This window comes from Homalodisca vitripennis, chromosome 5, assembly GCF_021130785.1.
Source record: "Homalodisca vitripennis isolate AUS2020 chromosome 5, UT_GWSS_2.1, whole genome shotgun sequence".
NCBI classification, from domain to species: Eukaryota; Metazoa; Arthropoda; class Insecta; order Hemiptera; family Cicadellidae; genus Homalodisca; species Homalodisca vitripennis.
The window spans coordinates 126,961,330-127,249,687 of record NC_060211.1 but is presented as its reverse complement, the minus strand read 5'-3'; the positions used below and the strand labels follow the sequence as shown (position 1 = coordinate 127,249,687).

The 288,358-nt window shown below is 33.4% G+C and overlaps 9 protein-coding genes across 17 annotated transcripts; 5 read left to right on the top strand and 4 right to left on the bottom strand.

The window, feature by feature from the left end:
• The first annotated feature begins 16,174 nt into the window (after positions 1-16,174).
• Positions 16,175-16,558, top strand: LOC124363609 (RNA-binding protein 25-like). Its single transcript, XM_046818864.1, has one exon. The coding sequence runs from the start codon at positions 16,175-16,177 to the stop codon at positions 16,556-16,558; it is 384 nt and encodes a 127-aa protein (XP_046674820.1).
• A 191-nt stretch (positions 16,559-16,749) lies between these two features.
• LOC124363607 (serine/threonine-protein kinase Doa) lies at positions 16,750-50,207 on the top strand. The gene is made up of 11 exons (XM_046818863.1): positions 16,750-17,091; positions 19,511-20,569; positions 35,055-35,133; positions 35,749-35,815; positions 39,075-39,188; positions 41,668-41,758; positions 42,570-42,740; positions 45,185-45,314; positions 47,507-47,651; positions 49,323-49,428; positions 49,637-50,207. Exons 1-11 carry the CDS (start codon positions 16,750-16,752, stop codon positions 49,823-49,825), a joined length of 2,493 nt encoding a protein of 830 aa, XP_046674819.1. The 3' UTR covers positions 49,826-50,207.
• Positions 50,208-56,172: 5,965 nt separating this feature from the next.
• On the bottom strand, positions 56,173-96,660 carry LOC124362850 (acyl-coenzyme A thioesterase 9, mitochondrial-like). 2 transcript variants are annotated; one of them, XM_046817708.1, is made up of 11 exons: positions 96,508-96,660; positions 83,402-83,469; positions 78,614-78,738; positions 76,122-76,242; positions 72,214-72,329; positions 70,535-70,757; positions 65,456-65,658; positions 63,984-64,069; positions 62,580-62,667; positions 60,723-60,873; positions 56,173-59,648 (listed from the first exon to the last, which is right to left on the bottom strand). In XM_046817708.1, exons 1-11 carry the CDS (start codon positions 96,597-96,599, stop codon positions 59,581-59,583), a joined length of 1,341 nt encoding a protein of 446 aa, XP_046673664.1. In that variant the 5' UTR covers positions 96,600-96,660; the 3' UTR covers positions 56,173-59,580. The 2 variants fall into 2 exon arrangements, with proteins under 2 accessions (XP_046673664.1, XP_046673663.1); XM_046817707.1 differs by lacking the exon at positions 96,508-96,660 and adding an exon at positions 88,213-88,553.
• On the top strand, positions 88,670-109,414 carry LOC124362851 (galactose-1-phosphate uridylyltransferase). 2 transcript variants are annotated; one of them, XM_046817710.1, is made up of 8 exons: positions 88,670-88,891; positions 94,837-94,872; positions 97,906-98,075; positions 100,001-100,206; positions 104,183-104,411; positions 105,089-105,305; positions 106,753-106,861; positions 109,223-109,414. In XM_046817710.1, the coding sequence occupies exons 2-8, from the start codon at positions 94,854-94,856 to the stop codon at positions 109,320-109,322; spliced, it is 1,050 nt and encodes a 349-aa protein (XP_046673666.1). In that variant the 5' UTR covers positions 88,670-88,891; positions 94,837-94,853; the 3' UTR covers positions 109,323-109,414. The 2 variants fall into 2 exon arrangements, with proteins under 2 accessions (XP_046673666.1, XP_046673667.1); XM_046817711.1 differs by lacking the exon at positions 88,670-88,891 and having other exon boundaries at positions 97,906-98,070.
• Positions 109,415-114,453: 5,039 nt separating this feature from the next.
• On the bottom strand, positions 114,454-135,653 carry LOC124362849 (adenylyltransferase and sulfurtransferase MOCS3). The gene is made up of 8 exons (XM_046817706.1): positions 135,372-135,653; positions 132,289-132,385; positions 132,067-132,159; positions 128,134-128,254; positions 125,727-126,028; positions 124,249-124,475; positions 120,291-120,525; positions 114,454-115,189 (listed from the first exon to the last, which is right to left on the bottom strand). The coding sequence occupies exons 1-8, from the start codon at positions 135,474-135,476 to the stop codon at positions 115,038-115,040; spliced, it is 1,332 nt and encodes a 443-aa protein (XP_046673662.1). The 5' UTR covers positions 135,477-135,653; the 3' UTR covers positions 114,454-115,037.
• Positions 135,654-139,442: 3,789 nt separating this feature from the next.
• LOC124362847 (cilia- and flagella-associated protein 20) lies at positions 139,443-152,552 on the top strand. Its single transcript, XM_046817705.1, has 2 exons — positions 139,443-139,875; positions 152,234-152,552. The coding sequence occupies exons 1-2, from the start codon at positions 139,600-139,602 to the stop codon at positions 152,537-152,539; spliced, it is 582 nt and encodes a 193-aa protein (XP_046673661.1). The 5' UTR covers positions 139,443-139,599; the 3' UTR covers positions 152,540-152,552.
• A 4,963-nt stretch (positions 152,553-157,515) lies between these two features.
• LOC124362846 (ketohexokinase-like) lies at positions 157,516-171,455 on the bottom strand. Its single transcript, XM_046817704.1, has 4 exons — positions 171,331-171,455; positions 164,411-164,527; positions 161,059-161,266; positions 157,516-158,196 (listed from the first exon to the last, which is right to left on the bottom strand). The coding sequence occupies exons 2-4, from the start codon at positions 164,431-164,433 to the stop codon at positions 157,966-157,968; spliced, it is 462 nt and encodes a 153-aa protein (XP_046673660.1). The 5' UTR covers positions 164,434-164,527; positions 171,331-171,455; the 3' UTR covers positions 157,516-157,965.
• A 36,695-nt stretch (positions 171,456-208,150) lies between these two features.
• LOC124362845 (double-stranded RNA-binding protein Staufen homolog 2-like) lies at positions 208,151-264,782 on the bottom strand. 5 transcript variants are annotated; one of them, XM_046817699.1, is made up of 18 exons: positions 264,651-264,781; positions 264,265-264,343; positions 254,536-254,617; positions 249,104-249,231; positions 248,700-248,907; positions 244,951-245,090; positions 244,764-244,859; positions 242,254-242,431; positions 239,093-239,311; positions 233,356-233,567; positions 223,116-223,289; positions 221,264-221,413; positions 219,177-219,326; positions 217,059-217,215; positions 215,066-215,247; positions 212,944-213,042; positions 211,163-211,260; positions 208,151-209,169 (listed from the first exon to the last, which is right to left on the bottom strand). In XM_046817699.1, exons 3-18 carry the CDS (start codon positions 254,582-254,584, stop codon positions 209,100-209,102), a joined length of 2,310 nt encoding a protein of 769 aa, XP_046673655.1. In that variant the 5' UTR covers positions 254,585-254,617; positions 264,265-264,343; positions 264,651-264,781; the 3' UTR covers positions 208,151-209,099. The 5 variants fall into 5 exon arrangements, with proteins under 5 accessions (XP_046673655.1, XP_046673656.1, XP_046673657.1 ...); XM_046817700.1 differs by lacking the exon at positions 264,651-264,781 and adding an exon at positions 264,498-264,644; XM_046817701.1 differs by lacking the exon at positions 264,651-264,781 and adding an exon at positions 264,430-264,447.
• Positions 264,783-268,557: 3,775 nt separating this feature from the next.
• Positions 268,558-287,905, top strand: LOC124362844 (titin-like). 3 transcript variants are annotated; one of them, XM_046817697.1, is made up of 2 exons: positions 268,558-268,766; positions 284,069-287,905. In XM_046817697.1, exon 2 carries the CDS (start codon positions 284,122-284,124, stop codon positions 285,454-285,456), a length of 1,335 nt encoding a protein of 444 aa, XP_046673653.1. In that variant the 5' UTR covers positions 268,558-268,766; positions 284,069-284,121; the 3' UTR covers positions 285,457-287,905. The 3 variants fall into 3 exon arrangements, with proteins under 3 accessions (XP_046673653.1, XP_046673651.1, XP_046673654.1); XM_046817695.1 differs by having other exon boundaries at positions 268,558-268,793; XM_046817698.1 differs by having other exon boundaries at positions 268,564-268,673.
• The last annotated feature ends 453 nt before the right edge of the window (positions 287,906-288,358 follow it).

Below are 288,358 nucleotides of genomic sequence, written 5' to 3'. Positions count from 1 at the left end.
AAATTTAAGATAAAACTCTAGATAGAAGTCATGCTCAGTTAACGACTTGAGTGCACTCTTTCTTGTAACTGACCTCTCGACTTTCCAAGTGAACAAAAAAATCAATATTGCTCTATGAGTGCACTCCACTGAAGGTTTGGATCAGTGTAAATGTTGAGTGTGCTTCCAATTCACTTTTCTCTTAGTGTTGTGTCTGAAATCTCTGTCACAAACTTGTCTCCTGGAATCAGGAGTCATGGTCGTCTGAAGAGGTACAAAAAAGTTAGTGACAAAGAAACTTCAAAGTAACTCTACATCGTTTCGACATCAGAGACACTCAGACTGCAAAATATAGAGTAATCTATGTGAAGATGTATTCTCATTGTCTCATCAGGTACAATATTGGATGCACTATGATAATTACAAACAGATTCAATATGAATAGAATTTTAATGTTATATTTTAATTAAAACACATGTTAATAATGTTAAAATAATTTAAAAAAACAGCACTTTAGTACATTTTTGACCTCTAAGAAAGGATGATAGGATTTTGGAAATTTGCCATTGTTATAAGTTCAAAATATATAACACTACATTTTGAGGATTGAAATCCACCCTCTTTGTCAAGTGTAAGAAATTTAATGCATAAAAAAGTACTTAAAACCTACAACGTTTAGCAATGGACTGCTACTGAACGAATTAAAAGATTATCATTTTGGACAACAGTTTGAAATCCAGACATTCCAGAGAGAACCGGGGCATTGTATCCAGACATTGCAGAGAGAACCCTGGCATTGTCACTGTACATAAATCACAAGCACAAATACACTTCACAACTGCACAAGCAACAGTGGATCACTAACACAAAAATTATTGTTAGCACTTGGCCTGTGGTATCATAGTGAATCTTCTTAAACAATAGGGCAGGAGAAGGATGGTCAAAAAGGAGAAGGGTCAAGTCAGCCGCCTCCGGCCCTTTGTTTTGGTCTAGACCTTAGTATGCATAGTGTGTGCATAAATTTTGTTGGTGTAGGTTTGTTTGATTGTTAAAATCTTTTTAGATTTCATAGTTAATTCTTTTTTTATATTGGTACCCAAATTGGCCTAACAGAAGGTTGACTAGGCCAATTAGTCTGCTAATTTAATGTTTGAAACCTTTATACGTTTGCGCTGGAGGAAATTCTCCTTTTGCTGTAGGACATAAATTTTAAATTTGTTGTATATCACTACATCAGACCACACCACCCAGGAATTTGCTTTCTCAGTAGATGTAAACCTAAGAATGTCAACAGTAAGATTCTGGGTTTATAATAATAAAAATGTCACTCAGCCTAACGATTATTTGAGTTAAACAGTATGGACTTCAGTGTATGAAATCAAGGAGGCGGACCTAGAAACCACTTAGTTTGTTAATATACTGATCATGGCCTTAAGTGCATACTGCTCTTGGAAAATAAGCAAACAAAGAGATACAAAGAAAAGCAAATGGTTTTTATCAGCTTCGAGACCATTACTATTTTTTGAGAGACTGGACCAGCAACACAGGAATTCCTGTAGTCAAAGCACACAGTATCGAAGCAAGAACAATATACAGAAGAGCAGCGGACAAAGCAAAAAAGGCATTCAACAACAGAATATCTGCCTCTAACAACATAGCCAAAACTTCATGGGACGTGGTAAAAGAGGAGCTTGGTTTGCGTTCGGTCTCTAAGTCTATCCCAAATGGTGACTTTAGGCCCAGTCCAGATGGCTTCAATATTGCATTTACCTCCATTTTTACATTACAAAATGTTGTGATAACAAACCATGGTTGTAATTATTATCTGAACTACTTGCAGCATTCACCAAGACCATCAACAAGTTTTAATGTTAAAGAAACAACAGTAGGAGAGATATTTGCGACTCTGACAGGTTTGAATAACTCAAAGGCCAATGATCATTTGGGATTTACAACACTAGTGGTGAAAGACATAGCAAATCTCATTGACGAACCTTTGATGTATATAATAAACCTTTGCTTTAATGAAGGAATGTTTCCCTCCATATTAAAAATGGGGGGGAAATCACATCTATCCCTAAAAAAGGTAAAATGGTCTCATATGAAGACTATCATCCTGTCCGTATCATACCAATATTGGCTAAGTCATGGAATCAATCTTACTACGCCAAATACTGTCATTTCTTGAAATACATAATCTACTAAATGACCACCAGTCAGTACATATTTAGAAAAGGTACATGCTCAACCACAGGGGACTTAATAAGAGATGTGCTCCAGGGACTGGAAAATCGGTATAAGGTATCATTGAGCCTCTTCGACCTGTCAAAAGCCTTTGATTTAGTCCTCCACAATATTACTTGCAAAGTTGATATACTATGGTTTCAGTATAAAGGCTATCACTTTCATTAAAGACTATCTCCAAGGGTGGTAACAGGTGGTGGAGTATGAAGGTAAACTGTCAAATCCACAATAAACACGAGGTGTGAAACAAGAATCGATCTTTTAATTGTTTCTAAACTACCTACCATACCATCTTAGCTTCTTATCAATGTCTGCATACCTCTTTGCTGATGACATAACTGTCTGATCTGATGCAAGACAGGTCTAAAATCTCCAAAATCACATTAAGTGAGTCAAAAAAAAATAACAAACTGGTGCTCTGTAAACAGCCTCAAGCTAAATTCTGATAAAATCCAAAATCTTCATATTAATTTATCTGAGACACAATAGCGATAGCAGCATCAAATTCTTGGGAGTGATTCTTGATAATCGTCTTTCCTGGTGCGGAGTTCAACTGTTCAACCTTCTACCAGAAAGGATAAACTGTCAACCACATAAGGACTTTAAAAACAAGATAAAAATATTCTGTTGGAAGAGGAACTTTATTATGTGTCAGACTTTCAAAACACACTTTGATGAATATTGACAACTCAAAACCAATTTTCAATGACTTTAATATCAACATAATATTTCTAAGTGTATTGACAATTGTACTGCCTTTGGCTTATTCAATAAAAAAACTATTCTATTCCTTTTAGGGGTAAACATTTTGTAAAATATAGCAATGGCAAATGTTCGATACTATTATTCTTTCAATTCTTCCATACCCTCTATCATTAATAATAAACTTTAAAACAAGGAATTAATTCTTGGTAGGGATCCAGAACTAGTAAACAAATCAGTGATCTTGAAAACTTGCATATCAAGACAACTAAGCATTCCAACCATCTGACCTTTTTACATAAATGTGATGAAAATTTAATGCCTAAAGCATTTTCTCCAAAAAAGCCTTTTTACAACAAGAAACCTAATAAAATAATGTTTTCTCCTTCTAAATCTTTACTTTAAAAAAGAATTACTAATTACTTCCAGAAAATAAAAACATCCTCCAAACTAGTATTGAAGTTAAAACAAACCACCTCACAAGTTTAAATGGCAACAAACTTAACAATAAATATCCTTCAGAAAATCCAAAATAGATATAAAAAAATTTAGAATCAGATAAAAAAAATTAACCTTAAAAAAATACAAGAAGACTAAAAATCTGTCAGCTAGTACTACGTGAAACAGAAACTGCTGATTTTCCAATGAAATAAACTTTTCCATAGCCCATAAATCATTAAATACTTTGGAGTTTGTGACATGAATTGCGTCCGCTGTTTTGCAGATATCGGATAAATAGAGTAACAGATTTTGGTGTGAAGCCAGCCTTTTACTAAACAAAATTTCTCCCTCAAAACCCAATCTTAATAAGGAAAATCTCAGGGCTGGATCGATCCTTGGGAAATATGATAGAGTCAAAATATTACCATCTGTCAAAGGACACACTACTGTTGTACTCACACAATAAAGTATATGTGGAAAATTATGGAAACTGAATGCTGGCAAATATACTATATTAAAGAAAGATTCAACCGATGCCCAATAATTAGTTCCCGGAATTCTCCATATAGGGAAATATTTAAAGTGCTCTTGGGCATCCTGGACCACTTGTTGAAAAAACTTACTCTTTAATTAAAAACTCCAAAAACATTGTAGAAGTAAAAAACTTAGAAACTGGCTGAAACCAATAGGCTCATTAGCTTTGACATTTAAAGTCTTTAATGCACCAGTTCCAGAAACATTGAAAATTATTGAATTTCTGTTAAAAGAAAAGATCAAATACTAAACGAGAGAACCAAACTTTCCTATCCACGTAATTATGGAACTATTAGGACTTTGCACTCAATGTAGCTAATTCAAATTAGAGGGTGAAATAATACCCCCTATAGCGATGGATGGGATCTCGTCTATTGCTCTTGTTTGCCAATGTCTTTATGGAAGAATTTGAGAGAAAACGCCTTGACTTCAACTCTGTTCAAACTGAGGATCTGGTGGAGATGCGTGGATGATACTTTGGTCGTCTTCCCTCAAGGCAACACTGAACTTAGATTTTTCATCCCACATAAACAGCATTTCTCCTTACATTTGCCTAACAATGGAGGTTGAAGACCAAAACAAACTCCTCTATCTGGATATGTGTAGTAAGAGATAGACTTTCTGAAGACAATAGTTTGTCTTAAGAAAACACACATGGGCTGAATATCTAAATTTTCAATCGAACCATCAAAAATCTGTCAAAGAAGAAATTGCATACGCTTTGTTTGACATAGCAAAGAGCTTGTGCTCAGACAAAGATCACATACTCTTTGTTGGACTGAGCAATGAGCTTGTGTTCCAAGATAGGTTACAAGAAGAAATATAAAAAGTTGAATTGGAACTCATTAAAAATAGATATCCTCAGTCTGTTATAAACAAGTGCAAAAGAAGGAATTTAAAATCCCAGAATTATAAAACTAAAACTGTACATATATGTCAATCCCTTATGTGCCAGGATCGTATGAGAAAATTAGAAGAGTAGGCAGAAAATATAATATTTAGCACCGCTTTTAGAAAACAAAACATTCTCTTAGACAAAATCTCGTAAAAGCCAAAACAAAAAATGGCACACAGGACTCAAAAATATAACATGTTCTTGTAATAGGGCATACATTGGCGACCACTAAATGTAAGAATAAAGAAGGCATAAAGAAAACACAAAATTGCTAGTGGAAAAGTCTAAAATTGCGCAACATTATTGGTCTTTAGATCGCCACATGAAATGGGATGAAGCCAATGTAATACATCTCAAGGAGAGTTTCTTCAAATGCAAACTTATTGAAGCTTGTTTCTCACTACAGATTATTTGTATTAACTGTTCTAGATATGAAATTTTTTTAATAAAAGAAAGAACATAATGGACAGGCATACACTAAATGAAGCGTGGTAGAAAACATGTTCATATGTTTTTTTGTTTTTAATGTGTCAACCTCTCATGAAGTGTGTCTGCATGTATACAGTATTGAAAATATTGAAAGAATATGCCATCTAAATAAAAGTAACATTCAATAAACTAGTAAAAGTTCATTAGAGATTCAGTCTAAAACAAAAAACAAAAGAATATGAGCTATATAGGAGAGTTTTGTAAAAAATACGTGGGATGGGAGGACTTCTTCGCCATGCAAAAGTTAAGAATCAAAGAGGTCAGAGTCTAATAATATCCTATTAAATATTTTGGTCCACACCACCTTTAACACCATAAGGACTGTGTTAGTATTTCAGACAAATGTCTCCTATCTCCATAACACAATGTACAAGTAAAAGTGCTAAGCACTCACTTGAGACAATTCACTGGCTACAGAGTCTGGAAATGCATTGTCATTTCAAAAGAATAAACTCAAACAAGACCTACATAGTTTAACTATTAAAAAAAAGCAATTAAACATTCTAATCTAGCACAGAGGATCACTGAACAAAATATTGAAGAGGCTACTACGAAACAATAATTCGAATATTTGGAAAAAAAAGAATTTAGCCTTGAGAACTAGGGTTGAAAGTTTGACTGAAACTTTTGAGCATACAGGAAAGCAATTAATAAAAGAAAACGTGCTAAGAGAACTTGATTTTTGAACCCAACTAAATTTAAAATGTTAAAAAAGATGAAAGAAAAAATAATCAAACAAGCTAATATCATAGCCTCTACAGAACAAAAACAGAAGCAACATACACATTTCAGCTTTAGAGAACAGTCAGACCACAAACTAACTTCTGTGCCAAATATCACATAAGTTATCCTAAAGACATGACAATTCTAAAATAAACCCTGAAGAACAATCTTTAAAATAGTTTTAAACAATGTAAAGTCTACTCATATACCAAATAATATTAACAAAGTAAGAAGTTCTTATCAAAATCAACCAGAAAAACCCCCTTATATATAATAAACCAAACAATATTTTATTTTATTTGACTCACAAAAATTAGAGACTAAATACTTAAATCTCAATAGGTATTTTTATTCCAAAACATAAAGAAAGTTTCAAATAAAATAACAAGACTGCAATATCTGGTTAAGGAACTAAAATAGATGTAAGAAACATGATCTACAATTCAGTGAAATAATAAAACATGGCCATGATTCCAGACTTTCCTTATAAGTCCATTATTGCTGAATAAAATGGTAGTACTGTATATCTATCTACATAAAAGAGTCTTGAAAACTTAAATGCATTAAAATAGGTACATACAGATAACCTAATGGCAAGATAGAAGAAGCATTTCAGGCTTTCACAGAATCCATCAAGATTACTAAGATTACAAATTCTTCCTTTTTAATGGGAGTTATCAATGTGAATTTATTGATAGAAGACAGAAAAATGTCTACTGAATGAGTCTCTCTTCACTCACAATGAGACTTCCTTCAAAAACAATCACTCAACTCTGAAAAACTTGGATATGCTCCAATACAGACACATGCCACCTTATTTCAAAATTAATCAGTGCTGGGTGATCACTCTGCCCAAAGCTGTGTTGTAAATTCTATCCAAATTGAAGCAATCTGACCCAAATGGGTTGCTACTTATAATTGGCAAAGTCTTCTTTTAAGCAATGATATAGAAGAAAAATGGATCTTTTAAAATCTTTGGTACTTCAATGAACATAAAACATACTCAGCTTACTCTCAGAAGAAAATAATTGTCCAAAGGCAAAAGCTGAAGTTTTACACTGAACATTCCCTGTATCTACCCCCCTTGAACCCTTACATCACTTGTAGAAAGTCACAAATTTTCTTTAGGACCTCTATTATCAATACTTTTTATCACGCAAGGACGAACTGCCCTTTGACATTTTTTACCCAAAAATCAATTCAGTTCTTTCTTGGTCCATGTGCCAAGCCAAATTTCAAGTCTCTAGGAGCTGTATGTCAAGAGTTATAGCACAGAAAGACGGACTGTTCTTTGACGTTTAAACCCCAAAATCAGTATAGTTCTTCCTTGGGCCAAGATAAATACACCAAGTTTTAGGTTTCTAGGACCTTTTTGTCAAGAGTTATCATGCATGCGGACAGACGGACGGACTGCTCTTTGATCTTTTGACCCCAAAATCAGTACAGTTCTTACTCTGAACAAAGTACCCTATACACCCAAGTTTCAAACATGTAGGACCGTTCTATCACGTGTTATAAGACTGACAAACAGATGGATTGTCATTTGACCTCTTGACTTTAAAATCCGTGGGATTCTTCCTTAGACAAAGAGATACCTATGCTTAAGTGTAAAGTCTCTAGTACCTTTCTATCAAGAGTTATATCGCACAAGCGGACGGACATGACAATTTTAAGAAGGCCCAGTCAGTTTCTTAATTATTTTAATAGAAATTATAAGCAACCATTTTTGAGTAAAATATACTGCAAATTGTACGAACTTAATCACAACGAGGCACGCAATCTTGTGCTTATCTATTTTGATATAGTTATCAAATCGAACTCTTGTATCTCTAATGAATCTCGAAAGGAGAATGAAGAGAGAGTAAGATAAACATCAGGGTAGCCGCATAAGTTACCTGATACTGCAGCTAAACAAACAAGACTACAGTAATTATGTGTCTCCCTGTACAGTCATATATATAGACTGTACTGGTGTCATCTCTCTTGCCGTCTACCCAGAACAGATGTACAGTATTGAGTGAGTTATCTATCAGTGCTAAGACCGAGTGCTTGATGTAGTTTGCTTTGTTGAATTTTTCATTAGACATCACTTTAGTGCCTAAATATATTTCGGTTCGACTGTAAAACCTCTAAAACGCTATTCATTCATAATTATATTCACAGTTTAAAATATCCCGACTTCCATCATTATTGTGAAACATGTTTATCAATTACATATCGTCAAATCTTAATACCTAATAAAACGAAAAAGAACATAATTTATTATAACTTCATGCAGAATTATTTAAAATTACTATATTCTATAAACCGATAGCACAATCGTCTTTGTTTAATCAGATACATTAATAATACCACAGAAGTGTCCAGTACGATCAGAACAAACATCACAAACTCTCGGTACTCTCGTCGTGGAACTGTTCCATAATACGGTGCAAATGGATTAAATGATCAAATTGTTCCAAATATTACTTGGTTAAATTTGTGTTTGAGACAGTAAAAGTTTTAAACGCGTTATAAATCAAGCTAATCGTAATAAAAATTGTACTGTTCTGCGCATTAATTGTTCCAGATTGTTTCCTTCTGGTAATGATAAATCTGTGTTGTTAATTGTTTAATTGAATTGATATTTTTATTATAGTTTAATGCTTCTATATAATTTTTTCAACTCATTCCCAAGACTTAATAGCCTGTCTCTCCGAAGCGCAAAAGGAAAATAAAGTTGGTGAATATTATTTTGAAGTACCGGTACGCTGCCATTTGGTTTCACAATGTTTGTTGTAGGGGCATGGGAGATGTATCATTTTAAAGATACGTTAATTACTGCATTCAAACGCGTGTTTAGGCTGTTTGATACTTTTATTAATTTATTTTTTGCGAAAAATCTAAAAACAGTTTATTATGATTTAAATACTCGAGAAAACCAAACAAGTTATTGCTTGCGTATGAGTGATATCTTTAAATTGAGACATCGCCATAATTCTACTGCCAGAAATAAGGACGCAAACGTGTTTGAGGTTTAACACTGTTGTCATGAGGTACAATGCAAGGTCGTTTTACTACAGCCAGCTCTTAATATTATTACCTGTTATATTTATTTAGAAATTCTCTATTTAGTACCCTTGTTTCATATAATGTGTTTTTCATATATGTGTTAGGGAATTGGTGAAATTCAAGTGTCAACTTTAATTTGCTCACTTCGTTAAATTAAAGATTTCCATTTTAGTAATTTGACTTAGAGACTAAACGTCAGTTAATTCAATTATTAAACTCGGTAAATTCGAGGTGGATTGTAAGATGTGTACGATGGAGGTAAATCTCATACAACTTAATTGTTGTAATGGAACGGACAGTTTTAATTTGTCGTTTTATAAAAGTTTTAAGGAGTAACTTCTCGATGATTCCCAACAATGAATCGATCATCGCATATTAACAACTAGAATAGCAACCACGCAAATGTTTTTTGGCAAACCTCTATTCATTAAAAACTCAAAGTCCATCTGCAAATGTTGTAATAGTTCATACCAAACCGAGATACGCATATGTGCATTTCATTTCGGTATAGAATTATTAATCGTGCGCTCATCAAACCACCCGTCACTGGTCTCAGAGGTTTTACACCGACCGGTTACAATCACAGAACACGTCCGGTTTATCTCTCCTCTCTCGTGTTTCTAAGTCCGAAATCTAAATATACTAGTCGGATATCGTCTTGACCTTCACGCGATACTAATTTTAGTCCTAAAGTTTGGCTTAAGGTGCGTAATGAATCATAACGGGGACCAGTAGACGATCTTGTAGTATCTGTTTTAATGTTCTGCAAGTTTTACTTAATTAAGATAGGTGTACATAACCAGTTTTAAATAATATAATTTTTTGTCCATTACGCCTCAAGAAACTCAACTTTAATTTCTCCTTTTTAGTTGCACTGACAGCAGTAATCTGAATGGACTAGATTAGAACTGCGTGGTATTTGGGGCGTTAGTGATACGCGCCCTGTGCCTCCTCACGTTACCGCCACAACAATACAATAGAGTACTGTTAGTGACTATAGTTACACTTGTAACTAATATATTTGTGAATAAAAGTTTGTGCTCGTGATGGGGGAAAAAGGGAAATTTGATTCTTTACTTGGGTTAAACATTTCTTTTACGATATACTATAATATTTTAATATGGCTTAATGAATCCTTAAGGTAGTGCTGAGTACAGAGAATGTGAAGGAACCCCAAGTGAAGGCCGAGATGTGAACAGGTGGTGGGCGACCTTAACACGGGTCCTTACCGCGCAGTATTGAGGACTGAGGTAGTGCGCTCGCGCTCCTCGCCTCGACATGCCTTCTGCGTCGTAAGTCACTCTCACCTTCGTATCTCTTATGCGATATTAGTAGTGTTTAAAATAAAACCATATGGGACTTCAAGATACATTCAAGTTAACTCATACAGTTTATTAATAAAAACCGAAATCTATCGATTGTTTTTTTTTTTTTTTTTTTTTTAAAAAAAAACGCGGTTTTTTTTTAATAATTTGGGGCTTCATATACGTAGTATATTTCACAGATAGCATTGGATGTGATTCATAGAAACTGAACTTGTAGCAGAAAATTGCCCCACACGTTTTTATATCTGTGTATGATACGGAACTTTGGTTATGACCAAATAATAATGTTCGTGGATATATACATTCTCACTGTTCAAGTTTATAACTTATCTTCAACATCCAGACAGTAATGGTGCAGTTATTGTATCTTGTACTGTACAGAATGAACTGTAAACATCTGGCTCGCAGCAGGTAGTTAACTACGGGGTTTTCACTGGTTAGCGTCCTTCAGTTAACGTAGTGAGAGTTGTATCTTCCAACATTTGTTAGCAGTCGCGCAGTCAACTGTATTATTGTAATGATTTATTAGTTAGCAGTCTTTGTTACAGAGGACGTTCTTTTAGTAAAGACTTACTTAGTCACTAATGTGTTCTGTTTAAATGTTTACTCAACTTCCTTCAAAGATTCAAAGATTGTTTGACGGAGGTATTTGTTAATTTTGTCATATTTTGAAACAAATAATCGTGAATCCCATTTGTCAAGCAACCATTGATGGACCGAGAGGACAAGGGAATACGCTAAGCAACATTGGCCGATCGAGAGGCCAAGGGAATCTGTCAAGCAACAACCATTGGTCAATCCAGAGGCCACAGGGGATCTCTAACAAGCGACCACTTATTGGTTGCGGCCGAAAATAGTTTTTATTTTTATGCTAAAACTGTTTTGATTCGAAGAATCACGTATACTACTATAAAGCTAAAATTGGCGTTCAATTTTCGTACTTCGTGCAGTTGTGTTTTTGTGACATAAACTTGCAGTAATAGCAATGGCTAGATTGAATTCTGTTCTCTCATTTACTGAGTTGTTTTTATTAAGATAAAAACATTCTGGTGCAAATGCTGAGCGTTGTTATATGTAAAGAACTAATAATCGGATGACATCTAGTGTGGTACCCACATTGTGCCGTGTTTTATCGACTTGAATGGTTTTAACACCAATTTAAAATATATTCACTGTGTTTAGCAGTACTGAAAATTGTAAAATTTCTTCGTCTATGCCAATGAAACTTGAATTGGAATTGATGCGAAATTGCAGATAATGTACCGGTCATACGGTTTGTTTGTTTACGTTTCAGTATCGATTTGGTTGTCGGTGATCTCACTTTGTATTATTAAATTACAATACTGTTTCACGTTGTGTTAGTAATGATTACAAAATGCTACAACGGAAAATCTGTAGACAGTTTTGGAGACCTACAGTAAAGACTCAGGAACATACGATGCAGGTTATCTAGGAATGTGTGGTACAATAGAGACGCATGGTAGTGAGTATACCTCCACCCCAAATCGTTCTGAAAACTCCGAAACCGTCATAACTCTAAATATAACGCTTTGAGTGTACAGTTACAGTAGTGGAGATGTGTCTGAACTGTTTATATCGGGTTTGTTCTGTACATTTTACCTGTTCGGTTGGATACATCGCCAGTAACCTAGGGAGTATTCAACGGTTTGAGTGTACAGTTACAGTTACAGTAGCGGAGATGTGTCTGAACTGTTTATATCGGGTTTGTTCTGTACATTTTACCTGTTCGGTTGGATACATCGCCAGTAACCTAGGGAGTATTCAACGGTTTGAGTGTACAGTTACAGTAGCGGAGATGTGTCTGAACTGTTTATATCGGGTTTGTTCTGTACATTTTACCTGTTCGGTTGGATACATCGCCAGTAACCTAGGGAGTATTCAACGGTTTGAGTGTACAGTTACAGTAGCGGAGATGTGTCTGAACTGTTTATATCGGGTTTGTTCTGTACATTTTACCTGTTCGGTTGGATACATCGCCAGTAACCTAGGGAGTATTCAACGGTTTGAGTGTACAGTTACAGTAGCGGAGATGTGTCTGAACTGTTTATATCGGGTTTGTTCTGTACATTTTACCTGTTCGGTTGGATACATCGCCAGTAACCTAGGGAGTATTCAACGGTTTGAGTGTACAGTTACAGTAGCGGAGATGTGTCTGAAAACTGTTTATATCGGGTTTGTTCTGTACATTTTACCTGTTCGGTTGGATACATCGCCAGTAACCTAGGGAGTATTCAACGGTTTGTCTATAAATAATGAAAATATGTAACATTCACCGTGATTAGTAAAGAAATTTACGATTCGACGGGCAGTTTTATCTCTGCGGTGTTGGTTCAAGGAAGTAATTTAGTAGCATTGCGATTTGTATTCTTGGAATATTACTCACCTCCCCGCTGGCGATCCGTAGTTTCAGTTACAAACTATATTACCTTGTATACCTTTAGGATTAAAAGCACTCCTACCAAGTATAGCGTATTATCACCAGAAGATAGTCCTATAATTGGGCTAATTCCACTTGAAGGGATGGGATGAGTTTCAGATTATCATCATTGTAACAGCGTTTGTTCTGTTATTATACCCTGATATATTCTGTTTGCTTTCGTTAATGTAGCTAAGAATGTTGAACAATTATACTAAATAAAAAAGCCAAATGGAAAACATTGACTTATCATCTGTCTGGCATTTTCTCATGTACATATTCAGCACACTCTACGTGGGTATCACGTACGCAAATAGTACGTATTTGTCATATCCAGAGTTGTATAAAGTTGAAGAAAATGTATGTACTACAAAGAACTTACAAGATCGGACTAAACAACTATCAGTACAAGAATTTCTTTGTACTTTTTTAATCCATATGAAAAAAAATAATGTATGCAGGCATAGGCGTATCCAGAGGGGTTTAGGGTTGTAACCCCCCCCCCCCTATTGATACAAATATTCAAAGTATGTTTTAACTTGCTTTGAACTGAAAGTATCCTCGTAGTCGAACAATGTGTAATAGTTCAGTTTTGTTTTAATTTGTTTTGTAATTTCTAATTACTCGTGTGACAATAATACAGACCTCACTTCCCGCGCTTCGGGCGAGGGAGACAGCGAGCAGTGGCCATGAACGCTTAACGGTCATCTCTTTGAACGACCAATTAGTGACAGTCTTTACGTAGTTCCCATAGCTTTTATGTTGGCACTAGTCATGTATTAGTGACTTGTGTTATTAATGAATACCGATAGTGGTAGTATTGTGTGCATGCGTGTGTGTGTGTGTGTGTGTGTGTGTGTGTGTGTACGTAAGTTATATATGTATGTGTGCGCGCGCGCGCGCACACACACACACACACACACACACACACACACACACACACACACACGCACGCACACACACACACACACTGCAAATATATAATTTTATGTCAATAAATATTTATATTCCACTATTTTTTTAGAGATGATGTAGTTTGAAGTTAAAACACATTTAAATGTACAATACATATTATTTAAGTAATACAAATACTCGGCCATATTTTCAAGTAATATATATGTAAAATATATGTATCCTGAACGCCCATATTAGAATGTATAAATTATAGGTAAAAGGTGGATGATATGTCTTTTAATTCTTAAGATATATAGCCATTTTCCCGAGTCTCTGTTATTCTCATTAATACAGCGTAATTTTCTTAAAATTATTTTGTGTTATCGGCCGGTCTCCAAAAGGGTAAATTTTCGCTTATGCTATAGCCGTTGTTGTAAAGCATTAAATCAGAATAATAATAATATTAATGCTCTCAGATGTCCGTCAAACTTACGAATTTTGAATATTATTAGCATTTAACATTTTCCGAGTGGGGTTTGGGAGTGCTCTCGTATTTTGTAATGATACGCCCCCTCTATTAGGTCATCCTAGATACGTCTATGTATGCAGGGGACTGTAAAACATCTTACCATGTAAAATAAAGCGGCAGGAGATTGTCAGATGTCAAGGTTAACGGAATAGATCAGGGGCGATTCCAATCTGCTAATATCGTTACCCCACAGTACATACGTACCACCCACCTTCACATGACTATTGAACATCCACAGGGCGGGCGTAGCATACTAGATACTCATATGTCGTTGGCAATAAAAAGTTTGAGCCTGGTTATTGAAAAATTGTTTTCTGTCGGATATTTTGTATGAGAAAATGCGACTAGGTATTTCCTTGTGGTATTCTTGTGAAATAGAATGTAGAACATATCCAGCGTTATCTGGACCTTTTCCGTCGACCACCACTTCCTGTTGTTGTGCGGCGTGTCTGTCGTTGATGGGCTGTGTCAGTGGTCGCGCTCTCCTCGTCTCCCCTGCCTTCTCCTGGTCAGCCATGAGATCCTACGGTTTATTATTATTCTAGTTCTCTTCAGCAGGCTGCATGTTTCACACACTAATTATCCACTTTTCTTTGTTTGGTAACGACATCGACGTTGCACTTGCAAATGTGTTAAAATTAAAACTGTGGCTTGTCGTAATTTTTAATTTGATTTATCCGTTATTCAGTACAGTATGTATTTCAGAGATATTTCTCGTTTTGCGCTGAATGGTATTTTGCATCCTCCCTGTATTGCATAATATCATAGAGTAAGAACGGCATTTCATGGAATCATGCTTATTTAATTAAATTAGGTAGAAGAGTCTTAAAATAGTTACTATAAAACAGATTGTAAATGTAATGCGGTTTATGAGCATAGGGCATTTTTAAGTATTTTCAAACGTGCATTCAGATATCTTGTAAAAATGTTAAAACTATAACGTTGCAAACATAATAGAAGGGTTTATTATTTTGAAGTTGCGTTCATTTTTTATTTGATAAGATATGGGTGAGTATATTCGTTTAATAATCTGCTTCACACAAGTGATTTTAGGTGTCAAACCGAGCGTTTTAGGAAGTATACTCATTAGTATGTTTTTTGACTTATAGAAAGTAATGTACTGTAGTGAACTTGTGATGTAAATTTATTTACATTTTTTTTTTAATTTTAACAACAGATTTTGCATTAGTAAACTCTTAAACATAATTTGAAATATAAATTATTCATATATTAATAGCATACCTAATATTATACAACGGTTTTATTTCTTGTGATCCTAAAACAAATAATCAAGACAAATCATAGAGGGTACGTAGGTGTCAAAAAATTCGGTTTACCACGTTTTTAGTGCCTTGTGAAGTTTATTAAAACTTGTCCAAGACATCTTACTGACTAGTTATCGTGCATTAAGAACTTGTAATATAACCCCGGAAGCAGTAACTCGGCCAGTCGGCCACTATTGTTGTAGAATGCCGTAAAACATCCGCGTGAACATCAACGTGTACGTTGCAATGCCCTTGTCTTTTTGCCAAAGTTTCCATTACTCGGAGTTTGGCACAGGCTCAGCGAAATTGTATAAATAAGTCAATCGACCAAGGTTCGTCCGACAGGTGTTATAAAAAAATTGGTCGTTTATAAATTTAGCAACACGTACTTCATGAGTAGCTGTTATTAATTACACATTAAAAATGCCACATATTTACATTAACGTACTAGTAAACCAGTAAGGTAACATGAAGAATTAAGCTTAATTTATATACCATCAGTAAAGAACTGGAGTTATGACTAGTCATTTCCTAACTGTTACTCTTCACCAATCTTAAATCTATTCTAATGATCTACGCGATCTATTCTGTCCGTCAAGAGAAGTGGACGCTGTATTTGACAGCATTAGAATGAGTTTTGTTTGTTGCAGTAATTCGTTGACTCAGATGTTAGAGGTGCACGAGTACGGGATCAACTCTGTTTCCCTCCCAACTTGTAGCAGTATTCTGACGCCCAGCGGACGCTGTGTTTGTTGCAGCAATGAGAGGGCTCAGAGGTCACGGATGCACGAGCGCGGGACCAGCGCCGAGAGACGTTACAAGCGCAGCCACCGTCGCTCTCCCACGTCCAGTAATCACAGACGCCACCACACCAGCGCCGCCAAATACCGGGAGCGTGAAAGGGAGCGCGACAGGGAGCGTGAGCAGGAGCAGCGAGATCGAGATAGGGAGCGAGAGCGGGAGCGTCACCACCACAAGCGACGGGAGGCGGAGGCCGCCAGACGGCGCAGTTACTCGTCCAGTCAGGTGAGTACTCCCCTTGTCCACTAGCCCTATAATGTACCACACTAGTCGGGGTGTTCTCAGCTGTTCGACCGGACACGGTGCGCGAGTCGCGGCGCGCTGCTGGAGAGTTATTTCGGTAGGCGCACGTCTATTTCCGTTCGCATCGTCATAGCGCGCACCAGCACTACTGTAACAGTTATCGATGCCCCTGGCCCGTGCTATGGTGGGCAGCGTCGATGGAGGAGGAGATGTTCCTCGGGCAGCGAGGACCCGACGAGGAATGCCTGATCCTGTACGAGCCGGTGCCGGTGTTCACGCAGCCACGGAGACGGCCGCGGCCTCCCCCTGACGCTCAGGAGCAGCCGGCGGCGGTGTACAGGAGGCGACACTCGGCCGCTGCCGCCCCTCAGCACACCCCCAGAGTCCGCCGCCGATATCCCCAGCCTCCGGCCACGGCCCCCGCCCCCGACTGTTGGGATCTGGGGCAACTGAGTCTCGACCCACACCGGCAGCAGGTGGCCCTGGTGGAGTCGTGCTGGTGGCCTGTTCCTTCCCCTTCTGTGACACCCGCACAACTCGTACGTATCAACACAGTCAGAACCATCTGGCGATAACAGTACAATGTTTGTAAACATTTGAAAACTGCTGATCACGAAGTAACAAGTTATTCACACATTGTCTAAACAATTATGAGTTGGTAACTGAAAAGTAACTTATTGGCTGCAAAGTTTTTTTTATTGAAAGGCACCATTCTTATCGGCTGCCACAGTTTGTCTCGCCTTGTAAAACAGCTCCGCTTCATTCAGTAATTGATAAGAGTGTCTATCTGTTGTTGTTGAGGCATACTTATTAGATGTCAGGCGGTGACTCACAGGAGGAGGTCTGTGTTTTAAACTCAATAGATCAAGCTATGTTTTTTGTACAACTTTTGTTTAACAAAACGTAATAAATTTATCATTTGACAAAGTTTTCTGTTCAATGGTATTCTGTAATATTGTGCTTCCAATTGTTATAAAAGTTTATCATTACTAATTTATTAAATGAATAATATTTGGTGGATGGCACATGTATATTATAATTAGCCAGTGCATGCATTAGATAGTAAAATTAGCCTTTTGTAAATAACCGCAGCAGAGGTGTTTCGATAGTTCCTCAGTAGAGAGAGAAGGAACGTGACCAAGACGATGGTAGTGTTTACCGCACGTGGCCGTTGCCCTACGCTACCCTCCACGGCGGGCCAAAAATAGACTGGCTTTCATTATTTCCAAGCTTTTCCATCACTCCGTGTTGTTTTCGGTGTGATGGAGTCTATATTAGGTCACATTCAGTTCTAATTATCGAGACGCCTTTGCTGAGTCTGCCTGCGATGATGATGACTTGCGTATCTGTGCTTTAACTATCTACTGGGTACTGTGGCACTGTGCACCAAAGTTATCATTACAGTGGGGTTATCGGTTTACTTGTAACAACATTAATACAATAATATAAGTGAGCATGTAGTACAATATATCAGCCCTAGAAAAACCTGTGATGTAGTTGGTAATGGTCGATGTCGAACAATATGCATGATTAACAAGTTTGACGAGAGAAGCCTCATATTTGTTTTGCAAATAAAAGAAGAGTGTATTTTTTTAATATCTTTATTAAAGTTTATGTTGAAAATTAACATGTATACGACTGAGATTAAAGTAGTAAATGTAGTATTAATAGATGTATATATCTCCAATATATGTTTAAATTAAAAAGATGAATGTCTGACTTCATAATAAACGCAATGAATGAAAGTGTATGTTTGGAATATCAATTTGATTAGAGTGGTTTTCAGTAGGGTGAATGGCAATTGCGGCTTGAGGTCCGTATAAAAATAAACAATAAACATTAATACAGTTATGCTTACATATTGCATTGAACTCCTCTTTTGGTACCATGTCTTTAGAATCAGGAAAATACATAATGTTATACATCATGTAATTTGATTGCCTGTTTGATTAACTGCAACAGTAAAACAAAATTGTTAGTCAGAAGCATATACAAGTAAAATAAGTTAACAAAAAGAATGTTGAAGTGTGAAGAGTTAAGGTCGTATAAATCGGGTCATGTCAGCCTGCAAGTTTATCATAGAGATTACACAGCCTGATGTTAAACTTATAATAGTAGTGTAACATGCCAGTTCTGTGGTCGGTGAATATCTACATTAAACGAGGTGTTCTTTCTACTAACTATATTATTATCAATTTGTGAATGCACTATTTACAGTTTTTATAATAAATATAAATACTGTACAAATTAAATTTGGAAGATGTTGTAACTTGATTCTCTATAAACATTGTGCTATTGGCTAAAGTAATGTTTTAACACAAATAATGTATACTAGATTAACTGTTTCCAGAGGTATTTATCTGTAAGATGGCGTTATATTGCAATCAACATTCCTACAGAAAACACGTTTATTCAATCAAGGTCCAAAGGAGAAAATAGGAACTCAAAAGAAGGAAGGACTAAACGAAAGACGAAAGAAAGTAATAGGCAGAATAAGAGGAACGTTATTTCGTGGGAAGCTAATGTAGAGCGATGTGGTGACGAGGATTGGCGAAATTGCGTTACTGAACAACTCAACTCAATGTCGTTAGCTTGTGACCTGCTGCCAAAAATAACTATCAAAGTGTACATTCACGCTTTTACTTAAATGTAGCTGAAAGTTTTCAACATTAGAGTATAATTTATACATATTAGTCTTCGGTTGGTTCAACTAAATTATCTACATTAGTACAGTATTCTTCTATTATTACTACAACTTTCGTGCCGCTTCTACATGGGTATTCTTAATAATTGGACATTAAAACTACATAACACCTTACATGCTTTACAAAGGAAATGAGAATGTGGGGGCAATCTTAAAGTCAAGGGTTTTAGGTAAAAGGAAAGGTCGGAAACAAATACGTGACGACACGACAAGTCCAACTATTGGATGTCTTTGCGTAACTGGTTTGTTGTTAGAGCTCGGCACTGGCAGCTGAGAGTATTAATAGCACAGTATTTGGCAGCGGAGGGCTCGGTATCTTTAGTAGCGGTCTCGACGGCGTAGTTGTCACACGTAGTGACTGTGGTAGTGACTGTGATGGGGAGCCGCAACAACAACTCGCTGACGAGCCGAAGGGCCCGATACGCCCGTTCTTCGACCGTCAGTGTGACTCAGCTGCTACAGGACTCGTGCTCCAGTCTGCTGAACCGCATCACCAGTCGCGTCCGCGGGCCGTCGGCGGCCACCGACGCCGCCAAACCGACACAGGGCACTCGCGTCCGCGACCGCGAGAACATAGAGCCGCCCCCACGCAGGCTGCACCGCAACGCAACGCCGATAAGGCTGCAGAAACCTACAACAATGGCGAGACCAACGCACCGGTCGCCCGTCCGAGGTTCGAGGACACCACGAGATCTCGCCTGGAGGAGAAGTACGCCGACTCCACCAGATCACGGTTAGAAGACAAGTACTCGGCAGCGCTAGAGAGGTACTCGCGGAGAAACAGACGCGAGGAGAAGGAGCAGTCGGGAGGGCATTCGTTGACGAAAAGTGCGACCACACACTCGATCTTGTTGTCGGAAAAGGCTTACCCGTACGTGTCGGCCACGTCAACTTCCGTGGTCCGCGAGAAGACACCGTATCGTGCCGATCGACATCGCCGCCACACGGAGACTCGACAACACAAGATACGGCCGCTGCGGGCGGGCGGACTCACGGGAGAGCTGAACGACTCGCGGCTGACACTGGTACCCGTGGACCAGAACACGGAAGCCGGCGGCAGGGGCGGTGGGGGCGGTGGTGAGGAGGGCTCGCCTGAGAACGATCGGCAGGCACGCCGCAAGGAGATACAGAGCTTGATACTCAAATACACGGGGCTAGAGGATAGTGCTGAGGAGCAGACCAGCGCCCTCGCCAGATGTCAGCAGAAGTACTCTAACTACCTGACCCATTCAGCCACCAAACACCATGTACCTACCACCACTGTACCAGCACCGGCCCCCGCCACCATCGCCCCCCTCCCAGCCCTTTCACTTGTAAGTCATATATACTCGTACATATCCAAATTGAATAATCAAGTATCTTGTCCAAATCATATCTTCATTTAGTTTACAGATCCCCTCCTGTGCACTCCAAATTGTTACCTATTTCTTGTTCAATCAAATAAAAAGATTTACAATTATATATATATATATATATATATATATATATATATATATATATATATATATATATATATATATAAAAGTGGATAATATAAGTGACAGCTAAGTTTTATTCTGAGCTCTCTCTCTCTCTCTCTCTGCAGTATACAAGGATGCTGAAAAGTGTCAGAACAATTACTATTTTTAAAACTCCAACAAGTACACTATTTTACTGCTGATATCTACTTTTTGAAGGTTCCTTATTGGCAAATGAGTCAGTTAGTCATCATTTCAATTAAACTGACAATGTACTAGCATGCTTAACATATTTCTAAACAAGGAGACCTGATGTTTTTTTCCTTAATTCGCTGAACTTTAGAGTGAGAAGTAATGTATATGATATTAAGTCCTTTTTCAGAATGAAACCGTAAATAATACATTTTTTTATCTATGCAGTAGGTAATAAACAAATTTGAGAAATTTTTAATTATACGTAAATAATGTTTGAAAGAGTTTTTAACATTTGAGGGGGGGACCATGCTTACGAAAAGTTTTACAGTAAGGAAAAATATAAATCTGTGTTAGCCATTTTGTGTCAAATCTCTTCTGGTTTTAGAAAACCTAAAACATTTACACCTACATGAAAACGTATTAAAGCTTATTAACAAAGAGCTGGTATGTGTTTAGTGATAATAGATTTAGTAGTATAATTGTATATATATATATTATATATATATATATATATATATATATATATATAAAGATAAAGTATATTGCTTATTTTCTTTGTCAGATTGAAATGCACTACATAGTAGAGACATAAATGTTATAATTCGATTCTGAAAAATGATTTATAATTTTTTTTTTTTTTTTTTTTCGAATCGATATATTTTATACCAAAATTTCGTGCAACTGGAGTATAAGATGATTTGAAAACTTTTTACTACAGAAAATTATTTACCACATGCTATGATTGCTTGAAAATGAGCCTTTTGTAAGGATTTCATAAACATTTCATGTAAATAAACAATTACACTGATGATTAACTCTTATTGGAGCAAACTGTGTTTCTTTCTGATACCAAACACAGTTTTTCCATTCAGTAGGGGTTATGTTAGTTGACAAAAAATTATGTATTTAGGAATCATTGGGTTGATTGGCACTAGTTGTGAAGTTAACTGATGTAGCATGTTGTTATTTTGTTTCTTGTGCTCATTATATTGGATCTAAAGATAAAAATATTTAGTTTAGAACCTACTAAGTCCATTATTACCAAAATCATCTGAAATATATATGTGTATATACAAAATATGCACACAATATGCACCTGAGGCATGCTAGTTTGCGTGTTGAAGTGCATATTATTAAGAACCTGACAGTTCCTTCTTAAAATCTAGTTGTCTGTCTGTTTAAGTGATAAATCTTGATAGCAAGTTTCTAGAGACTTGAAAACTTGCTCGTATATAGATTCCTTTTCATTTGTGGTCCGAAGGTTTGTTTACCGTTTGTTAGTTAGGCTCTTTTTTGTAGTTTATTAGCTCCTACGCATGTTTTAGCCACCAGTTTTTAAATGGAAAAGCAAATTTTATGTTTTACTTATCCATTGTTCTTATTGTATCGAGGCATTAAAATAACAATGCAATTTGAACTGTGGTCATATGTAAGATTTTTAATTGCTCCACATGAATTGTCTCCCAGAGGAGGTGAGGAATTGCCGATGTTGTTAATGAGTTGTGTTCTAGTACTTAGGCTGATGTCCAGAGCTTTATTTTATGGAGTATACAATTACAAAGTTTTTACACTGTTCTCATACTTTTCAGCATCTCTGTGTATAGACATCCTTAATAAGTTGTACAAAGGATAATAAATGGAACAAATGAATAGTAAATATTGTCAACAGAAGGGGAGCTGTATACATTACTTCATTTTGTCACTTTCTTTGGATTATTGACTTATACATTAATATTTTTCAATTGAACCTGTCTTAAAAAAGGTGTTTTACTTCTTATAACATATTTTTACATACATGTAAACTGCAAACATATTACATTCAGCAAATAATAGTTAATTCCTGAGCGTTGGATAGGACAATATTTCTTGGAATCTAAATTAGTAAGGCATCAGAGTGATTGCATGGCTTTGCTTTTTGGGAATTTGTGGTATTCAAACTTTAATTTAATTATTATTTTAATAATGTTATCAGTTAAAGAACATTTGACATATCAAATAATTGATAATATACATTATAATAAAAATTAGAAACAATACTACTTTTCCTAAATTAAAGAGTAATGTGCATATCAATTATTACGATTCTTTTGGTGTTCACAACAAAGAAGAGAATATTATATAAGATTAAAATTCATGCAATGGTATTCTTATATCCTGTCTGGATTATTGAGGTTAGCACTTGATTAGTTATACAATTTTCTTTTCTATTGCTTCCTTATTCCTCAAATAACTGTTCCCAAACCTCATACAGACCTTACTAAAGGTACCAGAATACAATTTTCTGGTGCCTACAGAAACAAAATGGTGCATGAAAGAAATGTAGTTAATTTAAAGTATTGCAGTTTTAGGGCGTTAAAATAAACTTGGATTTTATTAATTAATGACTGTAACAAATTTAAATTGTTAACAACTAATTGAAATAGAACAATGAATTAAACTTTGTTAATAAAACCAATTTATCTAACTGAAATCTCCCCCGAGCGACACACTTAAAATATTGCCGAACAAAAAAAACTCAAAAATCATTCAAAATCTGTTAAGGTACCCAAATAAATTCCTCTAGGATTTTGTGTTTTAAATCTTCATCATTATTGAAAATGTGGATTGAAACTTTCTTTTAAGTATACCCATGAGATAATGTTGGAGTTAAAATCAAGAAATCCCAACAGCCAGGTCATAAAATTGCTTCTTCTCTCAATCCAACACCTATAAGATTACTATCTAGTAGCAATAATGATGATACAACTTTATTGTTGTGAATTTAAATTTACATTACGTTTCAAAAGTACTTCAAAACTGACTGTTTAGATAATATCGTATGGTGCTGTGTTGCACCAAAGAAAATAACAAAAATCAATTTCTGGACTAAAAAAGAATAATATTGTGCCTCTTTATTTCAAACTGGTTCACACCGGTTTGTAGTTATTATACCGTTTTAAATGTCTGTCGTACTATAGTATGGACAACTGCTCATTCAGTTACTTCTTTTGATATAAGAAGCTTTGCTCAAGAATGAGTGGGTTCCAGATATAATAAACACAATCATGCTCATTACTAATAACACCATTACATAAAATTGTGCTTAAAATGTGAAAGTCATTGATGTGGAAAAAGAATTTCACACTTCCGCCCGGATCATCTTCAAATAAACTATGAACTAAGATGTCTTTTAAAAATTTAAGTTTGTTTCTCTTAACAATTCTCTGTACTGATGATTTTGGAATTACTGTTAAGTAATATTCAGTCCTTTGTATACAACAGTTTTCTCTTTCCTCGTCTGAAGTTTCAGATTATTTTTTTTTTCATTACATTTTCCTTTTCAAAAAACAATTTATTACATTTGTTGATTTGGTTGGAGGTTAACTAACTGGGAAGACAGCTGAAATTGTCCAATTAATTCCGCAATGCTATCTAAAGAAATAGTTAAAAACCATGTTGTAATTAATAGTACTGTAGAAGTGTACTCAAAAGAATTATTGTAAGATTGTCCATTTCGGTGTAATCATTTATCTTTTAAATCAGGCATATGTTAGATTTATCCAGCATTCAAAAATGATAAGTATTGTGTAGGAACTTCCATTTTGCTACAAAAATATAAGCAGTGAAAACTTTCACAGAGAATATATAGCAATTAATGGTATGCAGTTAAAAAACGTTCAATGTCTCAAAATAATATTAATAATCAGTGGTGGAATGATCAAGCAATAGAAAATTGAAAGCAAATACCCTTTCATGCGACATTGTTCAAAACAGTAAATGAAGATATCACATGTGCCGCATCAATTTTTCAGAACTTATTGCTGCACAGACTATTTCTGTTCTAAAAACTATCTATTCAGAAAAATTGAACAAAAAATCGATACTTGAAAACAACTCTTTGTCAAATTAGGTTTTAGTCTACATATAAGTTAATATAGATGTTAAAATGTTGTATATAAATACATTCATTGAATATTCAATAAATGCTATACTTTATTGCTCTATAGCTGTTTAATTTTTACCCTATGAACATAAAACATTTTTACAACAAACTTCACGCCAACAGAATCTTGTTCTCTAGGTTTGATTTTCAACTGTAGTATTTTCCTGTCTGATATCGCAGAGTAAACAGCTTAATCAAGAAAATCTTTTAAATTTTAATATTGTTTCTATGTATTATGTGAATCAATAAATAAATAAATGTATGTTTACATGACAAATTGCCAAATAATTAAAGCAAGCTACCTTCGTATACAATACAATTAATTATACATAAGTTTGATTTAAAGATACTATATTCTACTATAGAAATCTAAAATATTATAGAATCTGTGCATGAGTTTGAGTGTGTGTGTGTGTGTTTAACTTCACATGCAATCCACTTTAATTCCTCCAATAAAATCATTTTTATCATTACATAAGTTTTCAAGAAGTGTGAGTTTCATTTTGTTATAATTTATTTTCAAAATGGACCAGTTGGCTTTTGCTTTAAACCAAACCATTTATTTTAGCATAACTTAGTGGAAGCAGTTTGAAATGTTTTTTTTTTTTCAACAAAATTAATAAATTTGTTTCTTTTTGGTCTGTACTGTTTTGTCTGTCTTGTCTTAAAAGAAATACAGTATTAATTTAAACCAATTATTTTGAACAGCCTACTTGATATAAATTAAAATTGGGTGGGGGTAAGAGTAAAATTCTTAAAAATGATAGCAGTGGAAGTTAACTTTTGTTATCATCTTTTTTGTGCTAAATAATTTTTTAAGGGCTGGACTATAAATAAAGCAAACAATTTTTTGTGGATGAAATTTTATTCATTTTAGGCTTACACTAGGCTCAAAGAACATAATAGAGTAAATTATGCTTTCTAAATTCCTACATGTCATTTTTATAATTTGCATGCAGGTGTGTGATTTCTCTTTATCTGGATTTATTTATATTGAATCGTTAAAAGATACTAGTTTTTTTTTTTTTACCAAAAGACTTCAAGATGGTTGTTTTTGTATAATTCTTATTTTTTTCAACCAAATTGTATGTAATACTGGAATCATGTTATTTTATAAATATTAAATTAGGTATGTTTGATTCTAATACTCGGTACCACAATTCTCGATACCACGGCACTTTTCACTCGATTCCCGGTACTGATATTTTCAGTAAATGAATAAAATCAATAGCAGTGCTTCAATACATTTGGAAAGCTACGATTACACAATACCATCGCTAGTGATGTGTCAAATGATTTGGATATATGGAATTCACTGAATCTCTAAATAAGTAAACGAAAACTTATCAGCAGTGAGTAAATTACTGAATGTTAGTTTCGTAATCTCTGTCTGCAAAAACATGCATAGATAAAGTTATCACTGTATTTTTTTATATGATCCCTGTTAATATTTTATATGCTAGAAATCTTGCATGGTCACAAGTCTGCTGTGTCTAGTCGCAAGCAACAGCTGATTGACAGTATGCACATTACTGGTTGTTAAAACATGTACTTTCTGTAAGAAAAATTGTACGTTTATAATCAATTACCCTATGTTTTGTCTCATGGGTTCAAATTTTTGCCTGGCCACACGTTCTGGTCAGATATGCTTAAATGGTACCTAACAAAACAAAACTATGTAGTACATTACATTGTTAGTTACTATGATTAAAGAGAGCAGAAAGCCAGATTTTAATATAAGAGTTAAGATAGGATAGGAAGAGCAAGTAACCACTCTTCCTCTTCTATTTCATAGAACGTGTTTTTTTAATATCACTATGATTGAGAAGAGAAATATCCTTCTAGTCTGGTAAAGTTAAACCTGCTTATCTAGTCCTTTTTGAATTATTTAGTTTTTATACAGGAATTTGTAACGAATTCAAAACCGAGAATCAAGACGATAATTTTAGTGTTAGAATTGAATCTGATTTTTAATTGTGCCATCCTTTAAATATAATACAAAAACCAGTTTATGTTAATGCATTTAAACTTGCTATTACCACAGCAAGTATAGGCTAGACCAACACAAAGTTTTGAAGTATTTATAACAATTCTTTAAAAAAGTACCAAACTAACATATCAATAAAAATTATTAAATATAAAAAATGCATAGCTGGAGACATTATTGCTAAGTTCTAGTATTTTCTTATAAAATAACAAAAATTCTATTAAATTTCTGCATGTGACCGAAATAAATTGATGACTAAAGTGAGTTGTATGTGACAGAAGTAAACTGTTTGTTACCAAGTGATGGTTTCCCCAATTCTTTATTAGTTATAAAACAATGTAACTGGTTAATTAATTTTGCGATATATATATATATATATATATATATATATATATATATATATAAAACACTTATTACCACTCTACTGAAAATAAATATTTTAGATAACAGTTGTATATATGTAAATTAGTTTATAAAAGCCGAATCTTTTCCCAGTACTGACCAATGTGATGAAAGTCTATTGCATTATTAGTTTTGCATTTACAATCAGCTGGTGTTATCAGTGTAAATTATGTTGTAACTTGTTACTGAAATAATAGTTTAAAATTCACAGTAAGAAGATGACTGTGGAAAGATTTGCTTATAGAGGTCAATCATTGTGTTCCATTTGGGACTAAAATAAATTCAAATATTCTGAAACATTCATATCAGTCACTCTGGTTCGTGGTTGGTTATATGTGAGAAGTAAATGTAATAGAAGTGAAGTTGAGCAGAGTAAATAATAATAAAATATACTGCAATGTTTTTTTTTTTACCTGCATAAATTTTCCAGGAATAAGTATTTAATCGAATATAAAATACCATTCCTAAGTACAATATAATTCTTAATGAAATGCCAGGAAGTGTTGAAAGATGCTCCCTCATCTACAATAACGTGATTTTCAAATACGATTTCAAGTGTCAATGACAAACCTAAATTAACTATTAAAAGATCATCTTATACCACGTTAATATAGTAATTAAATCACTGTATTTTAAAATACTTTGTATATATGTTGTGTAGCCTTTACATATTGATTAGATTTATATATCTTCATAGATCATTAACGAGTGATTGGGGGAGAAAATAGTACCTTTGATTTTTTATTATGCTTTAATAAGCAGATATGTGCACTATAATGCTTCTAGCATGAACATATATACTTAGGGGCTGTCCCTAAATTACGTAACATACAAGGTTTGGGGGAGGGGATTTTTGGCAGCGTATGTCACCAGTACAGGGGTGGATGGAGAGTGGATTCGACGCAGCATTGCAAAACTATTAATTGCTTGAATTCGTTCATAAAATTTGCCAGGTTGTTTACAAAGATTTTAAAATCAGTATTATAGTTTTCTCCCATGAAAGCAAACTGAAAGATGTCCAAATGCCTCCTTAAATAGTAAAGCGTTTTTTTTTTTTTTTTTTTATCTCATTGTGTTTACCGTTTTACAACAAATATGAGATTTTAATGTTTGGGCTAAACGTTGACAGTGTTTTATAAAACTGTAGAGAAACTGCTTCCCTCACTCACGCGCTCGGTTCTAAGACCAATACTGCACAGACCAAAAAACTGTGAACAAAAGTCAACAGCAGAACAGCATGGCTATCAGGACCTATGTTATGTTATGTTGTTGTTTTTTAATTGTAATTATTGTATTATATTGAAAATAAAGAGTACCTAATTGGATTTGATTTGTTGCATGCAAAACTAAGAGAAATTTTCATGCTGAGAGACATGGTATCAAGGGGAGAGGTGGAATTTCACCAAGCAACGCGTAATTTGGAAGCTAAAATTCCATGTATCGTTTGAGTTGTATTGTAGCAAAACGTTGGTGCCCCATGTGTTTATTGATCGAATATGAACCAGAACTTGAGAAGATTAAAATTTGGTTTTTCTAGTTAATTCCTAACACATTATGTTCGACACAGATAAATTTATTGTGGAAGTGAAACAAATTCAGCTCTGTTAAAATGTCAGCTGTAAGAAATATAGTAATAAAAATAAAAAGACAGATGTTAGGATGGAGTTATGAAGATAAAAACTTCAACACGTTGTGCAGACAACTCGCCAAATGCAATATACCAACTCAAAACGATTTCTTCCTCATCCATTTTGAAACTGACTTGAAGTAAAATGGATGAGTGTTCCTTCTGGTAGAGGCAGAATCACGAGTTTTCAGTCCGTATAGTATTGCCTTAAAAAAGTAAAAAGTAGACAGGGAAAAGCTACTTTAATTGTTGATTTTAGATTACGAAAATGCATATTACGAGGAGAAACAGAAAACAGTTCAAAACTATGCCAGTTTTATATTAATAAATTACTTTTTGATCTGGAATTTAAAAATGTCATTATTACATCACAATCGTTTTGTATACATTGGGGGAGGGGGTGTTGGTGGCAACATTAAGTATTTATTGAGGGGGTGTATGTGTTATCGTTACAAGTCCATTAGAATGGGTGGAGGAGGAATTACGCGTTACGTAATTAAGGGACTGCACCCTTAGCTTATAGTAAAATAACAGACTATAATAGTTATGAGCTTATATTGTAATTTTAAAGTAACTTTAGTTGTCCCATTTCGTGATAGATGTACTTATTCAATTAGTTTATAAAAATAAAAGTTAGTTTTAAATTTATTTCTAAATGCTGTTTAAAAATGGCTATAATAAGAAAGCATATTTAACACACTTAAAAACAAACTAACTATACAAGTCAGTACACCCCAACATTTAAAAATGGCTATAATAAGAAAGCATAGTTAACACACTTTAAAACAAACTAACTATACAAGTCAGTACACCCCAACATTTAAAAATGGCTATAATAAGAAAACATAGTTAACACACTTAAAAACAAACTAACTATACAAGTCAGTACACCCCAACATTTAAAAATGGCTATAATAAGAAAACATATTTAACACACTTAAAAACAAACTAACTATACAAGTCAGTACACCCCAACATTTAAAAATGGCTATAATAAGAAAACATAGTTAACACACTTAAAAACAAACTAACTATACAAGTCAGTACACCCCAACATTTAAAAATGGCTATAATAAGAAAACATAGTTAACACACTTAAAAACAAACTAACTATACAAGTCAGTACACCCCAACATTTAAAAATGGCTATAATAAGAAAACATAGTTAACACACTTAAAAACAAACTAACTATACAAGTCAGTACACCCCAACATTTAAAAATGGCTATAATAAGAAAGCATAGTTAACACACTTTAAAACAAACTAACTATACAAGTCAGTACACCCCAACAGGAACTATCATGTATGGAATTAGTATTTCTCAACCAAAAAAGGTTTTCAGATACAATTTTTATGACTCTCAATATTCTTTTGAGCCATTGTATTAGATGGTCATACAAGTTAATAATGAACAACTTTCTCACAAAAAGTTAGTCTGAAAATATGGAGCACGATATCAAGCACTCTGATGACGGGACTTGAGATTACCAAGCAATGCAATCTGTAATGCAAACAACTGAGGGTTAACACATTGGCTGCTACAGAATTTGTATAAAACTTTTTAAGGAGCTGAAAATGTATTATTTAAAAATCTTAGTGTGTTGACCTTTGAAATGAAAAATACAATGATAAAACAAATTCAACAGTTAATCATTGTTTATGACGTCATAATTTTTAGGAGGAATTCTTGCACTCAGCACTAGTAAAAGGAATTCATAAACTAGTGAACTTTTTATGACTAAAATGTACCTTTAGTTGTTGTTGGTTGAAACATGATGTTGGAGTACTGTTGTAAAGGTTCTAGGTCGTAACCATTGACGTCATAATGCTGTGCCGAAATTCCAGCACCTGAGCGAGCCCAAAATGCTGTTCCGTCTCTCATAGTAGTGATATTTTTAAGAATAAGTCATATTTAGATTATGTACTCTTTAAACCAGTGGTATGAAGAAATTGTCAAATATTTATATTTACAAACCGTAAAGACCTCCCTTTTTATGGCCTTTATTCTTGAAGTTCTGCGTGGTGCTTGTCGAAGCAACTCAAAGCACACAATGGCGATTCCCTGTCACATTGTGCGCATGCATATACAATCATTTTCCTCTTTCCTTCTTTCAGGCATTGACAACATCTTTTACCCAGAAGTCGGCCTTGTTAGTCAAGTGCAAGTGTCTTTGAAAGCATATGCAGAAGGTTGTGTAAAGGCCGCAATGGAGGAATTCCCTGTTGGGTGGCAACAATGCTTCGATGAGCGGAAGTCTTACAGTTGCATTGTGTTGTCATTATTTGCAACATTATAGAGCTTTAGAGAATTTACCATTAACATCTGAAGTAGGTGAATAAAAATCATACCAACATATTAATATGTGATCACTGGGGTAGTAGAAAAGCAACTGATCACTCCTATCTACCCCTTTCGTGTTGGCATTGCATTGTACAATAACCAAGCGCTTCTCTCTCTGCACATTACGATGATTGGTCAGTTGGACCATGTTGTGTCATGTTCTGTTGAGATATATGACACGTCTCTCTTGTAAGGTCAACATCATCGTCCAAATTAAAACTTTCTTCCCCACTCAGTTCATAATCACTGTTATCACTTGATTCAGAATTACTGTCACTATGGTTTGGAACGACATTGTCTGTAGATGTTGTAGCAGCCATACTTGTATGTCTTTCAACTAAATATAATTCACTTTATACACTACAAGCGCGCACGTACACACACACACACACACACACAAGTAGTCAACACAACACACGAACATGGCAGGACACCGAAAGGTGCCAACCAGGAACTGACGGCACATAAGAGTGAGGTAATGGTTAGTACACAATGCTACAGACCGCTAAACGTTTCACAAGCAATGGTAGCTGGTGGCTGATGCAATAGTTGTATGCGGGCATAAGCGCAGTAAGTCTTACTCGCAGCACCTACGTTACAGTTTGGACGGTAGGATTTCCTGCTCACCGCAATCATTGTGATAAACAATGAGGCTGTCTGAAGAGAGGTACATAACGATCACAATATCTGACCCCGACATTACGACACATACATTCCGCTTTTACACTTGAAAAATTCTTTGGAAATGAGAGGAAGATTCAGAAACTTGTCATCATATTTTATTCTACTTGTAACATTCTGAATGATTTCTTTGCTGATGATGTGAACCAAGGTTCCAAAAGTAGGCGATGTCTGCTTAGCCAGTCAACTTCATCATTTACCTTCAGGTGAAAAAAGAGGTTAAATTTCAAACCTTAAAACGTAGTGTTATACCTTTTTGTTACGAATAACAATAGCAAATGTCAAAAATTCTATTACCTTGTTGCGTTAAAAATACCGTTATGTTTGCTTTTTTGTAATTCAAGTGGAGGCCATTTGAGAAAACCCCTTTGTATAACATTAGTGTCACTCATAGCATTCAGTAGCTCTTTAACTCTTCAACAAGAGACCGATCTTCTACTAACCACGGGAGTTATTCAGCATACAGTCATTGGCATGAGTCATCCATCCATCATTGTTATTTATCTCATATTTTTTTTAAATACATTAAAAATAACTTTTCACTCATTAAAAATTTTAAATAACTAATAATATTAGGTTAGACTTGAAAAGTCCATTCAACTAGGACACTGCTATTTTGCAGTTTTACATTAAACATTATTTAGATGCATAGTACAGTTTTTATTGACAAAACTGTGATATTTTAACTTTGCAATGAACAGTAAACCTAATCCATTCCAAATGGTAGTGAACGTTGTGTTTGGTAATTTTTCTATAACAACCAAATGGTATCTAGATAAATCATCAATTTATCAAAAAACCAACAGAATAAAACAACAAAACAATGTAATAACGATAAAATAATATGTCATCAATCCTAGTTAAACATGTAACTGCTTGAATGCCATCAGTAGATTGCAGAGAAATAATTAGCAAAAATGTAGTGTTTTATGGAAGGGTTAATGTCTGAAACAAGGGTTATAGGTGTCATCGGTATGGCTAATACAATTATATTGTAGTTGATGTTGGTTGGAAGAATAGTTGTATCGATGAATAACGAATAATCCCACCATTTGATACAGATACTACTAGGTGCTTACCACCCAAATAAGATTTATTTGGGGGGGGGGGGGGGGAGAGAAATGCTCGACCGTTCATTTCAAACATCTGGAGTTTTCAAACACCTTGGACAGGAGGTTATAGACTGTATATCGCACCAACCATCACTCTCAATTAACTGGAACTGTATTGTTTGCTTATTGATGAATAGTCTCGGGACAAATTTTGCTCTTCTTCGTATCTGCAGTTTTTAAATTAAAATTTCTTGAATTGAGCCAAATGAGTTATGGTTCTGCTTAGCCATTCATCACAAGGAGCGTTAACTCTGATAAGTATGTCTGATAAGTATGTCATTGGTTATGTTAATGAGCAGTCTAAACCATAGTGACTTATAATAATAATAATGTAATCTGTTCTTTGAACCTCTTATTCCATTTATGACGGTGCATTTGACTCAGAAATGAATCTCCAAAAGCTTTACTTGATTTCACAAAAACTACACACTTTCCACGTCAGGAATACTCTTGATAATTAGTAGTGATGCTAATCGATCCTCTGCTCACTATTCCATTGGTATGAATAAAAATAGCCCTGAAACTATAACCTTTGCTTGCTTAAGAACTTGATCACTTTGGAAGTGTGTTTCCTCATAAAACTACTTCAGTTAGGAACGGGTATAAGTAACTTGAGCCAAATCAGGACTTTAGTTACTTTATAAGAGGGATGATCACAGATGTCCTTGTTTAATCGTCTTAAACCGGCATTTTAGTTCTTCCATAGTCGAACAAAGGAAGAAATAAACAGAATTTTCTCATGGGTGATTTTCATTTTTAGATTTAAAATTTTTTTCAAGTTTGTCTTTGTATGCTCATACCCAAAAATTTACATTTTATGCATTAAAACGAATTACTAAAGATGTAACACATAAAGGAAACTATATTTTAATTGCAGTGGTATTTTCTAACTGTAGCTTCTATACTGAAATTGGTTGGTGATAAAATCTATTCCACAAGAATCTCATTCATGCACTCTTCTTGGAGAGTTGTAAGAGGTCTAACCAAAAAGTAGAAATTCACCATAATATTGTCCGTGCACGGTGCATTCCTTGCTATTTGAAGATCAACGTATAATATCATTTCACTTAGATCCAAATTTCATTCTAGTTGCCGAAACTCTGTTTAACGGTTTTATTTTTCTTACAAGTGACAGTAAATTGCAGATTATTCAATAACTTAAAATTCACAGAAAAAACATCTTTTTTCACATGTTATTAAACATAAAATACATTTCAGATTTTGTTTATAATTCAGGAATTTGCTTTTGGAAAGAATAGTTTTGAAGCTTAAATTTAGTTTGTATTTGCTGTATTTGTTGAGTAACTTCACTGAATATAATATTAAAACTTATTTATTGAAAAAGTGCATTTCAAGAACAAATTCCTAATTATTTTTTTTCATTTAGTGAACATTTTGATTTTTTACATTGAATTTTTATTTGTAAATTTTTTTATTGGAACGAAATGTATTCCGTATATTGGTATGTGTATTTCTTAATGTACATTAGTACATTTTTGGATGTTATGCCCGGGCTTTAATACTCATGAAGGACGTCGAAAGGCAACTTAAGTTTGTCAATGGAAACTGGAAACGGTCATATTGTAAATACGTATGTTTGCTGTGAAGAGTAGTTAACAAGTACTCATGTGTGTGCTTTAATGAACGGCTGAGAACGCTTCTAGTTGTGGTACATGTTTTCACTGACTCATTACTTATTGTGACTTATTGTATTGTTCTTTATTTGCCTGCAAAGTTGCCCTAAAGTTTGTACTTTTAATGTTGGTGATATGTTTTATGACCCATAGAACGAAAATTTTTCGTGTTATACATTTTGTTAACACGGCAATCCATTTTGCCCTCTCCTCTGTCTATGATTATGGGACGCCCACATCTGGGTCGGTTGTATTGGCTGCTGTAAACCCGCCATGGTGATTCTACTCATGCTACTCCCGCTGGTGCTACTCGTGGTGGTATGGTGGTGAATTGGTGGGTGACCCGACTGATGTGTGGTGTGGCGTGTCCGCTCGGCTCGGCTCGGCTTGGCTGCGCTCGGCCCGGCTCGTTGGTCTCATCTTCCATTCACCCAAGCAGAGCTCTCGAGCACCTTCCATTGAGGACGACGAAGATGGCCATCTGATATACCACCATGGCGACATTCTTCAAGACAGATGTTCGTGAATAACCTTGTAGTAAAGTACTATAATCTGTCCCATGCTTCGTTCTATTGCAGCTCTTATACAGGTTAGGCCATGGGGGGAAGTTTCAAAAATGGAATATTTTCATAACATTCGGTCTTGAACCGAGTAGAGAATCTACAGGTCGTTTGAAGACTGTAGGTGTATTAATATTCCAGTTCTGAGAAAGATGTAAATTGTATTCTTTTATACAAAGCAGAACTGAGGCCACATGGCAATATTGTTGGAGATACCTTCTTAAGGATGGGTTTTGTTTGAAATCAGATAACAAAAGGGTACATTTTATCAACTGTTTTAATTTGTACTTTTTCCATTATAATCAATAAAATAATCAAGTGAAAAGTAAGAAATTTATTATTAAGCACTGTATACACTGTACATATCATCGTAAAGTAATTATTTACACTTTTCTCTTTTTTTCAATATAATCTCATATTTTAAGAAATATATTTATCTGATTCTCATAAGATATTTCTTAAGACTTATTCGTTATAACAGTTAGAGCTGTTGAGTGGATTGTAATCCTAAACTGGTTTTCAGGTTTCAAATTTTAATGTATTTTGTGTAATATTCTTCTCTGTCTTTTTCAGATAAAATTATGGCCACCTTAGGTGAAGGCACATTTGGAAAAGTAGTAAAAGTAAAAGATTTACAAACGTAAGTAAAATATACTACTATATATTATATAATTACAAATCCATACACAGCCAAGTTTTACACATGTAAATCATTACTATTGAACCCCAAAGCTCAGTACTTTCTCGAGATATTCTGCTGACAGACAAAAGAGAAATTTTACCAGTCCTCTTTGTGATGGGCTCCTCTAATTGAACTACTGCATTGTGTTGTCATATGGCATCCAATAAACAGTAAACAGTCCTAGTTATTTCATTTCAGTATACATTTCAGTTGTTAATAATAAGATCTTTAATCCAACTAAAGTGGAAAGGTGAATGAACACTTCCAGGGGATGCTGTATTGACTGTTCAGCCCCTTTCATACCCATTCACGCAATGGTGGGTGTCACCATGAACTTAATACACCATGTTATCATGTACATGGTTTTTTCATACAGTAAAAGTTTTTCCATTATTATCTTATCGCTTAGAACATGTTTCTTTAGACTTGTTACCGTTTGTAAAAGGCATCTGTCATGTGGTTCTATCTTATAGCCAATTCTTGAACTAATCCAACTAAAGATCTATAAGAGAACATTGTAGACAAAACGAGAAACTTATGTATGTATTGTTTTTAATTTTAGTTATTTTATTATGCTGGATATCGTCAATATTCAGTAGTCTTTTATCAGCGGATTGCAGTAATATCACTGTCAATAAACAAAACCTGTGATATTTTTCTACAGGGTTGTATCTATGAATTATTTATGTTAGTAAAATTGATTTTCTTTGTGTTTGATATTGTGATATGTTATCCAAACCTATGATAAGTTGTCAAAATGATAAATGAGGATAGCAAAATAAACTCTGCCGGATATACAATGTTTCTTTGTTGTGTAACACTAATAAATTCAATTTAAACATAAAAAAATAATTCAATAAAATATTGTAGTATTTCATTTATTGTGAATGTTATTACGAGTATATGAGTGAAAAATTATGAAGATCTGACTAAAATTAGCTAAGAGATCGAAGCTTTACTAAACCTTTCTGTATTTATATTAGCTTTGTTCATGAAAGTTCTATTTTAGTGGTAATCGTGCATGCTAAAACAAACATACTAAAGGGTTAATTATTTCAGACTCGAAGTTCAGCTGTTATAAATCAGTTCTGATCAGCTGACTTAGATTTATACCAGTTTCACTATAGGTGTTTCATTCTAAATTGAACAATTACATAATGAATAAATATTAGCTGTGTGCATTTTATTGGTCTTAATAAGACAGTATCTTAAATTTAATGTTTATTTAAATTTTGTTATTGGCAATGATGAATGATTTTAAAAGAATAATAGGAATGGACTTTGACATTGTAATGTGATTTTAGAACTGGAATCTGTTTCCTTTTTCAGTTGCCAAGAACCTAAAACATGAGATAAAACATGTTTAAGTATGATATTAACATTCCAATTCTTAAAAGATCTTTAACTCTTTGGACACATTTTAAAAATCCCTCCATTGCTACAAAAAATATCCATATGTGTGCTTTGAAATGCACTTAACTCTACTAGCTCAACATTATGCGGAGAAACCGGTTAGATAATTTTGCCATTACCTGTTAACTTTCTGTTAACATTCTTGAAAGTTGCTACTATTTTTATGCAAATTGTTAAATGATTAGGTATTTTAGTACAATATTTTATTAACAAATAAATACATGTACTCGTGAAAGTGTTAAATTATATCTCTTCTCTCTTAGTATCGATGACGTCGTCATATTACTTTTTATAGAAATAAAAATTTTAATTTTAACCTTGATTATATAAAAAAATAACATGGCTAAATAGATACAATTGACAGAAAATAATTGGATCTAGGAGTGACACCTCTATTTTAGACCAGCTGTATTACTACCCTGTATTCTCCAGTCGGATACAGAAATGAGATAGGCAGAAATGAACCGTTTGTTGTATCAAGTTAGCTACCAAGCATTGCTGGTACGGTATATGTAGTAAAGTTCATACAACTGCTTTGGAGATCTCTAATCCTGATATCCATAACAGCTGCGATGTAAGGCCTAAACTAAGGAAAGCAATGCACACTTTGAAACTTGCAAATCTTGATAAGTCACTTAACATTGTACAAACACAATTCACACATTAACGTTACACTAGCTTAACACGACCTTCACACCTTGGATTCAGTTTCATTAAACATTTCTTTATATTCAATTGTCATTTTTTGTGAACTGAATGGTGTCACAATGCTTGCCTTTGTCTCAGTCAATATTATATAATTTAATTTATTCAGGATGTTAATAATGCTTTTTAATAACTTTAATTACAGTTATTAAGTATACTTAAAAATTTTCTCTAGTACTTTCTACAAGAATGTAATATTTAGACTATTCCATGGCATTTTTGTGTTCTTGTCATGTAACGAATATTATTATGTCTATATCATTGTGTGAACAAATCTTAGTTTTGTGAATGATACACAGGGAATAAGTTGGCAAGAATTTGTATATAATGAAACCAGTTTTATTTTATAGTAGTCATAAATGAAAACAAGAATATAGTAGTCCTATATTGGCTTTGTATGGTTTGGGCATTACATTTTATAGTATTAGACTAAGCTTGAAGATGGAGCTAAGATTGGTTACTTAATTTGGTTATTTGTAATTATCACCTAGTTTAGAATAACAGACTACTTTGTGAAGTGTTTAATGGCAGCTTTGCGGTTGAAAGGGTCTCACAAAATGAAAAGTTTAATTATTGGTTTGTTTTATTCTAAATTTAGTGGTATTTACAAATATTAGACTAATGTTTATACCTCCAGAGGAGGGTGTCTAGAGCTATCCTTATCTATTAGTCTAACCCAACCAACAATGTCCATGTTTTGAATTAATTCTTACTTCTGCAATTGCTTCATTTTACGGAAGTTACAATATCATATTTAGTTCAAACTAATTTAGCTTTGTTTAATTTTCTGTAGGAAATAATGTTTTTTAAGGTTATATTTGAAACATTGTGTGATAAATTTAAATTCAAGTTTCATATATTGCTTATATAAAAGCTTTAATTGGTTGTTATATTTGGTTTATTTATAATTTTCTATTCCTTTCATCAACAACAAAATCCACATAAAATTCTTCATCTTGTGGACTGTATAATTAAAAATAACTATCATATTAAGGTTTTTTACAAAATGTTCTGTATTGCATTTAATGTTTTATAAAATGTTAGCATGCACTAAAAAATCTGTTTTGTTATTACTTTAAAGACTTGATTTTTGTTTTAGGGAGCACTTGATTGCTCTAAAAATTATAAAGAATGTGGAGAAGTATCGTGAAGCAGCTAAATTGGAAATCAATGCCTTGGATAAGATAGCCGAGAAGGACCCTGAGGGAAAGCAGTGAGTTGGCAGCATATTGTTGAGTTATTTTTGTCTTTGATCTTGTCCTACATTACAGTTTCTCTACTTTGTACTCTTTAGCTATACAGACTATTTAACTTTGTTCTTTTTTTATTAGTTAACTCCTTAATTATTTGTCATATTATTAATTCACACATACCAATTTGGACTGATTATTAGTTAATTCATAGTATGATCCCAACTTCTAAATATCAATGTAATACATTTGTTTAAACTATATTGTAATATAAGTTGGTTTGTATGCTAAAAAAAAAAATTAAAGTACATTATTTATGAATAATTAACTAAAATTCAATTTTAAAAGTAGGGAATATATTTATTTAATTTCTGTAAAAAATTAATTGAATCATATTCCACAAAACACTATTCATGTTAAAAAATAAATATAATCTTAAAATTTATGTAATTTGTTTAAAACCATATTTGTATAATTGTTTTATTTTGTGTAAAATATGATTAATGAATTTTCCTTCAAATGTCTTGTATTTATTGAATAGGTTGTTAAATCAAAACAAATTCATACAATATTACAGCGAAACAAAAACTGTAATACATATTGTATTAACATGAAGTACAAGAATTTTACAAATATGTAGATTAAATATCTATCTGTCACCTATATTATCAAAAGAATTTCATGACTTTTGTGTGGCAATTTCAGGTGTTTAAAGCTATTATTTTATTTACATATTTGGTATCAACTGAAAGCTTTTACTCTCTAGATATTTTTATATGGTTTGAAATATATCTGACTATATTTGGCTGTCTCACAGACTTCCAAAGTTACAACATTAATGTTATGAAAGAATGTTTTTTTTTTTAGTTTAAAACAGCTGATTACTAAAAACACGTGTTTATTGTTTGGGCAGTTATTATTTACTAACCAATTTAAAATCGCATATCTTAATGATGGTTTACACCTGTTTATTTAATTAAAATTTGGATTCATATACTTAAAATTTAATGTTTTTAACCCTGGAACTGGCGGTCATATTTCTCTCAGTGGCAGAGTGTTTTTAGTACTTCATACATTGCCTCATATTTATTTTATTATTACATGTTTACTATAAAGTACCTATGTCATATTATATATTTATTTATTCAGCATTGTTCAGGAACATTTTTCACATAATATAATTAAAACAAAAAAATAACCTTACTCTAACTCTTCATGAAAAAAAATTTTTTGAAAAAAGAAAAGTTAGTTCAAAGTTTTTGATTTGTAAAATTGTTGTTAGTGATATGCAAAATCCAAAATATAGAAAAGGAAGAGCATTTAATTCTGAGTAAAAATAAAACAACACATAGTTTATAAGGTACTTATTTTTACATGTGGTAAACAATAAAAAAATCATACACTGACATTCGAAAGTGCTACTTACCAACAAAAGTAAGAACTTCAAAGCCCACTTGGATTTGTACAATCTTGTAACTATTAGTTTATATTAATTTTCTATTTTTTTATTTTTTATTATATATTTTTTAATTATGTTCTGATTGAATGTCTAAATCGGAATCCTCATTGTTGCTTATTTTATGTTCAACTAGTTCTCAAATGTCACTTGAACGATCGCGGAAATTACGATCCATTACGTAAACACGGACAAAAAATTTACTATTATTGTGTTATATACACAACAAACTCAAACAAACAATAAACCAGACAGAACACCATGCAGCTGACGAAATAACAATATCCGAATGAACCAGTTGTCTCATCGCTGCGCGCGCGCAACTAGCGCGGTACGCGGGAGAATGTAAACAAACAGTTCAGAGATTATAAAACGTATGGACGTGTAACGAAACGATAAAATTATTTATTAGTGTATTATTTACATAAATTGAACCTTCCTCTTTCGATTGGTATCAATGTACAACTAGTTCTCGAATGTCACTTGAACGATCGCGGAAATTACGATCCATTATGTAAACACGCACAAAAAACTTACTATTATTGTGTCATATACACAACCATCATTACAACAAACTCAAACAAACAATAAACCAGACAGAACACCATGCAGCTTGCGAAATAACAATAGCCGAATAAACCAGTTGACTCATCGTTGCGCGCGCAACTAGCGCGGTACGCGGGAGAATGTAAACAAACAGTTCAGAGATTATAAAACGTATGGACGTATAACGAAACGATAAAATTATTTATTAGTGTATTATTTACATAAACTGAACCTTCCTGTTTCGATTGGTATCAATACCGATATTCTTTGATCATGTTTTAAGTACGTAACATTGAGAAATAAAAGACGTATTAAAACGCCCGATATCGGGTGTTGCCATCTAGGATGCGACTAAAACGCCCGATATCGGGCGTTTGCCAGTTCCAGGGTTAATGCAACTTTCAACCTTTATCGAAATACTGCAGATCGATTGTACTTGTAACTAGTTATTCTGTTTAAAGCTTGTCATACTAATGTTTTGGTCTGACTTGACTTTTCAGCCTCTGTGTGAAAATGCTAGACTGGTTTGACTACCATGGCCATATGTGCATTGCTTTTGAAATGCTGGGACTGAGTGTGTTTGACTTTTTGGTAAGTATTTTCTGTACAATGACCACATTTATCAACTGTAAATAGCTTTTATTTTGTGTTTTGATCTTAAAAAGAATAAGTTGGAGGAAAAATAAATCTGAATCTCATGCATCAGCATATACCTTATCTATAGCAGACAAGCTTTTATATGTAAAAACACTGATCACTGAAATACAACTTTTTTTTAAGTAAGTGCTGTTTTGGTAGAAAGTCAACATTTGTTGTAACAATTTTATTAATATATGAAAGTTTATACATTTATCTACTTTTCTAAATACCATGAATATTAAAAAAAAATCCAAAAATGATCATATCTATAAAAAAACCTTTTGTATACTGTCGTCATAGATTATATTTAACAGTGACTGGAACAGGATCATTTAACTCTTCGACTGAAGACTGATGGCACAGATGTTCATTAATACTGCTTGTGAACTTTCCACCAAATTTTTTCTTAGCAAAATGCTGTGATGAGCTCTTCAGTTTGTTTGATTGATTGATAATAATATTTTAAATATCTTTTCTTTATCTACTGAGATAAAAATCCGAGAATGATGTAATAGGTTAGGGTTTCGTGTAATATTAAACCTTTAAAACTTTGCTTTTTGTAAGGAAGAAAAATGTGAACTCTGATGAGCTCTGCATTTTGAAATAAAAACATTTTGTCTGTTGGTTAATAAAATACAATATAACAAATAATCTTAACATTACTTCAGTTGAATCCCATGGATCATTAAGTAGATTTATCAAATTATCGTATTTGTTATCACAGAATGGATTGAGTGTCATTATTTGTTCTGTTGTGCTGTAGAAAGACAACAACTACCAGCCATACACGTTGGAGCAAGTGAGACACATATCCTACCAGTTGTGTTACGCTGTCAAGTTTCTTCATGACAACAAACTCACTCACACTGATCTCAAACCAGAAAATATACTCTTTGTGGATTCCGATTATGAAATGACCTACAATAGCAAAAAGGTATGACAAAGAATCTTTACTAGCCATTGATGATTTGAAATGAAATTGGTTTCATCCATAAATTGTATTATACAAACGTATGAAACGATGTTAGCGTAATTTGAAATCAATATTAATATTGCTATGGCCTGGATTCATCAATAGAGTATAAATGTATATATCAGCTGTACATTCGTTTTGAACCTACTTGTAGGCTGTTATAGCTGACAGCAGTAATTTATTTAAAACATTTTTACCATACAGTTTGTGCAAGTAGACAGTCTTATGTTTATCATTGAAGTACGACCAATATAGATTTATCACAGTTAAATCTTTTAAGTGGTGACTATAACTTGCAAGGGCATGAATTTATTTTTACCAATAAATTGTCACTGACTAAAGACGATTGTCTCCACAAAAGCAAGCCACAGTTCAAATGTGACTAAAAGTCCAAAATAAGCAAATATAAAATATATACTTCAAATAACATACATCTTAGTTCAGGATATTATAGCTCATCCTAGTTTATTTATTATTAACTAAATGTATATGGAAATCCCAGTTAAATTTTGAATTAGTGTTAATTCCTATTAGTTTTAACATTTAATGAAAGTAATGCCAAATGTTAGCTTCCTTAAAATTATTTTTACATACATCATCCATGTAACATTTACATTAATTCTCTTGAGTTCAGGCAATGATTTTACACTACCTTTAAGTTTGTAAAGTTAACTGTAACTAATAAATGTTGATTGTTCAAAGAGGTAAAAAATGTGATATCGTACAAGTTGTGTTACACTTTTTAGATCCTCTATTGTAATTTTAATTGTTTTATCAATTTATTATGAATTACTAGTATAGGGTTTGACAAAACCAATTAAGCACTTTCAAAGAGTGATTAAAAAAGTAATCTTTTATACAATAGTGAATATTATTTTACATTTACTAAATAATGTCCTCGAGATGGCAGACATTAGCAGCAAAGAAATCACAAATGCTCAAGACTGGAGACCATGCAGCCCACTCTACTCTGGGTCGTGATCACCAATTTATTGTTTTAAAAATATTACAACACTACAAAGCCTAGATTTTCTCCAGTTCAAAACATTTTGAATATTGTCAGTGATAACATGAGGAGTTCACATTCCTCCCTACCCCTTCCTTCACAGTCAAAGCATGGGCTCAACCTAATCACTTAACCAGTTCTGCCACAGCCAACACAATAAACTGGAATTTTCAACAAAAATTATTTAAAACAGCCTACAACCCAGTAGCAGTTGTCTAATTTTCATATATTTAGTATTGTTGTTCCCATATTGACAACAACTATCAAAACTCGAATCAACAACCTTAACCCTTTCCACTCGTATGTCGGACATTGTCCGACATTGCTATTTTGCCGTTCCGCTCGTATGTCGGACGCCATCCGACATTGCAGTGACGTCAGCTTTACTTTATTTTTAGCCGGCCTACGATGTTTCCGATTGGTGCTGCGATCGCACGGCATTCTCAGGAACTAATAAATTACAGCTGAACTACGATTGGTCAGCTGCTGATTTATTTTGCTTTGTCATTGTAGTCACGTTTCCTAACCAATTTTCAGACGCGTTCGCATTAGTGACTCGATATGTCGTTACCAAGTACCTCTTTTCTTTCTGATTCAGAAGTTATTGCTGAATTACTTAATTAAGGTAAGGATAATCAAATAAACATACAAAAGCCAACAGTTATCTGTCAGTATAACAAATATATGGGTGGCTTGGATCAAGCAGACCACTATATTGCTTCCTACAAATTTCCGCGTAAATCTCTGAAGTAGTGGAGAAAGCTATTTTTCTGGATGTTGGAAGTGGGAATAGTAAATAGCTTTCTCTTGTTCAACACGAATAAACAAAACCATGGAGAAAAAACAATTCAACACAGGAATTTCAGAGAAATCCTTATCACTGAACTTGTAGGCCATGTCCGTAACCCTATGAGTTTGAAGCGGGGTCGTCCTTCATCAGTAGAAAAAGAAGAAAGGCTAAACAAACAACCTCACTTTCTTGCAGCTCATCCAACAAAAAAAAACTAAAGACTGTGCTGTTTGTAGCAATAGAAAGGTGCCAGGAGGAAGAAAGGAAACACTTTACTATTGTAAAACCTGTTCAAAAAAATCCTGGTCTTCATCCTGCAGAGTGTTTTGAACGATACCATACCATGCTAAAATATAAAACTTATTAGTGTAATTATCAAATTTTATATCTCTAAAATATAAATTAGAAATAAAATAAAATTATTATACAATATAATAATGTATATAATTTATTGACTTCCAGTTTGCTAAAAATGGGTTTTTACTGAAAATATGCTAAAATAAATACGAGCTGAGGGGGGCAGACTAGTGAAAAAAATCCAAGTGGAAAGGGTTATTATTATATTATTGTATGCAGTAAATTAAAATTGTATTTTTATGTTATGTCTAGAAGAGAGATGTAAGGAGAGTTAAGTCATCAGATGTCCGTCTCATAGATTTTGGAAGTGCAACTTTTGACCATGAGCACCACAGCACGATTGTGTCAACAAGGCATTACAGGGCACCAGAAGTTATTTTAGGTAAGCTCATTGTACTTTTACTGCACACAATGGGTTTCTCCTCCCAACATGTGACACTTTGTCATAAATATTACAAATACTTTAATCTGTTAGGTCATGTTACCTAAGATAAAATTGGTTTAACCCTTTGTGTCTGGTGGTCAAATTGTGATATTTTACAACAATTCTCATATGTTGACCATAGGTTGGCAAGATGTTCTTGCTTTTTGATAAGATAAACATTAAATTATTATTGAGTAATATAGTATCAACGTAACAAAGTAAATACTACCTGACAATAATGGACATGTTTTAAAATATGATTTCAAAGGACCAATAACTAATTAATCAGTTGTTAAATTTTGGTATTAATCCAAACCTACACTGTATTAATGAAACAACAGATGTTTAAAGTCTGCATCATGTAAATAATTAATAGACAAGTACTTCAGCATATCTTAAAAAATGACTTAACTTTTAAAATATAAATGTGGTTAAACAATTCATTAACAACCACAATAAATGTCAGCTTAATCTGCTTGATTCACAAATCAAGAACTGTAATTTTTCATTACAAAAATACTCATTTTTTCATCTTCTAAAAAATTTTATTCTAAATTTTCAATTTTGTATTATAAAAAGATGAGACTTTTATGATATTGTGCTTTTTAAAAACTTATGTTTTTGAATGAATTTATATAGATTTGTATTAAAATTATCCTATTGCTAATTATGGTTTTATATATATATATATATATATATATATATATATATATATATAATTACTTTTAAGTTTGAAAAATAGCAATTAGTCATGGTAAACCATTAAGGCTGTGACGTTAGTCATAAATCTTAATTGTAAACAATGGACTTAATTATCCTCACAGTCTTGTCTTGATTCTCAAGTAATGGATAACAAATTAAACCACTGGGAAGCTCTAATCACATAGTAAATCTAGACCATTTTTATTTTACTGTGCAATTTGTATGGCACTGTTCCTATATGGCGAGGTTGTCAGATTATTTATTCTTTGCTTAATTAGTTATGATTTATCACGGTGGCCACCCGACCGGGAAAACCGTGTAACAGAGAATGTAACACTGGGTAAAAACTGGGAATCTGGTAAAACCGGAAATATCTCAAAAACCAATCAAGAAATCAAAATCTTTTTACTGCTATAAAAATCATAAAGGTTATTTAAAGTCACATTTGCAGCCAAAGCCAAGTCTGTCTACTTAAAAGACTAGCTAAAAACTTTATTAAAATTAAATCTGGAATTTGTACATGCATCTTCAAATTATTCCAATCAAACTGACTCATTGGATAAAATTTTTCGATCTCTTAGAATTTTAGTCAATAACATTTTGAGTGTTATAGATTTTGTGCAAAAGAATTATTTCAGTGAATTAAAAGGCTTGTGTAAAAGCTTTTTATATGATTAAAAAAAACCCCTTTTGGTTATATTTTTATACTGATAAAAAACGATTATATACTTTTAAAAAAAATTGTGGAGTGACTATTTTGTAATTTGTTTAGTCTGTTAAAATTCATTAATACCAAATTCTTATGTTTTTTGTTGTATGAGTGATTATCACTTGATGTTTAAATAGTTCCAGTTTTTAAAAATTATATTTCGTTAAATCAAAAAGATACTGATTTATGAGGATTTGAACTTTTAAAGTTTAAAAAAGAGGTTTACAGTGTTTACAACTGTATAAAATTGCATTTTTCGCACACAATCAGCCCATAACTAGAATGGGCTGAAAGAAGGCAAAGTAAGCAGTTATGACATATTTGTTATGGACACATAGAGTAAGTCGTCTAATGAGAAATACTACTCATATTAATTTAGCGGATATATAATTAATGTGCGTGTCCCAATGTAGATTTTTATCAAAAATATTCCTAGAGTGTTCAATAAATCATTTGAGTAGCTTTTGAAACCGAGAGTTTTTTAAATCACATGAATCATATTTCACACAATTAGTGACTTTTATTTTGTACCAAGAGAAAGTTTACAATTGTTCAATTTATTAACGAGTAGACAAGCTCTTTCCAACCTATATTAATGGAATGAATTTACAAGGTTTTTATATAGTGGAAAGGTGGCTAAGCAGCGTGAGCCTTATATAGAGATTAAGAGGTCTTAATAGCCACAGATAAATTTGGATTATGTTGGGGAAAAAACTCATAAAGCTGTTTTGTATTACAGAATTAGGTTGGTCTCATCCATGTGATGTGTGGTCCATTGGCTGTATAATTTTTGAGCTTTACCTGGGCATCACACTATTTCAGACTCATGACAACAGAGAACATCTAGCTATGATGGAACGTATACTGGGGACGATACCATACAGGTATAAAACAAATGTATATTTATTATAAGTATGAGCAAAATTCATTTGTGGGTATTTTACACCTGACTTGCAGGGTAGGCTTTAACCCTCCATCGGGCGCTAAACGGAGTTTTCCTCCGTGTATGTTTTATTATTAAAAATAGTACTACTTTTCTGATGTCGGCAGTCGTTTCCCGCAGTGTACTTCACGAGCATCTTTCGGGGAAACGAAACAATAGCCTCCCGCTTTTATTTATCAAAATGTGTCAGTATGAGGTCTACTTCCGTGCGTGACTGGACGATTCCTCCGTGAGCGCCCGATGGTGTGTTTGTAGTGCTTGGACGAAATCACTGTGAGCGCCTTATTGTGTTTAGTTTTTATGTTGTAATAATCCGTGTGCGCCTAAATGTGTGACCTGTGATGGTTTCTTTTTAAATTTTACTATATATTTTATTTGAATTTTGTGAAATGGAGAATGAAGACGAGAGACTTGTTAGTACAGTACCAGTGTGCTAGGGAACATTTCAGTAATGATTATGGAGTGAACATTGTCGCTATAACAACCAGAAGGAAAATGTTTTGAAATTTTGTGCAGTGTGTAAAAAAATTTTTAGTAAAGAATAAATTTTTATTTCAGAGCAATAATTGACATTACAATTGTATAATATCTCAAGAATTGAAGTAAGTTGTTTTTGTAAGAAGTTAAAAACTAAGTTAATTTCCATACATATTTACAGAAGGTTAAACATTTTTACAATTAATTGCATTATTCCTTAAAATTAATCATGTTGTTATTATACAATAACATTTTTTAAGATTTTGAATTTCTTATTTGGAAAATTCATTACATAAGAGTGTAATTTTTATTAAATTTCTAAAAATGAATATATTACATTGTAATTAAATCAGTATGAATATTTAAACAAATAAAAACAGTTTAAACGATTATGATATCCATTATTCGCCAACCTGGAGGAAACCTCCGTGAGCGCCTGATGGTGTTTCTAATTTTAACCGCCCCGATGGAGGGTTAAACGTTCTATCCCCTACTTTTTTACCACATTTCATCAGGTATGATACCAAATCACTGTCAATCATTGTTGGTTTAAAATAATTTATTTTGACTACCTGTTTAGTTTTTCTGATCACACTCTATTGAAAATCACTAACATAATAAAATTTACACAATCTTGAGTTATTTTTCCTTGTTGTGAAGAATATCTTCAGTCAAGGGATTTAAATTAAAAATCCTTCAAGTTAATTATGTTTAAAATTAAATTCCATAATGGGAGTATGCTAACAAGTTAAAGCAACAGACATGAAATAACGATTATTACAACTAAATACTTAACATACAGAATTCATTGATGTACCTGCACTTTCAAACCATTAATACTCTCAGTGTCTTTAGTAGTAGTAGATTCATGGATTACTACTTAGTTATACAAGGCTTATTATGCATATTTTTTCATAGTGACCTATACATATTGTTTCATTTTCTACTGTTTTGTTATGCTATATATCTTTTATTCTTCTTATAATAGTAGTATTTGAGAAATAAATACGTATACCCTGATAAGGGTAATACAGGTTACAAATAAAGGGAATGAGTTATAAGAGACTTGAAGATAAGTTTTCAGAAGATCAGTTTTCAAAATATAGTATTAAGCTTGAGTTTTCATTTGTTTTAGAATGGCTCGTAAAAGTAAAACAAAATACTTTTATCACGGAAAACTGGACTGGGACGAGAAGAGTTCAGCTGGGCGCTATGTGCGTGAAAACTGCAAACCTCTTCACGTGAGTCATGCATAGTTAGTGTTTACTGAAGTGTGCACTACATACATTGTCAACTACAACAAAAAGTGAAGAAAATTGTCTTAATATTATATAATTTAATTAAGATTATAGAGTTTTATTTTCTTCTTGGATGTAGTCTTAAGAGACCATTTGAATTAAAATGTCAAACAGTCTTATAAATAATTAATTTTTTTGTTTGGCCTTTCAGAGGTATCAAACTGTAGATGATGAAGACCATCGTCAACTGTTTGATCTGATATCACGGATGCTAGAGTATGATCCAACAGAGAGAATTACTCTGGCAGAGGCTCTGAGACACCCGTTCTTCGAGAAGATTCAGCCCGTGCAGAGGCTGGGCAGCAGCAGCACTGAGCGCAGCCACTCACTATCGAGATGAAGGCGGCAGTCGCCAGTTTGATATTTTCATGCTGGCACTTCGGATTGGCTTATTTAACTGGGACAGTGTCCACAAGTGAAGGATGGAGGCAGTGCATGCAGTGTTTCAATAAGTTAAATTTTCATTTTGCGAACATTTGTTTCTTTTGAGAAACTGTAAACATAATTCTTGTACATAAATTGTTCTCCTTTCACAATGGACTATGATATGGCAATTCCAAACAAATAGCAAAAAGCACATTCAATTTGTTGAGACTTTGTACTCTCACCTTAATCTATGTATATTTTATATTGCAGTGTAAACAAATGTTCATACTTTGATATTAACATTATCTCGTATGTTAAGTATGATATTTTTCTTATAAATAAATTAAGAAAAATTATTAGTTGCCATTCTCCTACCTATTTTCCTTTACGTCTTTGGATTACACAAGTATAGTAGTTAAGTATTTCATGATTACATTTATTGCTAAATAGAGAACAGCTAAAAATGCTTTCTTGTAGGATTTAATTTTCTAAAATGACGGGGTTGGAATAGGTATTGGCAAATCTCACATCATGAAATCTTCATGACAAAACACCTCTTATACCTGCCACCCCCAACAGCCCATGCCATTGAGATGATTACAATATTCCTCCAGGCAGTGACATAGGCTCTAGATAGATTGAATAAAGCTGCAGCCAAATGTTTCTTTTTAATAAAAGTATAGTATATCACATTTACCATTTCATTTTAATAGCAGACTCTTTAGTAACTAGTCGAAATGCCTTGACAAAAGACACACTGAGCAGATGATAACAGGTTGTTAAAATCCATCACAGTTTAGGCGATCAAAGAGTAATGCAAAACTGATCAGGGTGGCCACCCGACAGGGAATAAGCCGGGAATTTAACTGACCGGGAAAATATCAAAAACATTTTTTTTTTTTTTCTACAAGAACTGACGTAATCTGACAGCTTCTGAAATCAAGAACTGATTAATCTTGAAACATCGCATTTTACGTGACGCGGTTCGTGAAGATGGGCAGTTCCATTATGATGTCCGTTGATCTAAGGTTACCTCCACTAGTGTAGTTGAGTTTATCTTAGTTAGTTCTACTCCTGTGCTGTGGCAAGCCTCTCCCCTCCCCCCACCACAAAATAAAAACGTGTGTAACAATGCATTGGACAATTAAAATTGGCCAACCGATCGGACTTTGGCACTTAAACGAGCGGTACACCAGCAGAGCAGTAGTGACTGCGATGCAAAAAGGGGTTTTTGTAGTATTATTCAGTCATCGAAGTGGGGTCTCGGGATGAAGTTGTCCAATTCTTATTCTTGAGTGAAAATAGTATTTTGAAAAGACGTGTGTTAGATAGACAGCACAGGCAAATAATGTATAGTGTTATAAACTGGCTTAAGAGTTCATTTCATTGAATAATATTAAGAGGTGCAGCTGGTTTTTTTAGTATACCAGAATGGTCAGTTGAATTTTTACCAAGCCTGATAAGATAACTTTAGGAGAAGAAAGTAGTGGGTTAGCTACAACAGGTAACATCGAGAAGGGGGTGTTTGTGACCTGTTGCACAGCAATGACAGAGTGAGCTGAGTTTGCGGCGGATAAGCGCCATCGTGTGGTACTGCGCTGCTGCCACCCCACTCACGTCTGCTATGGGTAGTGTCAAGTGTTCCCTATATGTACCACACAAACATTAAACTTGAAGTCACATCTCGATTCAGCGCTCACAGTTTACCGCTCGTATCGCGACCGAAGCATCGGATGGTCTATGAACGATTGACCCTCACACACGTTCCAATTGTCATTAAATTACATAAGTTCAAACATAGAAAGTGATGTTATGTTTCGATATTTCGGTTACATGCAAATCTCGACTGAACTGCGTTTAAACTGGCAAAAAATTGTGCAAATTTGGGTCAGACTGTAAAAATTGCTTGTCTAAACGGGCGCAACGGTTCTCGCGAGCACTGCCGCAACCAGTGTTGGACAGTTGTTTGCAAGAACAGTGTCAGGTATTCAATTTTTTATTATAAACATTGCCGAGACATCATTGCCTTGCATGAACAGACTTCGTCTTGACCTCCTGAACAAACAGCGATACAACTGTAGCAAGTACTTGTTGCAACAATTCTCGTGAGTAAAATTGCTTATCTTGTTCACATTATGCTACAGTAGTTGTGCAAATTCTCTCACAACTTTGCCAGTGTAAACGCAACTTAATGTTGGTGCTAATCTACAATTTTTACGTAAATATAGTATATTCTGGAAGCTCATTTTATAACCTAATATTTCTATAACTTAAAAGAAGAAATTACTTGTAATTTTAAATATATTAATTTCCTGAATCTCTGCAAATTCCTTTGAAGTAATGTGGTATTCTTAGCCTTCCCTCTCTTTCAAAAAAGGTAAATTAATAAAAGTAGAGTTCAGTGTTAGTATTTATTTGTTATCTTTCTATTTCCGAATTGGATATATGTATTTTATAAATATCACAGAAAGGAAAGTTGTTAGGTATACACATTGAAAGACACAAAGATAAAAACTAAAAGCTTAAAATGGGTGATAGCGATAAATAATCACAGAATTTCGCTAGAGCATCACAGCTTTATGGCATTTCTTCCAAATACTGCTAGTGACGATAAACCGTCATCGTTGCACTTGGTGTAAGGGTTAAATACAGTATTATAGTTGTCTATTTGGTTTGAAAGTAGACTAGAGGATCGGAAAAAAACCGGGAGTTTGAAAAGAGGTTTTGAGAAGCCACCCTGACTGATGTATATAAGATACTTGGAACCTGTTAAATATAATGAAATTATAATGCAATGATGGCAATTTATGCACGTTTTATATAGTTAACATACTTGTGATCCCCTTCCTCATCTTATTTGTTTTTTATATTATAGAAAAGGCTAAATTAACAAAAAGGAAGGAATAATAAGGGTTAAATTACATTTTAAATGCTTGAAAAACATATTTTAACCCTCATTTTCCCACCCCATATAACCACTCCTCATCACACCTGCCAGTATTCTTGCTTCTTTTCAATAGACTGCATAATATGCCTTTTGTATTTCTGTAAGGGTGAGAGTTGGTGTCAAAATTGTGACAATCTAGTATAATTGGCTATCAGATTGTAGGTAACTAGCATTATAAAGTAATACTTTACATAACAGGTTTTAAGGTGGGTCAATTAATATCTAAATTTTAACATTTCTTAACATCACAGCCAAACTCTGCTTACCAAAATAAATCAATCAAAGCTGATAAAATTCCATATTATTAGTCTATAACATTCAAACTAACTATTGTAGTTAAAATTAATCACAACTGCTTTAATACAGCACATCAAATAAACAGAAATGGGATACATATAAACAATGTTATTTATCAATGACCTTTCATCTTAGAAACAGGTGGTGTAGGGCTGTTCACTTTTATTGGCTGTTAGATTTTTTTTCATAATGCTCATTATCATCGTATATTGTATTAGTTAACACCATTTTGGGCCTTAACCTCATCAGACTCTATCTCTTCTTTTGAGGATTGAGTATTTATCAGTTAAAAGATAAGCAAGTTATGCTTGCTCAGATGATGGGAAGTGTTAACACATTTCACACAGCTTACATCTTCACGGCTACTAATAAGTTTAAGCATTTTTACCTTAATTTGTTCTTTGTTGTTTATTTTATCGCTTGTTTAGTACTGTTAAAATAAGAAACCTTCTCATAAGAATAGAATCTCTCAGAATGGCATTAAACCTTGTATTTGGTTGGTACACAGGGACTTGAAAATCCCACCGTTAAGGGGTTAAAGTAAGCAAAAATATACTAAATGCATGTTCCATGTTAGGTGACATGAGCTCCTAAGATTAAGGTTTGCCACATTGCAAATTCATGTTTCTTTTTTATTCCGTACAGTAAGCATATATGTAAATATAATAAACATAATATTTAAGTTTATATTATATAATAATATGGGGACAAGTATAAATATATGTCTTATAACAATTTTAAAGAGCTGTTTGTATCATCAGTGAAGCAGCCTTTTCAATAATTTTTTAAAAATGATAAAAAGGTTAACTTACCTAACAATTCAACGAAAACCGTCACTATTTGTACATTAAGTGAGTGCAGTTGAAACATCATTTTCAAATAATGAAATACATAAAAAGAAATCATACATAAATAAATGTCCATTGTACAAAAATTGTGACTGCTATACAGCCACAACTATACTGAATCTTTACAAGTGAAGATTCAGAAATGAGATTTGACTGACAAGATTCTATAGTCAAATATCCTGAGATTCATCCTGTCACTAATGGAAGTTATGTCTCCAAGGCAAGTACATTGTAGTCTGCCTGCACAAATAGCATCGTAAACAAAATCAAACAGATGGTAGGCAGTTCATTTTAAAAGTATATCCATGAAAATTTGGAAATTGTGCAATCTGTAGTAGTATAAGTGACTGGAACTCTTAAGATTTTGATGGCCACATCTGTCGCAATTAATTCTAAAACCCTTCCACAAAAAAGGGGCCTTATTTTTCCCTAAAGAAACTTAAGATGAGCATTTCTTTATCCCTGCAGTCCCCAATACTTTGCTCTTCACATCAATCCGTATGCTGTGCACTCATGAATAAAAATGAATGGCATCCAACAGCAAAGGATCAAGTAGAAAAGCATCCAAGTGAATGGTCTCCAGTGGTAAAATCTTTCCTTTAATCTTTTTTCTATATTATTTTTTAGCTTCACAGAATGGTGAGTTGTAACATTTTGCACCAATTGTCTCTCAAATCATGCTTACAACTCTGAGAATTTGTGATCAAAACACCATGTTATGAAAAGGTTGAAGTGCCTGCACTAATAAACATTAAAAGTATTTTTGAAATGTTAATTTTCTTTTATATTCTGCAACAGGTAAAGGAATGACAGAAATTGGTCTGGTAATGATCTTATTCAAATAAAACCTAGGCTAAAACAGCTATCAGGAATAATTTTGTTTTATTCGGAATTGGATCTGAGAATTAAGGATTTGACAATTACTTGTGCTGATGGATTAATAGTAACTATAGTTTTTTGGCTAAAAAGAAACCGGATTAATAGCCACAGAACAAATGCAATCAGATTGAATATCGTACTGCTGGTCACGTGACTCTCCTTCCGCCCACTGCTTGGATTTTGTCTAGCTCTCACTCTTTATTACACCCATAGTGCCATAGTTTATACTTATATCTTTAAGTAGTTGTCTTGTTCTACGCATCGGAAAAAACGTATCTAGACAAAACAGCGTGTAAACATCAAATTTCTTTTCAAACTTGGAAAATGTACAAGTGAAGCATTTGTAATGTTATAAATACAATGACGATTGTTAGTCACGAACAGAAATGTATTGTAGTATAAAGAATTTTAAAATGGCCACAAAGACATGAGTGATGACACACACTGGCAGACTATCATCACTGAAAAAATGTGTAACCTTGTTTAGCAAGATCGCTGTTTAACTATCACAGCAATGTCTTGAGTTTACAGCAGGAATCGACAAGGAATGTGTTAGGCAGACTCTTCATAAAAATTTAAACATGAAAAAAGTGTGTACAAAAGTAGTTCCAAGAGTTTCACACTTTGAACGGAAGGAATGTTAACATCCTAGTAGCTTCTTAGAAAATGTTATTACTTGTGATCCTGAAACGAAATGTTAATTAATGCGTCGGGAATCTCCTGATTCTCCACTGCAATAAAACACGAATAACACAATCAAAATTCAAGCCAATTATAATTTTTTCCAAAACAAATCATAGGTCCTCCACCAGGACATTGCCCTAGCTCACAATGCTTTGTCAGTGAAGATGTTTATAGTTCAAGTCAACAACCTCATCTTAGACCATTGATCACACTCTACTTACCTGACGTGGACCTGTGATCTTTCTTTTACTTCCTGAAGGCAATGAGAATTTGAATGGAACAAGTTTTCAGACTATTGAAGTAGTAAAATAAAAAGCAGTGGAAGTCATGAACAGACTTGTGGAAAAGTTGCATGGAGCAGTGTAGACAGAAATTGAAGGGGATGACTCAAATTATAAGTAAAATTTTGTTCAGCCTCAGTCCGGATTTTTCTGGCATTTTGAGTACTGGTCTGATATAGATTAGCTCTTAGGAGCAGTTTACATCGACAACTGGCACTCAAGCCAACATTAAAGTAAGTATCTGTGGTTTATTTCACTAACTACTTCTTTAGAATTACCCAAAATATGTATTTATGCCAGTGATACTGCATATTTTAAATGTAGTGATTCTTAAAAGTTGGGAACTACAATATTACAAAAGAAGAGGTATAATTCCAACAATAAATTATTTCAAGAAAACACTTTATTATGAAAAATAATCACAAAACTTAAAATAATGAACAAAAAATTAACATAAACTCACAATAGTATCACGTTTTACAGCACCACAGAAACTCAAAAGCTATATTTTATCACTAATACATTTTGATTATCACATTATCTGATTTTATTTTTTTAATTACTATTTATAATATTTTTTTGAAAGTTATCCATTTTATGACAGGACTAATTAATACAGTTCCTTTCATTACTACCCACAATAATCACTATTAAAATAATCCGAGAGAATCCTAATGAATAGTAATATTATGAAACCTCCAAAACTTTTTACTCAAATATAAACTTATTTTAATGTTTAATTCTAATTACCAGATCTGGTGTTTATAATTGTCCTGAGTGTTCAGATAATGAACTTTGATGGGGTGTTCAGGATTATGTTTGGGTTCTGTAGCAAGTGAAGGGAGATCTGTTAGCAATGCCTCAATTCCTTAACTGGTTTGGCAAAAAGGTTGGTTGTTTAATCCAGGTCACTTAAATTTTTATTTTTTTTGTCGTATGTCAAACTATTAATTAACATACACATCTTTCCTTAAAATGCCATTTTTTATTTACAGAACTAAGTTGCACGTTTTGTGCCACTATCAAATGTTCTGAACCAAGTCTCATCTTTATTTTTTGTGGTGTCTGATCTACATGTTTATTGCAGAAAACACTATATTAGTTAAAACGTTTATTGGTTAGTCTGCATGTTTGTCAGAATGCAATACTTGCTGTAATTAGTCACAATTAAATTCGAATCATTTTTATGATTGATTTGTGTATGTTTGTTTTGTATTTCCATACAAAACTTCTACCTTAGCAACAAACTGTCATTTACTTAGTGTCATAATATTACTATTTAACTAAATGCTATTGAAATTTTTTTTTTCAAAATATCTGACAAAATATAAAACTATGTCATTAATAAAAATTTTAAACCATTGGTGCCTTGACTTCTCAGGATAAATGCAACCAAAATTCAAATTATAAGGGATTTATTAATTTTTAATTTCTGGTACGTTTTAGCCAATTTAACAGACTACATGCGCTACATTTGTCAAGGAACTGAATTATTATGTAAATAAACATTTTAGTAAACAAAGTATTTTTTTGTATTTTTGAAGCACATTATTAGTATAGTAATTAATTTACTTATACCCCTATTTTAAAATTATAGATGATTTTCTATGTGGGACATAGATTTCACTTAACATTATTTTTAGACAAATAACATTGTGTTATTGTAGAAAGTTTCTAGATTAACTTAATATATGTTAACTTATACTTAACTGAATTAGTTTTCACTTATCACAAAACTCAGAGAATACTTGTAACTTAATAATCCTGCTACAGATTAGTAAGAGAAAATGATCATTATATTTTGTTTAAAAAATTGTTACTGATGATGGATGATAAGAAAAAAAAAACAGAATTGCAGACATTTGTCATTGTTACAAAAATATATCACACTACCTTTCAGGGATTGAAATCTATTCTCTTACTTGGGCATAAGAAAAACTACCACAACCAAATTAACTACAAATCTTACACAATACATGTACTGTCTGCATAATAATAAAAATTGTGACCACAGTAACACCTTGAGCATCATAATTTGCCATGACTCAACATGCCATGACTAACACTGTTTGATTTATAGCCATTTTGGAATGCTTTTAGTGTATTTCTTGTGGCATTTTGGAGAATTTTAACTTTTAAAAATGTCCTCAGTATTTATATTACACATATCAACAATTAAATTAGGTTTATTGTGAAATTTCTTTTGAGTTATTGTGTTTAATGGTATGAAGTTAATTTTTCTGAACATCCTTTTCAAGAATTGGCTATTCTCATTTTGCTATAAGGGGGTTTAATTACTGTAGTTACTTTTTTATGCTTTTGAGCTTAATATGTGTAAATAGGCATAAAACAACATAACTGTTGACATTCCTCTCAACAAAACATATCCAGTCCAAGAAAACATTTACTGTACAATTTACAAACATTCATCCATAGGCTTAGTCTAATAAAAAGCACAGATTTCTTTTGTATGAGAGTAGTTTTTTTTTCAACCTCTGATCTCACGCCATAGTGGCTAGACAACAAGTGGCAGGTCAGCGGTGTATGCAGTCGTTACCACGCATCTTACTCACTATGACATTAGTCACTGCCAAGTTCAATTAGCCAGTTGTGCCAAGCTACAGTGGCATAAACATGGTCGCCTCTATTGATTCACCCACCAAATTTTAACTGAGGAGTGTTATTCGTTTCCTGGAAGCAGAAGCGTACAGCCAGAAATCCATTGGAGAATGTGCCGTGTTTATAGAGAAAACATTATGAGTGATGGTGTAGTTCGTGAATGGTGTAATTCGTGAATGGTGTCTAAAAGTTTAAATATGTGCAAACTGACATGCACAGTGAAGGAGGTCAAGGAAAAGTCAGTTGCTACAGGCCTTGTTGAACGATGACAAAGTGCTCAGAGAAAACGGCTTTCAGAATAAGTGCTTTATCTCTAGAATTTTTGAAGTATCAAGATCTTCTCTTCAATGTAATTTTACAGAATTTAGACTAAAATAATATTTGTGTTCGCTAGGTGTCCAAGATGTCAAAACTTTCAACTACTGAGGAACATCAAGACAAGGTCATGACTCATTTAAATTTACTGGCGGCAGGATAAAATTTTATGAACAGGATATTGGAAGACTTATCCACAGGTATGACAAATGCCTCAATCTTCAAGATGATTATGTTGAGAAGTACATACATAAGTGTACATACAGTGTGATAAAAGAAATAATATTGTTTTTTAATCACTTGACTTTTTTATGGCTCATCAAAGGTTGAAAAAAAACTGCCCTTGTATTTCTTATGAATTGATGCTCTCAGAACACAAAAAGTTAAACATTATTTATACATGCCACCTAACTCAGCTAAACAAACTTTTAAGCTCTCCGATTCGGTTTTGACTAAACAACAGAGCAATATACAAATTAGGTGTAGCTGAAATATTATTTATTACTAAATGATTTCAAGATAAATAGTCTTAAAATAAGATACACCTGTTTGTCATGAGTTTTCAAGGACCAAGTATTAAATAAGCAATTACAGTGTGTTCTATAGAACACCTAACCTGCTTCTCCTTATAAAATAAATACAAGCATTTTTTTTTTTTTAATTCAAGTAGAAGCATTAACAATCAATGACCTGATCTTTCTCAAATATTCCCTGGACTGGCAAGAGTGGGTTCAGTAAGTTTGAATGTTAAAATATTAGTTATGTTCTCTCAGAACAGGAAAGGAAACTTTAGTTAGTAAAGCTCTTGACTCGCGTGTAGATAATACTGAAATTCCAAATTAAAGCAGCCAGTAGCACATTAACTTGAAGATTTAAGTCCCATAACTTCCTGGAAATGGCGGCGTCCATCAATGTACATCATTGCCTCTGCAAAAATAATTAACAATATATTAGTCAACATTTATTTTTACTCGCTATAATTTTCACTTTCTAATAGATTAACATTTCTTAATAATTTTTTGTTAGTTATAACTAATTCACATGATAATTCAGCTTGTTATGATTATTCGCAACCTAGACAGGAACGCATGGTAGTTTTGTAGAACCTGAACATACACATCCTGTCTGCACCCACTCCCCACCATTTCGTTCCACTCAGCTCCAAGAATGTTGAGCCACTTCAAACATTTTGCCTTTGTTTCTGAGGTGTAACACCAAAGTTAAACGGGTATCAAAAGTAAGACCCAGAACTTGAATATTCTCACAAGTAGTAATGTTCTGTCCCATAAGGATCAGGGTGAGTGTTGGTCTCTATTATGAAGTCAAGAGAAAACTAAGCACTTTGTCTTTGACGAAGAATAAAAAAAATGACTGCGCTCTACTGCTGAAGTATATTTGTAATCAGCTGGAGAGCCTGTTCTGACATAGCAAACTTTTCTTTGCCAAGAAGAAAATGGCAGTCATCTAAAATGACCAGAATAACATAGTTGTTTTGTTAAATAATGTTGAATTGCAACTTTATTATTCAGTTATGTTGAATCAAGGTTCTAATCCGGTGTATGAATTATGGTCCAGTGCAGATCCAATTTATCTCGAAATTCAAGGATCTCATCTCACCATCCCTACTTAACATAGAAATAATCTTGTCAACTACAAGTTGTACAGTTCCTTTAAAATATCTTTTTAGAAAAACATTCTTTCTATATTTGGTTTTTCCACATGATTATTCCATCAATGCACTAAAACATAAGTTGTTAAAGTCTGAACTTCACATTCAGATCAGAATAAATGCATGTAAACAATACTCACCATTGTAGTATCACTAGATAAAGGAATACAACATTTTCCAATATATAATTTTTTATTTTGTGCAAGACCTTTCTGAATCAAAGATTCCATCATCAGGCACTTCACTTCCATCATCATGAATTCCTTTATCTAGTGATACTACAATAAACCGTTTTTCCAATGCTCCAAGATTCTACATTCTACAATACTCACCATGATAAGTGTTAGGCATAACTTTAGTAGCATAATCTGGAGCCTCATAAGTGTAATGGAACACATTGGTTGTTACTTGCTGTCCTGAGAATGGGCTAGTTACTTCAGCATGCACTATGATCTGCATATAGTTTTCTTCAGTGTATATCACCTAGAACACAAAATGAACAAAGCGTAATAAATTATCAAACTATTTCCATTTTATATGGTAAAACTAGGACCATTAATTAGTTCATATAACGTGAGCAACTAACAAGAACACACAAAAACCATTGTTCCATACTTAATGACATAATTTTACAAATGAGGTATGTTCAAAAGTAACGGGAATTTTATTATTTGTTATATTTATTTATTTGTATATGTTAATGTTGTCACCTTCAATAGTAAACATTAGATATTATGCACTTTTTCCAGGGCTTCTTCAAACACTTCTCAAACTCGATCTCTGGGATAGCCTTTAGCTCTTTCAGCGATGTACTTTTAATGTCATCTATGCTTCAATGACCCTTTAAGGTTCTTTTTATTTTTTTAAGTAAAAAAGTTATACAGAGCCATATATCTGGAGAATATGGAGGCTTGATTATTGTTACAGTATTATTTTTAGCCAAAAACTCATGCATAAGCAATGAAGTTAGCAGGTGCATTGTCTTTGTGCAAAAAATCCGTTAATTGTTTTGCGACAAATCCAGGTGATTTTACGGATTGCCTCACACAAATGGTGTTGGGCTTGCATTTAGTACTCCTTATTATCCGTTTGATCTAGTGGAAAGAATTCATAATGCAGTATGCCATTAAAATCGAATAACAGTGAGCTGTTCACTGTGTTCTTCTGTCACTTTTCAAATGTCATTTTTTTTGGTGTTTGCAATCCAGAATGCCTCCACTGGGATGAACCATAGTTCCAACGTCATATTCGTAAACCCCTGTTTGTCCCTTATTATAATGCTTCAGTAATTCTGCATCGTCATTGACTTAATTTAGTGACTCATGAGCAACTTATAGCAATTTCAGTCTTTGTCACATTAGAAAACTTCAAATATGGAGTATTTGTTGAAAGCGATTAGATTTTGCTTTCACTTTGTTAAAAGTGTTTCTGAGATACTTGTCATGTTTAAGAAAGCTTAAAAGACTATGCCCTGTTGAAGGCTCAGATTTTCATATGATTCAGTGAGTTCAAGAAAGGACAGGAGATAGTTTAAGACGTGAAGTGATCTGAACACCTCTCAACATCTACTTTGGACAAAAATGCAGCTAGTGTAAAAAATCCGCTAGACTATGATTGTTTTTTAAGTTTACGATTATTTGCTAATACCTGAACATGTGCAAGGCGCTGGTATACAAAATTGTTTCTGAAAATGTCTGATGAGTGATAAACGACACTAATGAGTTGCCTCAAGTTACCTGTGAGATGTTGGAGCAGTTAGAAAGTGAACTGGACTTTTTAGATAATATAATAGCAAGCAACGAATCGTAGGTGATCCAGTTTACCCAAAAACTGTCAAAGTTTGTAGTAACATAACTTGAAATATCCTACACCCCAAGAAGCAAAAATGTTCATGTCCAAAATAAATGATTTTGTCCTGTCCTGGGTGTTATCTCCAAAAAATACAGATTACCGTACTTTCTACTAAATCTTTAATAAGCATTTGTGTGCCGTCAGATGCTAACTGCTGGAGATTGCTGTTCACTGGCGGCTCTATCATACTGAGCCTCAGCCCACACCACCTTGGTTGTGACAATCTATCCCTCATGAGGGTTACATCCCTTTTGCAGTCATCATTTGTATCCTATACTCCTAAAAATCATATATTGAAATAAAACTACAAAGGCATTAGGCAAAATTGGTTACATTACCTGTCCAGTCATTCCCAACAAAGAGCCCACATCTACTGGCTTCTTAAAACTAATGTCACTGATGTGCAGCAGCTTGGGTCTGTGTTTGCTGCGAACAGAAACCAATCCACATAACATTACTAAATTCTATCATATTCTATTGTTTGTTTTATTATACGTTTCAAAGAAAGAGTTTCATTAAATTGGTTAGATTACAAAATCATGTAATTTTATCAGTGAGGCGCAATTAATGATTAATTGATGTAATAAAAGTACAAGATACATAATTGCAAGCCTGGTTGTTTGGAATCTATACTGATGTGAAGTTTAAAAAATATAATTCAGGCCTAAGTGCATCAAACAGTTTATTTATGAATTTTAAGTAAACATGTAAAAACAATGTATTAAAATATACTTGAATGGATAAACATATAATATTTATATAAAGTACCTGTAAGACAACTATAAAACCATTTGGAGTATTTTGCCTGATATACAAAGAGGATTTATATACAATTTATTTGTAGCAAAAAAGGAACATGTAGTAATATATGTAAACATTTTATGATATGTATTTAGCTCATACTGTAACATATTATTTATATAATAAACATGAAAACAATAATAATTGTATTAACAGCAAAATATGGGTTTATCTTAAAACTAACATCTATGTTGATGTAAAATATTTATTTATTGATTAACAGTTCTATTCTTAAGTAGCTGATATTCATGAAATCCTGCATGTGTGCATGTCAGCTGTTTTGTATAATTCTATTCTATGAACACAGGATCATGCATGACGTTTGATATGAAATGTTTTGTTGTATTTCTGTTTTGATTGTATGATTGAAATAAGATAATTTCTTGTACCACAATTAATTATAGATGTTACAAAATATTAGTAGGATTATTCATATATAACTTGCAATCATAATAGTGTAAAACATACAAAGTGCGTCTGGAAGGTAAGTACCGTTTCAGTTGATTACTCTTGAGTTTTCTGTTTATAATTGTCATTTAAAACAATTAGTGATCTAGACAACTCTGTGAGAATTAGGTCTCTTATATATGTAAGGACTGCCAAGAAAGTTGAAACCATCACTAGATTACTGAGATTTATTGTAATGCAATGAGTAATTTAAATGGTGCAAAATTCTGTTAGGTGGTTCAGGGAGACAAAATACAAAGTGGGATGTCTTCTGTTGTAAATCACGACTTGGTAAGGAGAGTGGATGAGAAGCTTAAAGAAAACAGACAATTCACAACAAAAATGCTTTCAGATGAAATTCCTGTTTTTCAAAACAGGAATTGCTTTCCAGACTCACCTTGAATATATAGTATTACAGCTAATATTTGTCATTTTGAAATTAATTTTTACATCTAATATACACATAATGAACAAAACATAATATTCAATGTTACCTGTGGAAGTACCCAACAATCCAAGCCAACTCCAAAGCCTGGCGCATCAAAAATCCTCCAAATACTTTATTGTGCAGATTTCGATCCTAGAGACACATAAATTTTATTAGACAACAAAATTCGGTTTATTGTGTCTACGTTAGATAAATATAAGAATGGAGTTTTCCAAATGTTGTAACTATTCTTGTTTTTGCTTAAAAAAAGATTACTATCAAAGAGTGGAGCAAGCAATACTAACTTATCGTCTGAGTTCTTTAATACATATTTATTCTACATTTTAACTAAAAACTGAGTGACATTTGAGCTGAAGACTGCTGATAAATAAATCAATGTTTAGTTTGTCTGTTTATATACCTTCTTGATTCCCAGTATTGAGTTAATGATGTAATGTGCATAAACTAGTTACTATTAGTGTGTTTTCTGGGTTTGTTAACGGGGGTCTTAGAGAAAAATCAGTAATAAAAATTTAAAGTCTGATGGTGAATAATAACATTTATAGTTAGAGTTAGATTTAGAAAACAGAAATTGCACTGGACAAGTTTAGTGATTTTTCAATCTGTAAAATGGCAGGCACATTAAAATTATAAAACATTAATCTGGATAAAAACAATAGTTTTTTCAACATTTTCAATAAATTTTAGGGCAATAGTTATAAAATAAAAAGATTAAGAGTCACTCCTTATTTTTTTGACAGATTATTGAAACGTTTAATTTAGTTTTGTAATCTTGAAATGCAACTGTGTATAGCTTATTTATATGAAAGAAATAATCTCCTCAGGGGGGTTTTTAGTATCAGCATATAATTGTTTTGTATGTCCTCATCTTAGGCACCTACACTGTTGGAGGCTAGAAGAAACTTTAATTGAAAATCTTGTTTACAATAGAAAAGAGAGCATTTCTCATAATGTACAATATTTTATAAACATATTTTATATTTATATTTCATTATTTTGTATTTATTTATTTTTTTATATTTTATTTCACAATATTTAGTTAATACCACAAGTAATAACACAACATGCACACATACAAGTGATAACACAATCTTTCACGAATTAAGTTATTCTATGAAAAGCTATGTCTCTAAATTATTATCTAAATCTCTGGAAAACATGTCACATACCACTTTCTCCATCTTATTCCCAGGCTCATTCACGGGGCAAAAATTATGTATCTTAACCTAAAGTGAAAAAATTCAAATGGATCAAACTGTTAATCAATTTTAGAGCAATTCACTTTTCTTACAACTTCCGAGTAAATCAATATAGTCTATCTTAATTCTTTGACTCACATGGCTGACGTCATGACTATCATTAAATTGTCCAGCTCACACTGCAATGAGGTCTAGCGCTAGCTGAGTACTGTAGTACCAAATATATTTTACTATCAAATAGAGTTTATGTCACTCCTTCTAACATATTTCTTAAAGAAGATTAGTAGTAGTAAAGGAAGAAGATGATTACGAGTTATACCTCGGGATGAGAGAATATGATGTTGGAGCGCTTAGTGTCAGCCATCCATACAGTGCCTGGGGGCAGCACTCGACGGTTGATGGTGGGGTTGTGCATGTCTACAGAGTTCACAAACAGATTGTGGATAACATGCTGCTCATCTGGCGCAGGAACTTTGTTCAACACAGAACCCGAATCTTCAAAATGACGTCGCTTCTTTCGCACTGAAATACCATTCTCACATTACATGGGTTTGTACTGTCAACTTTATTTTATGAGCTTTAAAAATTAATCCTTTTATCCTTTTGACTCCAACATATTAATTTTTGAGAATTTTTATTATTTGGATAAAAATTCAGTATATAACATTTTCAACGAATATGCCATTTCTAATATTTAATATTTAATGGCATGTATGTTTAAATTATATATTGCTAAATAAGTGACATAATGTGCACAAGCAACCAGTTTTCGTCCTGTGTATGAACACACTTGTTTCCTTACACCATGAGAGTATCTAGTCACAGTGTAGTGTCCAGTCACCATTAGCTTTAATAGTTCTAAATAAAACTGAAATTTCATTTTAATAGAAAAAACAAAAAAAAACCTGTGTGTAACACTGGTGTTTGTGAGCATTAATTCTACATAAAAATAGCTTTATATGAGGTAAAGTAATACATTAATTACTTCATTAAAATTGAAACAACTGATCATATCTCACAGTCCATGTAAAATTCTAAACAGCAAGTATGAGTTAACAGTCCTTACTATTGGAAATTCACTTTAATCAAGGCAGTATGCTTCGGGATTAATTATTTTCTCTTAATGACTAAGCATTAGTGAAGACTGTCACTGAATTTCTATCTGCTTACACAATATCTCAAAAACTACTTAAGACCGACATGAATCTTGTATGAAGCTTCATTTCTATTATATAGACAATATTGAGTTTGATGATTGAGTATATTCCTCTAGGAATTTGCTGAGCATCAATAAAGCCTAACACTCAAGGATAAAATTCTCTTCTATCTGCCTGTCTGTGTAACTGCAGAACATCTCGAGAACAAAATAGGCTTAAGATTTGAAATTTTGCATGAAACTATCAAAACCTGTTACACAGCACATGGTATGGCATACTCGTACCTTGTTTGTAAGGCTTTATATACAAAGAAATAAAGAATATCTCGAAAATTTACAAAAATTAAATATAATGTAACTAATTTAATAAATAAAAAAGTACAATCAGATCAAGTCCCTCTAAGTCCAACCCCTCGTCCTCGTCGTGAGGGACGGGCAACGGCCTCAAAGAGACGGCTAACGGGCTCTGGTGAAGCTATGTCAGGTCTAGCAAGCCGGTAGTGGATAAAACTTGCTTTCAAAAATAAGAACAGCCTCGGAAAAGGATGGAAATTTACGGCAATGACCGGCAATTGTTTAAGGTTAAGATTTGGTACAATAAATGTTGTGACGCTTAGGAACAAGTTAGAAGAGGTAGTAGAGTAGAGATGATGAAGAGAAGAAGAATAAAACATAATGGGAATCAGTGTGAAAACAAAGTGGAAAGGTAGTGGAAGTAGAGAAAGTGGGACAGGGATACAGGATTGGTGGTCTGGAGGAGAAATTGGAAGAAGAAATGGAGTAGCTATAGTCATGGACAAAAAGATGACAAGCAGAGTGATGAAAGTGGATGTGGTAAGTGAAAGAATTATTAAGGTTACGGTCAGAATGGAGGGGAGATAATGGACATAATACAGGTATACGCACCACAAACAGGATGCACGGACGATGAGAAGAGAGAGTTTGAAGAGGATCTGGAAAGACAAGTAAAAGAAGAGAGAACAATAATAATTGGGGATTTTAACGCACAAGTGGGTAAGTTTAGACAAGGATACGAAGAGGTAATGGGATGTTATGGAGTAGGAACAAGGAATTTAGAAGGAGAAAATTTACTGGATTTTTGTTTAAGGAATGATATAGTGATAGGGAACACCTGGAACAAGAAAAGGGATAGCCACAAAATACACAAGATACAATTGGAATGGTGAACAGCCAAGTTTAATAGATTATATATTAGTGAGGAAATGCCTGCAGCCATACATGGCAGATGTAAAAAGTTATACCCAGTGAAAGTATGGGAGGAGATCACAGGCTGGTGGTAGCTGATTTTCAAAGAATGAGGTTTGGAAAGGATACATGCAAAAGACTAACAAGAATTCAAGACATGGAAGTTAAAAGATACGAAAGTTAGAGAGGAGTTTTGTAAAATAACATTAGAGGAACGATACCCAACGGGGAGGTCAAAACAGGAGAGGAGGAATGGACAAATTTCAAGAATGCTATAGTCAAAGCTGCAGAAGAAACATGTGGACGAACTTCAGGTAAAAAGAAGGGATAAAGAGACCCCCTTGGTGGAATGAAAGAATTGCTGAAGCAGTTAAAAACAAAAATAGAGCTTGGCGAGAATGGTTTAAGGATAGGTCAAACGAAAAGAGGGATAAATGGAAGAGACTTGCAAGGGCATCAGCAAAGATGATGAAGGAGGCAAAGGAGAGGACATGAAGGATTTTGAAGAAAAACTGAAATCAAACTTCAAAGGAAATAAGAAGATCTTTTATGGGGTGATAAGGAACAAGACGAAACCTAAAGAAATGTTGACTAAGGTGGTGATGTTTCAGGGGAAATCAAATGGGAGGAGAAAGAGGTTTTGAAGACGTGGAAAGAGTATTTTAAGGAACTACTGGAAGGAACAGAAAATGAAGAGGAAAGAAGAGATATGACAGAGGAGACAGAAGATGAAGAGGATTTTTAGTATGTGCGAATTGGAAAAAAGCGGTTTAAAAGAGATGAAAGAGGGGAAATCTGCGGAATAGACGAGCTGACGGCTGAGATGATAAAGGCGGCGGGCCCATTGGGGAATTCAATGGTTGTACAGAGTGATGAGAGTGAATTTGGAAGGAAAAGAAGATACCAGAAGACTGGAAAATGGGAATAATAGTGCCGATTTTTAAGAAAGGCAATAAGCAAAAATGCGAGAATTACAGGGGCATAACTTTGTTGTGCCATACACAAAAAATTTATGAAAAAATACTGTTGCAGAAAATTAGACCAGTACTGGAAGAAACAGGAAGAGAGGATCAATGTGGTTTTAGGAAAGGTAGGTCAACGGTGGATGCTATTTTTGTGATGAAACAAGTGTTAGAAAAGAGGTGGGAATACGGAAAGATACAATGGTAGCGTTTATAGACCTACAGAAGGCATATGATAAGGTACTGAGAGAAAGGATATGGGAGAGTATGAGAAAGAGAGGATTGCGTGAGGGGAATAGTAGAAAGAATAAAGAACCTGTACGGCATATGTAAAAAAACAGGGTAAGAATTGAAGAAAATATATACAGATACTTTTAAAACAGAGAGAGGAGTAAAGGCAGGGAAGCATATTGTCACCTTTCCTTTTCAAATATTTATAATGGATGAAATTATTCTAGAAGTACAAGGAAACAGAGGAGCAGAAGAACTTAAGACAATAGCATATGCGGATGACATAATGATATGGGAAAATAGGGAAGAAGAGTTAGAACGAGAGTTAAACAAATGGGCAAAAGTGGCGAAGAAATATGGTTTAGAGATGAACATACAAAAATGTAAAGTAATGAAAGTAGAGAGAAGGGATGGAAATAACAAAAGACGTGTTAGTTGAAGGAAAAAAGACTTGAAAAGGTGAAGGAATTCTGTTTATTTAGGAAGTATCATAACAGATAGGGGCACAATAAGAGAAGAGATAGGAAACAGAATATGGAAGAGTGGAAAGTTTTTCAATATGGTGAAGAAGATTGTGTGGAGTTGGAACATTGGGAAAGAATCAAAAGTATTGATGTATAAATCTTATTTCCAACCAATTTTATTATATGGAGCAGAGACGTGGACGTGGACTAAAATGATTTAAGCAGATTGCAAGCTGCAGAAATGAGATTTTTAAGAGGGATAGAGAAGACTACAAGAAGAGATAGAATAAGGAACGAAAATAACCAGAGAAAGATTGAAGGTAGTTTCACTGCAAGAGACAATGGAAGGAAGAAGAATACAGTGGATGGGGCATGTGAAGAGGATGGGAGATAATAGAATGCCTAGAATAGCACTGGAGAAGGAGGAAGGAGGAAGAAGACCGAGAGGAAGACCGAGAGGAAGATGGGAGGACCAAGTGTGGAAAGACATAGAGAGAAGGGGACTACAGAAAATACAGGTGGATGAAGAGGAGACCTGGAAGGATAGACTAAAGTGGAGGAGGCTGTGTATCGACGAACCCGTGAGAACGGAAAACGTTCTGACGATGATGATGATGATGATGAATCAGATCATACGGAATGTTTATTGTGTCATATCAACAATTTATGATATTTGGTCAAAAATAAAACAAATTGAGAGAAAGATCCCTAAACAGGAATAAACTTATCTCGCTCATTTTTATAAATTAAAATCTGGCAAAGAATAATAAGAATCAAGAATCAAGAAATCTTTATTGTCTTTAAGCACTTGACAATGCAATGGACAACGTCACTTTTTATTATATCTAAAAGGCTACCTACTCCTATCACACCTTTAAAACCCCATAATACGTGTAATGATTAGACTGTAAGTCAAAGTAAATTTTATATGAACATGTGAATAACGCCACAATTTTAGTCATTAAAAAGAAAATAAAAGTAAAAAATGGTATTAGCAGCATCTCGTTAAATATATATATAACATATCTAAAACATTATATACACAATAAATTAAATAGTAAATAAAACAATAAATATATAACAATAAAACAATAAAAAGTAACAATAAATAGATAAAAATGCAACAAATTAAAAATTAACAATGAAATAGATTTAACAACAATAAATAAATAACAAGAGATAACTATCAACAAAATCATAACTATTAAAAAATTAACGTACTAATATCACAGGTTAAGTAGTCATTTAAAGAATAAAATGTGTTATCAACAAGCCAATTACTCACAACATTTTTAAATCTATTAATAGACACATGCCATGCTTTTTCAGGAAGTTTATTAAAAAGTTTAATCTTCATATAAATAAAATATCTAACGTACCTTCAGCTTCTGCTAAGATAAGCTTCTCCTCATCATCAGCAGCGACCAGTTTGTTGACTGGTGCACTTCCTGAAATGTTGGCATTTCGGGCAGCCATCAAGAAGATGGCAGATGTGATCTTCTGCCACTGACCATGCTGCTGCTGCTCCAACCACACTGTGGTCTCGATGCTGGAGCGCCCCACACTTGACACTATCCCTGACAACCGGATATCAGCTTGTGCCTGCAACCCATCAATGTTTTATGTATAGTATAGTAGAATCCTGTTTCCTTATCTAGTTCTTCAGACATTTGGATCAAGTTAACTCAGAGTTCTTTTTCCTTTGGTAGTTGGTTCTCCACTCCTAGTAGCATTTCAGCCAGAGTAATGTTAGTTTCGCAGGACTTCATTTTCACTTCCAGTTTTCAATTTTTTCTTTAGCAACTTCTAGTTCTGAACAGTGTTACCATTGCTAATATTTTGCTTTAGTAAAGAGTTTTGTAGAGTCAAATCATATACTTCTTGCTTCAGTTTACTATTTTCTGCAAAAAGTGAATTCCCCACTTCGGCAGCCAGTGTGAGTGACTTTTCCATGTCTTCAACCTCCTGAATATTTTGTATTTTATTTTGAATGTCTTGAATTGTGCTTTAAGACTGATGAGTTGTAGCATTTTCCTTGGTTTCCATCCATTTTGCTTACTTAATTGTAGGCTAATCCATTTTGTAAAGTATTGTAGGCTAAATTAGTCACCTTCAGAGCCAGATTAAATTTCCTATTTCTGTAGTTGTCTACTGGTGGATTTCTATAGATGTGTATATTTTCTAAGTAAAGAGCCTGATTAGATTCTTTAATGTCAGTAGTGGTGTAGTCTCCAAAGAATGTAACCTTGTACTTGAAAGGTTTGTTTTCACTTCCAGCTACGCCCGTTATTCTGGCAGGCTAGTGGTGTGTGCCCTTCAATTTAGTAAATATAAAGTCGTCAGGGTGAAAACTAACTGTTTTGTTGTCTTTGGTTGAAAAAAGCAGTTTTTTATGCATTGTTTCGCTGATTCACTATGTTTCCAACTTTCGACAGTGTAACATTTTTCCAATCCTGTGCTCTAGAGCCTGGTGATAAAGCTGAGCAACGGAATGCAATGTATTCTTCTGCATACTGGTTTGTTCTCAGAAAAAAGTATTTAGTAGGCCTCCTGTGAAAAACAAAGTTTAAAATATGAAACGGGTGGGGTATATATACCAAAGACATTGAGTAAAGACAATGGCTTCCTCAGAATATAAAAATCTTTTTTCTATGTGTTGTCCATATGGTAATGAATAACATAGCTGAGTTTCAAAGCATTTGGACAACATTGACTAGCACAAAAAAAAAAAAATAAGAGACAGCTTTTATAGCGCACAATAGGAAGTGTGCTCAAATATGCATATCTGCAGATTTCAAACAAATCATAATGTGCGCAACTGTGTATGTCAGCAGTAAAAGGGTTAATTGGCCATAGAGAACTTATTTCTTTCTGTACTATATATGATAATATTTCATTTCAAACATATGTTTTAACAAACTATCATTATGAGAATATTTACCTTATAAAATACAATCATTTAATACAATTTTGTACTGTTATAAAGTATACCTTTTAACCGTTGAAGACTAAAAATACAACAATGTAAAAATATAAAAGAATCACATGTCAAACTTACCTTTGGAACAAAATCAGTGAATGATATTTGGTCCACAAGAACTGTGACGATGACGTAAGGAGTTGGAACATCTGGAGGTTGTTTTGGATTCTTGATGTAGTTCATCGCGACCCATGCTACAACATAACATTTTTACACAGTAATATTATTAATAATATATTAGAAACAAAAAATATATTGGAAATCGCTCTAACTCAAGTGCAGATATTTCCCATGTGACGTTCTCAGGTTACCTAAGAAAATGTTCAAATCATAATAGTTACCTAGATTTGATTTTGTTTTTTATAAGTAATTATGATTATCCAAGACCCAACATAAGTGTACAAGGATGAATAATGTTAGTGAGTCAGTCACCATTCCAGTTGTTGAGCCGAGCCACTCCAGTGCTGTGTTGTGTCATGATCTGCTGTTCTCAGATATTTAGCACTTTCACTGGCTTGCTTGAGTGGTATATTTATAATTACATCATGAGTTCTAAACGAAAAAGAAATGTGCCACTAGAGACTAAGTTACATGCAATTAGATTTTCTGATAAAGGAGAAATGGTTAAATAATGGCGGCAGATGTGGGTGTGAAAAAAACAGAAAAAATCTGTTGTATTTGTGGCTTATAGAGCTACAAAGCAAAGGAAGTCTAACTTGTGGACCTATGTTACAAGAAAAAGCCATAGAATTATACGAAAAATTAAAAAATGGAAGTGAAGACTACAGAAGGCAGAGGTGGTGACTTCATTGTTGGAAAACAAGGTACGGTATAGAGAACTGAATATTTCAGGTAAAAAGTTGTAATTGAATCATGGCACTGTTACAATCTTTAAACAAAATTTTAAAGCTCTTATTGAGAAATAAAATTTTCCATTGCAACAGAGATCTAACTGTGACAAAACAGAATTGAAATTACAAATTTTTCCTACAAAAACACTTACTTCTAAACAAGACACCTCATTTCCATGTTTTATAGACAGTCACATAAATGGCTCGTTCAAATGAATATTATATTAAAGTTAAAGTTATTGCTGATGAAAAGGTTTTTTTTTTTTTTTTTTACTTTAATCCAAACATAGAAAACTTACTAAAAGAAAACAACCGGCCTCGAAAAGCGCTTCTAGTTAAGAAAAACTTCCTGCTCATCCCAATATTGAAGTTATGGTTTCTATGAGATAAAAACAATATTTTTACCCCAAACATAACTCCCCTCTCCAAACAATGGACCAAGGTGTATTGAAAACCTGAAGAGGAATTACAAACGCAAACTGTTGTTAACCCTCATCAGTGACATCAATGAAGAAAAAGATATTTTCTTAGCATTGGCAACACTGCAGTTGGGTGAATCAGAATGCCTTTTTTGCCACAAAACTGTCAAAAAACTATATGGTGCAAATTTGCTATCAAACAATACATTTTACATCAAACTGTCAGATTTTTCTCAAGCCAAAAAACTTTTTACAAATTTTTGGCCATCTGCTAAGCCTTAAATATTGGAAGCACAGTTTGACAATTCTGCTGTTGTACAAAAACAGTAATGGTGTGTGTAACTTACAGGCGTAGATTCACACCACATATGCACTAAATGCCGACCAAAAGCGCTGTAGCGGCGAAATTCCAAAGCAGTGCTTCTTCGAAAACCCACCTCTTACTTTTATTAGCAACCAAAACCCATATTATGCGAGGTGTTCATTGTCTGTGATCACTTGTATAATTTTAGCTTAGGTAATAGCGCTTATACTGTGGTTGAAAAAGCAGGATCTATTTTTATTGAGCAAGAAATATAAATAGGAATTTAGAAGTTATAGAAATATAAAAAATGTTAAAAACATACAGCTTATGTATTCTCTGTGAATACCACCATATTTTAAACTTTAAAAATGAAACGACCAATAATTAAATAAAATGTATGTTAAAACTAAAACAAAGTAGGAGTACAGTTATGAATATTCCGTGTAATTATATACTAAAAACACAATCAGATTTTTCAAAATGAATTTGAAATTCATTGGGAGGATTAAATTACGTAACTTTTAGAATACCTAAAATAGATCCAGACAGATTCGAAACAAATCCATTGTAAAAGCGTTTGATAAATATTGCATAAAATATTTTGATGATATTCTTTAGGTGTGGTTCCTTTGAAAGCCCTGTTTGCAAGAACATGGTATCAGTGTACTATCATGGCCAGTATCAACGAATTATAATAATGGAACGCGCTCTGGGCCGGAGAAACCGAGCCGAAATCCTGGGCTGCGTTCCGAGTCTGCAGGCGCTGGAAATGGGCAAGAACTAACTCCGCCCATATGGCAGGCATTATAGTAATGATCTAATATCACTTTAAAACGCCTTGTAGACTTAATACAATTGTTAGATTACTACAATTTATTTATTATTTACAAATGTTAGTAGCTGCTTTTTTACCGTGGATTTTTATTTTCTGTTAAAAAAACTGATTTTTGTGCAATATCAAAATAACTGAGATTTTGACTTTTATTTTTTCTTACAAAGTCGGAAACAAATATTACAGGCATTAAAATATTACCCAGATGAAAAAAAAAAACAACTTTTTATTGACAGTATTTTATTTCAAAATAAACTACAAAAAATTTACAAACATGACACACTTAATCTACGTGTTAGAAAATAAAATTATTTTGACCAATATTTTTGCCTTATTTCTAAGTTGGTTTCTTTTTTAATGTCAAAAGTTTTTGTTTTTTCGATGTGATGAGATATTATTTAAAAAAAAATAGTTTAGTCCACAGTTTTAATTCAAAGTAACTCGTGGCTTCCTGTCAATTTAGAAGTGGTCGCATTTGTTTGAGATAACTAGAGTAAATAATAATATTTTACAATTTTCAATACCGTACATCATCACTTGATCTACTTAATTTACCCTTAGATTTAAAATCAATAAAAAGTTAATGTGTTCTAAGATCAGCATCATTGGCATGGAGTACAGAACTTGGTGAGTTCTTGCCCACTTTAAGCGCCTGCAAATCCATGGATACACCAGTAACGCACAGCTGTGTGCGACCGGAAAACACAACATGCTGCTTATGGGCAGTGCGCGTTCCAGTAGTATAGTTCGTTGGCCAGTATTTACCATCAACAATAGAGGTCACTTGACAAACTAAGACATGTGTTGTGTCAGCTGAAGACATTTACTCCTATAAGCTGGTTTCATAAGATTGGTTCCATGATTGTTTTGAGCAAAAATTATATGGAAGCACTGAGTTCACCAAGTAATTGAAATCCTGACATGGCTACTATCCCCAGATATTTATGTAATCTACCACAGTAATCTCTGCAAAAATATGTTTAATTTAAGAAGCTTTTCATATTTCATTTTCTAATACATCATAGCTTTTATATCTCATATTCATTAATCGTTTGGTAAATTTGTTATATGTTTGGTTACTCTTTATTTATTTTAAATAACCTCAAGCTGTTATTCAGAATTGTTATATTTTCAAACAATTCTATGACAACATCTATGAGATTTAGCTTTATTCTACATAAATTTCATTTTATTAATTTTTCTGTTAGTGTAAATCATTGCATGAAAATGTGGTAAGATAAAACCTTTTAAGTGTAGTCTTGACATCATAGCCCAATAATGTTGTTCATCTTGAGGCATTGTTTATCTTCATTATAAGACAAAAACAGTACTTTAAATGTTATAATACACATAATTTGATATTTAAAAAGTTACTTGGCATTAAAATTATTTCAGAAATTTAACATTTCTCTCCAACAAAGAATTTCTCATTCAAAAAATCTGTGTTACTTTCAATTTTGTGAGTGGATAATTTGAAACCAAAAGCACCATGTCTAGAACTACTGAAAGCATTATTGGAATTAGCAGAATGTAAGAAACAACCACAAGGAGGGGAGGAAGGCCAAGCTCATGCATTGTACCTGCAAATATATCCATATCCTCCATGAGCCGGCCAGCCCTCACGTGGCCTAACACACTCACATACTTCTCTTGTAGTCTCACATTAGTGCTCAGAGGTATTATTGCACTTTGAAACGTCTCCTACACACACAGGTTCCATTACCCACACTGCACATTCACTTATCAATACATAGCCTACTTAAATTGAACTTGATAACCCAGCTGTTCTGATCTTTTATTTATAAAGCCAAGATTAGGGACAGTTGAAAAACTTCCTATCCCTATCCCATACCATTGAGCAGAAGCATAAAATGTTTTGGGGTCACACAGCAATTACAACAAAAGCTTTTTACTTAATAAAAAAAAATAATAATTCCAATATGACAAAACTGTAATGTACCAAAACATGTTCAGAATTACAAGAAATTTTTACTTGCCATAGAAGTCTTCATACCTAAACAGTGGTAAAAAAGGTTGTTGAATGGTTCTTTGAAAACACGAACTGTATATTTTATAATTTTATAAGATTCCCTATTAAAAAACTTTTTTTTTGTACTGCGTAATTGGATTTACAGTATAAAACAAATCAAATATAACAGTAAAATATCTTGTAAAAATTAATAACCATTGAAAAAATTAATGTTAAATATGTAGGACAGATTGTTTTGTATTGTAACAATAGATAGATGTTTAAAGTTTGTTATATGGGGTTACTACAAGTTTATTAAAAGCATTACTACCTATATATATATATATATATATATATATATATATATATATATATATATATATATATAGGTAGTATATAAATATATATATATATAGGTAGTATATATATATATATATATATATATATATATATATATATATATATACATTGAATCGCAAAAAGTACTTGCTCCGCCGGGACAAGTATCAAGTATATATATATATGATATGTTTTCCATACATTTTCAGGGAGTTCTCTGGAAGTATTTGTATTTTTTAACCTGTTCCTTGTCACACTATGATTATATCATTTATGATCCAAATACTATCATTGTATTATGAAACATAAATACTGTAAATCGATAATCAAAAATATTTCATTAATAACTCAACATATAAAACATGGAAAATATTTCTCCAAATAATTAGACTAAATGGAAAATGTTTCACCAAATACTTAAGATCTATCATTAATAAAATAATATTATTAATGACCATAGTCCATTTAAACATAAAACAGATATAAATTATATTTATCAAGAAACTCAGGTGTTTCATAAAACAGACTGTTAACCAAGCAAGTATAAAATTTACCCTTGAATTTGATGTAAATTAAAAGGCCAGCAGTTACTAAAACCTTATTGGAATTGTTACATAATTCATCTGGTATGAGTTTCCTATTTCTATGTGCAGCTAAATCTATAACAATAAAGTAGACAAACTGTGGTAGAAATAGTAAAAGATTTAAAGAACACTTATAGAAAACAAATATAATGTATCTACAATAAAATCATATTTTGTAGAACATTTATTAGAAACTAACCAAGACTACACAATATTGATGAGAACATGTAAACTCGATAAATTAAGAGAAAAGGAGAAAAGCTGAATACAAGTTTATTTTAACTATAACACGATCCAAAAAACATTTTTCATGTAAATTTAAAAAACAATTTAGTTGAAAAATTGACTAAAATATTAAATAGAAAACACTTTGTAAAATTATAAAGGAGGAACTAAAATATAAATTAACTAATATTATTGAAATTTTTCTTATTTATTTATTTAATTTGTTAGAGATTATTAATTTGTACACTATTATCATAATGGCATGTTGCCGAAACAGAATTTCTGTACATTATATTTAAATAAATGTTTAAATCAAGAGGTTGGGATAGTTTACCTTTATATACTATATCTATTGTAACTATTTATATACATTGAAATGATATATGCATTCCTAATGAATTTATGCAAGTTAAATTTAAAACAAACAAGGTAAGTGTAAGTTTAAAAATTTATGGTTGTTAATAAATTTTCAATTTTTAAATAAAGGATAATATAATTCCTAAGTCCACTCCAACAACATGTCATACATTTTACGAACAACTTCCTTTAGAATTATTCAAATTTCATTTACAAATGACGAGAGATCCTTTGGGAAGTAATCCATAAAAAGTGTGTGACTGGAAAATGTTAAAAAATGTTACACTAAGTTACCTTCATTCAATTACATTCAATTGTAAATGATATAATTCCTCTCAACTTCATGATGTAGAAAACTCTGGATATTGTACATTTTTATAAACATCAATGAGATGTATAGACCAATTTAATTTAGACTTAATGTGATTTGAAGAGTTCCTGTCCTCTTGTGCATAGTTAATTTATGTTCATGAGTAGGGAAATATATTTTTATTACCTTTATAGAGTATAATACAATAAATTAACATTTGTGAAAAATAATTAATAATAAAAATGATAAAAAATGTTCTTAAAATTGAGATGTGATAAGATGGTATACCTTAATAGTTCTTGTAGGCAACTCATCTTGAGAAGCTGGCAAGTATTGAAGTAGATGAGCACGGCTTTGTTTCAATGTACGGAAACCAGCTTGTAACCCCATTAAATCCATGAACTTCTTTCTTACTGAAACAAAAACCACTCACATGACACAAGTTAATCTAATTTATATTTTTACCTCGCATATCATTTTGAAAATATTTTTTCATTCACAAAATAAGAACTTGATGAAATATAAATAAACATATTGGTGACAATAGGGAAATAGCCTATATCATTCAATGAAAGGACGCAACATTGGGTAAAGAACCTGAGATTGAATATCCTAGGCCGAACTTTGTATTTTGTTTTCTGTCCTATACTGGAAAAATGATTTTAGGATACCAATATGTATAGGTTTTTTTAATATAATCATATCACAGAAAATTATCTCATCTCAAATTGACCACTTGATGATGACTTGGCTTCCTTTTTGTCTCTCTCACAACTGAGCACAAACAATCAATACTACACTAGTGGAGGAAAGAGCACAGGCAAAATTCGATTTATCTTAAGTTTTGTCTTTTAAAAACCAGAGGAATAACTACATGGTACAATGTGACAATTGAGTGAAGCTCCATTTCACCTTCCGGTTAGTGCAGTATTTGAAATCCGACACTGGTGTAGATTGATTCCTGGAATCTGGAGTCAACGTCATTCTGAAGAGATCCATAAAAAGCCGGCTACAAAGTAGTGAAAAACCAACTTTTTGAATTGTTTCAACATCAGAGGCACCTAGGCTACAAAAGATAGTCTGGTTATCCAGCAGCTAACCAGTGCAGTCTATATGAAGAGGTATATCATTGTCTCATCTGTGCACCTGATATATGGGAAATATAAGGTTTTTCCTAAGCCACCAAACTTTAGTTTTCGCAATTTGGGATTTTACAAAACATCAAACTTCATTTATTCTATAAATATTGATTTGCTTACTGGCTTTTAATACAATAATTCTGAAAGCCAAGAATACTTTCTTCCCAATAACAACACTCACAATCGTGCAAAATGTAAACTCTAAATAGAGAATTCTGACAAACATAGTAACTTTTACATTTTTGGAAATTATGTGAAAATGTTAAAATCGGAAATGTAAATGTCTAAGTTTATAATGTAACTATAGAATATTTTATGTTATAATATGAAACTTTAGATATGTATTTTTTAATTAACATAAGTTTCAACCCAAACAAAACAAAAATAGAGTTATTATGAGAGTTATTATTACATCAAAGTTAATGCATTGAAAATAGTTTAGTCCTTATGAAATTTAGTTAATGAGTCAAAAATCCTGTTGCAGGGTTAATGAAAATGCTACAAAATACGCATTTTAGGCCTGGACTTTCTCACAATACTATTTTGCTTACCACTAATAACAAAAGTCATATCAGACAATTTGTGAAAACTTTGTTAGAGACTACAGAAATAAATTACTTCAATCAAACATTATTAGGATACCTATAGATTTTCAACAAAATTAACACTTTGGATGCCAAACACTTAGGTTACTGCCCAAACCGTCTTCGCCAGTGCCTGAGAGGCCAGTACTACCCAAAATCGCCTATGCCTATTTGTATGCTTTTACAATGCTTTATATCTTGCTCTGTAATGCCCTTATTTTTATGTAAATTGATGATTTCTTTTTTGTAGCTTTTTAGATTGGCTGTCGATTAGCGTAATTAAAAGTGCAACACATATATAACTGACTTTGTAATTATGTGGTAATTTACAACGAATAAATTTGCATAAAATTTTATTTTTTATTAAAAAATCTGTCCAAACAAATGTTCATTCACCACAAATATTTTCAATTGATAAAGTGGTTACATCTTATATTTATTACAAAATTAAAGAACATTTTATTGAACGAAAAGATTGACAGGAAATTCTTATATGCATTAAAAATTATACAAAATGCATTATTTTCAATATCAGATAACTTTAAGAATACTTAAATAGTTTGCTAATAATTGTAATTTTCCACTACCATACTTACTTCCAAACAAAACCTAATCAGTCAAACATATATTAAAAGCTTGTATATAAATTTTGTGTCAAGTCATTGCATACTGAGCCACGTCTCCATCGCTGGGAACAGGTGGTAGTCACTCGGGCCAAATCCAGGATGTAAGGTGGATGGATTAGTATCGTACATTACAAGTTTTTGAGTGTTTGGCAATACCTCTCTGAGTTGACAGTTTGGCTACATTCAAGAAAATCAATGAGAATCACTCCCTGAGTGTTCCAAAACGCAGTTGCCATGTTTTTTTGCTGACAGTGTTTGCAGACACTTCCTGGGTTTCTTGGGTGAATGTGTTTGTCCCCATTCCATTGATTGCTGTTTTGTTCTACAGTTGACTTGATTTACCCAAGTCTCATCGCCAGTTACGATACGATCAATGATTTGGTTTCCACATTGTCATAGTCTTCTAAAAATATTTTGCTGCAGCAAGTCTCTGTCTTTTTGTGGTGTTCAGCTGGGTTTCTTGGAGCACACATTACACAAAATTTGTGGTATCAAAGTTTACCAATCACAATAAAGAATTAAACTCCATGAAATTTGGGGGAAATGTTCTAAGAATTCTGTAATCGTGAAATGACGATGTTCACAGATTGTTTCGTTAATTTTCACCACCAATTCATCACTTACAAGACTAGGCCTACCACTGCAATGCTAATAGTGAACACAGGTTCATCCATTTTTAAAATCAATGCACCACTGCGTCACTCCATCCACTCGGCTTTCACTCATTATTCTTTGACCATACACATTACAAATCTGATGATAAATTTCAATTGGTTTGTAATTTTTCACACAAAAAATCTTATCACTGATCGCACACACTTCATAACGGAATTGTAATTGCAGCGCTTATTTCAACACTCCACTGTATACAAACTATGATAGGTATGATGCATCTACCATGGCTGGTTGCCTATAGTATAGGAACAGTCTGACGCTAAGATGGAAGAGTTAGTCCTGCCCATTGTTGCATCAAATCAAAACGTTGTGTTACTTTATGGACAGCACCCGAATTTATTTTAAAAGTACTTTATGTTATATATAAAGCTACTTAATATAAAAAAGAATGCATTTAAATAAAAATCTCAAAATGATTTATAATGAGTAACACACTTGCAGAATAAATAATCCTTACTAATATAACAACAGGTCCATGTCTGTAACATAGTATATCAGTCTTGAATAATAACAGCAATTTGTTTTTCCCGTAGGTAACGACCATTGTTGAGGTCTTGAGTCTAGTTTAAGTTACAACACATGAGCAAAGTAGCGCAAGCACGGCAGTTGTACACATCGATAGTACAATCGAGCTTGCAACTGCAACTAACAATACTAGACAACGGTTTGAGACCCAATACTGTCGTCTAAGCACAACTGTTCTGCAGTACTTTACCCATCCCTAACAACAACAACAAGATTTGCAACATGAAGAACATGAAGATTTGCACCGCTGAAGATGCTGTACTCCTTCAGAACGATCTCACACAAGTAGATGTATGGTCTCAAGCTAACTCAATGACTCTTAACCTTGACAAGTCCAGCTGCATCACTTTCAACCGCAATAAGTCTCCAATCTTCCACACCTACTCAATCAGAGGTCATGCACTTCATAGAAGCTTATCTGTCAAGGATCTTGGTATGACTTTATCATCTAATCTATCTTGGGAACTTCACATCAGGAATATATGCAATAAGGCTACTCGCAACTTGGGCTTGATACTGAGACTCACCAAGCCCTTTAACGACATTCACTCATTGAAGATTTTGTACTATGCCCATGTCAGACCCCATCTTGAGTACTGCAGCGTCGTTTGGTCACCGCATCAGCACTACCTTGTGGATGATATTGAGAAGATACAGAGACGTTTCTTGCGACTTGTTGGGGTTCGTCTTGGTTATAGATACACAGAGCCATACAAGATATTGCTACTTTCCTGAACATACCATCACTCAGTTCTAGACGCTGTATTCAGGATGTGATGTTTCTCTACCGTTTGATCAACGCTGAGTTGGACTGCCCTGACCTTTTAGAAAAAATCAACTTCAAGGCATCATTTGGAACCAGAGCCATGAATTCTTTCACCAAGGCCGCAGCTTCCTCCTCTTATACAGCAAATGGCCCAATGCTGAGGATTCAGCGGCTAGGGAACAACATTCCATCCACCCTCGACATCTTTATCGCATCCAAATCTGCAATCAAAAGCCGGCTTTCATCACTGTAGCTGTTATTATTATTGGCTCATCTCTACACCTACCCTGCCTGTGTTGTGTCTCAGTCTTTTATTTTATTATCACAGTTAACTTGTTTGTCAAAACTGTTACCTACGTCATAGTTCATTTCTTGTTTTGCATCGTTCTTGTTAAGCATCTTTCTTTGTTATTGTTATATATTTATTTATTTATTGTTATACATTACTTGTTATCTATTTATACTTTCTTGTTATGCATCTTACAATTCATATCTATTTGTTTCATTATGTATCTATTGTTTTGTTTACTGGTTGCATATTCTATTGTTTTTGTTTTTGTCTACTAATTAGTTTCTTTGGTCAATTGTTATGCATGTAGATAAAATTAAAACTTACTTGTTGAAATGGTTATGCCATTAAAATAATAAAAATAAAAAAAATAAAATAAAATAAAAAAAACATTACTTGAAACACAGAAGACTCATGTGTCAGATAAATGCTCTTGGATGATATAAAGAATAGGTTACTAATAGATATTTACCTTCTGCAATTGTTAACAACTCTCCATTCTGGATCAGCTCAAGTCCCTGCAGAGTCTGATTGCATCTTCTGAAACAAAACATAAATATTAAACAAGTTAATCCCGTCTTTGTCATTTTACATAACTGTAAGGCTGAGACCTACTAAGCTGTACAGCATTTTGTCACTTATAACACTGTCACTACTTGTGACTTCACAGTTCAGCAAACCAAAAAGACTAGTTCACATCTCTGGTAATTAGCTATTGCAATGTAAACGCACTGTACAAAATATTTGCTACTACCAATATATTATTCTCGTAAATACTATACAGATGTCTTACGAAATAAGTTTTTACATTAAAATTGCATACTAGAGCAGATTTTTTATTCATTTATGTAAAATGTTTTCTTCCCTCCAGTCACATAAATATATTATTATTTAAATTACTTAGAATACTGTGCTAAGAATATATATTTGGTGTTTTAACTCCGTTCTTTAATCATATAAAAATTACTAATGTACAGCCTGCAAGTTACACTCATATAATCCTAATAATAAATAGCGTTTCAATGTATAAATAAGAACATTTGGATGGATGGATTTTTTTTTTAACATAATGTACCATTTATTCTCTTGTAGACTATTGCATTTCAGATCCTTACAAAGTAAACTTCTTGTAAACCACTTTTCCCTTAGCTACTCCATGTTTTGTAAGTTGAAACCTTAAAATTATAAATTCTAATGTTAATTTTAAATAAATGAAAGCTTCACACTGCACAATGAGAAACTATAGGATTTAAAGAGTATTGAACAAAAGACCACATGATGAGAAGTGAAAGCTCTAACATGCGATCAAATAAAAAAAAAGTTTATGAGAATGTTGAGTTTAGCTCCAATTCAACTTCCTCTGCATCTTCAATCTGACACTGTCATATACTTGACTGGAATCTGGATTCATGTTCGTCTGAAGAGATCTAAAAAAAAAAAACTGGTGACAAAGAAACTAAAAATGAACTCTTTACATTTTTTCGACATCAGACACAACTAGACTACAAAATATAGTGTAATCTGGTGAAGAGGTATTCTAATCATATCATCAGGTGCACAACTGAGTACATTATGATGTTTTAGACATGCCTGTAAGCACGGTGGAACAATTGAGTTTTCTACACATAAGACAAACATGACTCCAGATTCCAGGAGTCAAATCTGTGACAGCGCCCTTAATACGCTGTACTAAGACGAAGGTGAACTAGAGTTAAACTCAACATTCGCATTAAATCAATCCTTCCCACCATATTTGTGTAGTCAGCGTAACTACCAGACATACTTTCACCTTAGTTATTAGGATCAATCCCCCTCATATTGCTCTCACAATGTCACAATGTAAACTACTTTGTAATGTATACTGTTTGTGTAGTCAGTGTAACTACCAGACATACTTCCACTTTAGTTATTAGGATCAATCCCCCTCATATTGCTCTCACAATGTAAGCTACTTTGTAATGTACTGTTTGTGTAGACCAGTGTTCTAGTAGCCACTATAAGCACTGATCGTACAACCATACTGAAAAAACACATGTATGATAAGGCTGTTACGCTTCCTGACAAATATATACACCAATTAGTTTGTCATATTGGCACTGACATGTCAGATGCCTGCTGCCATTGAGGGAGTGGTCAACCAAACACATGCAATGTGAGTGCTATTTGTGCACACATGCAGCAGAGAGATAGAGCTATCTAACAGACGGTCACTGCATTAGAATATTAAGTGTGAAATATCCCTATGCATTTTTCCTTGTTTTAACCAATTTCAAACTAGTTGTAGAGAAGTTTTAAAGCAAAACTATCCATAAAACAAAGTTTTTATGTTTATTTTGTAATTTCGGATTTAAAGGGGCCACCCATTTACACCACCCAGTGGGTGTTTTGGCTAAATTTATTTACTGTGGCTGGTGGAATACACTGACTCAAGATCAAGGTCATTGGCCTGTACTGAGGCAGAGCACTTATACACAACCTGTCTATGTGGCTCTTTATTAGGCTACTCGCTTTTACCATATGTTCTATCTTGTGATATTTGTAGCTCTTGCAAACATGTGGGATCAGACCCTCTACAATTTTTATATTTTACTATCAGCAGAGTCGCATGCTCATGCCCAAAGACATTTCTTATAGCCTCTTCAACTACTAGTTCATTTAACTAGATTTTACTTTTGGGATTTCCAAAACTTATTACAGCTACAGCGTTCCCAGAATGGGGGGCCTTTATTTAATCACAAAGTACTTACCAATTTCCAGTTTTTTCATGTTAATTCAATATTTGCTATCTAATAAAATAATTTAAAATCAATATTACAAATTTATTCCTTTCTCCGATGCCAGTTAGTGTGGTATGGTGTCAATCATGAAATATTGGTGAAACAATTTTCATATTGAAAAACCTGTTTAGCAGTGTGGATGTCTTAAGTGATCTACTTTTTATCAGGACCTTTCAAATCTTTATATTTAAAAATTTTGAGAGGCTCTTTCAAAATCCAATTTTGGGGAAATTTGAGGTAAAGTTGGAACAGTGTCTAAAAAGTTCACGGATATAGTACGATAAGTGGACCCGGTTTTCTACATCAAAATTGGCAAACAATATTACTTAATCATAATCATCGATACAATCAATCGAAACTGATTAATTATTTTGAACAATTAACTTAAATAATCTATATCAGCAGCTGTAAATACTATAAAATAATACAAGTTTAAAAGGTAATATTTAAATTTTATATAAGTAACATTTGATTATTAAAATGGCAGTCAATTTTAGAAAACTACACGACATTGCTTTGAAAGATGATAAGACATGATATACGTGGCTTCAACATGTTGGACTCGTAACGAAAAATCCATTATGTGAAATTTGTGGGAAAGAAGAACTGTAACTGTGAGAGGAGCAAATATGGTCATCTTCAGTTTTCCTAATTTTGCTTATAATAATTTTTTTCATCACTGTAAATATTAAATTCATATTTTAATTTAAAACATATGATTGTTATTGAGGACTTTAGATACTTTTATATCGATTGATAGTCTAGGATTTGAGATGCGAATATTAGGTATTGATGATTACATTCTTCGATATAAAAAACTGGGTCCGCTTTTCGTACCCTACCCAATTAAGGGTAGGATCCAATAAGCGGACCCGGTTTTTTATATCGAAGAATATAATCATCGATACCTAATGTTCGCATATCGAATCATAGACTATCAATCGATATAAAAGTAATAACAATCATATGTTTTAAATTAAAATGTGAATTTAATGATGTAACAAATAATAAATGAACATAACCAAAATCAGGGAAACTCATAACGGTACTTTGGGATTATACCGACCACACCCAGACATGAATCGTTATTTCACATTTCGTTTCTACTGATTACTAGATTAGCGTAGAACAATATTTCGTCAATATAAAACAGGAATTGTCTTATCGCAAACACCTCCCCATCCTCAGACAGAGGTCAAAGTCGAGCGTCTAGTAGATAACGTGATTGCAGAGTCTCGCCGCCCGTTCAGCTGGTGCATCGCTTTGTTGTACTTCCGTGTTTTACCTCTACATTTCTCCAAACACAAAAATTCAACAAAAACAAACATTTACCAAACTAAACTTTTTATTAAAAAAACACTCAAAACTTGTTTTTATTCTTGATCACATTCCGCCACCCAAAATGCGAGTGCCTCCGGCCATCAGCGCGGGCTTCGGCAGCACCTTCGGTGCTGCCCCGCGCTGATGTCGACGAAAGAAAAACATCCCTCGAGATAGTACCTATCAGTAAAATATCAAATTCTAGAGGGGCTAATCAGAAATATAAATTGAATTGTAATGGAAAGGCAATGATGTACCGTGCAAATCACGTGATGCCGCGCGGCCTGCCGTAATCAGGATTCTCGAGAAAGATAAGATAACAGCGACAACAATACCGATCACAATACCTGGAAATGCTTGTAAGTTTGTAATTTTGTAATTGAAGAGTTGTTTTTTTTTTTCGTTCTATCATGTTTGTTTCTATAAATTTCTATTTTTGTGTTCTTCATACTGGTGTGGTCGGTATAATCCCAAAGTACCCTCATAACTTTAACTAAATGAAACAGAACGAAAACGTTTTTACTACAGTTGTGTCCACCATTACCTTCTATTTTGCATCTGAAGACGACCATGTTAGCTCCTCTGACAGTTACATTTGTTACCTTTCCACAAATATCACATAAAGGATTCTTAGGTCCTAACCCAACATTTTGAAGCCATAAAAACATGTTTTATCGTCTTTTAAAGCAATTTCGTGAAGCTTGCTAAGATTGACAGCCATTTTTAATACACAATGTTACTTATGTGAAATTTAAAATATTACCTTAATTGTATTATTTGAAAGTGTTTACTGCTGTTCATATAGATTATTTGAGTTAATTGTTAAAAATAATTAATCAGTATCGATTGATTATATCAATGGTTATGATTAAGTAATATCGTTTGCCAATTTCGATATAAAAAACCGGGTCCGCTTATTGGACCCTACCCCCAATTAATTTTATATAACTATAATTAGAATGTTTTTGTATTCAATACTTAAGTATTTCTAACCAATAATGTGGTATTTTCATCACTGTAAAGAAATTAAAAAAATATATTTCTCTTAAGATAGGCTAACACTTGTAAAAATACCCTGACACTTTTTGTTAAAATTCCAAAAAAAAGTCTTCCATTGTACTTGCTTTTATGGGATGATAAAGGAATTCTATGTGAGTATTATAAGTGATTAAATCTTAAAACTTACATGCTGCTAACATTGAATACTGCTGGTTTTGGGAAACAGATTTTCAAATGTGCAGAGAGACACTGAGCTCTCATAACCTTATAAATAATCATTACTTCTTTTGGTTGAAAATGACTATCAAATAGCTAATGTTCGTCGTAGGCTACGAATAATAACAACTCAGAAATAACTATCTAACACTTAAATTGTTTCTTTCACAAGGCTACAAACATTGACTATATACTACAAACAAAATGACATTCAGACGATTCAGGCAGATGCCTTCATTCCATTTTTTATATTGGTTTACTTTTGATTATGAATCGCAACCCGACCTAGCTCAGCTGGTATATATATTACATTAGTTAGTATAGGGCAGTAGTCAAGCATCAGCTGGCTAAAAAAGACGTAACGTTCTGCATTTCTAGATTAACCGACAGCGAAGTACAATGCTTTTGAAAGGTCTGTGTTTATGTGTTTACTTTTTGACGTCCAATTCAAATCAATCAGGTGACAAAATCTTGTTATCTTATCACTTGGACTCACGTTTCTAAAAATTTACAGGTCAGGCATTGGTGTGTGTACATCATTTTAATTCTGTATTAATATTCATTGTTCTGATGGTGTTTACTGTAGTTTTAAACCGTTAACATTCAAGAAGCACGATAATTACTTTGATGGAGTAATAATACCCAATTAGGTGAGTGATGCATATGTTAATTTTCGGTTACACTGTTTACATTATTAGTTATGTAAACTAAATATTTATTTATTTTATTTCCAATTTAATGTAGCCTATTAAGTTAAGTTTTTACTTTTTGTGTGGACATGTCTTGTATAATATGTGGGTAGAGGACGATTAGCAACCTTTGTTATATTTAAATTATAAAACGTATTTAATTATTATACCCATCTATATACCAATAATAGTTAATTTGAACAATAATTAAATCATCAGCACCAATTGTACACACATTTTCATATTCCAAACCCAATTTGGGGTAGGGTACTATAAGCGGACCCAGTTTTTTATATAAAAATTGACAAACGATATTACTTAATCATAACCATCAATATAATAAATCGATACTGATTAATTATTTTGAACTATTAACTTAAATAATCTATATCAAAAGCTGTAAACACTCTAAAATAATACATGTAGGATAATATTTCAATTTTACATAAGTAATTCTGATTATTAAAAATGGACGTCAATTTTAGAAAACTACACGATATTGCTTTTTTGTGGCTTTAACATGTTCGACTCCTACCGAAAAACACATTATGTGAAATTTGTGGGAAAGAAACAACTGTAACTGTGAGAGGAGTAAATTCAGTTTTCCTAATTTTGGTTATAATAATATTTGTTTGATCACTGTAAATATTAAATTCATATTTTAATTTAAAACATAATGATTGTTATTGAGGACTATAGGTACTTTTAAATCGATTGATAGTCTAGGATTTGAAATGCGAATATTAGGTATCAATGACTATATTCTTCGATATAAAAAACCCGGTCCGCTTATCGTACCCTACCCCCAATTTGTTCTACAAGTAACTTCTTTTAAATAAAGTAAGATGGTTAAATTTAGAAAACTATACAAAATAACACCAAAAGGTGATTTACTGTGTCTTCCTCAAGTTCAAGTTGTTACATTTTCTTTATTATTTAAATTACATTTCCCCAATCACCAATCTTAATTTTTCATTTGATTAGTGTTTATGGTTTTTTTTTATTGTTTATGACTACGTACATAAACTATTTCTGTTAATTTGAAACATGTGATTTTAATTTAATATTATATATATATATATATATATATATATATATTGATATTGATTGATAGTTCTGTTACTCTATATATAAAGTATCAATGATTGTAATAAGCGATATAAAAACCGGGTCTGCTTATCTACTCTGCCCTAATATGTGTTTAATTTGAGGAAGAGAAGGTAGTACTATCCATAAAGCATGGTTTACATTATTTAGTCGAGTAGGAGATTGAGTGGAAAGGCGAGAAGTTAGTACATGACAATGAACTTAAATATTGTGGACAACAGGTAAGTCGAGTTGCAGAGGGTTTGACAGTATTACGTAACTATTAAACCTCAACAATTAATTGCTTGAATACTTCACAAAATTTGTCTGATTCCCCACAAAGATTTTAGTTAGTATTATATTCTTACCACCACCACTATAGATACAAACTAAAGTATGAATCCCTTAAAGAAGATGAAACTTTGCTAAACATTGTGGTTAAAATTTGTTTGATACTGTAGTATCATCTGGAGGCAACTATTTTTAGAAGAATTTTTGGTACTTTGGGATTATACCGACCACACCCAGACATGAATCGTTATTTAACATTTTGCTTCTACTGATTACTAGATTAGCGTAGAAGACTATTTCGTCAGTATAAAACAGGAATTGTCTTATCGCAAACCCCTCCCCATCCTCAGACAGAGGTCAAAGTCGAGCGTCTAGTAGATAACGTGATTGCAGAGCCTCGCCGCCCGTTCAGCTGGTGCATCGCTTTGTTGTACTTTCGTGTTTTACCTCTACATTTCTCCAAACACAAAAATTTAACAAAAACAAACATTTACCAAACTAAACTCTTTATTAAAAAAACACTCAAAACTTGTTTTTATTCTTGATCACATTCCGCCACCCAAAATGCGAGTGCCTCCGGCCATCAGCGCGGGCTTCGACAGCACCTTCGGTGCTGCCCCGCGCTGATGTCGACGAAAGAAAAACATCCCTCGAGATAGTACCTATCAGTAAAATATCAAATTCTAGAGGGGCTAATCAGAAATATAAATTGAATTGAAATGGAAAGGCAATTATGTACCGTGCAAATCACGTGATGCCGCGCGGCCTGCCGTAATCAGGATTCTCGAGAAAGATAAGATAACAGCGACAACAATACCGATCACAATACCTGGAAATGCTTGTAAGTTTGTAATTTTGTAATTGAAGAGTTGTTTTTTCGTTCTATCATGTTTGTTTCTATAAATTTCTATTTTTGTGTTCTTCATACTGGTGTGGTCGGTATAATCCCAAAGTACCGAATTTTTCTTACCAGGGACTTCAAAAACAACAGTATTCAGAGAATGGACTTTATTTGACTTACTGTGAAAGTTACATGTCATTATGACAATCGGTTCTTGTTTTCTGCCTCCCAAAAGGAAGTGATGTTGGCGAGAAGGAGGCCATTCTGTTACATCTCTTATTTGTTATTAGGCTATATAAGTAGGTAAATACATACTTACATATTATAAATATAAAAAGTAGATAGGGCAGAGTGGCCTACTTTTTGTCGACATTGCATCCTTTTGGGAGACAGAAAACAAGATCCAATCGTAATAATGACATTTAATTTTCACAGTAAATCAAATAAAGTTAATCTTTCTGATAATGTAGTATTTTTAGGTTCCTGGTAAGAAAAGCTAAGCTCTTTCAAAAATAATAGCCCCCAGATAATACCAAAGTACCTATCATAAATTCAAGTACGTAAATTGGTACAAAAGAATGACCCAGTGGTCCATCATGTAGGGACAATTGGCATGACAAGCAAGTAGAAGCCTAATCATCTGTCAGTGCATTTACATTACAGTCAAAGTAACAGTAGGCTACAGTGAGTGCCAAGCAGAGAGATGGTGTAATGATTGTCTTGTTACATTATGGTTGAATTGAATTTAGATTTTAAATTTTATTAATTAAGAGTTTAGTCTAAAAAAGTAGGTAGGGAAAAACTGTTCATCATTAATTTTAAATGACCAAAATGTACATACCAAAAAAAAACAGCAAACAGTTCTAAATGATGTTCTACAGTTTCTAAAAACAAATGTTATAACGTAACTACAGTGGGAGAAGTTGATTCAATATGAATTGAAGTTGAGTTTAGTTCCAGTTCGCCTTCCTCTTAGTGCAGCGATTCCTTAGTTCAACATTCCTCTGGAATCATTTTTACCTGAAAAGATCCAAAATAAATGACAAAGAATCTAAAATTAAGCTCAGATTGCATCTGATGAGACAATGAGAATAATTCTTTACCTAGATTACACTATATTTTGTAGTCTAGTTGTCTCTGATATCAAAACGATGTAAAGAGTTCATTGGAGCTTCTTCGTCACCAACTTTTTGGATCTCTTCAAACGAACATTACTCTAGACTCTAGGAGTCAAGTCTGTGTGTATTGTAATATAGTATAAGTAGAATTTGTAAAATATTTCAAATTTGGTTAATAATATATTTATTAACTGCAACTTTGATTACAAAAATTATAATTTTAATGAATTCTATAAAAATGTTAAGAAACACTTGCTTTATATTCTCAGCAAATATGTATTTTTCACTGATTTTTCTTCGTCCAAATGTGAAAAAATTACCCTCAAAATACGGAAAGGACGCTTTAAACATTACCCTTTGTCATTACAAATTTTAATACCATAATCATTCTTGATGAAACCTCTAGAATTTGTATATATTACCTGATACCTATCTTGGGGAATTTGTGCCTATCATTGTCAAAAATTTAAAAACTTGAGTTTGTTATTTAAATTGGAGTCATTCAATGTAACTGTATTTCAACGGCCGTTTGTCCCGTAGTTGGACAATCATTTTTTTCAAATTTAATTTAAATAACAGTAAAAGATCATGAATTTTTTTGGCAATTTCAAGTTGATTTCAAAAATAACTTATACTGTAACACAACAAACTATTGTACATTTTCTAAACTAAGTATAAACAATTTTTTTAAACATGGTGAGTAAACTGGACAGAGTTAACTTGCCTGATCTTACTCTACTAATGTAAACCAAGCTTAAAGATGAGAAGTCCTAAAATAATAATATTTAGAGGTATTTATTGCGTCTAGTGATTTCACCGATAACGTCTAAAGCCACTTTTACAATATTCCAAACCATGTAAACTTTATTTACACTAGCGCAGCAAAATTTAAAATGAATTCAATATTATCGTTTAAAATTACAATTCTCAATCATTTGTGATAAAATCCTATGGTATTTTATGTTTATATGGGTAATTTTCTACTATTTACTGTATCAACTTAAATTTGTGTACTGTCAAAATATAATATACTAGCGGGCCCGGCGCGCTTTGCTGCGCATTTCAATAATTTTTTGCAAAAGTTGCCCGCGGCTTAGCACGCAATTTCCCGTTGAAAACAGTACACTATATTCACTTATTCTTTTTCTATCACATTCTAAACATTGCTGAGATAATTGATAGTCGTTCCATCGTGAGCCTCTTGGGCGTATTATGAAGGTATGTACCATATTCCTGCCTCTATCTAGCTGTTACCCACGGCTTCGCACGCAAATCTTAAGAACCGAAGTCCTTATATTACTTAGTAAATTTTTTTTTTACTATAATAAATTTTAGATTAAATTAGTTATATCTCCGATGCCACGATTGAGCTTGCTTTGTTGTCTCGATCGAGAGAATATGTACACACGGAGTTTTGAGAACCATACTTCTGTCAAAAAAAACAACTAAGGTTGATTTTATAACATTCTTTATATTTGTAGCCAACGTAAGATAGTAATTATGATATCTGCATTACTCTTCTGATCAAGCATGAGCATGGTTTATATTAAATAAATATTGCAGTTAAAGGTGAATTTTTACGTCAAATTTGAATTGTATTATCTGGATAGTAAAGTCTATGTTTAACAGTGATTGCAAAAACAGTTTAAACAAAATTTGTCGTTTCTCTTAAGCTTACTCTATGCTTTAAAACTATAAGTGTAATATATGTTTACAAAGAACAGCTGATTAAAAATTTGAAAAGACGTTAACATATGTTTGCTGCAATGCATTTCTTATGGGTATTTCTGTAACCAGTGGGGCGGAATCCTGAATCGGGAAAGGGATGGGCATAGCTTATAAACCTTCTCCGTGGAAAAATACATATACGTACAAATTTTCATCATGATCGGTCCAATAGTTCACGATTCCATAAAGGACAAACATACAAACATTCATTTTTATATATATAGATAATGAACGTTAATAATGTTAAGTTACATTTCATGTATCGTTTTAAAAGTGATAAAGAATTGAACAAAAGAATAAAAAGTAATATATAAAAACTCTTTTTTATGTACAATTTGAAATGCGTCTTTTTAAACTACTTTATGTTTTTTTTAATACAGTACCTCAAACATATTGTTTCAGATATTTAAAATTAGGCTAATTGAATTGAATTGAAACAAAGCCGATTGCAGCAGTAAAATGTTCATAGTTTATGTGCCGTGCTACCTATCTTGTCCAAGCTGAAGATGATCATAAGATCGAGGTGCTTCATTTTCAGTTACAATCTCAAAGAATTTTTTTCGTTATTTGTGAGAAGTGGAGAGTGCACCACTGAAAGCCACACTGATAGCCAGGGGCATTTTTAATCTATATTGCTCATTCTTAGATCATGTTCTGGATGATCTGATGACATATTGAAATATTTTTTCGTGTATTCTTGTTATTTTAAGTGGTTTTTGGTTTTACATTGTAAGGCATCACTTATATGATTAAAATCTTAAAAAACTACTATAAATTATACGTAAGTAGTTTTCTAATTTGTAAACAACAAACATTTTACTATACATATAACTATTTTTCAGATTTCTTCTGTGATATCATGTCTTTTTCTGCTACTGGTAAGTAATTGCATCTTTTTGAAGTAAAGTTAGACTGTGAGTTAAACAATGGTGTACAGTTTGTGTGACATCTTTATCTACTACACCTAATCTTGTAACATTTATCTGTTTGATTCATTTAATTCATTGAACAAAATTTGACAAGAAAATTATTAAATAGAGAAATTAGATCAAGTCATAATTTACCATGATTTAGGAATAAACCATAATCAGCATTTAAGTATAATCAATCAATTACCTTGTCATATCAATAATAATTTTATTTTATATTTTGCTTTTAGTTGATCTATGTTTAATTCAACAACTTTCTTTTTGTATTAATTTAATACAATGTGTCCATCTGTGGTCACTGCTCGAGAAAATAAAATTTGACATGTAGGTGTAATTTTTAAATATTCTCAATCATTATAAGAAAACACTTTTTTATTAGTGTTTTCCCATAAATATGATTCTAACAATTTTATTACATCTTTATTATTTTAAGCTGTCGCAATAGAGTTTTTGGCAAAACTGATTCCATGAAGCTGATTTTATAAGATTACTGGAGAAACCAGTGTATTCCTAAGTTCCTCCTGGCAATTCAAACATGCCTTCTACACAGTTAATAGAATCTTACATTCACATATTTCAAATGTCCAAATTTTTTTACACAACTAATACAGCATATGATATAATGTTATGTGTATTGTGCATGTATTGTGTTTGATTCCTCACACAGCTATGAATCTCAGGTACACTTTGGAATTTTGTTCTAAGTACAACTAATTCAGTTGTTACTTTCTTTTGCTATGGCCAGTTTATCGTGCTCATCATATCCTTGCAGCCATAACAATGACAAATGTCTGAAATCATGTTTTCCTTCCAAATTTACCATCGTTATTCATAGATTTCAACAAAGAACCTGTGGGTATAGAATTTCCATTGAATGATATACAAGGATGATTTGTTCATGATGATCATAGTTGTCACATGATTTAGAAGAAACCGTTCAGAGTTGAGAGCATTGCCCAGACTACAGATTTTGGTCCAATGATTATTACCACCCTGGGATAATTCTCGTGACTTATTGGTTTTGTGCAAATAATATACAATACTCCATGGAAGAAATGAGATGAACAATCAATGCTTGCCCTGTGTGCCTGGAATTGAAACCAAGATTTTTCAAGCATCAAAAAAAGACAGCTCGTCATGAGAGAATAAACTTAGAATTCAAGGGAGTTGTCCCTATAAACTCTAGAAACAAATAAACCCTTACTATGATATATGAGTATTTATATTTGCCTTCCTCTGTATAGACACTTCAATACAAACTTTGAAGATGAAGTTACAATGACAGAGTCAGTACTGGACTGTGTTAAAGCAACTTAGCAGCATGCAATAGGAATTAGTTAAATTTAAATATGAAACAAATTGCTTGTAGGTAACCCAAGGGATATTGCCTGATAAATGTTTCACTAAGTGTAATATTTGTGTTCTCTAATATTCTCTGCCTTATCTGATTTTTAGCCAAACTACTAAAAAATAAATATGTTTTCTTACAAAATGGTCTTATGTGTATTTTAAGAAGATTGGTTAGTAAAACTAATGTTAAATCAATTAAAGAAAATTCCAATAAAGTGATTAAACTACACTTACAGAGCAGCCACAACCCCCCAACTGCCACATTTCTTAGTGCATATTGCTATTTCAGTTGTCAGTAAAACTAATAAACTATAAAAGAAAATCATTTAGAACAATTAATCATTTTAATAACATTTGCTTTTAACAAAGTGGTGTGTTGTGAATTACTAAGAAGTGATTTGACGAGATCTTTATTGTGATAATAGATTAGCAATCTGGTCTTATCTTTCCATTTGATATAGATTGGCATAGAAAGTTGATGTTTTTCAAAAGAAACTGTAATTGGTTTTTGTGTAATGTCAAGTTGTGCTTCTCTAAAGCTGTAAAGAATGTTTTTTAGATTCTTGGTATACAGCATATAGAGAATAGTTGTACCATAAACGAAGAATCTTTATTGTATAGGACAAATTCCATTACAACATCAACAATCAGTAATAATAGCTAATCATCTAAGTTATAATCAACAAGACAGCAAATAAGATTAAAATTAATTAACTAAAATCAACACTATAAAAATTGGACATGCGGGTATTAAAACACTCTTCAGTATTGATTTTAACTTTTTTAGTGGCAAAGAACTAATATTCCTTGGTAATCCATTAAATAACTATATGCCTTGATAACTAAAACTATTCTGGGTGCTACTGTACATGCACCTGACTGTACTAATGTTGTGCATCTGTCTGGTCTCATAAGATGAACAACGACTGACTTGGAATACCGAGATAGGTTACATTTGATGTACAGAACAATATACAGTACGTTGAGAGATGGCAGGATAAGAATTCAAAGGCTAATAAAGATTGGCTACAATGTGCATCCACTGATTCTGTTTGTCAGCTAGAGAAATGTAGTTAAATCAATCAATATTCTTTGTTTAAGGTTTGTTACTGAGGATAGGAAAGGTTGGAAGAATAATAGAATTTTAGACTTTTGCCATTGTTATATGTTAAAAAACTTATCAGCAACGTTTTGAGGATTGAAATTTAACCTTTTTGACAGGTGAGGAGACAATTGCTTCATATATTTAATGACTTGTGGAGCAATGGACTGCCACTAAACAAAGAAAGAAAGGAAGAAAAAAATAGAAAGGACATATTAAACATACCTGAAAACTGCTTTTACTCCAGACAGGAGAAAATAAACCCATGCGTTGTCACTGTATAGGATACAAGTCATGATCATGAGAAGTCAAGAGCACAAACACATGTTACACCATGATCTTACACTCCAGAAAAAAAACAACGTACTATTACAAAACTCTTGGGAGGAACATGAAGCTACAAGTAGTCATGGTTCACAATCTCAAGGGCTTTATAATAGGATTCTTTTTCACCTTTGACCAAGTTGTTAGCCACATAATACTTTATACCTAATTTAAACACATTCATATATTTTCCTGGGGTGTTGCAGATCACCAACACAATCGCTATAACCCTCTGAGAGGAGAATGGGTGCTAGTGTCCCCTCATCGCATGAAACGGCCTTGGAGTGGGCAGGTGGAGGCTGTAGCTGATTCTGATGTTCCAGAATTCGACCCCAAAAATCCTCTTTGTCCTGGAGTTACACGACCTAATGGTCAGGTAAAAATAGTCTAATATACATGGCGTTTTAAAACTCAACAGAGCAATGAATTCCTCATAGAGAAAAAGGTTATATTATGGGTCCGGAAATGCATATTTACGAAATTATTGAACTTTTTAAGTATTATATAGTGAACTATACATGTGTTATAGAACCTCATGTATCAGAGGAAATGATCAAAGTGTTCTCCTTCTGCTTAATAAACGTCATCGCTCATTGTTTTATTAAGTGTCATACACAATAAAAAATGTTTAGTGTTGTGTGTACTGTCTGATAGTATACCACAATCAGGCTGTATGAAACAGTTACCGCTAGACATGATCGGATAATACATTCAATAGTACCAGTTTAGCATTTTATTGTAGCTAACATGTTATGTCACCATATGCTAAATAAAATACATACTCGGATACTTCTGTGAATATACACATTCAGACACATGCTAACCCGGTACTTTGGGATTATACCGACCACACCCAGACATGAATCGTTATTTCACATTTCGTTTCTACTGATTACTAGATTAGCGTAGAACAATATTTCGTCAATATAAAACAGGAATTGTCTTATCGCAAACACCTCCCCATCCTCAGACAGAGGTCAAAGTCGAGCGTCTAGTAGATAACGTGATTGCAGAGTCTCGCCGCCCGTTCAGCTGGTGCATCGCTTTGTTGTACTTCCGTGTTTTACCTCTACATTTCTCCAAACACAAAAATTCAACAAAAACAAACATTTACCAAACTAAACTTTTTATTAAAAAAACACTCAAAACTTGTTTTTATTCTTGACCACATTCCGCCACCCAAAATGCGAGTGCCTCCGGCCATCAGCGCGGGCTTCGGCAGCACCTTCGGTGCTGCCCCGCGCTGATGTCGACGAAAGAAAAACATCCCTCGAGATAGTACCTATCAGTAAAATATCAAATTCTAGAGGGGCTAATCAGAAATATAAATTGAATTGTAATGGAAAGGCAATGATGTACCGTGCAAATCACGTGATGCCGCGCGGCCTGCCGTAATCAGGATTCTCGAGAAAGATAAGATAACAGCGACAACAATACCGATCACAATACCTGGAAATGCTTGTAAGTTTGTAATTTTGTAATTGAAGAGTTGTTTTTTCGTTCTATCATGTTTGTTTCTATAAATTTCTATTTTTGTGTTCTTCATACTGGTGTGGTCGGTATAATCCCAAAGTACCGCTAACCCTTCTTTTTTTTTCTTCTATCTGTATGAGGAATCTTATCTTTGCAATTGAGGTTTGAAACACCCCTTATATTGTAGTCCCAATTAAGGGTTGTAGAAACTGATATTTTTTCATTTAGTTGAAATTTGTTCTATGTTGTGTGGGTTACAGAATTTTCTAAATGTAATGTAAACGTTTTTGAACTACTTGAATACTATTACTTAAAAACAATTAATGTTATAAACAATCAGCTGATATTATTTTGTTTTGTGGATTGAAAATAACTGCATGACAAACATGTGTGGTTTAGTAATTAGCTGTTTCAAACTACAAAATACTATCATAAGATTAACACTAGAACTTTGGGAGACCTTAGAAAAGAACCCTGTCATGTGGGATGTATTTCATATCCACAAAAAGGCATATCTAGAGTGTAAAACCTATTGATCAATACTAAATATCTGTATAAAGTAATAGTTTTAGATGTTTAAAATTGCTGTATAAAAATAAAGAAATTCTTTTAAGTAATATAGATTATTCGCTAAATGTTAGTGATAAATTGAATTTCCTTCTTATGAGTACTGTATTATTAGATTGCTTTTTGAGCAGTTTTACTATTATCTGTTAGTATATATGTATATGCTACTTTTACTTCATTAATCAGTAGCAAAAAATATAAAATAGAAATATTTAATTTGTAATCATATTTACATTGTAAATGTTGACTGTTTACATACAGGTAAATCCAAATTACGAGTCAACCTTCGTATTCAACAATGATTTTCCAGCATTACTGGAGGATGTTCCTAGCCCTCCAGAAAGTGAAAATGATTTGTTCCAAATGGCCGCTGCCCGTGGAGTTTGCCGAGTTATGTGTTTTCATCCAAAATCTAATATAACACTTCCTTTGATGAGCCAAATGGAAATACGAGCAGTCATTGATAAGTATGTTTCAGTTAAGACTATTGTTGCTGTGATAAAGCTTCCTTCTTCCTGGGTCTTCATGATGAAATGAAACTAAAATGAGTCCCTGTATTTTGTGACAAAAACTTTGTTAATTTATACGCATAACTTTTAAAAATGTTAAAACCAACCTTAAAAATCTTTGACCCTTTGGGATTGGCCTCTCATATCACTTGGCCACAACAGTGGCTGTTCTCTACCTCATGTTGTTGATTTATGACACCTAGTGGCACTCGTTTTGCCGTTCAGCTCATCAGGACTTAATGTGATGATAATTAATTGTGGTTGTTATCATTTTATTTATAACACATAATTCACTGAAGTTTCTTATGCCCTCTTATGAAGGGCTCACTTTTCTATGGATACAAATTTTTTAATGTTTTCCATGCTAGTAAGTTTTGTTTAAAATTTGCAAAAATCCTAGAATAAAAATCAAGACAGGAATGATCCTGTGACCATAGATTTTACTATGGATTTCCTGGAGTGTCACTCAGATCCATCTGTTACATAGGTTTAAATTTACATGATTGTCCTCTCATATCACCTGACCACAACAGTGGCCATGGCTATTCTCTGCTTCAGGTCATTGATTTATGACAACGTCCTGTCCCTCAGCTCATTGGGCTACTAAGTGTGGTCTGTTGTATTGTGTAGTTATTAAATTGAATCCTTATCCAGTTGTGACTGGGAAGTGCTGCGGTCTCTTGGTTAAATAAGTAACTAAATTATTATTTCTCTATTTGCAGCACATACCACACATCGTTCAAAGATATTTTTTATCCGACTGTTACTGTCACTGTAGCTGCTATAGTGTATCCTATCTACTTATTAAAATACTAGTGCATTTGGTGGAGACGAAGTTAAAAATATGGAAATGAGTTCATATTCTGTTGATACTAGAGATTTAATTGAGACTTTTAAAAGAGATCAACCTATAACTTAAATTACATATTACTTGGTTAATTTAAAAGCAAATAATAAATAACCAATCGATCAAGTTTCAACCATGAAGCTAATTTTTGTAAATTATTTAAGAATTTCATTTAAGTCTCAGTCATTCAAAGAGCCGAAGGTCAAATACTGCCATTTAAATCTATGTAAAAGTAATATACATGGTTATGTAAGTGTCAAGTGGTGACACAGAACACAGCCGGTCACTATGCGTAGCCCGGCAAGTTGAGGACAACCATCTGAAACTAAATCTGAACTGAACGAAAGATGAGGTTTGGCCACATTAGTGGCCACCTAATCACAAAGTGTTAAAATATCAGATTTGAAATTACTCTGTGTAACAAAAGCTATGTTAATAATGAACTGAGAGGTTAATTACATACCTACTTAAAATAAAAGTAATGTTGATTTTAAATCTACAGGGAAAGCCAGTTAGCAAAATTGTAATAATAATATGTAACCTCTGTTTGTATGGGCAAACATATGTAAACCTCCTTAGTATAAAAATGAAACTAAAACCCTTGGCAAACATTTTTAACTTTAATTTTTATTTGTTATTAGAGGTTATTAATAGAGAATGAAGATAGCTCAATGCAGAAACATTTGTTTTTACAATACAATAAATGTTTATCAACGGTTTTAGTTTTCTTTTTATACTAATTTTATTTATAATTTTACATTTTGGGATTAATAATATACGAGGGTCATCCACAAAGTAACCTCCGTTTTGAAATAAAAAATAAACCAGTTGAGGTACAAAAAGTTTATTATATAAATGTTAAAACTACAGCTTTTCTCTACTTTTCTACATATTCACCATACAAATTCAAGCACTTATCATATATTTTAACAGTTTTTTAAATTCCGTCTTTAAAAAAATCTGCCGCCTGAGAACGTAGCCAACCTGTCACAGCGTTTTGAAGCTCTTCATCACTCGCATACCTCTGAGATGCAAACCACCGCTTCATGTACGGGAAAAGATGGAAATCACTGAGAGCCAAGTCCGGGCTGTAGGGGGGGGTGGTCAAAAACGTCCCATTTGAACTTTTTAAAAAGTTCTGTTCTTTGAGCTGTATGAGGGCGGGCGTTGTCATGGACAAACACAACACCAGATGTCAGAAGACCACGACACTTGTTTTGAATCGCTCGTCGTAGCCATTTTAAGGTTTCACAGTAAGCTGCAGCTGTAATGGTCGTACCACGCTCCATAAATTCAACGAGCAAGATGCCCTTAGCATCCCAAAAAACTGTAGCCAAAAAAGATTGGCGAGCTTTCTTTGACTTGCTTGGCGAAGCGGTATGACCCCATTGCATTGACTGTTGTTTTGTTTCGGCATTCACATAGGCTACCCAAGTCTCATCTCCTGTAACGATCCTGCTCAAAAATGTTTCTCCTTCAACGTCATACCGAGTAAGAAAGTCTATGGCAGAACTCATTCTTTTATTTTGTGATCATCGGTGAGCACTTTTGGAATCCAACGAGCACAAAACTTGTGATAGCCTAGTTTTTCTGTCACTATCTCATGCACAAGACTTCGAGAAATTTCAGGAAAATTATCTGAAAGTTCCGAGATTGTGAAGCGACGGTTCTCGCGAATTTTCTCATCCACTTTGTTCACCAAGTCATCACTGACGAGAGATGGCCTACCACTCCCGTCTTCATCGTGAACGTTCGTTCTTCCATTTTTAAAAAAACAAACTCATTGACAGACTACACCTTCGCTCATAATGTTTGGGCCATACACCGCACTCAATTCACGATGAATCTCAGCTGCTGTGTAACTTTTCGACCACAGAAATCTTATTACACCACGCACTTCACACTTTTCTCCACGCACTTCACCACGCGGGAATTTCTATCACAACGCTCATGTTTTTACGTTGTAACAAAAGAACGCGTGATCGCACGATGCTCTCCCTTGCACAGCTAGAAGTGTACTGAATGGCTGCGCACACCGATGTGAGAATGGCAGCGCTACCCCCACTAGTTATCGCACCACGCCTAAACAGCGGTTACTTTATGGATGACCCTCGTAATAGGTTAGTAAACCTGTTTAATTCTGTTGGAAAGAAATGGCTAACCTGTAATGGAAGCCATTCTTTTGCTATGCATGAACATAATCATTTAAACGCTAGACTTTATAGTTGAATAAGTGATTTGTTTTCAAATCAACATTGTTTTCATAGCACACTAAAAAATAAATGGTCTAAATGGTGAATTGAAAATTGTAGCCTTATACTCCCTGTACTCCCCCAAAAATACCATTTTGGGGTATTTTTGAGTGTTCAAAATTATTTTCCCGAATTCTTTGTGGTTGAAATACGGAAGTCTTTGCTAAAACAAAGAAGGTTGGTTTCAAGGTTCAGCCGTTATACATTACAGACAGGTGATGTGCCTAAACCTGTATTGTAACTTTAGTGAAGATAGGACTCATGCTCCATAGTAACTCGAGCTAGTGCTCACAGCAACAATTAAAATTCTTTAGTTCACAAAACATTTTTTAACTATGAAATGTAAGCTAGTGGCAGTATTCATTTGTAAAAGGAATAAATGCTTATTTAAAACCCACTGAGCGTATTTATTGTCATGGAGAACACTTTGAATTCGTCATCCATTATTCTTAAATATCATGCATACAAAATTTGTACCAACTTTATTAGTGTTCAAATATACTTTTTGTTATACTATTGCTTCACTTTCTGATTATGAACATAACAGAATAGTAGTTAAGACTTATTGTGAACAAAATATAAATATTTTTAATTACGACCAAAGAGTAGTCTTTATTTGTTACAATAGTGGTTGTTTTTAAAATTGTAAGTTGTCGTCTACCCCTGCCATTTTAGGAAAAGAGCAGTTTCAAAATAAAACTAAGGTATGTTATTGAACATCTGAAGCTTTGAATTTAATTTTAATTATTAAAAACTTAAAAGGGAGGAGATTATCAAGGAATAGATTTTAACAAAATTTAATTGTTTGCATATATTAGTAATTTTGACTGTGCAGATGGGTAGATGAGACAGCAGAGTTGGGAAAGAACCATGATTGGGTACAAATATTTGAGAACAAAGGAGCAATCATGGGTTGTTCGAATCCCCACCCACATTGCCAGATATGGGCGTCTTCATTCATCCCAAATGAACCAAGAATAAAAGACGGCAATCTCTTGAATTATTATAAAAAACATGGACGTCCTTTACTGATAGATTACATGGAACAAGAAATTGAAAAGGAAGTAAGAATACATATTAATTATTTGATAGCTTCAAACATTAAATATAAATTTCTTGTATCTACTTTTAAGATACGTTGATTTCTTTGCATCAAGTTACATTTAATAGAATAAATTGCCATAATAGTCATTTCAAATTCATTTACTAATTATTATTGTATGTTATTAAAACGTTTCAGAATGCTAAAACTTTTTTACTTTGTTTTATTTCATTAAAGAAAAATTTAATTTTTTGCATGAACATATAAACTGCCTAGTAGTGACCACGAAAGAGTGCAGTTGGCGGAAGGATAAATAAATGTCTTTATTGTCTTTTTATTGAACCAATAAAATGGACAGGACCGCGTGACATTGCCACGCAACTCATTAACTGCCACTCAATGGCATGGCATGCTACGGTGCAGCGAGGAACAAGTTTGGCAACATCGTTCAGTCCTTGTTGGCTGCCCCAAGGCCACGCACCAAATAGGCTCCTCCCTCAACTGCACTTTTTGGTGGTTCTTACTGTATAGTGACAATAAATGATAAATTTTGCATAGATTTAATTATAATAATAATAGCAATAGTTTTAATCAATTTATTTAATTGTGTAAATGTAGTTCACCTTTGGTGTTTCCCTGTCTATCAGTTTTGTATTACTGATTGTAATAATTACAGTTTATTGTTATTGTTTATTTCAGGAACGTGTGGTAGTCTCAAACCATGATTGGGTAGTTGTAGTACCATTTTGGGCAGTGTGGCCATACGAAACTATGGTTCTTCCCAAAAGTTATGTTCAACGATTTACTGATTTAAATGATAACCAAAAACAATCTTTGGCTGATATCATAAAACAAATTACCACAAAATATGACAATCTGTTCAAGTCTTCTTTTCCTTATTCCATGGGTTGGCATGGTAAGTAATAAAATCTTGTATTAATGAATCTGAATATGTAGGAAATAATTTGTTACTATATATATCCACACACACACACACACACATGTGTGTAGCTTTTTAATTTTTTAAATTCTTTTTGTGTTTGTTTTTATTTTTAAAATATTACTAAAGAACTACTAAAAAAAGTACTACAGAAAAAATGACGTTATGGCTAAATCACATGTTTTCTTATATCTTTATACAATTCTGTACACAAAAATATTTAGACTCGTACCATTTTGAAAAGTGGTTACCTAAGAATTTTTGTAATCATGATTTGTAGTTTTAAAAGTAAAGTTTATACTTTGCAGATTATTTCTAATAAGATGTGAGTAATAGGTATCTTTACAAATCTCATTTTTTATGAACCAAAACATACATTTCATAAAAACATATATGTATATAGAATTTTTTTACTCACACATAATTAGAATTGTATGGTTCTTATGGAAACAATTACTAGCAACTTTTATGACACTCATCTTACATCGAACAGTAATGAGTCTATTCCTTTCTCATTGCAACCTCATGAAAACGAAACATTTCAATACAATAACACAAACACAGATTACACATACAATAGCCTGGCTCACGTGTAAACTACATAATCTTGATCATGAAGTGCAGACAACCGGTGCCACAGCCATCAAGATGTCAGCTGAGAGAACTGCTGATAAAAACAATACGTCACTTACTAATTAAATTTTTTATGCATTAATATACAAATAAACATATTGCATTATTTAATTTTAATACTTTTGATTTGTTTTTTTTTTAACTTATTGAAATAAAGTTTTTTTTATCTTAGTGAATAAGTTAACTCGTATTTCAGATTTCTAGCCCCACGAATACGGACTACTAGTATACTCATATATCAGCACGATTTGGTTAAGAAAAATGTCAAAATATCTAAAAGTTTAGTAAATTAGCAAAATTTGAGTCTAACACTGATAATGTCCAACTGTGGCCACTAGATATTTTCTGTATATATTGCCAGAAATGAAAGTAAAGATATACGTATTCATAAAAATCCTGAGAACTGTTGATTGTCATGTAAAAATAAAGAAAGAATTTTGATGTAATGTTGTTTTAAAACACTTACTATTACATTTGGTGGCCTGTACGTTTTTTATATATAAAATCATTGTTACTTTAGTATTATGCAACAACTTTACAAAAATAATGTTCCATTTCTACAATATGCAAAAAAAATCAATACTAAAAATTAGTACTGCAATTTTTATTATAAACCTAACAATATCTGGTTGAAAATAGTTGAATGACAGAGATATACTGTCAGTCAGCTATATGATACCAGCTACCAACCACTACAGATTAAAACATTGAGCATCATCACTCCATAAGTCTAGCTTTTAGGTTTTTTTAGTTCTGTATTAGCTATTTCAATCTAGGTATCTGTTACAAGGTGCACCAACAGGATCCAAGCTCAACGAAGACAACAGCCATTGGGTGTTCCATGGACTCTTTTACCCTCCTTTGTTACGGTCTGCCACAGTTAAGAAGTTCATGGTTGGGTGGGTCTCCAAAATTTGACTTTGATTTAATCATGATTACTTTAACAACTAAATATATGAATATTAAGGAAAGTAAGATATTTTTCTTACTTGTTGGAAGTGACAAACATGGCTAATTTCACATTAAATGCAGAAGAATTAAAGGTTTTAATTTGTTAATCTCATAATGTAAGTAATTTTATATTGAGTTTAAACTGAACACATTACTTGTTTATATTTAGTTTTATCTTTTAAATTAAGTTTATTGGAAACAGGTCACACATATTAGAATATTTTAAGTTAAAAAAATGTTTTAGAACTAAATTTATTTTTTAAACAACTTTGTGTTTATTGTTTCGCAATGTGAGAGATAATTCACATAATCTCTTTATATAAAAGACAAAGCCTTCACTCTCTCATCATTAATTTTCCAACTTCCCAATATCTCATAAAGTTGAAATTTAGCACATGTATGCCGCATTACTTAAATAAAATAAGTAAAGAATTATGAAAATAATAGGGAGTTGAAATAGTGTTGCAACCTCTACAAGAACTATATTTTGTTTTTTAACTTCTGAAAATCCTATAAAGATGAAATTTAATACACAAGTATCTTATCCTCTCAACAAACAAATTAAAGATTGTTCATGAAAAACCCTTAGAGGTTGCAATAACTAGACAAACTATATTTTTGTCTTTCCAACTTCCCGCTGTCCTTGGTGACAATGGCACACTTGTCTTATACTCTCAACAAACTGCAAGCACCATTAATGCCTTAGACCAGAAATAGATTACAATGGTTGGAAGTAGTTACTTTTTGACTGAAATTAGGCTTCTCAGACTGAGCATGTATATATTTTTTAAATTGTGGTAACAAGGAAAATCTTATGCTGTGTAAAATATAATTGATTTTAACTAGAAATGCTTCCTCACACGCTAAACCCAGTGGCAATTTTTTTTAACTTTTGTACCTCTAAATCATGGGCATGAACACTAAGGTATATAAAGTACTAATATATACCTTAAACATGTCTATTTACGATTCAAAATTGTGATGACTCCATCAATTACATCATAAGTGCTTTTATTAAGACAAGGTAAGAGTTCACCATACCACATATTGCTTAACAGGCTTCACTAAGGTTGCATGCAAAATTTCCAATCTATAAAGATCATTTTATTCTCTAGATGTCTTGCAGACAGAGAGACAATCATACAGAATACAACCCAAAGGACAAAAGAGAAATTGTGTCAGCCTAGTGAGTGATATAGGCTTTAAGACTTCAATTACGTATTGCCAAATTCCATTGTTGGGCATGCACCATCATAGAACTCTTTATTGTCTATGTAGAAATGAAGTTTCATGCCAAATTCAATGTGTACAGATGAAATCTTTCTTGAGATATCTTGTCTAACTATACAATCACATTTTTGTTTAATAAGTTATATAGCAGTGTTCAAATAACAATTCTGGTACTGCAACGCAAGAGTGCGCTAAAGTCAATTATTGTCACCGACTTTTAACATTGACTCTTTCATATCTTTTTCATCGAGATGAATAAAAGTTACGTGTTGAAATCTTGAATGATTTGATTCGGTTTGTTTACAAATTTATTTATACTGCTATCTTTACGTTACCATTATGTTACCAATAACACCAATGTAAAAATATTCATGCTAACGCTCAATCAAATTCCATGGAGTGACATGCAACATCGTTGAACTCAGTGTTGCTAATAAATAAATGAAGTTCCATACAACATTTTAAGTCTGTAGGTCAGTTCATTTTCTAGATATTGTGGGGACAGACAAAGAAATTAAATTTTTCCAGCCCCACGAGTGATAAGCTTCACTAAAGCTCAGCCAATTATGGAATTTTCAGAGAAATTTGTGTATTCCACTGGTACTCATGAAAACCATTTTACTCTCCGACTTCAGGATCCCAAAACACTGCTTTTTAAATTTAAAAGTTCAATTATTCTGAAATTCATCAGGAGATGAATATATTTCAGTGATCATCACTTATGTTAGGTATGCCATTTAAAAAGGACATGTCGTTCCTGTTATTCAATTGGAAATTGTGAACAAACCCATAGGTAACTGCTAGTTTATGCATAAAAGCACAACATATATCATTATATTTTCAGCCAGTTGTTTCACAATATTAAATTATGGTACAGAGCATAGTTTATAAACTAAGTTTTTATATGTTATGAACTCTTTTTGTCAAGTTATAAGAAGGTTCAGTCAAATTAACCATACTTGTGGGTTAAGTTGTTAAAACTGTCATATTTATGATTATTAATATTTTTTGTATTTCACATGTCCTTTTTTTGTGTTATTGGCTCATAATAAGTAAATAAAAATGGTGTATATTTCTAGGTATGAGATGTTGGCTCAAAGCCAAAGGGATCTCACAGCAGAGCAGGCTGCAAAGATACTACGACAGCTTCCAATTATCCACTACTCTATCACAGATTAACCATTATTTAATAATCAATATTGTTGATTTGTTTGAATACATTAATTTAAAACATAATATTTGCTCAAAAATACATGACACATTTGAACAAATCTGCAAAAGTTTTTATTTCTACCAGTGTACTATTAGTATCCATTGCCAAACAGTCATGTATGTCAATTAATAAGTAATGGAACAGTTTTTGGACTTTATATATATGAAACCATCCTATATTTTAAATTAAATCATGGCCAACAAATTAACTTAGAAAATAATGTGCACAAATATAACACACGCCATAAGAATGAAATCATCAGTGATCATCATAGACTTGAAATGTACACGAAAAAAACTATGAATATCGGGAAAAGATTTCTGAAAAATATTCCTCAAAGCATAAAGATGGAAAATAATATTAACAAATTTAAAAGGAAACTAAAAAACTATTTGATTGATTTAGTTTTGTATTCAATAGAGGAGCTTTAGTATGTTTAGTACTTTTATATATATAAGTAATGTATGACACTATTCGATGTACCGTATTGTACAACTAATGAATAAAGAATTATTGATTGATTGATTGATTGATTGAAGATTGTACCTACATTTTAGTAACCACTTAATGATAAAAACTTAAAAATTAACTTTTCATCCATTAGCCAATTTCAAAGCACTGAACCTGTGCACAAGAATATTACATGTTTTTAATAATATACAAGGTGTGTTTTTTTAAGTTAGTACCATTTTGTTATATAAAAAAAATAAGAAAACTTTATTTTTATATGAAGGCCCAGGATTTTATCTACTTCTCCACATAATTGCCCTTAATATTTTGGCACCTATCATATCTCAACACAAACCAATAAGGTTTACTTCTGGCTGTGAAGGCTGAGGACACAGTGGAAACCGATGTGTCACTTAAATCTGGGCAACCTTATGGATGTCCAGGAGCAGCACATCACTAACTGTAAATGTCAAGATTCTGGGGTTTAAGGGTAGTTTGATAGATCTAGTCTAATGCAGGAGATTGACTGTTGGAGTTGGTGGGGTTCCTAAAGAGTCAAACCTTATTGCTAGCTTAGACATAAGGGCGTGCCACCCCTGCCTGCTTTGACTGGAGAGGCTGGTTCAGAGCTGGCTGGCTTCCCCTTCTTCCAAAGGGACATGACCGAGATTAATGCCCTAAATTCTTCCTCATAGGTCTCAACAGGAGGCAGCCCCTACTCCCAACTTTACCCATCCAGAATATCCTATCACTCTGGAAGCAGCGCATAGTTGCAATTTCTAAGTATTTTGTCCGAATAGAGCAAAGAAAAGGCAACACAAACTTAAGTACTCTTTTGTTATAGATTTTTATATTCTTTTTCAATAGGTTTAATATTTAATAAAATTGTCATAGAGACAATTTAGACAAGTCAGTAGGCTATATGAAACTTGAGGAAACTCGTCTGATGACAAAATTTTGAAATATCTCCTCATTTTCACTTTGTTAGTTACCATTGAGGGTAGTCCACTCAGTCTATCATCCCTAACATTCTTTTGGCCATCAACCACCCATGTGAATGTTATTTCATCACTTATAATGTTTAATTCATACTTAACCCTTTGCACGCCAAGTAATTACGTATATGTTTTGCCCCTAGCGCCAAATTACTGAATATTTAAATTTTTTGAAAACTGTAAAGCCATTTTTTTATTTGTTTAAGTAATTGATTTAAAGAATTAAAAACCTTGAAATGCTTTTATGGGCATTTTTTTAAAACGAAATATAGATATTTTTCTATTTTTAGGACAGGACCAGTAGGTATGAAATGAATGAAAACGTTATTTTGATAAAACTGTATAATTTTTACAAACGTATACCGGTACATGAAGTAGATATGATGTGTGATAAGTAAATAAATACATATTTTGGAAAACAGTAAAAAAATCTTACGAACTGTTTTCTGTTTTTTTCTTTACGAATAATCATCCAAAGTATGTAACCCCAAGAACGAAATCGTCAAAGTCCGGATCGTCTGCATTAGCCATAATTATGGCAATATATTCACAAGTTATGTCAAAATAATAAATAATAGTTATTACTATAGTAATAATTTTAATAGTTCACAAGCACTAAACGTAATATAAACTAATAAAACTGTAAAAAACATAAACTGTCAGTGAGCAGGAACACTAGAGATAGAACTTCACGAAATGGCGGCGAGTATAATCGCTTTGGGCGTTTCGATAAGTACGGAAAACAAACATGAATAGAAAGAAACAGCTGTTACCGATCGATACTCCTCAAACGTTCAGTTGGCACATTAGCTAATGCACTAGGCAGCAAAAGTGACTTTCTCTGCCATCTAGCGACAAATCCTACAACTATTAAACTATCTAATGTTGTAAAATGTAGTTCGCGATATAACTCGCTATGGGCGCTGTACGGACTTTTATGCATGCGAAATAACTCGCTTATGGCGTGCAAAGGGTTAAAGGGGACTGCAATGCTATCATTTTAACGCTATTATCGTCTTTGTGGTGATATTTAAGACGTTTCTTCTATTAAAAGAATGGTTGTCACTGGACGCTAAATTGAGGATTATCAAATTGTTCATAGCACAATGATGTGATGAGATCTTGAGTTTGTTTTGCCACATGTGGACAAACATTGTCATACAGCAAATCATGTTTTTTCAATAGTTTTAATATTCAATAAAATTGTCATTGCGCTTCATAAAACTCGAGGAAAACCGTCTGATGAAAAAATTGTGAAATACCTGCCCATTTTCATTTTATAATTCACTTTGTTAGTTACCATTGAAGGTCATCCTCTCAGTCTTAACATTCTTTTGGTCATCTCTGAAAGCACCCATGTGATGGCCATTTCATCACTAATTCTAATTGTGATACTAAAATGTCTTAAATACCTACACTGTAAAAATTTGATGGTAATTTCAACATGTTTTCATGCTTTTAGGTAGCCAAAAAAAAGGATAGTGCTGTAACTTCACAGCCAACATTTTTTCCTTTTTTCTCCATTGATGTGGGCATTTAAAATATGCAATTCAACAGAAGTGTTAATAACTATTGATTTTGTGCTGTGACTGGTTTGTAGCATTTGTATTAGGAAAAGAGTTCTGATGTCTGCACATGGTCCTTATAAGGACCTTTACAGCCTCCCTTACTTAAGTTTTTAGGGATCTGAGCCTTATACATAAAAATTTGAGATTTTAGAGCTTCTATATTCCTCTGATGTCCGTTTCGGGCTGGGAGATAAGCTCTTAGCTTATTTGTTTTCTGGTTTTGCAATCTATTTGCAAGAACAGTATATAGCCATATGCATATATGGCTTACTAACGGTTTTAAGGTGCAGTTACGCAAGCACGGGAACATCCACCCACAGGCAACTGCAGGCGGCACGAATATGCCTGGTACAGTAAACATTGCATTTCCACAAGCAATGATAATGACATTAACGGAATACTGATTTGGCATGCCTGTCACCGGTAAACATTGTATCCATGGATTCTAGAAGGTAGTTTCTAAAAATGCAGGGTAATGAAATGAACATACTGAATACTGATTAGCAGTGTCACCGTCGTATCCATGGATTCTAGAAGGTAGGTTCTAAGAAATGCAGTGGTGATCCTGCTGCTTGGATCATCCTTTAGTTATATAAAATCAAAATAGAAGCAAACAGGTAACAAGGTTCATTTGTCCACTGGATTTTTGAGAGGTCAGTTGGTGCATTACATTCAATGTAGAATTCCAGTTGTTGATCATGATAAAGAGATCATCTTTATTTCATACATGATTTAAAACTTTGTAGATAACCACTTATTATTTCATAAAATGTTTAATATTTATACAATAGTTAAAAGTGCTTAATTTAGCCTGAAATTAAAAACCTGATTCAAGCGGCTTTGGGCTTACACCGTCAATTCAATCTCAATATTCAGAGTACATGGCTTTATTTTTAGTTTAAAATTAATGATAAGAGATGATAATCTATTAAAGGAATACTGTTTCCCCATCTTAGCTAAAACTTTTAATCTTTGTTAATATTTTGAGTATATCAATTATAATGCATCAAGCTGGAAGGCAGAATGAATATTACATGAAAATAGTCATGCATATGAATGCAAGACTGCTTCAAAACAACATGACAATAATCATTACACAAATGTATTTATGAATGCAAAACATCTTCAAAACAGGGTAAAACAAACAACTTCATGGTAACAAATATTATGTTGTATTTGGAGCAGTTTATAATCCTTAAGTATATATAATATTTACATTAAAATTGGGTCTTAACAATAAAAATAAAAATGAATAAATGGACCAGTACCAATAACTCTCCCTCTAATCACCCCATAAGTGGCCCAGTCAGATAGTAGGTTTTAGTTTACCACTGCCCATTGTATTTCATTGAATTTCTTGGCAGCACAGAAACAGTTAGATAATATTCACATCCCTCAAATTCAAATTAATGCTGCACAAAAATCTTAATTTGTGTTTATTCATAATAGACTTTTACCGAATTTATCTTACTATTTTGAAATCATTAGTTAAGATAACTAACATGTAATTAGTTATCTTAACTCTAATGACACTACACTTTTGCCTATCCTGTTTGTTCTAATAATCTAGAGAAGGGTTGTTACTTCATATATGGTTATGTTAAGTCAAATCAAATTTTGACGAAGTAAAGCTCATTGTCCGTAAAGTTTCACAACATTGCCTTGTATATGTTGTCCTAAATGGCTCTGTAGACATCATATTACATTTCTAGAAGTTACGTTTGGGTTATTTATTACACACTTATCTGAAATAAATTGTTCAGTTGATCTGCCAGCTCTCTGATATTCAGACACCTTGTTTCCCATAATTTAAAGAATTTTTATTCCTTTGTGTGGCTCATTTAAATGAAGGTTCCTAGATTACTAAAATATGTATGGTTAATATTTGTGGAAATTGTTTTCTCCAATGAATACTCAGACTCTAAAATCTTTAATTTATAAATTTTTTATTGTTTATTTACTAGCTTATCAAAATAAAATTCTAGCTATTGGCTGTACTCTCATTTCATAGTAGAGCACCACTTATCCTCCAATTTCAAAATTTTGTCCAACATGATAGTTTATTGTTTTGTATTTTTTCTATTTATTAGATAGTCATACTTAGCTGATTAAAAATGTGAGATAGTAAGGTGTGCTACTCTCATACTTTCAAACGCCTTGTGTCCTAAATTTCCATTCTCTATGAGTTTTTAGACCTTTTTTGAATTATTTAAACTCCATGTTTATCACAGTTTTCTATTTTACGATGCAGATAAAATTATGGTTATGCTGTTTAGCCCATTAACCATATAATTTGTGATTTGTTATTTCACTTCACATCACATACTTACTCTGCGTTGTACATTTTCTACATCCTAGATGGATTGTAGGAGTTTTGGGATATTAAATAGTGTTTATTTAGCTATTGTATGGTTTATACTTGTATAAACTCTGGTATATTACATTTGGTTTGCACTGGTACAATATCTGTGACATGTTTAATGGCAGATGATCAACATCATACAGCACAGTCTGATATACATTTTTTGTATAGTGGATTGTCTAAGACATATTTAATGTGCCAACATTACCACATGACAGCCTTGAAGTAGATATAAATATCTGTGGAATGTTGAATATGCAGACAATTAACATGTCTGATGGAGAGAGTGGATGATCTGGAACACCTTCAATAGGCAGGGAACTGAGGGTCAACTTTGGATGCCCAACTGTGCAAACCTCCTTTCAGGTCCCTCAGTTCGATAGCAGAGTTGAAGAGCAGAGGTTGCAGTCTCTTAACAGCCAGCTGAGAGTCGTTCCCTCGCCGGCACACCATACACACTGCAAAAATTTATTGGTACTTATTAATTATTATTATCTTTATAAGTACCTCTTTAAACAACAGTTTATACAGTAGGATCCAACCATTTCATACCAGAACAAATGCAGTTGCACAAGACTTGGTCAGGGTCAATAAAACATGTAAAAAGTTATCCTACATTATTAAAAAAAAAAAAAACAACATTCAATTCTGTTCATGCAATACCAGCTGTGAGCAATTCCCTGATTTAGCCCAAAAGCGTAGATATCATTGTTTATGGAAAGCCCCATTTTTCAGACGGTTTTGGGTGTTACATACAATTTTTAGACTTTTTATTCTTGGTTCTATTTTTATATTCTTCACAGGTAAGCTGTTAGTTACAAAGAATGTTTCAGAAACTCTTTATTGAACAATTAATTACTAAAGAAACGTGTTTTAACATAGTGTATGCAAACATTAAAATTTGAGTTAGAATGCAATATTTAAAAAATAAAATTTAAAAAAATTGTTACAGTGTCACAAATACTTTAATACAGAAAACCTACTTAAATGATTTAACCCTGACAGTGTGTGAAGCGCATTGAGATGCACTTAAAAAAGCTGTGTGTCTCAGATGTGCTTCAAAGATTATGGATAAAAGTACTATTTACTGGCTAGATATATGAATACTAATATACAGTAGAGTCCCAGTAATCCGAGGTGAATGGGACCGAATGTACCTCGAATTGTGAAGAACTCGAATTATACGGAACACTTTGAGAAAAATTGGGTTATAATTAGAACTGAAGGCAAACAAAAGAAATATGCTTTTATTACAAATACCAGCATTAAGAAATTACTTACAGAGGTCCAAAGATGCAATGTTTACTTAAAAAAACTGTCTAGAGTTTTTTGTTTCACCACACTGCAGCGTTTGCGGGCAGCCATGTCTCTCCACCGCCGAAGCAATAACGTGTCTGCCGCTGTCGCCTCTGCTTGCTGCTCTACGTAGCGCAGGGCCGCATCCAGTGCTGCGTAGCCGTCGCTGTGAGTCATTGCCGGGGTCTGTCTCCTGCACACTTTCTTCTTCCTCACTCCTGTCAGCTGTCATGTCTGTGACCATCTCAACTATGGTGTCGTCTGTTGTCTCTAACTGTTCGTCCCTACTCATCCACTCTCCAATATCAGTTTGATTTGTCCCATTGCAACCAGGAAGTCTGTTTATTAAATTTATTAACGGTAGATCGTCATCTTCATCATCATTTTCAATTTTACACACTCCGATTTTCTTCCATGATTTCTGGATTGTTTCTGGTTTAATTTCGCTCCAAGCTTCAGCGATCCAATAAATTACATCTTGATTGTGACTTTTTTCAGGAAATCTTTTATGGTTGCACCTCCTTCAATTGTTTGAAACATTGATTGCAACAAACAGCGTCTGTACTTTTTTTTCAAAGTTTCAAGTACGCCTTGGTCCATAGGCTGAATGAGGCTGGTCACGTTCGGTGGCAAAAACATCGTGCGTTTGCCATCGCATTGCAGTTCCCCTTCATCTGGGTGTGATCCTGTGTTATCAAGTGTTAAGATGGCTTTAGAGGGTAGGTTGCTTTTCTTCAAAAACTTTTTGGTTTCAGGAACAAATTCACTAAAAAAACCAGTTTTTAAAAATTTGTTTGTTCATCCATGCGTTTTTTTTGGTTTGTATAAGTTGCTGGAAGCGTTGAAATAGACATGTTTTTAAACGCACGAGGCTTAGCAGACTTGCCAATGACAGTTAGTTTTAATTTATGGCTTCCTGATGCATTTGAAGCGGCTAGCACAGTCAGTCTCTCTTTTGCTTTTTTTGTGACCCAGAGCAGCTTTTTCCTCCCGTGAAGCTAGAGTTTTTGATGGCAAAGTTTTAAAATTCAAACCAGTTTCATCACAGTTGTAAATCTGATCAGGTGTTAAATTTTCACTTTTAATAAGATTTTTTAACTTTTCACAGAACTGAACAACTGCCTCGGAATCCGCCGAAAGTTTCTCCCCACAAATTTCTAACTACCTCACGCCATAACATTTTATCCAACGGTCAAGCCATCCTACACTTGCCATAAAATCTTCCTCACCTTCATTGATTTCATTGCTAAAGTACAATGCCTTTTCCTGTAAAATAGGTCCGGAAATAGGACAACCTTTGTTTCTTTGTTGACAAAACCATAAAAATAGGGCCTCGCTAGTTTTTTCATACTCTGCTTTCTTCATAGACTTCCACTCATTAGTACACTTTTCCAAGCACTTTTCTGATGCAAACTTTTCAATTTTATCGCGATTCCTTCGCCAGTCACCAACTGTCACTTCACCTACTCCGTACTCGGCAGCTAATTTTTTTAACGTTTCACCTTTATCAAGTCTTTTAAGAGCTTCTAGTTTTGTTTTTATCAGTACAAACTTTCTTTTACTTTTTGAACTCATAGTTCACTGTACAATGAACACATAAACACTTCAGAAAATACTTTTTTACTAAACCTTAATATTTAGACAACAAGTACTGTACGTTGTAAATAACAGAAGGGTAAGCGCACTGCGATCGTAATCTAGAACAACCGTACCGCAGTCGAACGTGATGATGAGCAACGGACTGATTTATTTTTAGACAATACGGGGCACGATGTTCCGTGGCCTTGACAATAGGGTGGGGGTGGGGCGGTGCAAATGAAGTGGCACTGATGAGTCAGGCTGCCGGCTTCTCCAAGTAGCCTAGCACTCAGTTGACAGACATGCGCTCGAGTGTGTTGTACAAATATGTCAATATCACATTTTACTTTTTTACATGTGTTGGCTCGGATTTAACGGAACCTCGGACTATCGAGACTCGAACTATCGGGACTCTACTGTATTCAAGAAGTTCTAAACTACAGATTATAATAATATTTTTATAAGTATATATATATATATATAAACTGAAAAGTTTAATTACATTCCACTATAAGACAAGATAAATATTTCAGACTAATCATAACACTACCACACACAATGAAGAATAATAACGAGATGCGTAGTAGACGCGTACACTCGTGACAAACCGAGAAAGCAGCAATACACGCCACGGATATTTTTGGTTATGGCTTTTGTAGGAGTGGCAGAACTGACGAGCAGGTGGTAGGAGTTAGACAAAGGGCGCTCCCCTCCCCCTGGCGCAGAGTGAAGGTTGTTTATAAATACTTCCTTGGCAACTGCGATAAGCACGGAGAATGCACCGGGCATTTCGAAGGCCTTTTGTAAACTAAAAAAAAAACTCTCTAAGAGACAATAATCTATAATATTGGATATAACTGTATTTGGCATTTTAGTCAAAGTATATCATTCTAATATATCCGTCTACGGCGTCGGAAGGGTTAAAGAACTATAATTCAAAACCATAAACGTTGAATTGGGATTAAAAGCTCCACAGCACTACAAGAATTTATGTTACACCTGAGCCCTTTTTTATTCAAGCCAATAATGCAAAATATAGCATATTTTCACATTTTATATTTATTCATGAATATATATTTTATTACTTATATCTATAATGGATGGATAAAATAAAACTTTTAGTTAGTGGTGTTGAATTCTGTTTTTAATGGCCACAGAGTAGAGGTTACTATTTAAATATTATGAGTTACCCCCTTTACCATCTTCTCTTGACTCTTGTTTCTTTGAACAGACATCATGCTTTTAACTAATCACACATTATTCCTCATCACAAAATAGAATTTATAAAATAACTTTCTTTCATTTTGTTAGTGAAAGATTGCAAAATGGCATTTAAAAGATTTTATAGATGTGGTTTTTATTTATTAAGTCTTTGAGTGCCATATCATATTTCATAGTCATATACATAAATTGCCAAAGCACTTTCTGCTGTTTTGCAAGTGTGTGAGGAAAACTATTCAACCGATTTGAATAATTTCTTTTTAATTTGTGTGTTATTAAACAAGGTATTATTTGACATAAAATATTATAATTTTATTTTTATTCATATAAAAAGAATATATTTAAACTTTGAAATAAAACTTTATATATACAATATTTCTCTTAGTTACACCATAAGAAAGTGCATAAAAAACTAAACAAAACCCATACACAATATGGTTTGTTACAGTAATATTTGACCAGATACTGCAATATATACAAAATACAACAAAAAGCAATTTTTGTTAAAGTTTGTCAAAAGTTTTGAAACAATATTATAAATAAACTATTTCACTCAATGAAGTGAAGTAATCAAGTACAGGCCCACGTATAACCTTAGATCACTAAATCAATAGTCTGGTTGGGACTTACTCAACACCAATTCAACACTAAAATACACATCACTAAACAAATAAACAACAAAAAAGAAGTTCATATATACATTGTAAGCTTTACTTAACTCAATTAGAACAGTAATAACAATAGTTTTCAGCATAAACACTCTAATTTAGCACAACATAAACAACTAACTAACCAAACTGTGTAATTAATGGTAACAAGTAATAGCTGATAAACTATCAAGCCATATGTTTGTCTGTGATGACAAATAACTACAAGGAGGTAGTGAACGTTAAAAATTGGTCAAAATCGATTGTTCGAAACTCGTAGATTGCAGTGAAATACATTTTGTCAAAACAAAAATGAACTATATGTAATATTAATTAAATACAAACTGTCTACAGGGTAGACCCTGGCAATTTATGCACATTACACATTGTCTACTATTTAGAGACTGTGGCACTCAAAGGGTTAAGTTATCTCTATATTCCCATTGTATACAATTTTGAGTGAGTTTGTAGTACAACCTTTATTTCTATACAAACATTCAGCAGTTTATAAGTGATGTGGAGATTACCCAATATTTTGCTTCAATTTGTACATGAAACATCACAACAGAAAGTTCTATAAAAAATCCACTTAATAGGCTGTAACTCTCAATAATTGTGATAAGATACATTTTATACGCAGTATCGGGCTTAGATTTTGGTAAAAGGGACAACAATACTTAAAACAAACTTCTAGCTATCTAATGAACATTTCTCAAAGCTATTGGCTGATTCCATTACTCTCCACTTCACATTTATTTACATGTATGTATGTGTGTGTAAAATGCCACTAGTAGTATCAAAAAGGATGGTTTGTTACCTAATGTAGCTGATTCATTTGAATGCCTCCTCTCTGCACAAATCCTCTGAAGATAATCAATATTCTTGACCAAAGACTGGAGAGGAATATTTATTGAGCCAGGAATCGAGCACATCTGGAACTCTGTTTCTTGTCGGACATCAATGATCGTATATGGTTCTTTCCCTTCCATGAGAGTATGTAACTGTTCTGGAGACATTCTTTCATCGTCTTTCAGCAAAGATAAGTGTGAGTCCTAGAAAATAGAACATTTTACAATTAGAGAGAACATAGCATATTTATATTAGTACAAACAAAGGTTTAAATTCCTAATAACTTGAAAGGATGCAAAGAAAAAGTCTCCCAATTTTTAACCAAGTATCCAACATGTTCCTTGAAAAAGGCTTAAGGTAAACTTGTGTTGCTATTTTACAAATCATTTTCAAATCAACAAACAACAGAATCACATTTATACTAATAATGACAAATGTTGTGACATATCTGCAAACACTTTACAACCTAAACGATTAGATTGAAGGTGTAGCTTGAAACTAACCACTTTGTTACTACTACAGTGGACTAATGAATGAGCTTTATAATGTTGCAGCTGTATGAGGGTGGTCTGAAAGTTTCCGACCTAACAAACATACAAGACATTTTTTTCTGAATTTAAAAAAAATGTTTCAACATAGTCTCCTTGTAACTCTACACACTTTTCCCAGTGATGCTCCAAATAGTACTCCTTATTTTTCTCTGCAAAATAATTGCGAGTGTGATTGCCTTTTCATTTGACGAAAATCTTTGCCCTCCGAGCGCAATTTTTAGATGAGGTAACAAAAAGAAGTCGCTTAGGGCTAGATCTGGTGAGTAAAGAGGATGGTTAAACAGTTCAAACAGTAATCTGTAGATTTTCGCCATGTCAATCGCTGCAGTGTGAGACAGTACCGTTGTCTTGGTGAAACAGGATTTTTTTCTCCAAATGTGGCCATTTTTCCAAAAGTTCTGCCTTCAGCTTGTCAATTAATGATGCATAGTATGCTCCTTTTTTGGGAAAAGAGGACAAGACACAAGAATTGGAGTAGAGCCTCAGGTTTAAGACTATCCAAATTGTTTATCTCTCCTTACGCAAAAGGGTGGACAGCTCTCCTAGACGATAATAAGGAGGATATAAGACTGATATTAGGAATGTTGACAGGACATGGCCTCTCTGAGGAAGCACCTTATGAACGTAGGCCTCAGTCAGAGCAGCGAATGTAGACTCTGTGGAGAAGAGAAGGAGTCAGTGGAGCACATTTGGTTGGATTGTCCTGCCATCGTAGAGACTCGGAAAAGATACTTGGGAGCATATCTCCTCAGCCCCAAGGACATTAGAGAACAGGAGCCCTTAAATCTGATTGGTTTTGCAAAAGCCTCGGTCTTTGAGGGCACAAATTAAAGTAAGGGAAGCGCAAAGGTCCTTTTTAGGACTAAGTGCAGGGACAAACTGTCATCTTCCCTCAGGAAGGAAAAAAAATGGTCCTTTTTTCCTTTCTGAAGATAATTGATTAAAATAACTCCTTGACTATCTCAAAAAAACAATAGCATCACTTTCGCAGCCGAAAAAAAGGTTTTTGCTTTTTTGCAGCCGCACCCCCCTTTGCAGTTCACTGTTTGAACTGTGTTTTTGTTTCGGGCGTATAATGGTGTATCCAGGTTTTATCTACAGTAATTAATCAGCGCCAAAAGAGCTTTTGAAATGTTCATTCGAACATGTTTTCGTCTAACATGAGCAAATGCGGCACCCAACGCGCGGATAGCTTTCTCATACATAAACGTTGATTTTAAATGTGACAAACACGTTCTTTTGACATGTTCATAACCTCTGCTATGTCTCTCACTTAAAAAAAAAAAAAAAAAAAGAAAAAAAAAATTGGCGTTCGTGTACCACCATTTGGCGAACCTTGGTGATGTTTTCGTCGGTAAATGCAGTTTTTGGACATCCTGGACTGTCATAGTCTCTCAAGCTCTTAAGGCCACATTTAGATTCAGCAGCCCAACATTTCACTGTGGTATATGATGATGCAGAGTCCTCATACACAAAATTCAACTCATATTTGATTTGCAAAGGTGTATTGGACAAAGATGAAGTACAAATATTTAATAATAGCTCTTGATACTCGATTTTGTCCAATTTCACAAAAGAACTCACTCAAACAACTGTTACATAAAAACTGCATGTCCAAAATGGCTGAACTTTGCAGAGTAACTGTCAACAGATGAACAATAAAATTCAGTACCTTATGTTTACAAGTGCTGTCATCATTTTGAGGTTGGAAACTTTTCAGACCACCCTCGTATGATGATAATTGTTTATCCAATTCACAGGTTCATTTTCTTTATTCCAAGAAAATTGATAAGAAAAATGTTGCAATTATTCATGAGTTTAAACATAGTTCTGGGTTTAATTTTGAATCCCTGTATTTGGGATATCCTTTACCTAGTAGTATCTGCTCCATTCCAGCCTTTCTGGTCAAAAAACCACTTCTCTTTTACCAGTAGATCAACAGGAGTGTAATTGATATTATTCCAAGTCTCAGAATTGAGATGAGACTTCTTCCTTATTCAAAGCAAATTTCTATGTAGGTGGAACACAAATCATCTTGGAATCTTGCTAAGGATGCTAAGAATCTTCATGTCTTTTCTCTTGGTTCATCCACTTTGGAATTAAACCTCTGCATGCATAGTGTTCAAAAATTATTTCATAACATCTCACTGCTGAACACATTTATTCTAGACAAAACATTTATTTCAACATCCTGGAATACACTACAGCTAACCCTACTTAACAAGAAAAAATGATAAAGTGTGATAAATCATGGTTTTTAGTTACACTACAGAAACAATAAATGCCAATAGATCCATTGGAATAGTTTCAGTCTACCACAGCAAAAGCAAGTACATATGTACATACAAATCAAAGATCAAGGTCATAATGATCTTTTTTTGGAGGCATATGGATTGTGCACACATTGACTTTAAGGCAAACATTCAAACAAAATACTTACTATAACTACATAGCATTTTTACAGATCTACATAAGTAGGGAACAATCATTCAAAAACTCATCATGCAGACAGGTGGATTATAATACTCCTTTAATATTATGGGTCGTTTTCAATTTTATACAGAAACTGACAGAATTGATGGAACTGAATGAAATGTAATACAAGTGTAGATGAAAAATAGTACTTTATCAGGAACTTATTAAAACTCCTGAAATATGTATTATGAGAGGAAGGAGTTTCTTAACTTGAGGGACATTCTTTCCAATCTTAATACAAAATGGAATTTTCCCCCTCAGTATGTCTGAAGTTAAGGCCTATCATCCAATGCATACTACTTAATATGTATTGATATTAACAGCACCTAGGTATTATGCCTTACATGTTACATACCTCTTAGCCAGGCATAAATATTTTAATAGAAATTATAGTTGAGTACTTCTAAAAATACAAGAGGTTGATATTTGTAATGTAGTCTTATTGTTTTTATCTATTATTATTATAGATAAACTATACACAGATAGTTTGACAACAATTATTTTAGTTCATGCTACATACTGTCAAGCACAACTATTCCCACCCTTAATATCTGACTTAGTTCATGACAAATTACATTACCCTTACATGAATTAATTAATTGTATTTTATACATAATTGTGAAAATTAGCAATCCATTTGGAACATTCTTATTTATGTTTAAGGTTTGTTCTCTTATTCATGTTCTCTAATTGTAGGTTTGTTACATTGTATTAATAACCTCCCCCACCTGATGAAGAAGATAGAGTCCAATCCTTGAAATGCTGTGTTAAACCTTTTGTACCACTTAACGATGACAAATCTCCGAAATCCTGTTATCCATTGTTATTCAATTTCAGTTAAATATATGTATAATAAAATATTGTAACAATATAATTTTATAATCTACAAATTTTAATTACTTTATCATTGGCAGCTGCTCCACAAAATTCTTCATAGTCAACTAGTTCAGTTATGCTTGGGTTAGTTCCACATATGAGGCAGTTTTCACTTTTCTTTCTTAGCTTGATGGTCCGAAATGAGGTGTTTTCTCCATCAAACAAAAGCAGTTTTGAACTGAGTACGTCACTCATCCCTAGTGTTATTTTCACAACCTCCAAGGCTTGCAATGTTCCAATAACACCTGTCACTAAGAACAATAAATTGTAGACATTAATACTGTTGCGTTAACAAATGTCCTTAAAAATTTAAATCGTTAGAACTAAAATCGTTAAAATTAAATAACTTTGAAATTGCTTGTGAAACAAGTTTTTCAATGAATGAGTTTTATGTTCACAGGAAGATATAGTTATCACAGTTTTAGCTTAGGTGATTAACATTTCTGTGATTATTTTATATAGGCTTCTGTAATTAATACTGGAACTACGTAGCAAACGTTGGATAATGAACTTACAAGTGGCTGAGCAATTGTAACTGCTTGAGAGATCATTTTATATATTTTCATTTTGTATCATGTTACCTTGCAATAATTAAGTCTTTGATGCGTTTCTTCTTGAGTGGTTATTTTTTTCTGTCCTGCATCCACTACAGAAATATACCTACGTGTAAAATTCAATACCTAAGGAGATACATTTATATAAAAATTTTAAGTTCAAGTTTGCATGGTATTCTTTTTAGTGTAAAAATATTTGTATTTTCTAACAAAAAACTTTTTTATTTTAATCTCTAAATGTTTGACTGCAGTAATAAGCTGCACTTCTAATTTATTGTACAGTTTACAATGAACTGAACAGTATTTTAATATTTACTTTTTTTATAAAGCTTTGGTTACTAATATATATATTTCATGTGACATTCTTATGTGTTTCTTATGATCATGAATTAGTGGAACACCTTCCAAGTGCAAGAAATGTAGTTGTGTATTATGACGTGCAATACAATTATGTAATAATTATGTAATTGTGGATTGTGTGGCTAACTGACCTGACAGTCAGTCAGAAAATGGATATAGAGTGCACAGTTTTCTTCTTGAAGCTCTTTTTGAAGCTAGACTGATAAATTAAGTGTAGGAATGAAACTTGGCTTTATTAAAGGTGAAGTAAGGACTATGAAGTCTTTTCTTCCACTTAAAATCAGTACAATTAAAGAAATATAGATGGTGAAAGTGTCATACTAATACATACCTGTACTCAAGACTCCAGCGTCACTGCAGTTAGTGACGATTTGAGATGCAGGAGGCTGGGGTAGATTTACCAGTGACATGGACTGTTTGCATGGTTGTAGACAGTGAGTATGTCAGACTACTACATACTTGTACCCAAGACTATAGCATCACTGCTGTTGTTAACGGTCTGAGGGGCGGGAGGCTGGGGGTAGAGGCAGTGGTAATATGGACCATCTGCATGGTTGTAGACAGTGATTGTGTCAGACTACTACATACCTGCACCCAAGACTCCAGCGTCACTGCAGTTGGTGACGGTCTGAGGGGCAGGAGGCTGGGGGTAGAGGCAGCGGTAACATGGACCGTCTGCATGGTTGTAGACAGTGAGTTGACCCTCCAGCTGTAAAGCACTACCAGACACCAGAGGGCGGCCTGTCAGCACGCAGGCATCATTCACCAGATAGCGAGTGGCGACATTGTCAGATGCATCCACCACCACATCGTACTGCTTCACCAGTTCCAGCGCGTTACTACTGCTCAGCTGTATTTGGTAATGCTGCACCTCTAGATTTGCGTTCAATCTGACAACAGAATTCTAGTTCACTTTATAATAGCAATAAATATAGAATATATATATATATATATATTAGAATATATTTTTACAGCTCTGGCATTGTAAGGAATTGCTTAATACATCTTACTCTACGATACACTTTTATTATTTAAGAAGTTAAAGTCCTTGAGTAAGTACAAAGTTTACTAATCTCTCCTGAAAATGTCTTTTCAGTTCAAAAATATCACATCAGCACATTCTTTATTTAATGTTTATTGTTGATTATGAACAAATTAGGCTACAAACTTAAAATTACCAAGTGTTATAAAATTAAACAGTTTAACATTTTTTTAATTTGATTTTCAGACAAATAGATGCAGATCCAACCTTGAGAGCATAATGGAATAAATTTTGCCATTACACATAGAAAATTACATTATGTTCTACACATGCTAGAATTAAACCTTTTATCTAGGATCACCATACATTCTTCAATCCTAGACAAATACTTTTTGAATTAAACTATGACATTTTATAAATAATTTATTCTTTACTTCATTATAAATCATTACATATGCTACTTAACATAAATTACTAATTACTACTTAGTTTTGCGTTAATATAAATAAGTTATTATTCCACAATCCTTTTTATAATTATTTGCTCTATGTAAATCTGTATAAATATAAAAAAGCCATTTAATTTCCCCCTAAAATGATAGAAGTAGTTATATCCACCACTAAATTACATGTTTTATTTTAATCTTCTCCCTGGCATTAGTCTCCAATTGCCTCAATGAGGAGCCTGGCGCTTAAGTCCAGTTGCTTTTTTTTTGTTGCCACCATAAGGTTACTTTTGGAACTGCTAATGGAAATATCTATTAACAGTACTGATGTCCTCATTCATTGAATGTTTTTATGCTTAGTGGTGCTGTCTTGGAGTAATATATGAAATGTTTTATCAACTACTCCATTAACAGTGACTTGTTTGTTTTTCATGACAATTCCTTCTTACTTCTTTCGCTGTCTTGTAGAATTATTAGACCTATTTTTAACTTCCTGCAACTACTGTTTTACTGATATATTGTTGTGTTGTTTTTACAATTCTTTGTACAGGACATGAACTGTCATTTTAATATAACTATACAAACAAATATTTCTTGCACAAATGAGTTTTTGTTTAGTATATTTTACCTTATTGGCTTAACTTTTAAATAACACCATATTATAAAGAATTTTATAATATTTACAATGATATATAATATACAACAGTTTTGTTCTATTACAGTTGTTAGAATAATAAACACATGAGAATGTCCTCCTGTGTTGAAGCGGGTTGATCAATTCAGCCCGGTAGGATCAGATGCATGTCGCAATAATTCGACCAGGAGAGGGTTAAGTAAATCTTGAAGACAAAAAGCTAGGTACTGAATGTTGCTGTGTGTGTCAATTCCTCTTCCATACTCTCCTATATTCTTCTTAATCTACCAGGACTAGTGTAAATTACACAGGTGTTTAAAACACCTATCTTTTGGATATTGTCCCCAATTTCTTTTGACTCCTCTTAAATAATTGTCTGAGAACTAATAGCTAAATTTATTATAGACTGCAAATGCCATAGATCTTTTTACACCTTTTAAAAGTCCATAGTAAATAATATATGTGTAGAAAGTACCATTTAATTCTGTAAAACATGGGCTAAACTCTAAATCTAAAAATTAAAGTAAACTTCAAAAAAAGTTTTATATTTAATATTAAAACAAACCATAATCAGTGGAAACTACTGTAAATGTTATACAGAAGAGATTAATATACTTAATAACTTTATTATTAATATATTTATTTCACATTAGCTATTTGGTTATGAAGCTTACAGAACCTCCTAATCTAACATTTCCATCTAAATCTATTTTCTGCACCATCATCACTTTCTCCAATACCATATGTTGCATTGACAAAATACACTTAAGTGATTGAGAGTTTACATGTTATTTTCTGTGTTATGTAACTGATTTACTTAAAATATCTTTAACCCATAAATTCTTAAATAAACTGCTTACATAATATAAATTTTTATTTTGACAATATATTGCACAAAATAAAACAATAAAATAATTGCAAGTAAGAATCAGACCGTTTTAAGGCAATTGCAGCAGAAGTAACTTTAGGTTTCCCCAATTGGTCTTCATTGTGAAGTAGTTGACGATGCAAGTTATTTTCCTCAACAACGTCATAATCAACAAGACCAAAGCGCCCTGAAAAATATGAATAAAGAAACCAAATTAGTTGCAATAGTGGATTACACTGCATATTAAATTAAATATCAACAAGTAATTTATTTGTAGAAATAATTATGCTTACTGCACATAAAAAGCTATAAGGATCATAAACACATCAGATTTATGATGTTCACTTTTCAGCACATAGAGCAGTCCACAATACCAGCAATTTATCCACTAGAATCGGCAACCCAGAAAAATAAGGAATGGTACACGTCACTGAACTGGAACCACAGGTACCTGACTCGACAGAGGTATGATTTTCAGTATCCATCACATCGCCTGACTTTGTATGAATAAAAGTATGTTACATAAGTCTACATATTTTTAACTTTTTACCAAAAAATATTAAAACAGAAAAAATCATAATGTTTTAAAAGCAAAATTCAAAACTATATTTATTAAATATTCATCATATTTTAATCCAACAAATATTTTGTAACACAAGACTAAGTTAGTAAAATATTAGTATAATACTGATTGACATGTCATAAATTTACTGGTTGATAAATGATACTATTATTTTGTAAAATTAAAACACAAAATAAATTTAGTAAATGTAGTGTAAAATTGAGAGCCATTATTTCTGTGCCACATATGTGTGAGCTAAATAGCTCACATATATTTGTTCTCTGGACACCCACAACTTTGTCTGCTGTGCATTATTACTGTAGTTGACAGGCCACTGAAATTATTACACTTAGTGTAATACATGTTACCTTTTATTGTTTTATGTACATATAGAACTCCTGATTCTGATTTTTATAATTTTATAGATTGCCTTGAAAAATATTTTATTTTATTTAATGGCCAAGTCCCACAGATACTTTAGCCTAGTAGGAGACCTCAATGTAAATATTTTGGAGTTACATAAGACCAATGTAAACCACTTTTTAAATGTACTTAGATCTGTAAACTTGTATTGCACAAATGAAAAACCAACTAGGGGTATGGCTTGCCTGGACAACATTTATTGTAATCTTGATAAAACGTCTTTTTAGCAGTAGCTTACATTGTTAGAACAAAAATATAATTTCTGATCATGCTGGTATGTGGGTTAGTTTTTTAGTCTTAAAAAAGGATACCAGTAAGTTTAATGTTGTAGGCCTACATGAAGTACGTCAGAAGCGGGAATCTTAATCAAAGTAACCTTAGGGAACTAAAAACTTGCCTTAGTAATGTTGACTGGTTTAATTTAGGTCTATGTAATAATATAGGTATTGATGTTATGTTTTCATTGTTTTTGTTGATGTATTAAGTTATTATTTTAACATTTGTTGTCCTTTTATCACTGTACCTGCAAAAAACCTAAATGTAAACTTAAAACCTGGTATACTCCTCAACTTAAGGATATGAGAGCTTATCTTTTAGTATTATATATCAGATGGAAACTAAGCTTAGATACTAGAGACAAGATTATTTTTAATAACTTCAAAAAAACATTACAATCTAGAAATTAATAAGGTGAAAAAGATTGCTAATGACAATATGATTACAAATGCAAAGAATAAATGTAAAACAGCATGGAGAGTTGTAAAAAAATGAATCTGGTAATCTGAATGGGCCTAGTAATAATATTGTACACTTTAACACCTGATGTTTTCAATAAGTTTTTTGTCAACCCTAGTTGTAATAGTGTAAATACAATTTTTAATGACGATGCCAGCAACATATCATATTTTGATCTCTTAGAGAACTATCCTCGCCCTGTTAATGTTATTGAACATGATTTCAAATGGAATTATAATTGACTGTGATACTGTAATTTCTGTTGTTTCCAAAATGAGCTGTTCACGTAGTGAAGACTTATATGGAATGTCCAACTTTGTTTAAAAAAATATTATAGATGTAATAATAATTGTACCTCTTACTTATATAATTAATTATATGTTAGTTGAGGGTCAGTTTCCTAGCTGTTTAAAATTTTCTATGGTTACCCCTATATTTAAGAAAGGAGACAAAGAATTTACCAGAGAACTACCGTCCTATTAAAATAGTCCCGATAATTAGTAAAATAATAGAATCCTGTTTAATTAAGGCAACTTTTTCAGTATTTTACATCAAACAATTTGATCTATCCTTATCAATTTGGCTTTAGACCAAATCACTCCACTGTAATGGGTGTTGAAGCAATTATTGAGGTTGTATTGAATTGTTTTGAGAATAAGCTGGTGGCTGGAACTACACTGATCGATTTGAGCAAAGGCTTTTGACACTGTTAATCACTCTATTTTATGTAAAAAACTTGAATTTTATGGAATAAGGAATTTGGAATTACAAATTAACTGAAAGTTATCTAAAAGACAGAGAACAAAAGGTTTATGTTAATAACCGTTCCTCAGAATTCTTAAGTGTAGTTTTCAGGGGTACCGCAAGGCTCTGTTTTGGGACCCTTTTTATTTTTTAGTATTTATTAATGATTTTAATATAAATGTACCATGTTTTTCAATGTTATATGCAGATGATACAACCTTGTTATGTTATAATACCGATCCTATTAATGTTAAAACCCAGCTTACAGATTCTCTAGAACAAGCCAAAATCTGGTTCTCTGTAAATAACCTAATGATTAATGAAACTAAGACTGAACATATACTATTCTCACTAAAAACATAATATAGACATTTTGTATGATCCTTATTTTTATCCTGTCAAGCTGTTGGGTATTTATCTTGACACTAAACTGAGCTGGGATGCACATATTAACTATCTTTGCAAAAAACTATCTAGAGTAAACTTGTCTCTTAAGAAAGTTAAGATCATGTGTCAGCTTGGAAACTTTGTTAATGGTCTGCTTTGGTCTGTTTCATTCGCAACTCAACTTATGGTGTAAGACTCTGGGGGTAACTCAAGAGCAGCCAAAAAAGCTTTTGTTTGGCAAAAAAAAGGCAATAAGAGCTATCACTGGTTTATCAGCTTCTGACTCTTGTAGAGAAAACTTTTCCTGATCTCAACATCATGACATTGAGTTGCATGTATATATACAGTAATCTGCTACATGTTAAAGAACATTTTGGTATGTTTTCATAACCACAGTTTTTATCATAATTATGAGACCAGACAATGCCTTAATTTAGTGACACCAAATGTTAGGTTGGCCAAGACTCAGAAAAGTTTTAAATTTCAACAGTACATATTGTTTAACAAGTTACCATTAGCAGTAAGGCAATTACCTTGTAATAAATACAAAAGTGTGATATATAGTTGGTTAAGAAGAAAATGCTTTTATACCACTGAAGAATATTTTAAACTGTGATTTTAATGATCTAAGAATTTGAATGTTGTAATTTTTAATATACAATTTATGGTTGTAAACATTATGACTTAGCTGTATTAACTTGACGAAGCTTTATTGTAATTTGTGTTACTTAATAGCCAATAAATAATCTGAATCTTTCAATATTTCAAAGAAAGAGATTCTTTGTACAAATTAATAAAACTTTTCATGGGAAACCAGAACAAATCTAGTTTACTAAATTTAGTTGACAATGTTTTTAACCTGCTCCAGAATCTAATCCATATTTTGTACATGATCCATCAGTCCAGTTAGTAGAGTCATGCCTTACCACTTGACTATAAGGTGAGACCAGTGTATATACAATCTACTATTTGTACATAAATCTCTGGCAGCTGATTGATAGCAAGGCCTTCTCAGCTTATATCATAGACCCGAGGTAAAATTTAACCTGCATTTCCACATACTGACATGTCTAAATTTAAGTGCAGTAATGTGGATAATGCTTTCAGACTTGTATCTTAGGTTATCCCCATTAAAAGAAGAGACATACCAATACCAGCCCCTGCCAAGTAGAGGGCTGCAGGACATCCCAGACCTCCCATGCCAATGATTAGAACTGAAGTTTGCTGCAGCTTCTTTTGACCTGACAAACAATTTTACAAATTGATGAATATTGTAACATATCCCATGCTGTAAAACTTTCAAAGTGATATTTCTTCCCTCATGCTAAAATAACCAAGTAAACTGTAGGTATATATTTATTCCCACATACCCGCTACTCCAATCTGAGGAATTATCATTTGTCGAGAATATCGTATTATATCACTTTTTGAAAGATTAGAGCCATGCTGACCATCTTGTTTTGAATCCTGAAAAAACAAACATATATTTTATGGAAATTCTTCAAAATCTCCAAAAATTAGGTACTTTATGTTAACATTAACATTATTACAAATAATAAAATTATTGAAATCATATGCCAAGTTTAATAAATTGTAGTATTGAATTGTTTATTTCATTAAAATAAATCGAATTGTTCAATAAAAACAATCGAAAAAAGAGTATAGGCCGCTTATTCATGTCTTCACATGGCTGCAGTACTATATAATAAGCCGCCACCACCACAATCATTTCATCAACATTTATGATTGATTATCTAAACTACAGAAACCAAAATGTAGAAACAAATCACGTTATAATAGGTATTTAAAATTACAGTGTACAATTCAGTTGTTTTTACATCTAAAAGAGTAAATAATTAAATGATAAATAAAAAACTATTTATGCTGTGTGTACTTAATAAATAATGTAAAACATAAAGCAGTGTAACATTTAGGTATAGTTGCTTCTAACTCTTATATAGTATAAACGTGTCTGACCGCTTACGACATAAATCACGCATGTGCATTGCCATTTGAATTGCGGCCATTACTCAAATATTATACAAATGACTTTACCTTGTTTGAATTATTTTGGACCGATGCAGGAACAGAACAAAATCAACCTAAAATTAGATATCTATGATAAAACAGTACAAAATTAACCTCAAAGAAAAAGTTAAACATGTTTGTTTTCTTAAGCTTTGACACCCGTTTTTTTTGCAGCTAAGTCTCTTAGGCGTTTTACAGACAACTGCACAGCATCACATTCGTTTTGCTGTTCCAACCATTTCATACCAGTCTCAAAGCACTGGAAGGCTCTTCAATTTTTCATCCGAGACGTCATCATCTTGATCATCGTCTTCATCAATGTCATCTTTAGCGATCTTGTACCTGCGCTAATATGTTGTTATCTGTCAACAGTTCAGAGCCAGGATTATCCGCATCACACTGTAGCCACTCATTAATGTTTTCGGTACTTTGGGATTATACCGACCACACCAGTATGAAGAACACAAAAATATAAATTTATAAAAAACAAACATGATAGAACGAAAAAACAACTCTTTCATTACAAAATATTACAAACTTACAACGATTATCAGTTGTTAATAGGGTCAGATTCCGTTATATGCCCCCAACGCTTCAACTTTTTCTATTAACTTAGAACGTTATAAAACGATGTAGTTGATTAACAGAACTAACATTCCATTAATCAACAAGCATTTCCAGGTATTGTGATCGGTATTGTTGTCGCTGTTATCTTATCTTTCTCGAGAATCCCGATTACGTCAGGCCGCGCGGCATCATATGATTATTTAAGTTTTTTGCACGGTACATAATTGCCTTTCCATTACAATTCAATTTATATTTCTGATCAGCCACTCTAAAATTTGATATTTAACTGATAGGTACTATCTCGAGGGATGTTTTTCTTTCGTTGACATCAGCGCGGGCTTCGGCAGCACCTTTGGAGGCACTCGCATTTTGGGTGGCGGAGTGTGATCACGAATAAAAACAAGTTTTGTGTGTTTTTTTCAATAAAGAGTTTAGTTTTTGTTTGGTAAATGTTTGTTTTTGTTGAATTTTTGTGTTTGGAGAAATGTAGGGGTAAAACACGGAAGTACAACAAAGCAACGCACCAGCTGAACGGGCGGCGAGACTGCAATCACGTTATCAACTAGACCGCTCGACTTTGACCTCTGTCTGAGGATGGGGAGGGGTTTGCGATAAGACATTTCCTGTTTTATAGTGACGAAATATTGTTCTATGCTAATCTAGTAATCAGTAAAAGCAAAATGTCAAATAACGATTCATGTTTGGGTGTGGTCAGTATAATCCCAAAGTACCATGTTTTCTTGGTCACATTCTTCAAATCGGTTTTCGGTTAACCAACATTTCGGATGACCGACTTTCAGATAATCAACGCTCTACTGTAGTAAAAAGTAAGTAAATGTTATACTGTTTTGTTTGTTATATTTTAAAAATACATATCCTAGATTTTTTTGTATTCATAACATTATTACTTTTTATGGTGTTATTTGAAATGCAACGCAGTTTAGTATAAGTAGTTATAGCAAGGACACTTTAAAACTCATGAATATTGATGATTCGATATTATCGATCACTCGAGTGTTGGGACACATTATATTGCAGCCTTTTGGACAATATTGTTATTCAATGCATTACAAGTAAATGGCGATAATTGTACATACCTATAATGATAAAATGTTTTTATATTTGATAGATTGTTAGATGTTTTTAAATCAATAATTTGGTTTCCTGATTCCCGATAGTAGCGATGGCTGCTTACTATACGGCAGCCAAAGGCACTTATAAAAAATTATGTTCAGCGGCCTTGAATTACATAAATACAGCTGAGAAAAAAATACTTTTGTCTTACCCTAGAATACATCTTTTTACCGCTTTTTCTCCGCTAGTCTGGAGAAAACATCCCTTTTGTGATTTACATAGCTGGCCAAGGGGTGTTTTAACCAAGATACATAAAAGATTATAGCCTAGATCTATAATTAGTAATTTGACAAGTAATTAACACAGTACTCTTAATTAATTTTGATATTGGGTACAGTACGATAAGAGGGCTCAGTTTTTTATATCAAAATTATCAAACGATATTTAATTAATATCTCCATTGATACGTTCAACCAATAGTAATTAATTTGAATGGGGACTAAAATCATCTGCACCAACTGTAAACACATTTTCATGTTCTAAACACAATGTGTTCTATAAGTAACTTCTTTTAAATAAAAAAAAGATAGTTATATTTAGAAAACTAGGCAAAATAACACTAAATAAACTTTCTTGGTTTCTAGATGTTTGTTAGCCTACGTTTTCTTAATTATTTAAATATATATTGATAGTTCCATTATTCCATATGTAAAGTATCGATTATTGAAAAAAGCAATATAAAAACCGGGTCCTCTTCGTACCCTGTCCCTAATATTTTTATAACCTTTTTATCTTGCAAAAATTTCAGCTCTCTTTCTTTTCTTGCAAGAGCTAGCTTTAAAGCTGCTATTTCAATTTTTAAATCTTCAATTTTTTCTCTTTCTGACATTGTGCTATTTTCCTTCCTTGATATTGGATATTGGTTATTCAACTATATATCTAACTAAACGAACGTCTTTATAAAACCAACGACAAAATAAAAACAAAAATTAACCAATACATGTCATGCCTAACAACATAACCTACACAAACACAAACCAAAAGTCAAACCAATTACCAAACTAGGCTTCACTACACGACAACATAGAAAATAAAAATGACAAACATTTTTGTTATCTTTCATGTGTGCGCCGTAGTGTGGCAAGTTTATAAGCCATTCAACCCTTCTATTTTCTGTTACAATCATCATGTGCTTATAAAAAACATGAAAATCGTAGGTTCATAATTTATTGATACAGACGAGAAAGAGATGCTAACTTCACGATGTTATTTAAAAATATGATAGAAACTACTGACTAATATTTAATTGCAAAAAGGTGAACGTTTTTTGTATTACTTGAAATGTTGACTTAATTTTTTGACAATGAAAGGAACCAATTTAACATTCTTATGCTCTCTGTAGTTCCACGATTATTCATAATTCTACAATCCTCTTAACTAATCTTTGCTCTGACGACGCCAATATCAGCAAGACAACTAAGGTTCTGGGATTCTTGATCAAAACGGGCAGACGTGGTATGAGTGAGGATGTCTACACGCAGTACTCTTATCAATTCTGTACAAGAGTTTGGAATTTGCTTGGTAGGTTTACCAGCTTGAATATATCCCACGTATTAGGTGGCTACAGGACAGAGTTTTGCGAATGAAATAAATTTGTATACAAGCTAGCAGTATAAAAACAATAAAATCCCCAAAATAGCATTAGTTTTAAAAACTTGTTTCTATGTTTGTTATCTAGCTGTAAGAAAGGTTTGTCAGTGACATGTTTCCACTTTATTGTAGTAAATTTACATTGTTAGCTATTAAGAATGTGTCAATTAATAATCATTTATGGTGTATGTATGTTATCTATAAACTAGATACAATACAAATACAAAGTATGGAACAAAAACAGGAACCTCATTTAAAGTGAACTGTATTACATTTTTCAATAAACTTCAAATTGGAACTTGACTCATCCTAATAATTGGTTTAAAATGATAGTTTATAGCTGGATAATAACTTTAGTAGGCATCCTTTTTATATCACAAATTAATGTTTTTATAAAAAGTACTATGAACCTACATAGCATATTATTTTTGTATTATATATGAATTGCCCATTCAAACCATTTAGATGCATCATATTATTATTATATGCTATTATTATAGATATTATTATTTATATATAATATTGTCGACAATGCTCTGTTAAACATGAGCAAACACCAACGCTGAACCAAGTGCGACTGGTATATCATTCGATATTCCAAAAAACTTCAATCAACCTCGCCTTCATTCCAGTACTGAGATCTTACGCTCAAGCGGCAACACAAAACTGATCTCCGTTCAGAACTGCCGACGAACCTGTAACACTCTAAAATGGTAAACATGCTGATTTACTCTTTTCGAACCTTTAAGAATTCGTCCCTAATCTAGTCAAAATACTCATGCCAGTAATAAAAAAGTATTGAATTGCGTTATGAAGTAATTGCTCAAACATGGCTCATTCTAATCTCTTAATCATTAAAAAATTAACCACCCTTAATTGGAATTTGAACGTTTTGAAATGAAAGAAAATATAGATATTGACTGTATCTCTGAGACTCATTTTAAACAAAACGAACGTTTTAATGTCCGCGGCTATAATGTACACAAGGATGACAGATATGTGCCTAATGCATCTGGATGTGTTGCGATTTTTGTTAAAACAAAATGAATCATCATAATATATTTATTTGTAACAAGGCTTTTTTCAATCAAATTAGTTGGAATAAAGCTTACCTTAGAAACTGCTCATAAGATCAACTTTATTTCTGCCTACGAGTCACCAAATCCACGATTTAACGCAAAATCTTTTGAACTCTTTCATGGATAAACCTCTTATTCTATGTGACCCTAACTTTTAAACATCGTATTTTGGGCTGTAGAATCAACAACCCAAGCGTAGTTCGTCTCTGTGTCATTAATGACAATAATGTAATTATTTCTGCACACTCTAAGCTTACACATTACCCTTGGCTAAACAATTTTCATCCAGACATACTACACATTACACTACACCAATATTTCACAGCCCTGATATTGCAACGTTTTAAGTAAAATTAATTCTGATCGCTTTCCTATTATTTTAAACTTTTTCTTACGACCTTGTTACGAAATTGTTTTTTACTGATCTAGATAATCACTTTACTAATCCAGAACAGTCGATGGTATTGACAATGCTGTTAATATCTTTACGGAATGTTTAATGAGGTGAACTATAGGTACAATTGCTAGACTGTCAACTACAGACTAGTATTCCAAAGTCACACAGTTTCCTACATCCTCCAACGAGAATATTGTGATTGATTAAAGAGAAGAATAAATTGAAGTGTCCATGGTAGAGATATAGTCGTCCCTGTGGTTATCAACGATGGAACGAATTTAGTCGTATGGTGAAACCTAAGCTTATTTGTTTCCTTAGGACAAGAAGCTTATAAATTGCACCTAGTCCTATAAGGATCTGTGCGCTGCTTCCGGACTGACAGGATGGGTAAGGTTGCGGGCAGGGGTTGCCTCCTATCGAGGTTCATCAGGAAGAATTTAGGGCATCCCAAAGTCGTATCCCCTCTAAAGAAGAGGGCCAGCTCTGAACCAGCTTTTCCAGCCAAAGCAGGCAGGGGGTGGTACAACCTTGTTGAGGCTAGCAAGAATCTCTGATACATAGAGAACAGACCCCATGAACTCCAACAGTCATTTCCCGCAGTAGACTAGACCTATTGAATTACCCTTGCACCCCAGAATCTCGACATTTGTGATGAATGATTTACCGCTCCTGGACATCAATAAGGTTGCCCAGATCGGTAAGTGACACATCGGTTTTTACTGTGCCCAGTGGCAGGTTAAACTGGAAAGTATAAATCAGCGAGAAGTGATCCCTGATGGGTGAAACCTAAACTCGGTGAGTATCGAATTAATTCATATGATCCGTGTATCCGATATAGATCCTAGTGATTCGAATATGTGGCGTTCAACGAAATGACTTTTGTGAACTCGTACAATCATACCACCACCCAAACAACACAGTTTGATACTTGAGAGTGATGTGTAGAAGTGCAATGTATTTGCTGATCATTTTGAACAAGCATTCAGTCCTAATGCGATAGCTGACCCAAGAACTAACGAAACGTTGTAAAATTTCTGAATGGAACTCAGAGTGGTGTTGAGCAGCCTATAAAATGTGCATCACTATCTCAAAGAAGAAGTTTTATCAAAACACTCCCAAAACATCTCTGGGTATGATTTAATTACGAATCTAGTTTTAAAGAATTAAACACACAATTAATTTCAAATGTGTTTATTTCACCGGGGTATTTTTCGATGGCTTGGAAGCATGCTAAAATTACAGTCATCATCAAGCCCACAAAACCTATAGACTCCCGAATAACTACAGTCTGATCTGATCAGCCTTCTTTAATCAATTTCAACATTTCTTCATCATTCAGAATCGTCCTAAGCTGGCCTAATTTATTTTCTGACGACCTAAGTTATATAAGCTTATTATCTGTAGATTGTTTCTCAATACTTAAGCTTCACTTATCTCTTGATAGCTTGAAACTGAAATATTTCTTTGCCCTCGTCTGTCATCGCTATTTGGAACCTTTAGCTCTTTATAACACTACGTTCAGGCCAGAGATTTGGGTTCATAAGAGTATGTATTTGAACATTGGGTTAAGGTGTGTGTGGCTTACATCTACAAAACTTAATAAAGTCATGATTGGTTTGAGATTAGTTAAGCTCTAAGGACAGTATTTGAAACCTGTATTTTGTGCACAAAAAATCAGGTAACCACTAGCAACCCACCACACAACACAACACAACCCACCAGCCACCATAAGTTTTTTTTTAATTGTTTGGTCTGCCCTAATGGCGACGTTTGTGTTTTGTTTGGTTAAATTCGGCTTCGATTCAAGACGAATTGGAAGAAAGTAATAGTGGTGTTTCTGAAGTGGTATTTGTAAAGTGTACTCAAGTATTATATACTTCTAAATAATGTTTAAAAACACATTTCAGAGTGGGTTTTTGTCAATTCTGTACAGTATTGGAAGTAAACCATTACAGATTTGGGATAAAAAAGTGCGGAATGGACATATAAAAAGAATAACAGATAACGATATTCAGTCTCTTGTTTTGGAAATAGTAGGAACTAATGTCAGTACAACATTTATTACATGCCCAGCCGATCCTAAAAAAACTTTGGGTATCAAACTACCATTTTTGGTTATGATAATTAAAAACCTCAAGAAATACTTCACATTTGAAGTTCAGGTAATTTGAATAATAGAATAAATATTGTATATTTCAGATGTTAGGGGTGGACTTTAAAAAGAAACCTACACTCTTGTTTTTTTTTTTTTTTTAGAATAGGCTAGTTACAATAATTCGATATTACAATTTATTTACCTAATTATTTACTTTAGCTACTTCAGAATATTTGTCAAAATTTCAACTTAAAATAAGAAAATAAATGTGTAGTATAGCCTATTAGTGTAATAGATATAAAAGTTAGGAACGCCTATACAACAACAGAATTTACACCGACGTGAAACTGGCCATAGATTCCATCCATAAAAAGAACGAGTACCGGGAACTAGTTCCTAAATGAATCCTAACCTAGTTCATCAACTCAAACCATACAAAATATATATTTAATTAATAACGTGATGATAAGTACTACAAATAAAGATTTTAAATGAACAAACAGTACTTTTATGATAATAATCCCCTTTTATAGCCGCAATTTTCAAGACTATACTCAATTAAAAGGCAAGTTTTGAGAAACCCTATAAAAGGGCCCATACCTTAAAAACGTACAAACCAATTTTGATAAAACTTTCTACACACACTCACTACATGGTCTACTATACTAAAAAACAAGCCTCATTCTTAGGCCACGCCTATTTCCGGAGCCACAATAACTTTATAGGCCAAATGCTGACAAAAACCAATATATCTAGGTTATGTGCTAAAAAAATGTAATCTATTAAATCAACTCACCTGGAAAATCGTAGAGCATATTTAGGTTAATCCTCGCATACATATTGTAGCCACTTTATACATTCTTACATTCATACTTTACATTCATTTGAAGTAACTGTAAGATAAACTTACTTTTAGGTAAACACTTTTTAACACTACTTTAACACACTAACTTTTACTTTTACTTTAACACACTACTTTTACACTTTTTAAACACTACACTAAACAACTAATAACAACTATTCCATACGGTTTCTTCTGCCAGTTTTCATTATAATATATTGAATGTGCAGAATAAATTGCATTTAACCTACGCCAGGGACGGTTCACTGCTAAATGCCGGAGCTACCGAACCACTGTCCACTAACGGTGAGACGGTATTTCAGTAATCAGTACTTTGTAACGGTTACTTTTCTACAGTATCTGGAACGTTTACTGAGAACTAAAAATACAGACAACAGGTACTTTGTATCTAGTACTCTGTTACAAGGTACAAATATTTTCTCGTTCGGTTTACTTTACTAGTCCTGAAGTATAAAATAGAATTTATTTTTGAAAATATTACAATAACACATTATATGCATTGGTATACACAATGTACAAACCTAATGAGCAAACTTAAATAAAATGTAACATTCTTGTAAAATAAAATTAAAACAAAAACACTCGTAAATTAAAAGAAAATATTTTTCAAAAATAACTAAGGCCTCTAGAGGCAAGTGCCTGTGGAGAGGTTCCTTTTATTACAAAAATATTTTTTAGCTCAAAGAAAATTTCAATAAAACTTTAATTTTTTATAAGCTTCTAAAAAAAAATTGGATTAAAAGTGTGCTGCTGCAGTTACAAAGCAAATGAAAATCCACTTAAATAAATTCCAAACTAAAATTTACTGTTACTTTCTTTAATTAACTAGGAATCTATGCAGAGAAGAAAATCTAATTTATCAAAACCCAATAACCACTTCTTTAATGTTTTTGAAAATAACTTTATATCTCACAAACTAATAATTGAAGAAATTATACTAAACATTTTAGGTCCCAAAAAACAATACAATAACTATTTGAAAAAAATGCTAAGTTAGGCTTTGGAACTGGTATTGGTTCTTGCTTTCTTAATTTGTTTTTGTAATTATTTTTTAATTCTGGTAAATTGCCACTTATGACATAAAATATTTTAAAACTTTATAAACAAACATATATTTAAGGGAAAAATATTTTAAATCAACAAAAAGAGGAAAAGATTTCTCCATTCTTCGTTTTCGTTTAATCAAACCTTATGAATTTCTTTTTGTTGAGTTAGAAGTGGCTTTTAGATTTGTTTCATAGGCTCCACCCCAACAAAATATTCCCATTTATTCCCATATCATCCCAATTATTTTTCACATACGATAAAGCTGTATCGTCTGCAAAAGATGTAATATTTCCATTTAAATTTGAATCACAAAGATCATTTATGTAGATTATAAAAAGTACTGGGCCTAAAACTGACCCTTGAGGTACGCCACATTGTATAAACCCGAAGTCACTAAAAGAATTAATTAATTTTGACACATTGTTTTCTCTTTGTTAAATAGCTAACAAACCAATAATAAAATATTCCCCCGAATACCACATCCGTATAACTTTTGTAAAAGAATTGTGTGATCTACAGTATCAAACGCTTTTTTTAATATCTAAAAATAAACCACTAACTTTCTGCCCTGAATTTATTCCTGTATACACATTTATCTATGAAGCTTTTTAATGCTGCTTCAGTATTTAAACCTTTCCTAAAACCAAATTGATTGTTGCTGAAAAAATTAGTTTTTTCTAGAAATTTAATTAGCTTTTTTCTTCATTAACTTTTCAAACACTTTAGCAAAGGTAGAAAGTAAAGAGATTGGTCTGTAGTTATTACAGTCGGTAATTAGGCCACTCTTATGTAAAGGAGATATCACTACAGCTGTTTACAGAAGTACTCATAAAACTGTGTTTAATTAAATAAACAGTGTTTATTAGGGAATATACTACTCAGTATTTTTCAGCGTTAAAAATTACTGATTTAAAGTTCTTCTAGTATTTAAAACGTTACAAATATGAAATACTGATTTAGAGTTCTAGTATTTAAAACGTGAACAGTAAGGAAATAATGCTGGTTTCAAGTATCCAGTGTTTGTACTCAGTATCGCCGAGTAACTTGATTTGTTATGTAATACATCAAATGATAAATTCAAGAATATTGTCATAGCCGGAGATGTTAACATCAATGTTTTGAACAAAGACAGTACATATAGGAATTGTTTTAGTATTTTAAATTCTTATAACTTAGTTTATAAAGTAAATTTTCCTACTAGAGTTACCTCCGAGTCAGAAACCAGCATAGATAACTTCCTTACTAATATTACAACTGAGAAATTAAAAAACATCTGGCCTTATAAACATGTATATCATTATGGCATTTGGCCTATAAAGTTATTGTGGCTCCGGAAATAGGCGTGGCCTAAGAATGAGGCTTGTATTTTAGTATAGTAGACCATGTAGTGAATGTGTACAGAAAGTTTTATCAAAATTGGCTCGTACGTTTTTGAGATATGGCTGTCCATAGATTGGTTTTTGTCAGCACTTGGCCTGTAAAATCGACGTGCTCCGGAAATAGGCGTGGCCTAAGAATGAGGCTTATATTTTAGTATACTAGACCATGTAGTGAATGTGTACAGAAAGTTTTATCAAAATTGGCTCGTACATTTTTGAGATATGGCCGTCCATAGATTGGTTTTTGTCAGCACTTAGCCTGGTAAAATCGATGTGGCTCCGGAAATAGGCGTGGCCTAAGAATGAGGCTTATATTTTAGTATACTAGACCATGTAGTGAATGTGTACAGAAAGTTTTATCAAAATTGGCTCGTACATTTTTGAGATATGGCCGTCCATAGATTGGTTTTTGTCAGCACTTGGCCTGTAAAATCGACGTGGCTCCGGAAATAGGCGTGGCCTAAGAATGAGGCTTTTATTTTAGTATACTAGACCATGTAGTGAATGTGTACAGAAAGTTTTATCAAAATTGGCTCGTACATTTTTTGAGATATGGCCGTCCATAGATTGGTTTTTGTCAGCACTTAGCCTGTAAAATCGATGTGGCTCCGGAAATAGGCGTGGCCTAAGAATGAGGCTTATATTTTAGTATAGTAGACCATGTAGTGAATGTGTACAGAAAGTTTTATCAAAATTGGGCTCGTACGTTTTTGAGATATGGCTGTCCATAGATTGGTTTTTGTCAGCACTTGGCCTGTAAAATCGATGTGGCTCCGGAAATAGGCGTGGCCTAAGAATGAGGCTTATATTTTAGTATACTAGACCATGTAGTGAATGTGTACAGAAAGTTTTATCAAAATTGGCTCGTACATTTTTGAGATATGGCCGTCCATAGATTGGTTTTTGTCTGCACTTGGCCTGTAAAATCGATGTGGCTCCGGAAATAGGCGTGGCCTAAGAATGAGGCTTGTATTTTAGTATACTAGACCATGTAGTGAATGTGTACAGAAAGTTTTATCAAAATTGGCTCGTACGTTTTTGAGATATGGCCGTCCATAGATTGGTTTTTGTCAGCACTTGGCCTGTAAAATCGATGTAGCTCCGGAAATAGGCGTGGCCTAAGAATGAGGCTTATATTTTAGTATACTAGACCATGTAGTGAATGTATACTGATAGTTTTTATCAAAATTGGCTCGTACATTTTGAGATATGGCCGTCCATAGATTGGTTTTTGTCAGCACTTGGCCTGTAAAATCGATGTGGCTCCGGAAATAGGCGTGTGGCCTAAGAATGAGGCTTATATTTTAGTATACTAGACCATGTAGTGAATGTGTACAGAAAGTTTTATCAAAATTGGCTCGTACATTTATGAGATATGGCCTTCCATAGATTGGTTTTTGTCAGCACTTGGCCTGTAAAATCGATGTAGCTCCGGAAATAGGCGTGGCCTAAGAATGAGGCTTATATTTTAGTATACTAGACCATGTAGTGAATGTGTACAGAAAGTTTTATCAAAATTGGCTCGTACATTTTTGAGATATGGCCGTCCATAGATTGGTTTTTTGTCAGCACTTGGCCTGTAAAATCGATGTGGCTCCGGAAATAGGCGTGGCCTAAGATATGAGGCTTATATTTTAGTATACTAGACCATGTAGTGAATGTGTACAGAAAGTTTTATCAAAATTGGCTCGTACATTTTTGAGATATGGCCGTCCATAGATTGGTTTTTGTCAGCACTTGGCCTGTAAAAATCGATTGTAGCTCCGGAAATAGGGCGTGGCCTAAGAATGAGGCTTATATTTTTAGTATACTAGACCATGTAGTGAATGTGTACAGAAAGTTTTATCAAAATTGGCTCGTACATTTTTGAGATATGGCCGTCCATAGATTGGTTTTTGTCAGCACTTGGCCTGTAAAATCGATGTAGCTCCGGAAATAGGCGTGGCCTAAGAATGAGGCTTATATTTTAGTATACTAGACCATGTAGTGAATGTGTACAGAAAGTTTTATCAAAATTGGCTCGTACATTTTTGAGATATGGCCGTCCATAGATTGGTTTTTGTCAGCACTTGGCCTGTAAAATCGATGTGGCTCCGGAAATAGGCGTGGCCTAAGAATGAGGCTTATATTTTTAGTATACTAGACCATGTAGTGAATGTGTACAGAAAGTTTTATCAAAATTGGCTCGTACATTTTTGAGATATGGCCGTCCATAGATTGGTTTTTGTCAGCACTTGGCCTGTAAAATCGATGTAGCTCCGGAAATAGGCGTGGCCTAAGAATGAGGCTTATATTTTAGTATACTAGACCATGTAGTGAATGTGTACAGAAAGTTTTATCAAATTTGGCTCGTACATTTTTGAGATATGGCCGTCCATAGATTGGTTTTTGTCAGCACTTGGCCTGTAAAATCGATGTGGCTCCGGAAATAGGCGTGCCTAAGAATGAGGCTTGTATTTTTAGTATACTAGGACCATGTATTGAATGTGTACAGAAAGTTTTATCAAAATTGGCTCGTACATTTTTGAGATATGGCCGTCCATAGATTGGTTTTTGTCAGCCACTTGGCCTGTAAAATCGATGTAGCTCCCGGAAATAGGCGTGGCCTAAGAATGAGGCTTGTATTTCAGTATACTAGACCATGTAGTGAATGTGTACAGAAAGTTTTATATCAAAATTGGCTCGTAAGTTTTTGAGATATGGCCGTCCATAGATTGGTATTTGTCCAAAAATAGAAGAGGTCTAAAATGAGGGTAGTAATATAATAACAGTAGACCATGTATTCAAAAGTAATGTATTAAGTTATAATCTATAGATATTTTTGTATTTGTTCTTTTTTTAAATTATAAAAATTTAATTTTAATATATAATTTAATCCTGAAGTGATTGAACTGGTTTCAGGAACTAGGTTAGTTGTAGTTCAGGAACTAGGTCAGGAGTAGTTCATGAACCCAGGTTAGGATTCAAGTCAGCGGATTAGTTCTTTTTTATGGATCGAATCTATGGCCAGTTTCACACTGCTGAATTTACAACAGAAACACTGCAAGTAGATGAGTATGAAGTTTGGATTTGGCTGGGAAATAGTGTAAAGCGCAACCATTTTTACTTTTTTATTCTTTTTATTTATATAGTTTTTACATTATTTTCTTTGGTTGTATTTGTTATTTTTAGTTTTATTTTATTTTAATAATATTGTAAACATATAGACTACTGATGGTCAGGGGCATTTCGGTTTAGCCTTGTATCGGAAAGGGGTACTCACATGATCGGAGCTCAAATTTAGGTTCTACTCGAGGGTGTTTTTCTTTATTTTCCAGCAATGCGAGATGGTGCCAATTCTTTCCTCTATTTCATGAAAGCAGGTACTCATTTATATAAAGCTGTACAAGTTATAAATTTTGTAAGGTTTCTTTGATATCTAAGTCTAGGCAATAGTTGGTTTTGTTGTTTTGTAATGTTGGTGTTAAATTTATGTTTTTAAATTGTGATGTAAGAGATTCTTCTTGTTACAGTAATTTATTATAGCCTAACTCTCATTATGAACGATTTTTACATATAGAAGTTGTATAATAGGCTATATTGAATTGTTTGATAAAAAAAACCGAATAACGAGTGTAGGCCGCTTATTAAAGTCTCCCTGATGTTATCATTAGGCCAAATGCTTAGTAGGCTACCCTTAATTTTATTTTTTGGTTTGCTCAGAGTTTTTAATTAATTTACATTGGGTAATCTTATTAGGCTATTTAACTCTTTCATGTTAACCATTTTTCCCGATTTTTCATGTTGTAGGAATAAACTATTATATATGTAAGAGTAAAGAAACTAAAGTCTATGTTATATTACAAGAGGAAGTATTTATATGAGTGTTGATTAGGTTAATTTGGTTGCAGTATAGTAAATGGCCACCATCACAATTGTATCACGGTAGTTTACCAAATTATGGATTAATTATTGCTAGCTCTCTTTAATACATTGAATAACAATGTTGTTCCAAATTAATTCAAACAAAGTGAATTTGTATGGTATTTGAGTAGGCTAATGGTTAAAGTAAAATGACGATGTATATGTGTTATAGTTAGTGCCGCCATTAGTCAATAACGAAACACATGATTTTAATTCTAAATATATTTCCAAACACGATTTTACTTTCAATTAATTTTGAGCAAACCAAATTAAGTTTTATGCTTTTGAATCGTATTATGGTGAAGCTATACTTTGATACGTAAAATAAATGTATCTGTTTCAGATTTTATAAAATAACTAAACTATATTTAAACGACATTTAATCAGCGTAGTACTTACGATTACTTCAATCTGAAATGGCATTTCTCCAGTTACTGATGCCAGCAAAAGTACATTTATCAATAATTAAAAAGTCATAGTTTGTTTGATTTTAATTAAAATAGTACATGATTTTTTATTACATTGAATTGTCACTAGCAACAGCTGGCAATGATAACTAGTCTGTATAAAGAAAGCTGGGGATGTCATATTCGATAGTATCAATATTTAAAATTAATAATCATAATCTGATTGTGTTGGTGGCCGCTTATTATACTGTAGCCATATCGATGATTCGATTGTGGTGATGGCCACTTATTATGTTGCAGCTGTTAATGAACTGACTTACCTGAGAGCCAACCTTCTGAGGGTTTACCAATATTCTTAGGGGATTTTCCCTTATTAATGGAATGTTTTTTTAGGTATTTCCTCACAATTAGCTAATATTGCTATTTGATTTAATTTCATAAATGCTTTGCATTTGAAAAATAAAAAAATTGAAATGGTTCTTTTACCCTACCTTTTAAATTACTAATAAAAATTGCCTATAATATATAAAACTGTCTATTACTAAAAATATGTAATTGCACATGATGTGTCCAGTGATAAGTTTTCTTTAAAAAGATAATTTGTTTTAAAAGTGTTAAAAGTGATTTAATAATGAAGAAACTGAATATTGTCATAACTTAGCACAGCTAGACTGGCTGATAGTTTATTTTGAGTGATTATCTGACACTTTATCAAGTAGAAACCCTAGTCTTGAAATGTCTGTGTGATTTTACTTTCTGGAATGATTTTATTTAACAAAAGAGACTGACAGTTTACAAAACATTTTAAGACAACATTTCCGTATCCGACAGTCTTTCAAGCGGAGGTCGCAGCCATTATGGAATGTGCTCGTAAGAATCTTCGTCTGCGATATAGGGGCAAGACGATTAACATTTTCACAGACAGTCAGGCAGCACTGAAGGCGCTGGATTCCTGTGCAATCAAATCCAAACTGGTTTGGGATTGCTATCAGACCGTTTCCTCCCTTGCCAGAATCAACAATGTAACCGTCTGTTGGGTTCCTGGTCATGAGGGGATTCTTGGGAACGAAAGAGCTGATGCCCTGGCCAACCAGGGCTCAGCAACAATTATGACGGGCCCTCAACCATTCTGCGGTGTTCCAAGGTGTGAATCCTCTAGGGTTGTCTCGAAATGGATTCGCGCGGAGCATGGTAGAAGGTGGAGGTTGCATCCGGGTTTGAGAGTGAGTAGAATGGTATTACAGTCACCTTCCTCCAAGGTGGCCTCGGACCTTCTCTCATTAAACAGATCAATGTCTTCTAAGGTCATTGGTCTCATTACGGGGCATGGTCACCTGAAGAAGCATCTACACAGAGTTGGCATCCTTCAGGAGGATCCGCTCTGTGGAAGGTGTAATGAGCAGGAGGAGACTGCTGAGCACCTGCTCTTTGATTGCCCAGCAATAGCAAGAGAGCGGTATGCCATCTTTGGTAGCTTGAACAGGGGTGGCGAGTTTTCCCAGGAGGACTTGATAGGTTGTTTTCGGCGGTTTGTTGAACTGCTGAGGTTGTAGACTGGAAGTCCTCATGGTGTTTCCGGGGTGCGCAAAAGGCCCTTGAGGCTTAAGTGCATGGCAGTAGGCCGCCCCAGAGAAAAAAAAAAAAAAAAAAAAGACAACATTTTGTTTTATTTGTTTTCAAAATAATTATTAAAGCTTGTACAACAAAATGTAAACTGGCTCCCGTTTTTACAGTTTTGTTTGTAAGAAATAAACCCCACTATCCATTATCTATTTTGTTTTTACTGACTGTGTTCTCGGTTTATCTGGATCACTTTTGATACCACCTAATCTGAATAAATGAAATTGATTCAAATTAATCTGGATAATGAAGTTGTACTGTACTATGTGAATTGACAAAAAAAAAATATATATATATGGGTAGGGTACGATAAGCGGACCCGGTTTTTTATATCGAAGAATGCAATCATCGATACCTAATATTCGCATCTAAAATCCTAGACTATCGATCGATATAAAAGTATCTATAGTTCTCAATAACAATCATATGTTTTAATGTAAAATATGGATTTAATATTTACAGTGATGAAACAAATTATTATAAGCAAAATCAGGAAAACTGAACATGACCATATTTGCTCTTCTCACAGTTACAGTTGTTTCATTTCCACAAATTTCACATAATGGATTTTTCGGTACGAGTCCAACATGTTGAAGCCACGTAAAACATGTCATCATCTTTCAAAGCAATGTTGTGTAGTTTTCTAAAATTGTCTGCCATTTTTAATAATCAAATGTTACTTATATGTAAAATTGAAATATTACCTTACGTGTATTATTTGAAAGTGTTTACAGTTGTTAATATAGATTATTTAAGTTATTTGTTCAAAATAATTAATCAGTATTGATTGATTATATCGGTGGTTATGATTAAGTAATATCGTTTGCCAATTTCAATATAAAAAACCATGTCCGCTTATCGTATTCTACCCATATATATTTCTCCAGGAAACCATTTTTCAAAAAACAGTTATTTCATATGAGTTTCTGAAACAATTGTAATTTTCCAAGAGAAAACAATGCAGAGTAAAATTTCATTAAACCAGCACCTGATAGCTTAGCACACCTTTTGGGAAAAGCAACATTTTCCCAGACGCAAAACGTCAATCATTTAATACGCAACGATATTTTTTCTGTACGTGGTGGGCACACTGTTTAGGCTGGCGCAGAGAAGAAGGTATGCTTCATATTCGGCCGAGTTTGGGTGATATCTATTAGACTCGAGTTACGTGTGTGACTGACAATGGCTTTCGGCTGTCAGCCTGTGTAACCAATTGCACTTGCGTATTTTTAATTTGCTTAAACTGATTTATTCACCCAAAAACTCACCAAACTACATTTTCTGAAACTAGACTTAATTTGTGACCATTAGGCAATCTTGGAATTTGAAATTTATTTACTGAATGATATTTACCAGGCACATTCCCCCCCTTTCTTATATACAAACTAACAAAATATATTTCCCCACTCACTGTAAAAAATTCAAATGAAAATATTTACTATAGTTGCTTTATTGATTTTGCTGTTCATTGTGAATAAAATGACACCAACAAATACAGTTAGGTTTGTAGTATAAACAATTTTTTTACAGATTTTAGAAAAATAAAATAATTAAAAATTTAATATGTAGCAACATATTAAATGATTGTACTGTACTGTGGTTTAGGACAATGTACAAATTATATAATATGTTAAACTTTTTGAAAATTTGAGTGGTTTGGAAATATTATTACACCTTGATTTTGATTTTCTATTAATTTCAATATTATATTAGTTCATATGAAAAAGAGCATATTATTTTCACTGATTAACGTAATACTTATTTTAAAATTCATTATAGACTACATAATTTGAGTACCATAAATAGTGTGGATATACGAGGTATGACTATTAAATAACGGGACTGATATTGTAAACAAATTTATTTTCATTTTAAACATAATTACTTATTATCACCTTCAATATACACCCCTTCTCTATCCCTGCAACGCTCCATGCGAATTTTCCATTGTTGGAAACAATGCTGAAAGTCATCTTCTGTCAACTCTTTCAGGAGTCTTGCCGCTTTTTCTTGAACAGCTTCTACGGATTCAAATTTCGTACCTTTCAATGCAGATTTCGCCTTAGGGAAAAGATAAAAGTCGCATGGTGCTAGGTCTGGCGAGTAAGGTGGATGTTCTAACACTGGGATGCTGTACTTGGTCAGAAACCGCTTGACAGATAACGCGGAATGAGCTGGCGCATTGTCTTGGTGCAAAATCCATGATTTGTCCTTCCACATTTCAGGTCGTTTTTTTCTTACTCTTTCACGTAGTTTATTAAGTACCTCAAGATAGTAATGTTGATTAATTGTTTGACCTTCAGGAACCCAGTGAAGGTACACAATCCCACGAATTTCGAAAAAAACAATCATTATTGCTTTAAATTTTGACTTGCTCATTCTTGCTTTTTTGGCTCTCGGTGAAGTTGAGGTTTTCCAATGCATGGATTGGCGCTTCGTTTCCGGATCATAAGTAAAAATCCACGATTAATCGCATGTTATTATTCTTTCCAATAAATTTGGGTCATTTTCAATGGCATTCAAAGTGTCAGTACAAACATTTTTACGAGCTGCTTGTTGATTAATCATAAGAATTTTTTGTACCATTTTTGCACACACTTTTCGCATGTTCAAATTGTTATGTAAAATTTGCCGTACACATTCTTTATCAATGCCTACAGATTCAGCAACTGCACGAATGCTTAATCGTCGGTCAGACCGAATCAAATTAGCAACTTTTTCGACATTGTCTTCCGTTTTTGATGTTGAAGGACGACCTGGTTGCGAATCATCTTCAACGTCTTGTCGACCATCTTGAAAACGCTTAAACCATTCAAAAACACGAGTCCGCGATAAACATTCACTCACATACACTTCTTTTACTAAATTATAGGTTTCGGTAGCGGTTTTTCCAAGTTTAACGTGAAATTTAATAACAATTCGTTGCTCTATTATTACGCTAACCATTTTTCCGGCAAAACAAAATAACAACACTTACATAAATGAAGGTTATGACACAACAATGTTGTTTACAGAAACGAGACTAACTGCATTCTGAAGAGGAAGTCTCAACCTACACAGCTGTTGGTCTTTGTTGGTTGGTGCATGCGCACTCTCGTTCCACTGCAGCGTCAGTCCCGTTATTTAATAGCCATACCTCGTATTCTATATTTTTATTTTTCTCATACTAATACTTTCAAATTATTTAACTTCCATGTTTTGTTGTAGGTATTAGATGACAAAAATGTCAGAAGAAGGTTTAGAGCAAGCAATTATCAATCCACTACGCGTGTGAAGCCCTTCATTTGTACAATGCCCATGAGATTAGACGATGGTTGGAACCAGATTCAATTCAACTTGGCCGACTTTACCAGAAGAGCATATGGAACAAACTACATTGAGACGCTTCGAGTGCAGATACACGCAAATTGTAGGATACGTAGAGTTTACTTCTCCGACCGTCTCTACTCTGAAGATGAACTGCCTGCTGAGTTTAAGTTGTTTTTACCAATACAAAATAAAGTTAAACAGTGAAGTTGAAATACAGTGTGATGTGTTTTAATTTTATACCACCACCAAGACCAGTGTAACTTCAACCTTTACATGTTAAAAACGTGTTTATGCTTTTTGTCTTAATCAAATTTGATTTTGTTTGAAAAAGTGAATATTTTAAACAAGTGAATTTTTGTAACTATTGGTGAATAATTACTAATGCTATGTAAATGTTAACTTTGTTTTTCTTAAAAATTAAATTTTAAACAAGAAGCATGCAATATTTTGTATAATTTATATACAGTAGAATACGAATTATAATATTCCAATTTAGGTACCTTGATTATTTAGTACCTTCCAATTATGAGCTTCTAATTTAAGAACCTTGAAGTATGAAATCAAAATTAAAGGGTTCGGAGAAAAAATAGTGCTAACCATAATTTTTTACTAAACTGGACTGCCAACGCCATGTTTGAGAACTACAAGCAGCACTGACTAGTTTTCATTAAGTTCCACTAGAGTGTGCACACTATATCAGTTGCAATGTCTTTCCTCAACTGTTTTCATTGAATGTTTTGAGAAAAGTAGTTTTAAGTAACAGCACAACATGGAGCATAACAGACTGTGTAAAAAAAACTTTCTCTTAAATATTCTCATTATTTATACGATTCTGATGATTCATCTTATACAAATGGATGACACAGATAGCGATCCAGACTTCTACTAGAGAATGAAACCTTTTGTTCACAGTTTGAGGTTAGTTTTGTTTGGCATTATATTAGCGCCAACCTATAAGGTAATGGATTTGAGGTTAGCATTTAAGCTTCTGCATGATGACCAAATGAAGTTAACATAGATCGTATGTGATAAAAGTTTTTTAATATTGTTAGTTGAAACCCAAACCACTTCGATTGATCTCCATTATCTCCTATTTTTACGAAAAAGCGCCAAAACTTATCTTGATGCTTGGCACTATGTTCCATTGGATTAACTTGTGTTGGTAGTTGGGACTTTGTCTCCCTCAACATGTGTGTTCTATTTTTCTGGTGAATTAAAATGAATTATTTCTCTTTTGTGGTTTATATTAACACTTTATTTGAATATTTTAAGGACTTTTATAACTTGTAAACAAAAAATTAAAAATAAAACTAGTTGAGAAATGTAACAAATAGCATAGACTATTTTATTTCTCAAAATCCTTATGAAATTCTTGCAACAAATGAGGAGGAAGAGGAAGGCGTAGGTGAATTAAATAGAAACAATTTGAGTAACTCAAATAAAATGTTAATATGTGCAGGCAGCCATGGTCGGGACTTAAACTGGCATAAATTGAATGCAAGAATCCTTTGAAGTTGTTGGTTTTGTTAAGCCAGGAGGATGTGCAAGCAAGTTTTAAATAGTGGCTTAGTTTGAGAGAATCTGGATACAAATGATTTTTTAGTGATTATGTGTGGCTCGAACGATGTAGCTAATAACGAGGCTAACGAAGCTCTTGAAAAAATAGAAGTAACTCTGATTAGTATTACACAACCAAATATTGTTTTGATAGATTTGCCTAAATGAAGGGACTTTTATGAGGATGATCTTGTGTGGATACTGAAATACCAAAGACCAGCGCAAATCTAAAAAATCTATGTAACAGGTTTCCCACTGTTACTCTTGTAGAGGCCAGCAAAGCCAAAAGGCGATTCCATACATGTCATGGGCAACACTTCAATGATGCAGGAAAGGAATGGCTTGCCAAACTTATTGTGGAAGCAGCGACAGGAAGAAAAATGCAGTCACAACACCCGCATCTGACGGATGAGCAGTCTCCACCACCAGGCACCAAGACTTCATCGGGAAGTTCCAGCTCAGCGTTTCTAGGCCAAAACCCCTAGGGGAACTTTTCTGCTATACCAATTAGTGTTCTGCATTTAAATGTACAGTCGATTAGAAGTAAGTAGTATAAATTGTAATGTTTTAACACACTTAATAAACATTGGCTATGTGGACAAGAAATCTCATTTTATGTTCCTTGTGGTTGTAGTTTAGCTGCTGTTTACTGTAGGAAAAATCTACATACCAGATATATGAGGTGACAGGATAATATAAAGGCTGTTCAAAAAGTATTGGACCTTCTGTCTTTCACTTAAACGAATGAAGCGCTGGCGGCCAAGCTTAGTGAAGATGTAGAAGGGACTATCAAGCACGTGCATGCACTGTTTCGTATAATTACAAAGCTTCAGTCGCCAGCAGTCAGCCTAGTAGTGTAGACCTGTCTGTTGTGTTCAGCGGTTTTTATATAGTTATAAAATTACAGAAAAACTTTTGAGCAGCGTTACTGCCTAAAATTTTTCCAAAAGCTTTTCTTTTTTTTCATTGGGGCGGCCTACTGCCATGCACTTAAGCCTCAAGGGCTTTTTGCGCACCCCGGAAATACACCATGAGGCCCACCAGTCTACAATTTCAGCAGTTCCACAAACCGCCAAAAACAACATATCTGGTCCTCCTGGGAAAATTCACCACCCTTGTCCAAACTACCAAAGATGGCATACCGCTCCCTTGCTATTGAAGGGCAGTCAAAGAGCAGGTGCTCAGCAGTTTCCTCCTGCTCATTACACCTTCTACATAGCGGATCCTCCTGAAGGATGCAACTGTGAAGATGTTTCCTCAGGTGACCATGCCCCGTGATGAGACCAATAACCTGAGAAGACATTGATCTATTTAATGAGAGAAGGTCCGATGCCACCCTGAAGGAAGGTGACTGTAATACCATTCTACACATTCTCAAGCCCGGATGCAATCTCCACCTTCTCTCATGTTCCGCGCAAATCCATTTCGAGACAACCCTAGAGGATTCACACCTTGGAACACCGCAGAACGGTTTGAGGGCCCGTCATAATTGTCACTGAGCCTCGGTTGGCCAGGGCATCAGCTCTTTCGTTCCCAGGAATCCCCTCATGACCAGGAACCCAACAAATGGTCACATTGTTGATTCTGGCAAAGGAACAAACGGCCTAATAGCAATCCCAAACCAGTTTGGATTTGATCACGCAAGAGTCCGGTGCCATCAGCGCTGCCTGACTGTCCGTGAACATATTAATCGTCTTTCTCCTATATCGCAGACGAAGATTCTCACGAGCACATTCCATAATAGCTGCAACCTCCGCTTGAAATTACTGTCGGATACAGACCCATAGGGACCACCAGTTCCCTACATGGTCTCACTCCCAAAATCCCAGCGCCTGTGCCGCTTTTTGTTTTAGAGCCGTCTGTGAACCATTCAAGCCCCGCTGGTGGAAGAGGTTTCCTTCCCTCTGACCAATCATCCCTAGAGGGTACAACAATCCTAAAGGGTTTGTCAAAGGAAAACTTTTGTGGCATCTGATCAGAGATCATATGCAGAGCATCCTCCTGTATCAGGGTGCTATTTCTACAGTGCCCACCGATGCAGACCAACCAGAGTCCCATCTGCTGAAGACAGTAGGCACTCCTCCTGGCCATAGCCCGAATGACAATGTCCAGTGGGGCGAGGTTAAGACAACAGTCCAGAGCTGCGCCTGGTGCACTAGGAAATGCCCTAGTGATAGCAAGGCAGGCCATCCTTTGGATACCCGCCAGACGAGCTAACCACCATCTTGGCCACCAGACGACAGTTCCATACATTAGTGCAGGTCTGACCACGGAAACATAAAGCCAGTACAAGAGTACAAACTCACGTCTGCATTGCATTAGAGACCATTTCCCCCTGGCAATAACCCTTTCTAGATGAGGCCCCCAGTTAAGAACCCTATCTAGGATCACGCCCAGGTACTTGACCTCGAACTTCAGCTCAATGGAAGAGCCTTTGAATAGAAAGGGACCAATGCCCTCCATATGTCGCCTCCTAGTAAAGGCAACCACAGCAGCCTTGGCGGGGTTGACAGTGAGGCCAACCTCATCACACCAATTTCCCACCATGTTCAGAGCAGCATTGGTCAGTTCCGTGATTGTTGTGTTGAACTTGCCACTCACAAGAATCACAAAATCATCTGCGTACCCCTGTGCAACGACACTGCTACTATTCAAAGAATTTAGCAGGTCGTTCACAACCAGGTTCCACAGGAGAGGAGAAAGGACGTCACTCTGCGGACAGCCCCTCATAGTCTTCACACTAACACTTGCTCCCATGAGGGTTGTGACAACCACCCTGTCCGTGAGCAAGGCCCTTATACAGTCACACACCTGACCATCAACACCACGTCTTGAGACCGCATTGATAATCGCCTGTGTTGTCAAAGGCTCCTTCGATGTCTAGGATGACACCTATGGCTACCTCTTTTGCTGTCAGCGTCTTCTCAATCCTGCATACCAATTGATGCCGAGTCGCATGACCTTCCGGGACGATTTTTGAGTGTAGGCATGCTGGTTAGGATGTAGAGGTCGCTCCCTCCCAAACAAACCTGGCAACCATTTTCTCCATGGTTTTAAGAAGAAAGGAGGACAGGCATATCGACCTGAAAGACTTCAGCCGATCCATGTCAGCCCTCCCCTGCTTTGGTATGAACACTACTCTGGACACTCTCCAGGATAGTGGAATGTACCTGAGGGCCACGGAGGCTCTGAACAGTCTGCACAGCTGGGGAAGGAGAATATCCAGCCCCCGCTACAAGCAAACCAGTCTCACCCCCAGAAGTTTTATTTTTTTATTTTTTTTTTTTTGTTACAGAGGGCCAGGTTTCCCAGGCCTGGTAGTTGCCTCTCAGCCATCCGGCTTATTTATTGTGCACCCTCTCCCAGGTTTAAGCTGTATCAAATCCCAGGCCTTTACTAAACCATGAGATCTTCTGAACAATGCTTTCCTGTTCCAACCCCTCTTCCGTATGCATAAGAACACCTAGGGATCTTGAGCGTTTGCTCTGTAATGCCGGACAACAAATATGACAAATATTCTGTTCAGGTGACTTCAACACAATAAGCATATTTTTCCAAACATCATTGAGGCATTATGATCATTGGTACACACTCCCTAGCTCTGCAAATCATCCTGTCTTGTTACCTCAGGATGCATTTCAAATTTTCTCCGAATGAGAATCTTCTTGAACGTGACTGGTGAAACGTTCCTAGGTGAACTGCTTTCATATGGCCTCCCAACAGGAAAATCATCTGAAATTTCCAACAGGACAAACCATACTTTCCCTTAGCAATCTGTACTATCTTGCTACATCTGAGTAGATTTCACATGCCCCCAACAAGGACGTTATCTTGAATCATAACATGAACAGCAACATTTTTTTCGCTTAGTGGTTGCCCGCCACATATATCAGAAGTGGGTGTCTCAGCCACGTAAAGAAGGCAAAACTTTCAGTATGATTTTATAGTAGCATTCCATATTATAATCTATGTTGTGTCATTCTAGGTGTTTTATGTTCAACACAAAATGCTTCAATCTCTATAAACAGTAAAGACATGGTTTTATCTTATAATGATAAAATTCTATCCAATGCTTACTTTGGTTTGACTAAAGCAATATTCCTAGCCACCGCATCATATTTGTTCTTGCATCCTTGAAAAGAAGCAAAATCTTTTCCAACAAAGACAACATCAGCCAAAGGCAGCAGTTCTTTGAGTTCATCTTTTGGCTTTTCAAGCTCAACGGAGGTTACAATTTTGGAATGTGCAGAATTCCACTCTGTGACGTACTTCAGCATCAAAACTACCTGTCTAACATTACGCCCCTGAAACATGAGAACATTATATTTGATACAATAAAAATAAATTCTTACTTTGTTCTATCAATATTTAAATAAAATCTAAGAACTCTGCATTTTTGGGTTCAGCTAAGTATTTGAAAAGATGAAAGAGTCTTATAAATATAATAGATACTAGTAATAATTCACTTATTTCATCACAATATACACATTGCATAAGCAATTAAACAAGTGGCAATTCATTAATATAAATTAATATATAATATTACTTTATTAAAAACCCTTTCGTCATTTTGCATATGCAAAGATGATGACATGACATCTTCAACTAAGATTTAGAATTTTTAAATGGAGACATAGTTTAACAAACAATCTTGAATGATAAACGATTTGATCCCGTTTAAACAAGGTCAGGTGTTGGACTGTACAGAACAGAAGTGATGTCCCAGCTGATAATTACGGCTTACTGGTCTGCTGTGTAACTGACTTATGTTGCACTGATAAAAAAAAGAAAGCACTTGTAAATATTACATATGTTTTAAATGGGTTTGTGGGACTGTGTGTTATTTGTCTATAACCTGACTTTGACAATTTTTTTTAAATTATGGTTTCTGAAACTACTGTTTCCTCCCAACTGCATCCTGCATTTTAAATGCTGAATTCAACTTGTGTACCAAAAGTTTGACAGGTTCTTTCCAATTAAGATGGTGGTAATTTCTGATTAAACGGAGGCCACAGATAATAAACAGAATTTAGCAACTTTGGGTGGGCAATTACACAATAAATACTAACGGTTAGGTTAGATTAGTAAACCTCTAACGATGGCTGACCACGAATTCCTAGTAGCACATAAAGTGTTGTGTCCGTATGGGTACGGACTAAGTCCGTAAGCTAGGTAAAATAGTGATAAATTATAAGGCATTACGAACCAAATTCTAAGGCTACATAATAATAAGCTAAACTTGGATAAATTAATAAATCGGAATTCGCATAAAAAGTTGAAATCTTAGAAAAGATGAAAACTTTATTGAGAGGGCTATTAATTAGTTGCGAGCTTAAAATAATCATAATTGGAATCAGACAGAATCAAGAAATGAGTTCCAAAAACCTCAAGAGTCTAAATGAGTATTAAAAATTAATTCTTTATTTGTCTATACCTAGTTTTTATTAGCATCGTTAGCTTAATGTTCCCTTTTTTCCAAGATAGATAAATAATTATTTATTAATTCTATTGATATTTTCCTAAAGTATAGGAACATTTTTGTTCTATTCTAAAAATACCAAAACTATTTTTGTTTGATAAAACAATCCAAAACACTAAGATAAATGGTTAATAAAGAAGATGTACATTGAGTGTACAACAATCCTGTAATGTTGAGGAAATATTACATTTTATGTCATTCAAATAATTTATGTACTCTAACACTATTTTATAATCATGCAATTAAGTCACTAATTGTGTTTATGGAGAGATAACAAGGGATAACAAATGAGTTCGTTGACTTATTAAAAGCATTACATTGCGTTTTTCATTGAAGATTATTACAATTTTTTTAGATATGAGCTGAGCTTAACTTAGGATTGGAAATAGATTAAATTGTATTTATTGAGATTGTAAATTAGACGCTTTGTGCCAATTAAAATTAAAAATTCAATACAAGATGCAAACCAATTAATTTTTTAAATAATCACAATTAAAATAAAATAAATTTAAAAACAGTTTGAAAATAATACTCTACTTTAATTACATTATAATCATGCAATATGTAATTGAACTCAGAAAGTTAAAAATAGGAAATACGTTACCTAGTTTAAAATAAATCAGATATGGTACCTACAGGGATATTTCTTTTGGCCAGTGTTATTTACTATATATGTAAATAGGTGAAATTTCATGTTCATGGCCTCTGATGACCGATTAAACTATATTCAATTCCATAAGGAATCCAATGAGTAAAATTTAATTATTTTAAAACCATTAGTAATAAATAGATTTATATTATTTTTTATTTTAAATATTCCTCAGAAGTGAAATTTAATTCTCCCTGGTGTACTACAGAACAGAACCAATAAAATTAAAACTGTAAACTTTTAAAACATTATTTATTATTTTCCTTTCATTTCATTTGAAATAATTTAAATACTGTATGTTGCACTGAACTTTGTAATTTAATATTATTTAACAAATTCTACTACAGATTGCTCATTTTCAAACATAATACTGATGTAGTCAATCATTATTGTTTATATAATTAATTATTAAACATAATATTAAACAACAAAGAGAATTGTTAAACTTTATTAAAAAGAGAGAATTGTTTTACTTTATTTGTTAACTTTGTTTCATCTGACTTGAGAAACATATTTGTAGTGATTTTCATTATGTTTAGTAAATACAAAGATATTTGTAATGTACTTGAAATCTAGTCCTTTCTATGAATTAAAGTGATTCAGTGGAAGTAATAAAATATTTAAAACAATTTTTAACCTGTTATACATAAAAACATAATTTAAAAATAACAGTAACTAGACTATGTTAATTAACCAGTAAATGACCATGTTTTTCATTCAATGGTCAATTTGGAACTAATTGAGTAATGTCACAATTAGTTTTCTTACAGACATTAAATTTAACTATGTATTATTATAGACAGTACAATATGTTGGATTTCTTTTATTTTTTTCTTGATTGTAACTTTATTGTTTTGTGTTTTGAGATATTATAATGAATATGATTGTGAGGTAATTTTAAACGTGAAACTCAAATTTCTCCAATGTTATTTTTTTGTAAATGCACTAATGATAAATTGATAAATGTTTCTTGTACTAAAAAAGCATTATAGGTTTTATATTGATTTTTCTCGCAAACTGAAATTCAAGTTTTCATACCTCAAAATGAATCCATTTGTATTGTTCTAAATCCAGATTTCTGAAATCTTCGATTGTTAATTCCGGCAAGTTTTTGTTTGAGTGAACAATAGTTCGAGATCCATTTTTTGCATTAATAAGTACAGAAGAAAAAGGACAGTCACAACCTCTGTGTTTGACAACATTTTTAATTATGATTTTGTGTTTTTCGAAATCCTCGACTGCATACCTGGAAAATGTAGAGTAAGTGTTACAACGTTTCACTTGACACTTCTTGGATTATGAATGGAATGAGTGTTCCGTGAGGGTACGGAGGGAATTATTTTTTATTAATTGGTTCTATATCAAATAATATTAATGAAAATTGATATGTCACAACAGTCTGGTTACTCCTATGTCTTTACCATTATCCCTTTTGGGTCTTTTGGGTTAATTTTTTTTCTAATTTTAGTCCACAATAGTTTAAGTACTAACAAAAACATTGCTGATACATGTATACGAGGTGTGTCCAAAAAGTATTCGACCTTGACATCTGGCATGAACTGACGTTACTCGGCAGCAGCGGCAATCTGGTCCCCTTCAAAGTACTCCCCTGAACAAGCCACTACCTTATTCCAACGCTCCTCCCACTTCCGGAAACACTCCTTAAATTCATTTTGCAGAATGGCTAACAGGTCCTTCGTCGCATTTTGTTTTATTTGTTCAACATCGTCAAATATTTTTACTTTCAAAGGAATTTTTAATTTCGGAAATAGCCAGAAGTCACAAGGAGCTATGTCAGGACTGTAGGGAGGCTGTCGTAGTTGGTTGATGTTGTTTTTGACCGGTCGGTTACGCCGCGGCCGCCTACTGGTCGGCGGTCGGATACTTTTTGGACAGACCTCGTACAAGACATAACACGTTGTATAAAAACCTTATTGAGGAAAAAAATGTAAAGCCTTGAATTAATGTAAAATAGAATATAATTAATGGTAAAAATAAAAATAAAACTTTAATTTATCACAACAATTTAAATTACCTATGAATTCCATAAGTGCTTAGAGGTTGAATAAGAGATATGATATAAAGTCTGAGAGTAAAAGTGTTTTGTAAAATTTAAATCAAAATTTGTCCAAAACTTTATATCATCTCTACCACTTAACTTATAAAATTTATAGTTTTATTTAAAATTTCTCAACCTTAATGAATGATGGCAAGAAAAGGTTCACATTTTAAGTACATTTTTCAACATGCCCAAAAATAAGGTTCACGATTTAGAGTTAAATCATTCAATTTACTCTAAATGAAATTTTTAGTACATTACATTATAAATCGGAGAAAGCGTTGCTGTTCTCTCTTGATTCCCTAAAGATTTTGGTAAATTTAGAGTAAATAAACATCTAAATACTTTACATTTTCTATATAAGGGAAAAGTATTTATAAATACGAGGTGTATTAGAAAAATAAGGTTCCCATGATTTTTTAAAATAGACAGCTCTATATTTCTACTTAGTGTTATACATAAATTTAAAACTTAAAAGTTAAGCTATTTTTCCACACAATCACCGTTTCTGTCCAAACACTTTTGTAGACGATGCTCCAACTTTTCTATCCCCATGTTGTAGAATTCTGCCGCCAGGAGGAGGATCGAGTAACCTCTTCCTTGACTTCATCATCGGTACTGAAGCGTTGGCACACAAGTGTTCCTTTAATTTTGAGAATAAGTGATAATCACTCAGAAATAAGCAAAGCAAGTGAACGTTGATTCTCCGATCTTCAAGCAATATTGTCTCAACTTTTTTAACAACTCCATCTGAAACTGAAGGCCGTCCACTTCGGTTTTCATCGTGAATTTCCATGCGGCCTTCACTGAATTCTCTACACCATTTCCGAACATGTTGAACAGATATGCAGTTTTCCCCATAATCTTCGATTAACTGACGATGAATTTCAATAGGTGAAATCTGATTTGCATTTAAAAAACGTATCACAGCACGAATTTCGCATCTGGGGTTAACAACGATAGGGAGCTCCATCTTCGAATGCAGCTAGGCCGGCACTGTTGGTAGTGAGGCCCGAGTGGTATGGATAGAGAGAGGGACAGCTGATGAGTAAGACAGTGTTGCCAGATTCTCCCAACATATCGCATTCTGTCTCGGCGGCATACGGAACCTTATTTTTCTAATACCCCTCGTATCTATATAGTGTGTTTGCCATTATAGTTTTTAAAGAAAGAATGTGATAACCCTGTCTGATCTAGCAGAAGTTGAAAGTGCAGTGAAGACACTAGTCATGCCATAGCTAAAAAAATGCTTAAATTCTGTACACGAATCAGAAATTATAGTTAAAACCCTAAACACAGGTGTTATAGAATTCAAAAGAGACATCTGAAAGAGATTATCTAAATCACTTATCACTAAAGATGGAAAGTCTTTAACCAGAATAATCAAAGATCAATGCTACAATCATATGTGACCGAACTTCCCATGTTTTTTACATGACTTCACTTATGAAAATTTGTAACAGATCTATCTCATTGAAAAGCACACTGCTTATTACTTCTAATAAAACTATGATGGGTTTCAAACATTAAACGTATTAAAAATCCCAAGGAGATCATTTCCAAATTACCATTACTAAAATTGTATAGTCCCAAATGACATTATATTTCGACCCAAGCTCACTTTCTATCAGCTAAGTACAATAATACTACAAAATAAACAAACTACTGTTTATGTATTAAGAGCTACTGAAGAATAAAATATCAAAGTTACAATTAATACGAAAAGTAAGTGTGGGAAATCACTCTACTGCATGAGTACTGTATATTGAAACACACAACATATCAAACACAATTTACAACAAAATTAATATGTCCGATGTTAAGTTGTGACTGAATAAACTGAATAATAGCGAAGAAGAATAATGTTAATGGATAAATTTGTTTTAATGTTATTCAAAGATTCTTCCAGGAATTTAAGAGAGATCAGATCAACTTATTGTGTTCTCAAATTATATAATTAATGAACTTACTATGACATAATGCACTAGATCTGCATGGAAATCTAATCTTTTGAAGGCCAATCATTGTATGACAAGATCAAACTACCATAATCCAACAAGAATCTGATTTTTGAAAGGAAATCAATCGAGGCTTCATCCATTAAATAAGCGGACCCGTTATGCCGCTTTGTTGCCAATACTAAAAATTAACTAAAAAGGAAATTTAAAAAACCAAACAAAGCTGAGAGTTATAATAAACTAATGCAGAGTCAAAATATTGTCTTATGATCACAAACACAGTCTTTTTTGTATCATCTAGAATTCAAATCTAACGTTATAACAGCAATGAAGTATAACTTTCTAATGTCACGTACAGAACAAGTCAACTTACCTTCCCAACATGTCATCACTCATTGTTCCCAGATATTCGCAAATTTGACCGCATTTTGAAATAACGGTGCAGTTGTTGGATGCATTTCCCCCTCTTTGCCATCTATGATCAGTACTCCTAAAAGTGTAATAGCATGACTTAGTATTAATAATAGGCTACACCTTATTGTCATGAATGATTTAGTATCATTAAAAACATACTTTGTATAAGAAGAATGAAACATCAAAACATGATGCACAAAAACTCAAATTGAATTACAAACATCAATTCCATCTCACTCTCTTCTATCAAACTAGATAAATTCCACTAAAAAGTTTGATGATTCTGATTAAATCCAGTTAAAAAAATATTGATTTATTCAAATATTGTATTATTAAACACAAAATTTTGGAACGTTTTATTCATCAGCTATTAAATAATCTGATTGATCTACTGAGTCATATAACCAAAATATATATGTTATGATATCTTATTAATTATGGTGTTATAAGAAAATAATCATTTTGTTTTATCAAAGTAATATTAGCAATTAGTAATGGAATATGTTTCAATTAGGTACAGAGTTGGATAGATGTGTGAATACCCGGAAGGAACTATCAAAATAATATATACAGTAGTGTAACCTGAATTTCCATTAGAAGGAGGAATTATCAAGAGTTTTTTAAGGCCCTACTTAAGGAGAAATAACAGTGACTTTACCTAGAAGAAGAGACAAATTAAACACTGAAAGAATCAGTGCTGTAGGGCCAACCTTTTATAGGGAAGAGGATCGGATATAGTAATATAGACAATGGAACAACTCTGACAAAATCCCAAGATTATGTAAGATATGAGATATGGCTAGAAAATAACTGGATTAAAACTAGCGGAGCCCCAGAATGAATGCAATAAGACTGAATATCGTACGGCCGGTCATGGGACTCCCCCTCCCACAACTCCTCATGTTCCATCTGGCTCCTGTACTTATACCACACGTAGCGCTAGTTAAAAGCAGTTGTCTCTACATCGGAAAACATCTTGAGTATCCCAAAAGAACAATGTGTGAATATCAAATGTCTTATGTTACATGTGTATGACGACAACTGTTCATCATGAACACAAGTGTTTGATTGGTTTAAACTATTTAAAGGGGGCCACGAAGAAACAAGTGACGATAGACGTCTTAGCAGACTATCGTCATAAAAAACTGATGCTAACATTGAAAAGATCGGTAACCTTGTTCAACTACATTATCAGTATTTAGTCACAACTACATCAGCATCCTGACTACCCCTATGTGAGCGTGTACGGAGAAAACAAAATGATTTGTGAAAAAACAAGTCAAGGATCCTCCACCAGGATAATGCGCCAGCTTACAAAGCTTTGTCAGAGATGACGTTTTTTGCCAAACATAACATCTCTGCCATATATCATCCACCTTACTCAACCGACTTGGCCCCCTGTGTGCTTTTTGTTTCCTAAATTCAAACTAGCTTTGAAAGGAACGATATGAGACTATTGAAGCAGTAAATGAAAACGCAGCCGAAGTCATGAACAAGGTTATAGAAAATGATCAGATACATGTGGAATAAGTATGGGAGCCTGACGAAACATGAGGGGTGGTGGGAGGGGAGTCACGTGACTGACCACACGATATTCAGCCTTATTGCGTGCGTTCTGGGGCTCCGCTAGTACTAATCCTGTTATTTTCTAGCCACATCTCATATGTCAACAAGTATAAGATAACTGGTTGGAAAACTTTGATTGCTATAATTTAAATAATTAAATGATTTCCAATACTACTATTACTTTGATTATTGCATTTTGGAGTCTACACATAAGACCTCATAGAAGGGTTGTAACCTCTAAACCCCTCTCCTAAGCTATCCAATAAATATAAATAAACATTTCTACACTAAAAAATTGAAGTTAAATGGTTTACTTATACCACTGTTGCTTTTATATTGTTACCTATAATATATTCATTGTCAAAGTGTATATAACCCTTAACCTTTTGTTACCTTCAGTGACATATTATGATGTGTCCTCAAGTACTGTTGGAACAAAGAGTGAGTTATCTAACACAACTGTTTGAACTATGTTTTGTCCACCCTACCATATTTTTCATAAAGAGTACAAACATTGTACACATAACGAAGCTATGTTTGGAAGGGTTGATTGAATATGAGTGTAGCGTTTAGATTCATCTCATCTTCCGCTTAGAACAGCGACTGAAATCCTACTCTGTGACAAACGTTGCATCAAGCGGAAAATGAAATGGAGCTAAACTTAACATTTGCATTCAATCAACACTTCCCACCAATAGCTGCGTTATGTAGAAAACGCAGTTGCTCCACCATGATTTAGGATTTTGTCTAGGATTTATAGTCTAGGTATCTCTCATGTCCAAAGAGAGTTCATTTTGAACTTCTTCGTCACCGACTTTGTTTATATCTCTTCCTTCAGACTTGAACTCCAAATACCAAGAGTAAAGTATGTGACAGTGCAAGATTTCCGACACTGCTCTAAGTGGGAGATGAAATGGAGTTAAACAACATTAACGTAAACATTGTACCCAATCTTGTTTTAAATTAAGTAATTTAACTTGTTATATATTAAGTGCATTCCTCCGAAGATAATGTGGGAGGCTTTTCTGTATGAGTGGTCTCCTGAGCTAAAAGTTCTATGCAAATGCATTTCAGTGGCAAAATAGCTATAGACATCACTTCTATAAGGCAGAAGTGCAAAGTCTTCGCACAAGTTCCTGAGGCATCTTGGACTGGGAAGAAATTCTATAAATGTTTTCTTGAAGCCCAACTCTAAAACGACACTGGAGAGTTCCTAGAAGCCACAACTGAGCGGGTTAGAAGTAGTGATGTAAGCCAGGAATATTTTACGTGGGAAGGGAATTTATAAATGGAAATATTTCCAGGGAACTTCCCAAAGGCTTTATATTCCCAAAACAAGGGAATTTATGGAATAATTCATTTAAATGCAGTTTATTTTGTCTTAAAAAGTTTTGGAATACGTTCTAAATGATCAATAACAAAGCTAAATAATCAAAAATATTGTGATATACCATGGCAAAAACTTCATCATGGAAGAAACTGAAAATGAGTTTGGACATGATGCTGTGATGGAAGATGAAGTTGATGAAACTAATTATTAACACATAACAATTAGCCTACATTCTGTGCACAATTTAATAATAGCCAACAAAGTGTTAATACAAACATATTTGTTTTTTTCTTGGAAGACCTGATCTGAACAAATAGTGAATATATCGAATCTAATTTTAATAAGTTACAAATGACCTATTAGTAATTTGAGAGTATTTTGCACTGTTTTATAACAATTTGTAATAGGTTTAAAAAATTGGCCATTTCCTTTGGTATTAGAAAACGTGGTTGGTATCCACCAAGCAATCATATGGTATTCAATAACATTTAAATATGAACACAAGTATCACAATTTTAAAATTTATGTGAAGGAATTAAGACTTGTATGATATTATTTTATTGTTGAAAAGAATTGATTTATATATTCATATTAATATATATATAAGGGATTTTTTAATATTGGGGTGACACTGACCTTTGCTTTTAAGAGGAAATCATAAATTCTCAGGAATTTATGAATTTTGAAAATGTTCCCTAGGAATTTTCCCCAAGAAAAAGATTTCCATCACTAGCCAGAAGTCTAGTCAACTAGTAGGTGAAACATTGGGCCCGTGTACTGCAACATGCTTTCTACTTGAATTAGTGTATGTCCCCAAATGAGCCTGATCACCTCATTAAAATATCTAATTAAAGAGCTAGCCTTTAACGTTTGGACGAAATATTCAAGCCTGGAAGTATTTCATTTTGCCTAACCTACCATAAGGGCGCAGGAGAAATTCATTTTAGCGAGTGAAGGACATCGGCTACTGCTAACAGTAGGTCAACAGCTGTTTACTGGTAGGGCAGGCTGTTGATAGTGATATTGACATTGATAGATTGATAGCGGCATCCCTGTTTAAACATGCCTACCAGTAAGGAACATTCTAGTGGCTTCTGGGCATTGATGATACGACATCGGACACTAGATGAACCCTCTACACTACGGTGGATTACTTTGGTTTTCAGAAGAACATTTTAGAGGTAAGCAGGTGTCCTTATTAATAATATGTATAATCATGGACAGAATATCCATTACCGATTTTATAAATTCAAGCCCCAACCATAATTAAAGTATCTGTAATACAGGGTGGAACGCGGTAATTTGCTGATTTGGAAATGAAATAAAAAATTATGAACCTTAGAACAAATTATTTTTTATTTTAATTATACTGAACAGTAAGGGAATTTTTAAATTACATGGTTTTAAATAATGTATCTGGCAAATGTCGACCTTTGGCATCCACACACTGCTGCATACGTTTTCTGAAGTTTTCATTAACTCTAACAAGCATGTCGACTAGTATTCTGCCAATTTCAGCCTCAATATTGTTCCTTAGGTTTTCCAAGGTGTTGGGACGGTTGATATACACCTTCGACTTCAGGTAACCCTAAAGGAAAAAATCGCATGGGGATAAGTCTGGTTAGCGTGCCGGCCAGTTCACATCACCCCTCAAAGACATAAGCCGTCCAGGAAACATTTGCCTCAAACAATTCATGGTAACCCTCGCAGTGTGTGCAGTGGCACCATCCTGTTGGAACCATGTATCCTCTAATTGCATTGCCTCAAGAGCCGGCTGAAGAAATCCTGTATCATAGTCAAGTACCGTTCGGAGTTCCCAGTTATGGCACGACGGTTATCCTGAAAAAATTAAGGGCCAATGATGCCTACTCGTGATATGGCGCACCACACAGTGACGTGGTCCGAATGCAGAGGTCTCTGGTGGACTTCTCTGGGGTTTGTTTCACTCCAGTAGCGCATGTTTTGCTTGTTGACACACCCACTGAGGTGAAAATGTGCTTCATCAGAAAAGAACACAATTGCGTCACGCGGTATAGTTGCAAGCATGTCTTCACAAGAAGTACGCCGTGTCAAATAGTCCCGTGCTGACAATTGATGGACAACGCACATTTTATACGGGTGAAATCTCAGTTCATCATGAAGAATCCGGTGGAGAGAACATCTTGAAATGCCTAGAGCAATTGATTGCTTCCGAGCAGAGCGTTTTGGAGATTGCACTACTGCTGCTCTAACTCTATCGATGTTTTCCGGTGTTGTAATCCTTCTCTAAGGTCCCCTTCGTACACATGACACATTCCCTGCTGTTCTGAATGCAGTTACCCAATTTACATTTGATTGCCGACCAGGCACACGTCTGCGTGGGGGAACAACGAATCGTAAACGAAAAGCACGCTGCACTGCAATGATCGAGTGGGCATTTGAAAAATACGCTTCAACACAAAACGACCTCTCCTCTCGTGTCCACTGCATGATGGCAACTGGAAAGCGGAGGAATACATATCTCCCGTCAGCCACTATAAGCCACGCCCACTCTCCCCTCTCTTCCACCAACAGTGCCGCCACAGACTGCAGTGCAAAAGCAAATTACCGCGCTCCACCCTGTATTTTGAGTAAAGGGTCGATTGGCCGTAGTTGGCGGAAGCGTCACCTCGTGGCGTTGCCGAAAATATTTTCATGTCTGGAAAAAATAACTAATTCACAAAATATATCCCAATAATTTCATAAAGGTGTAAAAATTCATTTATATAATAGGATTGTTGATTTCTATATGTAAATTATTAATGATTATGTACGTTACCTTGCTAATTAAGGATGTTATAATATTTTCCCATTGTGGCCTAAGTAATTTAAAGCCTAATAAATATTCGATACTTTTATCTTGATCGCCAAAATGTAGAAAAGATAGTTTCTGTTCATACAATTGTATTATTTTACTGGAAGCCTCCCATTACTTCATGTAACTGCCCTACTTCAGTAGGTTAAAAATAATTCATCATTGTTGTAATAATTCATTTGTACTTCTAGTATAAACTCCAATTAAAATGTTATAAAGAAATCATAATGAATACAATTAATCAGTCATGATAATTACAAAAATGTTTGTCTACCCTAATTAATTATATAGTAATTACAAATAAATAAATAAAACTAAATCTGTTTTATGTTTAGTATACACGCAATCTAAATTAGTAGTATACAATACCAGCTGTTATTTAATAATACATTAATTTCATGTTCAAATACAGTGCGCAACTTAGGTAAATGCTCAGATGAAAGTAGATGTATAGTTCACTACTTGTTTCAAATATAGAGAACTTTCATTAAGTTATCCTTGGTTGAGATAAATTAATTAAGTAGTCTAATTTTAGTTATACGATCATTGTAACAGGAGGATTAGGAAACCTATTCAAAGTTGTTGTGTTAAATGTAATGTATTTAACGGTTGTAGTACAGTAGATGTTAAACAAGATAAACTATAAAACAACTTTGAATTACAGCTTAATTAATTTATTATTGCTAATTTGATTAAACTAATTTATAATTTTTATGTCTTGTAAAACAATGTAAATCATAGTTGTGTACTCTAAGCTTATTTTCTATGTCACTAAATTTAATGTTTGCTCGCTCAGTAACATAGTATCTTTTCCTATAAAATAATATATACCTATATAATCTTTAGTATCTAGTATTGGTATTGCACTGTGCAATGTGTGATTGATTATTATTTTAATAAAACTGTTTCTTTGAAAATAATTAATAACACAGGCAGTAATAATGCTAAACTTAGTAAATGAATGAAAAAAGTAGTACAGTAGAAATTGTATTATTTTATTGATGATTTTATTATTAGTGATTGATAAATGAAAAAAAAAAAAAAAAAAAAAAAAAAAAAAAAAAAAAAAAAAAAAAATACTAAAAGCAATTTAGTCCAATAAGCACTCCATTTTAGTCACAAAACTATTTCCGCTATGATACTTTAGTACCTTTTAGTAACTGTAATTGATGTTGCAATCCCGTGAAGATTCTGTGACAGTTACTTTTACAAATATGTCTTTTACTGTTGTCTTGAATTATTATTCGTTATGGTGCTTTCGTTATTGTATTTATTATTCAGTGTCGTTAAAACTTTGAATACGTTGTATGTGAAGTAATTTTAAGAGCTGGGCTATCATCTTTGTACATTGTGCAGGGTTTTTATTCCCTGGAGCTGATCGTGGCTACTGGACTGAGGATAAGTCTGTTAGCCCCACTATTGCTGCGCTCTCCGAGTTGCTGTTGCCGGCAACTGCCTGTTCGTCTGCCGTGCCGTACCGACCGACACTACCTTACCGCACATCCGGTTCACCCGCGGTCGTGTGCTTCCTCTCGGTTCGGTCGACTTCGTTGCAGTTACCGGGCGTGGACTTGTCGTCTTCTGGTGAGTGACTTACAAATTTTCTGGTGATCTCTCAGGTATACTATATTCCTCTCCGAGACTGGGACCATTCCTCTCGATATACCTCTCGAAGGATACTCAGCGCCTGGGACTCCAGAAATAAGAGTTGCATCAATTATTACTCTTTTACTGTCTTGTTGGTTTATGTTAAATGTTTAATTATATATCTGTATTGTAAGAAGGGTTTAATTATCTTAAGATATCTTATCTAAGTCTGTGTGGTTATATCAGTAATAGTCTTGGTTATATCTAGTTGTTTTGTTTCACTGTAACGCAGATTAGAGGCAATACTGGCCGTAACTGTTATAAAATAATATGGGATACGTTTTGCCCTGTACGGGAATTATTGCAATAAACTCGAGTCTGTAAAGTTCTGTAGTCTTGAGTTTTCCCGTCTTCACAGCTTAACCATAATTTTCCTATAGGCCTACTTTTATTATAAAGTACTCTACTAAGATCCAAGAAAAGCTAAGGATTCAATAATATAGTTACATTAATATAGTTTGAGTCACGCCAAACATTTTCCTACTTACTAAATTTAGAAATATATTCTTATTCTCACAATTAAATTTAACGTTTATTGTAAACGGTTCATCGACCTTTGGTAATTCTCTTGGGTCCCTACACCACCTGCTTACCCTGGTGAAGTCCCGGAACCTGGAAAGGACTGGTTCCTTGTTACAGTCCCTGGAGTCTCCTTCCAAAACAAGGTGGCGCCTCAAAATAAATATTGAACATTTTTCGTCGTTTTTGTGGACTTCGCCTAGGACTTGGAACAACTTACCCCCCTTTCCCCTGAGCTAGCCAGCATCAGTAACAGAGACTGGTGTGGACTGTTACAGTACAAGTACTTTAATCCCCTAAGCCATGATTTCAAATCCTGGACCAAGTGAAATGGATCCTAAATATGAACTCTCTACCTACTGCTAATTACCTGCTGATTATAGTTTAAATGGTTATATTTTAATAATAAATGCCTTAAAAAATATAAAATAACGCAGAGATTTTTTTTAATATTGAAGAGAAAAAATGCAAAGTGTGTGTTTTGGGTCTGGTGCACGTAAAGATACACTGATCCCATCAACTTTCACACAAGCCAACCATTGTTAATTTAAGATGGACTTCCTACCACATACAGTGACTCTCACATAAAGGTAAGTCAGACCGCAAAACCCCTCATGTCAGATGTGGCAATCACCAACAAGTTATTTGTGTATTAGGCTACTATGATATCACATATAAGTAGGGTAATACACTTATAATATAGGCTACAAGTAATGTTAACTATAAACATTTAAAAATACAACAATAATTAAACAAAATATTAAAACACACATTTAAAACTATAAAAAGTTTCAGTTAAAATACATTAAAAAACCTTTAATCAAAATCTTAAAGAACAAAATGGGTTATTTATTTTAAATAGAGCTTAAGTCATCTAGGTCTGATCTCTTTACTTAAGTGTTTCACTTATTTGATAATAGTTACATGAGTAGTCTTAGTTCAATTAAAAAATGGTAGAAAATCTTGGGTACAAGACAATGAAATCACACTCACTTATATTAAGAAAATGAAATTAACACTGCAAAGATTTTGGTATATTTCAAGTTACTAAATGGGTAGTGTTCTGCAAGTAATACCTTGATATATACATAGAAGTAAACAAATTAATAGCGTTCCTATGACAGTTAGAGAAACAGTGAAATTTAACAAATGAAAAAAACAATTTAGAATTAAATCTAGATCTAAGGCAATAAGTATTTAAAAAATAAGTTGTAAAAAAGTAATGGTTAGTTAGAAGGATGAAAAAATTTAGTTTTTTGTCAAACATTTTAGTTTATCTCAAATTTAACCTTTATATTATTTAAATATGGTTATCAACTTTAATTAGATATAAATATTAAAAGAAATAAAGCCAGTTTACATTTTTGTAAACATTCTGCAAGAATTAAACTGGTTTTATAGATCCTCCCCAAATAATTTCCACCATATGAATACATTCAGCTAGATAGTCTACCAAATTATATTTTATCCTTTTTTTGAGTAAATGATATTTTTATACAATAGTATCTTGTTTTCATCTTTGACTCTAATTTTCACTTCATTTTCCTTCGTTTATATGGTACATCATATTTTATTCATTTTGGAACCAAAATGTTACTCTTAAATTGAATTTATAGTTAGGTGAATTTACAATTATTTGTTTGTGTTTTCAGGTTGCAATTCCTATAAAGCAATGATGGCCGTAGGCATTCTTGATCAGATGATTTAGAATACGATAGGTACTACCACGAGGGGTTTTTTCGTACGTAGCCATCAATGCAGGGCAGCAAAAGCTGCCATAGTCCGCACTGATAGCCAGAGGCACTTGTGTCAGGCTGATATAAACTTTTATTCTTAGAATGTATAAATTAACAAAACCATCTTTTATTTAGATCAAATTATCCTGATTCCAGTACATTATTATTTTACTGTACATATGAAGGCACCACGGGAAAAAGGGGGAATGTCAGATTTTTCAAATTTTTCAGGAATAGCAATTTTCTCCTTAATTCTATTGTACCACTTACATTTATTTCCTAATCTTTATAAAACTTATCTATGATTTAGCCTACCTTATATTAAACTTACACATTATGTACTAATAACATCAGTGTACCATTTTAATGGTGAAATAAATAAATATATTATATGAGTACAAAATATTTTTGCTAAAAAGGGGGAATGTCATTAATGTTTTAGGAAAAAAGGGGGGATGTCACCAAGGTTAACTAATTCTAGAAACCAGTACAAAATTAAATGGCATAAAACGTATATATTTAAAATTGTCTTCTTAAATATGGTTCCAAATAAGAAAAAATACACATTTAAGTTAAAAAAAGGCCTTTATTGGTAAAAAAGTAAAATCGGTACATATTACCTTGAGAAAAATAAAACATGTTTGAAATCAAACAATTATCAAATAGGTCATTTTTATTAGTCCTTTTTTCCACTCTGAGTAGGCCTATTATTATTATTATTATTTGTCTTTTTAGACTTAGGAAAAACTTCTTTGTCAATGGCATTTCTTTTGTTCCTTTTCTCTCCTTTCTCAAGTTTTAGAAGAAGGGTATAAAAATGTCTGGCTTCTACACCACAGAACATCTTTAAAACTTGTAGATCTGTGTACTTTTCATGGGTAATAGGAAGAACCCCTAAAACAAAAAAATTTCCTGAAGCATGTTGTTGAAACATTTAACAATATTTAAGTCCAATTTTCTATTAGGAATTTAAATTTAATTTAAATTTAACTATCAAGAAAAATGCTAAGATTTATTCAATATAATTAGGTTGAATTATTAAAAAATTATTTATTAATAACTTTAGAAGTGGTCAAAATATTATTTTTATCACATTTTGATTGCTAGCAGTGAGTAACAGTAAAATGGAAAAAGTCTTACCCTCATAGGCATAGTCGGGTAGAAAAAACTCTCCTTCAGGCAAGGGTTGGTCTTGTGGTAGTGAACCTGGTTGGTTAATGACATGGGCCTCCCAATGTCCATGGAATGTTGCTCGGTGCTTCAGGAAACGGGGATGTTCTTTAAGAGCTACTAACTCTCTTATCGGCCTTGAAGGAAATGGGCACTTTGAAAAATAAAATTGATCTAAGTGTGAAGACCAGTTCCGTACAAACTCCCTCTCAACTTGGATTACATGGAATGGTGAGGGTTTGACTCTAGCACCTTTAATTTCATCAATCCAATCTTTAGGCGTTTCAATCCACTTCTTTTGATTGATGCTAGCCATATTACGGTCACACTCTAAATACGAGTGACCACGAATTGGAAAATTCATCTGAATTTTGTCTAGTCTCTTAGTGTGATGGACAATGTAGTGGATAGTGCGAAAAAGGGTCCAATTCTTGTTTTGACCCCCGCAAGAATCACAAAAAATGTCCAGTTCTTTGACAGAGGGGTCAAGAATTGTCATCACAAAGTAAAGCAAGAAAGAAGCCACCTCATTGGCACCCTTGTACGCCACTGTTTCATCGTAAACAAAGAAAAATGATTCGTCTGTGGACAATATATGTATATTGAACATACAAAGTGTTAATTGTCGCTTGTAGTACACATCGTTAGTTGTTATATGTGGTACTGGCAAATTCTTTTGGAAGTCCATTGCAATAGTTTCAACCTCTTTTGATTGTTGACTTCTTTGTTTAGAGGCACGTTTGCGAATGTAAAACATATTGGCTTTTAACAAGTGTAGTTTTTTTTCTGATGTGAGCTCTTTCAATTTCTTTTCTGATTTTACCCTTGCTGTAGTATTTTCAGGACAGGATTTAACAACATGTTCTATAGCTCGAATCTCAGCAGCGAGTTTGTCACATGAACTACAAGTATCCATTCTTGGATAGCCAAAACTGATGTTGAATTCTGAATTGAAAACGGTTCTATATTTCTCGTATGATACTTTTTGGCCTGGGTACGCTATCTTAAACAATTCAAACATCTTTTTTATATTTAAGTCTGCTGGAAGATAGATACGGTTAGAAGAATTCGCACTGTAGTGACTTCGTTCACCTTTAAACGAACCAATATGCTTGTAAATCGCCTCAATTGCCTCTTCTGACAAGCGGTGTTTACGATTTAAGTGTTGGCCTCGACCATCCTTAGGAGTTCCTCCTTTTTTTAAATAGTTCTGTATTACTTCAACCTTTTTTTTTTGTGATTCCATGAAGCGACCGAAAAGCTTTTACACAAACAGGAATTTCTACCACAGATTCCTCCCTATGAACTCGAACACGATATGAATATGAGTTGTCATGAAATTTAGCATTCTCTTCTGGTTGCCTAGATCTCCTTTGTGAAACTGTGTTAACAATAACCAAACCGGTTAAGTAGGAATTCTGTTCATTTACGTTAATTTGGTTGAAATTGGATATAATAGTAGCACGTTCTGCAGGTACAATCATTTGAAAGCATTTTAACCTCAAACAGTAACAATCAGGCCCTATTTCATGTGTGGATGCTAGTAGCTTTTTCTTAACATCACTTAAACGACCAGTTACCTTTCGTTTCTTTGAGGTATTAGATGATTTCGAGCTGTTACCTTCACCTTCAGATTCCATAACTCACTAATTAATTAGTAAAACACACACAACATCTTAAACTACAAATTATCACAAAACATAAACATAGCCTCAACAATCAACAGTGCACAGCTACAACTTCACTGACTGCAGCTGAGTGAAGCAGAATAATATAAAGACAGTGCTGCCAACTGACATTCCCCCTTTTTCCCGTGTTTCACAATGACAGTCCCCCTTTTTTCCGTGGACTGCGTATTTTCAAACGTCAATATCTTGCTGACTATTCCCGTTCTTTCCATGGAAACCAAATATACAAAACGAGATTAATGACAGGTTTCCAAAAATACAAAAATTAAAAAAAAAATATTTTTTGACATTCCCCCTTTTTCCCCTGGACCCTTCATATGCAAACATGGTGTAACGGCTGTTGTCAGTAGCAACCAATAGGAGGATCATAACAAAACCACGTAATGCCCGCAGAACATCGTAATATTACTCAGCACGAGAAAAGTAGTTCTACTTTTAATGTTCTATAACTTCGTTATTTGACATTTCCACCCTTTGAACCTTATATTGTTTTGTTCAGGAGGATGATAGCAATAAGTAAATGACGCAAAACTCGTACTTTGCCACTACGGCCATTAAGTTCACAGTTACAACAAAAAATACACAGAAAAATTGCCACTAAACTTTTGCCCCTTTAGCTCCCCTATTAATCTCCCGCCGGGCGCCGACGTGAAACTGGCCAGAGATTCCATCCATAAAAAGAACGAGTAGCGGGAACTAGTTCCTACATGAATCCTAACCTAGTCCATCAACTCAAACCATACAAAATATATATTTAATTAATAACGTGAAGATAAATACTACAAATAAAGATTTTAAATGAACAAACAGTACTTTTATGATAATAATTTCCCTTTTATAGCGGCAATTTTCAAGAATATACTCAATTAAAAGGCAAGTTTTGAGAAACCCTATAAAAGGGCCCATACCTTAAAAACGTACAAACCAATTTTGATAAAACTTTCCATACACATTCACTACATGGTCTACTATACTAAAATACAAGCCTCATTCTTAGGCCGCGCCTATTTCCGGAGCCACATCGATTTTACAGGCCAAGTGCTGACACAAATCAATCTATGGACAGCCATATCTCAAAAAACGTACGAGCCAATTTTGATAAGACTTTCTGTACACATTCACTACATGGTCTACTATACTAAATAACAAGCCTCATTCTTAGACCACGCCTATTTCCGGAGCCACAATAACTTTATAGGCCAAGTGCTGACAAAAACCAATCTATGGACAGCCATATCTCAAAAACGTACGAGCCAATTTTGATAAAACTTTCTGTACACATTCACTACATGGTCTACTATACTAAAATACAAGCCTCATTCTTAGGCCGCGCCTATTTCCGGAGCCACAATAACTTTATAGGCCAAGTGCTGACAAAAACCAATCTATGGATATCCATATCTCAAAAACGTACGAGCCAATTTTGATAAAACTTTCTGTACACATTCACTACATGGTCTACTATACTAAAATACAAGCCTCATTCTTAGGCCACGCCTATTTCCGGAGCCACAATAACTGTATAGGCCAAGTGCTGACAAAAACCAATCTATGGACAGCCATATCTCAAAAACGCCTAAGAATGAGGCTTGTATTTTAGTATACTAGACCATGTAGTGAATGTGTACAGAAAGTTATATCAAAATTGGCTCGTACGTTTTTGAGATATGGCTGTCCATAGATTGGTTTTTGTCAGCACTTGGCCTATAAAGTTATTGTGGCTCCGGAAATAGGCGTAGCCTAAGAATGAGGCTTGTATTTTAGTATAGTAGACCATGTAGTGAATGTGTACAGAAAGTTTTATCAAAATTGGCTCGTACGTTTTTGAGATATGGCCATCCATAGATTGGTATTTGTCCAAAAATAGAAGAGGTCTAAAATGTGGGTAGTAATATAATACAGTAGACCATGTATTCAAAGTAATGTATTAAGTATAATCTATAGATATTTTTGTATTTGTTCTTTTTTTTTAATTATAAAATTTAATAATATAATTTAATCCTGAACTGATTGAACTGGTTCAGGAACTAGTAGTTCAGGAACTAGGTCAGGAGTAGTTCATGAACCAGGTTAGGATTCAAGTCAGCGGATTAGTTCTTTTTATGGATGGAATCTATGGCCAGTTTCACACTGCAATGTATTCAAAGTAATGTATTAAGTATAATCTATAGATATTTTTGTATTTGTTCTTTTTTTAAATTATAAAATTTAATTTTAATAATATAATTTAATCCTGAAGTGATTGAACTGGTTCAGGAACTAGGTTAGTTGTAGTTCAGGAACTAGGTCAGGAGTAGTTCATGAACCAGGTTAGGATTCAAGTCAGCGGATTAGTTCTTTTTATGGATCGAATCTATGGCCAGTTTCACACTGCTGAATTTACAACAGAAACACTGCAAGTAGATGAGTATGAAGTTTGGATTTGGCTGGGAAATAGTGTAAAGCGCAACCATTTTTACTTTTTTATTCTTTTTATTTATATAGTTTTTACATTATTTTCTTTGGTTGTATTTGTTATTTTTAGTTTTATTTTATTTTAATAATATTGTAAACATATAGCCTACTGATGGTCAGGGGCATTTCGGTTTAGCCTTGTATCGGAAAGGGGTACTCACATGATCGGAGCTCAAATTTAGGTTCTACTCGAGGGTGTTTTTCTTTATTTTCCAGCAATGCGAGATGGTGCCAATTCTTTCCTCTATTTCATGAAAGCAGGTACTCATTTATATAAAGCTGTACAAGTTATAAATTTTGTAAGGTTTCTTTGATATCTAAGTCTAGGCAATAGTTGGTTTTGTTGTTTTGTAATGTTGGTGTTAAATTTATGTTTTTAAAATTGTGATGTAAGAGATTCTTCTTGTTACAGTAATTTATTATAGCCTAACTCTCATTATGAACAATTTTTACATATAGAAGTTGTATAATAGGCTATATTGAATTGTTCGATAAAAAAACCGAATAACGAGTGTAGGTCGCTTATTAAAGTCTCCCTGATGTTATCATTAGGCCAAATGCTTAGTAGGCTACCCTTAATTTTATTTTTTGGTTTGCTCAGAGTTTTTAATTAATTTACATTGGGTAATCCTATTAGGCTATTTAAATCTTTCATGTTAACCATTTTTCCCGATTTTTCATGTTGTAGGAATAAACTATTATACATGTAAGAGTAAAGAAACTAAAATCTATGTTATATTACAAGAGGAAGTATTTATATGAGTGTTGATGAGGTTAATTTGGTTGCAGTATAGTAAATGGCCACCATCACAATTGTATCAAGGTAGTTTACCAAATTATGGATTAATTATTGCTAGCTCTCTTTAATACATTGAATAACAATATTGTTCCAAATTAATTCAAACAAAGTGAATTTGTATGGTATTTGAGTAGGCTAATGGTTAAAGTAAAATGACGATGTATATGTGTTATACTTGGTGCCGCCATTAGTCAATAACGAAACACATGATTTGAATTCCGAATATATTTCCAAACACGATTTTACTTTCAATTAATTTTGAGCCAACCAAATTAAGTTTTATGCTTTTAAATCGTATTATAGTGAAGCTATACTTTGATGCGTAAAATAAATGTATCTGTTTCAGATTTTATAAAATAACTAAACTATATTTAAACGACATTTAATCAGCGTAGTACTTACGATTACTTCAATCTGAAATGGCATTTCTCCAGTTACTGATGCCAGGAAAAGTACATTCATCAATAATTAAAAAGTCATAGTTTGTTTGATTTTAATTAAAATAGTACACGATTTTTTATTACATTGAATTGTTACTAGCAACAGCTGGCAATGATGACTAGTCTGTATAAAGAAAGCTGGGGATGTCATATTCGATAGTATCAATATTTAAAATTAATAATCATAATCTGATTGTGTTGGTGGCCGCTTATTATACTGTAGCCATATCGATGATTCGATTGTGGTGATGGCCACTTATTATATTGCAGCTGCTAATGAACTGACTTACCTGAGAGCCAACCTTCTAAGTGAGGGTTTACCAATATTCTTAAGGGATTTTCCCTTATTAAGGGAATGTTTTTTTTAGGTATTTCCTCACAATTAGCTAATATTGCTATTTGATTTAATTTCATAAATGCTTTGCATTTGAAAAATAAAAAATGAAATGGTTCTTTTACCCTACCTTTTAAATTACTAATAAAAATTGCCTATAATATATAAAACTGTCTATTACTAAAAATATGTAATTGCACATGATGTGTCCAGTGATAAGTTTTCTTTAAAAAGATCATTTGTTTTAAAAGTGTTAAAAGTGATTTAATAATGAAGACACTGAATATTGTCATAACTTAGCACAGCTAGACTGGCTGATAGTTTATTTTGAGTGATTATCTGACACTTTGTCAAGTAGACCCTAGTCTTGAAATGTCTGTGTGATTTTACTTTCTGGAATGAGTTTGTTTAACAAAAGAGACTGACAGTTTACAAAACATTTTAAGACAACATTTCCGTATCCGACAGTCTTTCAAGCGGAGGTCGCAGCCATTATGGAATGTGCTCGTAAGAATCTTCGTCTGCGATATAGGGGCAAGACGATTAACATTTTCACAGACAGTCAGGCAGCACTGAAGGCGCTGGATTCCTGTGCAATCAAATCCAAACTGGTTTGGGATTGCTATCAGACCGTTTCCTCCCTTGCCAGAATCAACAATGTAACCGTCTGTTGGGTTCCTGGTCATGAGGGGATTCTTGGGAACGAAAGAGCTGATGCCCTGGCCAACCAGGGCTCAGCAACAATTATGACGGGCCCTCAACCATTCTGCGGTGTTCCAAGGTGTGAATCCTCTAGGGTTGTCTCGAAATGGATTCGCGCGGAGCATGGTAGAAGGTGGAGGTTGCATCCGGGTTTGAGAGTGAGTAGAATGGTATTACAGTCACCTTCCTCCAAGGTGGCCTCGGACCTTCTCTCATTAAACAGATCAATGTCTTCTAAGGTCATTGGTCTCATTACGGGGCATGGTCACCTGAAGAAGCATCTACACAGAGTTGGCATCCTTCAGGAGGATCCGCTCTGTGGAAGGTGTAATGAGCAGGAGGAGACTGCTGAGCACCTGCTCTTTGATTGCCCAGCAATAGCAAGAGAGCGGTATGCCATCTTTGGTAGCTTGAACAGGGGTGGCGAGTTTTCCCAGGAGGACTTGATAGGTTGTTTTCGGCGGTTTGTTGAACTGCTGAGGTTGTAGACTGGAAGTCCTCATGGTGTTTCCGGGGTGCGCAAAAGGCCCTTGAGGCTTAAGTGCATGGCAGTAGGCCGCCCCAGAGAAAAAAAAAAAAAAAAAAAAAGACAACATTTTGTTTTATTTGTTTTCAAAATAATTATTAAACCTTGTACAACAAAATGTAAACTGGCTCCCGTTTTTACAGTTATGTTTGTAAGAAATAAACTCCACTATCCATTATCTATTTTGTTTTTACTGACTGTGTTCTTGGTTTATCTGGATCACTTTCGATACCACCTAATCTGAATAAATGAAATTGATTCAAATTAATCTGGATAATAGTTGTACTGTACTATGTGAATTGACAAAAGAAAAAAAAAATATATATATGGGTAGGGTACGATAAGCGGACCCGATTTTTTATATCGAAGAATGTAATCATCGATACCTAATATTCGCATCTAAAATCCTAGACTATCGATCGATATAAAAGTATCTATAGTTCTCAATAACAATCATATGTTTTAATTTAAAATATGGATTTAATATTTACAGTGATGAAACAAATTATTATAAGCAAAATCAGGAAAACTGAAGATGACCATATTTGCTCCTCTCACAGTTACAGTTGTTTCATTTCCACAAATTTCACATAATAGATTTTTCGGTACGAGTCCAACATGTTGAAGCCACGTAAAACATGTCATCATCTTTCAAAGCAATGTTGTGTAGTTTTCTAAAATTGACTGCCATTTTTAATAATCAAATGTTACTTATATGTAAAATTGAAATATTACCTTACGTGTATTATTTGAAAGTGTTTACAGCTGTTAATATAGATTATTTAAGTTATTTGTTCAAAATAGTTAATCAGTATCGATTGATTATATCGGTGGTTATGATTAAGTAATATCGTTTGCCAATTTCAATATAAAAAACCATGTCCACTTATCGTACCCTACCCATATATATTTCTCCAGAAAACCATTTTTCAAAAAACAGTTATTTCATATGAGTTTCTGAAACAATTGTAATTTTCCAAGAGAAAACAATGCAGAGTAAAATTTCATTAATCCAGCAACTGATAGCTTAGCACACCTTTTGGGAAAAGCAACATTTTCCCAGACGCAAAACATTAATCATTTAATACGCAACGATATTTTTTCTGTACGTGGTGGGCACACTGTTTAGGCTGGCGCAGAGAAGAAGCTATGCTTCATATTCGGCCGAGTTTGGGTGATATCGATTAGACTCGAGTTACATGTGTGACTGACAATGGCTTTCGGCTGTCAGCCTGTGTAACCAATTGCACTTGCGTATTTTTACTTTGCTTAAACTGATTTATTCACCCAAAAACTCACCAAACTACATTTTCAGAAACTAGACTTAATTTGTGACCATTAGGCAATCTTGGAATTTGAAATTTATTTACTGAATGATATTTACCAGGCACATTCCCCCCCTTTCTTATATACAAACTAACAAAATATATTTCCCCACTCACTGTAAAAAATTGAAATGAAAATATTTACTATAGTTGCTTTATTGATTTTACTGTTCATTGTGAATAAAATGACACCAACAAATACAGTTAGGTTTGTAGTATAAACAATTTTTTTACAGATTTTAGAAAAATAAAATAATTAAAAATTTAATATGTAGCAACATATTAAATGATTGTACTGTACTGTGGTTTAGGATAATGTTAAAATTATATAATATGTTAAACTTTTTGAAAATTTGAGTGGTTTGGAAATATTATTACACCTTGATTTTGATTTTCTATTAATTTGAATATTATATTAGTTCATATGAAAAAGAGCATATTATTTTCACTGATTAACGTAATACTTATTTTAAAATTCATTATAGACTACATAATTTGAGTAACATAAATAGTGTGGATATACGAGGTATGGCTATTAAATAACGGGACTGATATTGTAAACAAATTTATTTTCATTTTAAACATAATTACTTATTATCACCTTCCATATACACCCCTTCTCTATCCCTGCAACGCTCCATGCGAATTTTCCATTGTTGGAAACAATGCTGAAAGTCATCTTCTGTCAACTCTTTCAGGAGTCTTGCCGCTTTTTCTTGAACAGCTTCTACGGATTCAAATTTTGTACCTTTCAATGCAGATTTCGCCTTAGGGAAAAGATAAAAGTCGCATGGTGCTAGGTCTGGCGAGTAAGGTGGATGTTCTAACACTGGGATGCTGTACTTGGTCAGGAACCGCTTGACAGATAACGCGGAATGAGCTGGCGCATTGTCTTGGTGCAAAATCCATGATTTGTCCTTCCACATTTCGGGTCGTTTTTTTCTTACTCTTTCACGTAGTTTATTAAGTACCTCAAGATAGTAATGTTGATTAATTGTTTGACCTTCAGGAACCCAGTGAAGGTACACAATCCCACGAATTTCGAAAAAAACAATCATTATTGCTTTAAATTTTGACTTGCTCATTCTTGCTTTTTTTGGCTCTCGGTGAAGTTGAGGACTTCCAATGCATGGATTGGCGCTTCGTTTCCGGATCATAAGTAAAAAACCACGATTCATCGCATGTTATTATTCTTTCCAATAAATTTGGGTCATTTTCAATGGCATTCAAAGTGTCAGTACAAACATTTTTACGAGCTGCTTGTTGATCAATCGTAAGAATTTTTGGTACCATTTTTGCACACACTTTTCGCATGTTCAAATTCTTATGTAAAATTTGCCGTACATATTCTTTATCAATGCCTACAGATTCAGCAACTGCACGAATGCTTAATCGTCGGTCAGACCGAATCAAATTAGCAACTTTTTCGACATTGTCTTCCGTTTTTGATGTTGAAGGACAACCTGGCCGCGAATCATCTTCCATGTCTTGTCGACCATCTTGAAAACGCTTAAACCATTCAAAAACACGAGTCCGCGATAAACATTCACTGACATACACTTCTTTTAGGAAATTATAGGTTTCGGTAGCGGTTTTTCCAAGTTTAACGTGAAATTTAATAACAATTCGTTGCTCTATTATTACGCTAACCATTTTTCCGGCAAAACAAAATAACAACACTTACATAAATGAAGGTTATGACACAACGATGTTGTTTACAGAAACGAGACTAACTGCATTCTGAAGAGGAAGTCTCAACCTACACAGCTGTTGGTCATTGTTGGTTGGCGCATGCGCACACTCGTTCCACTGCAGCGTCAGTCTCGTTATTTAATAGCCATACCTCGTATTCTAATTATTTTTATTTTTCTCAAACTAATACTTTCAAATTATTTAACTTCCATGTTTTGTTGTAGGTATTAGATGACAAAAATGTCAGAAGAAGGTTTAGAGCAAGCAATTATCAATCCACTACGCGTGTGAAGCCCTTCATTTGTACAATGCCCATGAGATTAGACGATGGTTGGAACCAGATTCAATTCAACTTGGCCGACTTTACCAGAAGAGCATATGGAACAAACTACATTGAGACGCTTCGAGTGCAGATACACGCAAATTGTAGGATACGTAGAGTTTACTTCTCCGACCGTCTCTACTCTGAAGATGAACTGCCTGCTGAGTTTAAGTTGTTTTTACCAATACAAAATAAAGTTAAACAATGAAGTTGAAATACAGTGTGATGTGTTTTAATTTTATACCACCACCAAGACCAGTGTAACTTTAACCTTTACATGTTAAAAACGTGTTTATGCTTTTTGTTTTAATCAAATTTGATTTTGTTTGAAAAAGTGAATATTTTAAACAAGTGAATTTTTGTAACTATTGGTGAATAATTACTAATGCTATGTAAATGTTAACTATGTTTTTCTTAAAAATTAAATTTTAAACAAGAAGCATGCAATATTTTGTATAATTTATATACAGTAGAATACGAATTATAATATTCCAATTTAGGTACCTTGATTATTTAGTACCTTCCAATTATGAGCTTCTAATTTAAGAACCTTGAAATATGAAATCAAAATTAAAGGGTTCGGAGAAAAAATAGTGCTAACTATAATCTTTTACTAAACTGGACTGCCAACGCCATATTTGAGAACTAAAAGCAGCACTGACTAGTTTTCATTAAGTTCCACTAGAGTGTGCACACTATATCAGTTGCAATGTCTTTCCTCAACTGTTTTCATTGAATGTTTTGAGAAAAATAGTTTTAAGTAACAGCACAACATGGAGCATAACAGACTGTGTAAAAAAAACTTTCTCTTAAATATTCTCATTATTTATACGATTCTGATGATTCATCTTATACAAATGGATGACACAGATAGCGATCCAGACTTCTACTAGAGAATGAAACCTTTTGTTCACAGTTTGAGGTTAGTTTTGTTTGGCATTATATTAGCGCCAACCTATAAGGTAATGGATTTGAGGTTAGCATTTAAGCTTCTGCATGATGACCAAATGAAGTTAACATAGATCGTATGTGATAAAAGTTTTTTAATATTGTTAGTTGAAACCCAAACCACTTCGATTGATCTCCATTATCTCCTATTTTTACGAAAAAGCGCCAAAACTTATCTTGATGCTTGGCATTATGTTCCATTGGATTAACTTGTGTTGTTAGTTGGGACTTTATCTCCCCCAACATGTGTGTTCTATTTTTCTGGTGAATTAAAATGAATTATTTCTCTTTTGTGGTTTATATTAACACTTTATTTGAATATTTTAAGGACTTTTATAACTTGTAAACAAAAAATTAAAAATAAAACTAGTTGAGAAATGTAACAAATAGCATAGACTATTTTATTTCTCAAAATCCTTATGAAATTCTTGCAACAAATGAGGAGGAAGAGGAAGGCGTAGGTGAGTTAAATAGAAACAATTTGAGTAACTCAAATAAAATGTTAATATGTGCAGGCAGCCATGGTCGGGACTTAAACTGGCATAAATTGAATGCAAAAATCCTTTGAAGTTGTTGGTTTTGTTAAGCCAGGAGGATGTGCAAAACAAGTTTTAAATAGTGGCAACTTAGTTTGAGAGAATCTGGATACAAATGATTTTTTAGTGATTATGTGTGGCTCGAATGATGTAGCTAATAACGAGGCTAACGAAGCTCTTGAAAAAATAGAAGTAACTCTGATTAGTATTACACAACCAAATATTGTTTTGATAGATTTGCCTAAATGAAGGGACTTTTATGAGGATGATCTTGTGTGGATACTGAAATACCAAAGACCAGCGCAAATCTAAAAAATCTATGTAACAAGTTTCCCACTGTTACTCTTGTAGAGGCCAGCAAAGCCAAAAGGCGATTCCACACATGTCATGGGCAACACTTCAATGATGCAGGAAAGGAATGGCTTGCCAAACTTATTGTGGAAGCAGCGACAGGAAGAAAAATGCAGTCACAACACTCGCATCTGACGGATGAGCAGTCTCCACCACCAGGCACCGAGACTTCATCGGGAAGTTCCAACTCAGCGTTTCTAGGCCAAAACCCCTAGGGGAACTTTTCTGCTATACCAATTAGTGTTCTGCATTTAAATCTACAGTCGATTAGAAGTAAGTAGTATAAATTGTAATGTTTTAACACACTTAATAAACATTGGCTATGTGGACAAGAAATCTCATTTTATGTTCCTTGTGGTTGTAGTTTAGCTGCTGTTTACTGTAGGAAAAATCTACATACCAGATATATGAGATGACAGGATAATATAAAGGCTGTTCAAAAAGTATTGGACCTTCTGTCTTTCACTTAAACGAATGAAGCGCTGGCGGCCAAGCTTAGTGAAGATGTAGAAGGGACTATCAAGCACGTGCATGCACTGTTTCGTATAATTACAAAGCTTCAGTCACCAGCAGTCAGCCTAGTAGTGTAGACCTGTCTGTTGTGTTCAGCGGTTTTTATATAGTTATAAAATTACAGAAAAACTTTTGAGCAGCGTTACTGCCTAAAATTTTTCCAAAAGCTTTTCTTTTTTTTCATTGGGGCGGCCTACTGCCATGCACTTAAGCCTCAAGGGCTTTTTGCGCACCCCGGAAACACACCATGAGGCCCACCAGTCTACAATTTCAGCAGTTCCACAAACCGCCGAAAACAACATATCTGGTCCTCCTGGGAAAATTCACCACCCTTGTCCAAACTACCAAAGATGGCATACCGCTCCCTTGCTATTGAAGGGCAGTCAAAGAGCAGGTGCTCAGCAGTTTCCTCCTGCTCATTACACCTTCTACATAGCGGATCCTCCTGAAGGATTCAACTCTGTGAAGATGCTTCCTCAGGTGACCATGCCCCGTGATGAGACCAATAACCCGAGAAGACATTGATCTATTTAATGAGAGAAGGTCCGATGCCACCCTGGAGGAAGGTGACTGTAATACCATTCTACACATTCTCAAGCCCGGATGCAACCTCCACCTTCTCTCATGCTCCGCGCAAATCCATTTCGAGACAACCCTAGAGGATTCACACCTTGGAACACCGCAGAACGGTTGAGGGCCCGTCATAATTGTCACTGAGCCTCGGTTGGCCAGGGCATCAGCTCTTTCGTTCCCAGGAATCCCCTCATGACCAGGAACCCAACAAATGGTCACATTGTTGATTCTGGCAAAGGAACAAACGGCCTAATAGCAATCCCAAACCAGTTTGGATTTGATCACGCAAGAGTCCGGTGCCATCAGCGCTGCCTGACTGTCCGTGAACATATTAATCGTCTTTCTCCTATATCGCAGACGAAGATTCTCACGAGCACATTCCATAATAGCTGCGACCTCCGCTTGAAATTACTGTCGGATACAGACCCATAGGGACCACAAGCTCCCTACATGGTCTCACTCCCAAAATCCCAGCGCCTGTGCCGCTTTTTGTTTTAGAGCCGTCTGTGAACCATTCAAGCTCCGCTGGTGGAAGAGGTTTCCTTCCCTCTGACCAATCATCCCTAGAGGGTACAACAATCCTAAAGGGTTTGTCAAAGGAAAACTTTTGTGGCATCTGATCAGAGATCATATGCAGAGCATCCTCCTGTATCAGGGTGCTAATTCTACAGTGCCCACTGATGCAGACCGACCAGAGTCCCATCTGCTGAAGACAGTAGGCACTCCTCCTGGCCATAGCCCGAATGACAATGTCCAGTGGGGCGAGGTTAAGACAACAGTCCAGAGCTGCGCCTGGTGCACTAGGAAATGCCCTAGTGATAGCAAGGCAGGCCATCCTTTGGATACCCGCCAGACGAGCTAACCACCATCTTGGCCACCAGACGACAGTTCCATACATTAGTGCAGGTCTGACCACGGAAACATAAAGCCAGTACAAGAGTACAAACTCACGTCTGCATTGCATTAGAGACCATTTCCCCCTGGCAATAACCCTTTCTAGATGAGGCCCCCAGTTAAGAACCCTATCTAGGATCACGCCCAGGTACTTGACCTCGAACTTCAGCTCAATGGAAGAGCCTTTGAATAGAAAGGGACCAATGCACTCCATTTGTCGCCTCCTAGTAAAGGCAACCACAGCAGCCTTGGCGGGGTTGACAGTGAGGCCAACCTCATCACACCAATTTCCCACCATGTTCAGAGCAGCATTGGTCAGTTCCGTGATTGTTGTGTTGAACTTGCCACTCACAAGAATCACAAAATCATCTACGTACCCCTGTGCAACGACACTGCTACTATTCAAAGAATTTAGCAGGTCGTTCACAACCAGGTTCCACAGGAGAGGAGAAAGGACGTCACCCTGCGGACAGCCCCTCATAGTCTTCACACTAACACTTGCTCCCATGAGGGTTGTGACAACCACCCTGTCCGTGAGCAAGGCCCTTATACAGTCACACACCTGACCATCAACACCACGTCTTGAGACCGCATTGATAATCGCCTGTGTTGTCAAAGGCTCCTTCGATGTCTAGGATGACACCTATGGCTACCTCTTTTGCTGTCAGCGTCTTCTCAATCCTGCATACCAATTGATGCCGAGTCGCATGACCTTCCGGGACGATTTTTGAGTGTAGGCATGCTGGTTAGGATGTAGAGGTCGCTCCCTCCCAAACAAACCTGGCAACCATTTTCTCCATGGTTTTAAGAATAAAGGAGGACAGGCATATCGACCTGAAAGACTTCAGCCGATCCATGTCAGCCCTCCCCTGCTTTGGTATGAACACTACTCTGGACACTCTCCAGGATAGTGGAATGTACCTGAGGGCCACGGAGGCTCTGAACAGTCTGCACAGCTGGGGAAGGAGAATATCCAGCCCCCGCTACAAGCAAACCAGTCTCACCCCCAGAAGTTTTATTTTTTTATTTTTTTTTTTTTTTGTTACAGAGGGCCAGGTTTCCCAGGCCTGGTAGTTGCCTCTCAGCCATCCGGCTTATTTATTGTGCACCCTCTCCCAGGTTTAAGCTGTATCAAATCCCAGGCCTTTACTAAACCATGAGATCTTCTGAACAATGCTTTCCTGTTCCAACCCCTCTTCCGTATGCATAAGAACACCTAGGGATCTTGAGCGTTTGCTCTGTAATGCCGGACATTCAAATATGACGTGCTTGGCTGTTTCGTCAGCCTCGCCACATTTCCTGCACAGTGTTTCCTGAACTGGAATACCTATTCTGTTCAGGTGACTTCGGAATATCCAATGACCTGTAATAAAACCAGTCACCTTTCTGATCTCCGTTCTACTCATTCTAAGGGCATCTGCTGCAATGTTCCTTGATGGTCCCTTGAGCATCCGCTTTGCTTGTACATTCCCCTCAGTATTTCTCCAATGTTGTAGGTGTTTGTTAGCCATCCACTTGGTAACTGATCTACGTGCTAAGTTATATGAGACCCCACACGTTGGTTCAGGACCGGTAAGAGGACAGTAAGACGGTAAGATCCTTCTGAAGGTCACGACACAGTGCGCCAGACTCTACTGCAAATGAGTGGCGCGCCTCGTATGTCTTCCCTCACTGCCGAGTTGTTGATCACCCTCATGAACAATACAGTCCGGAAAGTGTGTTCCCATCATAACTTTTAGAACTTCTTCCGGTTGAGTAATGTAAACACCTTGATCGTCCTTGTTCCAAAAGCTTGGCATTTTGCAAGTGGAAACAATTAAAGGAAGTTAAGATAAGGCCTAATATTTAAATAGTATACATCAAAAATAAAGAAATAAAAAAGTTTGTTGTACAATTTTATCATAGATTTAAAAATTGTAAAGGGACAAGTAATGAAAGTAATTATAAACAGGATTATGCAAATGTTAAAAAAACTCTACAGAAATAGGATAAAATACCTTAAAAATAGCAAATGAAGAATATATTAAAAACTTCTAATAAATGCAAGGCTGCATGGAAAGTTATTCAGAGTGAAACAGGCATGGGAATAAAATTACAGTGACATAGTAATAAATTCCAGTTCTTTTAATAAATATTTCATTAATTTAATAAGTGAGCTGGATCTTAAATCCAATATGAGAACACTTCAAAATTGTGCCATAGAGTTGGTAGAAAAATATCTAATTTTAATGACTGACACTCTAACGTGGCAAAGAATAACAACAGTTGATGTATTAACTTGTTGCCAATCCAAGCCTATCATGTAGTGAAAACTATTATGGTCAGGGATGCTACAGGTCAGGGAAAAAAAACAGGACTGGAAATCAGGGAAAAGTCAGGGAATCCGGTCTCAAGTCAGGGAAAAGTCAGGGAATTTCGACGTTGGTCAGGGAAAAATATAAAATCCCTTTAAACAAATAAACTTACTGCCGCCGCACCGAGTCCAAGCCTGCAGACGACGCGGCGCATATTTTACTTCTGTGTTGTAAAAGATCATTTAAGTCAATCTTTTTGTACGTATTAAACTTTATTTTTTGCTTTTTTTATATTTGCCACCCTGTTAGCCTCAACACCGCTTTTTTCCACCCGTTAATTGCCAAAAACCCTGGGGATTGCGTCGAAAAAAGTCAGGGTAAAATGAAAAATTTGGTCTGGAAATCAGGGAAAAGTCAGGGAATTTCATTATTGGACTCCTGTAGCAACCCTGATGGTATTTCTAATATGCTTGTAAAGAAAATTATCAATAAAATAGCTGATTATTGTCTTTATTGTTTATTATGATTCTAGAGCAAGGTGTATTCCCTCTTGCCCTTAATGTCACTAAAGTAACTCCTGTGTACAAAAAAGGAGACACATTTAGCCCATATAGCTACAGGCTGATTTCGTTAGTAGAAATTTTCAGTAAAATATTTGGTAACTGTTTAAATTGGCAATTAAATTTTTATTAATAATAATCTATTTTGTATGGAACAGTTTGGGTTCATACAAAACCGAAGTACAATAAAAAAAGTTGAGAATATTGTACATAACATTTTAGCGAACTTTGAAAGAGGGGTGTTATCATTAGCAACATTAATTGTCTTGACTAAAGCATTTGACTGCATATGTGATGAGTTATTATTATCCAAACTTGATAGATATGGTATTAGAGGCAAAGAACATCAATTAATGATATTGTATCTAAAAAATAGAAAGCAAACAGTAGTGAAAAATAAAGACAGATTTGAACTGAAACCTATTGAAATTGGAGTTCAACAAGGTTCAGTCCTGGGCCCTTCTTTGTTTGCTATTGCTATTAACGATTCTCATTTAATGTACCATGCTCCTCAGTATTATATGTAGATGACACCACATTCTAGAATTTCAGTGAAAGTTATGAGAATCTCATTATGGAAGAAAACCATGCATTAAAATCGGCTACGTAATGGTTTGAGACCAACTACTTAGTAGTATATGACCAAAAGACTGAGAAAATACTGTTTACTATAAATAGGAGTTATGAAGTTACCTGTGAAACTATTAGGAGTATACCTCAACAGCAAATTAAGTTGGGAACATCATATAGATCAATTGTGTAAGGAATTTTCTCGAGTACTTTATCTCTTGAGTAAATTGAAACATTGTATAACTATGGATATGCTTCTAGCCTCCTATTATGCATTTTTCCATTTACACTTAAGTAATGGTATAACTCTATGGGGGAATAGTATTGGTGCAGTAAGAGTATTGAAATGGCAAAAAATGTATTACTTGTTATGAAAAATGTTTCAAAAAGAGAGTCCTGTATTCCAACTGTTAGAGAACTAAAAATAATGACTTCCTAATAAGTACATATTTTACTATCTTATAAGTGTAAAGGAACAACTTGCAAAATTTTCAACTAGACAGGATATTCATGATTATCCTACTAGAACAAAGCATTTGTTACTACTCTTACCAGTTAAATTTACCAAAACAAAATGCAGTCATCTTTTTACGAAAATTAAATTGTTTAATAAGTTTCCATTACACACTAGATCTGTATCTGTAGTAAAATTTTTAAAAGTTTTAAAGTGCTGGTTAAAAGTTAATATATTTTATTGCTGGATTAATTCTTAATTTTTGATACTATAACTGTAAATTTTGTTTCTCAATTTATTTGTTCAGTTCTACTATGGTTGAGTTTTAAAATTTTATCCACATTAAATATGTTAATAGTTATTTAGTTATTATTTATTGTTCATTTATATAGATCTGTTGGTTGTTTGTTTATTTTAGTTATTAATTATATAGATTATATATTTACTGGTAGGCTGGATTGAGTAGGTAATTTCTGAATTGCTTAATTTTAGTTTTAGTTTAGAACATTTTATTAACTTGAGGAAGTCTATTGTACTGTTGAATGTGTTTAGAGACCAATAAAGATCTTGAATCTTGACACATTTTATAACAATATAAACATATATGTAATTTAAAAATCATTTACCTACATAAATACGGCCTTTTTAATTAAAAAAATCCCTTGTCTTTCCTTAAAATTAATACCATATACAACAATTAAAAATATAATTTTTTCAGGACAATAATGAAGGAACAGTGATTGAAGAGAATAAAGGACCAGGACAATGTATAGAAGAGGGAAATGTACAAGAAAATGAGAATCTCTTATGTTCAGCAGAAAACTTTAATACCTAATGCAAGTTTTGTTCAGACAATGAAATCTCCAAGGTTTTCTAAAGCTTTTTGCTTTAGATTCGAAGCTAAAATACCTTATGCAATGAAACTCAAGCATAACATGAATTAGAATTTCTGACTTTGCATCTGCAGAAGCAAGGGAGGCCTTCTATTCCTATCATTCACCTGAAATGCAATGAGCCAAACAAAATTGCAGTATTGCTTTATTTGTGAAATATTGCTTTTGTGTTTGTCTTTTATAGAAAAAGAAGCTTTATGTCAATTAGCTTTACTAAGATGTTTGTTTTAAGTAGTACGTTTGTTTTTAAAATTTACAATAAGGAGTTTTTACTTGTATTTTTACTCTTATATTGTTTGTAAAATACAAGTACTTTAAAATTTAAAAGTGTTTTTCTTTAGGGAAATAAAGTGCCAACCATCAATTGTGTTTTAACACATATAAATGTGTATTAAAAATATAGTTTTGCATTTTAATTTATTTTTCTTACAGTCATACAACAAATAGATGCCTATCCTAAACGTCTGTAAACTAAAATCTGTAATTATTTGAAAAATGAGGTTTATTGATTTTGTCAAACTTTATATTAAATATCTCAATACATGAAAAATTATGTTTGGCTCTATTTTCCTCCGAACCCTTAAATTGAACTAATTCTGATTAGTAAATTACTTGTTAGCATGCTAAAATTATTTAGTTTTCTTTAAGTATTGAATGTCTCATACAGAGCATAATCCAGCTGTAGCTTTGTTAACAAACTCAATAGGGACCGGAATGTTCATGAACTTCATATCTAATGTCAGAGCATTGCCATTTTAGTTGTACTATTTCCTTAAGTAGTGCCCAGTGGGCGTTCAAATATGTTCACCACTTGCTTATACAGGTATATCCAAACCCTATTGGTTTTAATAGTTTATAAGTTGGTTTTGGTGTATGAGTAATATACGTAAACACATTCAATAACTTTATCATGGATGAACTCATAGGAGCATCAGTGTTTTTTAGAAGAAACTGAGTTATGGTGTAAATGTAAAATGATAGAATGCTGCAACTTAATGACAAATAAAAGGAAAATTACCTTGAGCATAAATAACAAAATGCAACATATTTTTATCAAAATTGACTTTTTGAATAACAAAATGCACTGTATCTTTTTTCATTGGATTTGTATGATTTAATCATATACATGTGTTGTTTTGCATGTATTGATTGATGTATTTTAGCATTGAACAAATTCATAATTTAATTTTAAAGTAATGTTTGTTAAAACAAAAAATAATATTGTGTTTATATTAATCAAATTTTAATATAAAATACTTAAATTAAAAAAAATAGATTAATTATTGTAAATTACATGTGGTATTAGATTCATTAACCCTACGTTAGTTAAGGCTCACGTGCAAAATAAATTTGTTCCTAATTCAGTTAGTTTGGCAATGATGGCCCATACCCTTCAATAGCTGCAGCCCGCAACTTGGGGAGTGGCCATCTGAGTCACTACATGACCTTTAGCAGTGCCAGAGATGTCAAAACATGATACTGCGTGTCAGCGAGCACCACTACTCACCTGTAGACCATTGAGGTTTATTCATATACATTTTTCCCAGTTTTTTTTAAAGTCATTATTTTGATTGCATTTAGTTCAGGTCTTATAAACTATTTTATTATGAACAGAGAGAATTGAATTATTGTGCTATAGTATTAGTGCAAGAGTAATCTGATTTTGAAGACAACTTTTTGAGTTGTGGTGGTACCTATGGTAATGATTCAGAAGAGGATGCTGAGCACAAAAGTGATCATGTAGCAAAAGTGAATAATCAGGTGACGAAGAAGCAACAGGTAGTATTACTACTGCTATTCATTACACATGTTGTGATCAACTTACAATGTGGAACATCCATGTGCTCTCAACGAAGACGCAGTGCATGTATAGATATATCTACGTGGTGTAAAAGGAGAGGGGAAAAATACCAAAACCACTACTAAAAGCTTGGAACATATTTTTTATCTGAACAGGTAATGATGGAAATAACTGAACACACAAAGGTTTGTTTAAAAAAATATATGAATTACAGTAGAGAATCCGATGTAATCAATACAAATCCACAAGAAATAAAGTTTTGTTCTATACATGGTAGGAGTGGTGAAATCCTACATTTATACCTATTCTGGACTTATGGGAAAATGACGGTACCACTTCTGATTTGTTTCGGACGGCAATGAGCAACAGGCGCTTTTAATTATTGTTATATATTCTTTGTTTTGACAATACAACCATCAGACAAAGATGACAAACATTGGACAGTCTAGCTCCTATTGTCTTTGATGGGTTTGTGAAATGTTGCAAGAGACCCTACTGAGTCATTGAATATGTAACACTGAACGAAATGCTTGTCGTTTAGAGGGAGATGTTCTACCCGGCAGTACATGTCCAAGAAGCCTGTGAGGTATGGTTTGAAACTCTGTCCTAGTTGACGCTGGAATGTATTATACATATAATTTAGAACTGTACTGTGCACCTCACACACAGTCGGGTTTTTCTCACTATATAACAAACCTCAAGTAGTTTAAAAGGCTACACCAATTCATGGTACTGGACTTAACATCAAATGGACAGTTGGTTTTTGTCACTTCCAGTTGCAAATGATCTAGTTGATCCTAAAAAGAAAAATAGACTGACGACAGTGAGTTGTGTAACACCAATATGTGGAGAACACACAACACTTTGTGCCCAGTGCATTAGGAATCATAAACCCTCAAAATGGATGACACAGACTAGATTATACTACTTGTGTGTAAGTTATTCCACAGTTTATTTAACTTTTACATTTAAAAAAAATTGTTAAATAATATTTTGGTGTCATAATAAATTAATAACAGTAAAACTTATCACTTCTATGATTGGACATCATTTTTAGTAAAGTTGTTCACTTTGTCTTTCATATGTCATGGTAACATTTTCAAGAGAATAGTACCATATACATTTTTATGATGCTTATTTTAACTAGTTAAATAATCACACTTAACATGGCAAAACTCAATAGGTGAGATGCAACACTCACTTGTTGACCATCTGCGTGAGTCAGGTGACCTCGACCAATGCAGGGTTATTAAGGACCCAAAAGGACCTTAATATTGTGTCTTTGTCCGTCTTTCAAAGCAATAACTCTTGATAAAAAATTCATTGAGACTTCAAACTTGGTACATATGTTCTTCTTGGCCCAGGAAAGAATCCTATTTATTTTGGATTCAAAAGATCAAGATAACTAAAAGTCCTAGAGACTTGAAACTAGGTGTATAGGTCTCTATTTAGGAATAAAAAGGCAGCAATAAATTTCATTACTTCTGTTTGGTCTTTCGATAGTCTGTTATATTGGTTTATTACAATAATTAAAATACAAATATACCTATCTCCTCAAGTTTGTTCGTGGAAGCACAATCTATTGCAACTAACTGCCCTAACTCTGCCTCAGAATGAAGACATTTAATTATTTATTGGAAAAGTAAGCAGAGCAGACTTACATAGAACTCTCTCACGCTCAGATAGAATATTCCACTTGCCCTCCAACAAGCCCAACATACGTAACATAAACATTTTTCATGGAGTCATTTATACTGTTTGGAAAGTAAGCAGTTGCATTTCTTGTGCTAGGAATTTCTCCCTCAGACAAAATCCTCTAACTCGCCCCTATGGTTTGAGGTACACCTATTTTCCCTATGGATTGCATTCTGAATCACGTTTATTTGTTCAGATCTAAGTAAAGTTTTCAGAAAACCTGCTTCAAGTATACATAGCCTTCCTCCTTCATTAACCTGTTTGAAAGGCATCATGTGGGGACGTGCTGAATGCTCTCCCTTTTATTTCCTGGATTTTGTCTTCTCCATTTTTGACTTTTTCTTTAGTTGCATTGAGGTCTTATCATCTGAGTTTTGGATTAACCTCTTTAGGTATTAGTTTACTGCCTCTGGCCTCTTTTAGGCAATGCCCATTTCTTATTAGCCATGTGAATCTTTTTGGCTGCACCCTTCAACTTTGGGATTTTCAGTGTAAGCTTCTAGATTTGTCTCTAAAGATCCCTCTGTCGGTTATCATTTAGAATCGTTTATTCTTCTGAGGTATAATGTTGAACTATGCCAGGCGATCTTGGGACATCTACAGAAAGTCCTTTTATCTCATTTTCTTGGTCTAAACCATCAGACTTGCTAGAAATAAATTTACCCTTTACTGCCTCATCTACATTTCGTGGACTTTCATACATGTTCCCATGAGTAAAAGAGATCTATCAGTCATTCATCGTTTTACTTAAAAGAAGTCTATGGTAAACTGGAGGTCAGTGGAATTGACATATTTTTGATCAAGAACTCCCTTGACCATGCAGCCCTCTGTAATATAAGCTGTTCCATCTTGAATTGGAAATATAAAAAGGAGAGAATAAAATGAGAAAAGAATTGAATGAATGAGTTTTTGGTGGCAGATGACCTGTAGTAACCCTGAGGAGAGTAGCGCACTTTGTGATATCAGTGCTGCCATGTCAGCTTGCGAACATGCATTGGGGCATGTTGGTAGTAGGATAGCTAGTTACATTTCAATAACTTAACATCTGAATATTAAATGATGATACTACTGAATATTTGATTTCTTCTTAAATAAATTTGTATTTATATCCTTTTGAATTGTATTTCATTTTATATTTTGTAATCAGACTAAAATTGATAGACCATAGTTAATGAAATATTATCCTTCATACAACACATATTAAGATTAATTTATGAATTCCCTAAACAAGTTGTTAATTCAGAAAACGACCATGTAAGAAAAATTTTATTCATTAGCCTACACTCACCAAAACTACATTCAATAACTCTTAAAATGGTTTAAATCGATGGAAAAATTCAACAACATTTATTTCATTTCACCTTTCTGACATTCATTTAAATTTAGGTTACCAATTACCATAAGCATTTTGTGTAAATTTTTTATGTATCAATCAGGACAAAAAAACAAACCACAAGGCTACTTGATTCAAAGAGATCATAGGAAAAATACCTGTACCTCAGCCAGTCACTGACAGCTTGAGGATAACATGTCCCTTACTATTTCTGGTGAATAAGTACTAACCATTTCACTGCACAAAACAGGCTCACAGAATAGCACATACAGTACACCAGAGATGGTTAGTGACTAATTGTTGTACGCCGTATCTTAAGCTTTAAAGTATTTTAGACACCTGAAGAAGAGGACACTATCCAATCCTCAAAAATGTATTGGCACATATCTGATGGCACACATAACACAAAATGATGGCAAATATAAAAAAAAAAATATATATTTATGGATTTTCTAATGTGAACAACTTTGCCAAAGCAATTAAAGAAGCAGAAAGAAGTCTAAATAATAGCTTTAGCTCAAATAAAAGTAGTCAAACTGCACCAGACATTGACCTTTCAAAAACAATTATTGGGCAAGATATTCAAACTCCATCTCAAGATGATACAATAGCTTTTAGTAGTCCGTTAAATAACAAATTATGTGAAAACCAATCTAAACAACCAAACCTAACTAATTCAGAGCAAAAGAAAAATCAAGATATGGCTTTGGATACCTCCCTGCATTTAGGTCAAATTTTGCAGTTGCAAGCAGTCACCGACAGGTGTATTGAACTGGAAAAATGTCTCCCTGAAGCAAGAGAAACAATTAAGAAACTAGAACTATCTGTAGGCCACCCCCATACTGGTACAACAGAGCCTAATGATTTCCATACTCAAATCCTATTACAAGAGCTTCAAAATTATAAGGCTGAAAATCAAAGCCTCCAAATGGCTATGAAAATACTGGAAACAGATAATCAGGAGTTGACTAAAGAAATAGACAAGTTAAATATGGAAAATAAGTGCATGAACTGCTATCCTCTATTCTAGCCAATTTCAGCTAAATCCAAAAGTTAAAATCATTCTCCATGCCTCTTACCCTCCAAAGAAAAACTTAACAACACTAAAAACTACTACACAGTTCTACAAAAAGAAAATGAAAAAATAAATAATTACTCTAGTATAATACACCATAACCCTATCCCCAAAATGAAATCCATACCAAATTCCAAGAAAAAAAAACTGTCATTACAAACAGGAATTTAAATGACAAAAACAAAAATTGATCATTCTTTCAGATAGTCACGGAACAGACATTAGCTGGTTAGTGGAACAGAGAACTTTTATTAATGCTTCTGCTTTTGTTCGTCCCGGAGGAAGATTTCACCATGTGGTTAGAGATGTGAAGGAAATGTCCAAAGGCTTGACCAATGAAGACCATTTGCTTGTCATGGCAGGGACAAACAACGTAGAAACGACAAGTGTCAAACGGCTTGTGGACGATGTGAAAAAACTGATCAACAACATAAACGAAACAAATTTAATTCTGTCTGCACTACCAATGCGCCGTGACCGCCCGGATCTTGATTTCTAAATTGCTATAATAAACTCAGAGTTGGAAAAGATTTTAAGGGAAAATAAAACTAATATCAACCTACTTCCAATACACCTTCTTCCTCGCCACCTATACACTACTCATGGTCTACATCTGTACAAAAGAGGGAAAGCTCAGGTGGCAGGAATGATCGTAGAGATTCTGAACAAGGAAAAACAAACAGAATCCAAAACTACAACACCAGCAATGTTACAAGAAAATGTTGACATCTAAAATAAAACCACAAGAAATAAATAAACAACTGTAGGATGGAAGATATGATTGAGGCTTTCAAGAGCAAGCCAGACACAGCTTTTGCCCATACAATAAGTGAAGATCGATACATGGGCGCTGGAGTCGCTATCACTTTTTGACAAAAGTTTGAAAGACCAAAAGCCTCTGACAAACTAACTTGTCAGAAGGTTTCAAACAAAGCTTCAGTTCTAAGTCTGATAACCAAAGAAAGATATTATGATAAACCATCTATAGATAACTATGACACAGCTTTCGAACAACTCACAATGCACTTCAAAGACCAAGATTTAAAAATGCTCATATGTTCGCCCATGGGATGTGTGCGAGACTAAATTGAAGTGGAACACTTTGCCAAGAGGATAGTAGAATTTCACAGAGAAACTGGAGCAACAATTAATATAGTATCCTGTGAACAACCATCAGCTCCAAGAGCCCTCTGGAAAGGACTGTCGCACGATGAGTTTCTCGAAAAACTGCAAGAAGTTAATAAAGCGAAATATCTACAAACAGATCGCTGTCTTCCCCCTTTGACTCCAGCTACCTTAGAGACTTTAAGTGTAAATAACTCTGGGAATTGTTCTGAAAATATTCCTGTCTCTACAACTCTACCTCTCTCATCTCCCACCAACAGTTCCACAACTACACATGACATCCTTCTTCAGTTGACCCCTTTTTCTAAATCTCAATCTCCCACTCTCAGTTCCAAACAAAAAAACTTGATTCCAACCCAAACAATAAAGAAGACTTAGTGATAATAAATAAGAGTAATATAGTAAGTAGTTCTACAAACCTAAAAACTAATAACAATCCAAAAAGTATTAATCTTTTGTTCTTAAATATACAGGGATTCCAAAATAAAGTGCATATTCTAGAAAGCTTTCTGCCAGATAATGAAAAAAATAAAATATCAATGATTGGTCTATCTGAGCATTGGCTAGATGAAGGTGCTCCCTCTTTATTCTGCCCAAAAACTGTTATTGCCCAGCTGACTTTTGCAGAAAAGATAATATCAGGGAGGAACTCTTGTGTTTATTAATAAGGCTTTTGGTTCAAAAAAGATCGATGTTAGTAAATTTTGCTCTGAATTAAACTTTGAGGTGTCTGCAGTGGTTCTTGATTCTCTTAAAGTTGTTACAGCATCAATCTATCATTCTCCTGCAGGAAATCCACATATTTTCTTAGAACTGTTAGAAGAATTTTTATCTTTTATCTCATCATATCACGGCCATTCAATAGTAATTGGGGGGGACATTAATGCTAACTTCGATGTAACATCAAACAGTAAAACTACAAGAATTTTTCTTAATGTTTTGAGACATTCAACTACTTTTAAATCAACAATGCTCCTACGAGGGGTGACCGTTGTCTTGACAATATATTTGTTAACTGTCCAGGGCAAGTTTTGGAATCCAAAATATTTGATTTTCCTTTCTCAGATCATAACGGGGTTATTTTGAACATGACATGCAATATGAATCCTGACTGTAATAAATCTGAATATCATAACAAAATACTGAAGCACATGAACTCTTTTACAATTAGTTTCCCAAAATCAGCAACAAACAATTTACTGAAGGTTTGATATCAAATGACTGGAGTGCTTTAATGAACTATGAAAACGTAGCAAGTACCCAAGATTGGTTTCAACACTTTTTAAGTGTTCTGGTTAATAAAATTGCTTATATCTCAACTTTGAAAAAAATTAAGACCATGAAAAACACAACATTTAATAAAAAGTGGTATACAAAAGAATTAGTTCACATGAAAGAAAGGCTTTTGTTTCTAAACAAACTTGTGAAAAATTCAAGCAGTGATAGGTTATATGCAAACTATACTGACCTCAAAAGATGCTACATAAAATCTATTGAAAATGCCAAATTATACTACAATAAAACAAAATTTGAAAATAGCAAAAATAAATGTAAAGCTGCTTGGAATCTTATAAAAGATACTACTACTAACACATCAACTCAAACTAAATTAGATATCACACCAGACTGTTTTAATACATTTTTCATTGACTCTGTTGAGCAGACCGTAAATAACATTAACCATCTCAACACAGATAGTTTGACCCTAACTTGTAACTATCAAATAGAAAGTAACAACTTTTACTTTACACAAGTCTCTGTTGATAACACTTCTAAAGCTATAAAGAGACTAAAAAACTCTGACAGTAAAGACACTTTCAATATGTCCAACAATATGATAAAAAATATCTACCATACAATACTAACTCCTTAGGCATTAACAAATGCCTGAATGATGGTTATTTTCCAGAAGAGCTCAAACTTTCCAGAATTTGACCAATATACAAGAAAGGCCCTAAAAATCTACCTGAGAGTTATCGATCATTATCAGTTGTACCCACATTATCAAAAATCATAGCAACATTAGTTCATGATCAATTATTAGCATATTTAGAAAACAATTATTACCTTGATGCATCGCAATTTGGTTTTAGAAAGGGTAAATGCACCATAGATGCAATAGATGCACTAATTAGAGAAGTTGTGAGTGCCTTTGAGGACAAGGCCTTTGCTCAGGCCACCTTGTGCGACCTGAGCAGGGCTTTTGACTGTGTGGACCACAACAAACTAGGCCTTAAACTAAATTATTATGGTGTGACAGGAACTCCCTCTAAGTTTTTTCAGTCATACCTATCAAACCGAAGGCAAAAAGTATGTGTTGATGGAAACTGGTCAGATGAGGCTAAAGTTCCTACTTGAGTGCCCCAAGGATCGGTTTTGGGCCCTCTGTTGTTCTTATTACAAATAAATGATTTACCAAAAAATATCAAGGCCAAATCTTTATTATATGTAGATGACACAAATTTTATCAACATAAACTCTAATTTCGATGAATTACAAGATCTTGTTAGAGAGACTGTACAAGAGGCCTCATTGTGGTTTAGGTCCAATGGATTAGTGCTCAATGAAGCCAAGACTCAGAATATTATATTCAGCCTAAAACAAACACCATCAGATGATACAAAAAATGCTTTTTTTACTACTGTAAAATTTTTAGGTATCTATATCGATAGTACTTTGATTTGGAATTCCCATATTGAGTACATATGCAAAAGGTTGTCTAGGGTAATTTTTCTACTCAGGCGATTATTGTCGTGTGTGCCTAAAAACTATGTAAAATCAGCTTATTATGCATTTTTTCAATCAGTTTTAAGATACGGTTTAATAATCTAGGGAAACAGCAGTAAGATTGAAGACATTCTAATTCTGCAAAAGAAAGCTGTGCGAGTGATAGCGAGGGCCCATTCTCTGGACCACTGCAAGCCTCTGTTCATTGAACTTAAATTACAAACTGTGATAAATCTCTACATCTTTGATTTAGTTACCTATTTACTCAAAAATAATTTTCAAACTCTCACTCTAAGAAGTGATATACACAACTACTATACTAGAAATAGAACTAATATTGCCATAGATCATGTTAGATTAGCCAAATCTCAAAACAGTCACATTATAATTTCTCAAAAAATCTTCAACAAAGTAAAACATTTGGCAAATAAGTATCCCACAAAAATATTTCAAAACAAACTGTACCATTGGCTTTTGAACAATCCTTTCTATACCCTATCAGTTTTTTAACTACAAGGATATTAAATTTTAGTTTGTTAATAATGTATACAGATTCCATTGTAAAGCTCGCTAAATCTGTTATACTGTAATTGAAAACATATATTTGTAAACAACAATGAGATTTCAGTAAATTGTTCAATTTTAATCTAGAAACTAGCCTATTTTTATTCAGTAATGTAAATTTCATCTGTAGAATCTTATATTGTAACCTGTTATCCTAGGATTTCAAATTGTTGTGCTAGTATTGTAGTAATTCACGCGCAATCAGTTAAAATATTTTTTAATTTAATAACTTTTATAAAATCTTTTGTTGTTAAATTATTTTTAAATCTCTTTTTGTTAACACGTTCAAGCCCAGCCCTTTTTCCGGGTATAGCACCCGGAATCCCAAACTTATTTTTTTAGCTTATTGTATTCGTGTAGCATTACAAATATGGAATATAATCACTAAAAGAAAAAAAAACGTGTTTTTGGTGTATCAAATGCTTTGACGCCACTGTGGCGTCATCGGTACTAATGGTGTTGCCACGTTTTACACTGACCAAATATTTCCGTTTAAATTCTTGATACAATACATACAGGCTTTTATATTATAATAACTCTGATAAATAACATCATTTTTGTAGATTAAATTATACCTTTTGCGTAAAAAGTACTATGATGCCACCAGAATGGCTCTTGAACATCATGTACGAATTCACCACCATCATTTCAATGATGTGAATGCCAAGTTTTTTGTACCATCGTGTGGTTTTTCGTGTGACGGGGTAATAAGCCAGCATCTGATCTTGACGATCAACTCCTTTCATGTACTTGTTGTATTCAACTATAGCTGTGGGTTTCATTGTAGTTTCACCTTGTTTATTCTTACACTCTTCCATGTCAAGAACATGCTCTGTTGAAATAAAACGTACATCTCTTTTGTCATGCCATTTACCAATAATTGCATCTCCATCAGCGTAGTAGCATGTCACCTCCCCACGTGCGAGCTTGGTCTCTACAACCTCGGAAGGTGTATTTTTGCGTTTAGCTCTAAGGGTTCCTGTAGTGTAGGTTTTCCGGTCAAGTAGCTCTTTAGACAAGTCAAAGCTATTATAATAATTGTCCATGTATACCGCATGACCTAAGTCAAGCCTATCTTGCACAAGATGCAAGACCACAGTTTTTGAATGACCGACACCTCCAAGGTCAAAATCATTGACTCCGGCATACACAGCAAAGTTGATGACAAGTCCATTTGGTTCTGTCAGTACATATAGCTTTATGTCTTTTGTTCTTGATGTACTGGCGGAAAATTTGTCTTCCCCGCCATAACACCATAGACTCATCAATGCACAGTTCCCGCCCTGGTTCATAAATAGCTTTCATAGTGTTGTTAAAGTGATCTACAACCGGCCTAATTTTGTAAAGTCGTTCATCTGGTACTGGCTCTTCACCAAACGGATTGTGAGCAAAATGCAAGCATTGCATGATAAGCAAAAACCTATTTCAGCTCATATACTGCTTGAAACATGGAATGTTGTAAAGTCTGAGTCTTCCAATAGTCTCTCATTCTAGGGCACTGAAGAGCACCCATATGTAACAATAGGCCCAAAAATATTTTTACTTCCTCCTGGTCAACATCGCTCCAAAGTTTTATTGAAGAGTGAGGTCTTTGATCGGTAGTTGCCATTATGTACTGAGCTTGAGCATTTATTTCAGTTGTAAGCAAGTCAAGAAACTCGTCATTTATAAAAAGTCTAAAAAAATCTAAAGGTTCTGCATTATGTTGCATTTGTATTTATAGTGCTTGTTTAGAAACATAATCAAAGTTTTTCATTGAGGAATTAATTATCATTAGTCCACTGAACAGCAGAGACAACCATGCGCCTAGTACGCCTTTGTGCTGTATTTTGTGGGCTTGGTAAATCATGTGGCTGTGAAGCAGTAAACTGTTGTTCTATATAATTTAGCTGTGTTGGGGGGTTACACTGAGTAACCCAGAAGTAGAGGCAACAGTACTCACAGAAGTAGTAGACTTAGTTTGCAGCGACGGTGACCTACAAGAATCAGACCCGCCGGTGTTGTCTGGCAGTGGTGTTGAAGAACGAAATTGATCGTCAGGAAAGTCAATGTCAAAATCACTCACAATGTTTTCGTCTTCAGTACTCTCCGAGCTTAGGCTACCATTCAATATATACTATTCAATGTATCGTCAGAAATGGTTTTCCTAGTAGATAGTGTAGACGGTGAAGGGTCCATGGTTACAGAAAATGTAAACTATTCACTTCACTAATAATAATACACAACCAAGTAAGAATTACGTTTCATAACCTCAAACTCACTCATCTCCCGAATAGCAACAGTGAAAGTGAGAAAACAGCGGGAAGCCGAGACAGCAAAAATAATATAAACATGTGAGAAACTGGCGGGAATCGCGTCTGACTAGAAATCAGCTGTTACTCAAGTTGTAAACATTATAAAAATTAATCAATACTTTGAAGACTGATTCCTGGAAACCAAGGTCGATTTGGTATTCTTCGACATCTAATATAGCGAGAATGACAATTATTTAATAATTAGTAATTCATTCGGCGGCTTAAAAATACCCCTGTACTTAACGCCACCGTGGCGTCGTTGGCACTGGTGGTGTGACATACGCACGACGCCACCGTGGCGTCACCAGGATTGAACGTGTTAAACTATTGTCTTACATTATGATATTAATATTCAAAGAATAATTTTAAATTGTAATGATATTTTAAAAACTGAATAGTTTGGTTTTATTGCTTGTTTCTGATCATGTCATCTAGACAATATTACTGACTTTGTCAATGCATGTCATATGTAAAAAGGCAAATAAAGATTGATTGATTATCTGAAAACCTGTTGATCCTTCAAACTGTCCATCAATAATACACCTTAACCTATTTGCTACCACCAGTGATTTATATTCCCCTTCGTCAGTTAGCATCAGTGCAATTACCGAGTGCCCATCATGCTAAGTTCATCATTTTAGGGTCAGAAAAATATCACCGACTTAGATTATTTTGGCATTTGTCTATCTATACTCTTGTATCGATGGTCTGTTAAAATATAACATGTTTGATTTAAAAGCTGGTCGTCTTTCTCAACCTCGATTGTTGTTTACCATTTCATCTGTTAATTTTGATTCGTTGCTGTCTGAAAATGACTTTGCGGTATAATGACGTATCCTTTTCTGAGAGTTTTAGTAACTTTGTGGAGAATATATTCAATGAAAGTAAAAATGAAGTGAGTGTTGATAACTTTGAAAAAAAAAAAAAAAAAAAAAAATTGTGAGTGAAAGTGGCGATGAAGAAAGGTCTAACTTTCAAACTTGGGAGTGGCCAAGGCAAGCTAATGAACCACATAATTTTATTTTTAGTGGTTGATATGGTATAAATCTAATTGTAGCTAGGCAACTAAATACATAAAGATAATAAAATACAATTTTATTATGTTATAAGGTTGTTTAATACTTTTAATTGACCCTAAGGACCCACGCAATAATTTTCATTGGAAAATAAAATATTAATTGGGTATCTGAGGGTAAAAATATTTGAATTTTAATTGGTAGTCAATAGGTTAAAGAAAGAATCAACTCATCAATAAAGTACTAATTTATGCAACATAGTGCTGCTCAAGATAGCAGTAATATTACTCAAGAGTTGACTCTAAGTAATATTAAAAAGCAATTTACAATTTCCCCTTAAGACCTGTTTCACAATAACATATTTACCACATTAAAAAAGGGATAAGATTAAAAGAACAAATAGCACATATAATGATTTATTCATAATATTATTACACATTAATATAATTTAGAAAAAGGCTTTCATAAAGTAGCTTGCACCAAAACCAACAATACTCATTGATACACATTGACATCGTGTTGAATATTTAGTGACTAATACATTACATACTACAAGCTTTCAATAAAATCTAGAATAATTTGTTCAATGATATTCTAAGATTTTATTAATCATGCAACCCACTTTAGCAACCTTTTACTAACACATTAACAAGATAAAAGAAATGTACCTGTCACATTGTTTGATTCAGTAATCTAACAGTATATAAATATCTACAGAACAAATTAAGAAAATAAAATATATGTTTTATATAAAAGATATAAAATAAGTCTCAACGTAAAATTCAATTCCAACAAAACTAATACAGCAATGTACAACAGAAAAATAAATAATTAAATCTATGAATGATCAATTTACGCTCAAGCAATACTTAAATAGTAGCAATAATTAATATATTGTGTATTCATTAAAGCTAGATTGATGAACAATATAATAAAACCAATGTTTTTGCTTAGTGTGGGAGCATTCTATCTGTTACATCTAAATTTAAAGATGACTTTTGACAGTAATTATTACATTTTTACAAATTTCAGATTGAGTCCTGGAATAGTATGTGGTTCATCAATCTAAATTTAACTGAATAAGCCCATTTATTGGCTATTCTACTAATTATGTATTTTGTAACTTTAATATCCACAAAGAAACATACACCTGATAATGGACAGGTAAATTCTTATTCGACAGTATAGAGCTTTGTATAAATAGACAGTAATCTGATCTACAGCATTCTAGTGACATTATGTTACCATTGCAGAGTATTTTCATTTAAAGTAATTATCACTACAAATCTGAGAATTATACAAAGTAGACAAACTTATTAAATAATTACAAAATGGTTCGAAACCACGGCTTACTTATTTGGGTGTCCCCCATTAACATAGTTAGTTTTAATTACAGCATTTCCTTTTGCAGTATACATCCTGTAACAAAAAAAAAATAGTAAAAGTATGAATACAAAGTAATCAACTCTGATAAATAGATTTATATATCAATAAATATAAATCCAATCCAGTTCTTAAAACAAACATTGTTAAAATTTAAAACTTTTTGTTGTAATTCATGGATTTTCAAATATCCTATCCGAAAAAACCTTATTCAGAAAAATATTGCTATTTAACCCATTGCGGATCACTGACGAGCTGGGCTCATCACGCAGCGGCCGGGCTTAACGGCACGATGACGAGCTCAGGTCGCAAAAAGCGGTCTGCTTTTAAATTTCCCTCCAAATAGTTCTGTTAATGTCTGATAGATCGGGCGATCGTCTTCACTTGTCTACTAAGAGTGTTTAACAACGGTCTACGTTTAGAGTTTTCAAAAGTTTTATAAATATCCTACCGATCGCAGTTATATGTCGAAGTTGAAAAATCATTCATATGAGTTTACTCTCTGCTTTTTAGCGCTTCTGATTGGGTGTTTTCCTCAGTTGTTATTATAATACTTTTGAGGTTAGTGACACAACTAAACGACCGCAGACGTACATGTTGGTGGGTTTAGTCTAGACAATGGCCCGGGTGTTGCAATCGATTCGCCCGAGCCGCTTTATTTAGACTATGATTCAGACATCATCCCTGCCATGCCGTAACCTTGCTCGCGTGTTATCGTTCCTTCATCACGGATACCCCAGCAGGCCCATGTTCCATCTGAACGAATACCTTTGCAGCTGAATTTTCTAGTATACAATAGCGAGCGATACGATGTGGCGCACCATTGCTGTTCGTGCGGCCGCTGACCGTGAATTAATTCGCGCCCGCTGGTGCCCGCGCGCCAAAACAATACGATCCGCAATGGGTTAAATTGTTTACATGGTGGTTTTTGTTAGATTTAAAATATAAACAATTTTTAAACAGGTATTTTAAGATACCATGGATTTCTTAACAGTAAAATTTGGGGGAGGGAGAGGGCTAGGAATAATTTTGTCTAATATTAAACCATTTAAGATATACCAAATAATAAAGGTATGAGAGGATTTTAAATTTTTATAGAAATTATTGAAGCAATTGATTATTTAGTAGCATTCAATTATATTCATATTTACTACTTTAAATCTAAGTGTAATTATTATCAATTGATAAACTACTGCTTATGAATAAGGCATTCCATTTGTTCCATATACATAGAACTTATAGGCCAAATACTAATCTTTACAGTAAAAACCATGAAGACAGTGTAAAGGATCTATATTTCAGTGTAAATCGTGATATAAAAATATCGAATAAGGTTATAAATATACAATACAAACATTACAGAAAACTATATGAGCCACTTTACCCTATATAAAATAAGGTGTCCTTAAAGTGAACAATAGACATTCATTCAAACGGGTGATATATCAGTCAATGGCCCTAATAAATGTCACTTAGTTTCAGAGATATTGACCCTTTTTGTATATCACATATAGCAATTTTTGTATATCACGATATAGCAATTCTAGATGAATTTTTCACGCAGTATTGATACAAAACAGGAGTTTCTAAACTTTTGTTACATTCAAATAAATTTATAATAATAGTAAATCAAATACAATCAATAAAATACAATAGTAATCAAAATTAGTTATTATATAATACTTACTATTTTTACATGATAATGAAGACACCATTGTATTAATGATTCTATTACAAAATTAACACTTTTAATTAGGTGTAAAATATTTAGACATAAAAAGAGTTAACTTATTACGCTAATAGTTTAAACTATAAATAGTTCAACTTGAGAATTGATCATTTAAATACTTTAAAACTGAAGATATTTTCAGCTTTATGAGAAAAACGCATAAGGTAAAATAGTGTTAAATAACGTGGATCATATAAGAATGACTGAACATTATTGTTCTTTTATAAAGTATAAATAGAAAGCTCTCTTTAGTCTTGAGTGATTTAAAGTAATAAATACCTGACTGTAAGTGTTACTTACCCATCATTGTTTGAAGAAATGGAGGCCGGCTCTTTCTTCATGGGTGTGACAGAATCTAATCCCATCTCAGACAGAGCTCTTAAAGCTGTTAAAGCAGCCTGAAACAAAATAGAAAGGAACATTAATTCATTGCCACTATTAACATAAACAACTCATATTTGGTGGATACATGGAAATAATGATTTATACTGATATATAAATAATGATATATAAAACCTTAAGAATTACATTTTACTTTGTATAAAAAAAATCATAAGTTTGTTTTGGAACAAAAAGTTGCTGACATAACAAAATTAATTTTAAATTTTTAGTTTATTAAGCAAATTTATAACACCACAGTATTAAAAAAATAGTTTTACTATTGAAATAGAAACTCATACAGTGGAATACTACGTTGAATCTAACCATAACATATAATTATAGTTTTACTTTATTAGTACTAAACAAGAATATCGGACACAAAAAAAAGAAAAATATTGTGTTTTTAATCTTGTACATTTATATAACAAATATAGCAGAGTTCTTCTTCACCCATTCAAGCCAAACAATGATAATTTCAGGTGAGATTTTCCCATCAGCTTTGCCAGTGAATTGTGAGCTTCAAGTAAGTACACCAGACAGCAAAAACATAATTATGTTCAACAGAAGAATTTGCTAGAGAGTATAACAGTCCATCTGAGTCTATGGGAAGTGGTTTAAGTCTGGATTATATGAACAGTTTTTACCAAATACACAATAAAGTGCTCACTTTTATTGTGTTTGCAGTTTTTATCCACAGGTACAAAAGTGAACATTATCATACATGACAAAAAGTTAAACTTGTAAACATTTCTTTGTGTCAATACCGTACTGCATTATATTATTTGCACACATTTTATATATAGTACAACTTCATTTATTTGGATTAATTAGGACCAAAAGTAATCCAGATAAACTGCAAATATAGTATAAACACAATAGATTACAGATAATACAGAATTTATTTCGTTTTAAAAAGAATATCTACAGACAGAACAAACAAAATATTTAATAAAAAATATGTTGTTTACTACTGTACAAATAAATTAAGCCTGGACAAATGGAGTTGTACTGTATTTTAATTGTAGTTGTTGATATTTAATTCTGTATAATTATATGGAGTGACCAACACTTGTTTGTTTAAGACACTACTGTGGTGTTGACAATTATTTCACTAGTGATTTAGTTGACCATAATACACTAAACATAAGTACAAAATGTAACAGAAACATGTACAGTTTCCAAAAAAAATAAAATATTGGACAGGTCACAAGAAATTGGCCAATTATACTTAAAAATTGTTATTAAATTACCATTGTAATCTATTTTTATCAGGCTCTTCATAGAATTCGGCCTTGATATCATTATGAATCCCTTAGTCTTTCTTGGTTGTGTTATTTTGTAAACTATTATTTAAAATGTTTAATTTTCAACACAGATTTAATTGAGCATATTTTGTTAATTTTTCATGACCGGCACTAGCTTATTTGAAAACGCAAACTGCCAGACTGCTGCAGCAACAATGCCCTATGTCGCAAAATGACCTCATGACTGCAGCTAAACTGCTTTTACCGATTACACTGATCCACTACAAATTATATAGTGGAATCACTAAGAATAAAAAAACTAATATTTCATCTTACTCTCAAGTGTATAATATCATATCTGCATATGACATGGATTGACCTGTCAGAAGCCATAATGTAAATGTTGCTTACTATTAATAATAACAATAATAACCAACACAATAAATGAAAGTGCACCTGATCATGTGACAGTTCCGTTGTGAGTCCTGATCCGTGGCACACCTGTGGTGGGTCCGTAGACAATGAGACTAAACTGAGAAACTCACTGTGGTTACCCTAAAATACAAAACAAGTGTTTTTAGACTAAATAAAGTAATAGTCACAAACTTTCACAGACATTATGACAATACAAATTTTGCTTTGAACTTCAAGCCTCGCAACACTGAATGGCAACGTATTATGGAAGCATGTTAAAGTTCTATTTTAATGCCTTCCCCCAGACAAATATAGTGAAGGATGAACAATTTAAAGATGAACCACTCTCAATGGTTGATCACATGCCACACTGGCTGCTTACAAGGACAGAATTTTTCACAGTGTCCAACCAAGCTCATTGTCACTGAGTCTTATTCTTGCATAATCGCTATACTCACTTTTATAACTTGTTACATTGTGACAGGTCAAATTACGATATTTGAATATTCGCGGGGAATTGGCAGACTGTGACGTCAGTGAATCGGCAGACTGTGACGTCAGTGAATCACATGTTGTTGGAATTGAGATTTATTTAATTAATAACGGAGAAATATATTAAACTTTATACGGGAACAAATTTAATTCAATTAAAATGAGTTATACATAACCAAAATCGTGTTTTACAAAAGTACTAAATAAAATTACGCAGAAAAGCCAATTGTGGGATAAAATGACTTGCGTATTGATGACGTCAGAAAGCACATGTTGCTAAAAATTTAAATAAAAAAAGCTTTAGAAAAATAATAAAAGAAAATAGAAAGACTTAAATATTGATCAATTATAGTGAACGTGATACATTTTGACAATTATAAGAAAAGAATCAAATTATATTTAATCGTGAAGACGCTGATTTGAACGGGAGAGGGGATGAACATTGTGTGAACCGGTATGCGAATCCCTTCTTCTCTGTCTGGACTTGAAGCAGTAAGGACGTCTACTCGTATAGATGAAATTTGAAACCTGTACAATAGTGCATTGAAGTTGTAATTAGGGATGGGATGTTGTGTTAGTGAACAAAAATCAAAGCAAAGTGAGTAGAATTAGACAGTATAATATAAAATAAATTGACGTCAAAGTCATTTGCTTTGTCTTTCATTGAGTATCCCATCTACAAAGAAATGTGGTAAGTAAGATAACAAGCTTTAAATTAAAGAATATTACTTTCAAAACTTATTTGATTCAAAGTGATTGGTAAGAACAGTGAATATTTTGTGAACTTTATTATGATATAAACAATCATATTGATCAGAACTTTCAGAAGAGTAGTATTAAGTTTGAACCATTATTCAACCTACTTAAAAAACCTGAGATAATATAGACCCAGTGCTAGTGATATAACGTGTAGCCTACTTTCATTAATACAAACTACACTTTCAACAACACCACAGACATTGAAGTTTGATCGTTATTTAAATATCAACTTGGAACAATATGAGTTAGCCAACACGAAGCAAGTCGCACAACCAATGAGGGGCAGCACACTTTGAATACCGATTGTGAGAAAATTGGGACAACAAACAGGGGCCTGGAACGTAGCAAAATCGTACAGCCAACTGGGGACTGGACCGTAGCAGAAGGGCGACCAAAGTGGATTGTAGCAGAATAGGTACAGCAACGTGGGGACCGTAGCAACATTTACATTTTAGTGTGTCTAAAATATGAAATACAGTAGGATAGTATATATACAAACTTGAAAGCAGTGTACTTGATACAGAATAACTTTATAATAGTTTATTGGTGATCTAAGTGTAAAATCAAGTGCAATCTTTGTCCAAATTTGAAACAGCAGCTGTTTCCTCTTTTTACTTTCAAATGCATGATAAGCACTCAACTCTCAAATTAATAAACAATACTTTGAAGAAAAATAAATGATTGTTCATTGAAATGCAATTATGATATGTACATTGACATTTTAGGTTTATGAAAAGAACTTGCTATATCTTAAGTTTTATATAATTACTATTTTATTTTTTTTATTTGACACAAAAACGTTTAGTGTAGAAGTGTAAGTAAGGCTCTCATTACAGAAATATAAGATTATTGATTAAGAGTATTTAAATATTCTGTTTTTATCTGAGAAATGCTATCTATATTTAGTATTTACCTTAGGGAAATCTGAAAACTGGACTCTAAAACCCAAGAGCTGTGCGAGGTATAAGAGTTGATCTTTTGGCCTAACAGCAGGGGTGCTCTTGCCATCATTCATGGCATCAACTGACATTGGGTTGGTTCCATTCAAGTATTCCTTCGCCATCGCAGCTGTAGCTTGGATGTTGACAGAATGACCTACAAGTAGTAAAAAATTTAAGATTAAACCAGACATGTATAGTAAATCCCTTTTACTTCAATCTTTTCGGGAGTAGTAACATTTTCTACTATCATAAAATGGTTTTCAAGAGAAAAAATGGTTCCCAGAAGTGAAAAATTAGAGATTTTTATGTAGTTCAAAATTAAGTATTCACTATGCACAAAAATCATATACATAAATAACTTAAAATGTAAGAAATGTTGATATTACATCATAGTTTTGTTGAGTGCAAGTCCTCAACAAATGGAATGATGCTATATTATTATAAAGACACATTTTTTCACATCTTTTCATGTTGTAACACACGCAGAACTGCTTCTGCACCTTACTTTTTTTACTTTCAGAGTGGGTGAGTACCACAGAACTGCAGTTCTCACAACTGACTGATAAATCTTATTCTTCCTTCTTAACTGATATGATCCTGATTGTTTGTCATTGTTTCTCAAGAACACCATCCTTGCCTGCTGAGTCTACAATTACTGTGTTGTTATTGTCGTTTGGTAAAATTTACTTCAGTGGTTGAATTTTATATTTATTACCTGAAGAACAATAAGTATTGTTCTGTTTGATTATGTGAGTGACAAAATATATTATACAATTGTCTATTTTTATTTCAACTTTATGTAAGTTTCAGTGTTTTGCCGGTAAGCGTTGTTTTAAACCAAACCAAGTATTTTGAAATAGGCCTAGGTTGGTTTAAATAGGTTAAAAAATAATTTCTTGTTATAAAAACTATATATTTTCTGAAAGTAGACCGTTTTAATATCTTTTAGTTATTTTGGAACTATCAATTTTCAACTTTATATTAGTTTGCTAAGTGTGGTCCACTCCAAAATTACATAAATTTAACTGTTAAATTTAAAGTTTTACCTAATGTAAAAAATATGAAAATCAATGAGTTACATTTAATAGTATGTTATATTATTCTAAAAATATTATTGAATAAAACAACATATAACATCATTATAAAAACACAATATTTGAAGTGTAAAGATAATTTAGAATAAGTGCTTGTAAAAGGAGCAAAAATAGCCTGCCACTACAGGAGTTATAGTTGCCAGCTCCAGGATTAAAAAATGCAACAAAAATTAGGCTATTATTGTATTAAACAAGCATAACCATGACAAAAAACCTTTTGACTTTCATGATTACATGGGACAATCATAAACAATAAAACCCATATCATATAAAAAAATCTATAAATAACAACGATTTGAGAATTATTTAAAGGAAAGAAAGAGTACAATAAAAATGTTACAACTTACTTGGCCATGAAAAACAAGACACAATTTTGGACAGATGTGTAACTGAATTAAGATCAGGAATAATCCTGTTGAAGGAGTGCAAGAAAAATCCTGTGATTTAATCTTAGTTGCACAACAGCTGTTGCTAGAATGGCTTTTGTTACTGACTCTATAATAGGCTAATAATGTAATGTGTAGTTTAAAAAATAAACATGCTTAAATTTTAACATTTGGCTACAATTTTAACCAGAATCAAATTTAATATTACCTGAAAAATTGTTACCTTTGTGAAAATTTAATTAAATATCATCGAAAGCATAGATTTGTACAGCATGGAAATTAACTTGTACCTGGCTTGTATAAATTTCAACTTTGTAGATTTTACTTGTCACTGATGTTGACACAGTTGTGACATCTAACAATGTCTAGTTTATATAGAAAAGATTATTTAGTATTCAGCTCAAAAGTATACTACTTTTTAGACACAAATCAGTTCTTCACAAATATAAACCTGTTATTTACAAACTAATACAGTGAAGTGGTACCTTTAGGAGCCACCCTCGTGTTGTGTTGTGGTGGATACCCATTGTTCTTCCCAGTAGTGACATGGTTGTCAGACATGAGTAGCAGTCCAGGCACCAGCTGTCGCCCTCCACTACCTCCCACTGACACCTTCATCGTGTTCTCCGCCTCCACAAACACCTAACATTCATCATACTTATTATACCATACTCAAGCAGAATAGATAACAAATAAGGGTGTACATAAATCGTACGAGTCACAATAGTTGTTTTTATAGTGTGTGAAATTGAAGCATTTCTGTCTATCAATTGGTGGAATTTTCAGCATTAAATTTAAGTAGCTCAATCATTAACAAGACATATTGTAAACACAAAAAGTAATTATGAACAGCACACAAAATATTAATAACTAAATGAACTAAAGAACTAAATTAGATATTTGTTACCTTATAGTAACAGGTTTGGAGATGGATATTACCAAAAGAATAAGGGATGAGTCAGAACAATACAATGTAAATAGTACTAATATGTCCAGAGGTCAATACAGAATTTCACTGATCCAGGCTCAGCCAAGGGCTGGGTTTAAAACAACCAGTTCTGATAAACTTCTTTACGCTCAGTGGATCTCTGCTACGAAATAAAAAATTACATATTGCATCAAACTGCTTATATGGTGTAAAACATGAAGATCTAGATATTTAAGTAAATATTTTATTGGATTGGTTATTAAAATAACAACTGGGCAAAGTGGTGATTGCAGAACATTTAATAGTACTTTCCTGAAAAACCAAACCTTGGAGCATGGCAAACTAACTACTGGCTACTGAACAACTCTGCAAGTTCAAGTAACCCATCAGCAAGTCTCAAGTCATGTTAGCACAATGGTAAACAAGCTTATTGCAATTTATAGGCAGAACCGTGTTTTTGATCTGGGTATGCCACGAAAAGAGTTTCTCCTCTCAATGAACTTTCTCTATTCTCTCACTTTTGTTTCAGTAAAGACACTCAGACACAATGAGTAGTTTAAGAGTGAGCACATTCATCCACAATTTCTGCTGATAATCTCTTGAGTCAGTAGTACCAATCATCATTGCCTGAGAACTGCGAATTGTAATTTCTTCAAGCTAAATGTTTCTGATATATCTTTTTGGATTATGGGAATAGATGAAGATATTCTCGTTTTCAAATTTTTAAATTGTTCCTTGCTCCATGGTTGAACTGCTGGATATGTGATAACTAAACATTATCAGTGGTAGAATACCTTTGCAGCTACTGTTTTTATTACATATAAGATACACAAAAATATACTTTTCAGCTTCTTTATTTTAAATTAATTTTCAAACAAATAAAAGTCTACAGTTGGTCTCATTGCTTTAGATGAATTCGTTTATCTTACAATTAATCTTATTTATATGCCATGAGAGTTTCTCAACAACGTTTCTCTTTCTGTTAATTTCTTGATCAACAAAAGTATGCCCTTAAGCCTCTTACTTTTGGACATGTGCCCAATTTGCACACATTTGTAAAAATGGACTCTCTAATAAGAGAGTAACTTGACAATACATATTTATGGTATTAATGCCTGAATCGTTACATATCATTAGTTTATTACACAACAGAACCTCCTTAAATCTGTGTTGTAGTCTCTCCGTCTGTCTGTGTAATAACTCTTAGTAAAAGGATCCTGTAGACTTGGAACTTGATACAAGGAAGAACTGTTAATTTCGGGGTCGAAAGGTCAAAGGACAGTCCATCCATTTGTCTGTGCAATAACTTTTCAATTATATTCTGTTTGGTCCTTTCATACTCTGTTCCTGGTTTATTTATTTATCTCAAATTTACTCTGTCACCAGTTTGCCGATATAAGTGTATATCCTATGATCATCTTTGATTTGTATTTTATATTTTTTAATTTGAGCATGTTCAAAATGATATTTGTAGACGTAAAACACAAATTGTATGTTATATTTTAGATTCTTGAAATAATTTTCTAATTTTATATAATGCATAATTTTATATTGTTAGTTATTCATCCACCTGAAGAATAAATATATAAAAAAACAATGGAAAACATGGAAAATATCCATACCATATTGATCAAATAATTCATTGTTAAATTAAAATCATAAAGAAATTTAATACCTTTCTGTTGACTTCAGCAGATGTCAGTCTTGGTTTTCCTGGTGTAACACTCGAGTATCCGAGTTTCTGCAGTAAACCTTCTGCTGCATTTCTCTTGGCAATCTTTTTATTAGGCCCAGATCCGACGAATGAGTGTTCCCCAACCGTAACCTTGAAATTGACCACAAATAATTAGCAAACCCATTAGTAACTGAACTAAAAATGTTTTGTAAACCACACAAGCCAGATCAAATAACAGACTAACCATTTCCTTTATAGGTCATCATTACATTTGTGACACAAATGAGATGAATTGGTGTAGCATAAAATTATAACATCTTTTAGAGTTTGAGGCCCCAATACAGAGGTGTTATGTGACTTAAAAATAAAAGTTGCCAAATAAATCAAATATCTAGTCTAAACAAATTTCTGCCAGCCAAAATTTTTTGTATTTAATGATTTTACTTGCTCCACAAATATTTATGAAAAAGTTTTGCTAGCTCTTGCATTAAAATTCACAATAATAAATACTATAGTAATAAATACATACTTTTATGTACTAAATCTTATTCAGAACAATATTTATTATATTCTAAGAAAACATTATTAATAATAAGGAGATTTAATACAGTATTTAATGTTTCAAGTTTGTGAACACAATTATACATATTTCTAAAATCATGTAAAATTTAAGATGACCAAGTTATTCAAAATTTAATGAACTAGCCACACACACCAGTATGTACACACATGTGCAACTGTGTGGTGTAAATTTCTGGTTATAAACTCTTAAATTGGAATTCTTGTAATCAAATGAAGGGAATTGGCAACTATTTATGTTAGAATCAGAATATTAATATTTTAGCGATAAAAATATGAGCATAATCCGATGACAAACAGGAATACATATTTATATACGTATATGTAAAATTGTAGTGTAATTAAAAAATCATAGTATTTAGTGAAAAAGGGGTGTCTTTACAAAACACTGGAAAGAGCCACAATCTAACAAATAACAGTTGAAGGATTTATAAATTATGTCATATGTGTTTATTAAATATTTTAATATTTATGAAAAGTGGTTCAGTTAAAACTTAATTGAATTGAAATAAATTCATCAAGAAAAGTACTAGAAAATCTTAAGGTGTGTAAACTTTCATTTCAACACTATATAATTGGCCTGAAAAATAAATTAAGTAAAATTATATTTGCTATGAAACGATTTTGTGTTGAGTTAGATCAGGACGATCTCAGGCAGGCTTATTTTGGTTTGTTTCAAGCTCATCTGACTTATGGCCTAATAGTGTGGGGAGAAGCCTCTCAAACTGTACAAATGTTTTTATGCCGAAAATGGCTGTGAATAATTATGACTGGAATAATAAAATGACATTACTGGAGTGCTTAACTTATTAACATTTTTAGTCTGTATATTTTTTATTGCGTTGTGCTAGAGTTAATTTTCTACATGGTTATAACACTGATCGATGTTCCACATCATAAGCTATACTAGTCTTCTAATCTTGTTTTGCAGATAATACAATGAGTTACCATTAGAAGTTAGACAATTAAGTTATTGTAAATATAAAAATAACATCTATAAGTTTCTATTAAACCATCCTTTTTATAGTGTAAGTGAATTTTTAACAAAACAACGGACACTAACTGATTTTAGTACAGTGTCCGATCATATCTTTTTAAGTTAAATTTGCTTTGGATTTTAATGAATTTTGTGTCCTTATTGTTACTGTTATATGACACGCTTGTTTTAATCTTTTAATATTGTTGACATGTCAATACATTTGAGTAAAACGTTTAATTATTGGATGAATAAAGTTATTCTATTCTATGAATAAATATTGTAATATCTACTTGAAATCATGTCAAATTGTTGAACAAATTCTTACAAACTGAAAAGGACATTTAGAATTTTGACTAACTATTTAATTTTATATTAAAGTTGAGTTTTACCATTTCTTTCAACTCATTACTCTTTTGATTGACAAACTGTAAAACAATATTCTTAATGTTAAATTGTAAAATAATTAAACTAGAGAGGAAAGGTTTTTCCATCTTCCTACAGATTATTGACTTAAATGTATTGTACATACTTCCATAAAGAACTCTCTTCTTCTTGTCTGGCCTCTTTCTTCCATCAATGTGTATATGGGCTCTTTTTCCTTCTTTGCTTGCTGGATCTGCATTAGCCTTGAGATTGGATTGATTTCGTCTACTGTTTCAGTATTCTCCGAGTTATTTTCCTAGAGGAAAAAATCCATTTATTGACTATAGTTTTTCATAGATTCAGAATCACAAACTATAGTAGCCAATACAACCGTACTCAGTTCCCTGAATAACTCTGAAGTCAATGAGTTGAGGATAAATGTAATGGTTAAATAAACAGTTGCATCTTGACATATTCAACCTGACATGATATATAAATTCAAAACACTGAGGTTCGATTTATCAAAGATTGTCATCAACAAACTTTGATGTAAATATTTTATAATGTTAATAATGATTGTAATTATTCTCATCATTCAATTTCATTCTGATTTTAATTACCTCATTAATTATCTGTATTATAAATTCAAGACATGGTTAAAAACAATATAAATTTGCAAATTATCAAAAAGTAGAAAAGGCCTTATAGTATTGTAAAACAGTTCCACCACTTTAGATAAATAAAAACAAAGAAATATACAAACATAATTAACTAATAATAATTTTTAAACAATTAACAAAACTGTATATAAAGAATTCCTTTGTATAGTTTTTCAATTACAGTACTACATAAACATGATCACCGACACTTAACTTTAATAAAACAATATTGTAAAACTGACAGATTAAATTCGGTATCAAATTGAAGCAGTAAAAACTTAGTGTACAGATTGCAAGTTTCATTATCATCACATTAAAAAAAGGAGAAATTTCCACCCAAAAACATAAAAAGGTTGTGATATATAAATTTCAAAAACTCAATTTATCGAGAAATTTAAGTTTATATTTGATCTATTATACAGAGAATATTTAACATACAGTATTTTTTGTAAATGAATAAAAAGTAATAACTTTTAAAACACTGCCCATTACCAACGAAATACTTCTATATCCAATTGTAAGTAACACCAAAATAAATAATATTCATATTGATTTTCTAATTTATAAGTAAATAAGAAAATATTATTTTTGAATCCAATTAATAGTATGTTGTTTTAAATAAAAATTTGATGATATTCACAACATACCTTTAATTGTCATATACTATTAAATTTGTTATCAGTACAGCGACTAATAAGTTATTACCAACATTGTTTAAATCTTATAAATTACTACAAGTTTATAAATAAATACACCATATAAAAATAGGATTGTAATTTAAAATATCAATAATAGTTTTAAATTCCTCCAGTTATAAAAAATGAATAAAATCATGATGCATAAAATGCTACGTTTAATTAATAAAACACTTAATTTCTTAAAATTGAACATTTCTAAGCTTTCAAAAATACAATTTTGAACTTCAGACTTTTTTTAATTGATGTTAAATAGACTCCAACACATAAATTACATATTTGAAGCTGAATTGGGAATGACCAAGTGGGCCGATGAATATAATGGATGAATGAGCCATTATATGAGCCTTGCAAGTGCCATAAAATTTATTACCCAATATCAGATGGTCTCCATCCATATTGTACAGTCACTTCAGGTAGTTTAAACCATGATATATGATACACTGCTGATACCAACCAGTGGACACCTTTTTATTATATTAACGGGTTAATGCGGAGGTCGTATGGCTTAGGAAGAGCCCATCTTAGTCTCAGGTCTACAACTGCTATATAACAAGACTAAGTCCAGGCCTATTATATTTTACAGTCCAAAAATCATAACCAATATTTTGTTTATACATAACCATAAAAATAGTGACTGCTAATTATGATAAAATTGAATTACCTTATTTGAATTTGAACAAGTGACTTTTATGAGATTACGAGATTTTTTCTTGGCAGGATTTGATTTTCTTTTCATTCTGATTGCCCCTGCACAGTTAGCAGCCGTGACTGTTGTTGTGGGAGGCAGAAGTTTGAGCTGATCCAGCATTTTTTCTGCTGCTCTTTTTTTGGAGATCTGTAACAATTTATAATAATTTTTTCTTCCTGAGTTACAAACTTAAAGTGGACATGAAATAAAAGTGAATTACCTTTTATCTTTTAAAATACAACACAAAGCTTTCAATTTATTATAATTTAAACTATGTTTTACTACTGGTACTAGAGACAATCGTATAAATGAGATAATACGTTAGCTAACAATGATCTTCTCGCTGTACAGTGGCAGGCAAAACAACAATGTTGGCTATATAATAGTAACTTGCTGGATTAAATTTACGTGCTATGGCTAGTACGGACAGAGAACACTCTGTCAACAAACACAGTAAATAAACATCTGTGGTAGAGAACGATTGAGTTTTCTTTCTAAACACAATTGTTCTTTAATTGTGTAAAAAAGTTGTTCCCTCATAATTTGGACAGGCAATAAAAGTGATATAAATAATAAACAATAATAAATAATAGGCAATAAATAACATCTGTGGTAGAGTACAACTGACAATTACCCCCCTCCCTCCCCGCAACCTTTGTATAATATAAGATGGCAAAGGATTTCTAAATTTAATAATGTACTTTTTTTAAATGAATAGATTTGTATGAGTATATGACGAACAGAACCTTATTTAATTAAAATCGAGTATTATAAATCATTACAACATACTCCAAATCTTAGTAAAATGTTTTAAAAAACTGGTTTAACAATGACAACACACTTTATGTTACAAGTCAGTCTCTTAAACCAGCACCCATCAGAAAATAATTCATGATTTATTCAGATCTTATCACAAGTGAAGAAGTTTTTGAGATTTGCAGTACAGCTATTTCAAGTTTCCTCAGTCTTGTCAAATCAAAATAATAGAAGGTATATTTAATATTTAACCCAATGAAATTGGTTCCATTGTGAAAATGTAGAGTTTATGGTATTTCCCTTTTTGATATGTAACTAGATTAGTGCAGACGTGCTTAGTAAAGAGATTTGCAGCTCTATACACTGCAAAAATAAAAATAATCACCCAACATTTATTGTAATAGAAAATAATCATTTGGATAGAATTAAAACATTTCAGCATTGAGATACTTTTCATTTGTCACACTCTGTTTTAAATTAATTTATCAGTAAAACAAGGTGTCACCAAAAATGAAGTTAAGAAATTTTGCCACGCCTTAGGAAGATACACAATTCTTCTGATACAAATTATTACAGAATCACATTGTTTTCCATGAGCAGAACAAACAAAACTTGCTGTTTTTAATTGACTTCGTTTGAGACTAAGTGTAACATCTGATTGACCACTTGGACCCTCCCACTATCGTGCACCACTAACTTGTGATAGTATACAGCCTCTGGATAGTATGTCACTTTGTACATGCTGAGGTTAGGTCTCTGAGATAATTTTATTTATTTAATGTTTAACAAACATTGACAACTGCTGACATCTACAGATCCACGTTAGAACAACATAAAAATAAGACTACATGTCAAATCTTATATTTTCTAACCAAAACTTTGAATTACAAGGGAAAAAACTCATTCCCATTAGTGTAGCTATCGCTTCCAGTTGTGGAAAAGTAACATTCTTTGTTGGGGCCATTTTAGAATTGACCATCAGTAAACTCAATTTGGTATCTTCTGCAGTCTCAGCCCAAATAAATACGCTATACCTCTTCTTGCACCAGGTATGAAAAATTTTCTTGCAAGCTGATACTTGGTTGAAGTTAAACTCAGATCTGGGTTGATGAAAATCACTGAGGACTTTAATCTCACATAACAAATGGATCTTTGTATCACTCCAAAATATTCTTCACCAAAACCCTAGTCAGTGGATCATTTCAATCTTGATTTTTGATTTGTTTATTTGTTCCAACCTAGGATATTTGTAAGTTTACTTTGAAACAGAATTACTGGCATGGAAAATCTAATAAGACTATACATTTTCTGAGCCACAGAAAAGTCCTTCATGTGACAACCAAAGAATTTTCAGTGGTTATAACTCAAATGATCAGAAACACAGTTGCAAGTCCAAGAATATTCTCTTATGCCTCTTGAGTTTATTGGTTAGATATCCAAATGTATAAACACAAATCTGAGCTTAGAAGCTGCTGAATTTAAGAATCTAACCATCTAGCTACTTTTCATATTGTACCAAAGTAACACAGTAGTTGTCTATTTAACTGAACTAGTTTCTCTGCTTTCTCTTTGAAATAATCAAGGACTTTACGAAGCTGGTTCGCTAAAACCATTCCAAGCACATATGGACTCAATGAAATGTCAAAAACCATTCTTTGATTAAGAAATAAAATACAACCTCTTTTATCCTTAAGTCGTTTATCTGGATCGGCTTTACAGAGTGAAGAAAGTTAATTTTTGACAAATAAAAATTGTTGTTAAATTTCCAGCATGACTTTTTAACACTTTTGTCGTGGTTCATAATGATGAGTACAATACTATAACAAAGTAGCTATGGTTTACAAGAGCTTGATCACTGTAAATTTGGAAGATATAAATGATAGGCTTTAAACTAACAATATCATCAATGTGATGACTTCTGTAGAAATTGTAAAAGCAGCTTCTTCTTCAATAGTAACAGAGAGGTGAAAATGATTCTGATAATGAAGACACTGGAAGATATCGCCATAACTCTTGCGACAAATCTAACACTCGTTCAACAAAAATGATTGACCTTGAACATTTGTGTGATCTACTCAAGATGGACTATTTTGTACTTGCATGCACCAAAAATAAACAAAAGAGACTAAGATGTTACAAAACAGTAATCAACATTCCTTATTATTTATTTGTTTTGTATATAATTAACCTTTGTAAATTAAAAATTGGTTCAATTTTTACTGTTATATTTGTAAAAAATAAATTCTTTATCCATACATCATTGTGTTTTTACTGTATTTTATGTTTATTCATATCACTTCTATTCCAAATTAATCTGGATCAACAAGGTTGTACGGTCAAACACTTAGTCCGTCTTTCCATCATAAGGACATATTGAACATCAATGTCCATGATCATACCAATGATACCTGAACTTAATTAAAACAAGTAGTATACATTCAATCAAATTAGTCCTTTTTCAATAGAACTATTGAAACCTTACCACCCCAGTCTAAAGTTGAGGTATTAAAAACTGAATACATCTGAGTTGTAATATCTTTCTTCAAACAGCAAAGTGAGGATGATATGAACATTGCCATTCACTATAAGGCATTTTCCCTATGATTTAATGTTTGAGAAAGGTCTTAAAAACTGCATTGTAATAATGAAACTTCCTAATCCTCATGTTTCCTGGACCTGATAGTAAAACATACTCTTTTTCATATTTGTTACCTTGTAGAGTAATTATTAGATGGAACTTGAACTGTTTATTGACCTATCTTACTTGATGTCCTTTCAAAGAATAAGACAACTCTGTATTTTTTCTTATCAGTGTCTTTGATCTCCAAGGAACCTGATTTTTTCCCAAAATATTTGACAGCATGTTGACATGTAGGAGTCAATTGCATTATTGATCTAGTATTAATTTTTTCCTGTGTTGGATTGCCCCATGAGCAACCATCAGAGTTGTCTTCACAACAACCAACCTTTTATGAACCTTTCTGTACTAAGAAGCAATTAGTTTTGAGCGCATGTCTGTCTAAGAAAGACTACTGGACGTCTTGAACTTCCTTCTTAGATTTAAACAATTATTTTTGAGTTATTAAAGTTTTAATTAAATAATTTCAACTTGAATTCAGTGGAGCAGATTTCAAAATATAGCTCTTCTGCATACCAGGATTGATGAATATGCTTTTTGAGTATCCTGTGATTTTACATACAAGTGACTGAAACAAAACTATGAACTGTGTTGTTGCATTTGTAATCTTATGAGTATTAAATTGATTATTTCTTTTAACAATCAAAATTTCCTTATACGTTTCTTCACATAATATTTATGTATTCATAAACATACTGCACTTGTCCAAAATATTGACAGGAGTTGTTTACTTCAATGTCAACATTTTTGTAAATTGGTCCTTTTTTATTTAAAATCTTTCAACCGCACCAGAGTCATGTCAATAGCTTTCACAAAGTCCTGAAAGTTATGAGCTTTATCACAGAACACGCACAAGATAAAGATACATCGGTTGATTCTTCAACTGTTACAAATACAGTTTCTGACAATTGTTCATTTAAAACTTTGGTTGAAGTTGATGTTGTTCAATGAACTCAATCAAGTTCTTCAGGTTAATGCCTTAATTTGATTTGTATTGAGAAACAAATAAATTATACTATAATAAGATCTTGATTAGTTTCTTCAGTTGTATGTGTAACAACGAAAGCCTTATATTCCTCTAGGACTGTATAAAATGCCTGTTCTTCTCCTATCCCATTCCTTAAAAATGTCCTGTTAAACTTGTTAGAAATTTCATTTGTCATTTAATATGACACTAAAGTCTTCTAGCACACATAATACTATCTGAGTAACATGTTTATTGCTAACCAGCAGGTACGGTGTGAAACTCTTGCTAGATATATTGCTACTTCAGATTTTTAGTGAATTGTGGACTACAATGTTAATTACATGTCGAATATTTTATAAGAAACTTTACTTTCAATTATGGAGCATGAAAATAAATGCACTCTATCATACAATACTAATGTTTTTCAGGAGTAAAGCAGTGAACCAGAATGAGATAATTGCTGTAGACTGTCTGGGACACCAGGTAAACTCCACAAAGTTACAGCTGTGGAATAATGTAGTGCATATTGGACTTTAGTGGATTATATACACATGTACCATCAGTTTGTCAGGGGTACCCACCACTTCATATTTGTAAAGCCAGGTAAACTCTAGAAAGTTACATCAGTGGTATAACGTGGTAAATATTGGGCTTGAGTGGATTATATACACATGCACCATCAGTTTGGCAGGTGTACCAACCGCTTTACATATATGACGCCAGGTAAACTCTACAAAGTTACAGCTGTGGTATAATGTGTACTAGACATCGGGCTTGTATGGTTTATGTTTAGAAATAGTATTTTGGTATGTTATCTCTTTTGATGTATACCTGAATTAATTTAAAATAACAAGTTCTCTTTTATATTCCGTACAAGTCCTTTGCACATTTATTTATGAGGTTCTTAGTTTTTTATATAATAGGTAGTCTTTTGGATAATGTAGTCTTTTATGATAAAAAGTTACAGAAATTCTCTTATCCTTTCTTTTAGATAAATTTGAATTGACTTTTCATTTAGAATATTTTTAATCAGGACTTAATAAGGAAATATAAACAAGGATTTAAGAAATACAAAAATATCTTTTTAGCAATCAAAATTGAGATAAATACAAAATAAAGTTGTATTATTTGTAAGACTTCTTTACAAAATTGTTTTATTCCGCCATTCCAAAATTGAAGTATATTTTATTATATATTAAATTTAATCACTATATTTTTAAACTTTTTTTACTTTCTAAAATAAATATAACAGACTTATGTAAAATGTAATATAAGCTTGTAGCAAGGAACAGACTACAAAAGCACCTTCTGGCTGTTAAGGTTTAATTTATTTAGACATTTGTACTTTTTATAAGCCATTCACATTAATTTTAATATTAAAAGTATAGATATTATACATTTTGTTTGAAAATGTTACGAAGATTGTGCCATTCTTGTCCTGTACGTATTGGGCAGATTTTTCCTCTCAAAACTACAGGAAATGCTCACTTCTGAGAACAGATTGCACCACGCAGATTCCTGTAAAATTTATATTTTTTTACTTTGTGACAAAAGATCATTGACTTTTTTTTTATCTATCCGACTATATTTAAAAAGTTACTTCTTTTAATTTTTTAACTTTCATTTTATAGTGGAATTTGATCTGTAAGGATATTGGTATAAACAGAAATGGAAAGAATTTTTATATAAACTAAAGGATCAATCTGCTTGGTACTAGCATCAAGTATCAAATCAAATCAAAAATTCTTTATTTGTAATTTCATGGAGAAATACAATGGCGTCAGGGTGTAAAGTCATATTTTATATAAATATACAAAAGTGGTTTTTAATTTTACAAATTTCGATGTTGTTGTTTTAAGTAAGTGAATTCTTTGATCGAGTAAAAGGACCACTCCAGGAGCCATTCTTGAAGTTTCCTCTTAAAATGTTTTTGTCTGGAGATCTTCTTCAAGTAGTCAGGAAGGCAGTTAAACAATTTTGGTCCCATGTAGCTTGGCTTCTCTTCATATAGGCTGAGACGGCGGTTGGGCAAAATGAAATTGATTCCATGCCTGGTGTTGTAATAATGGAGCTGTCCTGTTCTTGTTAAATTTTGATTAGTAGTGTAAAGGATAACTTCCTGGATGTAGAGGGATACTGATGTGAGTATCTTTAGTTCTTTAAATGTACTTCTGCAGGAGTCAAGTGGATTGAGGTTGGCTAAGATCCTAATCGCTTTTTTTTAATTACTAGAATACGTTGCACATTTTTTGCTGAGGAGTTGCCCCAGACTGTTATACCATATCGGAGATGAGCCTAAAAAAAGTGTGTAATAGACAATTCTAGTTATCTCCTGAGTATTGGTAACCTTTAGTCTTTTAAGGACATAGATGCAGGAGTTAAGAGTTTTGAACAAAGTTGATCAATATGTGGTGTCCAGGTGAGTTTGTAAAGATATTTATTGGTCATTGCCATTTAGAGACAAGTAAACATTGCAAAGTGAGTACATTTGCTTTGTTTACTAATAGAGTTTGGGTACTTTCCACAGTCAAAACAATACATACATACTCAGTATGAGAAGCCTACTTCAATCAAAAAGAGTCTACTATTAGCCTTTGTAATTTTCCTTAGGCCTATGTTATTCTCAGTGCCCCAGTAGCATTTACAGTCAGAAGCAAGAAAATGTAAACATATGTTAGTCTGTAAATTCAACTTCAGTCAAAAAGCGTCAACTTCCAGTCATTGTAGTCTACTTCCACTCTAAGGTATTTTCAGTGCCGTAGTAATTTCTGCATTGTTGCCCTGATCAAGACAACATATACATATATAAGATCTAAAAAGTCCTCTTCCTTCAAAAAGTATACGTTTACATTAAAAACAATGTAGTTCTAGAGTAAAATATTTCCGGTAAAAGTCTACTTCAGTCAAAAAGAGTATACCTTCCTTCATTCATAGTAATCTACTTTGTGGTTTAAGGTATTTCAGGTGCCGTAACAGCATTTGTTTTACTGTCCTGATCAAGAAAGTATATGTATGTTGGTCTGAAAAGTATTCTTTCGTCAAAAAGCGACAACTTCTGACCATTGTAATCTACTTCTGGTATAAAGATATCTTCAGTGGGGCTAGTCATTTAGGGCACAATACACATGTTTGTCAAATTTTGCCTTTCTGGACAGTGGGAAGTTGAAAAAAAATATAGTTCTTTAAGGGACAAACCTATTCCAGCTCCTATGGTTGGTTGAAATTTGTGAAATATCTTTTAAGTGGCTGTTGAAAGGATAAGAAGTGTTTTATTTCAAATTAGATCATTCAAGGCCATCAGGAAGTTCAAAATCAAAAATATAGTTTTACTAAGAGTTGCAATTCTTTTTCAACCCCTATAGATAGATTTTAATGAAAGTGCTTTTGTTTTTTTATTTAGGTGATGAGGAATGCGTATGTAAAATTTCATTTTTCTAGGACAGCAAGAAAATGGAGAACAAAAATATAATTCTTCTAGGGGTTGTAATCCTAATTCAGTCCCTATGTGTTGATCAGCAAAAATGTTCTTTTCTTTTCCTGTTAATAGCATGGGACACATTTGTATTAAATTTCATCGTAGCAGGACACTGAGAAGTTGATAAGCAAAATATAGCTCTTCTGGGCTTAAAACCCTTTTTAAACCGCTATGGGTGGTTGATTTTCATGAAAATGCCTTTTATATTCTATTCAAGTCATGATGCACCTGTGTTAAATTTAATTTTTTCACGACATTGGAAAGTTGGAAGAAGAAAAAAATATTGTTCTTCTACGGTTTTCAACACCATTTAAATCACTAGGGATGGTTGAACTTCATGAAAAGATTTTTATTAGTCTGTTGAGAGCATAAGACACATCTATGTCAAATGTCATCTTTCTTACTTTCTTAGACATTGAAAAGTTGGAAAAAACCCAAAATATAGTTCTTCTAGGGGTCGAAACTCAATTTAAACCTCTGTGGGTGTTTGATATTCATGAAAATGATTTTGTTTTTCTAGTCATTAAGTATATATGCGCCAAATTTCTACTTTTTGGAATATCAGGAAGTTGGAGTTAATTAATGATAAATGAATTGAGTGCGGGCTTTGTCTTTTCAGATTTAGATCAAATACTGACATTGAACATTCTCAATTAATTAGTATACCTGATTTTGTTTAGTGATAATTTAGCTTAAATTTATTTTATAAGGCGTATAAAATTTAAAATATACACAACATATGTATTTGGTGCCTTAAGTTACTGTGCAGTCTGTATTGAATTCAATATTCAATCATCTTGTTGGCGCTTGCTGCATATGTAATTTAGAAAACATATTATACAAATATAAGGGTGGAGAGAACAGATGACTTCGGATCAGTCTTCTGGATGTATGTTTGATTTTGTTAATGTTGCTTTCTGCAATAATTGTGTACTTATTGTTTGAATATATGAGAGCTATTCAGAAAGTAAGGCATGTTTCCACCTGACGCTGCCAGGAAGGAGCTTATTGCATATATATTTGTGTACTCATACTCAGTATCTCAATCAGTGTCTAGCCATGACATCGGGAACATCTCCTCGCTGCAATTTTTTTCATATTTGAAATGTGTGCTGCAATCAAAAATCCCACTAGATGTGAAGTGCAGTCTGTAATTCATTTTTTTGTTGGCAAAAAACTTCAAACCAATAGAAATTCATCAGGAACTGTGTGAAGTGTATGGGAACAACTTAATGACTGAAAGTTCTGTCAGGAAAATAGCGCATTCAGTTTAAAAATGGCAGAACAAACGTTCATGATCAAGAGAAGAGCATGAGGACATCCGAGCAGTGTAACTGACGATCTGGTCGCCAAAGTTGATAAAAAAAAATTGGGAAAACCACTGTTTCACAATAAATGAGCTTTCTCAGTTCCCCACAAGTTTCACAGATTTCATTGTTTGAAATTGTTTCACAGAAGTTAGGCTACCACCAAATTTTGTGCAAGATGGGTGCCAAAAATGCTTACAGATCACCATAAAGAACAATGAATGGGGGTAGCTTTGATGTTTTGGAAGCCAACCACAGTCATGGTGATGTACTACTGAATCAAATCATAACAGGAAACCTGGGTGAAACATATGAATTTTGAGACAAATTTATAGTCCACAGAGTGGAAGCACACAAGTTCCCTTAAAAAACCAAGGGGTATGTCTGCAAACTTTGTCGGCAAGCAAGGAAGATCATGGCAACAGTGTTCTGGGTCAAGCAAGGTGTTCTTCTTACTGATTTTCTTGAGCGTGGTGTAACAATAAACTCTGAACGGTACTGCCAAACATTGCTGAAAGTGCTGCCCAAAACAATCGCAGAGGAAAATTGTCATCCAAAAATTTGACAATGCCCAACCTCACACGGCAAACCTTACATAAGAACTCTTGAACTCGTTCAACTGGGAAGTTTTTCTCATCCCCCACAGTCGTGATCTTGCGCCAAGTGATTTTCATTTGTTTCTGAAAATGAAGACCTGACTACCAACACAGTTTAGTCAATGATGAGGAGCTCTAGGCACGCATCACTGAGTGGCTGAGATCACAGGCAGCAGAATTCAATTACAAGTGAATTTCAAAGGTTGTCCACCGCTATGATAAGTGCCTGAATTTGCATGGTGATTATGTAAAAATGTTGTAAATGTTTGTTCCTTACTTTCTGAATAACTCTCGTATTAAATTGTTTTCCTCAATAATTTGAGGAATATATGATCGACTATGATCCATTAATAATAGATATTAATATACAGTAAGTAATAAGACTTCAACAGAGATAGTAAAATACAATTACTTTATAAATCTATGAATTACAAAGCTTTTTGAATGGTGCATGTAGTTAACAACTATACCTACCTTTTTACCATTCCCTTCACCCATAGTTTCAAAGTTGTCACCCACGCAACACCTCGTCACAAATGTCCTCATGTGTGGAGGTCCTTTTTCACTTATCACATCAAACAACACTGTTAAATTCCTTTTTAAAGCGAGTTCATGAACAAGTGAGATTGGTGACTTCAACTCTGACGACGAATCCGCTTCTATGTTGACTACTCCGGGATCAGCGTCTGTAAATATATTACAGAATGTGTTCAAGAGCAGGTTTTAGCAATGACTACGTAATTTCAAGAATCTTACTTTGGAACTTACTGAGAAATTATAAAGTGAGGTAAGCTGTAATGACTGTCACTATGCTACAAACATAGCAAACACAAAACTAAATTGGGAAATTGCTCTAGGCAATAAATTAAATCATTCACACTATATGAGTTGAAATAAGGTATAAAGAAAGTAAGGATGTATAAAATTAATGTTTGGTTAATAAGTGAACTGTAGACTAGTTATATTTTCATACATATAATTAAGGTAAAAAAAAAATTATTTTTATTAAATTCAAGTCAAAAATGAGAATCTGGCAGTGACTAAGAGGTGTGTTCAAAAAGTATTTGATATTTACAGAATTAAAAGTATGGAGTGAGGTACATGCATGCATATAGATGCAGTCAACTACTGCATCTATATGGTAGCTAGTCAAGTAATCATGATATCATGTTAGTCAGATACAGTTAAAAATACCTTGTACGTACTAAGTGCTTATTGCATTCTGTTTTGTACAGTATGATGGAACAAGTGAAACAACATATTTCATCAAAAACTCATGTTGACATGATTCTGACCATTCCTTTGAAAGAGATGATTTGAGTGTGACATGGATAAAGGAGTAAGACATGATTAAAGTTTGCAGCAAGTCAAAATGATAAAGTTATTTATTACATTCGTGTTTTAGAGAGGGAGAATTGACGTAGTACTGTCCATAACTGTCCATTTGGCCAAACACAGCTGGTGCAAAATTTATTGCAAAGAACTTGGCAGAATATAAGCAGCTGCGGCTTGAAGTTGCTCAGGATGTATTAGAAACACACAGAATGACCCTAATTTTCTCATAACGGCCATAGGCAAAGGAGATATGAGAGAGCCACATTGAAAAGGGGGTAAAAATTTTTTATATGGGTTTGCCTTTTGTGGCTAATCTGAAATTAATAGAGTGGATTCACATACATGTTACACCACATTAACCACATATATTGTACCTATTTGATCAATTTTTACTCATATTTTTATTATAGTCAATAGTCAAACGTCTTTATTCATGAATCATGTACATTGGTGGTACAGTGAATAGTGTCGAAATAAAATATAAACCTAAAACAAAAAATAATACATACTACATACAGAAATGTTGTGTAACTACAGCTAACTATGGGAGGTGGAAAACTCATCTAATGAATAAACTGCTATTTATTATATATTCTTTGAGCATTTTCTTAAATTTTGACCAATCATTCTCTTTTTTAATATTTTCAGGAACACATTTTAAAAATGTGTTACCTGCATATGAGGGCTTTTTCTCGAAAAATTTTAACCTGTGAGGCTGAACTATCTCATTTCTCCTCCTAAAATTATAAGAGTGGGATAATGGTATTGATTTTGCCTCTAGTTCTTGTTTTTTGGCAATAAGAATTGTTTCAAATATATATTGACCAAAAACTGTAAAAATTTTTAATTTTCTAAAATGTTCTCTGGCTGAATCATCACGTTTCAGCTTAAGCATAATTCTAATGGCCCTTTTTTGTTGCTTCAAAATGTTATCCATATTTAATATTTTTGTTGATCTATATAACGCTATACCGAATAAAAGGTGGGAGTGAACATGGGCAAAATATATACTTTTTAAGGTTTCCAAATTACAATAAAAGGACATTTTTGATAATGCAAAGATTCCGGAATTAATTTTAATTAAAATTTTCTGTACATGTTCTTCCCAATTTAACCCTTTGAGTTCCACAGCGTCGCTAATTTTGACGGTACAAAAAGTGCATAAAGTGCCAGCGTCGCCAATTTTGACGTTTCGTATTTCGATAATATTTTATATAGTACAAGATTATTTTGGCCAAATAATCAGACGGCTGTATTCAATAGGTTCCAAACTATCAATAAATACGAGTTTTATGTTGTTTCTCTACTATTTTATCTGTGAAACTTATGTTGTTTGGGTACTTATCAAGAAGCCACTATTTTTGGACGAGTTTTCCTTATCGGGGACAAAATAAATTACAGTATTAAAAACAACTGACTTTATTTAACCTATTTTGGAATTTACAAGTTATTACGACAATCAATTAAATAAAAAACTATAAGAACGTTTCATTATTCGAAAATGTCAGGTCATTCCTGTGTCTATTTGGAGATAGGAAGTATGACTCATCGAGTATTTTTCGATTCATTATGGAAGAAGGAACGTATAATGAAGTTTATTTTGATCTCTGATAAGGAGAACTCGTCCAAAAATAGTGGGCTGTGATAAGTACCTGTAAGATGTTCTGTCTTCCAGTCACACGTAGCGGACGAGTACCATGTTGCGTAACGGCCTTTCTTGTTGTTTATGTGCCGATAACCAAGCATTTTAGTAAATATAAAATAAAATAGTAACTTATACAGTATTTTACTGTATTTCTTTACAAAAGTAATGTATGATTTGAGTTGTGTCCAAGCGAAAAACGTGAATTTTCAGTGTAAATATTATTAGGGTTATTATTTAGTAAATGTAAACTTTTATGTAAATATGTTAGCAAGTATTTGTTTCTAAATGTACTAATCGTATTTATTTGTGTTGTATTAATGTTTTATTAGATTTATTGGGAAAACTACATCATTACTAAGTAATTTCTAAACTCTGACAAATGAAGTACAGTTTATAAAATGTCGGTACCGGGCAGCATTTTGTTAATACATATAATGCCATGTTTTTAATTCTAGAATAAGATATTACACATGGGTTTTCTTTAGAATCATATGGCATTTACCATGGTATAAAGAAAAAAAATCTTAAAAATACTGTATACACACAAATTAGGTCGAAACTTAACTTTCTATACAAAAGTAAAAAACTTTTTTTATAAATACTAAGATTTTTATATTTTTATAAATCAAATTTTATTTGTAACGATATGTATCATTTTCTGCATTTAATAAGAAAAAAAACAACAACAAAATGATGGAAATCTGTTTGGTAGTTATTTTACAACAGCCTTTTTCCCAAAAGCTTACAAATATGCAAAAAACAGCGTGGCACTTTATGCATATGCCTTCGGAAAATACCCGTGGCACTCAAAGGGTTAAATTCTCATAAACTGTTAAACCTAAAAAGTTAATTTGATTTTCCTTTTCAATGTTAAATGAGTTATAAGTTATAATTGGTTCTGTTGTGGTTTTGTTCCGTGCTGTTTTAAAATTTATAAATTTGGTTTTCTGTGAATTTAACAATAAGTTGTGATTGTGAAAATAGTTTCCAATATTATTCAATTCCACAAATGTAAAGATTTCTGTTTCTTCTGGAGAATTAGATGACATGATCAAATTAGAATCATCAGCATAAAGACATAGTTTTGAATTTTGCCTATAGGTTAAGGTATCTTCTATACCCCTAAGATAACACAAAAAAAGGAGAGGCCCTAAGATTGAACCTTGGGGCACCCCAAACTTAATTGGCTGATGAGCTGATGATGATTTGATAATTCTGTTATGATTTGTCAAATGGGTAATTTCCACAGATTGAGATCTATTTGTCAAATAAGAGCCCTTTTAGATATTCCAATGACATGAAGTTTTTCTAATAATTTACTGTTTTACACTGTCGAACGCTTTGGAAAGGTCCATAAATATACCAGCTGTATATTTTTCTTTGTCAACGGACTCAATAACAGATTCAATAGCGGCGCTCACAACCGATCTTCCATTCCGGAATCCATGCTGATTATCATCTAAAATATTAAATTTTTCCAAAAATTCAGATAATTGTAAATGGACTGATTTTTCATATACTTTAGAAATTGAAGGGAGAACAGATACTGGGCGATAGTTTGATATATTTTCAGGGTCATTTTTTTATGTAAAGGGATTATTTTTGCCTGTTTTAATTTGTTTGGAAAAATGCCTGATACAAATGAAGAATTTATAAGTTGACACAAAATTTTACTGATGCTGGTTTTCACAGCTTTTATTACTATCACAGGAATTTCATCACGCCCACTGGAGTGTTTATTTTTTAAAGATTGTATGATTTTTTCCACCTCCTTTTTATTAATCGGTTTCAGTTCAAACTTTGGTTTTACAAACACTGCATCAATAAAATCAGTTTCCACATCAATCTCCCCATTTTGATTATTACTATTTACATTCAAATCTGTAACAATTGTACTAAAATAATCATTAAACATATTTGCAATTTTTTTAGGGTCTACAATTATTTCTGAATCTTGTTTTAAAATTATATTTTTAAATGGTTTCCCTTCATTTTCCCCAACTTCAGAGTTAATTATACTCCAGACAGTTTTTTTAATGTTGTCAGAGTTTTTAATTTTTTTTAAATATTTGTTTTTAGCTTTATTTAATTCTTTTTTGTAAATAGTCTTTTCCTGATCTAAATATGTTTTTAAACTATTACTTCTTTTATATCGATATTCCTTTGTTAATTTGATAATATGTTTTTGTTTATCTTATTAAACTTTAGGAATCCATGTACATTTTTTATTTCTTTTTGTAACCAATATTTTGGGAAAAGCCTGATCAAAATAGAAAACGAAAATTTTGAAAAAAAATGTCATATTTTGTTTCTACTCTAGAGTTGTAGACATCAGACCACGATTCTTTAGAAAGTAATTGTGAAAAAAGATTAATGTTTTCGGGTGAGAATTTGCGTACTACTTTTTTTTACAAGCATGTTTACACTTTAAATTTAGTAGCTGACCATCATGATCAGATAAAAAAGTAATTAGGCCTTCTACATCTAAGTTAGATAATTTTATATTTTTAATCAAAAAGTTATCTATTGCTGTCTCTGAGTTTTCTGTAACGCTTGTTGGGAAGTTGACAAGGTACCTCATATTATGACTTTTTAACATCTGTTTCAATAATCTATGTTTGCTATCTAATACTAAAACATCAATATTCAGGTCACCTGCTACGATAATTTTATCATATTTTTTACAAAAATAAACAATTAAAATACTTAACCTATCCAAAAAAATATTTACATCTGATTTAGGTGACCTGTAAATACCAATAATAAGATATTTTTCCTTATTTATACTCCAAGTACAGGCACAAAATTCAAATTGCAACTCCTCAAGCAAAACATGGATTACATAATCCATCCGGCACAGTGACCCCTCTCAACTCAAAACCCTTCTCTGCCAGAATAATAACTCCACCTTTAGTTTTCAATTTTCTAGAGAAACAAGATTTTGTTAAATAAAAATCTATATTAAGCAGTTTCATTTCTTCCGCTTTCATGTCATGTTCTGTCAATACAACTATTTGGGGATTTGTTTCGTCTAAAATTGCCTGTAATGAATTTAATCTAGAAGGGAGATGTTGAATGTTTTGGTGGAAAATTTTGACTAAATTATGTTGTGTTTTTATTTTATTGGTGTAGTGGTTTGGAGAATTAAGTTTAAAGTTGAGAAGGATGACCGGGCTGCACCACAGCCGGATATCATTGTTTCCAACCCAGCACCGACTCCACCACACTCACCATTACTCTGCTTTACCACTTTACTGTATGAGAGGTCACCAGGTGCCACAGTAACTTGCTCACTTTGTCTTGATGTCTGCGCTGTGAGTTGACCAGCCACTCTCGCCGACGCCATGGCTGATGGAGTTAAGTGATCCGCAGCTGGAGCAGCCGGACTCTGACTTGACTTCTTTGATGTTTCCTGGATATTTGCCGGAGACTGAGACTCCTCCACAGTTGCTGTAGGGAAGTGTGAAATTTGAGCGTCTAATTGGTATGGTTCAGGATCAATGTCATCCGCTTCAAGATCGTCATTTACTTTGGCTGGTTTTGCAAACATTCCCTTATTATCGTGTTGATATTGCTCTATAACGTCTGCCATACGAGCTTCAGTTATTTGTATTGGCGCAGTTTTGTTTTTGTCCTCAAATCTGGGAATTTTTCCTTCTTCTTCATTAATGAATCTTCATTTAATGGAAATATTTTTGCCAAAGTGTCTCTTATACAATACCCTATTTTTTTTTTACCTGTTCGATTTAAGTACAGTCCACGTTTGCTAAAGTGGAAATATTTAAACTTGTAAACATCCATATCAATAAAATGCATGTTTTTAATCCTATTTGTCAATTCTCCGATATAACTGTTAACTTGATCGATTTCAAGATGCACTGGGTCCATTATATCGGCGTCAAACCTCCTTGGAACAGAGTAACGAGTACAGTTTTATTTTCACTCAGCTCTACTAGATTTTTTTCCAGCGATGTAATACAGATTTAAAGCCACTGCAAAACGAATCATTTGTCCCTCCCATTATAATGATAACCTCATCAGATGATTGCTTAGCTGAATCAACTACATTTAATAAGCAGGCATTAGGGTAAACAAACCCAACTGCTTCGATTTCCCCCACTTTACAACTCTCTTCAATGAACTTCTGTACATATCTTCCTTGCTGTCTGCGAACAGTGAAAGCTTAACCTTTTTACTTAAACATGGTTCTGTTTCTTTCTTCTTCTTATTAGCTTTGTTCCCTGCTTTAGATATTTTATTATCATATTTGATTCCTTTTGTTTTGCACTGTACCTCATTTTCCTCCAAAACTTGAAATCTGTTTGAAGTGGTGACAGTTTCTTCTTTTTCCCTTATGCTTTCCGGTGTTGACTTTGCTTTTCTGTTTGGTTGCTGTACCTTCCATACAGATACATTATCATCATTAAGTTGAACTTCCCTAACATAATGGTCATCATCAGGTGATGGAGGTATGTTTATCATCATTTGAGAAACAGTATAGGAATCCACATCAAGAGTAGGGTTAAAGTACATCAGGGCCAATTGTGCCCGTTTTCCAATCAAAGTTTTTTTTTTAATATCTGTAAATGATAGTTGTAAAGAGTTAAAGGATTCTTTTTCCTTTTTGATTTTTTGTACAATTATTTCGGTAAACAGGAGCAAGTAGATCCCGCAGTCAAAACCATTACTTCGCTGAGGAACGTTTACCGGAGTGATTTTACATTTAACATTTTTGTTTAGGAATGTTTGTAAAGCAGAGCTTATCTTTACTGTGTGATCAAAGTTTTTAAGACCCAATGAGTCATAATACAAAAATTCTTCCATTTAAGCCACGTAAAGTAAAAGACTCCAGTGTGAGCCGGAACCTCCAGGCTTATCCACCGCAGGAGAATCATTCACTGGAATGACTATATGAGTTTTACCCTGCAACTCTACCTTATCTAACACATGTTCAAAATCTGATAAACATTTAATCGCTTGAGAAATTATTGGGTTCATTAGTAGAATTTTTGTGTTGTCAGTTACTTTTGCAGCTAATACTTGGTAATAAAACTGTATGGATTCATCAGTTAGCCACTCATTTCCCAATATTTCCAGACTAATTTGAGTTCTTTCAGGTGACTTGTTCTGCTGTTGTGTATCATGTGTTATAAAAACATCTTTTTTATCCAAGTTATTAGGGGCTGTTTTGTCAGCAACCATCGACTCATTCATGCTCAAGGATTGAGAAACTTCTCTACAAACCTTTGTGTTTAGTGGAGTGCTTGTAGTATGAGTAAATCCCTGTAGACTTTTAGAACTATCTGTCAATGAATTAACCTCTGTTTTTAATATATTACTGTTGGTTGTGTTGTTAAAACTTATATTCATATTTTTTTCTGCCTCCTTCATTGCTTCATTGAATTTTAAGATTTCTCGCCCTATGTTTTCCATAAAGTGATTTGTTCTCTTGAAATGAAGAAATATCCACTTCCTTAACTACACCAACTTCATTTGTGCCATAGAAATTTACAGTGTACGGTATTTTTTTATATTTTTTGAACAATCTACACCAATAATTGTTGCTGGCCAGTGTGGATACCCTTTAACTTTTGCAAAAACGGTGTCACCATGATTGAATTTGTTTTTATTTGGCTCATAATTAATAATAAAACTCAAATACACAATATCCAGTCAATTATATATAAATAAAGGTTAGTAAGGATTACAGCAATGCAATATAAAAAATATCAGTAAGCTGAAGTCTAGATAATAAAATAAATATTAAATTTAAAACCAACTTGGAAAGAAGAGTAGAGTAAAATAAAGTATTTTATTTTATTTCTTTCTTCCAGTCAGGTGTATTAGTTCTTTGAGTGCAGAAAGATAAGCAAACCAGACCAGATCAGGTGAATGGATGACTCATCCATTAAGGCTCTGATGTTATCAGCTGTGACCTTGTTCCAAACTTCCTGGTTATCTTGTCAGCCAGTCTTATCTTGTGGGACTTTCCAATAATCACGATCTTGATTTAAATAGTTAAAGTATTCAGCGTTGTAACTCACACATCCTTTCATCACTAATTCGTTCTGGTATGTAAAACTTTTCTCTCTGACAATTCATTATCAATTTAACATTATTTAACCACTTGAATTTTAACTTTTCTTTAGAGCCAATTCACTAGTAATGTACACTATCCGCCATTTTGTTCACTATCATGTTCATATCATGTTATATGAACTAAACTTAATTAAAAATACACTATACAAATCATACATATTTTACTATCTACGGAAGAAAGATATAATAAAATAAATTATTGATAATTTAAATAAAAAGTAAGTCATTTGATCAATGAAGATAAAATGAATTTCTGGAAATGATAAGGTGATAATGTATACTTATATACTCACTGGCAAGATTGTTATCGACCATTGAAGGCTCTAGAGGCAAGTTCCGTAGCTCCTCCAAAGCCTTGGCTGCCGCATCGTGCCTAGCTGCCTGTGCTGTGAGACCCTCCCCATGGAACTCTCGCTCTCCGACTTTCACAGTCACTTTGTATAATGATGGTGGTTTTGATCCATAAAACCTCTGAGAAAATTGTAATAAATATAATGTTGATTTCACGATTTGTTATATTTAAGAAGATGTAAATGCAAAATTAGATAACAAATTATCACTCTTAGAAACAAAAAAACTCAGGCCCTTAAAATTAAGCCAAATACCAGTTCAACTACTTATCTGGTTTTAGAGGCTTAATCTGATCTTTGACTTTGATGAGTCTTAATTGACTCAGTACATATTTAATAACTAATAAGCTAAGAATATAGTGAAGTTCTCATACTCTCTAATTTTTATCTTATAATAAAACGTCATTCATATACAACGGTTATACTTGTCTGTGTTTGATTGATTATGTTGTGAATAAATACAATGATGGAAGAAAAACAAATGAATGAATGATGATGATGAATGATGTTTGTGATTGAATGATGGTTTTGATGTTTTGGAAGAGTTAAAAAAATTATACTCTTTAATGAAATTCTTAGATTAGTGAACCTGAGTGTTATAATTATATTGTGTAAGTGACTGTCATAAGAGACTTACTGGCATAAAATAATGGAATGTTTCCAGGGAAAGCCCTGAATGTAAAAATATCATTTAATTGTTTATCGCCTTTGTAAGATCCAGCGTCCTACATTTAGCAACTAAGGATAGTAGGCAGATCATGTAATATTTCTAATAGAATGAACATACAATGAATAATATTATTAATGAATAATATTCATTATATTAACAATATATAATAATATATTATATTAACAATAATAAACAATAAAGACTTTTACTATAACACAAAACAAGTGTTATAAATACTGTTACTTACTAGTTTTAAGATAATTTTAATACATTCATCATTCATAACACTTAACATGAAATGCAGTCAATTCCCAAATATCCGGAGTAAATAAGGGATTGTACTGTTTAACAATTGCATCATCTACAACTTGTATAAGTTAAATATTTATATCCCAGGTGTGTTTAAAGTGATTAAGAGCAAAGTTAATAGAATATACCACCCCACATTATACACAAAGAATGCAATAAATTAACTTTTTTTAACTCTCAATTATTGTATTTAAATATGTGATTCATCCAAAACAGAGGTATAGATTTTAATTTGATAATTTCATGGTGAGATCTACAATTATTTAGAATGGAATTGATTTCATACAAAACGTCACAAGACCACATTTTAAAATATTTTCTTAACACAATTTTAAAGCTGTTGGAAAATAAAAATCAAAAGTTTTAAATAAAAAAATCTTTATGGTAATAATATTATAAGAAAATTAAAAAAAATTAAAACTATATATTACTGTATTTGTTTTTAAGCTGAAAGAAAAATTGAGTTTCTACATATCCTTACCGTGTGTTAATCTATATTAATTTATAAGACAAAAAAGGAATGAATGAATATAAGCAATGCATATAATGGTAAAAGAATTTTCTTATAGCTTGATAAAAGATATAGATAAATACATTGCTTGGAAGATGTTCAAAAATGTTTATTTTTATATTCATTTGAACTACTTTAAAATTGTGTACAATGCAGCATAGTTTTTTACTCAACCCAAGAACTGATAACCAATAACACTGATTAGATCCATTGTTTTTTGTTAAAATTTTAGATTTTTTATAAGATTTGGATAACTTTCAGTTTATGGTTCATCCTGTATTTCAAGGAAGTTAAAAATATCTTTTTAACTAATAACCTCATGAATGACTTGTGTATGTTTATTTTAACTTTTTCTATTACTTACTTTAGTTGTAATAAATTTCAGACACCTCTAATGAAATATTATTTAATCATATCCAGTGAAATATTATGAAATCTGTTGTCAAGAAGACTAGTAAAATGGTATAAGTAACTCTGCACTTTTAATTTTAAAATACTGCAATCATTAAAAATTAACATTCCAAATATATTGATTATTGCCAATTATTTTACATCTTATTGTTGCAGAAAAAACAGTAGATTATTTGGAAAATGGGTATATATTTTACTATTTAAAAAAATTAGGATATAAACAGGCTAGTCATAGATTTTAGTAAGAACATGTAAAGGATTAAAAACCATATAAAGCAACAGGATTAAAAATGAAACAGGGGAGAAAAAATGAGGCAGTTTTTGTTACTGAAATGGTGTGACTTTATATAAACAATCATGAGTTCTCAAGTTGTTTGATGTAATCTATTCTCATACTTCCTATAATTTTAAAATGTATTATGCAGTCACACTTAGTACGCAACAGGGCTAATCTGCCCCCGGATAATTAGGAGTTGATGATTATATTAACAAACACAGAAAACACAGCAAAATAGAATTTAGGAGCGAAATTGTTGAAAATCCTATGATTACCTGAGTTTCAAACCGATAGGCGTGATGAACTGGCTTACAGGCCACACTCCGCCTAAAGTAATCTAATGCAACAGGGGGTGTACATGGTGGCCGAACCTTTTAAAACAAAATAAAAATCAAACTCAGGAAAAATAAACAAAGGAGTCAAAATAATAATGTATATAGTCACATGCACTAAATCAAATACCTGGGCGTATACACCTCTATGGTAAGAGTAATTGTTGTGAGTTGCGTATGTTAAGGTAGGCAGTTCAACGAAGGTGTACACAGTTGGCTCGCCACGTTTCATAGCCAAAGCGTTCAGTTCAACAGTGGGCGTAATGTTATCTGTAAATACAGATCATAATATGATAAAATCAAACACTATTACTATCGATCAAATTAATTTACAGTTATATTCTTAATCAACTTTCAATAACAAAAATTATATTTAAATAGGTCATGATACATATTTGATTAATTACATTGTATCATGGTTTAATTTTATAAATAGTTCATTGGTATTGATTATAAGCTCCAAGCCAATTATGAGCACTAGCATTGCCCAGAGCAAAGAGGAAAGAGGGTGGGTGGATTGCTTGTATTCCAGCAAGACACACTAATCACAATTACATTACAGTTGAATACATTAACCCTCAAGTGAAGCATTTTGTTAAATTTTTTGTTTTTTACCAACGTTTTAGTTGGAGAGAAAACACTACTCTTTTTGCAGGAAACGAATAACACTCCTCAATTCACATCTGGCGGGAGAGTCAATAGATGTGGCCATGTTTATACAACCGCAGCTCAGCTCAAACTGAACAAACTTGAACAAACGCTGTAGGGGAGAAGATGCAGAATCGACTACTGAGCATCTGCCACTTGTCTGGCGGTCTTGGTGTGAGATCAGAGGTCTAAAAATAACACGGCCCTTATATGTCATTATATCGAGAATAGAATAAAATACTCCTGGGATACAATTGCAAATAACCATAAGGATAAATACAAAAGTGTTCTAGACAAAACCAGGAAACACTGGGAAAACATAAACACTTATCTACAACAAAAAGTCCAATCGTAAGTGAACAGAAAACTTTCTTTAGTAGAGATTTAGTAATTAACGTGAGAATAGAAAATCTTGAGAAAACTGTAGAAACCCCCACAGTAAGGTACATGTAAGCCAGTAATGATGTAATCATATAATTACGGAAGAAACAAATTAACAAATTAACCTAAAGACAAATTACGGAAGAAACTGATACAGGTAAATGCAAAAATATAAAACAATATTTAATTAAAGCAAACACAAATAAGAAACTTCCTATCTGATCTGGAGGGTAGGTGGATAACGGACGATACAATATCAAGGTATTTCAAGTTGCTGTCAGCAACTACTTTAAGGTCAAATGAGCATGTACTGGTATTGAACCCAGTGGTGACTCAAGCAATAAATAGCTTAAACAATTTTGAGGACGTTATTGAGCATTTAGACCTGCATGCAAAAGACCATGTGTTCTTCCTATTAATGAATGACATTGATTTAAAAGTAAACAAAATTAATACAAAGAATTCTCAAAATGCTTACAAAACTGAAGACACCGGAGTTTATTGGTCACTTACAATTAACAAACGTTTCTATATTTTTACTCAATTGGGGCATACAATCTTAATAACGCAAAAGAAGTACCTGGCAGAATAAAAAGGTATTTAGACCTTAAAGCTGATTTTTCCGTACGGACAGTAAGTACTCAACAGAGTTCTTCTGTTAATTGTGGTTTATATATGGTTATTTTTATAGCTATATTGTGCATGAAATAAAGCTGGGACTACGTCATTTAAAGTAACCTTATTTTTTTAATTGAAACACTCTGATGTTCCAACAGAGTAGTTCAGCTGGCAGTAAATGCTTGCTGAAATTATATTGTGTTGCCCTGTCAGAAATATTTTAAAATCTGATAAAATTGCACACTTATACCAAAACAAAAGTAATATACATTATGAATGTAAAAAACATTTTAATTGCAAAATATATTAAAGGGAAAAAAGATCGAGGGGGAGCTTAGAAGAGAATAAAAAGGTACAAGGTGCCATAGCCATTGCTGTTGAAAAGGTATGAAATACTAAATGTCAAGGAGCAAAGTTCAAAAGATAATAATTACAGCACTGTTAGCACAAGAAATAAATTGAAGCATGAAATAAAATTAATATAAAACTGTAATAACCCAACTAAATACGTTGTGTAAAGGAATTAAATGTGAAGTAAATTCAATGGATGTAGAATTTTATGCCGACATTCCTGACAGAGGACTTACTGAATTATGCCTAAACTTGTAGTAAAAACAAGGTTAAATTAAGCGGCAATGGTTACACCAGGGGCTACAACTGAGTGAGTGTACGAGGAGGCCAGCTGAACTCTTCACTGTCCTCTGGTGATCATTTCAGGTACTAACATTGTTCTTAAAAAATCAACCCAGATGATTTTCTGACTTAGAAGTCTTACAACGCCTAAATAAAGAAAAAAAGTACACATAACTACAGTTTCCCACTATCATATTTTGAACCCAACTGATCAAATTCATATGGAAATAGTTACACTAAATAATTGCATGAAAAAGTTCACACAAAGAGTTGATAAAGTTAACATCATAGATTTGCAAGATCACAAAAGAATACATCTCACTCGTCACAACCTACATCTTAATTGTTAAGTTAAAAAGCAATTATCCTACATGATAATTGAATCACTTTACAAACTTTCTCAGAATGATAAAACAAGAACATCTTAAAAATAAAATAATAAACTGCTCCACATATTTCCTGTACTGTTTAACCCTTTTACTGCCGGCCATTTTTTTATCGTACCAGTCAAAATTGCCAAGGGGGAAAATCGCTGTTGTGCATTCATTTACAAAAAATGCTGTATCTTTTTTATTTTTCATTAGATTTGCATGAATTTTTACTTTATTTACTCGTATTTAAATGCTGTTTTTTAAATAATAAAAAGAAATTTTAATTTGAAACAAACTCATTATTTAATTTTAAAAATTATGTAAATAAAAAATAAATAAAAAAATAAAAATTGTGTTTGGCATCTGATAATTTATTTTTAAAATTATACTAAAATTTTGAGCATGATATCATTATAAACTAGAGCAATTGCTTAGAACATATACCAAATTTGAAGGTGCTACCTTGAAACATAGCTGCACTATGAGGATTTTCCCAAAACTGGTAGGCCTCCTCTAGGCCTACCAGTGGAAGTTGAAGGTAAACTTATCTGTGCCACATCCCCCTCACTATCTAATAACTCCTCATTATCTGATGGTAAGATAGTCAGGATCGTCATCAGTGTCATCCACATCACTTTGATTGTCATCAATAGCCCTAACACTAATATCGGCATATGAATCTGACAAATTCTGAAGGAAATTGTCACTCAGTTCGTCTTGCTCTTGTACACCACCATCGATTAGACTGTTAATTATTGTTCCCTCACTCACAGGAGAGTTAAATGTAACTCTTTTACTCATTTTATCCTTGATCAACAAAAGTAACACTTCAAAAAACTTTCGATAACATTGTAAACAACAACAATGAACGAAGATTTCAGTAATCTAACCCGATCATCTGGTTTTGACAGCTGTCTAGGTAGTTCGTCAATTCTAGTCAAAGACGACGAAAATAGAAATCCAAAGTTCTTCAAATGGCTTCTTTCATTATCCTTTCCTCCTAAACAACCAAAATACAAAATATTTCGGCATTTGAACATAACAGTAGCCAGTAACAATAAAAAAAAACAGACGTCCGACATATCGGACGTTGGCGTTTTCGGCAAAAATGCCGACGTCCGATATGTCGGACGTCGGCAGTAAAAGGGTTAAGTTTTAAATTTTATTGTAAGCATGAAACAGTTTATCTCTAACCGTAATGTCTAAGAAGTGAGCAAACACAACTCACTTTTGCCGAGCCTATTGTTTCGGGAGGCTTTAGGTGGTGGGTGTTTATAAGCAGTCGATTTGAGCGCATCACTGGCAGCGAGGTGTTGAGCCTTCTTGATACTCGCTCCCTCAGCCGAGTACTCTTCCTCCCCTAGCTTCAGTGTGACAGTGAATAGTTTCTTGTGGGCCGGTCCCTGCTCGCTAGTCAGTCGGTACTGATGCTGGATCTATACAACACACATTTAGTATACCCTAAATATATTCAACAGAAGATTCAAACAGTAATTTAACTCTGTTAGAAAAATCACTGGAACAGATCTACTACCTAATACAGTTTTTTTTTTATATAACAATATTGGAAATCATATTATTCTCTTTACTTCCATAATCTTTAGGCTAGATCAATGAATTTAAATGCCATACCTTATTGTATCGAGCCAGTTCATTCACTAAACACATAGGCGTTTTCTCTTTCATCAAGTTGGCAAGTTCTACATTTTCTGCATCATCAGAGCCTTTATGTGACATCGTATGAGTTGAAAGTTCAGTTTCTACAACACAGGTAAAAAATACAAAATGAAAAACTACCACTTTTCAGCCTAATATACAACTAAGAACAAATTAAACCAACAATGTTCACAATGAATAACGAGTCATATATAACATATTACAACTCACAAAAAAATGCAAATATTTATGAAATTAAGATATCTATTTAGATGATCCAACTAGAACGTGACATCCATATCCTATATACTTTGTAAAAATAATACCAATTAAATTTTTTACATATTATTATCAATTTACTTCATCCAAGTAACGACAAATAACTGTAATTTATTAAAAAATGGTATGCTAATAGTAGTACCTTTGTATTATATTGTTTATTTCAAAATTTAGGTTAGGAATAGCAGAAAAAGTGAAAACTATTAAGGATTAATTAGGATTATTTTTTCCTTCTTCTTCGAAGGGGCGACCTATCGCTATGCATTTCAGCCTCAAGGACCTTTTGCAACCCCCCCCTGGAAGTATACCATGAGACCAACCGTCTACGGTTTCAGCAGTTCTACAAACCACAGAAAGCAACCGATCAGGTCCTCCTGGAAATTCACCATCCTTGTCCAGACTACCAAAGATGGTATAGCGCTCCCTTGCAATTGCAGGAAAGTCACAGAGTAGATCCTCCCAGAGAATGCTGACTCTTTGAAGATGCTTCCTCAGGTAACTATGTCTCGTAATCAGACCCATAATCCGAGAAGACCCCGATCTACTTAAGGAGACAAGGTCAGACGCCACCCTGAGAAAGGTGACTAGTACTACCATTCTGTTTATTCTCAGACTCGAACGCAGCCCCCACCTTTTTTATTTTATTATATTTTATTTTCAACAGATCAACCATTACAAAAGCGAGCATAATAATTTATAATTATAGTAATGAGTTAGCAACAATGACTAACACAAAACTAAAAAACTAAATCCAGGCAATAAGGCACTTATGGGTATAGCCCCCTAATGGCACCATCAAAAACCAAACACAAGCACAGGTGTGCGTGCGCGTCCGTGTTTGTGCGCGTGTGTTTTGAAATTCATAGTTAAGTGGTCAAGCACTGAGAAGCACATAGAGCTCTCTTGAAGGAAGCCAAGGAAGCGCAGAAAAAGTCCATGTGTTCTGGTAGCAAGCATCCAAGTCTCTGCATCCTAATCACAGGACTGTTGGCTGCATAGGAAGTTGTCACAGAAGTTCTTGCAAAAAGGAATCTAGATCTTGTGCCAGTGGGAATTTGGAAATTTATTTTCTGTAGCAGGTCTGGGCAATCGATGATTCCGTTAACCAGCTTGTACAAGAAGAGAACGTCTTGGATGGAGCATCTTGTTTCAAGTGAAGGTAAGTTACGATAAGACGAAATCTCTTGTACTGGGACATCCAGATACCTAAATCCAAGACGGACTCCCGCAAGTCTCAGGAACCTCCTCTGCACCCTCTCAATGCTATCCCTCAAGTACAACTGGTGAGGGGACCACACCACGCAACAATATTCAAGGTGTGGTCTTATCAAGCAGCAATACAGCGTCCTCAAGACGCACAGATCGGAGAAAGGCGTAGAAACTCTGAAGAGAAAACCAAGAATTTTGAGGGCTCTGCTGCATGTGGTCATAACGCGTTGCTCCCAACTTAGATTGGTGGTAAATATAACACCAAGATCCTTGGTTTCACTAACCCTGACCAATGGTGTATCCATGATTGAATAATCAAATATGATTGGGTTCATGGTGCGATGAAAAGTAATAGAGGTGTATTTGCTGATATTGAAAGACATTTTGTTCGTACTACACCAACGGACAACCAAGTTGATGTCCTCCTGCATCAGAGCCGCATCATGGTCAGTAGAAATCTTCATGAATAATTTTATATTGTCCGCAAAGAGCAGGTGGTTGCATTTGAGGGCATTAACGACATCATTAATGTATAGGTTGAACATGATGGGGTCTAGGTGAGAACCCTGTTGGACACCAGATGAAGCTGGAAAGCTGTGGGACAAGGTATTCTTGTATCTAACCTGAAGCATGCGCCCATGCAGGTAACTGTCAAACCAGTTGAGAAGAGGTCCTGTGAAGCCATAAGCCTCAAGTTTGCGGATCAAGATGGAGTGGCATACCCTGTCGAAAGCCTTTAAGAGGTCCAGCTCTATTGAGTCCACCTGCTGTCTTTGTGCAAAAGCCTCTATGATGTAGGTTTGAAACTGTACGAGGTTAGTGGTTGTTGATTTGTTAGACAGGAACCCGTGCTGACTTGGATGTAGCATATTTCTGACTTGGAAAATAATCTTATTCAAGACAAGTCTCTCAAATACCTTTGCCAAGATTGGTAATATTGTTATGGGTCTATAATTTCTAATTTCACTGGAAGAGCCATTTTTGTGAATGGCACTATATGACCTATTTTGAAGATCTCAGGGAAAACTCCGCCGGATAGAGATTTATTGTATAAATTGGTGAGAGGTTGAGCAAGCAGTTCTGCGCAGTGTTTAGTTACGGATGGAGGAATTGAGTCTGAACCTTTTCTCATGTTTAGTGTGAACCCATTTCGAGACAGCCCCAAAGGATTCACACCTAGAAATACCACAGAACGGTTGAGGTTCCATCATGTTAGATCTGAGCTCAAGTTGGCCAGGGCATCTGCTCTTTCATTCCCAGAGATTTCCTCATGACCAGGTACCCAACAAACAGCCATATAGTTGATTCTACAAAGGGAAGAAACAACTTGACAGCAATCCCAGACAAGTTTGGATTTGAGCACAAAAGAGTCCAACGCCTTTAATGCTGCCTGGCTATCTGCGAAAATGCTAATCGTCTTACTCCTGCACTGCAGACTATGATTCTCACGAACACATTTCATAATAGCTATGATTTTTATAGACAGACTGTGGTATACCCCCATATAGACCCATAGAGACTACAAAAAAAAAAACCAGGCTAAAACCTCCTCATCACCGAGGACTCCTGGATCTGTTTAGCACATTATTTCGGACTAAGCCTGTGAAGTCACACCACTAGGGCATTCCTCGTTGGAGGAATCAGGAGAGTTAAGGCTGATTGAGGTCAACCTTTTTTGCCCAATGTACAGACTGGATATAGTGCTTCATACAGTTCCAGGGGTCCTCTCTCTGGAGAAGAGCTTCAACGATGTTTTCGGGAACGACCGTGAAGCCGATCTCAGCAAAGAGAGAAGCCCGCCGTAAATGCAACCTGTCGCATTAGAAAAAATGTGTACTGCGCTGTGTCTGCAATGTCAGGACAGAACAGACAAGCCGAGCAGGCGACTAAGCTCACCTTGAAAGAATAGACCTGAAAATACCCGTGGCCTGAAAGAAATTGGGGCAAACTCACCATACTGCCATTCCAGCCGTGGTCCAGGATGAGTTTGAAGGTCCAGCAACCTCTCCAATCGCGTTACCAGTGGCCAAAGCTTAAGTCGTGCTCTTTTTTGGCAGCAGTATCTCTGTCCCCCTCGGTCCTGTGGTGGTAGATTGTCTACCTATCCATCGCAAGATGGTAGATAGGAAAGACACCAGTATTAACCATCACTGCTGGTTCAGAAACCGTGCGGTAAGCTGGGGCTCCTGGGTGCTGGACTCAGGAGAGGTTTCAGTAAACATGTTTCTCCAAATCGTGGACCCAAACCTCAGCTTCGTACAGAAGGACAGATTGAACTGATGACAACAACAAGCACTTTTGCAAGGAAGCGAGCCTTCGACATTGGGCATGAGCCTGCCCAGGGCTGCAACAGCCTTGGCGGCTTTGTCGGCGGTAAGATACACCTGCCCATAGAAGGAGACCTGCTGTCAATCATCATCCCGGAGTACTAGGCAGCTACTTAAGTCTCCAGTTGGACGTTGCCCATTTGGAGGGGGAACACGGTAGGAATTCTCCTCTTCGTAAGGGGCACTATCTTTGTCTTGCTGATCACCAGAGACAGACCATGAGCCTGCATCCACACGTTGACTCTGATCATAACCTAGCTGAGCTTGAGTGTCACCTGCTCAACGTTTCTCGCTGTGATCAACAGTATCATAACCTGATCTTTGGTGGTATCATACAGCAGGATGCGACCTGTCAAGTACGACTCTATGAATCTCAGGAAATTTGTAGGAACATACAACATGTGCTTTAGAGCCCATAGCATGTCGCTCCACCTAGCAGAATTAAAAGTTTTTCACATTGAATGTGACGAGGACTACGCGGCTTGATCAGTAGTTGTGGTCCTCTGAACCTTCTGGATGGCATCGATGGTAGATTGGCTGTATCGGAAACCACGCTGCTGCAGTGAAAAGTCACACGCAAAGGCAATCGCCTCGGTCAGTCTGACACGAATGAGGTTCTCCATCACCTTTCCCGCCATTTTGAGCTTACATAAGGGGCGAAATGAAGAAGTCCCTGTTGCAGTCTTAACCTTGGGGATCAAAACTAGGTGGGCCATCTTCCATGTAGAGTAAAAGACACCATATGCTAAACACGCACTGAACAAGTCAAAGAGAAGTATTGGATTTACCTCCACGAGAAGCTAAGAACCTCAGAGGGTATGCTGTCAGGGCCAAGCGCTCTTCTGTTACTGAGAGATCGGACAGCAGCGACAAGCTCCTCTTCTCGAAAAGCTGGGAAGGCAACAATATCTCTGATCTGAACTGGTTGCACTGGGCGAGACGGAAACAGTGTGTCAACGGCACATGGCTTGAGGTTCCAAGATCGCAGGTGGAGAGCTAGCTTCTGGGTTACAATTTTGTAGCCCATACCCAATGGGTCATTATCGACATCCTGACACAGCTGTTTCCAAAACCTGACGTGGCCGCCCTGTGCATTCACGTCGGATTGGTTCTTGGCTTGCTGCACAGATCTTCAGAGACCGAGATACCTCATCCGGAGTTCTGTGATTCCAGGCGTCCACCAATTTTAGTTTTAGTGTAAAATAGATAAGCATCATGTTCAATAATAAAATCACACAAGCTTAATATCCCATTAGATACCCCCTAAAGTTTAAAATTCCTTAAATCATGTTATTCTAGAACAAAGCTGGATCTAGTATTACATATTAGAAAACAACAACAAAATGTTTAGAAAGGAATTAACTGTCTCAAAGTTAGGTAAGTGAATTTTACTTCTTACAGTTAAATACAAGAGTAATTATATTTTTGTAACAGACTTTTTCGACAAATCTTGGAGGGTGCCATGACAAACATGGCCTCTACACTGGATCCACCAATGCTCTAGAATTTGTATTCATCATGATCTCTGGTGGTTGCAGATGTGTTATTCAATGTGAATACAAAAAGTAAGTAATTGATAACCATTATTTTTACCAGAAACTGAGATAGCAGCTCCCTCCATAGCGGCCTGACCAGAAGTCATTATGTAATATTTTCAGCAGCTTACATAGAACACCTGAAAAAGAGAAATTCACTAAATTGAATTTATTTATTTCTGAATTAATTTTAAATATATTACAGACTGTATACGCCGGCATTGTCTTTACAACGTAGCCTTAATTTACAATTAGTAGCATAAAATCTCCATCTACATGACCTCAAATATCGGAATACCACAATCTTATTGGGTCAATCCATTTCAAATCACCCAGGTCATGTTGCTCAACATTTTTAATTTGCCTAATTTTTTTATTATGAGTTCCCTATGGGTAGACAATCACAAAACACTATTTGAAAAAATTTTACAAGCCATAGTTTTTTCCTGGCGGCCATTTTAAAATGGCGGTTTTGCCAGATTTTAGTAAAATACAAGGTTTGCGAAAAGTTTAATTGCCAAGCTATTTTTAAAGATATCAGAATAATTCAAAAACCAGTGTGTTTTCAGCATAAAATAAACTTCAATGTGACATTATAATAATGTTTTTTTTTTGTGCAAGAAAGTCAGTCAAAGTTGTTCTGCAAAATCTCGGAAGAAAATCATCAATTGTTACTTTTTAAGACCATAAAAGTTTAAGAAGGAAAAGAGACTCACTACTAATATTTTTATTTCTTTGTTGAAAACTAATATAACTACCTACTGAAAAAGTTTTAGCCCTGAGAATGCTCTCCTTTTTTTCTAGAGCTTTTCAAAAAATGGCCGAAAGCCTAATAATGTCCAATTTTCTAGGGTTAATAACTAAAAAGGGACTGAATGAAAATAAATGAAAATTTTAACAGAATGTTCTTTATACAAATAGGAATATCTCATAAAAAAATTATGACTGAGACTTAACTACATTTAGAGATATACAGCATTGAATTTTTCAGTTAAAAGCGCTACCCTTTTTCTCGCTTGTTGCGGTAACCAAGTTAGCAAACAAGGGCTTGTTCAAATCATTATGTAACAGGTAAAATTATATTTAATGCTCAAAAATTATATTCCTTATTTAAAACTACTTAGGATTTACAATAAAAATTATTTAAAACCAGAAATAATGGTATAAATAAACAATACTCATAACCACAAAATACCACTTGCGCACTTTAGGAAAAATAATTTGCTAGATCTATTATACTGTCAAAATGTATAATGCATTTTAATTTAAAATATAATATTATTAAATACATTTTATAAAAATACATGATGTAAAAATATGTGTTAGTACCTGAGGAATATTTTAAAATAGTAACCTAACTCGTAATCTTACACAGTGAGAACAATAGGTAAGAATTATAATTCTTCAACTTAACTTACCGATACAATTTTTGTACTACACTTGCATACTGTATCCACATAATATTGTTCTTCTGTGCATTTAGATTTAAAACATTGGTTTTCAATTACTTATTGGCTGCAATTTTCATCAAACGAATTAAATAAAGATGATAATTCATTACATAGTTTCTCATTTATTCCCACAACATTTTTTCCTATAAATGTGGTTGTATTTGTCTATAATACTTATCTTTGTGTTAGTTGCAAATATTAGTAATTCCTTTCGAAATTCTCAATTTTAGCAAACATTGTTCTTCAGCTGACAGGTCACTCACAGGTCACCTTTACTATTACTATTTTAAAATATTCCTCAGGTACTAACATATATTTTTACATCATGTATTTTATAAAATGTATTTAATAATATTACATTTTAGAACATAAATTGAAATGCATATACATTTTGACAGTATAATAGATCTAAGCAAATTATTTTTTTCCTAAAGTGCGCAAATGGTAGTTTTGTGGTTATGAGTATTGTTTTATTTATACCCATTATTTTCTGGTTTTAAATAATTTTTATTGTAAATCCTAAGTAGTTTTAAATAAGGAATATAATTTTTTGAGCATTAAATATAAGTTTACTGTTTAACATAATGATTTGAACAAGCCCTTGTTTGCTAACTTTGGTACCGCACAAGCGAGAAAAAGGGTAGCGCTTTTAACTGAAATTCAATGCTGTATATCCTCTAAATGTAGTTAAGTCTCAGTCATAATTTTTTTATGAGATATTCCTATTTGTATAAAGAACATTCTGTAAAATTTTTCATTTATTTTCATTCAGTCCCTTTTTAGTTATTAACCCTAGAAAATTGACATTATAGGCTTTCGGCCCATTTTTGAAAAGCTCTAGAAAAAAAAGGAGAGCATTCTCAGGGCTAAAAACTTTTTCAGTAGGTAGTTATATAGTTTTCAACAAAGAAATAAAATATTAGTAGTGAGTCTCTTTTCCTTCTTAAACTTTTAATGGTCTTAAAAAGTAACAATTGATGATTTTCTTCCGAGATTTTGCAGAACAACTTTGACTGACTTTCTTGCACAAAAGAAACATTATTATAATGTCACATTGAAGTTCATTTTATGCTGAACACACTGATTTTTGGATTATTCTGATATCTTTAAAAATAAGCTTGGCAATTAAACTTTTCGCAAACCTCGTATTTTACTAAAATCTGCAAAACCGCCATTTTAAAATGGCCACCAGGAAAAAACTATGGCTTTGTAAAATTTTTTCAAATAGTGTTTTGTGATTGTCTACCCATAGGGAACTCATAACAATAAAAAAATTAGGCAAATTAAAAGTGTTGAGCAACAAATTTTATTTTTATTGGGTGATTTTGAAATGGATTGACCCTATTGTTAAAAAGCTTTTGTAGTATTGTCTGATTATTCACTATGCAATAATTCAGAAAATGTAAATTAGATTTATGGAAAATTTTAAGTAATAGAAATCAATCAGAAACTGTAGATTTGGTTTCGTAGAAGATTTGAAGTAACAAAATGAAGTTTTGACAGATTTTATCACATTGGATCATGCTGTGCCATGAAATATTTGTTGGGTGCATAAAAAAGTAGAAGAGATATGTCTTAATAGTACATAATAAATATTTTTAAATAAATTAATATTGCCAACTTCACAATTTTAAAAATCTGCTCAAATAAAGTGTTAGTAAAATCACAGGGTAAAATTTAAGATAATACGGGGGAAAGGCTACAAAGTCTCCTATATCGCTCATTTTCACCAATATATTTATGGTAGAATTTGAGCAAAATGCCTCAGAATCAATTTAATGCAAACTGAAGATCTGGTGGGGATGTGTAGATGAGACTTCCATAGCCCTCAATCAAGGGGACACTAAACTAAATTATTTTTTTTTGTCCCACATAAATGGCATATCCTACTCCTTTCAAAAACATGGAGGTAAAAGTTCAAAACAAACTCGTCTTTTTAAAACATTTATGTGTAGTAAAAGATAGGGATTTCGTTAAAAGAACAACAAAGGTCAACATCCTAATTGTCAATTGAATGTCTTGAAGTCTTAAGAAGGAGTTTCATACTCTTATTGACACAGGATATAATGAGTTGTTGCTCAAAGAAGAGCCTAAAAGAAAAAAAATTGAATCTAAAACCAAATATTCGGTGTGTCATAAACAATTGTAAAAGATAATAATGAACATCATGAGTCAGAAAACTAAAACTAAATATTTGCCTCTCTTAAGAAAAATGTGCTGTGGTTAACAGAGAAAATTAGAAAACACACAAAACAGCATTAACACCACTTTTAGATTCATAACACTACTTAAAGTTTTGTTGAAAACAAACTAAAAATGGCAAGCAGGATGCGAAAAACTATGTTTAATGTAGAACATGCTCTTGTGAAAGGGAATACATAAATGTGAATAAAAAGACCACTAAATGTAAGAGTTAAAGAATATAAAGACAATTACAAAGAAAATGGTTGTGGATAATCTAATATCGCTAAATATTGGTGACCTGAAAATCAAAATATGCATAGGAATAAGACAACATAATACACCAAAAAGAGATTTTTCTTAAATGTAAGTAATCTAATTCAGGTTTCATACATAAAATTAGCAGATCAACCGCTAAGTCAAGCTTTTATTTAAGGTAAACCAAATTGACTCTTTACATATTCCTTCATTACAAGTTGAGGTTCTTTTTCTATTTGATATTTTTAATATTCTGTTGAGCAATTGTTTTCTTGTATTTCCTGGGCTTACAATTTGGTGTCCCATGCATTAACTTCCAATTTTAAACAAGATAAATTATTTTGATACTCTTTTAAATTATATAAGTCTGTTTCTTTTCTTACTACATATCTAACAAAAATTAATAAAACTAAGTGTATCTTAGCATACACATTTTTAGATATCCTATTGCCATGTTTGAGTTAATTACCATTTGGACCTTTTATAACTTGGTCAGTGATTTTCACCCTCCATAACTTAAACCGTTGTTTACTCAAAAAGGTTATAGCCATGATTTGGATTTTTTTTCAAGTCCCTTTGTTTCAAGTTATGAAGAGTTGGGGCAACATTGCTACTCACATCAATGTGTGTTGAAATTACTGCTATTTGTCAGTAGTAAATTGTGACATTTTTATACCACTGAGCAGAAAAGAATGAGTTAAGTTTGTAACTTTGAAAAATATAGTCTGGCAATTGTTTATAGGAGTTTGTGTAATTCTTTTTGTCAAAAAGGTTGTAGGACATCTACGCTATTAATGTACAATAGATGACTGCAAACAACAAACAAGAGATCAAGTCATCGGTAAAAACAGCATATTGATGACACGATGGAACAGGTATTATACATATCACGTTTTGTGAATCAAGGCAATTATAATATTGAATAATGTCTTTATGTCAACCAAAATAGTTGAGTAAATACTATAACATAAACAAAGTTTGGAAATTTTATGTAAATGCTGAAGTCTGATGATATAAAAAAAGAAAGTTAAAAAGCTCAAATCAATCGAACTCTAGGACGAAAAAGAAATAAAAGAAAGGTGAACTGGAGGTAAACTCAACATTCAGATTCAATTGACCCTTCCCATCATAACTATGTTATGTGTAGAAAACTTGGTTGTTCCACCGTGCTTTGGGATCATGTTAGAAACATCATAGTGCACTCAATTATGCACCTGATGAGACAATGAAAATACTCTTCACATAGATTCTACTGTAATTTTTAGTCTAGGTGTCTCTCATGTTAAAACAATGCAAAGACTTTGTTTTGAACTTCTTTGTCGCCAAATTTTGTTTTTTTATCTCTTCAAACAAACATGTTACCAGATTTCAGGAATCAAGTCCGTGACAGCTTCAGATTTCAGGTGCTATACTATGTGGAAGGTGAAGTGGAGCTAAACTCAACATTCACAATGAATCAAAGCTTTCCATCAAAAATACATTATGTGTCTGAAAACTATGTTGGTAGCAATAACAACAATTAATTTATAAAAGTTATCTACGCATGTATAAGAAGAGCCATTATAACATAACAATGATAAAAATTAAACATCATATAGAAACAATGTTTAATGCCATATAGTACAAATAACAGTTATAAAAGACAGAATTGAGAACAACAACAATTTAACAGTATTATATTATATAACAACAAAGGCAATAAAACAATAATAATACTTGACCCATACAACTCAAGCACTAGCCATTTACTTAACTCATTATTTATTATTAGTTATACTTATTTTATATTAAATTTATAGTGTGGCAAAAATAATGTAATGCACCCAAAGAATAATAACTTATATAGTAAGGACAAAAATATAAAATTTGTTAGATATTTTAGGAGACAGACTTTGCAAAACATCGGAAATGTTTTATTAGTTTTATTTTTTATGTTTATACTGCATATTTTCCTTACGTATTTAATCATGCTAATAAAATACTGAAATAATAAAGATACACCTAAAATATGTGAATTTGTTTAAAGAATATTTTAGTGCCATTGAAAAAGGTTTATGACTATTCGTACATATTTTAAAATTGTAATATACTAGATCGGTTAGACTATTTATAAATAGAACATTTTCTTTTTGAAGCCTAAATATATTATTTTTATTATAATTAACACTAAATTTACCATCACTCTAATCTCCAAAAAGATTTTTGTTTATTTGGTTTCTAGAAAAATACGTTTTTATTCATTTTTTAAATGATATCGTTCAATTTATGTGATATCTACAAATAAGGTCACTTATTAACTAAGTACTTAGTGCCTGGAAGGCATTTTTCAGCCAGATAGATTTAGTTAAAAAGTTGTATTATTTCATTTTTATATCAGACTGAAAAATGTTTTATCTGTTTACTTAAAGTAGATTAAAAAAAACAATATTATTTAAAGATCAATCTTACCATTGAAATAACAACAAGACAGTGAAAAATATAATTCTGTTGAACTTGTTTTTTTAAAGAATCTCTTAAAATTAGGATGAATTAAGAATCAATAGAAATGGGAATTTTTGACATCCGAGCCATAATCTAGTCAATAAAGCCAATATTAGGCCCTACTTTTATTACAGGTAAAGTTTAATAAGCAGCCTACACTCGTTATACAGTTGTTTTTATAGAATTTGTTATTACAATTCATTAACCTTAAAATAAGATTTAAGCTCATTGGTTATAACAATAACAATAAACAAAAAGAACTAACTAATTTTTGGAGAATTTGTAAATGGCAATGAAAATGAGGAAATGGTGTAACATAAGCAACTGAAAGTTCTTGGCGAACAGTTAAGAGATACCAGTAGACTGTCTAGCAGACCATCTTTGTGATTTTTTGAACTGCGTCTGTCTGGAGAGGATCCTTTTCACCGTTTCACAAAATGGGCTACTCACTGCTATCTGGGCAAGCTATAAATACTGTAATGTTTCTGTGATATGTACGTCTAAGCAAAAATTGGTTTTGTTATTTATCACTGTTATTGTTAAATTTATTTCATTAAAAATTGTAATGAATTATTTTTGTTGATAATGTATTATACATTTCTTATTGTGTACAATAATTATTTAATATCAAAGTTAGATGATATATCAAATCTTTCGGTAATAAAAATCTACTACGTAATGAGCGTAGAATGCTTATTAAAGCATCCTTCATTTCAAATAGGGACTTAGATTTATTAAAAAAAACCCCATCTTCATGATTGTTTTTAAACACTTGCATACATTTCCATTAAAATATTCAAAAATTGGGTACTTTGGTATTATTAAGAGGCCACCATATTTTTAACAGCGTTTCTTATCGGCGACATAAAAACTACATCATTAGAAAGAAAATCTTAATTTGACTTACAGTAAAAATTATGTCATTATGACAGTTGATTCTTGTTCTTCAGAAAGAAGGCAATGTCAGCGAGAAGGAGGCCACTATGTCCCTATCTACTATTTGTCATAGGCTTTACATACATTAAGTGTTATAGGCATTAAAATTTAAACAGTTAAAGACAACTTTAAACAGCTCACGTGATCTGAGCTTAAATTTAGGTACTATCTCGAAAGATGTCTTTCTTTTTAAGCCAGAAGTGCCGGGCTCTACCGAAGCCCACTGATGACCAGGGGCATTTCTGATCGGTATTTTCCAGACCTCAAACCACATGCCAGATCATCCGTGATCTGACATCGGAAAAGTCTCCAATCTGGAATCTCCTAGCCATCACTATGTGCTTCAATAGTGCCACCGCTGGCTAAAAAAAGAAAAACATCCTTCAAGATAACACCCAAATTCAAGCTCAAATCACGTGAGTACTCGTAAGTGTTATCTTTAACTTTGATACAACTAGTAATAACATATTTATGATAACCTAATTATATCACGTAATAACAAGAAGTAGATAGAGACAGCGTTGCCTACTTCACGTCAACATCGCTTCTATTTGGAAGGCAGAAAACCAAAACCGGTCGTCATAATGGAATGTAATTTTCACAATTACTCAAATTAAGTCTGTTATTTCTAATAATGTATTTTTTTTTTATATCTCTGGTAAGAAAAACAGTTTCAAAATAGTGGTCTCCGGCTAATACCAAAGTATGATATAAATCTTACATGTACGCTAATCTTACCACAAGTTTATAGCCTAAATTAACACACAGAAGTAAATTTTTGTAGACTGGCTTGTCAGAACAAAGTAGGTTCTAGCCTACAATAAATAAAGACTGGTTTAATTTTTTTTTAATTTGCAAGCGCAGGCCAAATTAATTACAACAAATATCAAGAAAAACAATGTTAGAGACTTGCTATTTTGCATGTACAATCTAATTCTCTGCAGTTATCAGGTAGACTTTAATTAATAAGTGGCCTACACTCGTTATTCGGTTGTTTTTAACAAATTGTTCAATGTTTTAATCTACAGCATAATTCGATAGTACAATTTATTTAACTTAGCATATGATTTCAGCTTATTACTTATAGCAGTTTTAATGTAAACAATAAACAGCAAGAAGTAACTACTATTTTAAGATTTTGAAAATGGCGTTGAATATCAGAAATATATGTGAGATACTTCTCACAAGTGACGAGATTAGTTTAAGTGGCTTCAACATGTACGTTTGGCTCCTGTAAACCCATGGGGAGAATTCTTTCCTCCATTTCACAAAAGCTGTTACTCATTGCTATCAAGCTGGGCAAGTTATAATATTGTAAGGATTCTTTGTTATGTAAGTCTAGGCCTTAGTTGGTTTTATTGTTTTGAAATGTTAGTGTTAAATTTATGTTTTTAAAATTGTAATAATCAAGATTCTTCTTGTTACAGTAATTTATTATAACTGTTATTGTGTACAATTTTTTCATATCGAAGTTGAATAGTATATCGAGCAATTAGACAAAATCAACCGAATAACGAGTTTTAATAGTAAGTAATAGCTATAATGTACCAACATATGAATTAGGTCAAAATCAAAGTCTTCTGCTTTTAAATGGATTGATAAAATCAATGTTAGGCTATTTCTGTTAACTGCGCTCACACACTATTTTTGCACAATGTTGTATTTCTTACCTACAAAATTATAGTTAGGTGAGTTTGGCTCTAAGTATTCATGATTAGACTCTCCACAATTCTTATCTGTTACTTACATAGGTACAATCTTATGGAATGTTTTTCATTTCTTGCGATCTCTGAAAAGTGGCACCGCACCAATGCAAACCCCACAGATGGCTTTTAGAAAGCTCTTTTTATTTGTAGGGCATTCTTTACCTTTAATATTTCATAATGGATTTCTTATTAACTTTCAAAGCATTAAATTTCCTATGTTTGAAAAATCAACAAATAAATCACATCAAGTGGGTTAAGCAAACGACCAACCTCAGAACTCATGTTTTTATAAGATAAAACTTTATAGGTATGACACAATCATAAAGCTAAATGTTGTTTAGCAACTGAGAAAAATAGAGGGGTTGAAAAAACACACACTCACTATACAAATTATGCTATTTTATAACTACTAGCCTAGCCTATAACTGGAAAGTAGCATTTAAAAAAGGCTTATCACATTAGCTTTACTGCACTTTTATTTAACTTAACCTTAAGATTAAAAATAATTGTGCCCAGAGGGCAACACAAATTACTTTATACGTAGTAGGTAAAAATTAGAAAAGGTCTCAGAGCTTTTAACTCTTGAGATTGTAGTTGTTGTGAACTACTACCATTTGAAACCAAACTTAACTGCTTAGAAGATTAAGCTGAATAAATTGTGTATCAAAATATGACACAACTGAAATATTAGACAAACATAACTTAAGGCATATATCCTTCAAACTAAAGAGAATATTTGCAAATTATTGTATTAACTAATTTCCAATTCCTTACCTCATAATGTGGTAGCCACTCATTGTGATTAAAGGAGTTTCCAGCAAAATATCTCACAAAACACTTTTCAAGCTGCACACTGCAAAATTCAGAACAGTGAGTGGCACAGAATAATGTGATTCATAAGAAGGTAAATATACATTTCTACTTTAGCAAGAGTCCTACTTAAATCAGCAGGGAGGGTGTACGGGACCGGTTTCTTGATGACCATTAATCATTGACTGCATACAAACCTCCAGATTTTACGGCCCGCTCCAATCTATAATGCAGATATTCCGGTTACTGCTGGCTATAAAAAGAAGGTATTAAGGAAGAGGGAGAATCCCTAACACATCAATAAAAAATTGCCCACATACAATCACACAGACTCGCAAAACATCACTCACCATTTCTACCACCACCACTTTTCACACAACCATTGCTGCTACTGGCTACTGCTAGCTCTGCAGCACAACACAAGCATATAGATAATTCCACTGCTTTGGTGACTCAGTAAGACTACAACAAATTCTCCAACACATTTACGCTATTTATTAATTAACAATGAATTCGTTGAAATCCATAATTATTATTTTCATGTCTCCTTTCAATTAACTATTAAACTTGTAATAAAACAACATTTTGTTTTAAATGTTAATTGAAATAAAGATAACAAATATCTAGATTGTGTATTTTTTTTAATATTGAGAGCTAATATGACTGATTAACCAAGAATAAATCATAGTCAATTCAGTTTTACATTTTAGGTAGATTCCTCTATTGCGTTGAGTACTTGTTTATAAATAAATAAACATATACTAAGACTATCCCTATATTAACAGTTGAAGAAACGTTTTAAGGACGCACTAAAACTTACTAATGAACATTTCAAATTAGTTTAGACAAATCGTATACGAAATCGGCGATCCAAAGTCAAGGGACCAATATTTTTTTGTACAACTTCTGGTGCCCTGTACGTTCTATTAATGCAAGGATGTTAATGTAGGTCGACAAGTTGTTCCATTGAATAAATGTTAACTAAAAATAATTATTTAAAACCTCATGAGCAAAGATGGAAAGGTTCAAAAGTCTAAACGGTTTAAAAAAAATCCTAGCCTGGTACACTTAAAACCAACTGTCAGACACATTAATATTAGTTATATCATCGTCTGAAAACTAAATAAGGAGACTGGAAGTTAAAACTTGAAGTGATTACAATATATGGTTAGCTGACGCTAATTTAAAATTTACTCGTATTTATGTGTTTAGCAGATTGTGTTATTAAGTTTGTCAAACTAAGAAAAATATAGCCTAATCTGAGAAAAAATTATTTTTTAATTTTTCAACCCTTTGATAAGTCCCCACTTCGACTTCTGCCAAAATTATGGCGGCTGACAATCAATTTCTCTTAGAAGACATTTCTCCATCGATTTAAAGAAACCCTAAATTGTACGCTTAGAAAATGCAAATTAAATTGGTTCTCGTCTCCTGGAATGTAAAGTTCAAAACTCCTACATTAATGTCTTGGGTAAAAATAGTCCATTGCCTTGTATTAAAATTGGTTTATTTCGCACTGTAGATTATTGGTTTCCATTAATTTGATGTAATGAAATGAAATATGCCTTTATTCAAGAGGCGGAGTTAGGGCTATTTAGCCCTCTCTACACATTTTTAGTAAATTTCCATAATGAGTAATTATACTGTCTTCAAAAGGAGTAAGTAAAAAAATTATATTTGTTAAACCATTCATTTATAACATATTAACAACTACTTTAAGAGTTGAGAGGCTCTATTTCGATTCTTTTTATACCTTTCAGTTTTTAAATTTTGCTAAATTATACACAATTTAGTTTTCAGCCACTATGTTCCGATTGAGTAGAAGATAATTGTAATTATTTAACGGTTTATGTGTGACATTTTGTGTTACTTTCCAAATGGTTCGTGAAAAGAAATCAATTAAATGAGTTAGCGGAGTCAGCAATATTTTTAGTGGAATGTTTAGTTCACAGATTGTTGAGTGATCATCACATTTATTTTGTGTCTAGCACTGTAGTCTCGCCAGAAATGAACCTAGGACCTAAAGAGCTAAAGAAATCATTAAATCGAAGATGATTAATGTTAAGTCTTTGTGGATAGTATTCTGTAGATAACCACTTCAGTCTTCTACCACAATACTAATTTAATACTAATAAAATACTACCAAAAGTAATTTAACCGGTAGCTTCGAAATTCATAATTTTTAATACGGTTTTATACTAGAATTGTAGAACCATCGTGAGCAGTGTTATCGGGGCGGTTTGAAAAATAAAGTAAAACTTAAGGATTTTGTGGTAAGCGAGATCCGTGAAGTGAGTTTCAGATGTAAATACCTGCCGCTTATGAATATTATGAATATAATTTCTTGGTTTTGTCCTTGATTATAGATCCTTCTGAGGATCTATAATCAAGGGTTTTGTCTAACCTGTTAACACTCTATTCAGACATTTTGAAAAACTGATACATATCAATTTAGACATCATTTTTGTTGATAGGTTAATATAAAGTACTCACCTCTTGTGCTTTCTGATATAGTTTTCTCAAACATATCGGAAATAAAGGAATAAAATGGGTTATAATTGACAATTCATTAATTAGGCCTTGTGGAGGAATTTACTCAATTTTTCGTTGTCTGAGCTTTATGACAGCGATTTATTCACGTGAATATGTTCATGTGTAGTGAGGAATAATGTTAAGTTAGTCCTTCCACTCGCAGGACACCTCATGTGGAAAAGGTTAAATATTACTCTCAAAGGTAGAAAAGGTCATGTTTTACATTTTGATAAATACCTTTGTAGTTTGCGGGATTGTCTTCAAACAATTATGACAGGTATTTTAATCCTAGTACAAACATTACATTATTAAAAAACCAAATTTGTCACCGGGAGGCATAAATTTCGACAGTATGATTTAAAATTAGAATGGCCATTCCGTTGGCACTTTTTGCACTGAACTACGTTATGTTTTATATGCAGGCTTAGTTTTGACTTTCGCACTAATCAAAACTCGATATTATATGTGTACCTTTTATTCTTTAGCTGAAATCAGATTAATGAAAAACACATCTTAAGGAGTTTTGGTTTAAGAACTTCGAACATGTGACACATGTCTTACTTGATGCCCATTAGCGTTAATAAAAGGAACTATGATTGTAATGGTGATTAGTGAATTTTTTTCTAACCACACGAAAAATCTTTTCATTAATTCATTATAAATGTCTACAAGCTGATTTTAAAAATCACTTTGTTGTAGGTATCGGAGGTCTGACAAGCGTTTCCTACCTTATTTTGAGGCAAACTTTGGTAGAAATAATCATCTTTAGTCAAAACAGTTTCAATTACTTGCACTATTTTATTTCTATTCTGAGCGCCTTATAAAGAATGTATCTGATTGGAGGTGGTTTGGCTCCTTTTTCTCATGTTGGAGGACACGACGTCTATTGTTATGTAGTCATCTTCGACCAGAACAGAAAAATTATTAAATACATGTATGCTTTTGTTATCTGACTCACTTAAAGCATGTATTGGTACTTCTTTATATCATTGCTACTTTTTGGGATTAGAGTACATTCTCTTATTCCTTTGTGGCACCATTTTCTGTGGTACAAATCTGTGTGCTCTAATCTTTGTTGAGAAACATTGATATTCGGTAAAGTAAGATTTGACTTGGCTACGTTTCTACTCAGCAAGTTCTCGTGTTTGGCATGGAAACTTTATTTCAATTATTGGACACGAATAATCACACTGAAACGATTTGCCAAATTTGTAGAAGATGCACTTTAGTAATTAAAAGATACAAAATAATTTATAAGTGTGTCCAGTTAATAAACATTTTGGAGATTTTATATTATAATTGACAAGAAAATGTTATTAAAATCGTAATTATTCATGTACTTATATATACACAGACGCATTATATCATATATTTTTTTAGTACATTTGTAAAAATATTAGAATAATTTCTCCGTAATATTTGTTACATCGTAGACATGGGAAAATTATTGCGTACCAGTAACCTTTATTATTTTTTCGTTTATAAAGTGCAATATGTTAATTTATATATGTATATTAATAATATAAACTGTTATTATGTGTTTAGAATATTGATATATTATGCAGAAAACTGATTTTACATTACCTAATTAAATATCATACAAATATTGATATTTTAAAGAAACGAATCTCTAACATCGATTAATAAGTCCTTGATCCTTACTCAACCGAAAGAATAATCTATTCTATTTTAATTTGTATTACGGCGTTCTCTCTGTACGCTCCCTCCATAACTTTTTGTTTACGTTGAAGACGACGCCGAGGCCGAGTTGGATTGGAGCGTGGAAGAAGTTTGTTTTATAAATTAGTGTTTATGGGAAACAGTTTTGTGTAAATGTTAAGGTAGTTGTGCCTCCAATTGAAACTTGGGATAAGTTTGTGTAAACTAGTATTTACTTCTAATTTTGAAGTAGCATTGAATACCATTTCTCATTGGTTAGTTATAACCAATTATCTTATAAGGTACAGTTAAGACAGATTATTTACATTCTAACGATAACAATTTGAACCATTCATTTGAGTCAATACATTCGTTAACATTCTATTATCATACTAATTCTTATAAAATTATGGCATTATCAAAAATAAAGCCTATTTTGATATTGTCATGACTATGTAAACTAAGTAGGCTATAACAGACCTCAAACTGTTCAATAACCTTTAAGCTAAGATAGAGATTGTCATAAAATTCATGGATTGAAAAGTTGCTAATGTCATCTTGAACTGCCATATTCAATATATAACCTACAATCCTACCTACAAATATATTTATCTTAAAATAGGCCTGACACAATGATTGAATGATATCTAGACTAGGTGTAGTATTGAATGAATGTGATAAAGAGTATTTGATTCTTGCATAACATGGCAAGGCTAGTAACTTAATTAATATCTAAGTATTATATTTTAAGATTGGCCAAAATGTGGGGTAGACTTTAATAAGTGGCCTACACTAGTTATTCGGTTGTTTTTATCGATTGGTTCGATGTTTTTATCCGAAGGAATAATTCGATATCACAATTCATTTAACTTAGCGGTATCAATTTACAATACCGTGACCATGGAAAGGTATGTTCATTTTTTTTTTCCTGAAAACTACAATTTTTCTTGAAAACAATAGTGAAGAAAAAATTTGACTATCCATATTTGACAGTTTGGTATTACTCCGCGGCTCTCTAAATTAAAGAAGGGACGCCATTTTGAACTATTTTGTTCCTCCGTGTCTATTCTTAACCTCCTTATTGGACAGTTTCGTATAACTCAGCGGCTCTCTTAAATAAAGAAGGGACGCCATTTTGAACTAGTTTGTTCCTCCGTGTCTATTGTTAACCTCCTAGTTCAGTAGTGGTAATGGCACACCTTTGTGTTGGATGTTCGTTATCTTACGTGAAAGCAATTCGTAAAGACGAGTATGGAGTTTTGCAATTTTATGTAAACCACGGGGCTTATAACCGGACTAGGCGTTGTGGTAATAGGAAGTGTGGCAACGAACTTGTTGTAAATGAATTTGGGGACTTCAGTTTTCGGTGTGGAAAGTACTACAATGAACATAAAGGTAAGTGATAAGTTACTGAAATGATAGTGACTAGTACGTTAATCCTGTCAACGATGCCTGCCCGCTGCGCACTGCTTGCTCTTTTAGAAAAAAAATTAACTCGAGCTTGCAAAAGTTGAATCCCAGATCACGTGATGCCCCTGCTCCTTAACGCAATAATGCCCGAAAGGCATCAATATAATACAATACAATCAATCAATACAATCAATATTCTTTCCCTCCAGTTTATATGCACCTGTGATAATAATACTAGGCTATAAATGCCCAACCCATGAAAAAAAGTCCATTTTCCATGGTCACGGTATTGTAAATAAATACCCTCCTGGTTATCAATGGGAAGAATTCTTTCCTCCATTTCACAAAAGTGGTTACTCATTGATATCAAGCTGGGTAAGTTATAAATATTGCAAGGTTCCTTTGATATCTAGTCTAGGTCATAGTTGTTTTTGTTGTTTTGTAATGTCAGTGTTAAAATGTAATGTACGAGAAATTCTTCTTGCTAAGGTAATTTATTATAAACACTCTTATTGTATGATTTTTACACATCGAAGTTGGATAAAACATTGAATTGTTCCATAAAAAACCGAATAACGAGTGTAGGCCGCTTATTAAAATCTTCCCAAATTGTGGAGTGCTGATGGCGGAGCGGCCTAAGACGTTGGACTTTGGGTTTGAGTTAGAGATAGCGCAGGTTCAAATCCTGTCTGTGACCAAAACACTATTAGTACCATCGACTGGTACCCATGAGGACAGACAAAATAAGGCTTAAAAGGGGATTGGCCTCATTTTTTTTAAAAAAAAGGTGGCATCTCCCTGTCTATCAATTTTAAGTACTCAACTATTGCTACATCATAGGTAGTATCAGTTATGACTAATCAATTTGTTACTTCAATGAAGGAGTGGTGTTAACTGAAACCATTCTGTAAGATTGTTTATAAGTAAATATTTATTTCAAAATAACAGCCGACATCCTACTAAAGGTTAACAGGAAGGCTGCAGTATAATAAGCGGCCACCAACACAATCCGATGATGAATATCGAATGATAGGGAATCATTGATAAACATAACCATCCAAAAGGCTAAAAACAAAATCTCGGACCAAATAACATAATAAATATTTCAAAGAACAATTTGGTTTGGCTAGTTTTCAATCTTAGAAAATTAATGTATAAATATTAATATAATTTGCAAATTAAAATATATTATATAATTACAACAAAACAATAACATTTAGTAACAAGTTTGTTCAGTGTGATCATTATAAAAGTGGTTTATCCAGGGGTCTAGCAGCCTACACAAGAATTAAACTAATACAATATCAAACATAATTAAAAAAAATAATAAAAACTTGCAGAATATTAAATGAAGAGGAGGATACAGCTTGGCGGCTGATCTGGGAAAGTTATACACATAGAAAAAGCGTTTAATACTTCTTGTCGAACTTAAAAGATACAATTTCTGAATTGTTCATTGAAACGTAATCAAATAATTTCAGGGGACACCCACTGTACATATTACAGTATTAATATTTATTCAGTAAAATCTATTTTAAATAGGTGCAGTATAGTAAGTGTCCACGACTGAAATCGAATCTAGGGAAAAAAATTATAAATTAAAATACCTAAATAATCAATTGAAAAACATTATAACTTCAGTTATTTACAATTTTAATTATATCTAGCTCTTTTCAATGTATTGAATGTTTTGAATATTGTTCAAAATTAATTTCAAGAAAGTAAACTTATTTGTACCGGTATGATATTTAAGTAATGTTCAATGGCGGTAAATAAACGTTTTGTGTTTAACAAGCTGTCAAACATGTTTATCCTCCAAGATCTGGAATGTAAATATAGATTCACTAATGCTTAGTGAAATCTGATGGAATTACTACTTGCACCATGATTGAATTCGGTGTCGCTAATGTAGAAATGAAGATTCAATATAGACAAGCTTTTAAGTCTATAGCTCAGTTTGTGTTCGAGATATCGTGCGGACAGACAGACAGGAATGGAACGTTTCCAGCTTCTTGTGTGATAGGCTTTGCTAATGCTCAGCCATAAGGTATTGCATTTGTTTTAAATCAAATCCCACCAATTATCTACTAGCTACCATATTTTTATTTTCTTATTTATAAAATTATGTTTTTTAAAATCATTGAACCAAGGACAACAAAACTGGGTAAGTATATTTTTCTAGCTTCTACTAAGAACAAAGACATTACAAACCTAGACATCCCAATGAGATTAGTAGCTACAAACAGTTAACAGAACTCGTTAGTGTTGCATTGCTTAGGTCCTGACGAACTAGGCCTGGAGCCGTAGAATTGTGCTGTTAACAATTGTCCCACCAAAACTTCTGTGTTTTATTGGTTTTGTTAGGATGTTTGCTGAATATTCACTATTATTAATTTCAAAATTGAGCCTGTTTTATATTTTAAATCTGCAACAACATGATAAAAACAATAAAAATCATTCAGCAATACAGAAAGATATGACATTTTAAAAATAACATTGATAGTCTATTAAAAATTCTGAATTTAGATTATTATGAAGGGAGATGTGAACCATTAGTAAGTTAATAGTCATAAATTAGTTAATAGCTTGATTAACGCATGGTTTCAAGCTGAACTGAGATTAGTTGAGTTACTAGATTTCACTTAATGTGGACATTTATAGTAAACTACTCATATCTCAATTAAATCACTTAATTTCAGTATTTTATTATAATAAGAGTCTCTTTATAAATATGTATAATAGTACCGTTTTTTTTTTTTTTTTTTTTTTTTTTTTTTTTTTTTTTTTTTACCAGTTTTAAATGGTTAAACTAGATATATTTTATTTTGAAAATGTTTATACAAATTGATATATCTAAAGATTTATATTAGTATATAAACACTAATACCACAAAACACAATTGAATGTATAACATGCATTATGAAAATAATCTAATTACATTTTTAGTTTCATTGTGTTTTTGTTTTAAAATTTGTTAAAAGTTCTCAATCTTGAAACATATCTTATGAAGTATATTTTGATATATTTATCGTAGATGTATTGTCTGAAAATATATAACCAAACCAGCATTTTTAAGTAATCTGTATATTTTATTTTCAAATTAATGCTTATTTTGTGTTTTATATATAGCATTTGATCTGTTCTGTAGTTTTCACTAAACTTTTTAATAATGCCTTATGTAAATAGTTTATTTTTAGTAAAATTAACTAGGACAATAATATGAGGGCTATCTAGATAAAAGATTACTTTTGATATGAGCAAAAACAAAGTTCAAGAAAAAATATTGTATTTATACACGTTTGAAAGTGATGTGAAAATACTACTTTTCAACATACTTTTCATAATACAAATTTTGGCACTTATCATAGTGAACTAGTTTTGAAAATCAAGCGTTACAGAATTCTACCGCCTGAGATTTCAACCAGGTAGTCACACTCTCCTGCAGTTCCACGTTGCGTACGTTTGTCCACCTCATAGACTGTAATGTGGTTTTGGAGTTCACGTTTTTTACTCAAGTCCCGTCTTCTGTAAGGATTCGCTTGACCAGCGAGCCACCATCTTGTTCGTAAGTGTCCAAAAATGTCAATGAAGCAGCCATATGCAGATTTTATGGATTTCTGTTAAAATGTTCTGTACCCATCTTACATAGAATATTGTGGTAACAAACTTCCGCATTGCAATTTTGTGTAGCAAATTCCTTCACATTTGAGGAAAACTAAGTGAGAGTTCTGATATTGTGAATTGGTGATCTTCTTTAACCTCCTCATCGACTTTAGATACAATTTCATCAATACTTGGTCGTCCACTTTGTTCGTCATTATGCATGGTTTAAACCTAATGCATCATTGACGCACTCCATCTTTAGTAACATTTTATTCCCATAAACTTTACAGAGTTGATAATAGATCTCAATTGGCATATATTGTGCTTAGCCAAAAAAAACCATATTACCAACCTCACTTAACAACTCTCAAAATTTTCAACTGTGTCACAAATTTTAATATTTGTATTGTCTCACTAGCATGGCTGGGTAGTCACTGAACAGAGAACCGCCCTGACATCCCTCTAACGCCAATAGTACCACCTCTTGTGGCTAGAGAGCGATATGTAATCTACTTTCTGGATAACCCTCATAATTAAGATAAAATAGAAATGATACCAACAGGTTAAGAATATATATTCGCACATTTTTATAATCTTTGTTACAGGCTATATAAGTTTCTACATTCTTCAAAATTTGTTATACTTAAAATAGCGATTTTTACATGTAATAATGTGAGATAAGTAAAGGCAACGTTGGGGTACAAAGTTATTATTTTGCATGGGCTAGTATTTTCATTATTGAATCATTTACTTGTAGTCTTGTGGTTAGGGTCTTGTAGTGTCTCCATCAAGTCTACTTATAAATACTTGGAACGTTTTTACCTTTCAAAATAAATCATGTATTCATATTGAAGAGTTCTTAAAAACTGCAAACTCCAATAATAGGTAAACATGTAATATTAAGGAACTGTTTAGGCAGTGTTACACTTGACCTTGTAGTAAATGTTGTATACGTTGGCTAAAGTGGATACATAATATTTCTCTCTAATTCAATCCATGTCATGGCCAAGAGTGTGCTATTTTGTTTCTAACTTGCAAATAAGATGATAAGGTGATAGTAATAAACACAAATCCAAATTTCATATAGAAAAGCTTCGTATAGCTGTATAGCTGTGATGGAGACGACCTTGTGATCAGAGAGAGATGGAAATTCCTCCCGTTAATTAATCTGATAGTGGATTGTTGGGACCAGTTAATCAACCAACCATTGCTCCTTATACAATTTGTTTTACTCATTCTTTGAAAGAGTAGTTTTTCCTACTGTGATCTGGTGACCTGTAAGGACTAAGTAAAGATGGCTCACTTCTGGATTTAATAATGTTTTTTTTTTCGAATTTTAATGCATTTATGTCATCCATTGTATGCTTTTTATTCCAAATAAATTTTGACTCTGATTCCTTGACAGTCCTTGGCTAGCAGGATAATATTTAGTGTCAGAGGGCACTATTTGTGAATCACTTTGTAATACCAAAATTATGACAGAGTTAGAAGTGCCATGTGGTATTTGAAAATGTATGACAATTCTTTATGAGAGTAGTAGAGTATTAAGAGGTGAGAGTTAAGAGAATTAGGTTATTGTGTGGATCATTGTGAAAGGTTATATAATCTGTTTTGTCATTTTCATTTTAATGGCCATAGCTTGAAGTGTTCGTTTCGAGATGAACAGTTAAAGAACAGAAAAAAACATAACAGAAACATAAATAATGGAAAAAAATTAAATTGTTTTTCCAATTGTTAAGGTACATGCAAATATCCTTTGTGACAATCATTCATTGATTCCAAATCGGATTTGAAATCCAAATGAGATTCACTAACACCAATCGCCAGAATGCATTTATAGATCAAGGTTTTCACATAGGCTATGAGTGCTATATTATGTTTTATTATTATTTTTTGCTGGAATAAGTAACTAAATATTGCATCACAAAATCGAATTTAAGGAATGTGGTGATCTCAATATGTTTTGGTTTATTTCTCTTAAGCCAGAGTTACCTGGTAAGGCCATTTAAATTCTACAAGCTGTCTATAAAAAGCAAACAATTATGACAGAAAAAAAATTTCAAGCACTACTCTCAAAACACATATGAAACAAGATAAAATCAAATGAAATGTAATTGATGACTAAACCAAAACAGTGAGAATTCCCTAACATTTCAAACACTATAAATACACTGTTATAGGCTAAATACTACAAAAACGTTATAAATGGTAAGGCGCCTTTTATAATTGCTTTAGAGATTATATAAAAGTGGTTCAGTTCTAATAGCAAGTCTATAACGAAAATATCTAAGACTGATGTACTAATAGTGGTAATTCTCTTCACTAAGCGTTGACATATTGAAACAAGTTTAGTTTTAATATTCTGTGCACTTGCAGTTTTTTTTGTCTTTTCTTTTCTTTGGGTCTTAAAACTTGTAGGCTTATTGTAACATTGAATTCAAGAATTAGCAAGAATTAATAATGGGCTCGATTAATACAACTCAATCTGAATTGTTGAAATATCTTTGTCTCCAATCTACCAATCAGGCGGCAGATGTGTGGTGGAGAAGATGTGTGTCAACGAAACTGCAAGATACTGTTACACCATTATTGGACTTTGAAAAACATTATTAGTTATTGAGGAGATATCTGCACTTGCATTCAGTGTGCATAGCACATGATATGTATTATTGCACATGTTTATAAAATAAATTGAGTTGTATTGTATTTTGAATTTTAATCACCATAAGCTTCATCCTGAGCCCTGTTTTGGCAAGTGCTCTACAACAACTAAAGGCATTTCGTAACTGCATCAAGAATATATTAATAAAAATCAAGGCTTTGACACCTAAAACCTATGTATGAAATTTAATCATTACGTTATTTAAAATCCATCATATTTATACCAGTTATTGATCAGGTGGATACGTGTGTGTGTGTGTGTGTGTGTGTGTGTGTGTGTGTGTGTGTGTGTGTGTGTGTGTGTGTGTGTATATATAACTAAATTTAATTGTTTTACGGCAAATAAAGGAATAGAATCCATTCCTTTTAAATCTACAAAGATAATAGTTTGCTCGTATGTCTAGAATACATTACAAAATTAAAATGTATTAGTTGGTTTAAACCACTCTTGTGTACTTTTCATGTTAACAACCTTTACTTATTGCTTTATTACGTGGACAAATTATTTGGTACAATCAATTTGTGACAAATAATTTTTTGAGATAATGTTATCTCCCTTATTGTCAAATTCAACTCAAATCAGTAGATAACATTTTGGTTTCATGTATTTAAAAGAAAAATGTTTATTTACAAGGGTTTCTCAATACATTTTCTGCGTTTAGTTAAAATAACTTTATTGTTTGGAACATTAAAAATATGCATAAAAAAATGTTCTTCAGACATTTGCCATTGTCATAGTTAACAAAAACTAACTTACACTACACTTTGAGAACTGGTATATTTCGTTCAGTTTTCTAAACTCTTAGATAAAGGAAACAGGATTTTTCCGGACATTTGCCATCGTTCAGTGAAACAAGAAACCAAGATCTTAGATAAAATAAGGCATGTAAAAATATCATGAAAATCTGACCGAGAAATGCAAAGAAACCATTGACGTCAAAAAATCAAATATACTTGAACTTGGTACAAAATCAGAAGCACACATTATACCACAGTGGAATGCAGTATCACAGTTGCAAAATTTGATGCACACACTACAGCCGATAAAAGCGGAATAGTCTCGATACAAAAAAACCTGTAGGTATCATAGGTTGCACTTTTTTTGTTCTCTTAAGACAAGAAGCTTATAAATTGCACTTGGTCCTGTAATAATCTTTGCGCTGCTTCCGGAGTGACAAGGATATTCAGGATGAATAAGGTTAGGGAGTAGGGGCCGCCTCCTATCGAGATCCATAAGGAAGAATTAGGGCACTACATCTCAAAGTCATGTCTCCCCGAAAGAAGGGGAGGCCAGCTCTGAACCAACCTCTCCAGTTAAAGTAGACAGGGGGTGGCACACTCTTGTTGAGGCTAGCAAGAACCTCTGGGGTTAGGGAACAAACCCCACCAACAGTCATCTCCCACAGTAGACTAGACCTATCGAATTGCCCATGAACCCCAGAATCTCGGCATTTGTTAGTGATGTGCCGCTTCTGGACATCCATAAGGTTGCCCAGATTTAAGTGACACATCGGTTTTTGCTGTGCCCAGTGGTGAGTTCAACTGGAAGGTATAAACCAGCCAGCGGTGATCCCTGCTGGGTAGAGGTTGAAAGTTAACCACAAACTAGTAGAGCTACAATAACGGAAGTTACGTTAAAATTTGGCTTGTTTATTTCTGTATTTAGCTATACAAATAAAATTACTTACAAACAATAACTTGCCGTGTTTATGGTGGTAAGAACTATTTAAAACTGTTAATTAAACAGATTTAATTGGGCAGGTCTATTAATTTAGCGTGGCGCCAGCGCCTGTTCTTTGGAACGAGCAAACCGGTAGGCTGCCTGGGTGTAATGGCTCAACAGTATGGCGGGTTAGGGTTTAAACGAGCAGGCGTCGGCTGCCGTTAATTAACAGAATCTGCTCTTATAAATTGATCGTTTTATTAGTAATTTCCTAAATTGTACGGTCGATATTGACTAACTCTTTCTTGGCTGTATATAGTGAGTGAAATTTCTCAGATTGGTCACATTCAGGACGACGTATCTCCGTTAAATGTGGTTCTAATCGAATCACATGTATCCGAGTTATAAATGTTCAAATTTGAAGTTTGATTGAAAGCGCCAAAACCTGTACTTGTTTCGTTTACTTTACATGTATAATCGCAAAAATATAACAGCTAAAATTAATTGTGACCACCGTTGTTGTAGCTCTTCTGCTTGTAGTTCAAACTCGGTTACCTATCTATACTTTTTTGATTTCTTATCGGTATAATCTATGATATAGGACAGGATGACGAGGCTTGGGAATCTGGGTGAATTGGCACTATGGGGCTTCCTTTTAATATTTGTTCTCCACCTTGAAGTAGTAGGCCTAGTATATTTGTTGTTCCTGTGTTTTACTTTTATATTTCGTGATTGATTTTTACATATGCTAATGTTATGCATGAAGCCTCAGTTTTAGTTTTTTAATTTATATTTATGCCATATCGTGTTTCGTCCTCCATTAATGCTATGATTATCAGATTGGCTAAGTCAGTTTATTTATATTCCGCACCGTAAGTCAAGCCGTCATGACGTGGGACATACAGAAAAATTTCATCCTTAGTCTCCGCTTACCTAATGGGCATATACTTTTGCAGTGGTTTGCTTTAATTATGTAGTGGTATTTTTCGTGTGTGGTTCTTATATTTCGTGCTGACCTTCAGTTATATTTTCAATTCAATTTCCTGTTTTCAAAAATAAACGTGTCGTTTTCATCACTACAGAATGCGACAAAATTCTATAACGCTTGATTTCCAAATCTAGTTCCCCGCTAAAAGTGCTTAAATGTGTATGGTGATTATGTTGTAAAATTGCATTTTAGTGCCACTTTCAAATTTATATAAGTTTTTTCTTGCATTTTGTTTTTTATATCAAAAAAGTAAATTAAAGATGTCTTATTTTACCAGACTAAGAGAGGGCTAAGAAGCTCTCTCTAACACTTAACCTGGAGACCAACGGCTTAAAAGTAACTTCTGAATCACCACCAATGTCCGGTCAGGTGGCCTACTTGCAAGGACAGGATTACTTTGCGGTCACCCATGCAAGCAGCAGCCACGCTCGACCTTGCTTAATCTGGTTATCTTGCTATAACTGCTCTACCCGCTACACTACGCCATTGGCAAAAAAATATAATCTACTTTCTGGATAGCCCTCGTAAATAGATTACCATTCATTAATAACGATCCAATTATGAAGATCGCAAGTTGATTCCCTTTCTGGTAAAATATAAACAGATTATGCAACGAAAGACACTTGGAACAGGCTAGAATGCATCCTCGCGAACTCTTAACATCAACAGGGACTTTTATGGTATCCAACTAAACACAAAAGTTTTCCGTCCACTGTCTGTCGTGATTTCAGCCCACGTCTAGCGCAGCATCTCCTAGACATCAATGGATTAAACTATTGCATGATACCGGATGGTTCATATATCTGCGGGAATGGGTTGCAAATGGAACGTCTGCCATAGAAGCTAAGTCCTATCACTGTCTGACAAGTTTCCTCGAAGAAAGCCATTTTCTTGGCTCGAGAATCTGGCGTGTCCAGTGTCAGTGGTCACTGGGATGACTTCATTAGCCCTCTTCATCGGGCAGCTTCTAAGCAAGAGGCTCAATGGCTCGTAGGTCGACTGGGATCCCTTGGTCTCTATATCTGTCTAGCAGCTGTTGGGAGAGCCTGAGACGGTGACTAACTTGGAGGAAAGCCTTACGAGGACAGTAACATGTGTAATGATCTCAGCCAGGACGCTGCGCTGTGCGGGGACAGCTATCTTCGCTTCTGTGTCTTCAATTGCAGGCAGAATAGTTGGGGCAAATGGCACCAAATTCAACCTTGGGCCTCTGGGTGTCCGTTTGGCCCTACGTAGGTCCCGCTGAGCGAGGCGGTTTGCTGGGTTTCTCGGCTTTCTCTAGAAAATATTCTTCGGAGCGGAATCTTTCTGAACGACTTCTAGGGGAGGGACGTCCCGGGCTGGTCTCTTTACCGGCTGGGTAGTGGATCGCCTCTGCTAGATTTTCGGGGTTGGGCTGAACCCCGGCCGCTGTCACCTCGGCACTCAGTAGGTTGGGGACACATCCATTAAGTTAAATGAATTTCCACCATTGACAAAATTAAGAGAATTACAATGAATCTTCTCGTTAATTTTACAATATTACTAGTCTTGTAAACTTGATAATCAGTTGGTATTTAAACGTTAAGATAACCTGTGTGAAGGATGAAATTGGAATCCATATTACGGTTATATTCGTATTTGTTACTTGATCGTATGGGTAATACAAACAAACTTCTTACAGTCTGTACAGCCCAGAAAATTAAGACAAGTGACATAACAAATTCCTGGCAGAATCAAAAACTGAAAAGTGATTTAGAATTACATCGGTTTGGTGTATTAATCATCATATTTAGTTTGGAAGTAGTATGCCTAGAACCTTGTGTTGAGCATTCCATTTACTCTCAAAGGTGGGATGTTTCCAAGTTCAGCAAAGACATCGACTAAATCTTGTAATGCGATCCAGCACAGTAACCCCCACTCACCTGGCCCATAGTGGTCAACATAGACTAGCAAAATCGGTTTAATTTGGCAGTGCTGACTAGTAAACAACTGCGTTTCTTCCTACTGTTTGAGAAATGCTTCAAACTTACCTAATTATGCGACTGACCTACTTCGTAACCAGTGGGTGCTAAGGTAAATAAAATAGATTAAGGCAGATAGAGTTTATGGCTCAATGTTAGCTGAAAACTACTTTGAATATAGTAGCCTAATGGAAATGCACGCATTCACAATGGGGTAATTGGACTAAATAGCATGCTTCTTTCTAATCGTGTCAGTGGGCATGTTGCATTGGATGAACAATATCGAGAAAGGACGAGACTTAAGTATGTTGTGGATTGATTTACTCCATCATCTTATTTCTGAGTAAACCATAAGTATATTAAGAAAGAATGTCTCGGCAGTATCTCACAGATCCAAATTTCTTGGTTTATAATCAGGTGTTTTAAGACGCCAGCTGACAAAGCATCAATATGAACACCTATGTGCCGCCTGAGAAACATCGATGGAAACGTCTGCACAAATATTGTCACACTGCGAGTTGTATGACGTGATGTACTACTCTGATACGTTGCGGCTAGATTGCTTCTTATATGGTGGAGTCGCATAGAAAGTTTAATCCTAGATTAGTGTTTATCAACTTCGTTGCTTTCTAGCGGACGAGGTCTTCGATTTAATGAGCTTACCCAGAGTCTGAGTATGTACAGTGGTTGACTGGTAAAACTAGTAGCAGTAAGAAGATAGAGGTCGTAGACAGTCAGATTAATTAATCCAAAAAACCTCAGATTTTAAAATGAGAGCACTACACTAATGTGTAAATACTGTGCATACTTCCGTGTCCATATGGTTACACTAGGCTGTTAAACATCGGTAAAATTACGCTGGGATTTATTGTCCCAAATGCTATCTCCGATTTGGAGACATCGGTATTTTTTTATTTGAGTAAAATGGTGTGGGTAGAATAGCAAAAGGAAGGAAATGTAGCTTCGGCTTTATACAATAGACAAATATCATTATTCACATATTCATGGAGTTTTAGCGTCACATATAACATTGAGTTATAAAGGAATAAGAAAAATTACTGTTAAAATTATGTCACAGCATATTTTTATTACACTTCAAGTTATTATTGTCTTTTTTAGTGCTCAAATTCCTCAATAGTGTAGTAGGGTCTGTCAAGAAGCCACTTGGTAAGTTTTTTTTCCTGTAGTTCAGCAACACTGGTCCTTTTCACGTCCTCTGGAAGAATATCAGGAACTTAGCACCGATATACAGGTATGCTTGTGGCTTCTTAAAGATCGTCAGTTTCTGGGCTTGCAGAGTGTAGTTGTTAGCGGCTCTGGTGTTGTACATGTGGATGTCAGTGCCTTTGCTCAGGTTTTGTTTGTAAGCATACAGAGCACCCTCAATGATGAAAAGTGCTACCACAGTCAGAATTTTAAGTTCTTTAAATGCATTACGACATTGAGTCCCGGGTCCACATCCTGCCAATATCCGCATTGCTTTCTTCTAGAGGATAAGAATTCTTTTCGAGTTTGCTTAGAAGAACTACCCCTGTCTATACGTCCGTATCTCAATGGTGTGTCAAATAGAGCGAAGGACTTGGTTCTTGTCACTATTTCATCACTAATTTGTTTTAGTCGCCGTAACACAAAGAGGTGAGCTCAGTTTTTTACATAGATGATCCATTTGACAAGATAAAGCATCATACATGTCCACTTCCATGTATTTGACTTTCTTGACTTTAATTACTTCTGCCAGTCCTAAGATATCTTCCTTTTTCCTACCTATAGATAGTTGTTTACTTTTCATACGAATTCATTACTTTGGCAGTACTGTGAAGCCATATCCATTGCAATGTACCATGCTAGTTCTAAATCTTTATGTAGTTTATTTATTTTAAAGGAGTGCAGTGTCATCTGCGTACGTAAGAATTGTGCAATAGTCATAGTCCTATGTAATGTGGGAATTCATTGACAAATATAATGTACAATATTGGCCCTAACACTAATCCTTGTAGAACTCCTCTCTTTATGCTTAATGGGTTTGTTGTGGTTTTACTAATTATTCCTTTATTATTTTAGTTTATTCCTAATACCTGTGTTCTTGAAGTTAGGTAGCTTTTGAACCACTAAGATGATAGGTCGAACTCCTATGTTTTAAAGTTTTTTCATTATCATTTCATGATTGATGCAATCAAATGCTTTACTACAGTCCAAAAATATTGCAGTGGTGGTGTTTCCTTCTTAAATGGCTTGGATAAAGTATTCTACTGTATTACTGTATTTTTGATATTTATGATCTCAGTTGTTGATCTCTCAGCTGTGAAAATGAACAACAATCATACAACCCTATGCAGCTCGCAGTGTGAGTTCTTTGGAAGGAGTAATCGACACGTTAGGCACTGCGGGAGCTATCTAGAAAAGAGGGGGATCCTTGGTAATTGAGGTTTTCATGGATGAGGGCCTCACTTATTAGCATTATACCTATCACACAGTATTTTACGTACAGATAAGTGTGAATTGTACAGAAAAATGAACATTTTATATATATATATATATATATATATATATATATATATAATTATTATATGTATAATCCTTCATACCCGATCATAATTAATGTGAAGGTTTATGTGTGTGTGTGTGTGTTTATATATATATATATATATATATATATATATATATATATATATATATATACACATTTATTATTATTATTATTACCTTATCACAGTAATTATGATCGGGTCTTGAGTACAACTTGCTGTAGAATAAGTTAGCGTTGGAAATAAAAACAATGAAGTGTAGATTTATCTCGAATAGTTTTTTTAAACCCCCAAAAGGGCTATTAGGCGGTTGTTATTAAAGTATCCAATGCATTGCTGAGCTACCAGACTGCAGTATAGATTTCATAAAACTGTAATAAATTTGGCTTTAGTAATATTAATTCAGTTTTCGTTAGAATAGATACATAAAGTAGTATGTAACTATTGGAGAGTTATTGATATGGATAAAGTTTAATAAGTAAGAGGCGTAACTTCGATATCACTTGGGTATAACTTTTTTAATGAAGATTGATGTATTTTCAAGTGTCAGTATATATAACCACCGGTACCGGTAGTCTGTCATCCCTATGTACAGTGAGTAGCCTGTAAAACAATCGACTACTGTAATCACGTTGGTATTTTTTGTTGATATAAATAAATACTGATTTATTACATGCGTTAAAAAGTAGGTTCATTTACAATTCCCAATATAGTAGTTATGTGTTAGTGGACGTAATTTGTCTCATGAGGTTTCCTTAATTAATCTAATCTTGTTTTGTTTCAGGTACATGCCCGTATATGTAAGCGAATTCTTTTGTTTGGCTAATTCAATTGGACATGGCTAATACAAGTGAGATGTCGGACCCCTCTGTGGAGAATAGCATAAATGGACAGAAAATAACTTGCCATCTAGTGAGCTTACCAAGAATTGTGCTAACAAGAATTGATGAAACACTCGACATTACAAAGAAAGCTAGTCCTCTGAAGAAAACACCATTGAAACGATTAGGAACTCAGAACAAAACAAAACAGGTAAACTCGAAACAGATGTCTGGTAAAAATGCTGCAAGCAACAAAGGCAAACTTACAAAGAATCCGGTTCGATCAAAGAAGAAGCAACCTCCTTTAGGAGTAAAATTAGCCAAAATTCACAAGAAGACTCTATTGAATAAAGATACAACTACGTTAAAAAAAACAGCAAGGACCGTTGGCAGAGGTGAAAGCGAAACGAAAACGTTACTCAAGAAAACTATGTTACAAAAAAGAAGTAAAGTCTCAATTCCTCCTGTCAAAAAGTCAAAATTGTCCTCACCAAAAGCTAAGAAAGCTGTGCCATTAAAGCCAAAGACACAAGTCACACCTAACAAAAAAGTTAACACGCCAACACTGAAACCGACAAAAGAAAAGTTTCGTAACATTAACATTGATTTGCAACAAATAGATAAAACTTTAGACTCTGATACATCAGAAGATGAGTTTTTATACGATGAACTTATAGAAGAATTGGAGAACGTACCGATAAAACAGCCTGAACATTTACAGCTTCCTTCGGAAAAGACTACAAACATAACTCTTAAGCCGAATGTAGGAAATAAACCTCCTACAATAGTTAAGGGTGGAATCGTAAAGAAGACTAATTTGCCAGCTGATCTAAAACCTATTGCCCCTTCAAATACAGTCAGTCCAATCAAACAATCAATCAATTCTATCGAAGGAAGCGATCCTTCCAAGCCCATTCTTGGTAGAAAGAAGAAATCCGTGCCGGGGAAAAACAAGCAACAAAACTCATCTGGAAGCCCGGTTCCAAATAAAAAGCCTTCGCCGTGGCCAATTGCAGTGCCTTCCCCATATAAGAATAATTTAAAATCTACTCAAAAGAATCAGAAAAATGCATCCAAATCCAAAAGAAACAGTGTTTCAACTACCCAACAACCATTAAAAAGTCAAAAAACTAAATCTAAAGTTTTGTCACAATCAATTTCACCTTCTATAAACTCGATTAGTGACGTAGTTTCAAAACCGACTTCAATTAATGTGGTAAGACCTAAATTTGGACCCAAACAGACTGCGAAAGTTACTCCTCTTTCACAATCTCTAGTCCAAGACGATAGTTTGTCTGATGAATACACCGAAGAAGAAACTCTAGAAAATATCGACTTACGAACCTCTTGACGATCTATCAAAGCCAGGAAACGAATCTACTACACATGATACCACGGTATTGAAAAATAATTCTACCTATAATTCAACGAAAGATGTGGACCCTAATTTAGATCTTCTAAGGATATTAACAGATGACCCTGATGATACGCCTCCTTCAAAACCTGTTGAATCTCAAGAAAAGGACATGCAGACAAGTAAAATTTCAAATAGCGAAAACCTGCATACGGATAGCGAGAAATCTTCAGACCCATTGGATACCAGTGAATCTACTTTAGAAGAGTCACCTACTGTGAGAACCATATATGACCTCATGAATGAGGTTTCCCTGCAGTATCCAAGTTGGAATCTTCACATAATACCAGAAACTAACGCCTTCTGTATTGCACAAGTTACGAAAGGCCGTCTAGGACTTCCAACGTTGAAAAAGTGCATTGAATTAGATCCTAATGATTATAACGCTAAAGTGTACATACATCAATATCATATTAAAAGATTTGATGGGATATATGACAGTGAAGAAAGTATAATTGCTCTAATACAGGAAATTAATTCTATTAAAGCTTAAAAGTAAGTTGCATATACTGAGTTAATTTGTGAACGTTCAGATTCATCACTTTCAATGAAATTAGTTACCAACATTGTTCAGTGTAAATCTAAAATATTTCCAAGTTTGTTTTTTATTATTAGTCAATTAATGGCTCTGTTTAAGTATTGGTATAACACGTACATTTCCTATCAAGTACATTTTAAACACACAAAACATGGTCAAATGTTTGGAAAACACACAAAACATTGATTTCTTCACAAAAACAGAATGTTATAATAACGAAAGAGGGAATTGAGTTATGAAGGGGATTAAAATTGATTGCATTTTAGTTTTAATTGCTATTTGGATGAGGCCACAAATCTCCTAGATTTGTTTTTATTTTACACAGATACGACATAATAAAACAAAACGTCCAAGAAAGCAGTTGGATAGTATTAAAATATTATATTTTAGTAAATATAATTCTGCCTTTTCAAAAATGATTCAAATAGGTTATAGTTCTTTCAGTCAATGGAAAACTTGACTTTATATGAGTGTAATTATTGCTTAGAAAATCTATAGAATCCAACGATTAAGTAAATTTGTTATCTATACGTGATTTCGATGTTTTAAAATGGCAATACAAACTAATTGGAAAAATAATTTGTTTTATTGTGCTGTTGTTAAAATATGCCTGTCTACATGACGTCTGAAGCTGTATTTAATTGGTTATACAAATATTATTGTATTACGTTTTTAGATGCAATTCAGATTATATAAAAACAATCTTATTCAAATTTAACATCTAAATTTAGTATATATTGTGTTGAACTAAATAAGAGCTAGTTATCTAAATATTAAAGGAAACGCTAGACGAGACCTGGTCAAGGTTGCAGTTAAATTATCTTTTATAAAAATTAACTCTGAAAACGTACTAAGTACTGTACACTCTAATGTTTATTATACATTCATAAAGTCAATATTGTTATCAAGAAATATAATTTTTCAAAATTAGAAGAGCGTGTTTTGACTGTGCTGTACAATCATAATTAGATCGTAGTGATCATTAAAAATTAAGGGATTTAACATATACAAAATGATATTTGTACTTTACATGCAGTGTAGTAAATACCTTTTGTATGTGATATGGCTCTATCATATCCGTTGATGAGAATCATGTAATGGACGAAAACAATATGACAAAACTACCAACTGATTTATAGAAAATGTAAGTGAAATTTAAATAGCAATTTAATGTTGAGTGCAAACTTTATTGAGAATAGTATTTTGTTATTAGATTACAATATGCAATGTTATACTATTTTTACAAAATATCTTAAAATACTTTTAGAAATAATTTTTATAATATAGGTATACTTCAACTCTAAAAATACTTTACACATAATAAGTCATTAATTTCATTTCTACGACCTTTTTAAGCTTGCAGATTATGTAGTAATAGAAAAATGTAATAATTTGTGTGTAAAGAAATAACTTTGCGCTGCTTACGAAAGTTTCCTTCTAGCGTGAATACAAAGAACTGTACACATATTATACGCTATGTTAGCAAGAACTTTTTATTTTACATAAAATTTCTGATTTTTCGTGGCATGTGTGATTTGAATAAGTGCATTGTATATGAGCTGTTGGTTTTAATTCAAACTGTTTTTGGATTTGTTTAACCTGCGACATTAAATTGCAAGATATTCTGCTTAAAAGGGTTTGTTGTTAACTGTTCATTTTTAAAGTATTGTTTATAAAGATTTAGCTTACAATTTGATATACAATTGTAAAAAGGAAGAGGGAGTGGTATTTGTATATTTTATTACCTACTTTAAATTAGTTCATTGATTATAAAAATTACTAAAGTTTACTTACTATGGATAAATATATTTATTTACTATAATGTATAATATACGAATTTTAGTTTCAGTCATTTTGTTTCATTAATCCCTAATATCCAAATAAATTTGTAAACTGCGGTGTTTTGGAGAACAGGAAATGAGGCTCCTTCAACCTTTTGGATAAATTAAAACAATTGTTTGACAATGGTGTACTATTATCAATAAGTAATAAAATAAATTGTTCACATCATACATTTTCAGTTTTTTTTTTTTAAAGAAAGCATTGACTTGTACCTAAAGTGATTAATTTATATCGTTACTTCTGATTAACCTTAAGAGTGAAAGAAACATTCCTGAGATAGTTGTCATCGTTGCGAGCGGACAAATGAGTTGATTCTTAGTATTTTATGTTATGCAGTAACAGAACAGTAATTAAGCTTTTTAATTTATTCGGTCATGTAAACACGTGGGTGTGTGTGTGTTTACATATTCAATAGATTTTATTTAGTGTTTATTAAAACGTAAATTAAAAAGTTGTATT

What these genes read in the sequence shown, in the direction of transcription:
- LOC124362850 (XM_046817708.1), bottom strand. Translation starts at nt 96,599, where the DNA reads ATGATTTTCTTTTATAGTTTATTAGTTTTACTGACAACTGAAATAGCA. An exon ending in TGGGGGGTTGTGGCTGCTCT is followed by an intron (nt 83,470 to 96,507) that starts GTAAGTGTAGTT and finishes GTTTTGTTTCAG; the next exon opens with AAGATGCAATCAGACTCTGC. An exon ending in TCACTGATTTTGTTCCAAAG is followed by an intron (nt 70,758 to 72,213) that starts GTAAGTTTGACA and finishes GATGGGTTGCAG; the next exon opens with GCACAAGCTGATATCCGGTT.
- LOC124362851 (XM_046817710.1), top strand. An exon ending in ATACGAGCAGTCATTGATAA is followed by an intron (nt 100,207 to 104,182) that starts GTATGTTTCAGT and finishes TTGACTGTGCAG; the next exon opens with ATGGGTAGATGAGACAGCAG. An exon ending in TTATTCCATGGGTTGGCATG is followed by an intron (nt 105,306 to 106,752) that starts GTAAGTAATAAA and finishes ATCTGTTACAAG; the next exon opens with GTGCACCAACAGGATCCAAG.
- LOC124363609 (XM_046818864.1), top strand. Translation starts at nt 16,175, where the DNA reads ATGTTAGAGGTGCACGAGTACGGGATCAACTCTGTTTCCCTCCCAACT.
- LOC124362847 (XM_046817705.1), top strand. Translation starts at nt 139,600, where the DNA reads ATGTTTAAAAACACATTTCAGAGTGGGTTTTTGTCAATTCTGTACAGT. An exon ending in ACTTCACATTTGAAGTTCAG is followed by an intron (nt 139,876 to 152,233) that starts GTAATTTGAATA and finishes GTTTTGTTGTAG; the next exon opens with GTATTAGATGACAAAAATGT.
- LOC124362846 (XM_046817704.1), bottom strand. Translation starts at nt 164,433, where the DNA reads ATGAGTGATGACATGTTGGGAAG. An exon ending in AGTGATGACATGTTGGGAAG is followed by an intron (nt 161,267 to 164,410) that starts GTAAGTTGACTT and finishes TACATTTTCCAG; the next exon opens with GTATGCAGTCGAGGATTTCG. An exon ending in ACAAATGGATTCATTTTGAG is followed by an intron (nt 158,197 to 161,058) that starts GTATGAAAACTT and finishes CTCATGTTTCAG; the next exon opens with GGGCGTAATGTTAGACAGGT.
- LOC124362849 (XM_046817706.1), bottom strand. Translation starts at nt 135,476, where the DNA reads ATGTCAGAAAGAGAAAAAATTGAAGATTTAAAAATTGAAATAGCAGCT. An exon ending in CTTGGCAGGGGCTGGTATTG is followed by an intron (nt 128,255 to 132,066) that starts GTATGTCTCTTC and finishes CATATTTTTCAG; the next exon opens with GGCGCTTTGGTCTTGTTGAT. An exon ending in GCTGCAATTGCCTTAAAACG is followed by an intron (nt 126,029 to 128,133) that starts GTCTGATTCTTA and finishes TTCTGTTGTCAG; the next exon opens with ATTGAACGCAAATCTAGAGG.
- LOC124362844 (XM_046817697.1), top strand. Translation starts at nt 284,122, where the DNA reads ATGGCTAATACAAGTGAGATGTCGGACCCCTCTGTGGAGAATAGCATA.
- LOC124362845 (XM_046817699.1), bottom strand. Translation starts at nt 254,584, where the DNA reads ATGACTTCTGGTCAGGCCGCTATGGAGGGAGCTGCTATCTCAGTTTCT. An exon ending in GGTCGATAACAATCTTGCCA is followed by an intron (nt 239,312 to 242,253) that starts GTGAGTATATAA and finishes ACTTCCCTACAG; the next exon opens with CAACTGTGGAGGAGTCTCAG. An exon ending in CTTGTTCAAATTCAAATAAG is followed by an intron (nt 221,414 to 223,115) that starts GTAATTCAATTT and finishes TTTTTCCTCTAG; the next exon opens with GAAAATAACTCGGAGAATAC.
- LOC124363607 (XM_046818863.1), top strand. Translation starts at nt 16,750, where the DNA reads ATGGAGGAGGAGATGTTCCTCGGGCAGCGAGGACCCGACGAGGAATGC. An exon ending in AAAGTAAAAGATTTACAAAC is followed by an intron (nt 35,816 to 39,074) that starts GTAAGTAAAATA and finishes TTTTTGTTTTAG; the next exon opens with GGAGCACTTGATTGCTCTAA. An exon ending in AAAACTGCAAACCTCTTCAC is followed by an intron (nt 49,429 to 49,636) that starts GTGAGTCATGCA and finishes TTGGCCTTTCAG; the next exon opens with AGGTATCAAACTGTAGATGA.